General features: G+C 41.0%; 3 protein-coding genes across 27 annotated transcripts in view; 2 read left to right on the top strand and 1 right to left on the bottom strand.

Moving 5' to 3' along the window:
* AOAH (acyloxyacyl hydrolase) overlaps nt 1-85,727 on the top strand; it is a 224,651-nt gene extending 138,924 nt beyond the window's left edge. The window contains exons 12-22 of one of the 4 annotated variants that reach the window (XM_004045315.4): nt 4,229-4,320; nt 21,918-22,000; nt 49,354-49,390; nt 50,143-50,217; nt 58,361-58,533; nt 66,369-66,427; nt 66,506-66,565; nt 68,195-68,291; nt 76,587-76,663; nt 84,078-84,196; nt 85,288-85,655. In XM_004045315.4, coding sequence (XP_004045363.2) covers nt 4,229-4,320; nt 21,918-22,000; nt 49,354-49,390; nt 50,143-50,217; nt 58,361-58,533; nt 66,369-66,427; nt 66,506-66,565; nt 68,195-68,291; nt 76,587-76,663; nt 84,078-84,196; nt 85,288-85,636 — 1,221 coding nt within the window. In that variant the 3' untranslated portion in view covers nt 85,637-85,655. Of the gene's footprint in view, nt 1-4,228; nt 4,321-21,917; nt 22,001-49,353; nt 49,391-50,142; nt 50,218-58,360; nt 58,534-66,368; nt 66,428-66,505; nt 66,566-68,194; nt 68,292-76,586; nt 76,664-84,077; nt 84,197-85,287 lie in introns of all 4 variants that reach the window. The other 3 variants (XM_055347624.2, XM_004045314.4, XM_063708467.1) reach the window with 3 other exon arrangements.
* Nucleotides 85,728-157,983: 72,256 nt separating this feature from the next.
* ANLN (anillin, actin binding protein) lies at nt 157,984-221,560 on the bottom strand. 14 transcript variants are annotated; one of them, XM_055347609.2, is made up of 26 exons: nt 221,278-221,424; nt 214,940-215,093; nt 212,030-212,344; nt 204,841-205,226; nt 203,453-203,675; nt 200,706-200,896; nt 200,246-200,353; nt 195,566-195,692; nt 194,262-194,372; nt 191,981-192,216; nt 191,145-191,290; nt 190,715-190,862; nt 189,471-189,606; nt 188,663-188,839; nt 187,532-187,658; nt 186,832-186,880; nt 186,683-186,739; nt 185,667-185,705; nt 185,372-185,393; nt 184,380-184,492; nt 183,033-183,086; nt 177,035-177,088; nt 172,465-172,551; nt 167,905-168,012; nt 161,929-162,101; nt 157,984-159,289 (listed from the first exon to the last, which is right to left on the bottom strand). In XM_055347609.2, the coding sequence occupies exons 1-26, from the start codon at nt 221,293-221,295 to the stop codon at nt 159,166-159,168; spliced, it is 3,483 nt and encodes a 1,160-aa protein (XP_055203584.1). In that variant the 5' UTR covers nt 221,296-221,424; the 3' UTR covers nt 157,984-159,165. The 14 variants fall into 14 exon arrangements, with proteins under 14 accessions (XP_055203584.1, XP_055203585.1, XP_055203586.1 ...); XM_055347610.2 differs by having other exon boundaries at nt 191,993-192,216; XM_055347611.2 differs by lacking the exon at nt 177,035-177,088.
* On the top strand, nt 221,222-287,049 carry MATCAP2 (microtubule associated tyrosine carboxypeptidase 2). 9 transcript variants are annotated; one of them, XM_063708466.1, is made up of 8 exons: nt 243,999-244,125; nt 251,692-251,729; nt 252,430-254,327; nt 274,959-275,102; nt 276,072-276,204; nt 277,079-277,384; nt 280,169-280,266; nt 284,351-287,049. In XM_063708466.1, the coding sequence occupies exons 3-8, from the start codon at nt 253,914-253,916 to the stop codon at nt 284,507-284,509; spliced, it is 1,254 nt and encodes a 417-aa protein (XP_063564536.1). In that variant the 5' UTR covers nt 243,999-244,125; nt 251,692-251,729; nt 252,430-253,913; the 3' UTR covers nt 284,510-287,049. The 9 variants fall into 9 exon arrangements, with proteins under 9 accessions (XP_055203597.1, XP_055203595.1, XP_004045358.1 ...); XM_055347622.2 differs by lacking the exons at nt 243,999-244,125; nt 251,692-251,729; nt 274,959-275,102 and adding exons at nt 221,222-221,355; nt 227,333-227,402 and having other exon boundaries at nt 253,639-254,327; XM_055347620.1 differs by lacking the exons at nt 243,999-244,125; nt 251,692-251,729 and adding an exon at nt 227,339-227,402 and having other exon boundaries at nt 253,639-254,327.
* The last annotated feature ends 1,309 nt before the right edge of the window (nt 287,050-288,358 follow it).

Here is a 288,358-nt window from a genome sequence, read left to right as displayed (position 1 = left end):
CTCAAACCTTTTCTATTATCTGGCAAATAAATGTCACTCCTCTTAAACCTGGGACAGTTCACTTGGAAAGGGACACTAGGTGGTCTGCCCTAAACATGATGCTTCACATAGTAGGGCTCTGACTTGTCAACCTGCTTCTGACTGTGTCTTTTGATCTTCCCCACAGTTTTGCTGAAGTAAATAAGGTGATATTTCTATAGTCATTGGAGATACTGAAACTGAAATACATCTTCCCCAAGTTTGCACACTAATAACAGTAAAGCCTTGGCTTAAGACCAGAAGTGAAGTCTAAAACATTCAACCAGGAAAGCACAGGTTTGCTATATTTTGTAGTTCATCGAGTGACCTGGTCTGCCTGGGCCTTCCAGGGCTCCCGCTGAGGAATACAAACTCACCCTGGCCCCAGTTGTGATTCAGCACCAGCCACTGTCCACTCCAGCTGAAATCCTGATGGGGATGATTCCAAGACTAACTGGTTTATGAGATATCAGCAAGGATTCCAGGAATCTCCCAGGTAGCTGAGGCCCATTTCTTCAGATTAATCCACAGAGAACTGAGCTTGGAGAGTGTTAGCAACTTGGAGATCCCACTTCCCAAGACAGGATTGCCTGCCGTTTTCCCACCTACCCTACCCCTCCTCTCGACATCCCTTCTTCCGCCACTGAAGACAAGAACTTCATCACCCACCCCTGACCGAGAATGAGGGTTGCAGGGGGCATGGAACTTATTTCCAGTGGTGTCAGATCCAATCATGGAGTTTTCTTGATTTGTCTTTCTTCTTTGTATTTGTAGAGCCAGACGCAGAAGACAGATCATCTGATTTCTAGAGCAAAGCCCTTTCTCTACTTTGCTGGCACACTTCAGAATTATTTACCCCTCCCTTAGTGTGCCAGGCTACAGAGGGTATGCCTATGCCTGCGTAGTTCTTGTCTAACTCCTTCTTGTGAAAGGGAGAGCAGTCCCAGACAGAATCAGAAACCTAGTTCCTCATCCAGTTTCCCAAGTCTGGAGTTGCCATTGCACGGATGACAGAGAAAAAGGTGAGGGAGTGGGGTGGAAAAGAACCATATCATTCTTGTAAGTTTCAATGTGTTTTGCAGGTTACTGACTCAACACAGCTCATAAATTCTGCCTGCATCTCACAAGCCACTTGCTTACTCGCTGTCTCTGCTAAACATATCTTGTGAGTTTCATCCATTCTATTTGTTTTTCTTGTCTTGTCTGGCAGAATGAATATCCTCATCCTACAGTAAACACACATTGTAAGCAGAAAGATGTAGGGAAAAATAAAACACAGAGAAAAGTTTTGCTTTGTAGTGGCAGGAGAAATAGAAACTCAAACAGATAATAGCTGAGTCACAGTAATGGTGGAGTCTCGAAGAGAAAGTGGTGGGTGCTGAATGCTAAGGGGTGACAAAGTACCTGTCACTGAAACTGCATGGTCCTCTGAGATTTACTGGGAGCTTTCTTTCCATGGGGTTGTTTCTGGTTTTTAAAGAGGATAAATCATCATTAATACAGGTGCATCCCAGGACGCCATACTTCCTGACCAACTCCTCCCTCTTCCAGCCCCTACCGTGCTGGAAATCACACTTAGGATAAGAATAAGGATGGAGGTTTCATGGCATGTGTGGAAGGAGGAGGCAATTGACGAAGGAGGAGCAGAGGAAGCCCAGAGACCCACAGAAAATATACAGGATATCACGAGATGACTGCTGCTGCGTTTGAACACATTTGTTTGTTCTAGGAATTATTTTGAAAGTAAACATAGTAAAGGGGTTCATGTCTTAGCCCTTTGAATAATAAAAGCAACAAGCATATTGTCCAGTTCAAGCCATGTATTAGTTTCCTTGGCTGCCATATCAAAGTACCACAAGCTGGGTGGCTGAAAACAACGTAAATTGATTGCCCCAGAATTCTGGAGGCTGGAAGTCTGAGATCAAGATGTCAGCAGGGTTAGTTCCTTCTTGGGGGTCTGTGAAAACATTTATTCCATGCCTCTCTTCCAGCTTCTGGAGACAGCTGGCAATCTTTGCCATTAACTGGATTGCAGAAGCATCATTCAAATCTCTGCCTCCACCATTGCACGGCCTTCCCCCTGTGTCTTCATTTCTGTCTCTTCCTCCTCCTCTTCTTATAAGGACCAGTCATACTGGACTGGGAGCCCATCTTATTCCAGTATGACCTCTTCTTAACTAGTTACATCTGCAACGACTCTATTTCCAAACAAGGTCACATTCTGAGGTGGGGTTAAGACTTCAACATATCTTTTCGAGAAACATAATTCAACCCATAACAGTCCACAATTAAGAAACATAAATTTGCATTTTATTTATTTTGAGTGCTCATTCTCTATCTCTCTGAAAATAGGTGGATTGAGTTTTTCCCAGTTTAAAGATTTATGGTAGATTTCACCTATAAACTGTTTTATATATGACACAAACTGTTAACCATGTTTATCTCACAAGAGTTATCTCTTAGGGGAAGGTGATGGGGGGCTTTCATTTCTGCATTGTAAATGACTATAATGTTTGCATTTCTAAAACAAACCCATGTACTACCTTGCAATAAGAAAGAACAATGACATACTTTCAAGGAGTTAATGGCTTTTCTTTCCCTCACAGCCTCTAGCATCAGAGTCTCCTTAGGAGAGGGATCTTCATGGATGAGGAAAAAAGCAGGAGGCCAGGGGCATGTGCCATTTGGAAAATTGTGCTAAAGCTACAATTGTTTTGACATGCTTGTCTTTAGACATTACTTTAATTTATTTTAAATTTTAAAATAGCATTAAAGGAGGACTCAAGGTTTTCACGTTTACCCGAAGGGAGCACGGGTTTTCAATATTGAGAAATACAAAGGCTTCTTGCAGCCACTCATGGAGGCTTCCAGTCAGCGAAGGCAAAAAGGGAATATTGGCTTTTAAAGCTTTCATCCAAAGAAAGATGCCCAGATAAAATACAAGATACTCAGTCAAATTTGAGCTTAGGATAAATAACAAGTTTTTCAAGTATAAGTATGTTCCAACCATTGCATGAGACATACTAATCCAAAAAATTATTCCTTGTTTGCCTGAAATTCAAACCTAACTGGGCATCCTTTATTATTTATGTATGTGTTTATTTATTTTTGAGACAGAGTCTTGCTCTGTTGCCCAGGATGGAGTACAGTGGGGTGTAATCATGGCTCACTGCAGCCTTGACGTCCTGGGCTCAAGCAATCCTCCTGTCTCAGCCTCCCATGTAGCTGGGACCACAGGCACATGCCATCATACCTAGCGAATTTGTTATTTTTTGTAGAAACCGATTTTAACTATGTTGCCCAGGCTGGTCTCAAACTCCTAGGCTCAAGCAGTCCTCCTGCTTCAGCCTCCCAAAGTGCTGGGATTACTGGCACAAGCCACAGCACCTGGCTGGTACCCTTTATTTTTATTTGCTAAATCTGGCAGCCCTATTCCAAACATACCAATTTAGATAAGCTTTTTCTAAAATTTAGACCACAGGAGAGATTAGTCCCAGAAGTCACTCATAAAAGGAGTAAAACGAGGTTGTAGCTCATCACATTTTTCTTTGCTGATTTTGCACAAGCCATAGAAATGTGGTTCAAATGAATCCTATTTTTGTCAACACTTTGTATCGGGAGTTCTTGACAAATTGTGCAGGAGTTGCAGGGGGTCCGTGAGCCTCCTGAAATCACAGGCCAGGTTAAATACACGTGCATTTTTGTGGGGAAAGGAACCACAATTAGATTCTCAAAAATGTCTGAGACCCCCAAGAAGGTCAGAGGGCACCACCTTAATGCCTTAAGGCCATAGCTTTGAACCCAGGGAAGGCATTTTTTTCTGAGGGATTAGGCATTATTTTTCAGATTAATTACTTTTCAGATGATTGACTTTCTGATGGCCTAAACTGCAAAATGGAGAAAATCTCAGAAAATGTAAGAATGGGAAGTTTAGTCTGCTGAAGCATCACTCCCAAGTGTTTGAGATGCCAAATGTTCTGCATGTTTCACAAGAGCTGAGCGGAAGCCAGGTCAAGGGTGGTGCTGATCATTGTGACTTCCCTGATGAAGTTGAAGGTTAGAGACATCTGCCTTGAATACCAAAAGCCCTTAAAGCGAGAGATTGAGAGTGGGAAACAGACAGAGAGCAACGCTCAGGCCATGAATTTTCTTACTACCTTTAGAAAATAAATGACCATTTTGATAATTGCTACTTTATTGTTTTCCTTAGAACTCTTTCATCAATCTACCAACAGCTCTTACCAACGAGCTCGACTGGCCTCAACTCTCTGGTGCTACAGGATTTCTGGACTCCACTGTTGGGTAAGTGTCTTTGTGCATCCTCAGACATTTCAATACATCTGTGTAAGGAAAGAACAAGAGATGGGGGTTGCTACCAAGATGTTGAAATGAGAATTATTAGGAACTGCTTCTAGAACATGAATTCGAGTTCATCCACCATACAGTAGGATGTAATGCAAATTGTATTTTAGCAGCACTGGCAAGAAAAGCATATTCCTGCTATGGGCAGGGTGGGGGTGGAGTTCCATAGTTTACCTCTGATGGAAAATACTAAACACATCACTGAAATTTTCTGATTCAAGGAAAAACAAAGTTTACTTGACTATTTGTTCTCAGAAATAAATTTATAAAGATAATGGCCAAAGCTAATTGGCACTTCTCAAAGTCCTAGAATCATCCTGGCTTTAATGCCCCAGATTTGTAGGTAGAGACCAGGCCTGGTGAGTTTGAATGACACACAAACCCAATTCACTACGTATGCCTGGGTGTTAAGGCCTGGGGTCTGCTTCCCAGGGCCCACACTTGGCAGGGACACCTGTGATGCTGGTGAAACTTGGCAAGTGTCCCTAACATGGTAGTAAACCACAGATATGAGTCTATGGCCATCCCACCCTGAACACACCAGATCTTGTCTGATCTCTAGAAGGTAAGCAGGGCCTGGTTAGTACTTGGATGGGAGAATGTCACAGATATGAGAGGCAATTTCTCTCCGAGCATCTCCTAAACATTTATGACAGTTAATAAGCACAAGGAAGATGGCAAATGAATGGCTTCCATGTGTAAAAAAGAAGAAAGGGTAGAGCTTTGCTTTTAGGTCTAAAGACAGGACAGAACCAGCTAGGAAGCCCCTCTCTGACTCAGGCAACAATGGCAGAAGGCTGGAAAGCACCATGAGATAAGCCATGAGAACTGTGAGGAGGGCAAGTGTGCATGGGGTGTGATTTACCCAAATCTGTAAGGAACAGCAACGCCCCCAAAGGACAGACATTAATCATTTTAACAAGCAATTATTCTGATGAACAAAGGACATTGCGTGCCATGAATAATTTATTTGATGATTTTTATTCATCTGCTTTAAAAATATTTCTGAAATACTTAACCACCTAACCAGGCACAGATGTTACAGGTGTCCATTTAAAGGTAAATAGGGCTTGTCCCATCTTTGTAGTCAATTGCAATTAAGGCAGATGAGACAAGTGAACAAATAATGGTAATGCAAGGAAGATATACTAATGACAGGTCTCCTACAGAGCCATGGGGCTCCGAGGAAAAAGAGTTCATGGAAGTGATCAACAGTCACTTCCTTTGGGTGGGTAACACATGGGAGACTGGGGTGATAAAAGGGGTATAGAAGAAACTAGGAAGAGAACTAACCTTCAGGGAAACGTACTCATATTTACATAGAAATAATCTGTGAATATAGGGAAAGCCAAGGAGATGTGTTTTCCAGTGTAGTTATACCTTTTCAAACTTAATCATGTTCTTTTAAAAAGGGCTAGTCCTTGTCATTAGTGTAAAAATACTAAAATACTTACTAATAGGGATAGTAAGAAGTAACCTTTGAGAAGTAACAAGTAACTATATGCCAAGCATTTACTGAGTGTTGTGTAGATATTCTCTCATTTAACCTCCTTGTGAGGTAGTGGGTATTGTTCTCTGCATTTGCAGTTGAGAGATCCAAGGGCAAATAGACAGAATAAGAATCTTGACCAAGGTTGCCCAGCCAAAAGTGGTAGGGTCTGTTTTCATGGAACCTTGTGTCATATCATAACAAAGATATGTTCTTGCCTCTCAAACTTTGTGTTGTTTTTATTCTTTGTGTGGGAATATGGCTCACTCTAACCATTGTCCCTCTGTGTGAGAGCATAGCTATGGGATGGAGAGATGACTAAGAACCAGGAGAAGTCCTCCCCATGTAGAGGTGTGGCCTGCACTATTTCAGTGACCCATCATATGCCTCCTTAGGGTCCCAATAAGCACAGACATCTGGGACTTTCTGAGTCCTAGCCTCAGTCCCATCTTCCCTCTGCTACAGCCTCTGTTGTCTTTACCTGGAACACATCCAGAGATAACCCAGCCAAAGCAGGGTTATGGAAGAGAGAACCTTGGTCATCCCCCCAATTCCAACATCAGAAAAGAAAAAAATATATACGTTTAAGTGCCCTCCATCCAGTCTAGTCATTTCTCAATAAAAGTATCTGGAATTTTCTCTCAATCAAGGCTTTTATGACAATAACAAAAAGAATTAATTATGTATGAACAATGAACACAGTTTACTGTACCTTTAATGAAAGCTTAAATTTTTACATATTGACTCTATAAATCCCAACTACCTTTTGGCCCCATGAAGTTGCCATAAAAGAAATACCAATCCGATATTTAAAATTAATTTCCAAGTAGTTTAAATCTTTACTGGAGTCACTCAAGGAATGAAAGAGGAATCCACTCACCATGCCCAGCAAACAGATAAAAACATGTTTCCTCATCTCTTTCTGCTTACAGCTCGCACACACCAGTAGTTGCTCTGTATTTCCTAAATCTAAACTTCCCCAAAACTTGACCCACACTTAGCTCCTGCTCCCAAACAGACTCTGTTCAGTCATTTTGAGTTTCTATTGGGGGATGAGAGGGAAAGCTCCCTTTTCCTTTCTGCATCTGTTCTGTCCTCCCACCAGGGGTTTACTCCCTTATCAATGTAAAATCCCACTAGCTCTTCAATCCTGCAGCAGTTTTTACCCATCATCCTGATCAGTGCCCAGCAGGCAGACAGGATCTTCCATCAAAGCATGGCAATGGGGTAAGGGGAAAAGGAAAAGTTGAGAGCCTTCAGACATGAATGGTTTCTAACTCTTATAAGCATTATGCGGAGAAATTCTGACGCCATCTCACAAAGTAAGTGACCATCTAGATGTGGCTTACATGAAAACTATCTCTATCCTGAGCTAGTCTTTATTGACCTAGTACCTTTTTATATTCGGTTCTCTGTTACTGCTTACAAAAAACTCATAGTCTGCTTAAGCAACTTCCTTAGTGTTGACTCTAAGTCCTGTCCTTACCTGTTGTATTTCTAACGAGGCACACACCACAGCTGGTTGTTCACCTCCCCTGCAGGAACTTTTCTTCCTATGTGTTTGTGGGGCCCCAAGCTCCCTAGCTGTTCCTCTCAGAATGCTCTTTTTGCCAGCTGTTTCTGTGTACTGTGCCTGTGTTTGCTGCCACTCAGCTGGAGTGGAGAAGAATATACCAACTCCTTTTGATGGAAAAGGAAATTCTCTGTTTGGAATCTGAGTTGCAATGGATTCCCCCATTAAGCAGAAACAGAGGCAGCATGACACTGCATGTGTGGGATCACCATTTGCTATGTCCCTCCCAGCAGTAGTTACAGCTAAACTATCCATATACCATTGTATAAATTATATTCACAGATAATTTGTGCTAGGCCAATCTCCTTATTAAAGGAATAAAAAGTTATAAAGTATATAAAACTATCAAAGAGATTAGCATATGATTGAGGTCCTCATTTGTGGAATCAGGAAAATGAAAAGAATGTTGACCCAGAAGCAGCACTTCTGAGAGGTGTATACAGCTCCCATGGGCATTTTGGGCACATGCCCTTTGAATCCAAATGCTTATCCACAGAATTGGTGGATTTCTCTATTCAACTGGATCTCCAGAATGCGCTTCCTACCATCATGATCAGCCTCCTGCTATGGGTATCAACAGCATCCTTTGGAAAATGTGCCTTGTGAAAGCATCAGGAGAGAAAATGGCTCCTTCGCTTTCATTCTTTGTTTATGCTCTTTGTCCTCTCAAAATTTATTATCCCCTTCATAGATAACTTTAATTGAAATTATGTGCATGCATTAAATGACAAACATAACCCCTTAGTTTTACAAACCTTTAGTTCTTTTAGTTGAGTTGATGTTAACAAAAACTTTTCTTGACTATTGGGCTTCAGAAAATTCAATAAGTGATATCCCTTAAAAAAATATATTGGGATTTTTCTTCAGTGTGATTCAGGAAGGAATTGAGTAGGTCAAAAGCAGAAAAAAAAATCTCTGTGGGGGTTAAGAGCTTGGCAATAGAGCAGTATAACTGTAAATAGGAAGAAAAAAGTATTTTTAAAAGATTAAAAATAGCTACTGGGCATCTGAGGTGAAAAGATTACTGGAGGCCAGGAGTTTGAGATCAGCTTGAGCAACATAGCAAGACCTCATCTCTAAAAAAAATTTTTTTTTAATTAGCCTGGCATGGTGGCATGTACTTGTAGTCCTTAGCTACTCAGGAGGCTGAGGCGGGAAGATTACTTGAGCCCAGGAGTTTGAGATTGCTGAGATTGCTGTGAGCTATGATCATGCCACTGTACTCCAGCCTGGGCAACAGAACAAGACCCTGTCTTTAAAAAAGTAAAAATAAAAAAGTAAAAAAAATTAAGATTAAAAATTGTACTTCATGTTCAGATCACTTTCCAAAGCAGTTCATATAACAGGAAAATCCTACTTACATTAAAGAAACCAAAGATCTAATACCACATGTAGAAAGATGGGAAACAATACCAAAACTTTTACAAGAAGGAAGGACTTCTCATTTGAAAGCATCATTTAAAATCCCAGAGTAGGCATGACAGAGTGAAAGGAAGTCTGTATTTTTAGTTATAAGGGTGCTCATTCTGTGTTATTCCAGGTGGAACATTTAGCATTCCTCAACCTCATTTATGTGGTCAAGTTAAGTTGGACTAGATGATCTCTGAAGTTCTCTCCCACACTCATTGGGCATGGTTATTGGGCAACATGATCCTACTTGATGATGCTACTCAGTTTAGAAGTACTGAGGGAAATTGTTCAAGAGAGATGCTCCTGTTTCTGCTACCCACTGTGTCTTCCCCTACTCCTTAACTAGCCTGTACCTCAAGACAAGACATGGCTAACTTTATGGGTCAGAGCCTGAAGTTCTTGAAACAGTGTTTGGCCAGGGTATAGAGCCTATGGTATAGTGCAGTCTCATGCACAGTAAGCCCTGTGTTGTGTGATATTGAGTGCTTGACAGGCTGTTAAATAAACATGGGACTCCATTATTGTCCTTTATGTTTACTATATCTCTCCAGCAAACCCAAAAGAGGAAAACAGGCATCTAAGTCCTTAACAAAAATAGCCACCTGAACCCAACACATCTAAACTGAGCATTTCTGGCTATTCGTATCCCCTTGTTCTGAAGGTGGGGCCAGGAGTCAGTCCAGTCAGTAGGGTTCTGAAGACAAGGATAAGTGATAAGGATGAAAAACAGGGCAGCAATCAGAGCTTTTTCAAAAAAGTAAAAAGCTAAAATTCATCATAAAAAGCAATGAAGGCCAAAAGAACCAAAAGCAGCTACCAAAATTGTCACACCAAGCTGGAGAAATAAAACTGAGATCTGTAGTCAGCATAAATGAGTGCAAACCAGATGACATTTTCTAGATTAAATGTTGCTCCCTCTGCCTCCAGCTTAAATTTGGCATATTGAACCAAAGATGTAGCAAATACTGAGACAAAGCCATTGTTATAAGTGGTACAATAATGCTCTTCAGGGGCATTTAAACACACCTTTAGTGAGAGGTGTCCTAGAATAGAAGCGTTAAAGGTTATCTATTCTCTCCTACCCAATACATGTTATATGAGAGAATAATTTTGAAAATCAGTGTATAACACTGAACCAAGTCACTTGGGGCAGTAAAGCCAGAAAATTGGAGAGTAGGGAATTGCAGCTAAAATTTGCTAACCTAATTTCATGTTTCAAAAAAGGACATGTAAGTACTAAACACTAATGGGCCTAATAACCTTATTAAATCCATTATTCGCAAATTACATGTGATATAATTGCAAATGATTAGCCCTGTTATAATTATACTTTGCAAAACAAATAATTAACCAGAGAGGTGGTCCTCTGAAGTTGGGTGAGGCTGATTGGAGTGGGATAGTGTCCATAGCAGCAGTTCTCCAAGTGTGGTCCATGGACCCCTGTGGGGTCTCTAAGACCCTCTCAGGGGGTCCACAAGTGAAAAACTACTTTCACAACAATACTAAGGCTTTCCACTATGTAGCCATTGGTACAGATGGTACAAAAGCAATGGTGGGTAGAACTGTTGACACGTCAGCGTGAATCAAGCGCTGGCACCAAACTCTATTAGTAGTCACTGTGTTCTTCACCTCCCAGTTTAAAACAAGAGGGGGACATCCTCCCTTAAAAATGTCACATAGTACATAGCAGAAAAAACATTATTAATTTTATTAAATTGATTTTTAAATAATTTAATCTGATGAAATGTGAAATATGCATAAAGCATTTGTACTGCATAATAAATGAACAAAGGATGATGGCTGTCTTAGGGAAAAGCACTTGTGTAGGCGAGATGAGAGCTGAGTTAACTTTTCATGGAACACCATTTTTATTGAAAAATTACTTGATAACAAATCATGGTTTTTCAGACTTGGATATATGGCAGATATTTTATCTAAAATGAATGAAATGAGCTTGTAGTTTCAGGAAAATAATTGACAGTATTGTTTGAAAATCATAAAATTTGAGCTTTCAAAGAAAACATTTGAATTTTGAAAACTTTGCATCTGCTAGTATGAACCTGACAGTTTCCTAAGAGTCTAAGACTCTTCTAATGTGATATGCAGCAATATTAACAAAAATGATTTCTTTATATTATAGCATTAAATGTATCAACATTTGGAATATCTTCATAACTCAGGAACCAATATTTTCTAAATATTAGTGTATGATTAAGATGATGCATGGGTAAAAGATTCATTAAAAGTGCAAGACAGGCCAATGCATTTTAATATAACAAGGTATAAAAGATCATTGATATAATTTCAGCTTCCACCTTGCAACTAATCAATCTTTAAGAAACTACTACTTGTTGAATTCTTGTGTAGAATCAAAGACAGCTATCCATAGTTATCTAAAAAGGATACTGAAGTGCTCCTCCCTTTTCCAACTACATGTGTATATAAAACCAGATTTTCTTTTCTTTCTTTCTTTTTTTTTTTGAGACGGAGTCTCTCTTTATTGCCCAGGCTGGAGTGCAGTGGCGTGATCTTGGCTCACTGCAACCTCTGCCTCCTGGGTTCAAGCGATTCTCCTGTCTCAGCCTCCCGAGTAGCTGGGACTACAGGCACATGCTGCCACACCCAGCTAATTTTTTGTATTTTAGTAGAGACAGGGTTTCACCATGTTGCCCAGGCTGGTTGCGAACTCCTGAGCTCGGGCAATCCACCCACCTCAGCCTCCCAACGTGCTGGGATTATAGGAATGAGCCACTGCCCCCAGCCAAAACTAGATTTTCTTAATATATCCTCACCAAAACATCGTAACAGACTGAATGCAGAAGCACATGAATCTACCTGTCTTCTATTAAGCCAGACATTAAAGATCTTTGCAAAAATGTAAAACAATGCCATTCTTGGAGGGTTTTGGAAAACATATATTTGTTTTTAGAAAAAAAGTGACATGTTAACATGTAATGGGTTTATTATAATAATCTAAAATGAATTGATAATTAAATGTACATTTAAATTTCCCAATTTTAATACCTAATGTGATAAATTTTGACAGCTTTAACTCACATAATCAAAAGCTCTCTGAGTTCTTCAATAATTTTAAGAGTGCGAAGTGGTCCTGAGAGCAAAAGTTTGAGAACTTTTGTTCTAAGGAGTAAGTATGAAAAGGAAACATAGCTGAAGACAGAGAGGCTAGGAGATGCTGATATTTAGAGATCTGGGCAGAGAAGATTGAAAAGGAACAACCCTGAAAGTAGAAAGAAAACTGGAAGGGCTTACAGTCCTGGAGGTCAAGGAAATAAAGTGTGTCCAAATGAGAAGAGACCATCAGCCAAATGCTGGGGGAGGCAGAGGAAGACGAGAGCTGAGAGTGACAACTGGGTGTGCAAGACAGGGACCTGGAGAGACCTGGAGCAGAAACATTTCAGTGGGGCAAAGCTGGAAGTCTGATTGGAAAGAATGAGTTCATGAGGTGATGACATCAGCTCGGGTGAGCATGCACAACTTTTAATGGGTTTTGCTTCAGAGAAATGGGGCAATAGCAGCAAGGGAATAATAGATCAGGAAGACTTGTTAAAATGGAAAATCCTGCAGCATACTTGTATTGATAGGATGATCTAAAAGGCAGAGAAAGGGAATGAAGGAAAGAATGAAGCCTAGAGAAGGCAAGAAGGGATGGGACCCAGGCATAAGGAGGCACCATCCTTGGGCAAGAAGGACCATCTGTAGACACCATGGATCCTGGTGGAGGGACTCTCCCTGCCATATATTGACAAAGCCCTTCACCTGCAATGACTTCCCCTTGTCCCTATTTATTTTTAAATTTTCATTTTTAATTACTCAAAATATGAATATGTTTTCATTTTACAAAAAAATTAATGTGTATAAAGTAAAAAGCCGAAGTCCTCACTTTTTGTCCTCAGTTTTACTCCCTTTCTTAGAAGAAAGCCCTGTGATCAGTTTAGTGTGATTCCATCCAGGCCCTTTCTGTGTATTTTCATTTGTACATGAAGAAATGAACACTTTGTTGGGATTTTCCCATAAAGGCTATCATGTTGTGTATAACATACTGTAAATCAGTGCTTCACCTTAGCCATACTTCTTGGAGCTCTTTTCCTTCTTGTCCAATACTGCATAGTGTTTCATAGCGTAGTTATTTTTTTCTCCTACAGGTGGACATCCAACTTTTATCCAGAGTCTCATTATTCTTTGTAATGCTGCAATGAGCATTTTGTACTGACTCTTTGGAATATGTGTGAGGATTTCTTAAGAAAAAATTATTGGACCCAAATATTTACATTTTTAATTTTAATAAGGCCTCCAAATGGGCTATACCAATTTATATTCCCACAATTAGTATATGAGAATATTTGTTTTCCCACACCCTTGCCAATACTGGATATTGTTCATCTTCTTAATTTTTTCCACTATAACAACAACATTGTATTGTTGTTCTCACTTGTAACCTCCTGATTACTAGTGAGTTTGAGCATCTTTTCACAGGCATCGCCCGTTGTCTCTGTCCTATCTAGTCGCCCTCTGCCCATGCTGCAGCACCTACCCCTCAGGGATCATCCCCCAGCCTCTCTGTCTTCAGCTACATTTCTTTTTTATACCCCTCCGGACAGCCCCTTCATACTGACCCCCCATCTAACTGGATGATTATTTTCTGAGATCCTATCATGTCCTTCAATACCAATGTCACCTCACTTATAATACCTGTTTACTACTTGTCTCATGCTCCACCTTCCCATGCCCAGACTCTGAGCATCCTGAGTGTGGGAATCAGGTGACTTCATTTTGTAGCCCTCTTACCTGGCACAGTACATGACACATGGCAGGTGCTCAATAAAAGAATTGCTGAACCAGCTCATAAGGATATCAGTTTGCCCATGTAGAGTGCTTTACAATCTGCAAACCTCCTTCATGTGCATTTTCTCAGATTATCTAAATCAAATAAGATTTGTTGGGATTAACATTTTGGGGGAAATAGGCAAAGGAGTATAGCTGAATTAGCAACTGCATGATGTGATATGTAAAAATATGTAAAAATAAATCAGCGTAACTTAAACCCTTGGAATTCTAAGTGTGTCCTATAATAAGTATTCTGCAAGAAATTAGCAAAATTAATTAAAATATTAAATCACACAATTAACATTAAAATATTAGCCATATGTAATCAACAAATAGGAGAAAATGAATTTGAAAGAAACATCAATTCAGTAGCCAAGTGGAAAAAATGAAATAAAGAGATTTGCTAAGAAGTGAATTTGGCTAATGATAAGTCAAACCTTGATGTGAATTTTTGCCCAGAATGATGTAATTTTGCAACCCAGATTAATCAAAGTAAATGGACACTCTACAGATTTCTCTAGTAGAATCGTTGTAACCAACTGAACTTGAGATTTTAGGCCACCTCAATGCTTAAATACAGATCACAGAGATAATTCATCAATATTCTTCATAAACTCTTCTGCGAAATACGAGTTCCACAAGATGTTAAAGGGTACTAACACACATTTCTTAAAAGACGTGTTAAGTCAAATAAGTTTTGGAAATGTTAATTTAAATAAAGGGAAACAAGCTTATTTGGTATAAGGCTTATTATAGCCTTCACTATGCGAAAAAGCATTGTATATCCTCAAAAAAGTATAACATTCAAAAATATATAAAACATTTCCTAAACTTATTTGACCACAGAACTATGTAGAATTTGTGTGTGTGTTTTATGAGAAAAATTCAAAGAAACTGGTGTTTCACAGAACATCCTTTGAGAAATGCCGTTTAGGTCATTAAAACCATCTGCTATGTCACAAGTAATCTTTTCGGATGTATAAGCATCCACAGCCTTAAATGTCTCCACTTTATCACAGTTTAATGTTCACCCTAATACAGTGGCCTAGAATCAAATCTGGGGCTGGGAAAGGCCAGGATGGAGAGAGCTACAACTGCTTCAAGCTCAGAGAACAGGAGGGGAGGAAATCTTAGTGAGAGGTTAACCTAACAGGTAGGAAGCCTCGTCTGAGCCCAGCAGCTCATGAATTATTGAACACAATGCCTATGAAGTCTTTTTCCCTGTACTATTTTTCTGGTCCAAATTCAAAATTTATCATGCTGTCCTGCTAATCTTTTTGTATGTGAACTCCTAGGACCTCCTCTGTAGCCATCCTCACCTCTGCATAATTAGCTTATTGCCAGTCTCTCTGAGTCCACGGTGAGTCATATTCTGTATGTTTATCACTCTCTGAGGCTACATCTTAGTTGTTCTATGATGCAGTGAGCTAGGGGTTACACAGAACTCTGGGATGTGGCTAATATCAAAGGACTGAAAGGAATCTTAAAAGGTCTTTAATCTATCTCCCTGGCCCTATGCTGGCCTGACCTCCATCCATATTAGAAAGAAAGTTATCCACCCTTTTCTTAAATTTTCCTAGCAGAAAAGGTCCCTGGATAAAGCCTTAAAACCTGTCTAGTCTCTAAGTTACCCAAGTTTATCCTAATTTACTCCCCTCCCTAACTCTTCACATCAAATATCCCCAGGTATTTCTCACCAACCCTACTGCTGGAGCCTGTGTTTTGTAACTTATTCCCTAAGATTCAACTTAATGGAGCCTCATAATTTATACCCAAGCAAGCTGTGCCTCTGGACAGAGTCAGAAATTGCCTAACAAGAGGATCACCTGAGGTCAGGAGTTCAAAACCAGCCTGACCAACATGGTGAAACTCTGTCCCTACTAAAATTACAAAAATTAGCTTGGCATGGTGGCATGTGCTTATAATCCCAGCTACTCAGGAGGCTGGGACAGGAGAATTGCTTGAACCCAGGAGGTGGAGGTTGCAGTGAGCCGAGATCATGCCACTGCACTCCAGCCTGGGTGACAGAGTGAGACTCTGTCTCAAAAAAAAAAAGACACTGACTAAGAAATTTCATCAGAATATGCTACATCACTCTTGCTTGAATCATATCACATCTGGTTTACCTCAGAGATCTCTGGCAGGCTACAAAGCCTTTGGAAGAACTCCATTTTTGCCTCTCTCCAAATAGGTTCTGCCTTGAGTCAACATAGGAGGCAATCTTTTATTTCATTTTAAATCAACCTGTTTAATTTGTCTACATTACTCTTGAGGCCCATTCTTGATATTACTCTGTTTTGTTCTACCAAAATGCAGTGGGGGGAGGCATTAGGAAGCTTTCAGAGAAAGTGATTTTTTTGTGTTCCCTGAGCCAACGTTGGGAAGAGTTAACAGCCATTCTGTTTGAGTTTTACTCATTTTGAATTACGGTGCTAGAAATCAAAACCCAATCAGTGTGTTTTCACATGAAATGCCTGTACTGCCAGGCCCTCCAGTAGAAGGAGCTGGTGAAACTGGAAAGTTAACATGACTCACTTCCATGCCTATGCCTGGAGTTGAGGATTCAGTTCTGTAGGCATTGGGCAAAGTGTGGAGAAAAGAACTTTTAAGTACCCATCTTGTGCATCCCTCAACTTACAAGCCCAAAAGCAGTTACCTCCTCCTAGCACACTGGACCGGATTTTGATATATACAACAGAGCAGAAAGAGAAAAATAAAAGATCACACTGGAACACTGGATTTTTGTGGAGAAAGGAGAGCAAGAGGAAGAGGATTTGAGGCCAGAATCGTCATGATAGTTTAGCCTCATTATGCATAGCATTCTAGTAGCCTCAGCTTGTCCTATGACTACAAGCTCAAGACCCTGCATATATATAATTTTCTATTAAGCTATCTTCTCAATTTGCAGGCATATCAAAATATTATATTGATCCCACTATATACTCAGGATTTCTGAGCACTCGTTGAGAAATGCAATTCCTAAAATATATAAGAGAGATTATAGATTCAGGATGGGGATGAAAGAAAGCAGTATCTTTTACTATGTGAAATACTTTCTAGTGCTTGGTACAAGGCTTTCATCCCAAAATTCTAGATGCTATTTCTAGTCAGAAATGTTAATAGAACTATCTCCTATTGGTAAAGATTTCTATATTCTTATAATGAAAGGTGCAACTAACTGTATCTATAATATTAATACCTACACTATTTACTCTTCATGAGCAGGACATAAGCAAAACAATATTTTGGTATATAAATTCCATTCTCAGAATGATCAAAAATACGTTTGTGACTAAATAGGTAAGAATTACTTTCCCAAAGAAAAATAGCCCCTCTTTATTGACCATAAAATTATTTTAGTATCAAACTCAGATCCAGTGTCCATTTCCCATCTGTTTTTCCAAAATATAATAAAATACTCAAGGCAGAGGGCATAAATGATGCAGTGTATAAGGTATCCATTTCAGGCTTTTGAGTAAGATAGCAGATTGAACACAAGCACTTACATCTCTCCCTTGAAAAGCCCTACTCTAACGACAGTAAATGAATTTGTCCAAGAGGACGAAGAGAACAAGAAGAGCCAACAGCCACAAAACGTTGGAAGCTAGAAATCAGACAGATGAATGGTAACTGACTTAGTAGATTCAGGAGATCTGCATCCTAAGCTGGTTGGAGGGAATGCCAAGAAGCAACCCAGTTCACACTGCAGAAGCCCCAGAAGACTAGGGGATTGGTTACATGTGGGAGCTCTAGAAATGCAGGTGAGGCTAAACCAGAAGTATTGGTTGGAAGATTGCTGAAGAGCAGTTAGCTCCTCAGACCCCTTCCAACTCTCCACAGGTGGTCAACTGCCCCTCCCATACTCTGGAATAAGACTAGAGCTTTATTCTCTGGAAACACTAAAGTCAAGGGCCTCTGGACTGGAAGACACCAAACATAAATGAGGAGAGGTGTATCCTACGGAAACACATGAATGCTAAATGTTGAGGACCCTTCCCTACATGCCCCAGAGTGCTGCCAACCCAGCCTGTACTCTCCTGGCTGCAGACTAGAAGATCCTTCCCTGGGGAATCTGAACAGCCCAAGAGGAGATGCTGACAGCAGGGTTCCCCAAGAAAGGCCCAGACAGCTCATCTTGCAGTGAGGGCTGTAGTCAACAAGCACAGCCAGGGGCCCAGCTTCCAATCAAAATCAATTAGCTTTTTAGCTGGCAACCAGTTTCAACATTTAAAAATAAGCCTATAACCCAGGATCATCACACATCTGAAGGAAACCTCAAACATGAAAGAAAATACAAAAACAAAGGGGAAAAAAAGCAACTTAGAGAAACACAGACTATGTACTAAGGGGGATAAAACTTTTTAGAAAGTTTAATAGCCTACATATTAAAATAACTGGAATTAATATCTTCAAAAAGATAAAAGAATCCTATAGCAGACAAGTGCTTCAAAAAAGGATAAAAGAAGATGTTACATTCATAAAACAAGAACATTAAAATTAAAAAGATATTCAGAGAACCAATAAGGTCATTTGGAAATTATTCTGGTAATAGCAGACGACATTCATAGAAAGACTAAAAAATAAAGTTGAGGATATTATCCAGAAAATGGAGAAAAAGGACCATGACATGAAAATAGGACAGAGAAACAGGCAAAATTACAACACCGGTTCAGATGACCCAATAGTTGTAGGGAAAAAAGAGAAAGGAAGAAATCATCAGTGAAATAATTTAAGGACATCTCTCAAAACTGAACATCATGAATTTCCAAGTTGAAAGGGTTTATCAAAGGTCTAACACTATGAGTAAAATCAGACACACACCAAGACTGCCATCATAACATTTCAGAACACTTGGAATGAGGTGCTACCATAGGCTTTCAAAAGATCAAGACACAGAGTTGCTTCATACTTAACAATGCTGGGGAGGCTAAAAGCCAAAATCAATCAATTCCTTCAGACTTGTGAGGGAAAAATATCATAACTGTGATGGTTAATACTGAGTGTCAACTTGATTGGATTGAAGTATACAAGGTATCGATGCTGGGTGTGTCTGTGAGGGTGTTGCCAAAGGAGATTAACATTTGAGTCAGTGGTCTGGGAAAGGCAGACCCAACCTTAATCTGGGTGGGCACAATCTAATCAGCTGCCAGCATGGCTAGAATATAACCAGGCAGAAAAAATGTGCAAAGAGAGACTGGCCTGGCCTCCCAGGCTACATCTTTCTCCCATGCTGGATGCTTCCTGCCCTTGAATATCAGACTCCAAGTTCTTCAGTTTTGGAACTTGAACTGGTTCTCCTTGCTCCTCAGCCTGCCTATTATGAGACCTTGTGAGAGTGTGAGTTAATACTAAATAACCCCCCCCCATATATATATTCCTAGTTCTGTCCCTCTAGAGAACCCTAATACCTAATACAGATTTATGTTATTGTTATATAACAAACTGCCCCAAACTTTCATGGCTTAAAACAATAGTTGTTTTATTATATCTCACAATTTGTGGGGGGGCAGGGTTCAGGAATTCAAGCAGAGCTTGGCTGGCCAATTATTCCTCTCTATATGAAATTATGGTTACTCGATGACATCACCTAATGGCTGGGCTGGGCAGGGCTGGAGGATCCAAGATGGCTTCACTCACATGATGTGCCTGGGAAGGGACAGCTGGCAAGGCTGAGTTCAGTTCAGCTACATAGGGCCTTTTTTTTTTTTAAGCAGTTTTAGGCTTATGAAAAATTTGAGGTGATTGAAACATGGAGGCGGATTTCTCATGTGTGGTTAAGCACCATCCCTGTTGGTACTGTCCTCAGGATAGGGAGTGAGTTCTCATGAAATCTTGTCATTTAAATGTGTGTAGCACATTTGTTTGTTCTCCTGCTCTGCTTTTTCCATGTGACATGCCTGTTCCCCTTTTGCCTTCTGCCATGATTAGAAGCTTCCTGAGACCTCCCCAGAAACAGATGCTGCTATGCTTCCTTTACACCCTGCAGAACCATAAGCCAATTAAACCCCTTTTCTTATAAATTACCCAGTCTCAGGTATTCCTTTATAGCAATATGAGAATAGACTAATACAATGATAAATACTTAGAAAATTAAGGAAAGAAACAAAAGGCAGTTATTAACTCTACAGAAATAAAAAAGTTAGAAAGAAATTAGAAAGCAATCATTGATTAGTTGTCAATAGCTAAATCCTCTTCTAGAGTAGGAAGTGAACAGATAATGTCAAAGACTAACAATCAAGAAGTAGCCTTAAAAGTATGTTACTTAGAGATGAGGAGAAAAACATCAAAAGACCTAGTCAATTAAGGCTGGAATTAGTTGCCTATGGAAATGGAAAAATGGAGAGTGGAGGGAGGTGTGGGGTTATCATCACAAGTCTTATATACACACATAGGTAAGTTATTTGGTTCTATGAGACTCACCAACTCAAGTCTTTGTTGATTTTAGCTTCTCAATTAGACTTCCTTTGGCTACTCTAATTCTCATTTCCTTTCTTCATAGAATTTAGAACTTTCTACAATACTCTATCATTTGCTTTTTTATAATGTTTAGTTCTTTTATTGGCCTTTTCCTGTTGAAATATCAACAACACAGAAGCAGGGATCATGTATTTTAATTTTCAAATATAACTCAGTGCCTAGAATAATACTTGGAATGTAGCAGGTGCTCAATAAACATCTATTAAGTAAATTACTTTTTAAGCTATGTGCATGGGTAGCTTTGATTTTAAAAAATAAATACATTATTCATCTCAAAATTCTACTACAAAGCAAAAATCTCACACTTAAAATATTGCTCAGGCATCTTGGTCTTGTATTAAAAAACACTATCGTTGGTTTTCTCAGACTTCAAAAAAAGGATACTATTTTCTATGCATCCTGAATGCCCAAACATAATATATGCTTACCTTTCTGAAGCACTGAGACAGTTGCCAAGCACTGTAATACAATTAGTAAGCTTTCATATAACACTTAATAATTGGTGATTGTATGTAAGGTTGTGAGATGTGAACTTATTATAATGAAAAGAAGATAAAATACATTTGAAGATTACTCAAATATTTTGAGCTAAGTTATTATTTTTTAGTTTACATCTGGTCTTATTTCAAAGATTTTAGGAAGCCTATGAAAGTTTAGAGAACATAACATTTAATTACATTTAAACTAAATTTTGTTGCATTAATTAAACTACTTACATCTATATTAAGCAAAAGAAAATGAAAAATCAAAGATGAGACAAAAGGGAGCCAAGAAAATGAGTTAAAATATATATAATTATAGCCTGATACTGGTGTCAAATTTGTCTATAAGCTCTGTGTTTATTAGTATTAGATTCAAGGAACAGAGATTCAACATATATGAGTTTATTTCTCTCACACAGAAAGGTTTAGAAAATGTGCAGTCTGGAATTGATATGGGAGCTCAACTCCACCCAGTTCTCGGGGATCCAGGCTCCTTCCAGCTCACCCCTCTGCCTTCTCAACATCAACCTTATTCCCATAGTTTAAGATGGCAGCTTTCCTATTCTGGGCAGGAGACTGGAGAAACGGTACAAAGAAGGAACCAGAATCACCATTCAATCATTTCCTAAGAAGCGTTACCAGAAATTGCCACTGGATAGTTCTGATCCCATCTCATCTCACCCAGAACTTAGTGATGTGCCACTCCTAGCTGCAAGAGAAGCTGGAAAACGCAATCCTCATTCTGGACAGACATGGGTCTTGCTAAAAATTCTATAAATTCTACAAATTCTATTGTAGCAAAAATTCTATTATAGTGCATGAAGGGAGAATAAAGCTGAAGGACAATAATAGTGTCAACCACAGCTTCACAGCAACCAAAAAAAAAAAAAAAGAAAGGAAACATGGTCAGGTTCAAAATAACAGAGTCGGTAAAGGTGAGCAATTGCTCAAGAAATGTACAGCAGCTCTTGGTAAAAAGTATTTGAAAGGGATGACTCTGGAGGTCTTTGTACAAAAGAAAAAGTTTTATGTCTTCAACAGTATTCTTACAACACCCATACAACTCAATTTCATAGAACTGCTTCTCATAGCAACTGCCAATATTACATTCACAGTTCAGAGAAAACTTGTCAGCAGAGATTTGATTTTTTGAGTTCATTTTAACCATATTTTTTTTAAAAGCGTGATGTAAACATGGTTTGTTTAAACTTCTTTATGTGAGTATCCTGACCTTAAATATATACATATATATTTGTTTCAGAATTAAAGAAAAATCTATTTACCTTCGCTTATGGAAAAGAAACCACTGTAATCACAGGGACTACCAGAATATTTCAAGAAATGGTACGTAACTTTCCATTTAAGCCTTCATCAATGTTCCTGTAATGATTGATTTTATTTCATAAGTACCTCAAAAGCTGAGATTCAGATAACAAGGATCACAGAATAAAATGAACAGTCTCCTTTCCAATGCCATTGCCCTTTCTGAAAGAAGGGCCCTGTGCTTAAAGCCATTTACCCACAGCAGAGGAGAACAAAAACAAGCTGCAGTCAAGGGGTTGACCAAGAGAGCAGATCATTCGCCCAACAGCAAAGTTCTAGCAACGCCAAGGCACAGGATGTTTGAGGCTCAGGAGGCAAGACCTAAATGAGCATTAGCAGAACAAGAGCTGAGAAAAATTAAGGTCATCACAAAAGCTCTGCCCTCTCTGATGCTGCAAAGTCTCCCACGTTTCTGCTGGGGTTGGAGTTTTCAGTTTCACCTGTGTGGGTTTCAATCTTCCACCTTGGACCTGGAGGCAGTCTATTGCCACAAGATTCTGATGAAACTTCTGATTGATAAGCCATGGCCTGGCTAACGCCTAATGAATTGCCAAGGAATGTTTTGTAACACCATAATGCAGAGATGGTAAACAGTGTGTGTGTTGCCACTCTGTCTTCCTAAGCCTGGGAAAGATATTGCTAATCAGCCTTGGCACTCTTGTCTGCTATGCTCAGATTCTGCCTCAGCAGTTCTCGAAACACAGCACGTCTGACAATCATCATCAACAAATTAGGCTTGGCACATGAAGTTAAACCTATTTGCCATCCCTGTGCTATCTCTAATTAACAAAAGATGTTGAGGAATTTTCCAAGCAACAAGCATTTAAACTAAGTATGTGACCTACAAATAATGTATTTCTTATAATAAATATTCTATACAGAATAAATGCTCTCCTCTCCTAAGAACAATATAGATTTTTTTTACTAATAAAATAATTGCTGCCATTAACTGAGCTCTTACCAAGTGCTAAGAACACTTTATGTTTATTTCTGTTAATCCTTTCAACAACAGACACTGTAAGGCAAGTATTATTAAATTTCTTCAGTACTAATACTATTGATTATAACAGCTCTAGGGAGTGTTGAGGGAGGGAAAAGGAAGGAAAAATTACAATGTTCCCATTGATTGCAGCATTCAACTCAATACCAAATGCGTTAAAATATACTTCTCAGAATTGGGCATTAAAATAATATTCACACCGTAGCAGCTGGGGAAATGGAGGCATGGAGAAACCAAGAATCTCTTCCTCAGCCACAAAGATAGTAAGTTACAGAGGAGACACTTCTACCCACGTTGTCTCACTCCACTCAGATACCAACAAAGATAATACAGTCATTGGGCTATGATCCCAGATGATCTGCAGAAAGAGATCGGCCTCATCCCTCTGCAAGTGAACACTATCAATGGTTAATGGACGGTTACAGTCAAATCTGGCCATGTGACTCATCACAGATACAAAGTGAACAGCAGGTGTGTGGCTGCACTTTCTTTTTCCTTTAGTGACATGCTGAAACAGCCCCCCAACACTGTCAAATACCCTCTGTCAATGAAGATTATAAAACACAAAGCACACAAAAAAAATCACCTGTGAGGAATATCGTGCAGCCCTAGAAAATGATGGCTAAAAGTCAAATATATTTTTGTTTGGAAAGACAAAACACTGCCAAAGAAAAATCAGGATATAAAATTCAGTCATACAGTTTAGTTTCTACCACATTTTTCAAAGAAAGGGGAAAAAAAGGTATACATAGGAAAGATTGGTAGAAAATATAGAAAATCATTATGTTTGATAAATTATGGGTGATCGCTTTCATTTTTTTCCACTTTTCTGTTTCCCGATGATTTTATTTTTATACAGAAATAACCTTTAAAAAACTCGACAGAAACTGAGTCTAGGAGTAGAACAGGGCTTGTCCAAGGTTCCATAGCCAAAGGTATGAGGTTAGGGTAAGACACTGAGTGATAGGATTCTGCCAGAAATGCAGGCTGCAGGCTGCTCTTTGTTACTTGTGACTCTAACCCAGCATTTCTCTTTCACAACACCCAGGTGTGCAAAGTCAACATCACTTTTCTACCCACAATAAATGTAGTGATCTTTCATAAAATCATAAAGACCAGAGTAAGATAATCCAAAAAGTATACCTAGGACACTTGATAGTAAATGGTTGTCCTTTTGCGATCTGCTGTCTTGACAACATTCCTTTAAAATTCAGATTGCAAAGATAAAAGGGGAGACAGGAGACAGGAAGAGAACCTAATCATGTCAAAATGCGCTCGAAGGCTGTGGCTTTTGTCAGACTTTTGTCTAATGAATAGATGCCGGGGAATAGGGGATATTTTCTTCCTTTTCTTTGAATTTGCAGTCCTTAGAAATGCATAAAATGTATACTTTGTCTAGTATTACTATCCTCAACTATTTTTCTAAGACTGTAATTGTAAAAAGATATTTTTTTAGTTTCTCAGTTACTCATTATTTAATGTTCTGGTTTTATTCTCCAGCCCCTCTTCCTATTTTCTCTTGTATTTCCTTGCTATGGACTTTCTTTTGATATTACGCAGCAATGTAACCTGACTACCCATGCTAAATTACTTCAGTTACTCTCCAAGGTTTTTATTAGATATAGGAAAAGTCAGCTTTTCTCTTTCTGCATATTTATGGGGCTACACTGATTTTTCAGAACCAGCAAGAGAGAAAGGGGAAAAAGGGAAGAGTTGAATAGAATAGTAAAGTGTTTCTTAAAAATTGGGTAGTAAGAATTGAAGAAACAGCTCCTATTTTCATCCTGATCCTTATGTAAGAGATCTCAAAAACGTCTATACATAACTCTATCATGAACCCCAGTCAGTGATTATAACGCATTTTTTTATTTTTTTGAGACAGAGTCTGGCTCTGTCGCCCAGGCTGGAGTGCAGTGGTGCGATCTCAGCTCACTGCAACCTCCACCTCCTGGGTTCAAGCAATCCCGCTACCTCAGCCTCCCAAGTAGCTGGGATTACAGGCACATGCCACCACGCTCAGCTATTTTTTGTATTTTTAGTAGAGACAGGGTTTCACCATGTTGGCCAGACTGGTCTCAAACTCCTGACCTCTGGTGATCCGCCAGCCTTGGCCTCCCAAAACTCTGGGGTTACAGGCGTGTGACTGTGCCTGACCCTATAACGCATTTTAAAATGGAGAATGGAGAAGTCATCTTTAATCCAGGGAATGATTCTCTGGTGCAGGGGTTAGGAATGGCAAGAGTGCTGCCAAATCTTTTTTACAATCAACAGAGGAGGGGCTTGCAGTGGCTCTCAGAACTTCCTCGATACCAAAATGGCCCGAGGTGGGAGGCAGCCAGCACATGGAAGAAGGAAGGACCCAAGAACTGCAGAGCTGGCTGGCTCCTCTGGTCCTTCTCTAAGATGGAAAATAGGGCCCTGAAAACAGAGAGCAGAGCCCTTCCTCTGCTGATTGCCTCATATAATTGTCTCTTTTCCTTGGGGTATAAAGTAGACTGGTTTTGAATTTGGGTCCTGGAATTAGTGTGTGGCTTGGGCCAATCATTGAATGTCTCTTGCCTGTTTCTACATCTGTAAAATGGAGATCATGGTTCAGTGAGCACAGTTGCCAAAGGTGACCCTGGATCTCATTCAGGGTTGCCCAGACAACAAACCACCTTGAATAGGCCATCTTCCCCATCCTCCTGGGGGAGAGGCTGCCCCCAAACTCAGTGGGATAAGGCAGTGCTGGAGATAGCTACCTTCTCATCTTCTGCAAACCCAGCTTTTCTCCATTAAAGCCAGTTATTTAAATTATGCCTGTGACATTTTGGAATTCATCACAAAACCTGGTGTGTGACTGACCAGATATGGCATACCTTGCACACAGGGATGGGAACGGTACATACCTGAGCTTCATGGGGCTGCTGAAGACTGAATGAGAAACACAGGGGTTTATAAATGTCCAGCATTAGGGTACCACTGAAACAGTGTCGCTAATTCCACCTACCACCTGTATTATTATTTACTCAGTGGTTTTGAAAACCATTTGTTTTTTCTTTCTTTTCTTTCCTTTTTTTTTTTTCTTTTTGTGACAGGGTCTCGCTCTGTCACTCAGGCTGGAGCACAGTGGCGTGGTCATAGCTCACCATAACCTCAAACACCTGGGCTCAAGTGATCCTCCCACCTTAGCCTCCCAAGTCCTGGGACCACAGGCATGTACCACCACACCTGACTATTTTTATTTTTTATTTTATTTATTTATTTATTTATTTTGGTAGAAACAGGGACCTTGCTATGTTGTCAAAGCTGGTCTTGAACTCTTGGGCTCAAGCAATCCTCTTGACTCAGCCTCCCTAAAAGCTGGGATTCCAGGCATGAGCCACTGTGCCTGGCCCAATCATTTTTTTCAATGTCAAAAGATGTTTTTTATTGTTAGCAATAATTTCATTTTTTATTTATTTTTTATTGCTGCATAATAGATGTACAGATCTTCAGAGTACATGTGATCATTTAATACATTCTTATAATCAAATCAGGATAATTGGGATATCCATCACCTTAAATATTTATCTTTTCTGTATGCTAGGAACATTCTGATTATTCTCTTGTAGCTATTTTAAAATGTGCGATAGATTAATGTTAACTACAGTTGCCCTACTGGTCTATAGAACACCAGGTCGTATTTCTTCTATCTATCTGTATATTTGTACCCATTAATCAACTTCAAAAAGTTTTTAAGAGAAAGAAGTCGATTTGAAAAAAATAAAAATAAATTCAAAAGCTATATGTTAATAATAATAAGGCCTGTGGCTCCTAGATTTAGAGGGCAGCAGAAGGGCTCTAGGGTTGGATACCCAGATCCTAAGAGACAGCAGCAGGCAGGAGGGTAGCTGGGGGCAGCTGAATTGGCCTGGAGTATCAGGCAGAAAGAAGGGGCTCCCTCCGCAAGGAAAAAGCTAGGCCAGGGACAGGAGTGAGAAGTGATGGAAGCTAAGATTGACATAAGTAAGCAGCAGCAGACAGACTCCTGAGAGGCAGGAGATGGCTGCAGCCTGGGGAGTGGGCTCAGGACTCCACTTGGGGAGGAACCAGGGGATAAGGGTAGGAATTAACCAGGAGAGGAGACAGTGCTGAGGGCCAGGCAGCCAAAGAAGCCCTGAGGATGGTGGGGCTAAGGATTGGAAGGGGCTGGAGAGCAGCCTTGGCTGACTGAGCTGGGAGCTCTTGGATGTGCTGGGGGTGGAGGCTTAAGGTAGAGGAGAAGCAGATGAGGGGTTTCAGCCTCTCTCTAGCAAAAAATGCCCTCCCTTTGGGGGATAGACCATCAGCAAATGGCTCTGGCAGCACCCAGCTGGGGAGACCCAGGGGGGCAAAAGTGGACCCTGAACTGTCTCCTACCCCTGTGCTGTATATTTCACTCTTTGAGACCTGGGCATTAATCCTGGGGGCCTCATTCTCAGCGAGGACTCAGTAAATACTAGGCTTTATTCATCCCTCCCTGTCCTGTGTGATCTCATGCCCCTATGCCCAGCAGAATGGATTAGCCACTCCACCTGACTCAGCAGGCGAGCCCTTTGCTCACGCCTCTGTTATTGCACTTTCCTTGGTGTATGGTTCGTTATTTGCTTTAAGACTGATGTCCAGTCCCATGGGGAACAGAAGCCACATGGGGCCGATATTAGCTCAGCCTCTGCTTCGCATAGCAGGGACTTGTACATCTAAAACACTTTTTTTTTTTTTTAACCTAAATAAGTTAGGAGTCCCATTAAACCTTTGAGAAGAACTAAAGCACAAATTGTAATCCAACTGAATCCAGCTTGCCAACTGAAAAACCACCATGGTGGGCAAAAACCACAATTGGCAAGATTATGTTTCATTTAAAATAAAGTGTAAGAACCATGACAAGATATCACCTCACACCAGTTAGAATGCTCACTATCGAAAAAGCAGAAGACAACAAACAGGATGTGGAGAAACTGGAACCTTTGTGCACTGTTGGTGGAAAGGCAAAGTGGTATAGCTGCTACGGAAAACCGTATGGAGGTTCCTCCAAAAATGAACAATTAAACTACCAGATGATCCAGCAATCCCACTTCTGGGTATTTATCCAAAAGAATTGAGGATCTCAAAGAGATATGTGCACTCCTGTGTTCATGGAGGCATTCTTCGCGACAGCCAAGAGGTGGAAACGTTCATCAACAGATTAATGGATCAAGAAAATGTGGTCTCTGCATACACAGTGGAATACTATTCAGCCTTTAAAACAAAGGGCACTCTGAACATGCAATGACATGGATGGATCTTGAGGACATTATGCTAAGTGAAATAAGCCAGTCACAGAAGGACGAATACTGCCGGATTCCACTTACCTGAGCCATCTAAGTAGTCAAACTCACAGAAGCAGAGAGTAGAATGGTGGTTGCCAGTAACTGGGAGAAGGGGAGGGAAATAGGGAGCTGATGTTCAACTGGTTTAAAATTTAAATTATGCAAGATGAATAAATCCTAGGGATCTGTTGTGTAACGTTGTGCCTAGAGATGATAGTACTGTATTGTGCGCTTAAAAATCTATTAAGAGAACAGTTATCATGTTAAGTGTTCTTACCACAATAAAACAAAAAAATAGATAAAAGACAAAAAATAAAATCAAGAGTAGAAGAAAAACAAATATTAAAGTGGTATAAAATATATTTTTAAGTAGGGGCTGGGCGCGGTGGTTCACGCCTATAATCCCAGCACTTTGGGAGGCCAAGGTGGGTGGATTACTTGAGGTCAGGAGTTTGAGACCAGCCTGGCCAGCATGGTGAAACCTCATCTCTACTAAAAAATAAAAAAAATGAGCCAGGCATGGTGGCAGGTGCCTGTAATCCCAGCTACTCAGGAGGCTGAGGCAGGAGAATCACTTAAACCCTGGAGGCGGAGGTTGCAGTGAGCTGAGATTATGCCATTGCACTCTGGCCTGGGCAGCAAGAGTGGAAACTCCATCTAAAATATATAGATAGTTAGATAGATAGATAGATAGATAGATAGATAGATAGATAGATAGATAGATAGATATGTAAATCTGGTAGTTTTATATATATATGTAAATCTGGTAGATAGATGATAGATAGATAGATACATAGATAGATAGATAGATAGATAGATAGATAGATAGATAGATAGATTTTTTTAAGTAAATAAAAATCTGTAAGGCACATACCTCTAAAGTAAACAAGACTCATCTGCTTTTGAACACAAACCAATCCCAGGTCTGAATTTGCATTGCGGCCACCCATGGCCTGCAGAGGAGAAGGCACTGAGATGCACACAGGCCCTCTTTACAGTTTCCAAACAAGACTTTCCTCACTTGGAATATAATGTCTTTTTCACTGGCAGCCTTCCTCATTTTGTTTTAGCAAGCTTAGCAAAACCTTTATATACACACCTCTTTGGGGTTGTTTTGTTTTCAGAAATTCAAAAGTGCCTAACGGCATGTTTTCCTGGGACCAGTCTTCTGTTCATACAGTGAGGTGCCTCCCCTCTCTGTTCGCCCACTTACAGGGAGGGCAGAGAGCAGAGGACTCACATGAAGTGTCTGGATATGAAAAAAAAAAATTGAGAATTTTAACACTTCATGGAAGTGTCTGTGTTTACAGCCTCACCTGCCCCTCCTCCCATCCCCTTGTGCAGACCACCTTTGGTCTGGAACCTCGTAGGCTGCCCCCCATCCCCAACCCACACTCTGAAAAAACCTCATCTTGCTTGTTCTCTTCTTTGGACTTTGGTTAAACCATCTGCAAAATGGGAGAGAATCTGGCAGACCTAGAGAAATCAGAAAAGGGGCACAATTCAGGCCAGCATATGCAATTTCATATTCAGGTCAGGAAGGCTAAGGAGAGAAGAAAGAGAAGGGGAGGGGAGAAGAGAAATGTGGGCAGAGAAGGGGTGAAGAAAGAGTTTCTGAAGGGGATTGAGGAGGGAGGCCCTGGAGCAGAATCAGAGTGAAGGGAAACCCCAGAAGAGAGGAGAACTGGGAGTGCATGGCAGTTACGCTATGAGCACAGCTCAGTACTTCCTCTGGATGATTGTTGGACTGTGTTTTCTCAACACGGCACTGCTCTGAGAATGAACCACAGGAGAAAGCAGGACAATGACTTAGGTGCCCAATGAGTCAGAAAGGCTTGCAAGAGTGAGGAACAGCTCCAGAGAGTTGACCAGGCCCTGGCTGTTGAGAGGCACCAAAATATTTCCCTGCAAAATGTGCCTCTTTGGCATAAGGATTATTTTGAGCTAAAGGCCATTGAGAACCAGCAGATGCAAGGACAGTTCTTCTTTTATAAAGGAAATTTACATATGTAAAAGGTATCTCCCGCTCCCTGTACCAGGAAGAGAAGGACTCTTAACACCTGTTATCAGTGGGGAAGGCACCTTACTCTTAAACTTAAATCTGCATAACAAACCTCACTAAACAACCCCTATTTACCATATTTTTCCTCCTTACCTTCCCATAACTTGCCTCCCCCACTCAGAAGCCCGAATCCCTTTTTCTTTAGCCTAAGATGATTTATATAAATCCAAGTTCGAACTGCCCCTTTGGGTTACACATCGTGGGATGGTCTCATGTGTACACGTGCAATGCACATATTAATAAACTTCTATTTCTTTTCTCTTGTGAATCTGCCTTTGGCCACTCTAATGTACAGGGCCCCAGCTGCAAAGCCTAAGCTGGGTAAAGGGAAGGATTCTTTTTCCTCCCCTACAGTGTCTAGCAGAAGGAGAGATGCCGCCTCTGGGAGATATCCTAACAAGAGTAGACATGAGGGAGCAGTCCACCCTGCTGCTGACCTAAAGAAACCTGACAGAAAAAAATTGCTTCCTCAGTAGGCAAGAGAATTGTCAAAGGAACTTGCCCTGGGCACAAAAACACCACTATTCGGGCCTTACTCCAAGCCAGAGAGAACAGGTTGATGTCCTCACAGGCCCTAGACAGTTAATCATATGTTTTACCCACCAGTATTGCCAGGAACCATTGTTAAGGGCCCAATTCTCCAGGGCCATCCATTAGCAGAATGTGTGAATTTAGCTGGAGAGTTGTTTCAGGTTGCTATTATTACTTTTATAGATTTTTAGCTAATACTAAGTATCTTCTCTAAGCCAGACACTCTGTTAAGTACTTTATACACTCCATCTTCATTTAATTCACAGAGCAACTCCATTTTACAGTTGAGGAAACTGAGGCTCACAAAGGTTAAGTAACTTGCCCAAGGTCCTTTAGCTTGTCAGGGGTATACCTTAAGCCCTGTCTGTCTCAGACTAAAGGCCTTGCTCTCACCCATGCCATACTGTCCGCTATTTGGGTTCTGGCTTCTAAAATCACTATTCTGCTGCCTCAGACTGTTAGCAGCAGGGAATCCATATGAGCCTGCAGCAACCTCAATTCTTGCCTCCTCAGAAGAAAGAATTTGACTGGGGGCATTGGGCAGATGGAGAGAAAGAGACACGTTTTAGAGCAGGAGTGAAAATTTATTTAAGTTTTAGAGCAGTGGCCAGGCACGGTGGCTCACGCCTGTAATTCCAGCACTTTGAGAGGCCGAGGTGGGTGCATCACTTGAGATCAGGAGTTCAAGACCACCCTGGCCAACATGGTGAAGCCCCGTCTGTACTAAAAAAATACAAAAAATTAGACAGGCTTGGTGGTGCTTGCCTGTAATCCCAGCTATTCAGAGACTTAGCAGGAGAATCGCTGGAACCCGGGAGGCAGAAGTTGCAGTGAGCCGAGATCACGCCACTGCACTGCAGCCTGTGCGACAGAGTAAGACTCCGTCTCGGGAAAAAAAAAAAGTTCTGGAGCAGGAACAAAAGGAAGTAAAGTACACTTGGAAGAGGGCCAAGCAGGCGACATGAGAGATTCAAGTGCGTGGTTTGACCTTTGACTTGGGGTTTTATATGCTGGCATTCCGTATGCACAGTGGTCTGCCAGCACTTGAGAGGGGGCTCTGCGCAGTGTGTTCACTGAAGTTACACGCATGCTTACGTGAGGCATTTTTCCCTTACTAGTCAAGTGTTCCTGGAGGAAAGTCATATATCAGTTACATGCCACCATGTTGCCTCTCAGTGTGCATGCTTGAGTCCACTCACCCGACTCCTGAGATCCTGTGGGGAAGCTGCTAATCACCAGCTTCAGGTGTTTTCTATCTATTGGGAGCTGGCTTTTCCCTGGTGCTGGCTGTGACCAATTATTATTTTAGAGAGATGGTCACCTGACATTCCTGGGGGCAGGAGGCCTCACCTGCCCCACTCATGTCGACTAGCTACCTACTCTGACAAGACAGCAAACACCTGTTCTGGAGTATGATGAATGTCAGAATTAAATACCTGAACCCACGGAACCCAGCCCTCTGCCAGTCCTCTTTATCAAAAGTGGCCTTTTTGAAAAGAGATAGAGGCAAAAAAAAAAAAAAAAAAAAGTTAAGGATGAAGAGACAAACTATAAATGAGTATTAATCCAGGCTTAGCTGAATTCAGTTACACGTATAAGGACTTATTTTTATAACACAGTCCCCACCCTACCATGATCTCTATTATAGAACAAAATAGGTTTTGTACCTTTAACTAGCTAACTGAGCTTCTGCTATTGTATTCTTGCCAAAAATTGCATAACCTGAATGTAATCATGAGGAAACATAATACAAACAAAAATTGAGGAACATTTTACCAAAAAAAAAAAAAAAAGCCAGTATTACTTAAAAGCGTCAAGGTCATGAAAGACAAAGAAAGACTAAGCAATCAGTTTAGATTAAAAGGATACTAAGGAGATGTAATAGCTGAATACAGTATGTGATCCTAAATTAGATCCTAGCCCAGAACATGGTCATTAGTGGAACAGTTAGTGAAATTTAAATAAGGTCTATAGATTAGGCAATAGTGTTATACCAGTGTGGATTTCATGATTGTTGTCATTGTTCTATAATTATTGAAGATGTTCACATTTGGCCAGGCACGGTGTCTCATGCCTGTAATCTCAACACACTGGGAAGCCGAAGCAGGTAGGATTGCATGTTCTCAGGAGTTCAAGACAAGTCTGCGTATAGCGAGATCCCTCTCTACTAAAAATTTAAATTAAAAAAAAAAATCAGCCAGTTGTGGTGGCACACACCTATAGTCCCAGCTACTCAGGAGGCTAAGGTGGAAGGATCACTTGAGCCCCAGAGGTAGAGGCTACAGTGAGCCGTGTTTGCGCCACTGCACCCCAACCGGAGCCACAAAGTGAGACCCTGTCTCAAAAAAAAAAAAAAAGAGATGTTTACATATAGATAATCTGGGTGAAGACATGTATAAATCCTTTGTTCTACTTTTGCAACTTTTTGGAAATCATTTCAAAGTGAAAATTTTGAAGTAATTTTTTAAAAGCCACAGAAGAGAGTATTGGAAAGAAGCAAAGAAGTCACCTTTGTCAAGCTCAAGCAGGCACTCAGTAAATATCTGGTGAGCTCAACTACTGGGTTTAGTATTTGGTTTCAACCCAAAACCTTGAGAGGATAATGACAAAAATTATGTATAACAAAACAATGAGGACATTTCTGTTTGCAGAACCTTGATACAGTGTGGTGACAGCAACAGATGACAGAGACAGGTGACAGAGACAGATTCTGGTTCCAATTTTTGAGATGCTTCATATAAAAAGGCAAATGCTTATAGATATACTCAATGCCTAGAGCATCAAAACCTGCTGTTTCTCCTAAGGACAAAATGCATCTCCAAGATACAGTGTTTAATCACTAGAAACTTTTAAAAGAGAAAGAATTCAATATGACATATCTCATTTAGAAAGAAACAAATCACTCTGTTATTACTCATGTATTTATTATTTATTATTCCCATTTTTAATACTTTCAAGGTTTTGAAATTTAAAGGTTTGTTAAATAATGGAGACATTCTGATTCAAATGGGACTATTTCTTAGGACTTACTCATGCAACTCTTCCTGGCTTACTGTTTCATGCAAACCATCTAGATAGGAGCAAGGCATGACAGTGATTGTAATGTGAATAGTGTGCGCTTTTGATGCATCTGTTTTGTCAAGATTTTTATCCTGCACTGCTTGAAACAGCACAACTACAGAAGGAAAATTCAGAAGCAAATGCCTTACATGTTTTTAATGTCATTGGCAATGGCCAGGGCTCCTGAAGTCCTAGCGGGATGTCCTTTAAACAGATGTCTTTTGTTTAGGGCTTGAGATAAAGGACATCAGGGAAAGTTATCTGCTGCTTGTATTGATAGCTTGAGTGAGCTGTCATTTCTATCAGTTCCAAAGCATCCCGGGATGAGGCTTTTACCTCTGGTCTTCTCCTTCACTTTCCTTCTGCTCATTTTCCACTTGACGTTGCCCCACCACTCCCCTCCTCTCCTTTCTCTCCAATATTGCAATAGGTGCTAGAAATAGAAAGATGAGAAAGACAAAGCCCCCACCTTCAAGGAGATCATCACCAAATGGGAAACAAAGACAAAAAGGGAATCATTGTGCTTCTGGTGAAAGGGCAGTGAAATAAAGGCAAGTTGAGGCCTCTGGACATAAGAAGCACTTAACTCTGTCTGTAGAAGTAGGGGAAGACTTTACGTACGAGTTAAAATTTGAGCTGAGAGCCCTGAAGAAATAAATAGGAATTCAAAAAGGACAGGGAGATGGTGACTCAGAGCTGGGAGGCTCTGAGGGGTAAACATCTTTGAGGAAGAGGGAGAGAGAAGTTGGACATGGCTGAAAGATATTTGTGGGGCTATGTCAGGCTTTGAAACTGGAGGCAGATCACAGCTACTGTGGGAAGGCTATTATTATACATCCTTTTAAAAATCTATGTTTTAGAGAATCATTTAGCTGAAATTCACAGCCACACTTGTGAATCTGAAAGCATTTACAGTAATAGAAACTGCCACAACAAACAATTGTTAAGTGCCTACTATTTTGAGCTCAAGGTCAATATAGTAGTCTCAATGTTTCTGCCTATTGCAAGCAAATATTTTTAGAGAAGACAAAGAATTTAAATTTCTCATGATGGATTTTTTTAATGGATTGTACAAATCATTCTCCTGAAAATGCCTCTAAATCATAAAAATAAAAGCAAAATCTGCAATATTTAAAATTCTAACTCGTGTTCAAAAATGTTAATAGATGTATTTTAGGACAGTGTATGATACAGTATTTTTCAAGAACTTTTCATACTCTTTTTAACAGATTCCAGTTTCTGGTTTCAAGTACAATGGAGTAAACATACCCCACCCTGTCTCTCCCACTGAAAATAGCTGTAAAACCTGGACAGAGTGTACAGAATAGCTGGAGCACTCTGGAAAGTAAATAGCAGGCCAAGTGAAGAAGAAAACCAGAATTAGGGCCACCACCAAATGAGCAGTGAGGTTAGCGTTATGCTATCCTCTGGTATCTTCCAACCTGGACTCAAGGCAGCCCAAAACCCAGAAGCAGCACAGAGAGGTCACTTCAAGAAGAAACCCTCTAGTTCTCACTCTAGATCTGGGAAAGTGGTCTCCTGGCAGTGACAGCAGAAATAGTGGGGACATACAGGTGCCTAGAATTCCAAGGAGGTTTGAGGGAGACTGCCTCTTCACTGGAATAGTTGTGGTCCCAGGAAGGTGGGGCAAACCCCCATTGCCTTTTTTTTTTTTTTTTTTTTTTTTTTGAGACGGAGTTTCACTCTTGTTGCACAGGATGGAGTGCAGTGGCACGATCTCGGCTCACTGCAACCTCCGCCTTCTGGTTTCAAGTGATTCTCCTGCCTCAGCCTCCTGAGTAGCTGGGATTACAGGCGCCTGCCACCACGCCTGGCTAATTTTTGTATTTTTAGTAGAGATGGGGTTTCACCATGTTGGCCAGGTTGGTTTCGAACTCCTGACTTCGTGATCTGCCTGCCTTGGCCTCCCAAAGTGCTGGGATTACAGGTGTGAGCCACTGCGTCTGGCCTGCCTTTTTTCTTATTCTGTTCTCCCATCACTTGGGGTTACCATGAGTGAATTTTTAGGAAGAGCGCAGCAGAGTGGAGCACTAAAGCCCCGACTTTCTGGCTACAGGACCAAATTGCGGAGTCCAGGGAACCAGAAAGTACTAGAGAGATCATGGGAAGGGAGGATCTTTGGAAAGCAACTCCGTAAAGGTGTTTCTGAATATGCATTTATGGAGGGATAACCAATGCTGGGATTATGTGAAACCTTTCTCTTCTTTCAATGCCCTGCACCTTATTTAAAAGAAACTGGATGAATCAGACTTAAAGGCCTGTGTGGACCCTTTTCTTCTCATCACTGGAGACAGGTGGGCTCTCCATTTGGACCATCTTGACAAATAAATAAAATGCTCCTATTCCAAGGTCAAACCTCTTTCATTTCTCCAAACTATGATCGCAGGGATCAGAATATAGACTTCTTAAGGGTAAAGTGCCAGTTCTTGAAATGTTTGCCTTACTTTGCCACATCCCACAGGCTAGGAGCTATCTATCTTTTCTTGCTGCAGTCAGTATTTTCTCTAATGATAACAGCAGCAGCAACATGGCAAGCAGCTGGGGAGAAGTCTAGGTACAGGGGAAGAAAGACAATAGAGATGGGGAAGGAGAGAGACACAAAATGTTGATGAGTCTGGCAAAAGGATAACAAAACAACAGCAAAAGGAAATTAACAAGAAACAGTGACATGGGAATTGCATAAACTAATTACATAATCTCAAAAAACAGGTTTCTGAAGGGAAATAGAAATAGTGGAAGGTGCAAGAACTTTGGAGCAAAGAGAATTCTAGGCTCATAGTATGGACACCTACTATAAAAAATAGACATCTGGGTAAAGAAGAACAGACAAGTCCTCACTCCTTGGGTAGCTGTTTGTGATTGCTTTTTAAAAATTTTTCACTGCCAATTGCCGTTGGTCTCGCATCCTTGTCCTGAGTGGCAAAGGGACCCAGGGGTGTGAGCGCAGGAAGGGATGCTCATGTGGCATGTCACAACAGGCTTTCATTTTCATTTTCCTCAAGCTCTGTGGGTGCTCTGCACCTCAGATTCCCAGCTGTACCCTAGATAATGAAGACAAGTGTTGCTCTGACCTGGTCCTTTAATTATTTTTTCCCCACTTATGGCTTGAGCTTTCATTAGTTTTCATTTCTCATTAAGAGAAAAATAAAAGAATGAGAATTAAACATCTCCTGATCTATTATCTCACTGAAAATAAGAAGCCAAGAGTCACGGGACTGGAACTGAATGAAGGGCCCAGCTGATGCACGTGCCACTGCAAGATCAACACAGCGCATGGGGGCTGTGCTCCTTCTCTTCTCTCCTCTGGAGGACAACAGGGAGCACTCACTCCCAGAAAGACTGGAGCCCTTGTACTGAGGACTCAGTGTTATGAAATCTGGCACCTTCCCTGAATATAGATAATAGGCCTCAAATCAATTGGCTTTTCCTGTTTTCGAGCATTGGGGTTGGATTTTCACTAATCTCTTAAAATTGTCATCTGGGCATGGTGGCTCATGCCTGTAATCCCAGCACTTTGGGAGGTGAAGGCTGGTGGATCACCTGAGGTTAGGAGCTCGAGACCAGCCTGGGAAACATGATGAAACCCCATCTCTACTAAAAATACGAAAATTAGCTGGGCATGCTGGTGGGTGCTGGTAATCCCAGCTACATGGGAGGCTGAGGCAGGAGAATCCTTTGAACCTGGGAGGTGGAGGTTGTGGTGAGCCAAGATCCACCACTGCACTCCAGCCTGGGGGATAGAGTGAGACTCCGTCTCAAAAAAAAAAAAAAAAAAAAAAGTTCCCAGTGCTCAATTATGTGTCTACCCCCATAGATACTATTCAGAAAGTATTGAAGCTGTGTCCACCTCATCTGTTAATCCCTGCTTTATGGCAGGCACATGCCAGTGCTCAAGAAATGGATGGAGTAGGTAAAGGAACAAATGCACACAGAAATGGACTGATTACTCCTAATTTATATGGCTATGTGCATTTTAATAATTCCTAGGCAGCATTTCCCTTGAGAAGTAAAGCAAGAAGAGGATGCCCACTCTTATCACTCCTGTTCAGCATAGTACTGGAAGTCCTTGCCAGAGCAATCAGGCAAAAGAAAGATACAAAAAGCATCCAAATAAGAAAAGAAGAAGTCAAACCATCTCTCTTCACTACAATATGATTCTTACACCTAGAAAACCCTAAAGACTACACTAAAAGCCTCCTGGAACTGATAAACAACTTTAGCAAAGTTTCAGGGTACAAAATCAATGTACAAAAATCAGTAAAATGTCTATATATCTATAACGTTCAAGCTGAGAGCCAAATCAGGAACATAATCCCATTTACAATATCCCAAGAAAATAAAATACCTAGGAATACATCTAACCAAGGAGGTCAAAGACCTCTACAAGGAGAACTAAAAAACGTTGCTGAAAGAAATCATGGATGACACAAAACAAATAGAAAAATATTCCATGTTCCTGAATTGGAAGAATCAATATTGTTAAAATGGCCATACTGCCCAAAGCAATCTATAGATCCAGTGCTATTTTTATCAAGCTACCAATATCATTTTTCACAGAATTAGAAAAAAACTATTCTAAAATTCATATGGAACCAAAAAAAAAGCCTGAATAGCCAAAGCTATCCTAAGCAAAAAGAATAAAGCTAGAGGCATCACATTACCCAACTTCAAACTATACTATAAGGCTACAGTGACCAAAACGCATGGTACTGGTTCAAAAACAGACACACAGACCAATGGTACAGAACAGAGAGTCCAGAAATAAGATAGCACACCTACAGCCATCTGACCATCAACAAAGTCAACAAAAATTGGCAATAGGGAAAGGACTCCCTGTTCAATAAATGATGTTGGGATAGCTGACAAGCCATAGGCAGAAGAATAAAATTGGACCCCTATCTTTCACTGTATACAAAAATTGACTCAAATGGATTAAAGAATTAAATGTAAGACCTTAAGTATAAGAATCCTAGAACAAAACCTAGGAAACACCATTCTAGACATTGGTCTTGGGAAAAAAATTATGACTAAGTCTTCAAAAGCAATTGCAACAAAAACAAAAATTGACAAGTGGGACCTAATTAAAGAGCTTCTGGACAGCAAAAGAAACCATCAACAGAGTAAACAGACAACCTACAAAATATTCACAAATGATGTATCCAATCAAGGTCGAATATCCAGAATCTGTAAGGAATTTAAACAACTGAACAAGCAAAAACCAAATAACCCCATTAAAAAAATGGGCAAAAGACATGAACAGATACTTCTCAAAAGAAGACATATAAGCAGCCAACAAGCATATGAAAAAAGACTCAACATCACTAATCATCAGAGAAATGCAAATCAAAACCACAATGAAATACCATCTCACACCAGTCAGAATGGCTATTATTACAAAGTCAGAAAACAACAGATGCTGACATGGCTGCAGAGAAAAAGGAATGTTTATACGCTACTGGTGGGAATGTAAATTAGTTCAGCCACTGTGGAAAGCAGTTCGGAGATTTCTCAAAGAACTTTGAGAACTACCATTTGACCCAGCAATCCTATTACTGGGTATATACCCAAAAGAAAATCAATTATTCTACCAAAAGGGCATATGTACCCATATATTCATCACAACACTATTCACAATAGCAAAGACATGGAATCAACCTAGATGCCCATAACAGTGGATTGAATAAAGAAAATGTGGGAGGAGCCAAGATGGCTGAATAGGAACAGCTCTGGTCTACAGCTACCAGCGTGAGTGACACAGAAGACGGGTGATTTCTGCATTTCCATCTGAGGTACCGGGTTCATCTCACTAGGGAGTGCCAGACAGTGGGCGCAGGACAGTGGGTGCAGCGCACCATGTGCGAGCCAAAGCAGGGCGAGGCATTGCCTCACTCAGGAAGCGCAAGGGGTCAGGGAGTTCCCTTTCCTGGTCAAGGAAACGGGTGACAGACGGCACCTGGAAAATCGGGTCACTCCCACCCCAATACTGTGCTTTTCCAACGGGCTTAGGAAACGGCGCACCAGGAGATTATATCCCGCACATGGCTCGGAGGGTCCTATGCCCACGGAGTCTCGCTGATTGCTAGCACAGCAGTCTGAGATCAAACTGCAAGGCGGCAGCGAGGCTGGGGAGGGGCGCCTGCCATTGCCCAGGCTTGCTTAGGTAAACAAAGCAGCCGGGAAGCTCGAACTGGGTGGAGCCCACCACAGCTCAAGGAGGCCTGCCTGCCTCTGTAGGCTCCACCTCTGGGGGCAGGGCACAGACAAACAAAAAGACAGCAGTAACCTCTGCAGACTTAAATGTCCCTGTCTGACAGCTTTCAAGAGAGCAGTGGTTCTCCCAGCACACAGCTGGAGATCTGAGAACAGGCAGACTGCCTCCTCAAGTGGGTCCCTGACCCCTGACCCCCGAGCAGCCTAACTGGGAGGCACCCCCCAGTAGGGGCAAACTGACACCTCACACGGCCGGGTACTCCTCTGAGACAAAACTTCCAGAGGAACGATCACACAGCAGCATTCGCGGTTCACGAAAATCCACTGTTCTGCAGACACCGCTGCTGATACCCAGGCAAACAGGGTCTGGAGTGGACTTCTAGCAAACTCCAACAGACCTGCAGCTGAGGGTCCTGTCTGTTAGAAGGAAAACTAACAAATAGAAAGGACATCCACACCAAAAACGCATCTGTACATCACCACCATCAAAGACCAAAAGTAGATAAAACCACAAAGATGGGGAAAAAACAGAACAGAAAAACTGGAAACTCTAAAAAACAGAGCGCCTCTCCTCCTCCAAAGGAACACAGCTCCTCACCAGCAATGGAACAAACCTGGATGGAGAATGACTTTGACGAGTTGAGAGAAGAAGGCTTCAGATGATCAAACTACTCCGAGCTACAGGAGGAAATTCAAACCAAAGGCAAAGAAGTTGAAAACTTTGAAAAAAATTTAGACGAATATATAACTAGAATAACCAATACAGAGAAGTGCTTAAAGGAGCTGATGGAGCTGAAAGCCAAGACTCGAGAACTACGTGAAGAATGCAGAAGCCTCAGGAGCTGATGCAATCAACTGGAAGAAAGGGTATCAGCGATGGAAGATGAAATGAATGAAATGAAGCAAGAAGGGAAGTTTAGAGAAAAAAGAATAAAAAGAAACGAACAAAGCCTCCAAGAAATATGGGACTATGTGAAAAGACCAAATCTACATCTGATTGGTGTACCTGAAAGTGACAGGGAGAATGGAACCAAGTTGGAAAACACTCTGCAGGATATTATCCAGGAGAACTTCCCCAATCTAGCAAGGCAGGCCAACATTCAGATTCAGGAAATACAGAGAACACCACAAAGATACTCCTCGAGAAGAGCAACTCCAAGACACATAATTGTCAGATTCACCAAAGTTGAAATGAAGGAAAAAATGTTAAGGGCAGCCAGAGAGAAAGGTCGGGTTACCCACAAAGAGAAGCCCATCAGACTAACAGCTGATCTCTCAGCAGAAACTCTACAAGCCAGAGGAGAGTGGGGGCCAATATTCAACATTCTTAAAGAAAAGAATTTTCAACCCAGAATTTCATAACCAGCCAAACTAAGCTTCATAAGTGAAGGAGAAATAAAAGACTTTACAGACAAGCAAATGATGAGAGATTCTGTCACCACCAGGCCTGCCCTAAAAGAGCTCCTGAAAGAAGCGCTAAACATGGAAAGGCACAACCGGTACCAGCCGCTGCAAAATCATGCCAAAATGTAAAGACCATCGAGACTAGGAAGAAACTGCATCAACTAACGAGCAAAATAACCAGCTAATATCATAATGACAGGATCAAATTCACACATAACAATATTAACTTTAAATGTAAATGGACTAAATGCTCCAATTAAAAGACACAGACTGGCAAATTGGATAAAGAGTCAAGACCCATCAGTGTGCTGTATTCAGGAAACCCATCTCACATGCAGAGACACACATAGGCTCAAAATAAAAGGATGGAGGAAGATCTACCAAGCAAATGGAAAACAAAAAAAGGCAGGGGTTGCAATCCTAGTCTCTGATAAAACAGACTTTAAAGCAACAAAGATCAAAAGAGACAAAGAAGGCCATTACATAATGGTAAAGGGATCAATTCAACAAGAAGAGCTAACTCTCCTAAATATATATGCACCCAATACAGGAGCACCCAGATTCATAAAGCAAGTCCTGAGTGACCTACAAAGAGACTTACACTCCCACACAATAATAATGGGAGACTTTAACACCCCACTGTCAACATTAGACAGATCAACGAGACAGAAAGTCAACAAGGATACCCAGGAATTGAACTCAGCTCTGCACCAAGCAGACCTAATAGACATGTACAGAACTCTCCACCCCAAATCAGCAGAATATAGATTTTTTTTCATCACCACACCACACCTATTCCAAAATTGACCACATAGTTGGAAGTAAAGCTCTCCTCAGCAAATGTAAAAGAACAGAAATTATAACAAACTGTCTCTCAGACCACAGTGCAATCAAACCAGAACTCAGGATTAAGAAACTCACTCAAAACCGCTCAACTACATGGAAACTGAACAACCTGCTTCTGAATGACTACTGGGTACATAACATAATGAAGGCAGAAATAAAGATGTTCTTTGAAACCAACGAGAACAAAGACACAACATACCAGAATCTCTGGGACACATTCAAAGCAGTGTGTAGAAGGAAATTTATACCACTAAATGTCCACAAGAGAAAGCAGGAAAGATCCAAAATTGACACCCTAACATCACAATTAAAAGAACTAGAAAAACAAGAGCAAACACATTCAAAAGCTAGCAGAAGGCAAGAAATAACTAAAATCAGAGCAGAACTGAAGGAAATAGAGACACAAAAAACCCTTCAAAAAATTAATGAATCCAGGAGCAGGTTTTTGAAAGGATCAACAAAATTGATAGACCGCTAGCAAGACTAATAAGGAAAAAAGAGAGAAGAATCAAATAGACGCAATAAAAAATGATAAAGGAGATATCACCACCGATCCCACAGAAATACAAACTACCATCAGAGATTACTACAAACACCTCTGTGCAAATAAACTAGAAAATCTAGAAGAAATGGATAAATTCCTTGACACATACGCTCTCCCAAGACTAAACCAGGAAGAAGTTGACTCTCTGAATAGACCAATAACAGGAGCTGAAATTGTGGCAATAATCAATAGCTTACCAACCAAAAAGAGTCCAGGACCACATGGATTCACAGCCGAATTCTACCAGAGGTGAAAGGAGGAACTGGTACCATTCCTTCTGAAACTATTCCAATCAACAGAAAAAGAAGGAATCCTCCCTAACTCATTTTATGAGGCCAGCATCATCCTGATACCAAAGCCTGGCAGAAACACAACCAAAAAAGAGAATTTTTGACCAATATCCTTGATGAACATTGATGCAAAAATCCTCAATAAAATACTGGCAAACTGAATCCAGCAGCACATCAAAAAGCTTATCCACCATGATCAAGTGGGCTTCATCCCTGGGATGCAAGGCTGGTTCAACATATGCAAGTCAATAAATGTAATCCAGCATATAAACAGAACCAAAGACAAAAACCACATGATTATCTCAATAGATGCAGAAAAGGCCTTTGACAAAATTCAACAACCCTTCATGCTAAAAACTCTCAATAAATTAGGTATTGATGGGATGTATCTCAAAATAATAAGAGCTATCTATGACAAACCCACAGCCAATATCATACTGAATGGGCAAAAACTGGAAGCATTCCCTTTGAAAACTGGCACAAGACAGGGATGCCCTCTCTCACCACTCCTATTCAACATTGTGTTGGAAGTTCTGGCCAGGACAATTAGGCAGGAGAAGGAAATAAAGGGTATTCAATTAAGAAAAGAGGAAGTCAATTTGTCCATGTTTGCAGATGACATGATTGTATATCTAGAAAACCCCATTGTCTCAGCCCAAAATCTCCTTAAGCTGATAAGCAACTTCAGCAAAGTTTCAGCATACAAAATCAGTGTACAAAAATCACAAGCATTCTTATACACCAATAACAGACAAACAGAGAGCCAAATCATGAGTGAACTCCCATTCACAATTGCTTCAAAGAGAATAAAATACTTAGGAATCCAACTTACAAGGGACGTGAAGGACCTCTTCAAGGAGAACTACAAACCACTGCTCAATGAAATAAAAGAGGATACAAACAAATGGAAGAACATTCCATGCTCATGGGTAGGAAGAATCAATATTGTGAAAATGGCCATACTGCCCAAGGCAATTTATAGATTCAATGCCATCCCCATCAAGCTACCAATGACTTTCTTCACAGAATTGGAAAAAACTACTTTAAAGTTCATATGGAACCAAAAAAGAGCCCACATCACCAAGTCAAACCTAAGCCAAAAGAACAAAGCTGGAGGCATCACGCTACCTGACTTCAAACTATACTACAAGGCTACAGTAACCAAAACAGCATGGTACTTGTACCAAAACAGACATATAGATCAATGGAACAGAACAGAGCCTTCAGAAATAACACCGCATATCTACAACTATCTGATCTTTGACAAACCTGAGAAAAACAAGCAATGGGGAAAGGACTCCCTATTTAATAAATGGTGCTGGGAAAACTGGCTAGCCATATGTAGAAAGCTGAAACTGGATCCCTTCCTTACACCTTATACAAAAATTAATTCAAGATGGATTAAAGACTTAAATGTTAGACCTAAAACCATAAAAACCCTAAAAGAAAACCTAGGCATTACCATTCAGGACATAGGCATGGGCAAGGACTTCATGTCTAAAACACCAAAAGCAATGGCAACAAAAGCCAAAATTGACAAATGGGATCTAATTAAACTAAAGAGCTTCTGCACAGCAAAAGAAACTACCATCAGAGTGAACAGGCAACCTACAAAATGGGAGAAAATTTTCCCAACCTACTCATCTGACAAAGGGCTAATATCCAGACTCCACAATGAACTCAAACAAATTTACAAGAAAAAACAAACAACCCCATGAAAAAGTGGGCAAAGTTTATGAACAGACACTTCTCAAAAGAAGACATTTATGCAGCTAAAAGACAAATAAAAAATGCTCATCACTGACCATCAGAGAAATGCAAATCAAAACCACAATGAGATACCATCTCATACCAGTTAGAATGGTGATCATTAAAAAGTCAGGAAACAACAGGTGCTGGAGAGGATGTGGAGAAATAGGAACACTTTTACACTGTTGGTGGGACTGTAAACTAGTTTAACCATTGTGGAAATCAGCGTGGCGATTCCTCAGGGATCTGGAACTAGAAATACCATTTGACCCAGCCATCCCATTACTGGGTATACATCCAAAGGATTATATATCATGCTGCTATAAAGACACATGCACACGTATGTTTATTGCAGCACTATTCACAATAGCAAAGACGGAACCAAGCCAAATGTCCAACAATGATAGACTGGATTAAGAAAATGTGGCACATATACATCATGGAATACTATGCAGCCCTAAAAAATGATGACCTTCGTAGGGACATTCATTCATGTCCTTTGTAGGAACATGGATGAAATTGGAAATCATCATTCTCAGTAAACTATTGCAAGGACAAAAAACCAAACACCGCATGTTCTCACTCGTAGATGGGAATTGAACAATGAGAACACATGGACACAGGAAGGGGAACATCACACTCTGGGGACAGTTGTGGGGTGGGGGGAGGGGGGAGGGATAGCACTGGGAGATATACCTAATGCTAGATAACGAGTTAGTGGGTGCAGCGAACCAGCATGGCACATGTATACATATGTAAGTAACCTGCACATTGTGCACATGTACCCTAAAACTTAAAGTATAATAATAATAAAAAAAGAAAAAAAAAAGAAAATGTGGTACATATACACCATGGAATTCTATGCAGCCATAAAAAGAACTAAATCATGTTGTCGCTAGTAACGTGGAGGCAGCTGGAGGCCATTATCCTAAGCGAATTAATGTAGAAACAGAAAACCAAATACCATATGTTCTCACTTACAAGTAGGAGCTAAACAATGGATACTCATGGACATAAAGATGGCAAGAATAGGCACAAGACTACTAGAGGTGGGGAGGCAAGGAGGGGAGCAAGGGTTGAAAATGACAGTCAGAGCAGTGATTATTAAAAAGTCAAGAAACAGATGCTGGCGAGGTTGTGGAGAAATAGGAATGCTTTTACACTGTTGGTGGGAATGTAAATTAGTTCAACCATTGTGGAGGACAGCGTGGCGCTTCTTCAAAGATTTAGAACCAGAAATACCATTTGACCCAGCAATCCCATTATGGTTATATACCCAGTGGGATATAAATCATTCTGTTATAAAGATACATGCATGTGTATGTTCATTGCAGCACTATTCATGATAGCAAAGAGATGAAATGAACCCAAATACCCACTGATGATAGACTGCATAAAGAAAATGTGGTACACATACACCACAGAACACTATGCAACCATAAAAAGGAATGAGATCATGTTCTTTGCAGGGACATGGATGGAGTTGGAAACCTTTATCCTCAGCAAACTAACACAGGAACAGAAAACCAAACATCATATGTTCTCACTTATGATTGGTAGCTGAACAATGAGAACACTTGGACACATGAAGGGGAACAACACATGCTGAGGCCTGTTGTGGGAGTGCCAGGGTGGGGAGGGCATTAGGAAAAATAGCTAATGCATGCTGGGCTTAATACCTAGGTGATGGCTTGATAGGTGCAGCAAACCACCATGGCACATATTTACCTGTGTAACAAACCTATACATGTATCCTGGAACTTAAAATAAAAAATAAAGAAAATTACCTATTGGGGCTGCTACGCTCAGTACCTGGGTGATGGGATCAATTGTCCCCCAAACCTCAGCATTACACAATATACCCAGGTAACAAACGTGCACATGTATCCCCTGAATCAAAAGTAAAAGTTGAAATTAAAATAATAATAATGATTCCTTGCCTCACTACAAAAAAGAAAGAAGATGATATAGTCATTTCTAAAAAAAATTAAACATAGTATTACAATACAGCCCAGCACTTTCGGTTAGGTATACCATACGCCCAAAACACTTGAAAGCAGGGACTATCCATAGCAGCATTATTCACAACAACCAAAAGGTGGAAACAACCCAAATGGCCATCAAAGAATGAATGGATAAACAAAATGTGTTATGAATGAAGCTTGAGGACGTTATACTGAGTAAAATAAACCAGACCCAAAAGGACAAGTATGACATGAGCCATCTACATGAGGTGCCTAGAATAGTTAAATGCATAAGGGCAGAAAGTAGGAGGGTGGCTATCAGGGACTGGAGGGAGGAGTTAGTGGAAAGTTATTCTTTAAAGCATTTTGAGTTTCGGTTTGGAATGATGGAAAAGTTCTGGAGATGGGTGGTGATGATGGTTGCACAACAATGTAAATGAACTGAATGCCACTGAATTGTACACTCAAAAGGGATGGAAAGATGAAATGAGGCCAGATGCGGTGGCTCACACCTGTAATCCCAGCACTTTGGGAGGCCAAGGCAGGCAGATCATGAGGTCAGGAGTTCGACACCAGCCTGACCAACATGGTGAAACCCCATCTCTACTAAAAATACAAAAACTAGCCAAGCATGGTGGCACATGCCTGTAATCCCAGCTACTCAGGAGGCTGAGGCAGGAGAATCACTTGAACCCAGGAGGCAGAGATTGCAGTAAGCCAAGATCGCACCACTGCACTCCAGCCTGGGCAACAGAGCAAGACTCTGTCTCAAAAAAAAAAAAAAAAAGAAAGAAATGAGATGTACATTTTACCATAATAAAATGGAAATAAAGCAATATTTATTTAATGTGCTAACATTTCCTGAATCAACCAAGAGAACATCAGTGCTGCCTGTACAGCTTGCCACTAGCTGCATGTGACAAAGAGGCAATCATTGCATAGCTACACAGCTTCAGTGAGACACAGGCCAGCATACCCTTCATGGCTACACGCTGCCCTTTTTCCCACGTGGAACTGGAAGAACATGCCTGGGTCTGCGGTAAAATGCACTTATCCCCAAGCTTCCAAGGCTGGAAGTTATAGGAGAATCTTCCTATGGAAAGGGGCAACTGGATGGTATTTCTCCAACTCGGTACACCGAGTTGCACCACCCACCTGACAATCATTTGCTTATTTCTAGCAGATCTGTCTCTTGGGGACAAAAAGACAGTACACTGGTTTGGGTTAACTCTTTCTCAACTACAGCCTAGAGGAGCACTGTCCACAGGAAGCCAGAGTTCAGCATGGCAGACGAAAGGGACTGGTATGAACTGCAGTTCTTCAAATGAGTACCTGTGTGGCTTTGGGCAAGCCACTTAGGTGGGCCTCAGTTTCCTAATTTAAAAGTGGGAATACAACAGTACCTACCTCACACAATTGTACCACAGCTTAAATGAGCTGTAAAAGTTTAACAGCACCTAGAATAAAATAAGTATTCAACAAATATGATTTTTTTTTTTTTTTTGAGACAAGTCTCTCTCTGGTCACCCAGGCTGGAGTGCAGCAGCATGATCTCAGCTCACTGCAACCTCCGCCTCCCAGGTTCAAGCAATTCTCCTGCGTCATCCTCCCGAGTAGCTGGGATTACAGGTGCACGCCACCACGCCTGGATAATTTTTTTGTATTTTTAGTAGAGACAAGGTTTCGCCATGTTGGCCAGGCTGGTCTCGAACTCCTGACCTCAAGTGATCCGCCCGCCTCAGCTTCCCAAAGTGCTGGGATTACAGGTGTGAGCCACCACGCCCGGTCTGGGTTTTCATATAAGAGATATGTTACAGGTGGTAACGGGGATTGGGGCAGGATGGTCATGCATATCATTACAAGAGTTGAAATATATCAACTCTACAATCTGAACCTTGTGTTGACCAGACAGCCTGCGGGAGCCTTGGGAGTGTGCAAGAATAATAGGAGGAGATTAAATGGGGCTCTCCAAGGAGGTGGGTAATTCTCGTAACATTCTTTTCATTTTCCTCTAATACTTCAACTCATTCTTTAATATTTTCGGTAGTTTGTCTCTTTGGTAGTAGATACATACTTTTTTCTCACATCTACTAGAAGATTTACTCATTTATGCTTAGGAAATGTCTGAAGACCCATGAATCCAAATAAATTTTGGTTTTGTTAATATACTGCTAAATAAACAGAAAAGCCCTTAAGGAGAGTTCCAGGATTAAACACTACAGAAACTGATTGGAAGAAAATTATTTCCATCAATGTGTTGGTCAGAACAACCTTTGCCCAAACAGTAATGCCGCTTTCATGAGTTCAGTCAATCAGACTCCCATATTGATAGTGTGAAATTGAACTCACTAACTTTAATTGTTTTCTTAATTTTAATTATTCAGGTGCATCTTCCCGAAACCTGAAGAAATTTATAGAAAGGTAAGCAGAAGATAAGAAGTTGTTTTTAATTTGGTTTCTCATTTGAATAAGGAATGAAAACTCTGTTATTACCCCATAATCATTTTTACTGAGCATAAATAGCTTGTTAGTCACTATCCAAACTCAAGGATATCACTCCTTGGGCCAGTGAGCATAGAAAGTGATTAATTTGCATATGTCCTCAAAGAAGGGTGATAAAAATGCATAGAAAGTTGGTAAAACTTAGCTCTGACAGACAAAAGGATGATGTCATATCCCTGCTTTATGAATGAGAAAATATTTTTTGTGCTTATTTGGGGCTTGAAATTCAGAAGCAAGGCTCGAGGTGTCCTGACTGGAAGCCTCAAGAAGGCTTTGCCTTTTCAAAGTTGACTGTGGGTCCACGGCTGCCACGGTATCCTAAGAACATAGACATAAGGAACCCAATAATTCGCCTGTGCTTATTGATGCAATTGCTGTGAAAGATGCCAAGAAGATAGTATTGTGTCTATTTACCCAGGACCTCAATCCATTCTTTTCAATTTTATGCATTTATGTGGCCTTTCTCTAATAGGCAAGTGGGATAATGATTATAGAGAATAAATGGGAAATGGGAATGGTGGTTGGCTGTACTAGAATGAAAGAAAAATAGCAAAAAGGTTGCCAAGAGGGTGGTCATACCAAGATTGTTTTCAAAGGCCCAGCCTGTGTCACTGGCTACAAAGCTAGGTTTCCAAGTATCTGACATTCAGATTCCATCTATGCCTTCTCAGCTTGTCTAGAAACAAGATGTTGGACTATCCCGCCATCGTTATATATGCCATGATTGGAAATGATGTCTGCAGTGGGTGAGTTATTGAGAAAAAGTATTTTCAAGATTCTTTGGCTCTGGGCTCTTCCCCACCCTCTCCTCACCAACTCCACTCCATTATAGCAGCCTGCTGTTCAGCTGAATTTCTCTATCTTAGAAGCACGGCCGGGCACAGGGGCTCACACCTATAATCCCAGCACTTTGGGAGGCCGAGGTGGGCAGATCACCTGAGGTCAGGAGTTGGAGACCAGCCTGGCCAACATGGTGAAACCCCGTCTCTACTAAAAATACAACAATTAGCTGGGCATGGTGGCGTGTGCCTGTAATCTCAGCTACATGAGAGGCTGAGGCAGCAGAATCACTTGAACCCAGGAGACAGAGGTTGCCATGAGCTGAGATCATGCCACTGCACTCCAGCCTGAGCGACGGAGCAAGACTCTATCTCAAAAAAAAGCAAGTCCTAGACACATGTGAAATCAACAGTACCAATCTGTGATGCTGAAAGCCTCTTTTGAAAATATCTGCTCCATTAATTATCAACTCTGATGTAACAACAAATGGGTGTGTCCTGATCAGTTATATCACAAGAAATGTGCTACTACTCACTGAGAACCCAAGATTGGGAATTGTGATTTTTTTAATAAAATAAGGCAGAAGCACAGTTACCCCATAAGAACATCGATCTCACTCATATCCTGATCTACTTTACTTCCTCATGTGGAAGAGACAGCTTAGACGCACAGACCTACAGCATTTACAAAGAAACTGCGGATAACTCATGGCCAATCCTATTTATGCCCATGGCCCATAGCAAGAAGGTAATTTTGCTAAACTGCTGGTATTGGTAGTAACTTCAAAATGGTGAATTCCTTAGTTCCTATATAACATTTGGGGAGGTTTCTCAAAATCTGTGTACACCCCTAAGAATATGATGCATGTATGAATGCCATCTGTCCTGTGATTGTGGCCAAAAAAAAATGGTGAGACAGGATTTAGAGCAACTCCCCAGTAGCAATAGCCACCCACTCACTATTTTAGGAAACAGGAAAGTAAGGCCAAAAGAGGTTCACGATTTGCCCGAGGCAACAGGGTTGATTAATGGCAGAGCTGGACTCCACCCCAACTGTGCTAGAAGTGGGCCATCCTGCTCACTCCGCCTGTTTGCTTTCCTATATTTCATACGCCATGCTTTCCAAGCCTGTGCTGAAAACAAAACTCAATAGTATTAAAGTGTGTTTGCCCGCACAGATAAAATTCAGATGGCAAAGGAGATGCAGACATAATCAGTGAAGTGTGTTCAGGGCAGGAGATACCACAATGATCCAGAGACTCTGATACGCCAGATGTCACCTTGGTGCCCTTAGGCTGCTTTACTGCTGTCCCCAGAACCCCAAGTTGGCCAAGGCTACATTCTGGGCACCAAGATCTCTGAAGAGACACCGGGGACTTTCCAGTAAATGGCAAACACCCTTTAAGGACTGCCATGAACCAAGAGGTACATCACTCTATGTCATTCCATCCTCCCAGCAGCCCTAAGAGGCAAGGATGATTGTCCCATTTTACAGATGGGAAAACTGATTTGGCAAGGATAAGGAACTTGCCTGTTCTGGTACTGAGCATCAAAGCTGGGAGCCAAACCAGGTTATCTAACCAAATTCCATTCCCTGTCTATAGTCCACACTGTCTTATTTCCTTTCTTTGACTCATTCACTTTTTAAAATATACAGTGAGCACCACGATGTGCCAAGCACTGTGCCAGGCTCTAGGATATGGATACAATGACAAAGAAGCCACAGTCCCTGACATCAAGGAGCTAATGGAAGGAGAAACACCATGCTTCAGGCTCTAGCTGCCATCACGAAACAGAACAAAGCTGTGGTCAGACCAGCCATTGCTCCCCCAGCCCCCAGAGCATGTCCTCCAGAGAGGAACAGAGAGCAAACTGACTATACTGAATAAAGAACATGTGCAGAAAGAGACTCTGGCTCCAAAAGCCAAAACTCCCGAAACTGTACTTTTCCAGCAAAACCTGCTTACCCAGATCCCTCCAGCCCAGTCCTACTTTTCCTTTCCCAAAGAGCTAAAGGGCAGGCAGACATCAGCCAGAGACCTGTGCCAGCCTCTCCCCTGCTGGGGATCTGGGTAGAGAAGCAGCAAGCATTTGGGTGAAAGAACAGAGTTGGCAGTATGGGATGTCCCTGTGGTGCCCACTTTGTGATGTCCTGTGGAGGGGTTAAAAAAATAAAGACAGATGGCAACTATATCTCCCCATCTGCCAGAACGTCAAGGTGGAGTAGATTTCCCAAAATGAGCAAATGGATTTTATAAAAAGCTCAAGCAGCAAGGAGTTACATAATTGAGTCTGTCCTGGAACAAGTTTTAGGATATTTGCTTGACGTTTTTCTTTTCTTTTTCTATGACAATGCTAGCTCTTACTGAAGTAACACATTTATGTGCTTTCTTCTCAATTCTCTAAACTCATCCAGTTACTCAACAAATACTGGTTAAATGAGTGAGGGTCACGATTGGAAGATAGCTTTTAGCATCAGGAAGTCAAAAAGAAAGATCACATAGAGAACCTGGCTTTCTCATTGTAACCCTGCTCAATTTTATTTAGGCTAACTCAGCTTCCTTTGCGCTTTTCCGATGACTGCCCTTGAGGGCTATGTAATGTGAATGATATGGAAGGAGAAACATTGCTGAAAACAAGGCAAATGTTGGGGAGCTACAGCAGCAGAACCTTGGGGTGGCGGAGGCAGTGGTGGGAAATGGGAATGGCCTCAGAACGTCCAATCACAAAGGCCAGTGACAACCCTGTGCCAACATCCCAGTGCAGCATCCCTGAAATGAACATGGTAATTGCTGGAAATTCCATAGAATTATACAAGCATCTAGCACTAGCCCCATAAATGGATATGGTTTCATTTGTTACAGTGGACAATTATGGGGCAGATGGCATTCATACAAGCATCATATTCTTAGGAGTACACACAGAAAGTATAAATTACACATTTTCATCTTATGGAGAGAGCCAGAACCACCCACACAGGGTGTCTGTGCCCATCTGCCCCCAACCATTGTTTTTCTTCAATGCCAACGCTTCAGGTTACACCCTGGGCAGTTGACCAGCACTGCATTAAGAGGAAGCCAGCCAAGGCACTGACAGGTTGCAGGCCCCAAGGAGCCTGGACTAGTGAGAAACAATCCATGCTATTTATTCAGATGATAGAAAAGCCAGCAGGGAAGGGAATGGAAAGAGCTCCTGCTGCTCAGAGGAATTCTCTCTCCCAGACTCTTCAGTGAGAGACATGGGTAGCAAAGGGAATGATAAGGAAGTTCCAACCAGCCAGCATGTTCCAGGCCACACCCACTTTTAAGGGATGTTTAATGTATCTCTATGCATGGGGTAATATGGAAGTCCTCATCCCATTCCCAGTCTGTATCAAGATGCCCCTTCTCCCCAGCTACTCAGGAGGCTAAAGTGGGAGGATAGCTTGAGCCCAGGAGTTCAGCCCTGCAGTGAGCTGTGATCATACCACTGCCCTCCAGCCTGGGTGATAGAGCAAGACCCTGTCTCTATTTAATAAAATAAAAAATAAAAATTTCTCTTCAAGGGGATTGGATGGGAGCCCAACAATGTGATTGCAACTGGCTGGCATGAAGAAAAGGGCTAACCCTCTTACCTGGGTGTTTCAAAAACACAAATGCTAGCTGTGAGTGAGGTGTGAGCACTTGATCACTACAGTGATCTGGGCTTTAGCTATGGTTCTAGGAAGCTGGTTTTCTGCACAGGCTGATCAGTTTCTTCCTTGGAAGGGACACCTCTCTCTAGCACCAGCCAGGTGAAATCTGGCTGGCTTACCTGCCAGGGTAATGAAATGATCAGGCTTATTTTGCCTGATCAGACACAATTCATTAGGGCGGGACAGGCTTCAGAGCCACCTTCAGGAGTGAGGCTCTTCATCTGTTCCGAGCCCGGCCATTTGTTTCTGACATGTGTGAGAGCATGTCAATGAGCACCAATTTCTCTCTCATTATTTTCCCCAGTGTGGCCACTGTGCCACAGGCTGGTTTTCACATCTTCTCTGTTAGCTGAGCACTCTCGATCTCTCACCTATCCATCTGAGTGTCTGGGGTGAGCTCGCTGGTGTGTGAGAAGGGGTGCTGGGACCCTGGAGTGGGCAGACAAATCCGGGGTGGCAGGTGCCTGGGACACCTCGGTTGAAAAGGGTTAGACACCTTCAGCTCAGCCCATTCGTCCTTTGGCAGACACCAGAGAGACCTAGGAGATAGTTCTCAACCACTAAGGTTCTTTGGTCTCCAGAATACTAACACAAAGTCTCCCCCAAACATCACCAGAGGGGAAAAAGTACACAGATCAAAATGGCATTGAAAAATTTTCAGGGGGCTGGGCGCAGTGGCTTATGCCTGTAATCCCAGCATTTTGGGAGGCTGAGGCAGGCAGATCATGAGGTCAAGAGATTGAGACCATCCTGGCCAACATGGTAAAACCCTGTCTCTACCAAAAATAGAAAAATTAGCTGGGTGTGGTGGTGCACACCTGTAGTCCTAGCTACTTGGGAGGCTGGGGCAGGAGAATCACTTGAACCCGGGAGGCAGAGGTTGCAGTGAGCGAGATCGCACCACTGCACTCCAGCCTGGGCAACAGAGTGAGACTCCATCTCAAAAAAAAAAAAAAAAGAAAAAGAAAGAAAGAAAAAAAGAAAAAGAAAAGAAAACTTTTCAGGGACAGAAATCAAAAGGCACCTTCTATGGCATCTGGGAGGGGTGATCGTCCCATGAATCACATAGACTCCCTTGCCCTTACCTGAGCTAAGAGTTGGTTGATTTTGCTATGCAAATTAAAAGTAAATTATGTAGTTGTACAAGGTGGAACAAAGATAACTGGAGAATGTTCCATTAGCAACGCCAAGGCTTCCATTTTGATTTCACTTAGCAATTAGCCATGTTGATTATGCTTGCTTAATTTTTGGGTGCCCTTTCATAAATACAAATTAGCTTAGATTCTTCGTTTAGCATCAGGGTTGTGCCTCTAACCAAAAAAAAAAAAAAAAAAAAAAAAATATCCAGTGGGGATTTGGGGAGACTTTGTCCATCTTAACTCATATTGCCCTTATGTGGTTGGAGAACATTAGCTCAGCATAATTGCTTTGTACCAAAGTGTGGCTGTATCAGCAGGAAAAAAAAAAAGTGTGGCAAGGCAAAAGTGAATAGGCAGTATTTGCCAGCTTTACCAATGACAGAAGAAAGGATATAGACACCCAACTTGCCTTTCATTTCACCCTTGCTGTCACACTTCAAACACACAGTGAATATAGAACCTAGATACTTTGGGCAGGTTCTTCAGTGCTGCTTCTGTGCATATGGGAATCAAGTCAAAGCCCCTCCCCATGCTTCTGCTCTAGTAGGTAGGCAACCTAGTCACAAATCGTCATAGCTGCTTTTTATCAGGTTAGGAAGATTTTTATTTTTAAAATAGTGTAATTTTTTCATGACAGTGGAAAACATGAAATTAGCATGCAGTTCTATACCCTGAGGGTTTGTAAAATTAGACATCTTTTTTTCTCCCCCCTTAGGAGACTCTAGCGATCCATGACATAGTTTAGAAGCACATACACCAACCATAACTGCCACCCTACTGGCTACCCCCATGGCACCAAAAGTATTGTTGTAGTCAACAATACTTTAATACTTTTTAGCCATCTTTCTATATTAATACATACAAATTACTTCTTTTTTTTTATTCAAGTGAAATTCACATAATGTAAGACTAACCATTCTAAAGCAAAAATTCAGTGGCATTTCCAGTTCACAATGTTGTGCAACCAACGATATCTAGTTATTATATTCTTAACGGCTACATAGAGTTCTATTGCATGGGTGTACCATAATTTATGTATTTAGGCTTTTATCTTTTTCCAGTGGTACACTATACCAAGCAATATTACAATATTCGTATGTACATTTTTGCACATTTGTGGAAATGTTACTATAGGATAACTTCTTGAAAGTGAAATTCCAAGGTCAAAAGTTAAGCCAGCTTCAAATTTGGATACATTTTGAAAAATTGCCCTCCGAAAAGGCAGTGCCAATATTCATTTATGAGCTCCCTTAAAAATGAGAATTATGGATCCCTGGGGGCCCCTTTCTGCCCCCTCTTCCCATATCACTTATGCCCTGGGTCCAGCCTCTGAGTGATGGACTTATTTTATCCGGTTCACAATCTGTATTAAGTTCCCTGGAGCTGCCATAACAAAGTACCAAAACTGGATGACTCAAAACGCAGACATGTATTCCATCTCAGTTCTGGATGCTTAAAGTCCAAGATCAAGGTGTCCGCGGGACCATGCTCCCTCTGAAAGCTCCAGGGAAAAATCCTTCCTTTTGTCTTCCAGCTTCTGGTGGCTCCCAGCGATCCTCAGCACTCTTTGGCTTGTGGCAGCCATAACCCCAGTGTCTGCTTCTGTCTTCACATGGCCTTCCTCCTGGTGTATGTCTGTGTGTCCTTTCCTCCTCTTATAAGGATTCAGTCATTGAATTTAAGGCCCACACTAATCCAACATGACCTCATCTTAACTAATGACAACCATGAAGACCCTATTTTCAAGTAATGTCACATTCTTAGGGACACTATTTAACCCACTATCATTACGGAAACTGGAATTTTAAGTACACAAAAGAGAAAGTAACACTGTAGCATTATTCCATTTAGGGTAAAGACAGGCAGTTAGAGTGTAAAGAATAGATGAAAACCCTAGAAAATTCTGTATTCTACTCCCAAGTTAATGCAGGTTAGGATCCGAATCCAAATTTGTTGTGTTCCTGAAGGTGTGTGCAAAAGTCAATTGTACAAAGAAATGAACAATAATAAACTTATATTAATGCCAAAAATACTTTAGCACCCCTTGCCTTTTAAACATAGCTTTTTAAAATAATTTCAACTTGTATTTTAGATACGGGGGTACATGTGCCAGTTCATTGCATGGATATATTATTGTACGACGCTGAGGTTTGGAGTACAAATGACCTCATCACCCAGGTGGTGTGCATAGCACCCAATTAAACATAACTTTAAATCAACCAATGAGTGCAATTTTAACATAACTTCAAATGATGTCTTTGTAGTATTTTGTACAGTCCTTACTTCTTTTCCAAACCAAATGAATATAAGTCAATCAGCTTAAATTCAATAAATGTCTGATTGAGGGTAAAGATTCATCACTGTCAGCTCACTTAGGAGCTTCACCTTTGTCTGACATGGTTTGATTTTAGGCCTGTGTCTCTCATAACTACTTTCAGTACTTTCTTTTTTTATTTTACTAACTTTTATGAAATAAGAAGAGAAAATATAATTTAAAAATTCAAATACGCTCTGTAGAGCACAAGCGCTACTATATAAAGACAATAATGCGGGCTGGAATTGTTGTGAAATGCTGTTGCAGGGTATAGCCTGGAATAGAAATCCATCAGGAAATGCATGCAAGTCCAAATCCAGTGTAGAAACGGAAGGATAAAGAGCAAGATACAGTGTGGACGTATAATATAACTTAATCAGTAAGATTCTGTTTTCTAACTGTTATACATGTGAAAAGTTTTAAAGACCAAGTTATAGACCTCAAAGTGTCAAATAAATCATAAGCAATACCAGACCCCTTTCATTTCAAAAACTGTGTGTAAATCAGGCCAGTGAGTTTATGCTACAGGAACAAAGGAACAAACAGCCCCTAAAATCTTAGTAGCATAAAGTAACAAATGTTTATGTCTCTCTCACACTACTTGTCCATCAGAGATCACCATGGGACTCTGTTCCAGGACTCAGATTGGTGAAGCAGCTATCTAGAACATTGCTTATACCCATGCAAAGAAAAGGAGCATTCTAGAAGGTGTCACATCACCAAATATGACACATGTCACTTCAGCTCACCACTCATTGGTTAGAACTAGTCACATAGTCCACTCAACCGCAAGGGAGTCAGTAAGTACAGCCTATGTGTCAGAAAGGTGGAAATCCAGGAATATTTTGCAAATAGCTCCAATGACCACCACACTCTGTGTGTGTGTGTGCGTATGTGTGTGTGATGTATCTTGTATTTGCGTGCAACTTGCATGCATCTATCCTTACAATCAACCAAGATATTTTCTGTTTATTCCACCAACAGGAAGAGTGACCCAGTCCCAGCCATGACCACTCCTGAGAAACTCTACTCCAACGTCATGCAGACTCTGAAGCATCTAAATTCCCACCTGCCCAATGGCAGCCATGTTATTTTGTATGGCTTACCAGATGGAACCTTTCTCTGGGATAATTTGCACAACAGATATCATCCTCTCGGTATCAGTTTGAAGATTCTTTTACTCTTTAATAACATCAATGTATATACAGTTCAATGTATATATGGTTCAAACCATATAGAAATGTGCCTAAATGCATGGGTCAGGGTTGATAAAGGCAAGAGCCCCTAGGTGCAGTATCTAAAGGTCATTATCCAGAGGTGAGCCGAATCAGATCCAAAGGCAGAAAGGGCAGAAGTAATTCATGAAGAATTAGGACACATTGAAAGGTAAGCGCTCAAACCAGGAAATTCCTCTAACAGAAGGTGAAATGTAAAATGAGCTGAGGAAGACCAAACAGGAGACAGACCCGTGAGTCAAAGACAGGGATTTCTCTGAACCTCAATGGTAAGTGCTTCCTGGTGGCCCGTTAGAATTCTCTAGAGCACAGTGCTCCAGCCTGCTCGTTTCCTGCTTCTACACTCTCTTGGGGTCCTTAGCTCCAAAAGGCTTTAAAATGTCCCCGGAACCTTCTAATGGCAACTCAAATATTCTCGATACTGTACAAATAACATAAAAGTGCTAGTAATTTGCATTAGGAAGGTGTGATCCTTAACCCTGTGAGATAGATGTTTTCATCAACCACAATAATTTCATTTTATAGATGAAAAAAACCAAGGCTCAGAGAGGTTAGATAGCTTGCCAAAAGCCACAGAGCTCACTGAATATGTTGTAGCAGGGCTCTGCTTTCTGTATTTCAGAGGAGAATGTGTTTATTAAGTGCCAACTATGTGCCAGGCACTATTCTAGGCACAGGGTAACCAGCAGAAAACACAATAGTCCTAAGTTCCTGCCCACAGAAAGCTTATATTACAATGGGAAAATGACTCAAAAGTATATCAGAAGGTGATAAGTGCCACAGGAAGAAAACTGAGCAAGGAAGAGGAACAGGGAGCTGGCCTCAGTCTTCCCTGATGAGCATCTATAAGAAGAGGCCTGGGTACCCTCCTCTCAGCCCCATATTGACAGCACCTGCACCAATCTATCATGAAGAAGGGACTATCCCTTCCCTGGTGTTACCCCACTCACCTCCTGAGCCCAACCCACTAAAAGGTGCTGGCAGTCCAAGCACCTTCTTAGGAGTCAGGCGAGAAATTCAAAGAAGACCTGAAACTCATTCTTTCACGCCCTCCTTAGAGGGAGTGGGTGGGGAGCAAGATTTCCCATTTCAGGCCATCAAGAGCCTTTTCTTGCATATACTACTTTGTGTGAATCTTTCCAGTCTTCTCTTGTCCTCTTCCTGCAGTCCCTGTCTAAGACAAACACCCCACTTCTCCCTCAGGAAATTCCGCCTCTCCCCACCTGGGAAAAGAGTAAGGGCCCTTTAGCTAGCTCTCAAAGGCTCTGGTCTCTTAGTTGGAGGGACAATGGTGGACACCCACATTCCATATTCTCCACCAATAAGGATGAAACCATTTTCCTCTTGAGTTACTCATGTATCACAAATATTATCATCCAAGCAAAACACTGTACAGCCTCACCTAAGTAGAGCATATTCTTCCTGTTCATGCAACTTTGACCACGCCACCTTAGAAATAACATGATCACACATGGAACTTCACTCCATTCTCGGCTGCTTTGCATGCAGAAAGGACACCAACCTGGGCTAAGAATGTCTCTTTGAACCACGGGATATGAAAATTGTACATCTGCCCTCAATTGATTCTTTCAGATTTCCAAATGTGTCTCCTACACTAAGAAATGCTTTGGAAAGAGAAGCTGAGGGCAGGGAAGTTTGTTCCCAATTTACTCCATCACAGTAATAGCGACTTGACTTCCATTTTTCTGATTTCTAATCCCATTTTCTTTCCATGAACTCTGGTTACACCACCTCCATAAATTCTTTCCGATATGCCATGCAATTCACTTGATTTATGAGACATGTTTGGTTTCATAAATATGAGACCAAAGGTAAGAATGACTCCATGCAATTTGGAAAGGACTAGGGGAAGGAAAAATGTATGTAAGAATGTAAGAATGAGGCCAGGCACGGTGGCTCATGCCTGTAATCTTAGCAATTTTGGAGGCCGAGGTGGGTGGATCAACTGTGGTGAGAGTTCAAGTCAAGCCTGGCCAACATAGTGAAACCTCGTCTCTTCTAAAAATACAAAAATTAGCAGGGTATGGTGGCACACACCTGTGATCCCAACTACTCAGGAGACTGAAGCAGGAGAATCGCTTGAACCCAGGAGGCAGAGGTTGCAGTGAGCCGAGATCGCACCATTGCACTCCAGCGTGGGTGACAAGAGTGAAAAACAAACAAACAAACAAAAACTCTGTCCAAAAAAAAAAAAAAAAGAATGTAAGAATGGTATGTAAGAATGACTCCACGCAGTTTGGAAAGGACTGAGGGAAGAAAAAAGGATGATTGGGGGATTTGTCCACTTCTGTGGATTCTCTAGGCCAGTGGTTCTCAACTGGGGGCAACCCACTCACCCCCACCCTGCTTTTATCACATCTGGAGATAGAAGAGGGGTGCAACTAGGCTGGGTGCGGTGGCTCACGCCTGTAATCTCGCACTTTGGGAGGCCAAGGTGGGCGGATCACCTGAGGTCAGGAGTTCAAGGCCAGCCTGGCCAACATGGTGAAACCCTGCCTCTGCTAAAAATACAAAAAAAATTAGCTGGGCATGGTGGCAGGTGCCTGTAATCGCAGCTACTTGGGAGGCTGAGGCAAGAGAATCGCTTGAACCCGGGAGGCGGAGGTTGTAATGAGCTGAGATCATACCATTGCCCTCCACCCTGGGCAACAAGAGTGAAACTCAGTCTCAAAACAAAAAAAAAAAAAAAAAAAACAAGAGGGGTGCAACTAGCATCTAGTGAGTAGAGGCCAGGGGGTTTGCTAAACATCTACAATGCACGAGACAGCACCCCAAAATCAAGACTGTCAGTCATGCAAGGTTGAGAGACTACTCTAGATTTTGCCTTGTCCTTCTCAAGTGGACTCTCTCTGGCTGCTAATCACACCCTAGCGTGTACAGCACAAAATGGAAAGAAGAAAAAGATAGAACAAGTTTGTTCTATAGAAACATCAGTAGTTTGGAAAAAAAAAATCCAATCAAGGAGAAAGCTGAAACCATCTAAAATTTGTTTGATGCTTATAAGTAATTATTCACATCCTAAATTATCTCTGCTGCCTGGTTGCCATGGGAAATAAATTATAAATTTCTCAACAAAGCATCAGGGTCCTTCCTAGAAAGGCTGGAGAAGTAGGTGGGATTTATCCAGCATCCCCAGGCCTCCTTTGACAGGACTCATAACTCACACAAGATGACAGACTTCAAGGTGTGATTCTTTTTTTTTTTTTTTTTTTTTTTTTGAGACGAAGTCTCACTATGTCACCCAGGCTGGAATGCAGTGGTGCGATCATAGCTCACTGCAACCTCTGCCTCCCAGCTTCAAGCAATTCTCCTGCCTCAGCTCCCCCGAGTAGCTGGGATTACAGGCGCCCACTAACACAGCGGGCTAATTTTTGTATTTTTAGTAGAAATGGGGTTTCACCATGTTGGCCAGGCTGGTCTCGATCTCCTGATCTCAGGTGATCCACCTGCCTCGGCCTCCCAAAGTGCTGGGATTACAGGCATGAGCCACTGTTCCCAGCTGAGAAGGCGTGATTCTTAAAACGACCCTGGGAGATAGATGCTTTCATTAACCACAGTAATTTCTTTTATTGCTCTCACGCTGTCTCTCTTCTGCTCTCACTCCAAACCCCATCTTTGGATCTTGAGCCAGCAGTGAAGCAGGGTTCATTCTGGGCCGGCCTCAGGGTTTGGTTGCTCTGCCCAGGCCACTGTAGATCTCATCTTAGTCAGCAGCTGGACACTCAAGTCTGATTCCTGGGCACCGTGTTAAGGGTTGTGCTAACAGTGCTGCGCAAAGAAAAAAAAAGTAGGCGGAAGAGGGTGAGTTCCATTTATTTGGGCCTAGAAATGTGGTGATCATAGTGTTTAGACTTGACTTTGGCCACTTCTTAAAAATTAAGAAAGCGTTCAGGAAACAGAGGCATGGTAGGAGACCCCCTGGTCAGTGACACAGTCTCTGCTGCCTCCTTTTCCCTCAGAAGGACAGGCAGGAACTCAGCCTGAGCAACCAGTGATGGCAGGGTTAGATGCCACAGCACCCACGCAGCAGGTCACTCAGAGGCCCAGAACAAGAGCAGGTGGGTGTCTCACTCCTGCCAGGGACAAGGGGGTGATGAATCTCTCTTCGCATCCCTCCTCCTCAGCCAGGTTTGTGACTCACTACCCAGTCCATCGCTGGCTGCCAAGGGCTGGGGCACCCCACAGCCTCTACTAGTTGCTAAAATTCCTGGTGAGAGTTTATTGTCTTTGTGAGGAATTACCAGACAGCAAGCCTCATACATTGGGATTCTACTGATGTGGGTCCTTTGAGAAAAGTCAGGCTTGGCCAGTCACAAGTCCTCTCAGCCATGATCTGTGAGGAAGGGGATCATTCCAGAAATATCTCTGAGATTCCTACTCTGTGCTTTTGAGAAAAGATGACATAAGATGCAATCTGTGTCCTCAAATGAGAGGGAAAAGACAACTCCTCTAGGGAACTCAGCACATGGACCCTGACAGCGAACGTGCTGAGTGCCCATGAGGATGGGCAAGTCACAGGCATTCAGGGGCCATCCCAAGGGTTAGACTATGGAGAGGAAGCCAGGGACTCTGGGCTGCAAATTCATCTGCTAGTGGGCCAGCCTTGAAGGGCTTCTGCCACAAAACAGCAACTTCATCTTGCCCCAATTACTCTTAAACTTGAAACCAAATGTCTTTTTAAAATACCTTGGTGTTTCTATTTTATCACGCACTTTCCCTCCGTCTGAATAAATATGATTTTAACACATTTACATGGCATTTCATGGAGATGTGCCTGATCTTTGTTGGTACTAAGTTTCTATGGTACCTAAGATTTCAAGTATGTTTCCAGAATTAAATAGATACCAGAGACCCTGCCCTAAAGAAGTTACAGATTATGAAGACACAAACCGTCACTAAGCCAGCTAGGGAAGAACACACCTTTGATCTTCAGAGGAGCTTATGGCAAACACTGGGACAGCCCGCTGGCTCCCCACAACACACACACAGGCACACAGACACACACAAACACACACACACAGACACAGACACACACAGATACACACAAGCAGACACATACACACACACAGACACAGACACACACACACACAGAGACACAGACACACACAGATATACACACACAGACACATACACACACACAGACACAGAAACACACAAAAACACAGACAGAGACACAGAAACACATACACAGACACACACAAAGACACACAGAGACACAGACACACAGACACACATGAAGACACACAGATACACATAGACAGAGCTCCTCAGCCCCTGGTGATTCCTGGCCACTGTGGGACAGTCCTCCTGGCCTGCCCCTGGGCTTTCTTGATCAGCTTTCCTATCCAGATGGACTTTCTAACCAGGGAGTCACAGACACAACCTCTCTTCATGCACCCCATAGAAGTAGGGTCAATAGGCCAAAATTACATTAAAGAAACAAAGATAAAAGGTAATGCTTAAAAAGAAAGAGTGGGGGACCAACTGATATTGCCAATAAAGCAGAAAGTGTAAGAACCATTTCCCTCTTCCCTTCCTCGAAACCATAAGCCCATCGCAAGCACCCCTAGCCAATCTTCCACATGACCAGCCCCAGAGTCCCTACCCTCTAACAGGCAGAAACACCAGACAGGAGGGACACTGACTCATTACAACTTTCCCAGGTTCTTCTAAATGCACCTAATGTGCCCTCATCCTGTTCAGCAGACCTAGCCACCCACGCTAAGGATGTTCCCTTTCTCAATCAGGTCCAGCTGGAGGTGGAGCCAGGCGACAGAGGGAAAGGGAGAGGGACTGAGGAGGTGCAGAAGGGAGGTACCCCTCAGGGTCTCATTGGGAGCTGTGCTGGCCATCAGCAGAAGGACAGCAGGAGAGGGCATCAGGCAGCGTGGAGCAAGGCCAGGGCGGGCCTTCATCCCCAAGGAGGAGCCAACAATGAAGTTCCCAGTGTCACAGGAGCAGGACAAACTCCGGCCCCTCTGGATATCAAAGCAATCCAGGCCTGAAGGTGGGGAGGGAAGAGTGCACGGTCAGGCATGAGGTGCCACCTCCTGTCAGGCTGCAGAGAGATGCCGCCCCTCAGGGGGAGGGGACACACCAGGGCCCAGAAGGGTGGCAGGGCCCCAGCCAGGCTACCTAAGTTTCACTATGAGGCCCCAGTTCCAACATAGAGACAAGATGGCACCAGGCACCAAGGCAAAAGCAGCCAGACACTGGGCCCTCACAGAAGGTGGGGAGACGGAAGGCCGCAACTCAGTGGTAGCCCCCAGAGGGAAAGAGCGAAGCCAGGAGAGTACGTGGAGGACCCAGGGTGGGGAGTGGAGAAGGAAGATGTCAGTCACTGCAGCTGAGACACATTCAGAAAGGGAGCAAATGACAAAAAGTACACACACACACACACACGCACACAAAATAGAGGGAACAAATCCTCAGTGAGTAGAAGTAGGAACTTGGAGGAAAATGGAAGCTCAGTGTTGGACCCATAAAATAAAAGCAAGGACAAAAGCCAAGGGCTTGGGATTCATTTAAAATGTGAAGATACAGAAGCCTGTACAGAAGACAGACCTGGTGGGTCACTGTGACTTTAGTGGCCATAATGAGCCTGTGGCTTTCCTGTCCTGGGACTCACTCACCTACACAGAGAGATAATAAATTTTTTCTCTCTGACAAGAAAATTGAATCTATCTTCCAGTCTAACTAATCAGAGGTATAAGTGAAAAATAAGACTGTGTTCTATCACCTTCAATCTTTCTCTTCATTCTGAGATAGGTCCTATTATCTTCCTTTATGTTTTCAAGAGTGTGAGGAGTGTTAATGGATACAGTGTCAGTCATTCACCCCCGAGATTTGGGGAGACCTGGATTTTGTGTGTCAGCCACAGCATGAAAGTCAAATTGCTTCAACGGGGTGGATATGCTGGAGGCGGGGTGGAGCAGTGTTGGAAGAGAGAAGAAATCACCCCCACAGATTCTGGGACTATAGCTGATGTTCAGAAAAACTGGATGAACGCTCATCTGGTACTTTTCACTTTATTATGTACCTCTGTAACTTGCACTAAAAAATAAGGGTGTCTACTAATTAGGGTCAAATAAGATATCCACTGGACAGCCCATAATCCAGTGCCACAGAGACATGAGGTACTGCCTCCCCATCCCATGGGCCAACCAAGCATTTCGTATGGCTTTCAGTTCACCAACTGCAGGGAACTACGTGGTCAGAGCTTCAGATACTCAGAATGTCCTGCCAGGCCCTCAGTGTGGGATAATTCGGTCAGACCTGAGCGTTTCATAAACCTAGAAAAGGGGACTAGGTCAACCGCCACCTCGAATGTTCCCTGTGCCCCATGCAGGGAGCATTTCATACCAGGGCCAGGAGAAAGTACTGCTCTTAAGGGGCTTTATCCAAGGCATCCTGGTTCACATTGAGCTGTAGGATACTTGCATTTCTTTTTCCTGAGTCCAGATGAGGCCAGTTCCCCCAGCCCCATCCTGGCCCATGCCCACAGCTCTATATGGGAGTGAGTTCCTCAGGGCTCCTCCTCAACTCTGGGTCTGAATTTCTAGAGGCTCAGAAAGGAGGAAAGCACAGGCATTCTTCAAGAGCAATGCTGCATGAAAAATCAGGGGAACACCCTGGAAATAGTGACTTTCTGCAAGGGAGGCAGGGAAGCCCCCAGGTGTCTCTAAATGCTGCTATTGCCGAGTGGATGCAATCTACCAGACCTCTCTGTTTTCCAGGCCAGCTAAATAAAGACGTGACCTACGCGCAGTTGTACTCCTTCCTGAACTGCCTCCAGGTGAGCACTCACTGGCTTGCTTCAAGGCCCGCTTACCTACCCTGTTCCTCTGTAATCAAAGTGTTTTCCCGCTCTCAGGTCAGCCCCTGCCACGGCTGGATGTCTTCCAACAAGACGTTGCGGACTCTCACTTCAGAGGTATGACTGTCACAGGCCTTTTGATACCATCTTTGATCATTCTTTCCCTGTGTTTGCTGCAGAGTTTTCACTGGGGATGGGATCCTGGCAGGCAGATGGTCTCCAAGCTGGTGAATAACAAAATCAAACCTTCCAGGTGCTTGAGGAGCCGAGAGAACCTGGTGCACCCTGTCTCCCTCTGTCTTGCTCTGGGTCTGTCCTCTGCTGACTGTGTTTCTCAGCCACTGTCTCTCTCATGTGTACACATGTGTGTACACACACTCCCCCGTGCACACGCACACATACACACACACACACACACAACTTCTTAAAGCTGGTCCTAAGCATAGTTGTGGAGTTGGAGAGAGCTGATTGAGGTTGGCCCCTATGCATGACAGAAGTTCTCCCAAGGTAAATAAGAACCTTCCTCCCTTCTCTCAGGGAATCCATTGCTCAAAGAACATGGTTTACACTTCTTTCACAGATGGTGAATAATCTCTTTGTAAAAGACTTATTGAGCCTGGGCGCGGTGGCTCACACCTGTAATCTCAGCACTTTGGGAGGCTGAGGTGGGAGGATCACTTGAGGTCAGGAGTTTGAGACCAGCCTGATCAACATGATGAAACCCCATCTCTACTAAAAAATACAAAAATCAGCCAGGTGTCATGGTGGGCACCTGTAGTCCCAGCTGCTCAGGAGGCTGAGACATGAGAATCACTTGAACCCAGGAGGCAGAGGTTGCCGTGAGCCGAGATCGCGCCATTGCATTCCAGCCTGGGCGACAGAGCAAGACCCTGTCTCAAAAACAAAAATGAACAAACAAAAGACTTATTGAACATTTTTTACATAAAAAGCATATTTCAATTTTTTAGAACTTGGAGAACACAAAAAAGCATAAAGAACAATAACAAAGATCACGCAAAATTCCACCACCCAAAGTTAGTATATGTGTATGTCTTCCCATTACCACTTCTAGAGATCAATATATTTGGTTTTTGCCTACATAGTATGAGAATGCACATACTCTTTTATGCTTTCCAATGTTCATAGATTGTTTCTCCACACCATAATGTTGTAACCATTCTAAAGTTTATACATGTGACTATATTATGATTTATTTCATCTTTTGGTGTTGGACATTTAGATTGTTTCCAAATTTATACTATGATAAATAGCATTGTGATGAGCAATCGTATATCTAAAGGTGTTAAGTCTCTGTGTACATCTCTATTTCCTTGAGACAAATTCCTAGAAGAATTACTGGGCCAAAGGGTATGTCCACGTTTAAGGATTTGATCCATATTGCCAAATTGCTCTCTAGAAAGGTTAAGCTAATGACATTCTCATTCACCTACCCATGACAACATTCAATATCATGGTTATCTTACCTTTGCCAGTCCCAAGGGTGTTAAAACTAGTATCACTAATTTACACTGATTTGATTCCTAATGAACATGAACATTTGTCTCATGTTCACTGGCCATTTGTACGTGACTAGAATTTAACGTGCAGAGCTGCTGTCTGCTGATGGCTTGGAGAAATGAAAGTAGAGTAGGATGGGGAAGATCGATTTCTTTGTTCTGCCTGAATTGTCTCACTAAAGTCAAAGTCTAGATTTCATGAAATTCTCCCTGTTTCCTCTCTCTTCAGAGAGCAGAGCAACTCTCCAACACACTGAAAAAAATTGCAGCCAGTGAGAAATTTACAAACTTCAATCTTTTCTACATGGATTTTGCCTTCCATGAAAGTAAGTAGCTTTGTTTGGGTATTGACAGAATATGAAAGCAGCAGCTAGTTTAGGGCCTGGGCAACTGGTTTTATACTTTTATAAGCCACCAGGCAGCAGATTCGGCGGTGTTACTCCTGCCTATTCTGACACACTAATAGCTCTCAGTATTGAAAAAAAGATAAAATGTGGGACTTTTTCTGAAAAGATTGGGTTCAGCATTACCTCTGTACTTCACCATCATTTTAGAATCCCTGATGCAATAGAGCCAGTGACTGGTTAGAAAGAGCTTTGAGCTGGCAACCTACAGGTTAATGCACTCACTAACCTGTTCTTGTCGGGTTAAAAGCCCTGGTTACCTGATGGATGTGACAGAAATGAGGGATATGATGGCACCTCTCACAGTGGGCCCTGAAATACCCAGGGACTCAGGAGCAGTGCAGATTCCTACACCCCATACAGGATGAACTTAATCAGAACCTCTAAGGGAGGGACCAAAGAACTTGCCCATGGCAAAGTGATCAACCCATGTCCCAACTTTCTAGAAGGAATTTTACTAAGTTGCTTTTTTAGCATTCTGTCCAAACACTGGAGTCACTGCTGAGTGGCCACACAAAAACAGGCATGATTACTGTAGCTACTGATTTACTCTTTACATCTTGAGTCTGAAAAATTATTGCTTATTGACTGTAATCCTTCCTGATTCATTTTCATTGCTAAGCAATTTTTATACAAGAGCAAAGCCCCCTGTTGACTGCCAGATGAGATAATGCTAATGAAGGGTTTCACAGTGTAGGCGAAAGACGGAAGATTCCTCATCCAGAGTTTATCATCTCTGTCCCCCACCCCCAGTGTCCCCATCCGCAGCATCTGGGTTGGAGCAGATGGCCATCATGAATTATCAAATATTACATTCACTGACATGTTTTGCATTGCAGACTCTAGTAGTTCAATTCTGAACATCCTTTCAACAAGACTGATCTCCCTTAACTAGATTTCCTGCCTAGGTGATACACATTTATCTCATGGGGAGAGACATTTTGATAAATAACTTATCATTAAAATGCAGAGTTAAAGACCCATTAATGAATTCCTGGTGTAAACAAATGCACCACCAAGTGATCTTTGATCATCATCAACCTTGAATATAGATAAAGTTATTAAAAATATAATAATGTCACACTCACATGGGACTTTTTTTTTACTTTCCAGAGTGATCACTAGCTCTGTCATTTATTATCTCTGGGACTGCAGGCAATTCTCTGAATATTTTTAAACTCCCTTTCCAGCCCTGGAAATGGGGATACCATATCTTCCTAACAAATCTCTGTGATGATTCTATGAAATAATGTGTCATCCTCCTAAATGTTATGCCTGGTACACAGAAAAGGTACCATTTCCTTACACCCTTGCTACTCAATGTATGCTTTTGGATAAGCAAAATCAACACCACCCAGGAGCTGGTTATAAATGCAGAATTCCAGGCCCTACTCCAGACCTACGTAATCAGAACCTGCATTCAAACACAATCCACAGGTCATCTCTATGCCCATTAAAGTTTTGTGAATGGTTTGTGAAGCTGAGATGGGAGGATCACTCAAGTCCAGGAGGTCAAGACAAGCCTGGGCAACATTGCAAGACCCCATCTCTAAAAACAAAACATCTTTTTTTATTAGCCAGGCATGGTGGTGCATGCCTGTAGTCCCAGCTACTCCGGAGGTTGAGATGGGGGGATCACTTGAGCCTGGGTGGTTGAGGCTGCAGTGAGTTGTGATCACGTCACTGAACTCCAGCGTGGTTGACAGAGACAGAACTCATCTCTATAAAAATAAAAATAAAGTTTAATAAATGGAGCTCTATAATGCCGCAAGATTAAGAGCTGCGTCAGTCATCAGATTTATAAGTCCTGCTATGTGCCAGGAGCTATGAAGGTGCTGGGAACATAATCGTCAACAAAGCAGGAGAGTCCTTATCTCTGTGGAGGATATAGAGAGAAGAGCTTTATTCTTGTCTGTCCAGAATTCCACTGGTGAACTGATATGCTTGGACGCAGGGCCTCATCAGCCCTTTCTTGTCCTCACAGCAATAATAAACGCAGTGAAAAAGCAAAAAGTTGAATTAAGCTGAACTGAACATTCTATATCAACGTGGGAGAAACCTCCTAGGCATTTCTCCATGCTTGGAGATTCCCATCAACAGTTCAAGGAACTTCCTGTTTTGTAATCTCCTGCTATTTGTTTAAAATAAATGTGAAGATCCAGTTTTGGTGCAGGGCCTTCTTCATCTTCTCCTCAGGAAGTTAGTGGGCACCCCACTAGGGAAGGCATGTGGGCACAGTGAGACCACTGTGGGACCTGCCTCCATAAACATCTGATACAGCACCTGCATTTGATGTCTAGGTGCCGCCATGTCCACCTCTGAAAGAGCTAGCATTTTTGTCTGGTTTTCAGGAGCTGTGGTAGTGTCCTGACTTAAGCTCAGAGTCAGGTACTGCAAAAGACATTTTTAACTTGAAATTTTAGCATTTTCCAAAGCAGTTGGAGGGATAATCCCCTCCCAGATCCATCTCTGTGGGTAACCGCCCGTGCCTGGGCAGCTCATCTTCCCAGAAACCCACCCCATGTGGGTACGATGTGTGGTTATAGAAAGAGCCCAGAATTTACAACTGTGTTCCTATTCCAGCTCAGACACAGAATAGCTGGGTGACCTCATGTGAATTAAATAACCACCCAGCCTTTGTTTCCTTGTATGTAGGATAGAAATAACTAACCCATGTAAAGATTAAGTAAAACAAAACTTGTAAAGTTGCAAAGACTCAGTAACTGTTAGTGGCCATCCCCCGCCACCACCATCGTCCGTGTGTATGAAGCAACTCCTTCACTCCTGATGTCCAACCCACCCCCCAGCTCCATTCACGCCTGTGAAGTACTTTGAGTTCCTTCGAGGAAGGTATGGTAGAAATGCATCCATTACCAAGAAGAAAAGTAATCTTTTATCAGAAATTAAAATCCTACAGAGTCACTTATTAAGTCTGCAGTCCTGATAGTCCCATGAAAATCTCTCCTCTCATTTTGGTACTGTATGTGATCTGACAATTGTGTCAAAAATATTCTCATTTTTCATGATACTAAAATTCACAATTTCACATCCTTGTGACAGAGCAAATTGCAGTTAAGGGTCCCTGTCACTTGAGGGTAGGCACAAGACCCATTCATTTTCTGCCCTGACAGCCTCAGTCCAGCACTGAAAGATGATTACTCATCTCCAAAGACTTTCTGTCTCTTGCTGACTCATTCTCCAACTGGTTATGAACCAAACAGAGGCAGCAACTTTTCCTCCCTTCAGGAAATGCCAACTTGAGCAGGTGATATTCTTTTTCTTTGTCTGCACCACACCTCCCCAACAGAGGAAAGAAAATGCCACTTGGCTGACAAAGCCATTTCTACACTGACAGTTTAAATATACCTCCAGCTGCCCTCAACTTCCCAGACAGCTCAATTGGCATAAACCTGGCTCTTGGTTCCCCGCACCATGAATACATTTGTAAAATCAGCCAATGACTTTATGGGGCTGGCCAGAAAGCAGCCTTTTCTTTAAAATATCTGCTAGTGTTGCTGTTCATCAAACAGTGTTTGATGAACAAGTGTTTTATGAGTCTTCCTCCATTGTTTCTATTACATCTTTGAAAAGCTGGTCATTAGCAGCTTCTTTGACTTTACAAATAAACTACACTAAAGAAGAAGAAAACAAAACAAAATACATTATGCTCCAAATCTCCACAGATCATCCATGATCATTCAAGAAACTTAATCCAGATATTCTGAAGAACAAATAGGAATTCATCGGTCTATTTTAAGTTATGGTCCAAAGTAGAAAGGAAGCTGACCAACTCACCATGTTATCTTTGAATGGACCTCCCACTCTAAAATCAATCAAGGAAAAAGTGAAGACCAGTGTCTGGTATTGCATTTCTCCCAAGAAAGCAGAATTTCATCCTGAGATAAACAAAAAAAGGATCTTTCCTTTGACATTGGTCACGATACAGATAAAATCCTAAATAAACACTTGCCTGTGAGTTACTGAAGCTCCCTTAAGTTTTACTGTCCTGATGGCTACATGTATGTGATGACCCATATCCCTCACGGACATAATAATCATATGGGGGAAAAAATGAAGTTTACCTCTGTAAATAAACAGGTTGTAGTCTTAAAAAACTTGGAGCATTTTCTTTTAACACCTATTGTATTATTTTATATGGCAAGCAAGTTCTTCCAAAGGCTAGACTCCCTTGTAGTTGCTGCCTAATGTAGAGAAGGGATGGGGGTTGAGAGACAGGAATAATTTCCTAGCAGGCAGGAATGTGTTATCATCGACATTATTTAGAATTGCTGGACTATGGTGACGATAAAAGGTGGACCTCTCCCACTGCCCCCAACCCTAGGGTACGCTCTTATTCCCCCGCAAAGCTTGGCAAGTAAATATCCCTCCTCTTTCTTTGTGCTTTTTCTCCTGAGTTTTCCTTTTATGATCCCCACAATTATGGGATTGCTCAAGTCTCCAAGGGAAGGAGAAGGGAATGGTCATCTCTTCTCATTTTGAAAACACAGTATAGGTTGAATATCCTTATCCTGAATGCTTGGGACCAGAAGTGTTTCAGATTTTGGATTTTGGGGGATGTTTTTGGATTTTGGAATATATGCATTATGTATACTTACCAGTTGATCATCCTACACACAAAATCCAAAATTTTCCAGTAAGCATTTCCTTTCAGCATCATGTTGGCACTCAAAAAGTTTTGAATTTTAGAGCATTTTGGATTTTGGCTTTTTGGATGTGGGATGCTCAACCTGCATCACTAACTCTGATATCTGAATTATCTTGTTCCATGAAGACATCTATCAGCACCTCTCTTTCTTTCTCTAAGGGCCATAGTTTTCAGTTTGGTAATTAGTAACACACAAAAAATGCAAATCAAAATGAAAATAGCCTAGAATTACTTTAAGCCTAGATGCCAAAATTGAATCACAGTCTAAGAAACTCATGTATAAGCAAATCTCACCTTTGTAATATCAGGCTCCTAGTAAACATTCTTCTCAAGGAACATGATATTGTTTAAACTGTGTTTCCCTAACAGGTTCAAATTTGCTTTCTACTGTGGATTTTCCAGAGCTCCTGATCACCATAATCCTTTTCTAGACTTTTTATTAGCCATCTCAGGCATGGGCTTTGATTCAACATGTCATTCAACTCTGTTTGCAAACATGGAGAGTCAGAAAGTATTTAAGAGGCTTCCTACCACCACTGCATCAGATGACCCCAGGAGAGTCCAGGTCAGGTCCATGGTTTGCTGTGCATCTATTTATTACAAGAGGACTCTGCCTCATGTCTTATTCATCCAACTCTTCACAACTTTTTAGTAGGCTCTGTCTGAAGTCTTGATGAGGCTCAATTCCCATTGGCCTGCTGTTATTAGCATACCTGGGAATTTTTTAATGACTGTCTTATCTCAGAATGCTGTAATAAAATACCATGAACTGGGTGGCTTATAAACAACAAAAATTTATTTCTCACAGTTCTGGATGCTAAAAGTTTAAAATCAGGATGCCAGCATGGTCAGATTCTGGTGAGGGTCCCCTTCCGTGTTGCCGACTGCCAACTTCTCATCATATCCTCACATGGTTTAAAAAAAAAAAAAGAGTGAGCGAGCCCTCTGGGGTGCATTTTATTTGATTTATTTATTTTTTAATTTACTTATTGTTGAGACAGAGTCTCACACTGTCTCCCGGGCTGGAGTGCAGTGGCGCAATCTTGGCTCACTACAATCTCTGCCTCCCATGTTCAAGCGATTCTCCTGCCTCAGCCTCTCGAGTAGCTGGGATTACAGGTGCCCACCACCACACCTGGCTAATTTTTTTTTGTTTTTTTTTTTAGGTTTTCTTTTGTATTTTTAGTAGAGACGGGGTTTCACTATGTTGGCGAGGCTGGTCTCGAGTGCCTGACCTTGTGATCAACCCTCCTAGGCCTCCCAAAGTGCTGGGATTACAGGTGTGAGCCACCGCACCTGGCTGGATGTGAATTCATGGGCATGAATTCCATGATGGGGGCTCCATCTTCACGGAATAATTACCTATGCCATCATACTGCGGATTAGGGTTTCAACACAGGAATTTGAAAGGGACACAAACATTCAGTCCGTGCAACACCCTGTTGCGATTGTCTTTCATTCTTTCTTTTCTTTCTTCTGTTAGCATCTGTACAACATAAGGTGAAACCCAAATAAAAATAAAGGGAAAAGTGGGAAAAGGGACAAAACGTTAATCAAGAACTTTGGTGAAGCGAAAAGGAGCACAAGTAGAATGGAGATGATGTCATCTCTGAAGTCACGGAGGGTATGGGGAGGCTGACATTTCACCTGGCCTGGGCCTTTCTGCATCGTTGCTGATTTTTGTTTGAGAGACTCCTGTGGGACTGCAAGGAGAGATGGGGCAAAGACCATAAAAGGACAAAGAGAACTGAGAGGGCTCAGTGGTGGTGATCCTGGCTCTCTGCATTTGAAGAAATCTTTCCAGATGGCTGGTTCTCCATTGATGGCAATTTGTTGGAAGTTCAGATTGGGAATGGCAGGGGATGGGCTGGATAGCATCCCTGAGCAGGCAGGGCCAGCATCGCAGCCAGCAGGGCAGTCTGGAACCCACAGGAGCTTCAGAGTGTCAAGTCCAGAGGGAAATGTGAGGCAGCTAGAATTGAACCTCAAGAAGAAGGTTGCATTCCAAGGACATGCCAAAAAAAAAAAAAAAAAAAACAGGCAAAACAGGCCAGGCAAACTGAAGACTGAGCCAGGCAAGCTTCCCCAAAACTGTGCCTTTACAAGACACTATGGCCAAGGGCAAGAAAGAAATTGTTGAAAGCTGCATGCTGGCTTGGCAGAACAAATAAACTTTCATGAGAGTGAGTGCTGTTTAAGCATCGATGCAGCTCTGAGCTTCCTATTAGAAGAGCAGGTACCTACCATTCCTTCAGATAGAAGTGCTATTTACCAGCACGCCACAACTTCTCCCTGGAGACTCTGTGTGGTGGACACCATATAACGCAGTGAACAGTGTCCTCAATTTGAGTTTTCAAGAAATGCAAAGGCCACTTACCAATAGCTATTTCTTCCAACAGCCTCTAGTAAAACCCAGAAGCATAATATGATGCTGTGGCTCAGGGGCAGTCTTTCTGCCAGAGAATAAGCTAACAGGGGCTGGCGATTCAGTGTGTAGGACTCCAAACCATTAGTATGAATTTTTTTCCTGAGCTTTGAGAAGGGCAGCATTATCCTCAGCCCCTGGGGAATGGAGGTTGAGTAGTAAGTGGGGATGCCATGCTGGCATATTAGGACTAATTGTAAAAGCAGCCTTGTATTGACCCAGCCCTGGGAAGTCCAGCCCGTCTTGTCCAATCAAAGCCCCTGACAGAATTTCCGTCCTTCCTTTGGGATGAGAAGGGGAGAAACAGGTCACAGACCTATGTTCTTGAGTTTTCTGGGGAATGAAGAGTAAAGAACGGGAGGAATCTTAGTTGTGCCTGCCCCCCTCACTGGACGCTGGGAAAGTGAGGGCGTAGCTTTGCCGGGAGCAGCTGGCTCAGATGCTGCTCTCCGGAGGCTTCCTAGGGATTTGAAGTTTCCTTGAGGAGTTCTTACTGACTGTATGATGGAATGACGTAGAGTTAATTGTGCTGTTGCCTTGGAGCAACTGACATTCTTGGTCTCTCACCCCTGTTGAAGGACAGTTTCATTGCTTTTCATCATTTTGGGGCTCATAATATTTTTTCTGCAGCCATACTCCCTCCAAATGTGGCGATGAGATAATTTTATGTAATTATATTCCTGACATACTGTATGATTTTTAAAGGCAAGTGCTTGACACATGCAGACAGAGTCTGCAAATGGCAACCCATGAAAGGGGATGTTAACAAAATGTTGGATTTTTCCCTACTGTAATACCATCCTACTGCACCACCAAAAAATGACATGTACTGAAATAGATGTTGAATATTTTAGAGCTCACCTTTTCCTACTGCCCTCCCTGCTACACAAACCACATTCATCCAATGCTCTCACGTATTCCCTTCCTGAGTTAGAAAAAGCACACACACAGCGGGAAGATCATTTCTGTTCAGAAATCCCCCAGTGCAAGAGAGCAGCTCAGAGGCAGCCGTGGCTTGGTCAACATGGGCCCGGGAGGGCATGGGCAGCCCTCACATCCTTGTCCTTGGATGTTGGCCGTTGCTTGTACAAGTGTGTCTGTAACCCTCTCGTTATGTGCCCTGCAGTCATACAGGAGTGGCAGAAGAGAGGCGGACAGCCCTGGCAGCTCATCGAGCCCGTGGATGGATTCCACCCCAACGAGGTAAGCACAGTCACATGGTGGCTGCAGAAGGCTATTTGATGGTTTGTTGGTTTTTAATTATGGTTACACATTCATGTGTTTATTTTTATCCTGTTTTGTTCCAGAAAGGATTTGAGGTAGTGTACATACATGTATAGGATAGAAGATTTAATAAAAACAAAGTGAAATTTGGGACAATAGGGAAATAAAGTAGAAATTATACCTGGATTCCTGATTTAATTTCTATAATTCATAAAATATATGCAGGGCATTCCTGAGAAACTGCCAGAAGGGCAGCTTTGTGCAATGCTAAAAGGGGCATTAAGCCATGGCTTCCATAATATAAGAAAAATAAATCAAGCACTCCAAAAAAAAAAAAAAAAAAAAAGGAAGAAAGAAAAGGAGGAAAATGACGAGGATTTTTTGGAAGTGAGACCCATGAGAAATTTATTCTATGGTCTTTCTAGAAAGGGTGCTGTATAGGAGGAGAACAGTGTCCTTAGCAGTATCCTGCAGTAAGAGCTGTTTCTCATCAAGGATCCAAAGTACAGTTCTGTAAAGTAGCTCTCCTCTGGTCTCTTCACAAACCAAGGGGAGCCAGAGGGTGGGACTCTGTCCCCTCCCGGCTCCACTCCCATCCCATTATCCTGGCTTCAACCAGAGAAGCTCCACTTTTATCTGTGGTATGTCCTGGACTTGCTCACGACATTTCTTTATAAAGAAGAAGAAGAAGAAAAAGAAGTGGGGGAATTGTTCTGCCACTTGTAAAATGTTGAAAGCTGCTCCTCTATGGGGAGGGATGGGCCATTTACTCTCAGGCAATACCACATCACTAGAGCCTTTCTGCTCCAGCCGTGGGGGAAGCATGGTGTGGCTACCAAAGGGTACAAACCTGAGGGGCATGCCTGGGGGATGCTCGCTTGCTGGCCATCGAGACCTAGGCCACAGGAGGGCTGATTGTCCCCTCAAGAGCCTGAATGACGGTAAACACAGCCCACCTTCCTCCAACTCTAGGCTCAGCCAGTGCTCACAGGCAGGGCTAAGAACCACCTCAAAAGGAACAAGAATAGAAGGATGCTCACTCCCCAACAAATGAGTAAAAGTGGCGTCCCACAAATGCTGAGCAAATTTTAAAGTAAGTATTAAATGCCCACCTCACGGATTTAAATAGCCACACACAAAAAATCAGAATAATGCCCTCAGAATTTCTAACCTTCCTGTGTATCAGTTGGATGAGTTGATCAAAGAAAATTATTGGCTAGATTCTGGTTAAATATCAGGGTCTGATCCCCCAAAAATGATGTCTTTGGTTTTAGAAGAGTTTGTGTATATCCCTACTTTCTACTTTTTTTTTTTTCTCGAGACAGAGTTTCACTCTTGTTGCCCGGGCTGGAGTGCAATGGTGTGATCTCAGCTCACTGCAACCTCCGCTTCCTAGGTTCAAGTGATTCTCCTGCCTCAGCTTCCTGAGTAGCTGGGATTACAGGCATGCGCCACCACGCCTGGCTAATTTTGTATTTTTAGTAGAGACGGGGCTTCTCCATGTTGGTCAGGCTGGTATCGAACTCCCACCCTCAGGTGAGGTGCCCGCCTCAGCCTCCCAAAGTGCTGGGATTACAGGCGTGAGCCACTGCGCCCGGCCCCCTTCTTTCTAGCAGTTATTAGGTAGTAGTTCTTGTCATTCTCTGCACAGAATAGCATCTTACCCTTCTGATTCTGTAAACAATGGGCATATGAAAAGATGGCCATGTAAAGTATCAGGAACAAACTAAAAAGAGGAGGATCAAAGACAGCTTTGTTTTATCCCCCAGGATATATTTATCACATCTATCAAATGACCATTCCGTCCCTGACTCTTAAAATTATTTTGGGGTTCAAAGTCTGTCAAATTGGGCCTCTATCTTGTACTCAAATAGTTTCACCTATATCTGATTATTGAAAACACAGTCAAAAGCTGAAAATCAATGTGTGCCATAATCTTATGCTATTCCTGCAAGACTTGTTCACATGCTGGTAGCCAGTGATAAAGTGGCCAAAAATGGATAGCCAGGCCTAAAGCCTGCCTATTTATCATGTATATTGAGCTGAAAAGTCCAGATTGGCAAAGTGCCATCCAAAACTATTTATTGAGTGACTACCCAGTGTCAAGTGCAGTGAGAATTCAAGAGTGAACAAGAAAATGCCCTGCCATTTAAAATTATAGTATAGAGTAGGAAAATGATGAGTAAACAGACAATTAAATATAAAGCAGTAAATGCCTCCAACTGTGCAAGTACAGAACACCACAGAGCATTATGGGGTGGGATGAGAGAGAGGGGTGTTCAAAAATGTTTTCAGGTCAGGTGTGGTGGCTCACGCCTATAATCCCAGCACTTTGGGAGGCCAAGGTGAGTGGATCACCTGAGGTCGGGAGTTCTAGACCAGCCTGACCAACATGGAGAAACCCCGTCTCTACTAAAAGTACAAAATTAGCTGGGCGTGGTGGCACATGCCTGTAATCCCAGCTACTCGGGAGGCTGAGGCAGGAGAATCGCTTGAACCCAGGAAGCAGAGGTTGCAATGAGCTGAGATCATGCCATTGTACTCCAGCCTGGGCAACAAGAGCGAAACTCCATCTCAAAAGAACAAAAATGTTTTCAGAGGAGGTGATGTCAGAACAAAGACCATGAGCTAGTAGAGTGAAGGGAAGCGAAGAGGGGTTGCAGGAAGTATTCTGAGCAGAGGCAACTGCATGGGCAAAGACCTGAATATGAAAGAAAGCGTGGCATGTTGGAGGAAATAAAAGCGCTCAGTGCGGCCAGAGAGTATGACCGTGGAGTTGACAGACGGAGAAATCTACCGCGTATTAAGGAACCAGATCATGGAACATCTGTCTGGGGCTTGACCTTGATCCTGAGGGACATGGGGAGCCACTGGATGTTCTCAAGCAAGAAAGAAATAGCCCAACTTGTGTCCTAAAAAGATGCCTGTAGTAGTGGCGTGGAGGGTGATTTGGTAGGGAACCAGTCCAGAGAGACGGAGAAAAACAAAAGGAAAAGTTGTATTTTAAAAAGATTTTTTAAATGACAAAACACAGAGTTACAGGACAGCAAGGCAAGTTCTTATCAGAGATTTTATTCAAGGAATCAAAGTCAAGTGCATCCTGGAGTCAGTATAGATCCTGCCCACTCTCTTCCCACATTCTCCACAGCGGTCCCAGGCCAGTGTAAGGATGGCCCAGCATGATTCCAGATCATTGGGTGATTGAATAAAGCATCATGCTGTATTACAAGAAGCTAACTTGATGAACTCTGAAACCGCTTCTGGCTTTACTGTCTTAATACATTGGATGTATTTATATGCAACTTAACAAGAAAGTGGGCTCTGAAAGATGTTCAACTACAAAGGAAAATACCTGGAAAGAACCTCTATTAACCAGAAGATCCCACTTAATCAGAGCACCCATTCCCTAGCATTCATCTAGAATAGATTTTATTCCACACACATGCTTAGTAGGGCAGCCGATGACCTCCTGAGCTGCCAAGGTTGTGTGAACTGGCAGGAGGAGGGTGTCTCCATCCTCCCGTCCTGAGGACAAATATTGGGGCGGAGGGTATATGATAAAATTTTCCGCTGGTAAAATGAATTAGCTTGCATCCATCTGATGGCATACCATGCACTGAATTACCCCATCTACTAAAAATACAAAAATTAGCCAGGCGTGGTGGTGCATGCCTGTAGTCCCAGCTACTCAGGAGGCTGAGGCAGGAGAATTGCTTGAACTTGGGAGGCAGAGGTTGCAGTGAGCCAAGATCGCGTCACTGCATTCCAGCTTGGGCAACAGAGCGAGACTTCATCTCAAAAACAACAACAATAACAACAAACAAAACAAAACAAAAAAAAGAGATCTACCTTTAGTGACACAGAAATATGTTTATAATGTACAGCAAAGTATATACGATAAGACTACAGATTATAGGAGCAATGACTCAACTGTATGCATTTGTCAAACTCATGGCACTGTTTACCAAAGAGAGTTCATTTTACTGTGTCTAAATTTGACTTCAATAAGAGCAGATTACAAAATGATATTCAAGAGGAATCCAGTGTGTGCGTGTGTGTGTGTGTGTGGGTGTGGGTGTGTGTGTGTGTGTGTGTGTGTTCAGATATAAAATCAGGGCCAGGCGTAGTGGATCACATCTGTAATCCTAGCACTTTGGGTGGTGGAGGCGGGCAGATCACCTGAGGCTAGGAGTTCGAGACCAGCCTGGCCATAATGGTGAAACCCCATCTCTACTAAAAATACAAAACTTAGCCAGGCATGGTGGCATGTGCCTGTAATCCCAGCTACTCAGGAGGCCGAGGCAGGAGAATCACTTGAACCTGGGAGGCGGAGGTTACAGTGAGCCGAGATCACGCCACTACACTCCAGCCTGGGTGATAGAGTGAGATTCCATCTCAAAAAAAAAAAAAAAAAAAAAAAAAGATATAAAGTCAGAAAGGCTCTACACCCCATGTTAACAGAGGCTGCCTCTATTTTAATTACAGATGACTTTAACTGTGTTTTTCTCTTTTTGCTTAAGTGGGTTTTCAGTTCTTCTAGAATGAACAGGTTTTGCTTTAATATTTTAGACTATGAATAGAGAAGCATAAAAGAATATCTGTTAGGGAGGCTGAAGCAAGAGAATTGCTTGAACCTGGGAGGCGGAGCTTCCGGTGAGCCAAGATCTGGCCACTGCACTCCAGCCTGAGTGGCAGAGCAAAATCCTGTCTCAAAAGAAGAAAGGAAAGAAAGAAAGAAAGAGAGAGAGAGAGAGAGAGACAGACAGACAGAAAGAAGAAGAAAGAAAGAAAGAAAGAAAGGAAGGAAGGAAGGAAGGAAGAAAGAAAAAGAAAGAAAGACTAACTTGGATAAAGAGAGGAAAGGGTAGCTGTGCCCTGCCCTATGCAGCGCCTTGTGGAAGTTATAACAGGAAATTGCGGTATGAGAAACCCATAGTAGATGCTCAGTAAATATTTGTCAGATGAATGAATGATTACAGTGGATCATTTTATCACGAGTCTCTAGTTTAGTGATAAGCATGCCAGTCTCATTTCAGACCCAATATTTTCTCAATGCCTGCTCATAAATATTTTATTCCTTATTAGAGTGACAACCAACTAATTGCGTTCAAACCAGTTACCAAATGCTCATATCTGAGCTCTTTCATTTTCGTTTCCCTCTTCTTGCCCTCACCCTGTCTCCTCCCTTATTAACATAGATAGGGAAATAAATGCCTTGGTACCACATAATTGTTAGAAAGAGCTTAGGTGTATCAAGTTGAAAGCCAATAACACAAAAAAGAAGAACCAGTAATTTTCCACAGACCTGGCAGCAGCCTCCTTTGTTGAGAAATGGCAGGAAAACAGCCACAAGCCCGGGCCTCTGTCTTCAAAGGTCCTGATCGCTTTGTGTGAGAGATGATCCGGCCCTCCCTGGAGCACTGGCCAGCTTCGCAGGCAGCCTTTGACGTGCTCCTGCTTTTAAGTGCAAAGAAGTATATGTGGGGTGTGAATGCTGTGTGCGCTTTCTGTGTGTGTGTGTGTGTGTGGTATCTGTGCACTTTCTGTGTGTGTGTGGGGGGTATCTGTGTGCTTTCTGTGGGGGTGTGTGTGGTATCTGTGTGCTTTCTGTGGGGGTGTGTGTGGTATCTGTGTGCTTTCTGTGTGTGTGTGTGTGTGGTATCTGTGTGCTCTTTCTCTGGGGGTGTGTGGGGGTGAGGTATGTGTGGTGTTTGTGTGTGTGGTGTGTGTGTGTGATGTGGGGGGTATAGGGGGTGTAGGGGTGTGTGTGGTGTGTATAGTGTGTGTGTATGGTAAGGGTTGTGTGTGTATGTTATATGTGTATGTGGTGAGTGTGCATGTGGTGGTATCTGTGTGAGGTGTGTGTGGGGTGTGTGTAGGATGTGTGTGTGTATATAAGAGAGATGTATGTATGTGTGGTATGGGGTGTGTGGTGTGTGTGTGTGAGATGTGTGTGGTGTATCTGTGTGTGGTGTGTGTGTGATGTATCTGTGTGGTGTGTGTATGGTGTGTATGTGGCGTGTGGTGTATGTAGTGTGTGGTGTGTGTGTGTGACGTATTTATGTGTTGTGTGGGGTTGTGAGGGGTGTGATGTATGTATGTGTGATGTGTGGTGTGTGTAGTGTTTCTGTGTGTGCTGTGTGTGGGATGTGAGGGTGTGTGTGATGTATGTGTGTGTGGTGTGGGGTTGTGAGGGGTGTGGTGTGCATGGTGTGTGGTGTGTGTGGTGTTTCTGTATGTGGGGTGTGTGTGATGTATGTGTGTGTGGTGTGGGGTTGTGAGGGGTGTGGTGTGTGGGGGTGTGTGTGTGATGTATGTGTGTGAGGTGTGGGGTTGTGAAGGGTGTGGTGTGTGGTGTGTGTGTGGTGTTGGTGTGTGGTGTGTGGGGGGTGTGTGATTATGTGTGTGTGGTGTGGGGTTGTGAGGGGTGTGGTGTGTGTGTGGTGTTGGTGTGTAGTGTGTGTGTGATTATGTGTGTGGTGTGGGGTTATGAGGGGTGTAGTATGTGTGTGGTGTGTGTGGGGGGGTGTGATTATGTGTGTGTGGCGGGTTGTGAAGGGTGTGTTGTGTGTGGTGTTTGTGTGTGGTGTTTGGGGGTGTGTTTGTGATGTATGTGTGTGGTGTGGGGTTGTGAGGGGTGTGGTGTGTGGTGTGTGTGTGGTGTTTGTGTGTGGTGTGTGGGGGGTGTGTGTGATGTTTGTGTGTGTGGTGTGGGGTTGTGAGGGGTGTGGTGTGTGGTGTGTGTGTGGTGTTTGTGTGTGGTGTGTGTGTGGTGTTTGTGTGTGGTGTGTGGGGGGTGTGTGTGATGTTTGTGTGTGTGGTGTGGGGTTGTGAGGGGTGTGTGGTGTGTGTGTGGGGGTGTGTGATTGTGTGTGTGTGGTGTGGGATTGTGAGGGATGTGGTGTATGTGTGTGTGGTCTCTGTGTGTTATGTGGTGGGGGAGACACTGCGTGGATATGACCGAGATTACGCAGCGGGATGAGTGAAGTTCGTGTCCACCTTAGAAGGCTCAGAACACATTAAAATGCTGGGGACTTTATGCAGTGACTGGGTCAGTCCTAGTTTTCTCTAACTACTAAAATCTCACAAACAGTCAGACGCAGAAAGGACTTTGGATCACTTTCTGTCACCCATTCAATGTCCAGATGTGAGGGCTGGGCCCAGAGAGGGAGTTGGCTACGTTGCCTATTAGGAAGGGGACTGTGAGCTGCCCTGTGGGGAAAAGTCAGGGATATCCCTGAGCATCCTTCCCGAACAATGTATTCCCCTCTGGCAGGCCTTCAGCAATCACATTTCTCATTGCTCAGCATTGAAAACCACTGTTGAGATGGAGCCATCTGGAGTCTGCAGGCCTGGCCAGGTCCCATTTGCTAAATGAGGGCATTGTTTGCAGAGAAAGAGCATCCTCCTCAAAGGCATATTAATGACAAGCCAGACACTGGACAACCAAGAATGGACCCAGCTAACATCATGGATAAAGGGAAACCTGACATGCGACAGCAGAACCAGAGACTAAGCCTCAGGCTGGGAGAGCCAGAGTCGAGCCTGCTGTGTATTAAGCTAAGGATTCCTCTCTGGCACTTCAGCCAGACTCCCTGCCCTCACAGCCTGCCAGGATCCCACCCCCCACCCAGTCAGGGACCCAGCCAGCCTCCACTCCCAGGCACCTGTAGTTCCCCAAACATGCCATTCTCTCCCACAGCTCTGAGCCTTTGCACACGCCGTGTCTTCTACCATTGCAGTTTCCCCACATCATCCATCTAGGGAACTCCTAGAAAATTCACCTCAGCCGCCACCTTCTTCAGAGAGATCCCACCCCTTCCCCCACCAGACAGAAGTGACACCTCTTCCCTTTCCAGTCCCTGTGGGCTTGGTGGTGTCATTTTGCATGTCTGGTTACCTTACTAGGCTGAGACTTTCTGGAAGGAAGAACACACCATGTTCATCTCTAAAACCCATGCCTTAGGCCTGCAGTAAATGCTAGCTGTCCACAGATAAATGAATAAGTGGATTTCTGAGAAAGTGAATTTTTAATCTATTACTGAAAAAACAAATTCCATACACTCAGCAGCTTAACACAATACACACTTATGATCTCACAGTTTCTGTGGGTCACAGCTTAACTGGGTCCTCTGCTTAGGGTCTCACAAACCAAAATCAAGGCGTGGCATCCAGGCCATGTTCTCATCTGGGGACTCATCTGGGGAAGAACTGCTTTCAAACTCACTCAGGCTGTTGGCAGATTCATTCCCGTTGAGACTGCAGGACTGAGGAGCCAGCTTCAGGCTGGATGGCAACCGGGTCACCCTCAGCTCCAGCCCAGAAAGGAGAGCCTCCGAAGCCAGTCACTAGCAAGGCCAAGCCTCACACAATGTGACACCATCGCTGAAGCAGCGTCTCCTCACCACGGCCACACTTCCTCTGTTAGAAGCAAGTGATAGGTCCCACCGCCAGCAAGGGAAGGAGGTTATACAGAGACATGGGGGTGGGAGTCATGGGGCCATCCTAGAGGCTGTCTCTGGCAGAAAGCACGTGGGAAATCTTGCTGGTATGTGATTTGTCCTAATTTCCCTTTTCCTCATCCTTTGGGTTCTCTCTCACAGGTGGCTTTGCTGTTGTTGGCGGATCATTTCTGGAAAAAGGTGCAGCTCCAGTGGCCCCAAATCCTGGGAAAGGAGAATCCGTTCAACCCCCAGATTAAACAGGTGTTTGGAGACCAAGGCGGGCACTGAGCCTCTCAGGAGCACGCATCCCTGGGGAGCACAGGGAGGCAGAGGCTTGGGTAAACTCATTCCACAAACCCTATGGGGGCTGCCACGTCACAGGCCCAAAGGACTCTTCTTCAGCAGCATCTTTGCAAAATGTCTTTCTCTCAATGAAGAGCATATCTGGACGACTGTGCAATGCTGTGTGCTCCCGGGATCAGTAACCCTTCCGCTGTTCCTGAAATAACCTTTAATAAAGTGCTTTGGGTGCCATTCCAAACAAGAGAGTATCTGTGCCCTTTACAGCTAATTGTTCTAAAAGGAGATTCTAAAAACACTTAAGTCCAGCGATGTTCAGCAATTTACCCAGGGTCTTGGCATGCCAGGGGACTGATCCCCCCTGTGTTGCTGACTTCTTTAAAATGGCCTGGCGAGCTGAGGTTCCTCCTATGCAGGTGGCTGGCCAGCTGCCAAGGACTCACACGAGGGGGCAGAGCAGGCTTCATGAGGCCCCCTTGAAAAACATAACACAAAACTATAAATACAAAATTAGATATGAACTTGAATACACATTTAGAATGAGGAAAGAAATCACCACAAATTACAAATGTTTAAAAGTTGACAAAGTGCCATATAACCTCACAAAGTCCAGAAAAATGACAATACAATTTTTTTCCTTTAAAGTATTTTATTAGTTGATTAGTGGGTATAAATGTACAGTTAGATAAAAGAAATAAGGCCTAGTGTCTGACAGATCAGTAGGGTGACTATAGTTTACTAAATGCTATTGTACATTTCATTTCAAATCGCTAGAAGAAAATAATTTGAATGTTTCTAGCATAAAGAAAAGACAAACATTTAAGGTGATAGATACCCAAAGTACACTTATTTAATCTGTACAGGAAGACTCCAGAGTAAAGGGAGGGTCCCCCGGCCTGACTACCTCCCTTCTCCCACCCTATATGTCTTCTCTGAACCTGTCACTTCCCACCCCTCTAAAAAAGACTGTTTAAATTCTCTTAGGCCTGACCACTCACAACCTTGGGGAATCACCTAACATCTAACCAGTTCCATCTTTTGAATGGGCTCAGGTGGGAAAACAAAGGTACCCAAATCCTGAGCTTTGACCTTACTCTGAGGCACAGCACCAAGGAACTGAGGGGTGGAAGAGGACGTTGACTCCATCTCACTTTTTCAGAAAACACAAATACTGCAAATAAATACCACATGGAAATCATTACTAAATACCACTATTGCCTGCAAAACTGGAGTCTGAGGTCAGGCCCTCTGCCCTGGATCAGGTGCCCGGGCAAGGCTCATTCACTTCTGCCTGCATTTTCTATGCTCCAGACACATTCCTTCTTTGAGATTTGACCAAGTCTTTCTCTCTGGCTTGAGAATGCCGTCCCTGTGCTTTGTGTACTTCTTACAACAGCACCTATCCCGTATTGCTGCACAGGTGCCCCTTGAGCTACTGTCTTCAGCATTGAGTTTTCCAGAATGATGGTGTCTGAGGATTGTCCACTGACAGGCACCTGAAGGGCTTTCCTGGGTTGGCATGCTGCCCTCCCCATCTCCCCATTCCTGGAGGGGCTGTGGAAAAAAGCACCGGAACCTGAACTGCAGGCTCCATGAGATGGGTACCTGGCCGGTCACTTGTGCTCCTGTGTCCAACCCCCAACACAATGCCTGACCACTGCAGACGCACAAGAAACAGCACTGAATGAATGAATGAATGAGAAGTTAGTGTTGCTCTCCAGGTCACACTGTTATTTCTTGCTATTTAAAAGTAAAATCAGCAGCCTCTTTTTTGACACATTTGAATTAGACCCATTGAATCACGCTCCTCGCTCATCACGGTGAGAAGAGTGAGAAAGAAAAGCCATCAGAGGCGCCTTCTTCCCTGGGCACACTTGGTGAGGGGACTTGGGGCTCCTATGTAATCTTCGTCTAAATACCACAAAACTCTATCATAATTTCTCTCTCCCAGCCGAGCACTGTGGCTCACACCTATAATTCCAGCACTTTGGGAGACGGAGGTGGGAGGGTCACTTGAGCTCAGGAGTTCAAGACCAGCCTGGGCAACATGGTGAAACCCTGTCTCTACAAAACAAAACAAAAAAAAAAAATTAGCTGGGTGTGGTGGCACACACCTGCAGTCCTAGCTGCTTGGGAGGATCACTTGAGCCCAGCAGGAGGTCGAGGCAGTGAGCCCAGACTGCACCACTGCACTCCAGCCTAGGGGATAGAATGAGACCTTGTCTCAAAAAAAAAAAAAAAGAAAAGAAAAAAAAGAAACAGATACTCCCTCCTGTTATCAGAGGAGAGACCTGGCTTGCCCTTCACTACTGAAATAGAGCTCACTATTTGCCACATGAGTAATTACCAAAATTTCTATTTCCACCCACCGTGAGCATTTTTCATTTCATGCTGAGCCTTTTGGGTTCAGGCCCTGGTGACAAAAATAAAGTCAGCCCCCCAGAAAAAGCAGATCAGCTAAAAATCTCTATATGGGACTTGTATTGATACACAATGTGACCGGACCTGAATCTCCCCAGAATCCGCACCAGCTTCCCAATCCCTCCCTGCTCTGTCACTGATTTAATCCAACTGAGAAAATCTTCTTAACTAGGGTCCTTAGGGATCCCCAGAATTAATAGTGCCTGTAAACTTGAATGGGAAAAAAAATAAGTCTTCACTGTCTTCTAAATGCTAATGCTAAAATTTAGCATTTCCTTTCATAATGAATGTAGGTAACAAAACACAGCTGAATTAGTCCTTGTCACAAATATTTTCACATCACATTGCAGTTGTTGCAGTTACTGTTGCTTCTTATTTTTTGTAGCAGTTATGTTCTATAAAGTTGCCATGAACACTGAATTAGCACATGCTGAACCATTGTCCTTAGGGGAAGTACAAGGCTAGGTTCCTGTGAGCCTGCAGTCTCAACATTTTCACTAACCAATCAATATATAACTTTGTTTTCCGTGTGGCTTTTGTTCAAAAGACACCGTATTTAATATACAGTGGATTCATTAACATTGACCACACAGGCAACAGCACTGTAACTCCTGCCTGCAAAGAGCTCATCTACCACTGGGGTGATTTTCTTGGTGCGGCGCGCAGCCTTCTGTGGCACATCACTTAGCAGCACTAGCTAGCACTTCAGTACTGCCCTTCGCGGCCATTTTAAACAGCAACATCACCGGGAAAAAGCATGAAATGCCAAAAATGTGGCACTAAGTATACTGCGAAAAGGACACAGGTTTGCAGTATGAGAGCTGAAACATGAAGGCAAAACTGGACCGGTCGCAGTGGCTCATACCTGTCATCCCAGCACTTTGGGAGGCCGAGGCAGGTGGATCACCTGGAGGTCAGGAGTTTGAAACCAGCCTGGCCAACATGGGGAAACACCATCTCTACTAAAAATACAAAAATTAGCTGAGCGTGGTGGTATGCACCTGGCATCCCAGCTACTCTGGAGACTGAGGCAGGAGAATCACTTGAACCTGGGAGGCGGAGGTTGCAGCGAGCCGAGGTCATGCCATTGCATGCCAGCCTGGACAACAAGAGCAAAACTCTGTCTCAAAAAAAAAAAAAGGCAAAACTTCACTTTGCCAACCAATCTTATCTGGGGAACATGCCAGTTGGGCAACTCAAATTTGTCATTGGTCTGTGCATGGGCACAGATGACTGCAAAGGCGCCACAAGTATACATTAATGTTACAAATAAATTTTAGCAAGGAGGTGAATTCACAAATATGTGATCAGTGAACGATGCGGATCAACTATATCTCATACTTTAAAACACCAATACTTTAAAACAACTGTAGTTATTAGAACCAACTCTGGATCTGGTTATTAACACGTTCAAAAAGAAGCCCATATATTTATATATGCTCATTTGTGAATATCTCAAAATATTCTTTGATATTCTATTTCAATAGAATTGGTTTTCTTCGTAATCCTACATGTTTTGTTTTTTTGCATTTAAAAATGTTATTCTGGCTGGGAATAGTGGCTCACGCCTATAATCCCAGCACTTTGGGAGGCTAAGGTGGAAAAACTGCTTTAGCTCAGGAGTTCCAGACCAGCCTGAGTATCACAGTGAGATCCCGTCTTTACCAAAAGTCAAAATGATTAGTTGGGCATAGTGGCACATGCCTGTGGTCTCAGCTCAGCTACTTAGGAGGCTAAGGCGGGAGGATGGCTTGAGCCTGGAAGTTCAAGGCTGCAGTGAGCCATGATCTTGCCACTGCACTGCAGCCTGTTGACAGAGCAAGACCTTGTCTAAAATAAAATAAAATGAAAATGTTATTCTGAGAAGGGATCCTCAGGCTTCCCCAAACTGCCAAGGGGCTGCATGGCACAAAAAGGATGTATGCGCTGTGGGTGGGGTGGGGGTGCTTTGAGAAGGAAGAACTCCAAAGTCTAAAAAGTTTGGATGTGCAGCATAATTTATTTGCTTCCTGGGAAGTCACAGGGTGGAAATTCTACAGTAAAAAAGTCTGGGCCGGGTGCAGTGGCTCACCTCTGTAATCTCAGCACTTTGGGAGGCCAAGGCAGGTGGATCACGAGGTCAGGAGATTGAGACCATCCTAGCCAACATGGTGAAATACAAAATACAAAATTTAGCTGGGTGTGGTGGTGCGCACCTGTAATCCCAGCTACTCCGGAGGCTAAGGGAGGAGAATCGCTTGAACCCGGGAGGCGGAGATTGCAGTGAGCCGAGATCGCGCCAATACACTCCAGCCTGGGCGACAGAGTGAGACTCCGTATCAAAAAAAAAAAAAAAAAAAAAAAAAAACTCTGCTCCACTCATCATTTGCCCAACATTTTGACCTAAGCTTTTTGTTCTCATGATACCTATTAACACTCTGTGGCGTCTGCTTCTTCAGAAGCGCCTTGGAAGATGCCGTTTAGAGGAATTAGCCTCTGTCTCACACACTCCCTGGCAGTGTCAAGAAAGGGATTTCCCAGGTATTTTAAGACCAGAATTCCCAACCTCTCATCTTTGGTGTGAGGCAGAATGTCTTTGGAATCCCTGTCATTGCAACAACAGCTTTCCTGGTGGAACCAAAAGTGACAAAGACAGCATCTCTCCTGGGCCCCAAGATGCATGGTGCACATTCACTGTGCTATATGGATTTCCTGATGGATGGATGCATCAATATGCTATTAACATGTCAGTTTCTCATTAAATCTGAGTACAGAACCCGTGTTTGCCCGGCGGGATGAACTCCCCTAATCTGATTTGGCAGAGGCTCTAGCATAAATATTCATACAAGCTAAGGCTCTTTTAATCTGGGCCTTTGCTTAGGGTAAAGGGGAATGGGGAGAGGTTGCTTGTAAAGCCTGTTTTCTGGGTCACTTCTTAAAACTGCAGTATCAAAAATAATGGCCTCATCATCACGAACCTGTCGTTAAGGAGGATTACACTTTGAAGCTCTTGGATGGATGGAAAGGCAGAGGAGAAATAAAGAGCACATGTTGAGGCTTGCTAAGGATTTATTTGGGTATTGTGCTCCTGGCTGGCTGCTTTGTTTATAATTAATTACATGGAGCATTTACAGGAAGACTTCCAGCCTCAGAGCGCTAATGTAACTCACAGGTTCACAAAGCTCCAGTCAATAAACCTCGGCAGAAAGATGGCTGAGAGGATGCACCAAGGGCTTCCATGACCTGTCCAGGCTCAAGGCAGCTTCAGACCCCAAAGACTTTCAGTTTCACCTAAGGACTCTGCCCTCCAAGATGCGCACTTTGCACAGGCTCAGAAAAGCCCCCAGCTGTTAATATTATTACAGTGATTTTCTGCAAATATCAGTTGGAGCCAGGAGGTTGAGTAAGGCTGTAGGGGAGCAAAGGACTCTTCAGGGACAGGTAGAGACTCCAGGCTCATGTAAGTCTCATGGAAAGAACACAATTCTGCTCAGCTGCCTCCTGGAGCTGGGGACACATGGAAATACAATCAGTGGGAATTCATGAAGCAACAGGCCTTGGAAGCCTTAAGCTCCTGGTGCCTCAGTTACCTTCTCCTTAAAAAGGGAGCAATAGTACCACTTTCCAGCACTGTTGTGAGCATTAACAAGAGCTAATGCTTACAGAGGGGTAAGTGACAAGTACAGTGTATATATGATCTCACTTAACCCTTACAGCAACCACATGTGGCAGGGCTGCTATGATTCCCTACTTTTACAGATAGGAGGCCGAGAACAATTAAGTAACTTGCCTGAGACTGCACAGCTAATAAGTGATGAGTCAGGTGCCATGCATGGTGGCTCATGCCTGCAATCCCAGCAATTTGGGAGGGCAAGGCAGGAGGATTGCTTGAGCCCAAGAGTTTGAGACCAGCCTGGAAAACATGGTGAGGGTCCTGCACAAAAATAAAAAGTCAGCCAGGCATGGTGGTGCACACCTATATTCTCAGCTACCCAGGAGGCTGAGGCTGAGGCTGAGGCAGGAGGATCGCTTGAGCCCAGTTCAATGATCGCACCACTGCAATCCAGCCTGGGCAACAGGGTGAGACCTTGTCTCGATAATAATAATGTGATGAGTTATGATGCTGAAGGCAAGCCATTTGGCTCCAGGGTCCTTGCCCCTAGCTGCTAGGCTATCCTGCATTTATTAAGAAGACGATGTATGTAAAACATGCTGAGTGGTGAATCAACAGTGGCTCTTAGCATCATTATAACCAGGATGTGATCTGACCACCACATGTGCTAGAGTCAGCTTTGTCTGTAGCGTAAACTCCAAACTCGTCACCTGCAGAGTCCATGTCTCTCCAGGTTCTCTCTCCCGCCCATTTCTTCTTTCATCCTGCATCCCAGTCACAGGAAGCTTGTCATTACAAAACATGGGCAGTAGGTAAGTCTCCAAAGCTGGCTGCCAAAAATGGCCACCCTCCCGCGTGTGCCTGCTTCTCCTCCAACAAGAGGCGGCATCTTTCCCACCCCTTGAAGCTGGGCTGGCCCAGAGAAGGAAATGCAAGTGAGACTGCCACACCCAGGCCTTGCCCTTAGGAGGCGAAGCTGCCCTCTGCACCCTTTTAGATCTCACAGCCACCATGTTGAAATGGCTACATTGTCTGGGGTATATACCCTGGCATTCATTGTTTCTCCCTGAGAAAGAATTCAGGACATGAACACATGTGGGTGGGTTAAGGAGTGGAAAGTTTAATAGAAGAAAGGAGACAGGAAAGCAGCTCCCTGTGAGAGAGAGAGAGAAAGAAAGGCATCTGAAAAGCAGGGAGGCAGCAGACTGCAGCAGATTTTATAAGCAGGCTGGGGAAGGCTGTGTCTGATTTACTTAGGGCTCACAGATTGGTTCTATCAGGTATGATGCTTACATAGTGTGGAAGACTGGTCACCCCACCCTAATTGTATTATTCAAATGGACTTTTTAGTTGATCAGCGCCATCTTGTCTGCTCTTTACTGTACACATGGCTGACAAAGAAGGGAAGATGCAGCCGCCATCTTGAACATGTCTAGTCCCCAGTTCCTGCCAGCATTCACCCATGCAAGCTCCCAGCTTGCTTGTCTATGTCTGCAGCTAGACTTTACAGGCTGCTCTTTGTTATAAAATGAGTTGGCGCTGCTTTTCATTAGAGAGAAAAGACTTACCGAGGACTCCCATACACTTACTATCTGCCTAAGTGATTTTTTTCTTAATTCCTTTATCAATGTGGGGAAGTCCAGGCTACGCTCCTGCAAGAGAAACCCTGGGGGATGACACACCATGTGAAGGAGAAAGGCTGCATGGAAAAAAACTGAGGTACCTCTGCCCACATTGAGGCCTCAAAAGTATGAATGAGCATTTGGACTTCCAGTCCAGCTCGAGCCCAGCCAACCCACAGAACCATGGGATATAATGCACTCTTCCTGTTTCAAGCTGAAAGGAGCCAGGCACATTCCTCAGCCCCGGGCTCAAAACAAACAAGCCCAGTACAAACACATCCCATCTTCCCATCTCACCACATATCGCCATATATCTCTCAAACTTCCTGAGCCCAGTACAAACACATCCCATCTTCCCATCTCACCACATATCGCCATATATCTCTCAAACTTCCTGAGCCCAGTACAAACACATCCCATCTTCCCATCTCACCACATATTGCCATATATCTCTCAAACTTCCTGAGCCCAGTACAAACACATCCCATCTTCCCATCTCACCACATATCGCCATATATCTCTCAAACTTCCTGAGCCCAGTACAAACACCACCAGGAAAGTTTCCGATAAGGGGACAGCCATTCAAAGTTTTACTGAAAAAGCGGGAACCAAAAGAATTCCTTTGTTCCCCTGTAATTCTCAGGCTATAAAAAGCAAACACTCGCATTGTTCAGGGCCCTCTTGTATGCTGTGGAATGGAGGGACCATGTTCAAACTTGTAGTAAAGATCCTTGCCGCTTGGCTTTGACTCTGGACTCTGGTGGTCTTCTTTGGGGAGCTAATGGTCTGGGCATAACATCTGGGGGCCCGTCTGGGATTCCCCAAGCCCACCAGACCCCTGGTCAACGGATCTGCTAGGATCGATCTACTGATAGGTCAGCTGGCTCATCTCCGTTTGTCTGTCTGTGTCTGTTGTCTGTTCTGAATCCGAATCTGTGACTCGTGAGGTCTGAAACTGGAGCTGGCACAGTCCTGGCGGACGCGCTATAGGACGGCCAGCGGAGACCGGTGGGAGACGTCCCCTGGCTCTCATCTGATCTATATTGCGGTCTGAGCTGCCCCGGCTTGGCGGGCAGCAGCTGTCTCTGATCTGAGCTGCCCCGGTTTTGCAGGCAGCAGCTGCCTCTGACCTGGGCTGCCTCAGCGCGACCGGGACCCAGGCAGCTAACTCTGACCCGGGCTTCCGGTGCGCGCTTGCGATCTGAACTGCCCCGGTTTGGCGGGCAGCAGCTGCCTCTGACCTGGGCTGCCTCAGCGCGACTACGATCTAGGCAGCTAACTCTGACCAAGGCTGCCAAAGTGCGCCTGCGATTAGATATCATTAAGAAGTCAAATCAGATTTCCTTTACAGGGATTCAAACCCACATTCCTTTATAGGAAGAGACTACAAATTATTACAGGATGGGTAATACCCAGAGCACTCCCCTATCTCTCCTTACGAGTAATTTAAAAGAAGTTAGAGCAAGGGGCCATGATCTTGGTACAGAAATCAGGAAAGGAAAGCTAATTACTCTGTGTCGCTCCGAATGGCCTGCCTTTGATGTGGGGTGGCCACCCGAAGGGACCTTCCGACTTGCTGTCATCACTAGAGTAAAGTCCAAGATTTTCCTACCTGGGCGTGCGGGCCACTTAGATCAAATCCCATATATCCTCATATGGCAGGACCTTGTTGAGAACCCGCCTCCTTGGCTGTCCCCTTTCCAATTAGCCTCTGAACCCTGTAAGGCACTGGTTGCTCGACCACTAAAATCCAAGCAGCCAACTGCCACCCCCCATCCTGTTCTACCTGACAGCGGGGACCCACTGTTCACAGAACCCCCTCCGTACCCCTCTGGGCCCCAGGCCCCAGCCCCCCGGCTGAGCTGCGGGAGGGAGCAGGCGGACGGGAGGCGGCCGGCACACACGGGCCCGCTGAAAGGGAAAGTAACTTTGAAGGGCCAGCGGGGCAGACGCGAGGGCGCACTTCACAGACTAGCCCCCCTCAGCCGCCTGACTCCACAGTGGCTTTACCCCTTTGGGAAATAGGACCCCCAGATGACACGGGAATCCCCAGGCTCCAGTACTGGCCATTCTCCACCAGTGATCTGTATAACTGGAAGACTCAGAGTGCTCGGTTTTCAGACAACCCCAAAGATTTACTGGCTTTACTGGATAGTGTCATGTTCACCCACCAGCCCACTTGGGATGATTGTCAGCAGCTCCTCCGAATCTTGTTCACCATGGAGGAGTGAGAGCGAATACAGATAGAAGCTAGAAAGCTGGTCCCGGGGGACGACGGTCAACCGACTGCCAACCCCGACCTCATAAACGCAACCTTTCCTCTGACCAGGCCGGCGTGGGACTACAATACGGCAGAAGGTAGGGGACGGCTACACCTTTATCGCCAGACTCTAATGGCAGGTCTCCGGGCAGCTGCTCGCAAGCCCACTAATTTGGCTAAAGTATATTCTATTCTGCAAGGGAAGATAGAGAGCCCAGCTACCTACTTAGAAAGATTAATGGAAGCTTTTAGACAGTACACCCCCATAGATGCAGAGGCTCCAGGAAGTCAGGCAGCTGTTGTAATGTCTTTCGTAAATCAGGCAGCCCCAGATATTAAGAGAAAACTCCAGAAATTAGAAGACTTGGAGGGGAAGCGGATTCAGGACCTCCTTCAGATAGCCCAGCGGGTTTACAATAACAGAGATACTCCAGAGGAAAAGCAATTTAAGGCCACTGAAAAAATGACCAAGGTCCTGGCAGCAGTGGTACAGAAAGAGCATCTACAGCCAGAGTACACCCAACCTAGGCGGCCCCCCCGGCATGATAATCTGAGCAAAGACCAATGTGCCTATTGTAAGGAGGCTGGCCACTGGGTAAGAGACTGCCCCAAAAAGAAACCACGAGGACAGGGACCCGGACCCCCTAGGTCTACACCCGTACTAGTCACTCAAGACGAAGACTAGGGAAGACGGGCTTCGGACCCCCTCCCCGAACCTAGGGTAACTTTGCAAGTGGAGGGGTCCCCAGTCCAGTTCTTGGTCGATACGGGAGCACAGCACTCGGTCTTAGTTAAAACTAATGGGAAATTATCCTCCAAATCCTCGTGGGTACAAGGGGCCACAGGAGTTAAGAAATACCCATGGACAACACAAAGAACAGTAAACCTCGGAGCCAAGAATGTAACCCATTCTTTCCTGGTCATCCCTGAGAGCCCCTGTCCCCTATTGGGGAGAGACCTGCTAACTAAAATGGGAGCACAGATCCATTTCCTCCCTGAGGGGCCCGTCGTGACCAACTCCCACAATCGACCCGTGTCCGTCCTGACTATAAACCTAGAAGATGAGTACCGGCTCCACCAGGAGAAAGCGGCCCCTGACCAGGACATAGCAACCTGGCTCCAGCAATATCCAGAAGCGTGGGCAGAGACGAGGGGCTTAGGTCTAGCAAAACACCGTCCTGCCTTATTTATTGAACTAAAGCCTGGGACAGACCCCGTGCGGGTACGCCAATACCCGATGCCCCTAGAGGCCAAGAAAGGGATTACCCCGCATATCCGCCGGCTCCTTGGCCAAGGGGTCCTTCGCCCATGTCACTCACCCTGGAATACTCCATTGTTGCCGGTACAAAAACCTAATAGTGGAGAATACAGACCTGTACAAGACTTAAGAGAAATCAACAAGAGGGTTGTGGACATACATCCAACTGTACCTAACCCATATACCCTCCTAAGTACCTTAAACCCTAAACATCAATGGTACACTGTTTTAGACTTGAAAGATGCTTTCTTCAGTTTGCCTTTAGCCCCTCAGAGCCAAAAGCTCTTCGCCTTCGAGTGGAATGACCCTGATAGGGGCATAAGTGGCCAACTGACATGGACCAGGCTGCCGCAGGGATTCAAAAACTCTCCTACCCTGTTCGATGAGGCCCTCCATGAAGACCTGGGTGAGTACCGACGTAAACACCCTGAAATAATTTTACTACAGTATGTTGATGACCTCCTAATTGCTGCTGAGACCCAAGAAGCTTGCATCCAAGGGACCAAGGGTCTCTTACAAGCTCTGGGGAATCTAGGCTACCGAGCCTCAGCAAAGAAAGCTCAAATCTGTAAGCCAGAGGTAACATATCTAGGGTACCTGCTTAAGGGAGGGCAGCGCTGGCTAACAGACGCCCGGAAACAAACTGTTCTGCAGATCCCCAGGCCACAATCCACCCGACAAGTGAGAGAATTCCTGGGGTCAGCAGGATTTTGCAGACTATGGATACCTGGGTTCGCAGAACTGGCTAAACCCTTGTATCAGGCAACACGGGGGCAACAGCCATTTAATTGGACAGATGAAGCCGAGTTGGCCTTCCAACAGATTAAAACTGCCCTACTCTCCACGCCTGCACTAGGACTACCTGATGTTACCAAGCCCTTCCACTTATACGTGGATGAGAATAAGGGTGTCGCCAAGGTGGTAATAACTCAGAACTTAGGCCCCTGGCGGAGGCCAGTTGCCTACCTGTGAAAGAAGTTAGACCCAGTAGCTGCCGGGTGGCCCCCTTGTCTCCGAATGATTGTGGCCACGGCTCTGATGGTGCAAGATGCTGATAAACTTGTCATGGGGCAAGAATTGCGGGTCGTTACTCCACATGCCATCGAAGGTGTACTCAAACAGCCACCTAATCGATGGATGAGTAACGCCTGGCTCACCCACTACCAAGGACTACTACTAAATCCTCTCAGGATAATTTTCCTGCCCCCAACGACCTTAAACCCTGCCTCGCTGCTGCCCAACCCGGACCTGGATGCCCCACTCCATAACTGCACCAAGATACTAGCTCAGGTGCACGGAGTTCGAGAAGACCTGCAGGACCGCCCACTTCCTGACGCCGACCTCGTCTGGTTCACTGATGGGAGCAGCTTCATGCATCAAGGCCAGAGGTACGCTGGAGCGGCAGTAACTTCAGAGACTGAGGTAATCTGGGCTGAACCCCTGCCCCCGGGGACATCGGCCCAGAAGGCCGAACTGATAGCGCTCACCCAAGCTCTTACCTTAGGGGCGGGGAAAAAGCTGACAGTATATACAGACAGCCGATATGCTTTTGCAATGGCGCATATACATGGGGCCATTTACAGGGAGCGAGGGTTACTGACGGCTGAAGGAAAAGAGATAAAAAAACAAGCAAGAGATCCTAGCCCTGCTAACAGCCCTATGGAGGCCAGAAAAGTTAGCCATTGTACATTGCCCAGGGCATCAGAAACTAACTACTCCAACTGCTCAAGGCAACTTTCTGGCAGACCAAACTGCAAGGAATGTGGCGAAGGCTCCCAGCCAACTTCTTGCACTCCAGCTCCCTGACCCGGGCCCCCAAGACTTGCCATATTTCCCTGAATATTCAGAACAAGATCTCCAGTGGATTGACAAACTTCCCCTGAAACAAATCCAGAATGGGTGGTGGACTGATAAATAATGACCAAACCATCCTACCAGAAAAACTAGGACAACAGGTGTTAGAACACATCCACCGAACCACCCACCTGGGGGCCCGGCGGATGATAGACCTGATCAGACGCCCCAAGCTCAAAATCAGACATATAGCTGAGACGGCCAGCAGTATCGTGACAAGTTGCAAAGTCTGCCAGCTTAACAACGCATACCCCCAATCTCAAGCTGCAGCAGGAACAAGGCTCAGGGGAACCAGGCCCGGTATCTACTGGGAAGTAGATTTTACCGAAATAAAGCCAGGAAAGTACGGGTACCGGTACTTACTTGTCTTTGTAGATACTTTTTCAGGGTGGACTGAAGCATTCCCAACCAAAAGAGAAACTGCTCAGGTCGTAGCAAAGAAAATTCTGGAAGATATCCTTCCCAGGTATGGCTTCCCCATCCAGATAGGGTCAGATAATGGGCCCGCTTTCGTCACTAAGGTAAGTCAGGACTTGGCTTCCATCCTTGGGACAAATTGGAAACTACATTGCGCTTACAGGCCCCAGAGTTCAGGACAGGTAGAAAGGATGAATCGGACCTTAAAAGAGACCTTAACTAAATTGACTATAGAGACTGGCGCTAATTGGGTAGTCCTTCTCCCCTATGCTCTGTTCTGGGCCCGTAATACCCCTTACAAACTGGGCCTTACCCCTTACAAAATCATGTATGGCAGACCTCCACCCCTGGTTCCTAGCTTAAAAGATGACCTGCTTAAGTCTGAAACAGAAAATGTCTCTGAATTCTTATTTTCCCTACTAGCCTTACAGAAAATTCACCAAGAAATCTGGCCCAAACTGAAAGAGCTATATGAGACCAGTCCCCCACCGACACCCCATCCGTACCAGCCGGGAGACTGGGTCCTGGTTAAGCGACACCGACAAGAGACCCTAGAGCCCAGGTGGAAAGGACCACTCCAAGTACTCCTGACCACACCCACCACCCTGAAGGTAGAAGGCATTGCATCGTGGATCCACTACACCCACGTCAAGCCAGTGGACCCAACCTCCGACTTTCTGAGGCCAATCACGGCGGCGGCTGAAGCACCGGACACGTGGACTGTGGACAGAGCTAAGAACAACCCCTTAAAACTCACCCTGCGCCGGCAGCATAGCTCACTGCAAACATGCAGTTAGGTAGTCTAACTCTAACATTAGTTGCCCTAGTGGCCGCTGGGGAAAACATAAAGCCAGCTCCTAATCCCTTTGTCTGGAGATTCTGGCTTTATGAAAACCAAACCCACCCTGGGCAACCTCATAAGCCCGGGAAATTAGTGGCCAGTGCAGATTGCCCCTCCTCAGGGTGCAATAGCCCAATTTTACTAAATTTTACCAATTTCCCAGTAGCCAAACCAGTGGCACCAATAATATGCTTCGAGTATGATCAGACTGAATACAATTGTAAACACTATTGGTGGCACCAAAGTGCCGGCTGCCCTTATAACTATTGTAACATCCATAAATACCAATGGTGGGGTGGAAAAGAACAGATAGATCCCAGATGGCCCTTCCATCACAGACGAGATAGAGACCTTTCATATACAGGGATAGTTAGAGACCCCTGGAACTTCCGCTGGACCACGCCTCAACACGGGGCTGTATACTACTCCTCCGCCTCCACATGGCCTAGCAGTCACCTCTATCTGTGGCGGGGTCTAGTGCAGGTACGGCCCCTGGTCCATGGAAATATCCAGTGACAAGAAAACCGCCTGACACAAGACTTACGTCCTTTTTCCTGGTTAAAATTATTGCAAGAAGGATTAGAACTTGCCAACCTTACAGGACTTTACAGCCTGTCTGGCTGCTTTCTGTGTGCCACTCTAGGGCGTCCACTGCTAACCGCTGTCCCCCTGCCATGGGGATCCTCCACCTCAGCCCAAGCTAACAACCACCGAAACCTCTCATATGCCCCTATCCCTAACGTGCCACTATACCTAAACCCCAGTCAAGAAAAGTTTCCCTACTGTTTCTCAGGAACTAATTCCAGCCTCTGCAACATCACTGCAACGCCCCCTAACATCACCTTAAGGGCTCCATCAGGCATATTCTTCTGGTGTAATGGAACATTATCTAAAAACCTATCAAGCCCCTCTGTTACCAACCTACTGTGTCTTCCTGTCACATTAGTTCCCCGGTTAACTCTGCTTACTGCCGGCGAGTTCCTAGGGTATACCGGTAACTGGACTAGTGCTGTTATTCACCCAGACCCTAGACCGAGACCTGCACGAGCCATATTTCTCCCCCTCATTGCAGGAATCTCCCTCACTGCATCCTTCATGGCGGCTGGACTGGCTGGGGGAGCCCTAGGTCACACCCTTATAGAAAGTAACAAGCTGTACCAACAATTTGCCGTTGCTATGGAGGAGTCAGCTGAGTCCCTTGCCTCCCTCCAGCGGCAGCTCACGTCCCTAGCACAGGTAACCTTGCAGAACCGGAGGGCCTTAGACCTACTCACTGCTGAAAAAGGGGGAACGTGTATGTTTCTAAAGGAAGACTGTTGTTTCTACATAAATGAATCAGGGCTCGTGGAAGACCGGGTCCAACAGTTACGCAAGTGAAGCACAGAAGTAAGAACACGGCAGTTTGCTTCAGCTGCAGACCAATGGTGGAACTCATGTATGTTTTCTCTGTTAGCCCCCTTCCTTGGACCCCTACTGAGTCTACTATTTCTGCTTACCATAGGACCTTGTGTTGTTAACAGAATTTTGCAGTTCGTTAGAGAAAGGTTTGACACTGTACAACTCATGGTCCTCAGAGCCCAATACCAACCTGTAAACGCTGAAGCAGAATCAGACTTATAAGACCCAAGATTGGCTCTAAAAATACCTGAAAAGAAAAGGGGGGAATGAAAGGAGCCGGGCACATTCCTCAGCCCCGGGCTCAAAACAAACAAGCCCAGTACAAACACATCCCATCTTCCCATCTCACCACATATCGCCATATATCTCTCAAACTTCCTGAGCCCAGTACAAACACATCCCATCTTCCCATCTCACCACATATCGCCATATATCTCTCAAACTTCCTGAGCCCAGTACAAACACATCCCATCTTCCCGTCTCGCCACATATCGCCATATATCTCTCAAACTTCCTGAGCCCAGTACAAACACATCCCATCTTCCCGTCTCACCACATATCGCCATATATCTCTCAAACTTCCTGAGCCCAGTACAAACACATCCCATCTTCCCATCTCACCACATATCGCCATATATCTCTCAAACTTCCTGAGCCCAGTACAAACACCACCAGGAAAGTCTCTGATAAGGGGACAGCCGTTCAAAGTTTTACTGAAAAAGCGGGAACCAAAAGAATTCCTTTGTTCCCCTGTAACTCTCAGGCTATAAAAAGCAAACACTCGCATTGTTCAGGGCCCTCTTGTATGCTGTGGAATGGAGGGACCAGGTTCGAACTTGTAGTAAAGATCCTTGCCACTTGGCTTTGACTCTGGACTCTGGTGGTCTTCTTTGGGGAACTAATGGTCTGGGCATAACAAAGCCTCTAAGTTTCCGAGGGGGGTTTTATGCAGCAACAGTGAACTGAATAAAAGGCCCTCCCTCTCACAGTTCCATGCTTTTCCATAGGCTGTTTCCTCCAGGAAACTGGAACACTCCTTCTTCAAGAGCCAGCTCCCGCATGGTTGTCATAGAGGGAAACATACCGACACACTCCTAGTCTACTGGAGGACGTAAGTGTCTTTAGGGTTAGGTTCTACTGCTTATGGGTACAATCCAGAGTAATGATGGGTTTTTCTTTAAAAAAAAAAAAAAAAGAAAGGCTATTTTTCTCACATAAAGGACACCCAGTGGTGGGTGGTGCAGGGCTCAGACAGGACTCCATGTTGCCACGGACTCCTTCTGAGAGGTGAAGCCAGCTGGGCTTCTGAGTCAGGTGGGGACTTGGAGAACTTTTCTGTCTAGCTAAAGGTTTGTAAACGCACCAATAAGCACTCTGTAAAAACGCACCAATCAATGCTCTGTGTCTAGCTAAAGGTTTGTAAATGCACCAATCAGCACTCTGTAAAAGCACACCAATCAGCACTCTGTGTCTAGCTAAAGCATTGTAAATACACCAATCAGCACTCTAAAAATGCACCAATCAGCACTCTGTGTCTAGCTAAAGGATTGTAAACGCACCAATAATCACTCTGTAAAATGGACCAATCAGCACTCTGTAAAATGGACCAATCAGCAGGATGTGGGCAGGGCCAAATAAGGTAATAAAAGCTGGCCACCGAGCCAGCAGCAGCAACCTACTTGGGTCCCCTTCCACGCTGTGGAAGTTTTGTTCTTTCGCTCTTCACATTAAATCTTGCTGCTGCTCACTCTTTGGGTCTGCACTACCTTTATGAGCTGTAACACTCACTGCGGAGGTCTGCGGCTTCACTCCTGAAGTCAGCGAGATCACGAACCCACCAGGAGGAACAAATAACTCTGGACGCGCCACTTTTAAGGGCTGTAATGCTCACTGCGAAGGTCTGCGGCTTTACTCCTGAAGTCAGTGAGATGACGAACCCATCAGAAGGAAGAAACTCTGGACACGTCTGAACATCTGAAGGAACAAAGTCCGGATATACCATCTTTAAGAACTGTAACATCGCGAGGGTCCGCGGCTTCATTCTTGAATTCAGTGAGACCAAGAACCCACCAGAAGGAACCAATTCCAGACATATTTTGGTGACCCAGATGGGACTATCACCAAGCAGTGTGTACCATCAGACCCCTTTCACTTGCTATTCTGTCTTATTTTTCCTTAGAATTCGGGGGCTAAATACCAGGCACCTGTTGGCCAGTTAAAAGTGACTAGCACGACTGCCGACTAAAGACACAGGTGTCAGGCTTTCTGGGAAAGGGCTAACAACCCCCAACTCTTCAGATTTGGGAGCTTTGGTTTGCCTGGAACCAGCTTCTGCTTTTTCTGTACTTCTGGGCTGAGCTGAGGGTCGACAGAGAGGAAAGCCATTCAGCTCCAGGGTCCTGACAACAAGTTGGTTGACCCTGCAGCCATGAGTGGAACTCTCAAAGTCATGTCGCCCAAGCAAAACTCACCCATCTATCCTATCTATCCTGACCCTTGCCTCCTGAGTCCTAATGCCTGTCAGACAAACTTCCTCTCGCCTCTCTTCTCCGAGGTTAGTCCCACTTCTAAAAACCACTCCCTGTCTCTGGTGCTTTTCTAGTTTCTTCTATAAGAATGATTTCTAGTATAAACTTCAGGATTCTATTACCGTCTTTAGGCACCCAGACTCACCAATCAGAAAGATAGAATTTTTGCCCAAAGCCCCATCAGGGCGCGGAACTGTCTGGAATTTTAGAATCCTTCCTCAGACTAGCAGGCCTAAAAAAAGTTATTCCTGAAGCTAGGATATGGGGAGCTTCAGAAATGGTATCCTTCCTTTTCATATAAGTGAGGACAAAAGGCACCACTCTTCCAACTCTGCAGATCCCTTCCCTCCCTCAGGGTATGGCCCTCCACTTCATTTTTGGGGTATAACATCTTTATAAGACGGGGTAAGGTCCCAGTACTAACAGGAGAATGCTTAGGACTCTAACAGGTTTTCAAGAATGCATCAGTAAGGGCCACTAAATCCAACCTTCCTCGGTCCTCCTTGTGGTCTAGGAGGAAAACTAGTGTTTCTGTTGCTACGTCAGTGAGCGCAACTATTCCCATCAGCAGGGTCCAGGGACCACTGTGGGTTCTTGGGCAAGGGGTGTTTCTGCTGCTGCATCAGTGAGCACAACTATTCCAATCAGCAGGGTCCAGGGACTGTTGTGGGTTCTTGGGCAGGGGGAGAAACAAACCAAAATGGCAGGTGGTTTTGTCTTTCAGATGGGAAACACTCAGGCATCAACAGGCTCACCCTTGAAATGCATCCTAAGCCATTGGGACCAATTTGACCAACAAACCTGAAAAAGAGGTGGCTCATTTTTTTCCTGCACTATGGCTTGGCCCCAATATTCTCTCTCTGATGGGTAAAAATGGCTACCTGAGGGAAGTATAAATTACAGTACTATCCTGCAGCTTGACCTTTTCTGTAAGAGAGAAGGTAAATGGAATGAAATACCTTATGTCCAAGCTTTCTTTTCATTGAAGGAGAATACACAACTATACAAAGCTTGCAATTTACATCCCACAGGACCTCTCAGCTTACCCCATATCCTAGCCTCCCTATATCTCTCCTTCCTATTAATGATAAGCCTACTCTAATCTCCCCCACCCAGAAGGAAACAAGCAAAGAACTCTCCAAAGGGCCACAAAAACTCCCATGCTATCAGTTATGTCCCCTTCAAGCTGTAGGGGGAGGGGAATTTGGCCCAACCCAGGTACATGTCCCCTTCTCCCTCTCTGATTTAAAGCAGATCAAGGCAGACCTGGGGAAGTTTTCAGATGATCCTGATAGGTACATAGATGTCCCACAGGGTCTAGGGCAAACTTTCTATCTCATTTGGAGAGATGTCATGCTGTTGTTAGATCAAACCCTGGCCTTTAATGAAAAGAATGCGGCTTTAGCTGCAGCCGAGAGTTTGGAGATACCTAGTATCTTAGTCAAGTAAATGATAGAATGACAGCCAAAGAAAAGGACAAACTCCCTACCAGTCAGCAAGCCATCCCCAGTATGGATCCCCACTGGGACCTCGACTCAGATCATGGGGACTGGAGTTGTAAACATCTGTTGACCTGCGTTCTAGAAGGACTAAGGAGAATTAGGAAAAAGCCCATGAATTATTCAATGATGTCTACCATAACTCAGGGAAAGGAAGCAAATCCTTCTGCCTTCCTCGAGTGGCTATGGGTCTTAAGAAAATATACTCCCCATCACCCGACTCACTCAAGGCTCAGCTGATTCTAAAAGATAAGTTTATTACCCAATTAGCCACAGATATCAGGAGAAAGCTCCAAAAGCGAGCCCTGGGCCCTGAACAAAATCTGGAGGCATTATTAAACCTGGAAACCTCGGTGTTCTATAATAGGGACCAAGAGGAACATGCCCAAAAGGAAAAGCGAGATCAGAGAAAGGCTGCAGCCGTAGTCATGGCCCTCAGAAAAACAAACCTTGGTGGTTCACAGAGGACAGAAAATGGAGCAGGCCAATCGCCCTGTAGGGCTTGTTATCAGTGTGTTTTACAAGGACACTTTAAAAAAGATTGTCCAACAAGAAAAAGCCGCCCCCTTGTCCATGTCCACTATGCCGAGGCAATCACTGGAAGGCACACTGCCCCAGAGTGCAATGGTTCTCTGGGCCAGAAGCCCCCAACCAGATGATCCAACAATAGGATTGAGGGTGCCCGGGGCAAGTACCAGCTCATATCATCACCCTCACTGAGCCCCGGGTACATTTAACCATTGAGGGCCAGAAAATTAACTTCCTCCTGGACACTGGAGTGGCTTTCTCAGTGTTAATCTCCTGTCCCGGACAGCTGTCCTCAAGGTCCGTTACCATCTGAGGAGTCCTGGGATGGCCTGTAACCAGGTATTTCTCCCACCTCCTCAGTTGTAATTGGGAGACTTTGCTACAGATAGTAAGTATGCTTATCTAATCCTACATGCCCATGCTGCAATATGGAAAAAAGGGGAGTTCCTAACTTCTGGGGGAACCCCCATTAAATATCACAAGGAAACAATGGAGTTATTGCATGCAGTGCAAAAACCCAAAGAGGTCCCAAAGGGGACCTTACACTGCCAAAGCCATCAAAAGGGGATGGAGAGGGAAGAACAGCAGCATAAGTGGCTGGCAGAGGCAGGGAAAGACCAGCAGAAAGGAAAGAGAGAAAGAGACAGAAAGTCAGAAAGAGAGAGAGAGGAAGAGACAGAGACAAAGAGGAAGTCAGAAAGAGAGAAAGAGAGAGAGAGAGACAGAAAGTCAAAGAAAGAGAGGAAGATACAAAGAGGGAGTCAGAGAGAAAGAGAGAAAGAGACAGACAAGAAGTCAAAGAGAAAGAAAGAGAGATGGAAGTAGTAAGGAAAAAACAGTGTACCCTATTCCTTTAAAAGCCAGGGTAAATTTAAAACCTTTAACTGATCGTTGAAGGTCTTCTTCATGACACTATAACACTCCAATACCACCTTGTTGTCAGTGTAAACAAGGGTGTAGCCCAAAAGCACTGAGGCCACTGACAACCCATAGCCTTCCTATCAAAAATCCTTAACCCAGCAGCTTTCCTAACAGGGGATCTAAATCTTAACTAATAACCATACAAAGGTCTGACCAGACCTAGGAGGAACTCCCTTCAGGACAGGACAATAGATGGTTCCTCCCAAGTGATTGAGGAAAAAAGACACAATGGGTATTCAGTAAATGATAAAGAAACTTATAAAAGCAGAGTTAGGAAAATTGCCTAATAATTGGTCTGCTCAAACGTGTGAGTTGTTTGCACTCAGCCAAACCTTAAAGTACTTACAGAATCAGAAAGGAGCCATCTATACCAATTCTAAGTTAATATGGACTGAAAGAGGTTTTATTAATAGCAAAGAAAAATTAAAATCCCAAACTTACAAGGTTTTCAACTAAAGTAAAGTTTGCTAAAAGTTAACAGTGTAACATATATTATCCTACTAACAAACACTCTTAAAGGATTTCTCAGACAGTTTGCAAGAAATAACGAAATCTATCCTTACTCCACAATCCCAAATAGACTCTTTGGCAGCAGTGACTCTCCAAAACCGCCAAGGCCTAGACCTCCTCACTGCTGAGAAAGGAGGACTCTGCACCTTCTTAGGGGAAGAGTGTTGTTTTTACACTAACCAGTCAGGGATAGTATGAGATGCCACCCGGCATTTACAGGAAAAGGCTTCTGAAATCAGACAATGCCTTTCAAACTCTTATACCAACCTCTGGAGTTGGGCAACATGGCTTCTCCCCTTTCTAGGTCCCGTGACAGCCATCTTGCTATTACTTGCCTTTGGGCCCTGTATTTTTAACCTCCTTGTCAAATTTATTTCCTCTAGGATCGAGGCCATCAAGCTACAGATGGTCTTACAAATGGAACCCCAAATGAGCTCAACTAACAACTTCTACTGAGCACCCCTGGACCAACCCACTGGCCCTTTCACTGGCCTAAAGAGTTCCCCTCTGGAGGGTACTACAGCTGCAGGGCCCCTTCTTTGCCCCTATCCAGCAGGAAGTAGCTAGAACGGTCATTGCCCAATTCCCAACAGCAGTTGGGGTGTCCTGCTTAGAGGGGGGATTGAGAGGTGAAGCCAGCAGGGCTTCTGGGTCAGGGGACTTGGAGAACTTTTCTGTCTAGCTAAAGGTTTGTAAACACACCAATCAGCACTCTGTAAAAACGCACCAATCAGCATTCTGTGTCTAGCTAAAGCACTGTAAATGCATCAATAATCACTCTGTAAAATGGATCAATCAGCAGGATGTGGGTGGGGCCAAATAAAGGAATAAAAGCTGGCCACCCGAGCCAGCAGCAGCAACCCACTCGGGTCCCCTTCCATGCTGTGGAAGCTTTGTTCTTTTGCTCTTCACAATAAATCTTGCTGCTGCTCACTCTTTGGGTCCACACTACCTTTATGAGCTGTAACACTCACTGCAGAGGTCTGCGGCTTCACTCCTGAAGTCAACGAGACCAAGAACCCACCAGAAGGAACCAATTCCGAACACACTTCTCTCTGCTGCTGCCACCTTCAGCATATAACTTCTATTTTGTGATTCAAGACAGCCTCCCAAGCAACACCACCAGGACTGCATTTGAGCCAGCAGGAAGAGGGAAGGGGAGAGGAAAGGCCACTCTTTCTTCCTTGAGGATGCAACTTCCGCTTGCACCCCAGGAGGCCCAGCTCAGTCCCATGGCCATGCAGCTTTAAAGAAAGCTAAAAATGTTTGTCTAGCCAAGCGGGTAACTGAAAATAGGCAGTTCTATTACCAGGAGAGAAGGGAGGATAGATACAGAAGGACAAGTAGCAATCTCTACAAGTGTAAATTAGAACCTTCTGGACGCCAATTTGACAATGTGTGGAACCCACATGTCAGCTACCTCTATCCCTTGCTACTCAAAATGTGGTCATCAGACCAGCATCACCTGGAAGTTTGTTAAAAATGCAAAATATCGGGCCTGCCTACTACTAAATCATAATTTGCATTTAAACAGTATCCTTCAGTGATTTGTTTGCACGTTAAAGTTGGAGAAGCACTGATCTAGACAGTGGTTTTCAATTGTGGCTATACATTGGAATAACCTGGGAAGTTTCAAAACTCTCCTGATGCCTGGGCCACACCCAAAGAGCATTGAATTTAATTGGCCTGGTGAAATCCTAGGCATCTGTGGTTCCAAAGTGCTCGCCTGGGTGATTCTCTTGTGCAGCTAAGGTGGCAAACCACTGCTCTGGGCTATTTGGGGGAAAGGAATTGTCTCACAATTACTCCTGAGTCAGACCCAAACTGCACTTTCTTATCTTCCTTGCTAGAAATCCACTTTAGCTTTCTTCTGCTTTATTTCTTTCTGGAGTGAAGTGGCACAATCACAGCACAGTGCTGCCTCGAACCCCATCCCCCATCCCCCTGGCTCAAGCAATCCTCCTGCCTCAGCCTCCCGAGTAACGGGGACTACAGTCGTACACCACCACCTCCAGCTAACTTTTCTTTATAGCTTTGTAGAGACCGGTTCTCTTTATGTTGCCCAGGCTGGTGTCTAACTCCTGGGTTCAATTGATCTTCCAGCCTCGGCCTCCCAAAATGCTGGGAATACAGGGTGAGCCACCACATTTGTCCTCTTCTGCTTTCTTGACCATACCTTATCCCATTTTCTTCTTGTTTGCTGTGCCAGTGCATACTTAATGATGGTTTGGGAATAATGCAGAAAGTTATCCTGTAGCACAGAGTAGCACATGACCTAAAACTGGAAGTCAGTCACACGTCCCTGCCTTTTAGTGCCCCACCCCGGGATTTTCCACGGGGCCCCTCCTCTGCAGCTGGCCCCACGACACTGCTCATTGCTCCTCCTCTCCCTCCACTCCTCCCTTGAAGCCGTAAGGGAGGTACTCCTTGAAACTTACATATTCTTTATCATTGTGCAGAGTAAATTGTGTCTTTTCTCATTATGTTGTTCCTCTGAGGGCTCTCTTTTCACATTAAATGATTCATTAGTAGGGGCAAGGAGGGGTTGCCAAAAACTCTGCTCTGGAGGGAAAGTATGCCACTCCCTTGGGAGACAGAGCAATTATGGCAAACGGTGATTTAAATAATAATAATAATAAAATAATTCCTCTTTAACATTATGCATTTCCAAACTCTTTTAGAATTCATGCCTGACTCAGGACCCAGAAACCATTTTTTGTTTGTTGTTTGTTTGTTTGTTTCAAGATGGGTTCCCACTCTTTTGCCCAGGCTGGAGTGCAGTGGTGAGATCTTGGCTCGCTCCAACTTCCGCTTCCCAGGCTCAAGTGATTCTCCAGCCTCAGCCTCCTGAGTAGCTGGGACTACAGGTGCAAACCACCAACGCCCACCTAATTTTTGTATTTTTTGTAGAGATGGGGTTTCACCATGTTGCCCAGGCTTGTCTCAAATTCCTAAGCTAAAAGTGATCCACCTGCCTCAGCCTCCCAAAGTGCTGGGATTATAAGCATGAGTCACTGCACCCAGCCCAGAAACCATGTAAATGTTGATAAATTGACTTCTTAAAAGTAAAAGTTTTTGTACGTTGAAAACATACCGTAAGCAGAGTCAAAAGACAAGTGGCAAAATGGGGGGACACACACCCCATTTCACAGACGAAGAGCTAATCTCCCCAGGACATGAAGAGTTCTTAAAAAGCAAGAAGGAAAAAGCTAACAATTCAGTTTTTAAATTGGCAGAAGATATGAATGGCTAAAGTTAAGAGAAAATAAAATCAAAGGCACCTTACACATAAAAAATATAAAAATCTGTTTAACTTCACTTTTAATTAGATAAATGTAATTTGAAATTACACTGAGAGGTTTCTGTTTTCTGATCCAGCATGTAGTGAGTTTGAAAGTTGTCACTCCATCCTAACAAGAAAAAGCCTGGACAGGCTGAAAAATCAACAACCCTTCTTAGATCTGCCAGAGATTTGAAGTCACGGGGCAAACCATTTCCCAAGCACTGGAGACAGAGGAAGGTGCAGCGAATTCCAACTCACTGAAGTGGAATCCCAGAAGCAGAAACATCCAGTGTAAGTGGGGGGTGGGGGTGTTTCGTTTTGTTTTGTTTTTGTAGAGACGGGGCCGCACTCTGTTGCCCAGGCTGGTCTTGAACTCCTAGCCTCAAGTGATCCTCCCTCCTCAGCTGGGATGTCAGGTGTGCTGGGATGACAGGTGTGAGCCACCATGCCTGGCCCAATGGAAGTAGTACTAGATATGTCATGACTGGCTTTCAACAAAAAAGTGCAAGGCACACTAACAGGCAAAAACAGTTTGAAAAGACAGAGCAAGCATCAGAGCACACTCAGATATGACAGGGGTGTTGGAGCTATTACACTATGAATTTAAAATAATTATGAAGAGTATGCTAAGGGCTCTAATGGACAACATGTAAGAACAGATGGGTAAGTGGATATCCATATGCAGAAGACCTCAATCTATGAAACTACTAAAAGAAAACAATGAGGAAACTCTCCAGGACATTGATCTGGGCAAAGATTTCTTGAGTATACCCCACAAGCACAGGCGACCAAAGCAAAAACAGACAAATGGGATCACATCAAGTTAAAAAGTTTCTGCATAGCAAAGGAAACAACAGACTAGGCACGGTGGCTCGCAACTGTAATCCCAGCACTTTAGGAGGCCAAAATGGGCAGATCACCTGAGGTCAGGAGTTCAAGACCAGCCTGGCCAATATGGTGAAACCCTGTCTCTATTAAAAATACAAAAATTAGCCAGGTGTGGTGGTGTGCACCTGTAATTCCAGCTATTCAGGTGGCTGAGGCCTGAGAATCGCTTGAACCCGCGAGGCGGAGGTGGCAGTAAGCCAAGATTATGCCACTACCCTCCAGCCTGGGTAATGGAGTAAGATTCTGTCTCAAAAAAAAAAAAGAAGAAGAAGAAGAAGAAGAAGAAGAAGAAGAAGAAGAAGAAGAAGAAGAAGAAGAAGAAGAAGAAGAAGAAGAAGAAGAAGAAGAAGAAGAAGAAGAAGAAGAAGAAGAAGAAGAAGAAGAAGAAGAAGAAGAAGAAGAAGAAGAAGAAGAAGAAGAAGAAGAAGAAGAAGAAGAAGAAGAAGAAGAAGAAGAAGAAGAAGAAGAAGAAGAAGAAGAAGAAGAAGAAGAAGAAGAAGAAACAATCAACAAAGAAAAGAGACAACCCAAAGTATGGGAGAAAATATTTGCAAATTATCCATCTGACAAGAGATTAATAACCAGAATATATAAGGAGCTCAAACAATTCTACAGGAAAAAATTCTAATACTCCAACTTAAATATGGGCAAAAGATCTGAACAGACATTTCTCCAAAGAAGACATACAGATGGCAAACAGACATCTGAAAAGGTGCTCAACATCACAGATCATCAAAGAAATGCAAATCAAAACTACAAAGAGGTATCATCTCACCTCAGTTAAAATGGCTTATATCCAAAAGCAATAACAAATGTTGGCGAGGATGTGGAAAAAAGGGAATCCTCGTACACTGTTGGGGGGAATGTAAATTAGTACAACCACTATGGAGAACAGTTTGGAGGTTCCTCATAAAGCTAAAAATAGGGCTATCATATAATCCAGCAATTCACTGCTAAGTATATACCCCAAAAAAGGAAATCAATATATCAAAGCAATATCTGCACTCCCATGTTTTGCAGCACTATTCATAACAGCCAAGATTTGGTAGCAACATAAGTGTCTATCAACAGATGAATGGATAAAGAAAATGTGGTTACATATACACAATGGAGCACTATTCAGCCGTAAAAAGGAACAAGATGCTGCCACTTGCCACAACATGGATGGAACTGGAGGTCTTTATGTTAAGTGAAATAAGCCAGGCACAGAAAGACAAATGTCACATGTTCTCATTCATTTGTAGAAGCTAAAAATTAAAACAATTGAACTCATGAAGACAGAGAGTAGAATGATGGTTACCAGAGCCTAGGCACAGTGGAGGGGAAGAAAGTGGGGATGACTAATGGGTACAAAAAAAATAGAAGAAATAAGATCTAGTATTTGGGGCTAGGCGCGGTGGCTCACACCTATAATTCCAGCAGTTTGAGAGGCCAAGGTGGGTGGATACCTTGAGGTTGGAAGTTCGAGACCAGCCTGGGCAACATGGCAAAACCCCATCTCTACTAAAAATACAAAAATTACCTGAGCATGTTGATGCATGCCTGTAATCCCAGCTACTCAGCAGGCTGAGGCAGGAGAATCACTTGAACCCATGAGGCAGAGGTTGCAGTGAGCCAAGATCACACCACTGCACTCCAGCCTGGGCGACAGAGCAAGACTCTATTTCAAAGCAAAAAATCTAGTATTTGGTAGCACAACAGTCAACAATAATTTATTATATATTTTTAAATAACTAAAAGAGTATAATTGGAATGTTTATAATGCAAAGAAATAATAAATGCTTGAGACGATGGATACCCATTTACCCTGATGTGATTATTATGCCTTGTATGCCTGTATCGAAATTTCTCATATACCCCATAAATATATATACCTACTATGTACCCACTAGAAACTAAAAATTTAAAAAAAAACAGATGGGCAATGTAATTAAGGAGATAGAAATTCTAAGAAAGAATCAGAAAGACAAGCTAGAATTAAAAAACATGTGATAGAAAGCATATATATATAAATATATATACCTACTATATACCCATTAAAAATTAAAAATTAAATAAAAAAACAGATGGGCAATGTAATCAAGGAGATACAAATTCTAAGAAAGAATGAAAAAGACATGCTAGAAATAAAAAACATGTAACAGGAAGAATGCCTTTGATGGACTCATTAGTAGACTAGACACAGCTGAGGAAAGACTGTCTGAGCTTGAGGATATGTCAACAGAAACTTCCCAAACTGAAAAGAGAAAGGAGGGGGGAAACTGAAACAGAATATCCAAGAACTGTACATAAGTTACAGTGGGAATACAAAGAGAAGAAAAAGAGTAAGGAACAGAAGAAATATTTGACGCAAAAATGACAAATATTCCCAAATTAATGTCAGACACCAAACCACAGATCCAAGAAGTTCAGAGAACACCAAGGAGGGATAAATGTGTCAAAAAATCTACACTTAGGCATACCATACTCAAACTGAAGAAAACGAAACATAAAGAAAATATTTGGGCTTTGGGTGATAATGATGTGTCAATGTAGGTTCATTGATTGTAGCAAATAATGTACCACTCCTCTGGGGAAGAAAGTTGATAGTGGAGGAGGCCATTGGGGGAAAAAAAAGGCTGCAATGGTGCACTGCATTAGAGGCGGAAAAAAAAAAGCCCAGCCATGTGAATTTAGGCTATGTGCAGCTGTCATCCAATTCTTGTTAACCTTCAGGCTAGAATTTTATTTGGGGGACTAAATTTTATCCATGGCTGCCTATACAATCTGCAATGTCTATGCTTCTAAAAAATAAGTTCTCTAATAAAAATAAAATTATATTCTGCTAAAAGCTTTAATTTTTACATACTGCAGCCCAGACCATTGGAAAGTGTATTTTCTTAAAAATTTCACTTAAAATGATATCATAAGGCACTAAATACTTTGGAGTAAACTGACAAAAGGCACGTAAAACCTCTATATTGAAAACTGGCTAGGTGCTCTGGCTTACGCCTGTAATCCCAGCACTTTGGGTGGCCAAGGCAAGTCGATCACCTGAGTTCAGGAGTTTGAGACCAGCCTGGCCAACAGAGTGAAACCTCATCTCTACTAAAAATACAAAAATTAGCTGGGCGTGGTGGCGGGCACTTGTAATCCCAGCTACTCAGGAGGCTGAGGCAAGAGAATTGCTTGAACCAGGGAGGTAGAGGTTGCAGTGAGCTAAGGTTGCACCACTCCACTCCAGCCTGAATGACAGAGGGAGACTCTGTCTCAAAGAAAAAAAAAAAAAAGACAAAGAAAACAATATGTTGCTGAAAGAAAGTTTAAGAGACCTAAATAAATGGATGTATCTATATTAATACCATATTCATAAATTTAAATGCTCAATGTTGTCAGTTCTACTAAAATTGATCTATAGATTAAATATAATCCTAAATATAATCCCAGAGGCTTTTTTTAAATTGAAGCTGATTCTAAAATATACAGAGAAATACAAAGAACCTAAGTTAGCCAAAGCAATTTTGGGGGAAAGAAAGAAAGAAAATGTAGAGATGTTTCAGTACCTGACTTAAAATGTATAATATAATTATAATAGTCAAGACAGTGTTACTGACATCAAGACACACAACTAACTCAATGGAAGCAGAATAGGGTGCCCAGAAACACCTCATTTATATAGTTCTTTGATTCTTTTACAAAGGTGCCAAAGAAACCAAGGGAAAAGAAAAAGTGTTTTCAATAAATGCTATTGGAACAACTGGATGTTTTTAATGAATATTTACCTCTATATCATATCTATGTAAAAATTAATCTAAGATAGATAATAGAATTAAATGTAAAAGCCAAAACTGAAAAGCTGCTAGAAGAAAACATATTCCCAGTTTAGGGGTAGGCAGGAGTTTCCTAGACAAGACACAAAAACAATAACCAAAAATGAAAAAGAACTTGATAAATTCATTTTTAGAAAGAATTAATATTACTCTGTTAAACTAGACAAAATTTCAAACTTTCGCTCATTCAAAGACACCACAGACTGGGAGAAAATATTCACAAAACATAGGTCTGACAATGACTCCAGAATATTTAAAGAACTCCTACAACTCAATAATAAAGAGGCAGCCTATGTTTTTAATGAGTAAAATTTTGAACATACACATTACAAAGGTAGATACAGGAGTGGCCAAAAAACACATAAAACAGTGTTTAACCTTCTTAATCATCAGGTAAATGCAATGTAAAATCACAGAGATCCCCTACGTACCCACCAGTATGGCCAAAAATGAAAAGATTGAGAGCAGCAAGTGTTGGCAAGGATGTAGAACAACTGAAGCTCTCATATAGAAGCACTTTTGAAAAGCTTCTTATAAAACTAATTATGCACTACCCTATGACCCAGCAAGCTCTCCCCTAAATATCAACTATCACATGTCTACAGAAAGACTTGTACAACAATGCCCATAGCAGCTTCATTCATAAAAGCTAAAACCTAGAAACTGTCCAGTTGTCCATCAATATAAACACATGACATACCACTCAGCAATATAAAATCAACTACTGATATGCACAACATAAATGAGTCTCAAAATTATGCTGAATGTATATATGTTGAATATATATATGCATATATATATGAAATTCTAGAAGAGGTAAAACTAATCTACGATGCAAAAAATCAGAAAAGTGTTTTGGGGATAGGAGAGCTGGAGATTGACTGGGAAACAATATGAAATAATTTTCTGGAATAATCTATTTTGATAAAGGTTTCAGTTACATAAATACATGCACTTACCGAAACTCATGGAATGAAACACATATGGTTTGTGCATATCATTGCATATAAATATTATGGACAGATGGAAGGCTGGGTGTGTGAACACATGAATATGTGTATCTACTATCTATCTTCATAAAAATTAGCCAAGGAGGACTTTTAAAAGCACCTTAAGAATGACATATTGGTATATATAGTCCTATAGATGAATAATTTTTCTAACAAATCTTGAAAGTCTATAAAAGATTTGGTCCATTAAAATGTTACAAAGTTTATTGTTTCCTGCAATATTTTTACAGGTATATAAAAAGAGCTCTCATCCATGCTTTTGCTAAGTTACTAATTTCATTACAAGAAAGAAACAACAGGGAAGAAAAAGATTGTATACCCCTAAACTGTAGACTATAAATAGGGTTATAATTTGGCACAGGGAAAGAAATAAGGCAAAGGAGAAAAAGGATAATTAGGATGCAAAAAAGGAACGTGGTTTATGAATTACCTTGAAAGCACAATTTTAAAATATAACTATTGTATACCCCTAAACTTTAGACTATAAATGGGTTATAATTTGGCACAGGGAAAGAAATAAGGGAAAGGAGAAAAAGGATAATTAGGATGCAAAAAAGGAACATGGTTTATAAATTGCCTTGAAAGCATAATTTTAAAATATAACTATTTTAATTCATTCGCATCCTGAGACAATGCACAGAATAAAGCCAACAGTTCCTCCCTGGCCTGCTGACAACTTGATTAAGCCAAGTGACTTCTGATGTCCCCATTCAAAGGAGCAGAAGTCCAAGCTAGTGCACAATGCGCAAAAGGAAGTGAGAGACATTAATGAGATGTTGGATCATTTTGCAGACAACATCAAGGTTGACTAGCTGTGTGGACCAAGTGCACTGCAGGAGTCTCCAACCACTGGAAAATCTGACATTTGCAGAGCTGACTGTTTTGTTCTCCAGCACTGCAACCTGCTCCCTCCCCAAGCCAGTACGGTGCTCTGCAAAGGTGCCAGCAGGAGCCTTTCCCTCCATCCATCAGAGAGCAAATTGTTCACTATGCAACCATATTCTTTCTCATGGATGCCAAAGAAAATAAAAAAAAGTGCAGAATATTGGCAAAAAGCCAAACATAGGCAAGGAACTTGAAGTTTTAGCATTTTACTAATTTATAAAGTGGAAACCAATGCAACATTAAGCCTGTTTAGAGCCAGGCCACAGTTTGACTGTTGGCTCTGCTGTGGAACCTTAGGAAAGCTACTTAACCACTCTGACCTTCAGGCTCCTCATATTCATATATCTTTATATTTAACACAGGACTTCTATGAGGACTAGATGAAACAACACATAAAGCACCTAACACAAGTCCACATTATCTTATTCACATTCTCCAAATCCAAAAAGCTCTGACAACCAAAGATTTGTTTTATAGCTCACTTTGGAGACACACCCTGACCTGCCATGACATGAGGACATTTAGGCTTTATTTATCCCACTTAATATGAACATTTATGTTTTCCTGCAGAAAAATTAATGGGTTGATTATAGGGAGTTGTCCTAGACCCTTCCAGAGCATTATGTAATACATAGCATATGCATAATATTAGCTCTACATATTCAAAACATTCTGAATTCCAAAGTACATCTGGCCCAAAGAATTTCAGATAAGGAACTGTGAACCAGAGGACATCCTCATTTGATTATTAATTTATAAATCCCCTATGCCCAGTTCATTGAGTACCAAGACCTCCTATGTATGCTTTCAATTTATGATAAAAGAGCTTATGTGAGCGTTTATGGTTGTTTTGAGTAAATTCTATGATATCAGTGAGTTCAGGGTCATCTTCCAAAAGAGAAGCAGAGTTTCTGGACAAAGCATTCCGCTACTTCTAGACAGCACTTGAGTCTCAAGGCACAAAGCTTAAGGAGGAAAAGTTGTAACCTCTCTTGTTCAGGAAACACCATTGAACAAATGAATGGAGTCAAGTTAAAGGAAACAAGGAATGGCCATACCGTAGAAGACTGCTGAACTCCATCAGGAGGCTGGAAAAGACACTGAGGAGCACTGAGTGATTTGCCTTCTGCCTCCCAGGGTAGGTGCAAACTGCCAACTCCAGGAAGCACTCTAGGAGCTATTCAGTTGGTGCAAAAGTAATTGCGATTTAACAATTAGTGCAGTTAGGAGTGCAGCTTCAGAGCAAGTTTTCATACTACATGGCTGGTCTCCAATGCAGCAGATGGCAAGCACATGGAAATTTGGAAAGATCTAACTTGTAGGAACTGGTTTTGGGCAAAGACTTCATGACTAAAACACCAAAAGCAATGGCAACAAAAGCCAAAATTGACAAATGGGATCTAATTAAACTAAAGAGCTTCTGCACAGCAAAAGAAACTATCATCAGAGTGAATAGGGAGAAAATGTTTGCAATCTTTCCATGTGACAAAGGGCTAATATCCAGAATCTACAAGGAACTTAAATTTACAAGAAAAAAATAAACAACCCCATCCAAAAGTGGGCAAAGGATATGAACAGACACTTCTCAAAAGAAGACATTTATGCAGTCAAAAAACATATGAAAAAAAAGCTTATCATCATTGGTCATTAGAGAAATGCAAATCAAAACCACAATGAGATACCATCTCATGCCAGTTAGAATGGTGATCATTAAAAAGTCAGGAAACAACAGGTGCTGGAGAGGATGTGGGGAAATAGGAGCGCTTTTACACTGCTGGTGGGAGCGTAAATTAGTTCAACCATTGTAGAAGACAGTGTGGCGATTCCTCAAGGATCTAGAACCAGAAATACCATTTGACCCAGCAATCTCTGGTATATACCCAAAGGATTATAAATCATTCTACTATAAAGACACATGAACACGTATGTTTATTGCAGCACTATTCACAATAGCAAAGACTTGGAACCAATCCAAATGCCCATCAATGATAGACTGAATAAAGAAAATGTGGCACATATACACCATGGAATACTATGCAGCCATAAAAAAGGATGAGTTCATGTCCTTTGCAGAGACATGGATAAAGCTGGAAACCATCAATCTCAGCAAACTAACACAGGAACAGAAAACCAAACACTGCACGTTCTCACTCATAAGTGAGAGTTGAACAATGAGAACATGTGGACACAGGGAGGGGAACATCACAAACCGGGGCCCGTCAGGGGGTGGGGGGCTAGTGGAAGGATAGCATTAGGAGAAATACCTAATGTAGATGAGGGGTTGATGGGTGCAGCACACCACCATGGCACGTGTATACCTATGTAACAAACCTGCTCATTCTGCACATGTATCCCAGAACTTAAAGTATAATTAAAAAAAAAAAGGAAGAAGAAGAAGGAACTGGTTTGGGGGAATTGCATAAATTAAATATACAGTAAGATACAGCTATAAAAAATAAATAGCTCTCCATTCATTTCAGGCTGCTTAATTCTTTAGCATAAATTTATCTGAAGGGTGTCATATACTTGTACTCATTTTTAACCACATCTAAAGCTGAATTAATAATAAAATCCTTAACTTTATCAAGAGCATAAGTAATCAATCTTTCAATGCTTTTCAAATGCCACATCGGAGGATACCAAAGCATTGTGGCAAAACTACTAGTGAAGTATTGGCACCATCTGATGGGTGAGATTGGAAACTGCAAGTGTGCATGTACTACTTAAAGCTGAAGTTATAAACTCAATCTTTCAACTCAAAGAGGTTATAGTGATTGACAAGCCAGTGTTATTTCCTCAAGTGCTGATCTCCTTCCAAAATTTTCATCATAAATCCTGCAAATTCACACTAACAGACTGATAGTCACACTAGTAGACTGAGATATTAATCAAGTTGTTAAAAGAAAACATAAACGTAAATATTTTTTAAAGAACTCTTTTATAAGAATTAAAATAAAAGACATACACAAATATACATATCTTTTTTTCACAGGTGTGTTTAAATTTAGTTCTCTTTAGAGACCTGGACAGTGCACTTTGGTTGGTTACGTAAGGAAGAGGTTGTACATTTAGGTTGGTGCAAACGTAATTGCAGTTTTTGCCATTACTTTTAATTGCAAAAACCACTATTAAAAGTATGGCAAAAACTACAATTACATTTGCATCAACCTAATACAATTCATTCTACAGACTCCTGCTCAAAGAAAAGCCCTGTTCTTATGATACATGTGATAAATAAAAAGGAATATTTGAGCTGTATGGGCAATCTCTTTTTATGTTTTCCCACTTTATGTGACTTTTTAAACTAATTGATTGCATTAGATAAAAGGGCTTCTTCTGGGCCAGGTGTGGTGGCTCATGCCTGTAATCCCAGCACTTTGGGAGGATGAGGCGGGCTGATCACTTGAGGTCAGGAGTTCGAGATCAGCCTGGCCAACATGGTGAAACCTTGTCTTTACTAAAAATACAAAAATTTGCCAGGCATGGGGGCACATGCCTGTAATCCCAGCTACTAGGGAGGCTGAGGTTGCAGTGAAACGAGATCACACCACTGCACTCCAGCCTGGGCAACAGAGCGACAACCTGTCTCAAAAAACAAAGGTAGGGGGCTTCTTCTGAGTATGTATATATAAATATATATATATATATGCCCTTTTATCTAATGCAATCAATTTTATATATATATATTATTAGGTTCCCAACAGTCAATACTTTTAATTTTTTCACTCTTCCTCAGAAAATTTTACATAACATTTAAATGTATTAAATAAATAATAAAGACACAAATATTTTGATTAATCATTCTTCGCCTTCGGCCTAGATATGAAAATCAGGGAGACTGAAAAACTGTGGCAATTGTGGAAATAAACAAAGATTACCCAAAGGAGAACAGAGAAGGACTATTTATTCAGAACTTGCTCTAGCAAGGGAGTCAGCTACTGTCACTTGAATTTGGCAGAGACTCAAAGGCAGGCAGAGGAAGGCTTTATAGCAGGGAAAAAAATGGGGAATGCTCCAGTGTGCCCTGAGTAGAGGCTGTTGGCACGGGGAAGCTGGAGGTGGTTAGGAAGAAGCAGGGCATCCTATGTGATTGGTTAGGGAAACATATTTGGCTTTCTCTGGTTGCTCTTAAGTTGGAAACGGACAAAAACTATGGAAGCTGTCCATTAGTAATTAAGTGACGTCTCAGGGTTAGGGATCTTGGTTATCCTTCCATCCAGGAAAGAGGCCCACACAGCCCCAGAAGCAGACTCCAGCCATTTGGGTGGGGAATTCTGAGGACCCGATACCTGCACATGGTCCAGAAAGGGAAACGCAGGCCCTGGGTGGTCATGTCCCCTTGGCCTTGCAGAGGAGGTGCGAGGTTGGAGATGGGCCGGAGGAGGGGGGCAGGGAGGCAGTCCAAAGCTTGGAGTCCAAGGGAGGGGCCCTGTTGTCTGAGAAGCCACTGTCCTGAGCCTTTGTAAAAACATGAATCTCCCATGATGCTCTTTTCCACTTCCTAACAGCCTCTTACCTGCAGATCCTGGAGTGAGACTTTGAATTCTCCCTTGGCTAAGAGAGTTGTCTCTCGCCACCAAAGGCTTACTCAGGGAAAGAATAAAAATTATTACAGGTAACCCTCCAGGCAGGGTCCAAATTTATATTCTCAGTAATTTTAGCAATAGTCACAAAACTTTATTTACATAAATCCATAACAAAAAGTAAAATTAATGTCCCAATTTCAAATATTCTGTCTCACTGGTAAACCAGTTTTCTGGACTTTTAGTTCCAGGAATATGATCACCGTGTGTGTTTGTATTGGCCATCAGGAATAGGTCTGGGATCTTCTTATGCCTTAAGACAAATGGAGGTTATAAACTATTTATGTTAAAAGAGAGAGGGAGGGAGGGAAGGAAAAAGGGATGGAGTCCTATCTGAGAGTCCTTGGTTATTTACCTTTTATAAATTAATTCCCACTAGCCAGTGTGTCAAGGTCAGCAACGACAATATCTTCCAACCCTGATATGTTCTGCATTTGAAACATGTCAAGAGTCGCCTGAGATGACTTACCTATTTTGTTGTCAAACCTATTGCTTAACTTTTCAGCTATTCTTGCCACTGCTCTGAGACAAACAGTGGAATTCAAGAGTTAGTTTTATGACCAGGCTTAAGAGTTTTTCTAAAACACTTCCAGCCAGTGAGCTCAAAACATTCCTTTTCTTAAAAACAGAATTTATTGTACACAACCTTACTGTGACAGGAGAAAGTGTTAAAATTAAAATTCAGAAGAAGCCCTTTTATCTGATGCAATCAATTAATTGAAAAAGTCACATCAAGTGAGAAAGCAAAATAAGAGATTGCACACACACACAGTTCAAATATTCCTTTTTATTCATCACATGTATTGTAAGCACAGCCCTTTTCTTTGAGCAGGAGTCTGTAGAATTAATTATATAACCTCTTCCTTACGTAAACAAACAATGTGCACTGTCCAGGTCTCTAAAGAGAACTAAATTTAAAGAAACTGATGAAGTAATCTCAGAGCATTGTTCTTCTAGATTTCTACTCTTTTTCCGTTTTGTACTTAATATGGCCGCAGTTTCTTTTTTTTAATTTATTTTTATTTTTTGAGACGGAGTCTCACCCTGTCACCCAGGCTGGAGTGCAGTGGCGCAACCTCGGCTCGCTGCAACCTCCACCTCCCGGGTTCAAGCGATTCTCCTGCCTCAGCCTCCCGAGTAGCTGAGACTACAAGTGCTTGCCACCACGCCCAGCTAATTTTTGTATTTTTAGTAGAGATGGGGTTTCACCAGGATGGTCTCGATCTCTTGAACTCATGATCTGCCCGCCTTGGCCTCCCAAAGTGCTGAGATTACAGGCGTGAGCCACTGCGCTCGGCAGTTAATCTTTATAGAATCTCTGAGTTATCATTTTAAAATTTCATTTTCACACTTTCAGTTTATGTAATGTTTAACTATGACATTTACAGTATGTCATTTACAACTGGTACGATCACGTTTGGGAGCAAACACTATTGACTCTTCTGACATTTGCTTGTAGAAACAGAAATGCACACACCTGTTAGGGAGCATTCCACTGGCCTCTGATGGTTACCAAAGAATTTTACCAAGGGAATGAGCAAATTAATATAGTGATATAGTTAAGTAGGACTTACAGTCTATTTATGATGAATGCATATGTCCACGCATGCGTTCGCGCACACACACACACACACACACACACACACACACACACACTCCCTGACTTCTCAGGAATGTGCATCTTGAGGGAGATCCTTTAGTTTTGTCGAGAAGGGATGTTAACAACGATGCAAATGAATGAAGCCAGGAAGGATAGAGTGTTTTGCTGTATAACAAAGTAACCCAAACCAAGCAGCTTGAAACCGTACCCATTCAGTATCTCACTGTTACAGTGGGTCAAAAATCCAGGCCTGGCTTAGCTGGGTCCTCTGCTTAGGGTCCCATAAGGCTGCAGTCCAGGTGTCAGCCAGGTTATGTTTCTTTCTGGAACTTAGGGTCTTTGTCCAATCTCACATGAGTGTTGGCAGGATTCCATTTCTTTGAGCTGTAGGATCGGGGACCTTGGCTCCTAGAGGATTTCCTTGGTTTCCTGCCTTGGGGCCCGTTCCATAAACAGTTCACATGAGAGCAGCTTGCTTCTCTGAGGCTAGTAGGAGAGTCTCCCTTTCCAATATGCTGACATGAAGTCTTAGACATCTCAGACAGTCTCAGATAATCATGGGACTGACTTCCTGCCACTTCTGTCATATGACATAACCTAATTAAGGGAGTGATATCCCATCACCTTTGCCAAGTTCTATTGGGCAGAAGCACATCATACCCTTCCCACACTCCCCTAGCGAGAGGAAGGGTGTGATTCATTAGGGGTTGCCTTAAGGAGTGTCTGCCACAAGAGAGAAGAGCAGGGCCTTGGGACAAGTGGCGCCCAGGAGACAATGAGTTGGGAAAGAGGCAGAGAAGTTAAGCAGCCAGCAAAGCATCTGGACACAGAAATTTACAGGACACATTTTGGCAGCTTGGTGTCTAATCCCAACTACTACGTCTTTGGGCATTCTCAGCAAAAATCTACATTGCTCTTCAAAGATTTAGGAATCAGGTGTGGGTGGCTGTTTTTCTTTGTTTCTGTTTGGTTTGTGGAAAGCTTAATCTCAAACTGATGAAAGCTACCTCTCTTAGAAATACAGAACACAAAGCAAAGTTTTACTTAACTGTTTAATGAGGGAACCAGCAGAAAGACAAAAAAGCTGAAAAGAAGAGCATTTGAAGAACGAGGACTATAACAGTAGGAAAATGAATGCAGAAATGAGAATGACAACTGAGATGTAAAGCTGATTAACTTTCTATATAAAACCATAATATTTGGGGTTATCTTCTATCAGGTCAACACACACACACACACACACACACACCATATCAGCCTTCTCTATGTTAACCTCTAACTTTATGGAGCAGTTAAAAGAATGGGCCCTCATGAGCTGTGGCTAGTTGTTCAAAAGCAAGTTACATCCCCCAAGAGAATATTATCAGAAAATAGTAAGATATTTTAAAATTTAAAATTTATACAATTATCACTTTGCATCATTTTCAAATTTGGATATTTATACTTGTACAGAATTTAGATTAATCAAGTGCTAAAACTGGTCTTAAGATGATTTTTTAAAAGGTCAGTTATGTTTTGGTTAAATATTTTGCTACATGTGGCATGGAGATTAAGTGAGACTTAATAATGCTTTTAAACTGAAGAATGCATGCATTTTAGGCATTACTATCAGTTTATAAATAATGAAACTAAGGTTCAAATAAGTTATCATAATTGGCAGCAGTCAGAGATTCCAACTCCAGTCTGTCTTTTCCCTATGGCAGAGAAAACTAATTAGGCAAATATTACTTGCCTAATAAAGAGAAATAGCCACTTTTTGTCCTCGGAATTTCAATTAATTAGAAATTCAGAGAATTACTACAAGAACATAAGGCTTTGGGGGTAGTAATCACAGAGCGTTTCAAAGTCTTTTTTTTTAACCAAATGTAAAAGCTTTTCATAGTTTTATCTTTACATTAGAAAGCTGATGACAGATTTCCTGAAGGTTTTGAACTACCATGTGTATTACTGAGGATTTACTTGTCAACAATAGTAATGTATCACACATGGCCTAAGAAAGGAAACTATAGTTTAGAAAGTAAGTGGTATCAGTACCTTTACCTTCTTCCTTCAAGAAAGAAAACATTAGCTTCCTCCTTATGTCTGCTAAATTCAACAAAAGGTCATGTCCAAAAAATTATCTGAAATTATTTGAAACTTAGAAATAGGCATAAAAGGCAGGGTGCGGTGGCTCACGCCTATAGTCCCAGCACTTTGGGAGGCTGAGGCGGGCGGATCACCTGAAGTCAGGAGTTCGAGACCAGCCTGACCAACATGGCGAAACCCCATCTCTGCTAACAATACAAAAGTTAGCCAGGAGTGGTGGCACATGCCTGCAATCCCAGCTACTCGGGAGGCTGAGACAGGAGACTTGCTTGAACCTGAGATGCAGAGGCTACAGTGAGCTGAGATCGCACCATTGCACTCCAGCCTGGGCAACAAGAGCAAAACTCAGGAAGAAGGAAGGAAGGAAGGAAGGAAGGGAGGGAGGGAGGGAGGGAGGGAAAGACAGAAAGGGAGGAAGGGAGGAAGGGGCATAAAAGATTACAGGGTGTTCTCACAGCGCTATGCTGGTCTTGACTTCCTGTTGACTGGGCTGTTTTACAAATCTTTGGGGACAGAAGTTAACTTACAGACTTTTTTCCAGTAGAGATGTAAATAATTTTTGTTCAGTCAAAGAGATAAACCCAGAGTTATAGTTTACCATCCTGTTGGACTTTAACCAGTTTTGTATCTAACAAAACACCTTATCCAAATATTGCTTCTAAATACCTTACTTCTCAAGTGTCCTTTAAACAGGGTTTAGCATCTTACTGGTTCCCTCTTTAATTAGTGAGATTCAGAAATCTTTTCACATGTTCATTTTGTATGTATATGACAGTCATGCTTTTACCTTTTTGAAAATAATACTTTATCAGTCACCATGTCTCTGGTAGAGAGTAAAAGAAACTTGACAAAATAAACCACCGATTTTGGAGCTAAAACATATGGATTCTATCACTTACTAGCTAGCTGTGTGATCTTCAGCAAACCACCCGAGCAACTAGAGACTCAGCTTCCTCATCTATTCAGTGGGAATAATAATAATGCCTGCTTCTAGAGTTGTTGAGAAGATCAAACGACAGCGTGGTACAGGTCAATGAGTGAGTTTCCTTTTCCCCAGGTAAAATGTTACTGACAGCCCCTAAGCCTTTGTAACAAAAGCTGCTAGTTTGAGTGAAGGGGAGCTGGTAATAGCATTGCTCAGAAGGTTGAATTAATGAATGGAAGCTTAGAACTGGCCTCTTCCCCTGAGAAGTGAGTCCATCCAAAGGAAGCAGGATATACAATAGCTCTACAGACGGAAAAAGGCGCAACTTACAGGCTCTTCAACTTTCTGCCTAGGAGTTTTTTTTTTGCCTTTTGTGTTTTTAGCTTAAACAAGAGAATAGTAATTTGCATCTTTACTCAGGTAACTTCAACGGAAACCTAATCAAAGCAGAGCAGAAGATGAATTCCACAGGATTCACTAGCATCTGCTTCCTGCATCCTCTCCAGCCTGCAGTAATTCTATATTTTAACTAAAGTTTTAATGTATTGTATTTTTTTAAACTGTACTTTACCATGTATTAAAATAACCTGATTTTTTTTCCCTTTTCCATCCAAATTGATTTGATACAAGAACTGCAGTAAGTCTCTCCTCTCTGCCAGGTGCTGGGTTGGGGCTAGAAGCCCAGACCCCCACATAAGGAACTGTTACCTAGCAGTCAGATATTGCCCAGCATTTTAGATTTCAAAGGTCTGGTGGCTGCAAAGCATTTTCTACCTCACAAGTAGTACTCTTTCATAAAGAAGCTCCAAGTTACCACGCTAGCTAGCCCAGAATGCAACACCTGTAACATTATCACCTTATTCAGGGACAGAGACACTGTCTCTAAGCCATGAGCAAAACCTGCCAGGAATCTGTCAACAGATTTCTTTCACAAGTGGACTGTCAGGTTTGAAAAGCCTTCAGCTTATATTTCAAAAGGCACTGAGCCAAGAAAACATCAAGTGATTATGGCCACAACTTACCTTCCTTACTAACTTTTCTGTGTTAAGAAACCATTGTCAGAAACATGAAGAAAGTTAAACTCCCCCTCAATTAGACAAAGTGTGTTTAGATGTCAAGATGATTCTCTATATAAAGCCATTCTCATTTCTTCTTCTACCAGTCACACTGAAGAGGAATTTTAATTCTAAAGCACAGACATTTGTCTTTCACTACTCATGGCAAATATAGAGGATTCTGTGAACTCCTTGTAGGGCAAAGACCATGTCATAGTCAACTAGACATCGCCAGCCCTATCCCAGGGCCTGCACCCAACAGCTATTCAGTAAAGATGTATTAAGTAAATAATGAAAATATGATCAACTTTTTCTAGGAGGGAGGTTAAGTAAAATGACAAACCATTCTGGTTTGTCTGGGACAGAGGTGTTTCCCAGGGTTTTCAATGCTAAAGCCAGGAAAGTCTTAGACAAACTAGAATGAGTTAGTCATCCTACTTAAAGGCTTTCAAGATAGAACTGGACCAAGATGCCAGACTAGAAGCAGCTCATGTGCACCACTCTCACAGAAAGGAAACAAAAGGGCTAGTGAACACTGATCCTGCAGGCCAATCATCTGAAAAACTACACTGTGGTCGGGTGCAGTGGCTCATGACTATAATCCCAGCACTTTGGGAGGCCAAGGTGGGCAGATTGCCTGAGGTCAGGAGTTTGAGACCAACCTGGCTAACATGGTGAAACCCCGTCTCTACTGAAAATACAAAAATTAGCTGGGCTTGGGTGGCACATGCCTGTAGTCCAAGCTACTCGGGAGGCTGAGGCAGGAGAATTGCTTCAACCCATGAGGCAGAGGTTGCAGTGAGCCAAGATGGTGCCATTGCACTCCAGCCTGCACAACAAAGCAAGACTCCATCTACACACACACACACACACACACACACACACACACACACACACATTGGGATCCATCAAGGTAGCCAAGAAACACAGAGAGCAGAGCTGGGCACCAGCCTGTCTGGGCTCAGTGCAGAGCCAGGAGAACCTCTCCAATACCAGAAAGGATGAGTGAGTGAGAGCCTCCTGAGGGATTCACACTTTCCACGAGGACCTGTGCAAAACTGAGAATGGGAGAATTCTCCTGGCCTTCCCACACCCCCCACCGCACTTCAAGACTAAGGCAGAGAAACACCTGGACATTTTGCAGGGGCAACTCTTGAGTCCAAGGGGACCTCTCCAGGCCTGAGACCCCAGAGCAGACCAGTACCAGTGCCATAGCCTCAATAGAGACCACAGTCATGGTGCCTGGGAGCAGTAAGTTTGCTCTACCCGCCCCTCGCCAGATGGAGCTTGGCACCAGCTTCTGGCCCAACAGTCCCACTTCTGTGCAAACTCAGCTGACAACTACAGCCTCCTGTTATCCTGGGAATCACCTGGATGACAGGGTAGGCAACCTTACCCACCCCTACCACTGATAGCCAGGTGAGCAATGCCTGCTAGAGCTTCCAGCCCAGCAGTCCGACTTCTGTCTGAATTCAGCCAGCAGGTGCAGCCTCCCACTGTCCTGGGAAATGCCCAGGTGGCAGGATGGGTGACCCCACCCACCCCCTGGCTGCTGGTAGCCAGGTGGGCAACACCTGCTAGAATTTCCAGCCCAGTGGTCCCACTTCTGTCTGAACTTAGCTGGCAGATACAGCCTCCTGTCGTCCTAGGAAAAACACCCAAATGGCAGAGTAGGTGACTCCACCCATCCCTGCCTCTCATAGCCAGGCCAGCCATGCCTGCTAGAGCTTCAAGCCCAGTAGTCCTGCTTCTGCCTGAACTCTGTGGGCAGGCACAACCCTGTCTTCTCCCAGCCGGAAAGCACTCAGACAGCAAATTAAGGCCAACCCAGAAAGCATACAGCCAGCTGGCCAACTGTGGCCCCTCCCTGAGGGAGCCCCATGTACCAGAACACCCAACAACAAAACATGGGTATAGAGACAGTAATCAGAAGGGGCTCCTCCAAGATCCAAGAGTGGACTAGAATCAAAGCAAGTTGATTAAACCCACCTTATACCATAATCAAACCCCCAAGGGCATCAAAGGAGATAAAAGAAAAAAAAAACACACATAAAGACAGCAACTTCAAAGATTAAAGGAACATCACCCCACACAGATGAGAAAGAACCAGTGCAAGAAGTCTGGCAACTCAAAAAGCCAGAGTTCTTTTTGTCTCCAAATAACAACACTAGTTCCCCAGCAATGGTTCTTAACCAGGCTGAAATGGCTGAAATGCCAGAAATAGAATTCAGAATATAGATAGAAATGAAAATCATCAACATTCAGGAGAAAGTCAAAACCCAATCCAAGGACTGTGAGAAATACAGGAAGACAATACAGAAGATAAAAGACAAAATGGCTATTTTAAGAAAGAACCAAACTGAACTGATAGAGCTGAAAAACTCACTTCAAGGACTTCATAACAGAATCACAAGTATTAACAGCAGAATCGACCAAGCTGAGGAAAGAATCTCAGAGCTGGCCGGGCATGGTGGCTCACACCATAATTCCAGCACTTTGGGAGGCCAAGGCTGGTGGGCTGGTTGAATCCAGGAGTTTGAGACCGGACTGAGCAACATGGTGAAACCCTGTCTCTACTAAACATACAAAAATTAGCTGGGCATGGTGGCATGCACCTATAATTCCAGCTACTCAGAAGGCTGAGATACAACCCTTGCTTGAACCCAGGAGACAGAGTTGCAGTGAGCTGAGATTGTGCCGCTGTCCTCCAGCCTGGGCTACAGAGTGAGACTTTGTCTCAAAAAAAAAAAAAAAAAAAAAAATCTTGAAATCTCAGAGCTCAAAGACTGGTTCTTTGAAATAACTCAGTCAGACAAAAAATTTTTAAGAAACAATAAAGAATAATGAACAAAACCTCCATGAAATATGAGATTATGTAAAGAGACAAATCTATGACTTACTGGCATCCATGAAAGAGAGGGAGAAAAAACAGGCAATTTGGAAAACATATTTGAGGGTATCACCCATGAAAATTTCCCCAACCTCACTAAAGAGGCCAACATTCAAATACAGGAAATGCAGAGAAGCCCTGTGAGATTCTATACAAGACAACTATCCCCAAGACACATACTCATCGGATTCTCCAAAAAAAAAATGAAAGAAAAAAATGTTAAAGGCATCTAGAGAAAAGGGGCAAGTTACCTGTAAAGGAATCCCATCAGGCTAACAGCAGACATTTCAGCAGAAACCCTACCAACCAGAAGAGAGATTGGGGGCCTATATTCAGCATTTCTTAAAGAAAATAAATCCCAATCAAGAATTTCATATCCAGCCAAACTAAGCTTATAAGCAAAACAGAATTAAGATCCTTTTCAGACAAGCAAATGCTGAGGGAACTTGTTATCACCAGACCAGCTTTACAAGAGGTACTTAAGGGAGTACTAAACATGGAAAGGAAAGACCGTTACCAGCTGCCACAAAAACACACTTACATATATAGATCATTGACGCTATAATAATCAACTAACAACACAATGACAGGATGAAACCTGCACATATCAATATTAACCTTGAATGTAAATGGACTAAATGCCCTAATTAAAAGGCACAGATTGGCAAGCTGGATAAAGACACAAGACCCAACTCTATGCTGTCTACAAGAGTTCCATCTCACATGAAATGACACCCATAAACTCAAAGTAAATGAATGGAGAAAAATCTGCTGAGCATATGGAAAACAGAAAAAGCAGAGGTTGCTATTCTGATTTCAGACAAAACAGACTTCAAACCAATAACAATCAAAAAAGACAAAGAAGGGCATTATATAACATTAAAGAGTTAAATTCAACAAGAAGACTTAACTATCCTAAATATATAGGCACCTAACACAGAAGCACCCAGATTCATAATGCAAGTTATTAGAGACCTATGAAAGGACTCAGATAGCCATGCAATAATAGTGGAAAACATCAACACCTCACTGACAGTATTAGACAGAAAATCAAGGCAGAAAACTAACAAAGATATTCAGGACCTGAACTCAGCATTTGACCAAATAGGCCTAACAGGCCCTAACAGGGCCTAACAGAACTCTTCACCCAAAAACAACAGAATATACATTCTTCTCATCTGCATATGGCACATACTCTAAAATTGAACACATAGTCGGCCATAAAACAATCTTTATCAAATTTTAAAAAACTAAAATCATACCAACCACACTCTCAGACAACAGCACAATAAAAATAGAAATTAAAACTAAGAAAATTACTCAAAACCATGCAATTACATGGAAATTAAACAATCTGCTCCCAAATGACTTTGAGGTAAACCATATAATTAAGGAAGAAATCAAGAAGTTCTTTTGAAACTAATGAGAACAAAGATACAACATACCAGAATCTCTGGGACATAGTTAAAGTAGTGTTAAGAGGGAAGTTTATAGCACTAAACACCCACATCAAAAAGTTAGCAAGATCTCAAATTAACAACTTAACATCATACCTAAAGGAAGTAGAGAAACAAGAGCAAACCAACTCTAAAGCTAGCAGAAGGTAAGAAATGATAAAAAACAGTGCTGAACTCAACAAAATTGAGATTAAAAAAACCATACAAAAATCAATGAACCCAAGAGTTTGTTCTTTGAAAGAATAAATAAGGTTGATAGATTGCTAGTTATCCTAATAAAGAAAAAAAGAAAGAAGATCCAAATAAACACAATCAGAAATGACAGAAAGGACATTACCACTGACCCCACAGAAATACAAAAAACCCTCAGAAAGGACTATGAACACCTCTATGTACACATACTAGAAAAACTAGAATAAATAGATAAATTCCTGGAAACATACAACCTCCCAAGATTGAACCAGGAATAAATTGAACCCCTGAACAGATCAATGATGCATGTTGAAATTGAATCAGTAATAAAATCCTGTGAACCAGAAAGAGTCCAGCATCAGAAGGATTCACAGCTGAATTCTACCAGATGTATAAAACAGAGCTGGTACCATTCCTACTGAAACTATTCCAAAAAATTGAGGAGAGACTCCTCCCTGACTCATTCTATAAGGCCAGCATCATTCTGATGCCAAAACCTGGCAGAGATACAACAAAAAAAGAAAACTTCAGGCCAATATCCTTAATTAACAGATGTGCAAAACTCTTCAACAAAATGCTAGCAAACCAAATCCAGCAGCACATCAAAAAGCTAATTCACCATGATATGATCAAGTAGGCTTCATGGGATGCAAGGTTGGTTCAATACATGCAAATCAACAAGTGTGATTCAACACAAAAGCAGAACTAAAAACAATAACCATATAATCATCTCAATAGATACAGAAGAGGTTTTCAATAGAATTCAACATTTTTTAATGTTAAAAACTCTCAACAAACCAGGCATTGAAGGAACATATCTCAAAACAATAAGAGCCATCTATGACATACCCACAGACAACATCATACTGAATGGGCAAAAGCTGGAAGCATTCCCCTTGAGAACAAGAACAGGACAAGAGTATCCATTCTCACTGCTCCTATTCAACATAGTACTGGAAGTGCTAGCCAGAGCAATCATGAGGCAGGAGGAAAAAAAAAAGGCATCCAAATAGAAAGAAAGGAAGTCATACTCTTTCCATTTGTAGATGATGTCATTCTATGTCTAGAAAACCCCATGGTCTCTCCCAAAAGCTCCTAGATCTGATGAACAATTTCAGCAATGTTTCAGAATACAAAATCCATGTACAAAAATCAGTAGTTTTTTGTTTTTGTTTTTGTTTTTTTTTTTTGAGATGGAGTTTCACTCTTGTTGCCCAGGCTGGAGGGCAGTGGAACGATCTCAGCTCACTGCAACTTCCACCTCCCAGGTTCAAGCGATTCTCCTGCCTCAGCCTCCCAAGTAGCTGGGATTACAGGCATCTGCCACCATGCCCAGCTAATTTTTTGTATTTTTAGTAGAGACGGGGTTTCACCATGTAGGCCAGGCTGGTCTCAAACTCCTGACCTCAGGTAATCCACCAATTTTGGCCTCCCTAAGTGCTGGGATTACAGGCATGAGCCACCACGCCTGGCCTAATCAGTAGCATTTCTATACACCAACAACATCCAAGCTGAGAGCCAAATCAAGAATGCAATGCCATTCACAATAGCCACAAAAAGAATAAAATACCTAGGAATACAGCTAACCAGGGAAGTGAAATATCTCTACCACAAGAATTACAAAACACTACTCAAAGAAATCAGAGATGGCCAGCTGTTGTGGCTCACACCTCTAATGCCAGCACTTTTGGAGGCCAAGATGAAAGGATCACTTGAGATCAGAAGTTCAAGACCAGCCTGGGCAACACAGCAAGACCTCATCTCAAAAAAAAAAAAAAAAAGACAAGCATTGTGGTGCATGCTCTTAGTCCCACCTACCCAGGAAAGCTTGAAGTGGAAGGATCACCTGAGCCCAGGAGTTCAAGGCTACAGCAACCCATGATTACACACACCATTTCACTCCAGCCTAGGTGACAGAGCAAGACCTTGTCTCAAAAAAGAAAAGAAGAGAAGATAGAGAAGAGAAGAGAAGAGAAAGAAGAAAGGACAAATTAATAAGAGATTACACAAGCAAATGGAAAAACATGTCATGCTTGTGAATAGGAAGAATCAATATCATTAAAATGGTCATACTGCCCAAAGCAATTAACAGATTCAATGCTATTGCTATCAAACTATCAATGCCATTCTTTACAGAATTAGAAGAAACTATTTTAAAATTCATATGGAACCAAAAAACAGCTCAAATAGTCAAGATAATCCTAAGCAAAAAGAGCAAAGCTGGAAGCATCACATTACCTGACTTCAAACTATGCTACAGGGCTACAGTAACCAAAACAGCATAGTACTGGTACAAAAGCAGACACATAGACTAATGGAGCAGAATAGAGAGCCCAGAAATAGAGCTGAACACCTACAACCATCTGATCTTTGACAAAGATGACAAAAACAAACAATGGGAGAAGAACTCCCTATTCAATAAATGTTGCTGGGATAACTGGCTAGCCATATACCAAAGATTGAAGCTAGACCTCTTCCTTACACCATATACAAAAATCAACTCAAGATGGGTTAAAGCTGTATATGTAAAACCGAAAACTGTAAAAACCCTGGGAGATAATCTAGGAAATACAATTTTGGACATAGGCCCTGGCAAAAATTTCATGACAAAGACACCAAAAGCAATTTCAACAAAAACAAAAATTGACAAATAGGACTTAGTTAAACTACAGGGCTTCTGCACAGAGAAAAACTATCAACAGGGTAAACAGACTGCCTACAGAATGGGAAAGAATATTGCAAACTATGCATCTGACAAAGGTCTAATATTCAGAATGTATAAGGAACTTAAATTAACAAGCAACAAAAAACCCATAAGAAAGAGAGCAAAGAACATGAACAGGCACTTTTTAAAAGAAGATATGTACACAGCCAACAAGCACATGAAAAATGCTCAACATCACTAATCATTAGAGAAATGCAAATCACACCAGTCAGAATGGCTATTATTAAAAAGTCAAAAAATAACAGATGCTGACAAGGTTACAAAGAAAAGGGAGTGCTTATACACTGCTGGTGGGAATGAAAATTCGTCCAGCCATTATGGAAAGCACTGTGGTGATTTCTCAAAGAATTTAAAACAGAAATTTCATTTGACCCAGCAATCCTGTTACTGGGTATATACCCAAAGGAATATAAATCACTCTACCATAGAGATACATGCATGCATATGTTCATCATAGCACTATTCACAATAGCAAAGACATGGAATCAACCTAAATACCCATCAACAGTACACTGGATAAAGAAAATGTGGTATATATACACCATGAAACACTACACTGCCTTAAAAAAAAGAACGAGGCCACGTCCTCTGCAACAACATGGATGGAGCTGGAGGTCATTATCCTAAGTGAACTAAGGCAGGAACAGAAAACCAAATGCAGCATGTTCTCATACGTAAGTGGGAGCTAAACATTGAGTACACATGGACACAAAGAAGGGAACAGGAGACATCAGGGCCTATGTGAGTATGGAAGGTGGGAGGAGGGAGATGACTGAAAAACCACCTATTGGGTACTATGCTTATTACCTGGGTGACAAAATAATCTGTACACCAAACCCCTGTGACACGCAATTTACCTATATAACAAACCTGCACATGTACCCCGAACCTATAATTTTTTTTGATTTTTTTTTAAATTATAGATGAATAAATAAAGGCTTTCCAGAAATAACCAGTAGTCAACATCATCGCTCAGATATTTTCAAACTGATTTGGTGGAATTTTGCTGAACTTACAGTATTTTAGGAACAAAGCAGATATTTCCCTACACTAACAACAACAACAAAAAGAGTACAGGTTTCTTTTTTTCAAGTATCTTTGCTATACACTTTGTAACAGTCCCAAAGCATCCTTCCTGATATGGCCAATATTGAGGCTGAAGGGCTTCTAAGCCACACATACTCTTGGGCTGAAAACACCTAGGAATCTGCCTTTGGCACTCTCATGACCACGTAGAACACAATTTGGAAATTCAGGATACGTTAATAGTGAAAAAATGATGTCCGCAACTCACTTTCAAATGGATAGCCAAAAACGGTGTCACTCTAGATACAGATTTAGCTTTAAATCTGTGTGGGTATACAGATAAAGTGAAATAACAAAATATTAACAACTATTGACACTTGGTGGTGAGGATATGAATATGAATTGTAACATTCTTCCAACTTTTATATATTTTTGAAAATTTTTATATTAAAAAGTTGGGGGCCAAGGGAAGTATGAATCTGAACAATAGGCTGAATGTTCTCAGCTAACACCCAGGAATCCCACTAAAGATCATATGTTTTCACAGTGACTTTGAAAAAGTGATTCAGAAACTGGTATGCAAAGACTGTATGCACATTTTCCACACAGGACACACCACCACGGGTACAGAGTGGAGGTAAGGACTAATACTTACATATTTCTAGTAGATGTCAATGTCTTAAGTACCTGAGATTTGGCGTCTGTGGCCACGGGGAGTATTACAACTGTACCAAAACAATGTGCTTCCCTTTTGCTTCAACAGCAATGGTGGCAGCAACCGCTTAGAAAAGCAATCCAAAACCGCAGGTTGCCATCATTAATAAAATACTCCTCTCTTTGTTTAAAGGTGGCAACAAGATAAAAGTAGGAAAAGAGAAGGTGTTAGTATATATGATTAGCTTAGGTTTTACAACATATGACAGAAATCCAAAAGTGACAATGGCTTAAACCCATAGAGGTTTATTCTCTCACATAAAATAAGTCTAGAGATAGTCTAAGAAGATTTGGTGGCATCATTAAGCTATGAGGAACCTGCGTTTATCTTTATACTTTACTGTTCTCAGCACATGGTACCTATCCTCTTGATCCAATATGGCTACTGCAGCTCCAGCCATCATGCCTTTATTCCAAAGAGGAAGAAGAAAAAAAAAACACTTCCTTAGTTGTTGGTCCCCTTTTAATGAGTCTTCTTTACATATCATTGGCTGGAACTAAGTCATATGGCCATACCTAGAAATGTAGTCTTAAATTTTGCTGTCAGAGTATCCTTCTCTTCCTCACTGCTCCACTCTCTGCCCCAGTTATATAGTGACTCTGATGTTAAAACAAAGGGGTGGGGAGATGGATGTTGGAAGGCTCTAACAGTATATATCACTGTGGGTTTAGCTGTCCAGGAGATAAGCCAATGGTCTTTTAAACAGATTCTTAATGCGTTACCCTAGCATGGGCTCTCTATGCATATCCTGGCTTGGCTTCACATGCTGCCCAGACCCCACTCCCAGGCCTGAAAAAGCCAAACTAGGAGGTCAAGTGAAAGCAGGAAGGGTCCTCACCTGAGGGAGCTTGGCCAGAGAGAAGAGTCAGAATTACTGCCGACAGAAGCCAAATAGAGTCAAGCACTCAACCCAGAGGGACCAAGATGAAAACGGAAGAAAAGGCATCAAAAACAGGATTTTGGAAGGTTAGCAGCAAGGCAGATTAAGGAGTCAGGAAGTGGTCAAAGAAGGTGATTCATAATGTTATCTGGCACATGCATGCTAGAGCTTTCCTTTGTGTGGTCTAAGATGTTTCCCGAGAAACCAGCCAGGGAAGGGACCCTTCTCTGGGGGACATATGTACTGTCTGTGTGGCCTATTATGAGCTCCCCTTTGATTTTGGCACGGGTACAGGACCCAAAAGAACCATGGGGAGCTGAGAAGGTGTGGTATCACAGCCCAGGGCAGAAGCCCTTGACGGCTACATTGTTATCCAGAGATGAAAAGTTGGCCTGTATTTTGCCTGAGGGACGTGATTTGCCCCTGTTAGTACCTGTGCCTGCTTTGTTGTTCCAGCTGTAGTTTGGCATGCTCCAACAGCATTGTGGATTGGGCCCACGCCTACACTGAGGTGACCAATGTCTCCAACTGTTGGATCTGCACTGCCCTCCCAGCAGCAGCTGCGGACAGCTTGCCTTGTCACGTGCATCCAGCTTCTGTGCAGAACTGAACATCACTAGAGACTTGGGATCCCATGGACAATGGGTGGGATGCAACACAGCGGGCTTTGGACAGGGGTGTTGCAAAACCATGGCAAGCCTGCCCGCTGGCTGACTCATAGTGTCCATGATGGATGGGGCTGGCTAATAGGAGATCACGTGGTGCCCCCATTGCACGTGCCACAATGCATAGCGCAGCACCGGGGAAAAGTCACTGTGGGATGGCTGCCTACTGAGGTTTGTGCAAACACAACACATGTCACCACACCAAGGGTGTGGTGGAATAAGCAGCCTTACCAAGGCTGGGCCCCCCCATGGACTTTGTGCCCCCTGGGAGTTTATGGGTCTCTGGGGATACAGGATGGCCATGTCTGCCAGCCAGTTGGACCGGATGTTGTACCTGGGGTGGCCCAATGTACCTGCCACTGTGTTTCCCCCATTGCCTAGTCGCTGGCATTATTAGGAGGCACTGCATTCCCGCTTTTTGCGAGGGCAGGGGGCCCCCTGGTGGTTCTATCCCTTAGCAATAGCTATCCCTGGAGTAAAAGTCATTACTGTAGAAAAACAGGTTACAGCCTTTGCAGAGCACACAGCTCGTGCTCTGAATGACACCTGAGTTGCTCTCCTTTTGTTAACTGATGAAGTTGATCAGATCAGGAAGGTGGTGCTACAAAACCAGATGGCTTTAGACACAGTCACAGCTACCCAAGGTGGCACTTGTGCCCTTGTAGGGACACAACGTTGTACATTTATCCCTGACAACCACCGGAACATAACAGCAGCTTTACAAAGGGTATCACAGGAGATTAAGGTGATTGAGCACCTTACTGACGACCCCCTTCAGAGATGGTGGGCATCTCTGGGCTCTGGCCTATGTTGGCTCTCATAATCATAGGTAGCATAGCAGGAATATTAGTGGTAGGTTTTTGCTCTCTGTATTGTTGCTGTGGCCTGTGGGTCCAGGGTGCTGCTGTATATGCAGGGGTCCCCACCAAGAGGATCCCCTCGGCCTAGGGGGTGTAGTGTAAGGAACATGGCTGTGCTGCAGCCAAGCAGGCACAGGGCAGCAGGCATAGGCCCAGGTAAACAGCTTGGATGACCCAGCAGGTTTGTGGTGCAGGCACACGGTCCCATGTTTTATATAATCATAAGCATGTAGACATAACATAGAGAAGATCATCACCTGGCTCTCAGGCACTATTGTTTGTGTGGTGCATAAATGTAACACTGACTCTGTGAAGGAGCTGCTGAATAAAGCCATCTCCCATCTACCTGCTGTCTCTCAAGTGTTCTTCCAGCTCCCTGCCCTACATCTACCTACTCCCCTCAGCCCTCAGCTGGGGCTGGAACCTGACCCTGAGCATGATAGAATTCTTTATGCTATTATCAGACACTTGCACCTGAGTGTGAATGAAGACACTGAGAGCTGTGTCATGGGGTGCAGGAGACAGACTATCAGGATACTGGGTACCAGGAAGGAAAGATGGCCAGTGCAGAGGCTGAGGGCATAACTAGATCAAGGGACAAGCCTGTCTGGTGGCCAACCCATAATGAGCACCAAGATATCACTGAAATAGGAGGAAATATTGTGCCAGTTGGCTCGGATTTCTACATTTATTTTCTTACCTTACTGGCAAACTATAATTGGTCTTGTTCTCCCTGATTCCCTCAAAGTGGAAGTAAACATTTGAAAAGCAATCCTCCCATGTGCCCATTGCATGGTGCCACTTTTGGCCTCTCTGTCAGTGATGAAAGTGAATAGGCTGGCAGTCCTACAATGAGAACAACATCAGCAGAATTCCTGGCCCCCAATGATGTTTGATGTGGTGCTGTTGACAAAGAATGAGGGTTCCACTTTATTGTTTAAATTGTAACCCTTTAGGCCAGGCACGGTGGTTAACACCTGTAATCCCAGCACTTTGGGAGGCCAAGGTGGGTGGATCACTTGAGGTCAGGAGTTCGAGACCAGCCTCACCAACATGGTGAAACCAAGTCTCTACTAAAAAAATACAAAAATTAGCCAGGCATGGTGGTGGGCACCTATAATCCCAGCTTCTCAGGAGGCTGAAGCACGAGAATCACTTGAACCCAGGAGGCAGGGGTTGCAGTGAGCTGAGATTGCACCACTGCACTCCAGCATGGGCAATAGAGCAAGACTCTGTCTCAAAAAAAAAAAAAGTTGTAACCCTTTAATAAACCTCCCAAAAGGATGTCCCATCCAGAAAAATATAAAACTGAAGGAATACAAGGGAAGTCTACCAAAAAAACAAAAATCACTTGCCACTATGATAGTCAGAAAAAAAATTTAAACATATTTTAACATTTTACAGCTATATGTATTTGTTATCATTCATCATTAGTCAAATGAGTAATGCTATAGAAGTATGAGCAATGGAAAAATTATAAAATAAAAGATATTCCTAAATAAGTTAAAACATTTAGTCTTATAATTTAGTTTAATAATAAGTTTAGTCTAATAATTAGATTTAAATTTAAAGAAAAGACATAAGAAATTTTTTTTTAAACAGAGGGTCTTGCTATTTTGTCCAAGCTGGACTTGAACTCCTGGGCTCAAGTGATCCTCCCACCTCAGCCTCCCAAGTAGCTAAGACTATAGGCATGTGCCACACCCAGCTCATGTAATTTTTAAAAGAGAAAAATCCATCCTGTCCCCTTAATGGTTAGCTAAATAAATATTGAGCAAACATGGAAACTATGTTCATTGGGAGGAGTGCCAGATTCTTAGCCTGTGTCAAGCACCCTGTCCTATCCCTGGTTTAGGACACCTACTTCTCTTTTTCTTTTTTTTCTTCTTGTTTTTTTTTGTTTTGTTTTGTTTTTTTTTGAGACTCTGTCTCCCAGGCTGGAGTGCAGTGGCACAATCTTGTTTCATTGCAACCTCCACCTCCCAGGTTCAGATGATCCTCCTGCCTCAGCCGCACAACTAGCTGGGACTACAGGCATGCACTATCACGCCCAGCTAATTTAGTATTTTTGGTAGAGACACAGTTTCACTATGTTGGTCAGGCTGGTCTTGGACTCCTGACCTCAAGTGATCCACCCGCCTCAGCCTCCCAAAGTACTGGGATTACGGGCATAAGACACCTTGCCTGGCTTGCCATTACTTTTTATTTTTAGATGGAGTCTCGCTCTGTTGCCCAGGCTGGAGTGCAGTGGCACGATCTTGGCTCACTGCAACCTGCACCTCCCAAGTTCAAGTCGATTCTCCTGCCTCAGCCTCCCGAGTAGCTGGGATTACAGGCACATGCCACCACACCCGGCTGATTTTTATATTTTTAATAGAGACGGGTTTTGCCATGTTGGCCAGGCTGGTCTTGAACTCCTGACCTCAGGTGATCCATCCTTCTCGGCCTCCCAAAGTGCTGGGATTACAGGCGCGAGCCACCACGCCTGGCCGCCATTACTTTTAAATGGCAAAGACCATGATTACTTTTGCACCAACCTAATACAATCACAAGGAACTGGATTCTACCAACAACTTGAGTGAGCTTGGAAGCAGATTCTTCCCAGAGCCTTCAGGTAAGAGCTAAGCCAGCCAACACCTTGACTTCCATCTTGTGAGGCCCTAAGCAGAGGTCCCAACTGAGCCACGTGAGGCCCAGACTTCTGACTCACAAACGCTGTGAGATAATACAGGAGGGCTCTTTTAAGCCTCCAGGTATGTGGTAATGTTTTCTGGCAGCAACAGAAATCAATACAAAGGATCTTTCAAGAAATAGGACTTACAAAGAGAGAATGAAAATCAGTATTAAGAAATGCCACGAGAAGACTAACCCAGAAGTCCCAAAACCAAAATAAAGTCATTCAAGAAACAGGAAACCCAGAAAAACACAGAAGAGGGGATTATCCATGAAACAATCAGAGAAAAATATCCTGCCCAGCACAATGGATGTCAAAAGACTCCACAAACGTATAGCATTTTCCTGAAATTTCAGAACACTGACAACAAAGAAAAGATCCAATAAAGCCTCCAGAGAAAAAAAAATAAGTCACATCAAAGGATCAAGAATCAGATTCTGTGAGTAAAAAAAATACTAAAAAGAAGGCCAAGTGTGGTGGCTCACACCTGTAATCCCAGCACTTTGGGAGGCCGAGGCTGGCAGATCACTTGAGGCCAGGAGTTCGAGACCAGCCTGGCTGACATGGCAAAACCCCGTCTCTACTAAAAATACAAAAATTAGCTAGGCATGGTGGCAGTCGCCTGTAATCCCAGCTACTTGGGAGGCTGAGGCAGGAGAATCACTTCAACCTGGGAGGTGGAGGTTGCAGTGAGCCAAGATCATACAACTACACTCCAGCCTGGGTAACAAAGCAATACTCCAGCTCAAAAAAAGAAAAAGAAAACAAAAGAATCAGAAGATCTTTGGACTTCACAACTGAAGTGCTAGAACCTATAAGCAATGGAGCAAAACCTTCAAAAGTCTAAATAAAAGCTATTTCTAGCCTAGAATTCTGTGACTCACCAAACTATCAGCTAAGTGTGATAGTCACCTAATAACATTTTCAGACACATTAGCTCTCAATAAATGTGCCTTCCAGCATCTGTCTCAGATGGTCCAGCAAAACAAGGACTTAAGCTAAGGGAGAGGAAGACACCAGGTGCAGGAGGCATGGGAAGGAGGAGGGTAGGGAGGCAGAAAGCTGCTGGTCTTACAATAAACTTGGTAGACATATCAGATCCTGAAAATCTGATTAAGATAAAAATAGAAACATACACATAGTGCAAAAATGTAACAATAAATGAATGAGAAAATGCAATGAAGAAAAACAACCTGCAGTAAACTTAGTACTTTCAAATGTATTCTGTCTGGTCTTGATTAATTCCAAAAGCTGGACCACAAATTTGGCTCTATTCTTCTGAGATGCTGTGACAATAAAGAGACACAATCAGTTACAAGATTTATAGTGTCCAGAGGACAAAAACACCACAGCTGTTCAACAGAATGCAGCTTTTCCTAATACCTGAGATAAATTTTTCCCGTGGGCCCTCATAAAGGGAACACTGCATAATGTTGTAGTCTGTGTCCTTCAAAATATCCCAATGATATATACAACAGTACATTTTACATTGCTCTTTCTTATCATGTCCATCAAAATTGGCAGATTGCAAAAAATAGAAGCACAATTTAGTACAAGTCCCAGAGCCAAAAGTGCATGTGCCAAGCATAACGTTTAGAAATGCACATCCTTCAGCAGCCCTTAATGAATATTGCTTCTCACAGCCCAGGCTGTCTCCCCAAGTGTCTCTATATTTGTCCCAGGTTAAGGGGCCTCTCTAATATTGGGGTTCAGAAGCATGAGGCATCTGCAGCAAAATAAAGGGTCTAAGATTTTTCCCTGCTTTTAGGCTAACAAGTCGGTCTGCCAGTTTCACAAGACACAAGGCTCCTGGGTTAGAGACAAAAGACTATATTATACATAGCAATAAGAGTAGTCAGAGTATCAGCATTTGCACTGGTTCACCAACCCCCATTCCCACAGGGCAATGCAAAGAGGTCCAGATGATATCTGCACATACTCTGGGTTGCATTACAGGAGAAAAATTCTGTGCTTAAGGAACCAGGATCTTTCATAATGAGCAGTATGGCTGCCTTTTGCTTATAAAAAAAAAAAATCTCTATCTTCCAAGGTTGTAAGCAAATCTGCTCTTTGTTCTAGAGGCAAATATTTTCTGTATCTTCCAAGGCTCTCTTACTATATAAACATGTAGGGTCCGGCCCCACAGGGTCGGTGGGTTTTCTCCCCGTGTGCGGAGACGAGAGAGCGTAGAAATAAAGACACAAGACAAAGAGATAAAAGAAAAGACAGCTGGGCCCGGGGGACCACTACCATCAAGGCGCAGAGACCGATAGTGGCCCCGAATAACAGGCTGCACTGATATTTATTGGATACAAGACAAAGGGGCAGGGTATGGAGTATGAGCCATCTCCAGTGATAGGTAAGGTCACGTGGGTCACGTGTCCACTGGACAGGGGGCCCTTCCCTGCCTGGCAGCCAAGGCAGAGAGAGAGGAGAAAGACAGAGACAGCTTACATCATTATTTCTGTTTATCAGAGACTTTTAGTACTTTCACTAATTTGCCACTGCTATCTAAAAGGCAGAGCCAGGTGTACAGGATGGAACATGAAGGCAGACTAGGAGCATGACCACCGAAGCACAGCATCACAGGGAGACAGTTAGGCCTCTAGATAACTGCAGGTGGGCTTGAATGATGTCAGGCCCTCCACAAGAGATGGAGGAATAGAGTCTTCTCTAAACTCCCCCAGGGAAAGGGAGACTCCATTTCCTGGTCTGCTAAGTAGCAGGTGTTTTTCCTTGACACTGACGCTACCGCTAGACCACGGTCCGCTTGGCAAGGGGCGTCTTCCCAGATGCTGGCATTACCGCTGGACCAAGGAGCCCTTTGGTGGCCCTGTCCAGGCATAACAGAAGGCTCACACTCTTGTCTTCTGGTCACTTCTTACTATGTCCCCTCAGCTCCTATCTCTGCATGGACTGGTTTTTCCTAGGTTATGATTGTAGAGTGAGGATTATTATAATATTAGAATAAAGAGTAATTGCTACACACTAATGATTAATGGTATTCATATATAATCATATCTAAGATCTATATCTAGTATAACTATTCTTATTTTACATATTTTCTTATACTGGAACAGCTCATGCCCTTGGTCTCTTGCCTCGGTACCTGGGTGGCTTGCCGCCCACACAAACATCCTTGAAAAGATAGCCTAGAACAAAAGTAGTCAGTGACTCTCCTTACAAGATACGTACAAGCTATTCAGAAATGCAAAGAAATCATGGAAAATTCCCTCCCAACAGTGGGTGGATAGAGGGAATGACAAAACACAAATTTCAAGAGGAAATATCAAGAGAGGACTGTGGAGTCTCAAAGAGAAAATGTATCCCTTGGCCAGGCAAGGTGGCTCACACCTGTAATCCCAGCACTTTGGGAGGCCAAGGTGGGCAGATCACTTGAGGTCAGGAGTTCGAAAGCAGCCTGGCCAACATGACGAAACCCTGTCTCTACTAAAAATACAAAAATTAGCCAGGTGTGGTGGTGGGTGCCTATAATCCCAGCTACTCAGGAGGCTGAGGCAGGAGAATCGCTTGAACCCAGGAGGTAGAGGTTGCGGTGAGCTGAGATCTCGCCACTGCACTCCAGCCTGGGTGACAGAGTGAGACTCCATCTCAAAAAAAAAAAAAAAAAGAGAGAGAGAAAATGTATCCCAAGTCATGCTCAACAAGGCATGAAGTTCAGATCAAAATAACACTTGCCACTGTTATAAAAGGGTGGAGCAGAAAGGGTGTTCTGTAAGGAACAGAGCCCAGTATGGCCATGCGTATCTTAGGAATCATGTTTCAGTGGCCACTCAGAGAAGCCCCAAGAAATCTACACAAATTATCACAGAGAGTAAACCTCACCATTTACATTGGTCTCAGGGTCTGATTTAAAACAGGTGAAACAATACAACTTGTACTGCCATTCCGAGTATGTAGAAGAAGACTTTGCAGTATCAGGGGAACCCACCCCCAACATTTCAATGTAGGTTCTTTCTATTTTCTGTAAGTGTCAGCCAGCTGAGAAATAAAGATAAAAAGTACACAGAGAGGAATTTTACAGCTGGGCCGCCAAGGGTGACATCACATATCGGTAGGAACATGATGCCCACCTGAGCCTTAAAACCAGCAAGTTTTTATTAAGGATTTCAAAAGGGGAGGGGGTGTACGAACAGAGAGTAGGTCACATGCTTCAAGGGGCAAAAAGCAGAACAAAGATCACATGCTTCTGAGGAAACAGGACAAGGGCAAAATCAGAACTCCTGATAAGAGTCTCTGTTCAGCGGTGTGCACGTATTGTCTTGATAAACATCTTAACAGAAAACAGGGTTTGAGAGCAGAGAATCAGTCTGACCAAAAATTTACCAGGATGGAGTTTCCCAATCCTAGTAAGCCTGAGGGTACTGCAGGAGACCAGGGCGTATCTCAGTCCTTATCTCTACCGCATAGGACAGACATTCCCAGAGCAGCCGTTTATGGACATCACCCCAGGAATGAATTCCTTTCCCAGAGTATTAATATCAATATTCCTTGCTAGGAAAAGAATTTAGTGATATCTTCCCTACTTGCACGTCCATTTACAGGCTCTCTGCAAGAAGAAAAATATGGGTCTTTTTGCCTGACCCCACACGCAGTCTGACCTTATGGTTGTCTTCTCTTGTTCCCTAAAAATCGCTATTATTCTGTTCTTTTTCAAGGTGTACTGATTTCATATTGTTCAAACACACGTTTTACAATCAATTTGTACAGTTAACACAATTATCATAGTGGTCCTGAGGTGATGTACATCCTCAGTTTACGAAGATAACAGGATTAAGGGATTAAAGTAAGACAGGTGTAAGAAATTATAAAAGTATTATTTGGGAACAGATAAATGTCCATGAAATCTTCACAATTTATGTTAGTCTGCTGCAGCTCCAGCCAGTCCCTCTGGGACCTTAGGAGCTGGTCGGGCACAGTGGCTCACACCTGTAATCCCACCACTTTGGGAGGCCAAGGCGGGTGTATGACCTGAGGTCAGGAGTTCGAGACCAGCCTGGCCAACAAGGTGAAACCCTGTCTCTACTAAAAATAAAAAATTAGCCAAGTTTGGTGATGTGTGCCTGTAATCCCAGCTACTTGGGAAACTGAGGCAAGAGGATTGCTTGAACCTGGGAGGTGTAGGTTGCAGTGAGCTGAGATCACACCACTGCACTCCAGCTTGGGCGATAGAGTGAGACTCCATCTCAAAAAAAAAAAGATTTATAGGAGCATTGTGACCCGACCAAGGACAAGGGATTTTTGCAGCCTCCTTCTTCTGATGCCCAGATACCCATGGTCACCAGTCACCTCATTGTTCCCCCATCCCAAATATAAAAAGAAGCTTAAGATTCATGCCTTTTAGGATGATTATTTAGAACACTGGTCTACCACCTTCTCTGGTTGCTGGCTCTCCGAAGTAAAGTTGCTTTCCTTCCTCCAACTCCTTGTCTCTTCACTTATTTGCTTTCGTGCAGTGAGTAGAATGAGTTTGGACTCAGTACATTTTTAGTCTGAAGTCTCACATTTTGCTAAACTTCATATACTACATTCAAACCTCTGAACCTTGTGAAGTACACATTTTTTAAAATACTTCAATCATATAAACTATTAACTTTTGGAAGAAGGCAAATTAAATCCATTTTATACAGCCTTTTTACGGAAGTAAAAATTGTTTTAACTTCTCAAGGAAGTTTTGAAATTAATAAAAAGATGTTATAATTGAGAGTAGGCAATTCTAAAATTATAGTATTACTGTTATTTTCTCTGTGACAAAACTTCAGCAAATGCCATAAAGCGTTGTTCCTTGCCAAGCGAACTTCTAGGCATTTTCATATTCCCAGCAACCTCTTCAGAGTGCAAGAGCAGAAAGCTTGGTCTTGGGAAGACAACTAGCCTGAAGAGATTTATTTCTGCCTGTCTCCAGATCTCCTTGGGCAGTTAATTCCACAATAAATAATCACTGCCATTTACCAGGCATTTACTCTTTGCCTTCTTACTGGTCTGAGGAGTTAACATTCATAGTCTTATTTAATGCTCCAAATAGATCTATGTGGTAGGTGATGAAATATTCAATTTGTAGCTAAAGAATGCACAGTTTGTAAAGGAGATGAGCGTAGCTGCAACCACATACAACCAAATACTAATATCCCTAACATATAAGTCAAATAAGGACAGTTGAAAAATGGACAAAGGACACTAACATAAAATTCACAAATAAAGCAATACATAGATCCAATAAACACATGTGAAAGATACTCAGCCTTACTAGTAATCTACCAAAACTGCCTAGGCAGTTAAAAACAACTCACAGCTTTTGGAACACTTCTTGATAGAATTGATTAAAGAAAACAATTTACAGCCAGGGAAGCCTGTAATCCCAACATTTTGGGAGGCTGAGGTGGGCAGATTGCTTGAGTTCAGGAGTTCAAGACCAGCCTGGGTAACATGGCGAAACCCTGTCTCTACAAAAAAAATACAAAAATTAGCTGGGTGTGGCGGTGTGCCCCTGTAGCCCCAGCTGCTCAGGAGGCTGAGATGGTAGGATTGCCTGAGCCCAGGAGGCAGAGGTTGCAGTGAGCCGAGATTGCACCACTGCACTCTAGCCTAGGCAACAGACTCTGTCTCAAAAAAAGAAAAGAAAAGAAAGCAATTTACTCCATAACAGAAAGAGTCATTTAAAGTAACATAAGTAAACCCCACAAGATGTGCTTGAGAACCCATGAAATTACGAACTGTTAAACTTCAATCAACAAGTCCGAGATGGAGTAGAAAAACTTCTCCCAATTCCCCCTGCTAAGTACAGCTAAAATCCTGGGCATTATATATAAAACAAACATTAGAAGACTGGAAGGTGAAAAGAAAAAGGAAAGCCCTCTAGAAACCTTGAGACCCAAGGAACCTATACTCAAGCCTATATGCCACGTATGTAGCATCCTATAGGTGATTTCTCTGGGTGTTCTTATTGCATGCTTTATCTTGAATTGGTTGCTAGTGAAGCCGACAACCCAGAAATGTCAGTGGCAGCAGACAAAGAAAAGCCCCCAAGGGAAGCCTGCGCTCTCTAGCCAAAGGAGCAGAAAAGAAGCAGCCTAGCAAGACAGAAAACTTTGCAACAGTAATCACCATAGCCCAGCTAAACACCACAGAAAAATATACATTCCTACCCCAACTCATATCGGCAAAGGCCAGGTGGGGTACCTAGATTTCTACCCTTGACCAGCAAGGATCAGAAGCCTGTACTGAGTCACTAGAGGCCACTTGGGATCCTGACTTCCAACCCTACCCAGTGGTGATGAGCTCCCCTTACCTGCCAGTGTTAGAGGAAGTCAAGGGGAAGTCAGATGTCTCAGTTGCCGTCTGCTCCCTCCCCTCCTTGTTGGTGGTGAAGATTACTTGAGGAACACTAGCAAGATGCCTCTCTCCCAGCCTAGGTGCTACCAATAGAGGCCTAGTGGGAGCACGGATTCCCACTCCCACCCACCTGGCACTAACAAGGAGCCCCGCCTCCTCAAGGGCCAATGGCACCTGGACTTTCACCCCCACCTGACAGAAATGAGGCAAGACCCCCTCCCTCCCACCAGCGTGATGTCAGTCAGAGGAGACCTACTAAATCACAAAGTTTAGATAAAATACAGAGTTTCATAGCATAATACCCTCAATGTCCATTGCACAATATTTAAATCACTTATACAAGACCGGGAAAATCTCAACTTGAATAAGAAGAATCAATTGACAGGTGCCCAATCACACAAATGTTGAAACTATCTGAGAAGGATTTTAAAGCAGCCATCGTAAAAATGCTTCAGTGAGCAACTATTACACAAACATGTTTGAAATAAATGAAAAAACGGGAACTCTCAGCAAAGAAGTAGAAGATATAAAGAAGAATCAAGTGGAAATGTCAAACTGAAAAATACAGTAATCAGAATTTAAAATTCTATGGATGTTTTTACTTCAGCAGAATAAAGAGAACAGAAAAAAGTATTAGTAAACTGGAAGATACGACAAAAGAAATTATCCAACCTGAAAAACAAGGAGAAAATCGGCTGGAAAACACAAAAAATAACAAAAAAATTAGCCAAGCATGGTGATGCACTCTGGCAGGCCCAGCTACTCGGGAGCCTGAGGCAGGAGGATCCTTGAGCCCAGGAGGTCAAGGCTGCAGCGAGCCATGATTGTACCACTGCACTCAAACCTGGCTGACAGAGGGAGACCCTGTCTCAAAAACAAAAACAATTTTTTTAATTATTTGAAAATAGAATGTACAGTGTTTTTTCTGTTTTTTTTTTTTTTTCTGTATGTGTTTATTTATTTATTTATTGAGAAGGAGTCTTGCTCTGTTGCCCAGGCTGGAGTGCGGTGGTGTGATCTCGGCTCACTGCAACCTCTGCCTTCCGGGTTCAAGCAATTCTCCTGCCTCAGCCTCCTGAGTAGCTGGGATTACAGGCACGTGCCACCACGCCCAGCTAATTTTTGTATTTTTAGTCGAGACGGGGTTTCACCATGTTGGTCAGGCTGGTCTTGATCTCCTGACCTTGTGATCTGCCTGCCTCAGCCTCCCAAAGTGCTGGGATTACAGGCGTGAGCCACTGCACCCAGCCGAATGTACAGTTTTACATTTAAAAGTCTAAAGTATGAATGAGTGTCTAGAGATGGATCAATTACCAAATCTCTTTAAGAGGTAGAAATATGGCCAGGCATGATGGCTCAGGCATACAATTCTAGCACTTTGGGAGGTTGAGGGGGAGGATTGCTTGAGGCCAGGAGTTTGAGGCCAGCCTAGGCAACATAGCAAGACACCATCTCTACAAAAAAATAAAAAATAAACATTAGTTGGGTGCAGTGGAGTGTACCTGCAGTCCCAGCTACTTGGGAAGCTGAGGGGGGAGGATCCCATGAGCCCAGGAAGGCTGCAATGAGCTATGATAGCGCCACTGCAATCTCAAAAAAAAAATTTTTTAAAGAAATGAAGTAGAAATATTGTATGAGCCAAGAAACACAGAAAAATTAAACATTATAATACAATAGGTAGGAAGCTTCTAAAATGCCCCCCAGTGATTCCCTGCGATTGAGCATGGTTTAATCTAGTGATTTGATTCTAATAAATAGAATATAGCAAAAGTGATGGGATGTCACTTCCAAGAATAGGTTGCAAAACACAACTTCCATCCTGCTTGTACTCCCTCGGCTCTTCTTGCTGGCTCACTCTGTTGAAGCTACCACATGCCCTATAGGGAGGCCCCTGTGGTAAGGAACTGAGGGCATCCTCCAACCAAGAGCCAGCAAGGAACTGAAGTCCTCGTTCTAACATGGTGTGAGGAATTGAATCCTTCCACAACCAGATGACTAGCTGGAAGCAGACCCTTCCCTAGCCGAGCTTTGAGATGGACTGTAGGACTGACACCAGATTGTGGCCCTGGGACGGACTCTGAGAAAGAGCAGAGTCCAGATTCCTGACCCATAGTGACTGTGACATGCTGCCTGTTGTTGTCATTTTAGGCCACGCAGTTTTAGGGTAATTTGTTACCCAGGAATAGATAACTAATACACAAACTATCTGCAAAACACGTACCAAGGTTAGGTTGTTTCAGGGGCAAGTCTTTAACATCTTCAAGAAGCAGGCCGGGCGCGGGTGCTCACGCCTGTAATCCCAACACTCTGGGAGGCTGAGGCGGGTGGATCATGAGGTCAAGAGTTTGAGACCAGCCTGGCCAACATAGTGAAACTCCGTCTCTACCAAAAGATACAAAAATTAGCCGGGTGTGGTGGTGCATGCCTGAATTCCCAGCTACTCAGGAGGCTGAGGCAGGAGAATCCCTTAAACCCAGGAGGCAGAGGTTGCAGCAAGCCGAGATCAAGCCACTGCACTCCAGCCTGGGCGACAGAGCAAAACTCTGTCTCAAAAAAAAAAAAAAAAAAAAAAAGCTATCTAAAATCTAAATTTTTCCGGAGCACAGGCAGAAACTGGCATCAATTTATGAAGTAATGTGGTTCATATTTTTCCTTTTGGGGGAATGTCATATCTTTGTATCTGGATTATAAATTTGGAAGCTGGCCATAGAAAAAGAGGGATATAAGGAAACTTCCTTTATATAACAAACAATAAAGATCTATCTCAAGTGAACAATTAGCATTATATTTAATAGTGAATACCAGAACATTGTTACTAAATCAGAAATGCCTGCTATCACCACTATTATACTGTTCTGGAAGAACAAAAATAGAAAGTGTGATACAAGTGTTGGAAAGGTGGAGACATTATTATTATTTGAAGTTGGTATCTCTGAACACCAAAAAGAATCATGAAAAATTATTATAACTAATAAAGTAGTTCAGTAAGGTGACTAGTGCTTATAGGTAGCAAATCTTCCAAAACAAAACTGGAGGAAAAAAAGTACTGAAGGAAATACAGTCAATATAAATTTGGCAAGTAAATAAATACAGATATGGCTAAAGACATGAGAAACTTGACTTCTCCAAGGAAGGAGAGAACGGTGAGCTAAACATAAGCATGAGAAAGCGAACACCTCGCTGCCTGCAGGAAGGGCACCATCGCTACTCAATACGCCCTCCAGCTGCGGCTCCAATGGTTCTCCTTCTCAAGGACATCCTGACAATGAAATGACCATGAAAGCTCAGTGCTTGGGAGGTGTTGCCATGTACTCTGGACACTCCTGATTTGCCCTTTGGTAAACACCTTCACGTCGCACCCCATGACCATGTAACCCAGTGCAGGTCTGCACGCTCACCACTTGCAGAGTCTAAGGAAGAGTGAGGTCTTGTAGAAAGAAAATGATCCTATTAACCAAAATTAGTAAAGGAGAAGTGGCCAGATTCCCATCCAAAGCAGCCACTTTGATTTTTTGGAGGGAAGGCAGGAGTTTAAAAAAGGAAAACTTGATAAGGAAGGCATGCAAGGATAGTGCTGAGAACAATGTCTGCGTCTGGTGGTTATCTTGGGTCCCAGTCCGCTTGGATCTTGGGCTGGTGTCATCTCAACAATGACTAGGTTGTTAACTAGCCACCTTGAAGTAATCTCTGGAATTTTGCAGCTGAGTCTCCAGGCTGTGTCTGTCTCAAGATTAGCCCCTGGAACTTCTAAGAAGGCACACAGTTAGACACTAGCAGAAGGCTGGATAAACGTGAAGGGAGTATACACGGTGAGAAAGGGAGGGACATGGAGTCTGTTTTAAGGCTTAGGGAAAAGACTCCTGCAGTTTGCTTCAAGGGTATATCTTGAAACCCAAAAGAAAAAGAAAAAATGTTTTAAAATGTATTTTGAAGTTAAGCTGCCCAGTTATAATCTAATGCCCTAGATCTGGGCAGCCACATGCCCGTGAACACCAAAGACTTGCTAAAGGGCGCATGCGCATGAAGCCACTTTGCCATCCTCCTGTTTAATGAGCCAAACTGCCTGAGGTGTTCTTTTTTCCCTCCTCTCTGCCTTCCCAATGGCTCCCCTCTACTCCCACTTTACACAGGAAAGCCATGCTTTCTGCCTAACTCTCTACAGTCACTTTCCTGGGATGTAAAACCCTCCCAATACTAAAAAGAAAAGGGACAGTCCAAATACTGGTTTTCCTGGACCCTAAAGGCAGAATAACAAATCCTTTTGCAAGTCAGGTGGTTTTCATATCTTTGCTTTCAACAAAAATGAAGGATTTAGAAGCAGTGGTAAGGCCTGCTGATAGTCCCCTGAATGCACTATATTTTGCCTTTGTGTGATAGAACCCTGGTGAATTTCAACAGGGGTTGTGGTCACTCAACTAAAGACTACATTTTCTTGGTCTTAATCTCAAAATGACTGGGAATGAGCTCTGCACTTTCCGCTCTCCTGATAGATGGACCATGGATGTGATACAGGTGAGCTGGCTTTGGCCATGAGGACAAGGGCCACATACCAGGCTATGTCTGGGACAAGGACCTTGGAGCCTGGACACCCCCAAGGCTCAAAACCACCTCTCTGCCCAGAACCAGTCCCCTCTTTTTGGACTGTCCTATGAGAAAGAAACTTCTATCTTGTTTTACCTCTTCTATATTTGTTATGATTCTTTTTTTTTATAGTAGCATAGTCTGTACCCTACTTACTACATCAGCTAAAAATAATTGAGTTTATCATTAAAAATAATTTTAAGGGGAACTTGGGGTCAAGGGAAAAGTTCTCTTTGGCCCTCTGAAGGCTCACTGAAAAATCAACTCACAAAAGTTAGACTCGTTGGAGAAAAGGCATATAAATTTACTTAATGTGTATACACAGGAGCATTCAGAATGAAGACACAGAAATACCAGAGAAACTGGCCATTTTTATGCTTAGGTTCAACAAAGCATTGACCGCTGTGTAGAAGTTGGACAAAAAGGGTAGATCTAATGCGAATAGACTGTGCAGGGAAAGCCAGCAAGCCTTGTCTAGATTCTTCTTGGCATCTCTGAGCCACATTCCTTCCTTCTGGGTGTGGAGCAGGACCTGTTCTGGAATAAGGGTCTCATGACCTACAGTCAAACAAGGTAGGTCAGATCATTTCTTTATGGCCAGTTTTACACAGAAAGGCAAAGGGAAAGTTAGAGAAATATGTTTAGGTTTTGCGGCTGGCTTTGGAGAAAAGAGGTTCTCGTTTCTACGACTCACCGTGGGGAAGAGGGGTTCTAGTTTCCATGGCTATCCCTGGGGGAGAATGGGACTGAGAGACAGGCAGGCAGGAGAAGATCAGAGGAAAACTCTTGCTTCTGAGGCCTTCTTTTTGGAGTATTGTTTTCTGAGTCCCAACAATATCCTTCCCTGAATGTTTTCCCACCAAGCTATTGTCCCAGTTAGGCCTTTCTCTTCACAATTCAATATCCTGAAGTCTCTATTCAGTCTTGCATTCACTCAAATTTTTCATTTTGATTTTATTTTTGAAGTGTCCGCAAGTCCACGTACATGAGTGATATATGAAAATATTCTCATTGTAAACATATCAAATACTCTAAAAACAGAGACAAATGTCAAAGCATTCCTCCACCCCACACTGCTCCCAACCTTTTCCCCATATACTTCATGTGATTCCTTCCACACTTTTATCTAGTTATTTATGTGCATCTATGTTACATACATGGTTCCATGTTGCGTGGTACATCCCTTTCCCCCATAAGTTGCTCTGGAAGTCAATATATAGATATACACTTGCTTCATTCTTTTTGACCACTACATGGTGTCTTGTAGGAAAAATGTACCATAATTTCCTACTAATGGGCTTGCAGATTATTTATTTTTTTCCCTATTGGTTTCTATTTTTTTCCCTTTAAAAACTGTCTCTAGCCAGGCATGGTGGCGGGCACCTGTAATACCAGCTACTCCGGAGGCTGAGGCAGGAGAATTGCTTGAATTGGGGAGGCAGAGGTTGCAGTGAGCTGAGATCACACCACTGCACTCCAGCCTGTGTGATAAGAGACTCTATCTCAATAAACAGGTAGATGATAAATAGATAGAAGATAGATAGATGATAGATAGATAAAAACAGTATTGTAATGATCATCCTTTTATATACATCTATGCTCACATGAAAGTTTGTCTGAGAAGTGGGGAGTTAGCACAGCTGGCCCTTGATTTCGGTAAAGGAAATTCCTGGTAAACATGCTAAGAACTGAACCTCCTAGTTAACAGACAAATGGTATTTGCTGAGAGAACTCTTTATCTGTGGAATGTGCTTAGTAGGATATAGCTGGTTAAGGGTTGCTTACAGTAAATAAACTTAGAACTTATGGATTTGTGAGACAAGACTCCTAAGAGAAAGTCACAAAAACTATACCATATAGGGTATAAAATGCAATGTTTCCATACCTAAAGCCTCCCTGCTGAGTGAGAGGACCGCAAACCTTCCTTGAGATCTCATCTATTACCCTGGGCCACAGAGCAGGTGTCTCCTGTGGGAACGAGACCCTGGGAGGCATGCAGGATGATGCAGGCCTCTCCCTGCTTTGCCAGGGCTTTTTGATTCCTTGTGTCTTTGAAACTATGAGTAAAGCTTGATAGGGGTAAGATCTCTGATGCATGGAAGTCAGATTTGACAGTCTGATCCTGTGTGTTAGTAGATTCCTGTTAAGTCACCAAGTTGCCATCCAAGTAGGCTGTTTCAGTTTCTATTCCCACCAAGAGCATAAGTTCGTTTCTCAATAATGTTGGTTATAGTTTCACCACCTGTGGGCCAATAACCCATTGCTATTTAAATCTGTATTTTTATTAGTATTATTTTTACATGTTTGCCGGCTCTTTGGATTTGTGTGTATGCAATTCCTGCTAATATTATTTGCCCCTCTTCTTTAGGTTAAATTTTCTTTTTCTTATTGAGAAACAGCAGAGTATAAGTATGTGGATTCTGGAGTAGACTGAGTGCAAATCTGGGTCTACCACTTGCTCAACGTGGGACGTCAGAAAAGTGAGCAAAACTTTAGCTTCAACGCTTATTTGATAAGGTCTTATGAAGATGATCTGAGATACTGCATGCAAAACACCAAGAATAACGCCTGGCACATAGTAAATGCTCACAGATAGCCAGTCATAGGAGCTCTTTTGTCTTTCTTTTACTTAATTCCCAATGTGATAACAGTGAACCACTTGTTGGTTCTTTTTATTTTTTTAATTTTGAGGGTTTTTTTTTTTTTTTTTAGAGACAGGGTTTCGTTCTGTTGTCCAGTCTGGAGTGCAGTGGGGTGATCACAGCTCACTTGTAGTCTTCACCTCCTGGGCTCTAGCAATTCTCTCACTTCAGCCTTACGAGTAGCTGAGACTACAGTCATGTGGCAACATGTTCGGCTAATTTTTTTTTTTTTTTTGTAGACAGGGCCTTGCTATGTTGCCCAGGCTGGTCTTGAACTCCTGGCCTCAAGTATTCTCCCATCTCAGCCTCCCAAAGTGCTGTGATAACAGGCATGAGCCACTACACTTGCACAGGAGCTCTTTGTTTTTTAATATCAATGCCTTATTAAATATGTTATAAATATTCTCCCTTTGTTGCTTAGTGTTTTGACTTTAGATATTTATCAGATTTTTTAACGCAATCAATTGTCATTCTTTTTCCATACAGATTTTATTGTAACCTGATTTTTTATCTGAACCATTTTGTTCAACTGACTGCTCCAAATTTCAATTCACATTTTCCTTATTCTGCTTTATGATTTTGTGGTCAGAATCTTTTTTTTTTTTTTTTTTTTTTTTGAGACAGTCTCGCTCTGCTGCCTAGGCTGGAGTGCAGCGGCACAGTCTCGGCTCACTGCAGCCTCTGCCTTCTGGGTTCAAGTGATTCTCCTGCCTTAGCCTCCCAAGTAGTTGGGATTACAGGCACGCACCACCATGCCCAGCTGATTTTTTATATTTTTGGTAGAGACAAGGTTTCACCATGTTGGCCAGGCTGGTCTCAAACTCCTGACTTCAGGTCATCCACCCACCTCAGCCTCCCAAAGCGCTGGGATTACAGGTGTGAGCCACCGTACCCGGCCAAAATCTTTTCTTCTTTGGTCTCACCAGATACCATTCTTGTTTTTCTTTCATAGAAGACAATCATTAGACTTGTCTTTTCTACTTTTCCCCTTAAGAACAGTGTTCAGGCCAGTCGTGGTGGCTCACATCTGTAATCTCAGCACTTTGGGAGGCCGAGGCAGGAGGATCATTTGGGGTCTGGAGTTCAAGACCAGCCTGGCCAACACAGTGAAACCCCATCTCTACTAAAAATACAAAAATTAGCTGGGCATGGTGGTGCGTGCCTGTAATCCCAGTTTCTCAGGAGGCCGAGGCATGAGAATCACTTGAACCCGGAAAGCAGAGGTTGCAGCGAGCAGAGACTGTGCCACTGCACTCCATCCTGGAGGAGAGAGTGAGACCCTGTTTCAAAAAAAAAAAAAAAAGAACAGTGTTCTTTTTTTTCTTTCTTCTCTTCCCACATCATATTCCCTGGATGATCTTATTCACTCCAATAGTTTCAACAATCCCCCTTAGGCAGATGACACTGAAAATCTTCAGAGTGACATTTTCTACTGTTTACGGAGTATTTCTAGCTTGAGGTCCCACAATCACCTTAAACTAAATTTCTTCTAAAGTTGAATTTTATAAATACTATCTATATATTTAGATGATCTCTAAGGAATACTGTTATACTTTTTGTTCAACTTACAATAAATGGTATGTATAGAATATTTTCATGAACAGAAGAATATAAATATTTCTATGCAATATGTGTAGTGGCCTCAGGCAGGACATAAACATTGGTAAAAGTAGTTATGACAGTAGGAAAAGACTTGCTTTTTAACTTTACCTTCTTTATGCATTCTGAATTTTGTACCATGCTTTTGTGCCCTTTAATGCCTACTCAAAAATAAATGCAAGTCTATAAATAAATACAAGGGACCTTCTTATCAGTCCCATCAAACCTATTCCGTTTGGCTGATGATATCACTCATCCATTCAGTATCTGCTAAAGACTTGGGAATTATACTCCCTATCCTCAAATGCACATCCAATTATCATTTTCAGTTGAAATGCCTCAGAAATAGATCCTTCATTCACTTATGCATTCAATAGCAGCCCTAAGAACACACAATAAGCCAAACTGGGTAGAGAGAAAAAGATGGATGAGACATTGTCAGCACAGTACCCTCAAGAAGCTCCCAGCCCAGGGATGCAGAGCAACCATGCCACACATTGAAACAGTGCTTCCTAAACAACTGATTCCTTTAGACATTTACAGGTATTTATTTGAGTAAGAGCTCATAAAATATATTTTTATAATATGCACAAGAAAAAATACATTTGAATGAATAAAAAATAAAATGACAGGAGGTGACAGAATTTAGTGTTTATAAATGAGGTCATAAAGAACTTTAATAATTCAGAGAAGAAGTTCAAAGTGTATTTAAAAGTTGAGACCCTGCTTTACAATATTTTGTAATTTTTAAAAAAGGCGTTTAAAGGTGATAGGTGACTTAATAATTTTCCACTTTCAAAATGGGTTTCTAGACACTGTTGTTCATGAACCAAAAACAAACAACAACAAAACCCAAACACTTTGGCAAGCAAAGTATTATTAGTACATAGCAGCTTCATAACAGTTTCCTTTTTTAATATAAAGATTTTTCAATTTACACTTCTTGTAGGAGTAGAAAAAACTAATATGCTAAGTCTGTAAGCTACGCAGCAAAAATAATGATCTTAATGAAGCCAGAATTCTGTGAAAATGTGCACCACACTGCATATATAGTAGCTGAGTAAATGTAAACCATGTGCTTATTAACTCTTCTATATAAAATATTGAACCCCCAAGTCTCACACATTGCCTCCTATGTCCACATCTCTTTTCTGAAGGCAGCCTCATGCTTTAAGCCAATATATATTTGCTATTTGAAAAAGTTCTCATCCTCATTACTAAAAATGTTTCTGTAAAGGCCTTAGACATTTTTTTTAGTACCCTAGTAACAAGTCATATCACGATCAATAAATGATCACAGCCTTTCGAAAAAACTACTGAGATTGGAGAATGGGTTTCTGTCTCCAACCCCTGAAAGATGTTGCTGCTTCAAGACCTACAGCTCCAAGAAGACAACTCAGAATTTCTTACTTTTAAAAAAATATTGTTATGAATAACTGAATAATTAGATTTCTAGGAAAATGAGGCTTTTAAATTAAGATTTAGCAAAATCAACTATAATGTATTTACTTCTACTCATTGATGAATGACAGAAATCAGTTAAAGTTTTACATACAAAACATATAAATACTGCATAATACGTAGTGAATATTGGCACAAACCCTTTCGTACTTAAAGCATAAAATGCAATCAGTAAATCTGATGCTCTTAAGTGTGTTTCTTAAGATGACATCAAAAACCTCTAGATAGCATGGAAATTTCCCGGTTTAAGGCTTTCCAATAGGTTTGTAGCAAGCATCAGGTTGCCAGAGGCGAATATCAACAAGAACTTGATTGAGTTTCTGCATCCAGAGATCCCGCTCTTCTTTAGTATCTGCAGACAGCCAGTTCCTACAGGAACAACCAACCAAAGAGGTCAGAATTCTTCTCCCTCCATTCCATACCCCCATGTACTCTTGCTAGGGAAAAAAATGACTAAATAAACCAGTAAATGAATTACCTTTAACCACCTTTTATGGATGCTAATCCACAGCCACTTAGTGAGGTGCATCTCCAAATAAAACAGAGGAAAATTATCCCCAGTTTGGTTAATTGATGCTAACTTACACTAATTACACTTGGTAAAGGATGGTGTTTCCAACAGGTGTTTTATACAGGTAGTGTGCGGCCTGGGTAACCTGATGGTATAGGACACCCACTGAGTGTGGGCAACTTCTCTGCAAGAGCACCTAAGGCCTGATTATAGGCACTCCCTGAATATGGGCACTCCCAATATAACCTTCAGAGTCAGGTTCTCCAAAAGCTGCAATCACAGACCCATGGACCTTCACCTGGCTCTACAGGTAATATTATTTCGCACTGCGTCCCATTAGATTTGTCCTACTATATTAGTAGAACATGATTTTATAATAAACTATCGAAAGATCCTAAGACTTTGTCTATCCTAACCTCTCTGTCCATATTAGGAATATTTTCCTTTCATCCATATTTAGCTACAAGTTGACTAAATAACTAGTCGATGGGGCAGGCCAGAGTAAGGAAGGGGGGATTCCCTAACTCATAGCCAGAACATGCTTCTAGAGAACAGCCAGCCATTAGGTTTTTATATTGCACTCATTCTACAACTTTGTAAGTTCTCCCCATTGGTACTAGAAATGGTGTAAACATGAATAAGTGAAGTTTACCACCCTCTAGTAGTCAATGAAGAAAATACTGCACTTATAATAGCCACCACTTGTTAAGCTCATTCCATGTACTGGAAACTGTGCTAAGTGTGTTTACTCATTCATCTCTATTGTCTGAAGTCTCTGTGAACCTATTCTGGTTCAAGAGGCTAATAAAAATAAAAAAAAATCTGTAGTCACTGTGGAGGTTATTTTTCCTTTTTGACACAAAAGATTTCAGAGGGCCAGCAAAGTTAAGTGACCTGCCATGGTTACATTTGATGAGTCAGGATTTAAACTTAAGCCCATTGACTTCAAAGCTCCACTGTAACTACTGCCTCCCCATGTGATAAAACATTCTGGTTTCAATGTGTAGTCTCTGTTTTGAAGTATGCAGTAGAGATCAGAAGAGAAATCTTTAGCATTGACAGCAAGCTTAGTTAGTAGAAATGAAAATGAGGTACATTAAATTCAAGTAAAAGGCCTAAGTCCAAAAGGCCCAAGGCCCCGTAAGGAAACACATCAGTGAGGCAAAGGAGAATGCAGAACTGCAGAATGTTTATATTCTCACCATCAAAAAAGTAAAATACATTTTAGGTCACCAAGCAAAGCTGAAGACTCAGCCAAGACTGAATTGAGAATGTACTACTCTCATATGCTTGGGCGAAGGGTACTCATCCAAGTTATAATTTTATAGTGAGAAAGACTACAAGTAAATGAGGTACAGAGTAATTAAAGCAACATGTAATCTGCTATTTTTATCACAGGGGAAGGTCTACGGAGAAGTCTAAAAGAGTTTATGCAACTAGTAAAAAATAAGGTTATACAAAAAAATGTAAGTGATATTCAAAATGGCCGAAGTGGGCCGCTGTGGTCAGGAACTATTTGGATACTGCACTTTGGTTGGTTCCTCCACTGATCGTGACCATGGACACGTCGCTATCAAACAAAATGATTAGAAATCCATTTTGCCTGTCCTGCCCTGTCTGATTCCACCACTGCATAGAAGACCCCTGAAATAATTGAGTTAAAATGAATAAATCTGGAAGTAATCTAGACATAAAAATTTCCATCAAATGAGTCCTCTATCTAGCTATTTTAAAACAAATTGGCAGTCTCTGGGCAACTTTGTTCTATTTTAGTATTGTGTCTCCTGGCTGTAGCTTTCTAATATTTTCACATTAGAAACTCATAAAGCTAGTCCTACCAATCTCCCCCCATCTGCAATATCCAGCAACAGCCTAATTACTAAACATCTTATCAAATTCTAACTTTTGTCCCTAATGACAACTCTGTACACTGAAGTTGGTCTTCAAGCTTCTCTTAGGCATCCAAGCAAAGAAACCTATCTTAGAATCCTAGCAATAAGCCTTCGTATTTTACACCTGAGCTCAGGGTTAATTAAAAAAGGGGCACTCCCAAAAGTTTTATTCTGTTAATCTCCATCCAGAAATTTGCAGAATAGAATGAGATTGTTTCTGTGAGTCATCTGATTACATGAGGGTATTCTGGGAATGGAAGGAAGGGATGTGTAAAGTCTCTTTGAACAATGCTTGACTCCTCAACTACGCATGAAATCTTTACACTTAACCCAAAGATTATTATCTAACTGCCATGAAAATGCCTCCACTGTGAGCATACTGGAAAACATTAGCTAAGATACAACCTGAGTATTATACTTTCCTTAACTACATTAATTTAGTTATTATAGATGGTTCACTTACTACTTTGTGTGTGTTTTGTTTTCTCACTAAGGCTGTGCCCTTTTCAACGTCAAGGACCATCTGTGATATTTCTCATAGTGGTAAGTACATAGTGGGCAATCAATTGCTTAGTTGATAGAAATATTTATAGGCCAATACATACTTGGTAACACAGAGTGTGTCCCTGCATTGGCTGACAAGAGTCTCTCGGTCATCTTCTCTTTGTGGTCGGACAGTAATTAATTCAAAAGTGTTGCGTCTTGCACAAAATTCTCTGTTAGCTGGTTCTATCTGACGACTGGTACAATTAGCCAGATTTATCCTTCCTATGGGATTCTTTAAAAACAAATTAAGAGAAATTAGTAGAAAATAAGACTATTTAAGTCAGTAAGCATTAAGCAGCATTTAAGTTGGTACAAATTAAATATTAAAAAGCTATTATTTAAAAGTTAAAATTTAGTTACACTGGGCTTAGAGAAACATATTTAACATTTATTATTGTTCCTAGCTAGACATAAAAATAAAACCCAAAAATATCAACTGGTAGCTCTTGCCAACTATCCTATAAAGCTCTTTATTATGGTGAACTTCAAATAAAAAATACAAACAACAGTATAATGAGCCCCAGGTACCAAAACCAGCTATAACAATGAGAAACACACTCAACTGCCTTTTATCTACAACTTACCCACTTCTCCCCTTTCTATAAAAGGAAACCTAGACATTGGATTTCATGTGTAAATATTTCTTTATATATCTATAAAAGATAAGGGCAGACAACTGCCCTGGATTGTTGGCAGCCATGAATTCCTATGATACGAGTCAAAGTGGAGGAAAACATTCACGAGACCAAATGGTCCTGAAAATGGGAAAAGAAACACATATAGGCACACATGAGCCAACAGCCAATAAGTGTGTCAACTCTATTAGAATTTTTAAAAATAAAAATAGAACATACCAATTTAAAACCTTAGACTGGCTAAGTCTGGAAAAAACAGTAACAACCTCTGTTGATTGGTTAGGGAGTGAGTAATACAGATTCCTATGCATCACTGGTGAAAGTATAATATGATCTATTACTCGTAGGCAACCTGATAACAGTAATCAAAAACCACTAACAATGAGCATTTTCTGATCCTACAGTTTCACCTAAATTTATCCAAAGCAAATATATAAATATGCACACACAGATTCTAATATGTGTAGTCACTGTTTTTTCATAATAGCAAAAAATTCCAAACAAATTAAATGACAGTAATAGGGGACTATTTAAATAAATCATGGTATTGTTTCCAGCAAATATGATACATTAAATAGTCTGAAAATCCTCCCATTATATAAGCCGCCAAATGCTAGATAATTAAATTGACAAGAAAGTAGAAAAATCCTTCAAAGGCCAAAATCAATGAGCAACGGAGAATGAAGAATAGTAAGCTAGTCTGAAACCCTGACTTCCCTTGGAGCATTTGCCAACACTTAAGACCTGCAACCTAGAAATGACAGAATATAAATTCTGGTATTTGCTTTAAAACACCCTAGCAAAGCAACAAAACAAAACAAAAATGCATGTGTGTTGTGGGGAGATAAATGAAACCTGAAAACGAATAATTAATTAAGCTGGAAGTTCATTATACTATTTTTGCTTTGTATACATTTGAACATTTTCAACTGTAAAATGCAAAACAGGGCTGGGTGCAGTGACTCATGCCTGTAATCCCAACACTTCAGGAGGTGGAGGCAGGCGGATACCTTTGAGCTCAGTAGTTTGAGACCAGCCTGGCCAACATGGTGAAACGCCATCTCTACTGAAAATACAAAAACTAGCCGTGCGTGGTGGCGCTTGCCTGTAGTCCCAGCTACTCGGGAGGCTGAGGCAGAGAATCGCTTGAGCACAGGAGGCAAAGGTTGCAGTGAGCCGAGATCGTGCCACTGCACTCCAGCCTGGGCAACAGAGCGAGACCCTGTCTCAGAAAAAAAGAAAAGAAAAAAGTGAAACATATATGTATATATATTTCCATGAGGTGATGACAGGGGGTGTGTGTGTGTGCAGGGGTGTATGGAAAAAGCAAGGACCAAGAATAGTCATACAGTAGCCCCCCACTTATCCATGGTTTCACTTTCCATACCTTCAATTACCCACAGTCAACCATAGTTGAAAAATATTAAAAGAAAAATTCTAGAAACAAACCATTCGTAAGTTTTAAACTGCATGCCATTCTAAGCAGCATGATGTAATCTCCTGCCATTGCACCTGGCATGTGGATCCTCCCTTTGTCCAGCGTATCCACGCCTTACCTGCTACCTGCTCAGTAGTCACTTAGTAGCGTTCTGAGTTATAGGATCAACTGAGATCGAGATCATCCTGGCTAACACGGTGAAACCCCGTCTCTAATAAAAAAATACAAAAAATTAGCCGGGAATGGTGGCGGGTGCCTGTAGTCCCAGCTACTCGGGAGGCTAAGGCAGGAGAATGGCGTAAACCCGGGAGGCGGTGCTTGCAGTGAGCCGAGATCCCGCGACTGCACTCCAGCCTGGGTGACAGAGCGAGACTCTGTCTCAGAAAAAAAAAAAAAAAGATCAACTGCTGTAGTATGCAGTGCTTGTGTTCAAGTAGCCCCTATCTGACTTAATAAGGTCCCCAAAGTGCAAGAGTAGATATGCAAAGACAAACCATAAAGTGCTTCCTTTAAGTGAAAAGGTGAAAGTCTTCAACTTAATAAGGAGAGAAAAAAAATCGTATGCTGAGGTTGTCAAGATCTACAGTAAGAATAAATCTTCTATCCATGAAATTGTGAGGAAAGAAAAAGAAATTCATGCTAGTTTCGTTGTCACATCTCCAACTGCAAAAGTTACCACCACAGTAAATGGTAAGTGCTTCATTAAAATACAAAAGGCATTAAATTTGTGGGTGTAAGACATCAACAGAAACGTGTTATGACTGATGGCAAGTGGGTCTGGTACTTATCTATGGTTTCATGCATTCACTGGCGGTCTTGGAACGCATCCACTAAGGATAAGGGGGAACTACTATACATTACTCCATAAGTTAGGAGACCGGCCTTAGCAGACATTAAGATGTATTTTAAAGCTACGGTCATTGAGATTGGGATAGGGAAACAGACCAAAGGAAACAGAACCGTGAGCCTAAAAATAAACCTACACATATAATGACATCTTGATACACATGAGAAATGGCATTGTGGATCAGTGAATGATACAGTTTGGATATTTGTCTTCACCCAGATCTCATGTTGAATTGTAATCCCCAGTGTTGGAGGTGGGGCCTACTGGGAGGTGACTGGATCATGCAGGCGGATTTCCCAAGAAATCCCCTTGGTGCTGTCCTCACAATAGTGAATGAGTTCTCGCATGAACTGATTGTTTAAAAATGTTTGGCACCTCCCCTTGCTCACTTGCTCGCTCGCTCGCTCCTGCTTTTACCATGTGATGTACCTGCTCCCACTTCACCTTTTGCTGTGAGTAAAAGCGCCCTGAGGCCTCCCCAGAAGCTAAGCAGATGCCAGCATCATGCTTCCAGTACAGCCTGCAGAATCAGGAGCCAATTTAAAAATTACCCAGTCTTGGGTATTTCTTCATAGCAATGCAAGAATGGCCTAACACAGTGGGGAAAGAACAAACCATTCAATGATGCTGGCCCAATTCGTTATTCAGATGAAAAAAAAAAATCAATTCTAGGGAAATTAAATGTGAAGTATAAAACTCTATAACTTTAGAAAGAGGTATAAAAGAAATCTTTGACTCCAGGATAAGGATAGTTTCTTAAATTAGACCCTAAAAAGCACAAAGCAATAGACTAGCAGGTCTGATTACCTTAACATTAGAAAAGTCTGTGCATGAAAAGACACTATAAAGATAAATTAAAAGATACGCCAGGCCTAAGACTAGGGAAATATAATTGCAATGCATCAAAAAATATTAAAATGAATAATATATAGACAATCAGTTCATACGAGAGAAAATGTAAATGGCCATACACACTCTTATGCTTAGAAAAGATACTTAGTCTAATAATCAAGAAGATACAAAATTTTTTTAAATGAGAGTATATTTCACATCTATCATACTGATGGAAGTTTAAAAGGCTGACATATGATGTGTTGGTGGGAATATGAAAAGCTGAGAACTTTCAAATACTCCTGGTGGGAATGGAAAATCGTACAACCACTTTTGAGACTCATTTGACAAAATCAAGTTGTAGATGTGCAAACCCTACAACCCAGCAATTCTGCTACTAGATAACATTCAAAAAAGAACTCTCATCCATGTGTATAAGAAACTAAATCTTCCTGCATGTGGGCTGTAAAAGGTACAAACCAAAACAAAATGAGAAGAAAGTGAATCACAGCAGCATTGTCTGTATACGACAATTTAGAAATAGTCTAAGGGTCTCTAAACAGGAGAATGGATAAATTGTAATGTGCTCTTACAAAAGTATACTATACAGAGAAGAGGGGACAATCTAAAGCTACACATACCACCCCAGACAAATTTCACAAACCATACTGACCCAAAAAAGGCAAGTTGCAGAATAATACATACAATATGTTATTATCTGTATAATGTTTAAAAACATGCAATTGCAGCAACATATATTGTTTATATACATGTACAGGTTAAACATCCAAAATCTGAAAATCTTGAAATCTGAAATGCTCCAAAATCCAAAACTTTTTGAGAGTCAACATGATGCTCAAAGGAAATGCTCATTGGAGCATCTCAGATTTTGAATTTTTGGATTAGGAAATAATTAATTGGCAAGTATAATGCAAATATTCCAAAATCTGAAAAAAAAAAAAAATCCCAAATCTGAAACACCTCTAAATCCCAAGGATTATGAATAAGGGATATTCAATCTGTATAATAAAAATTTAAATAAGTGCACGGGAACAATAAACAATTTTAGGGTAGAAGTTATCTCTGCGGGAGAGAGAATTACATGGGGAGCTTCAACTGGAATAATAACACAGAGGTTGATGAAATTATTTTATGCCCTTTTGGATGTCTCAAACATTTCACAAATTTTTAAAATATTAATAATTGTAATGACTACAGTGTAACACACATAGCTATCCAACACAGCATTAGACTTATCTTTACTGATGCTGAAAGATGTTAGAATATTTTATCAAGTAAAAAATCAGATTATAAAAAGCATGCTTTTCCTTTTAAAAATATTCATAAATGAATAATTATTATATATTATACATTTTAAAAGTCTGAAAACATATCTAACCAAAATATGAACAATAGCTATGTCTATTATGGATGATTTTCCTTTTTAATTCTGCTTATTTCTATTTTCCAGTTTGGGGATAATAAATAATGTTACTTGGGCAATGATATTAACTTCTTTAAAAACATGATATATTACACAAAATCCTATTATTAAATTTTAGAAACAAAATACAAACCACTGTTCCTGTGGGTGGGTTTCCATTACTGTTTTACCCTAACTAACAAGATAAAAAATTAAATTTAAAACATTTCCAACTTCAAATGTCAACAAAAAATATAATTAAACATCCAGTAGAAAAGAAGGAAAAATATACATGTTAAGGTATTTTAAGAGTGGTCAAATCATAGGGAATGGATAGGATATAAAAATTTTAAAGGATTATCACACACACACACACACACACACACACACACACACACCCCTACAACAAAAACTTTTTTTTTTTTTTTTTTTTGAGACGGAGTCTTGCTCTGTCGCTCAGGCTGGAGTGCCGTGGCGTGATCTCAGCTCACTGCAACCTTGGTCTCCTGGATCCAAGAGATTCCCCTGCCTCAGCCTCCTGAGTAGCTGGGATTACAGGCACCTGCCACCACACCCAGCTAATTTTTGTATTTTTAGCAGAGACAGGATTTCGCCATGTTGGCCAGGCTGGTCTCGAACTCCTGACCTCAGGTGATCTGCCTGCCTTGGCCTCCCAAAGTGCTGGGATTATAGGCGTAAGCCACTGCGCCTGGCCAACAAGAACATTTTTAATGGCTTAGTGAGTACACAAAAAGGGTTATTAATTTGGGTGAGTGAATGGGGGCCAGAGGGAACATTTGCATGAACACTACACGAAAGTCAATCAGGGCTTTCACCACTAAACAGTACTATTTAAATTACCTTTCGTTTCTCATCATCTGGATAAGTCCAATAAGATATACAGTTTCCAGAAAGAACACACCATCTTCGATGCCAGGCACCAAAACCACTAACATCTTCAAATATGGTCTGGAAAAGTCAATTGAAATGCTGGCTTTAGAAAGTTGAGGAAAATGTCCTAACAATGAAATGCTGATTCTGTACACTAACTGTAGTATGTTGACATATTTCATATCTCAAAACCTATTTGTATGTTTTTTTATCATGTCTTTTATCTTAGTAATAAAAATCACTGATTATTCATATCAGAAATTTACTTCAACGTCATCTACAAGCATTTAAAAACATTCAGATATCAACCCTAAATTAAATACCTCTACCTAGTTTTAGACTTTTAAAAAGTATAGTGTCCCTAACCAAATGCTCCTTAAACAACAGAAATGCCTCAAGTGTTGGAGAATTAATAATACAAAATTACCATACCTTATATATTTTAAAAAACTAATGATAACATATTAAGTTAAACCTATCTTAATATGCAAGACTGGCATTTAATCTTTATTCAGGAGATCAAGTTTTCTAACAGGATTAGAAAAGAGTTAACTTATGATCATAGGCCTTGGTCAATAACCATGATAAACATCACAACTCCAAGCCCGCTGCTGGGCCGTGAGATACGCTTGAAGTGGTGCCTCCCTGCCATCAGGCGTTTGTCCTTAGGAATGCTAGCTATATGCTAAAGGTAGGCAAGGCAGTAGTGTTGGCTAGAAACAGGACTCCAGAATAGGCAACTAATAACATCTGGTTTTGTTCCACGGAAGCACTTCCACTTAAACAGGGTAAGTATAAGCTAAGAGTTTTTCCCCCACTATTTTTTAGTTATAGTCATAACAGAGCCCTAATCTATATAGAAGCCCTCACTTTTAATTTTAAAAAAACAACAAACAAAAAGGCCAGGCGCAGTGGCTCACACCTGTAATCCCAGCACTTTGGGAGGCCGAGGCGGGCGGATCATGAGGTCAGGAGATCAAGACCATCCTGGCTAACACAGTGAAATCCCATCTCTACTAAAAATACAAAAATTAGCCAGGTGTGGCGGTGAGCATCTGTAGTCTCAGCTACTCAGGAGACTGAGGCAGGAGAATGGCGTGAACCCGGGAGATGGAGCTTACAGTGAGCCAAGATCGCGTCACTGCATTCCAGCCTGGGTGACAGAGTGAGACTCCGTCTCAAAAAAATATATAAAAATATAAATAAATAAAAATAAAAAAAAAACAACATTCATCTGGGAACTTCTGTGTTAAAGAACAAAGCAAGGTAAAAACATAACAATGCTGTAGATCAGGGAAACCTTTTCTATAAGGGCCAGAGAGTAAATATTTTAGACTTTGGGCCATACGGTCCCTGCCACAGCTACTCAGCTCAGCTGCTGTGGCACAGAAGCAGCCACAGATGCTAAGTAAGCAGATCAGCCTATGTTCCAATCAAAGACTACAAAAACAGTGAGTGAGGGCTGCTGTGCTGCCCTCTGATACAGATGATCCAAAGACATCTTTGCGTTTGATTTTAGATTACCTTCATATTCCAACTTTACTTCTCTGATTGTTGAGAAGCTAAGAATAAACTAGTATTACTTGGTTGTTGCTGTGAGGAACCATTCTAAGCATATCTTTAAATTATCTCAACTACTCCTCTAGGTATTTTTAAATTATCTCAACTAGTCCTTACTCCAACCCTATGACAATAGGATATACACTCTTCTCAATTCACTGTTTTATGTAAATTTCCCGAAAGGTGGCTTGAATCAAGAGTCTAATTTCTGGCCATGATGTGTGGGAGCAAATGTTACCAAGCTAGACTGACACCTCAGATTAATTGGCTTGCTCCAACCATATGCTCTCCTGCCTCACCTTTTTCCTCCTCCCCAATCCTTCCATTTTCCTCCCAAAGCAGCCTTTTTCTAGGCAACACTGCTTACAGCTCCCCAAGGAAGAAAGAAAGGCATATTGTTATTTCAATCTCAAGCACGAAAGTTAACACAAATCACTCACCAGCTCCCTCCTGTGTTAACGTTCACCTTTTACATCATAAAGGTAATAAACAGACAAGGTAACTTTTGATAAACAAGATTAACACCAGCTATTATGACATCCTACTATAATCAGAGAGGAATAAGAAAAGGACAGCCTTTTCATTTCTATAGCTGAGGAAACAGAGGGCCAAGGAAATTGTGACATCACACAGACCACAAAAATGGAAACTTCTGGCTGCCAATCCGGAGCGCCTGCCTCTTGCTGCTCCTCAGTGGAGGCAGAGCTAGCCCGGCACCCTGTCAGAACCACTTACCTGTGTTTTTGGTTGGAGTCACCCTCCTCCAGGGCAGCCCTGGCACATCAGGAAAGGAAGCTGAGCTGAGGAGCTTACATTTCCATTACTACCTCTAATTTTTTATAGGGGGTAGAGGCAATTAAAATGCAATGTTTAGGCAGAGGACAGAAGTTATGTCGGGGAATCCAGAGCTCTTTCTTACTACATTTTTGTAAGTGTGGATGTGAGAAGAATGGGCTACAGGATTCAAGACAGAGTAAACTTGAAGAGATCTAACAAGCTCGTTAAGAGCCCATCTAAAAAACTAATTAGGTGAGACGATATATGCAAATGGACCAGCTATCTTAACAGAGCCTATCCATTGCTAAAGGCATCGACAATAAAATATAAAAATGTTTACATGAAAAGGTCATTAGGCAAACACTGCCTTCAAGTCAGAAATTTACACTCTTCCAAGACTATCTAGTGCCACCTGCTGGATTTATATGTGATAAAACCTAATTAGGAAGGAAAAAATACTGTTAATAAGTAGCAATTCCCAATCCTTGGGAAGTCGGCTACAGTTACTTAGACCACCAGGCTTTCCTTACTATCTAGCTCTTCTTTCTGAAACTTTGACAGCAGTTACAAACTGACTTGTAACATCCCTTGCATCATTCAAGTTCTTGCTTCACAGAGAACACCAAAGCAAGTGGATTTTCTCTACTTCTTGTACCATACTCACAATCTTCTATGCATTCTACACACATACTTTCCTCCTCTGATAATGAGAAAACTGTAAATTCTGTATCAAATAAATCCTGTGAATTGTGGCTTGGGCTTAATTCTTCCCATTCTCATGACCTTGCTCTATGAATTACCCCATAAGCCCTAGATCAGGTCCTCCATGGCCTCTATCTTCAATCTCTTTGGCCCTATTAGAAGCTACCCATCTACATTTAAAGCCGCTTACGTCTCTCCCATCTTAACAAAATGTTGACAAAATCCTCCTTTCACCCTACATACCTCTGCAAGCACAACACTCTTCTCTCCTTACTCCTTCACTGCCAAAGTGCTTCCAAGAGTTTCCAAGCTCCTGTGCTCATTCCTCATCTCCCACTCACTCTGGACCCATTTGCAGTCTAGCATCTGCCCTCACCTGCGCCAGAATGATCACCCAGTAATAAGTCCAACAGTCCTAACAGAATCTGATCTAACTTAACCACTCCCCCCTTTCAATGTTCTCTTCTATTGACAACCATGATGCTAGATTCTCCGTTTCTCTCCCTGCAGTCTCCTCTGAGGCTTCCCTCCTTCCATCCGTCCTTTCAATGCTGGCACTCCTCCAGTGAGTTGGCTCTGCTTCCCTCACTTGCCCTGGGCTTCCCCATGCTGCAGATATCCACATCTTTACCTCTACTAAATGTCTGTCTTGAGCTCCAAACCCAGAACTTTCACACGTTTCCAGGCATCTAAAATTCAAATCATGTAAAACTTAACTCATTAAAATTTCCCACATTGGTGGGAACTGACTAGTCTTCTTCGGGGTTGTCATTCTCCAATCTGCTTTCCACATTGGTCAGAATGATTTTCTCAATCCCAAGTTGGATAATTTCCTCTGCTTAAAATCCTATAAGAGTAACTCACTGACTCTAGGATAAAGTCCAAATTCTTTAAAAGGCCCTTGAACTCTCGCCCCATTTCCCCTAACCACACTTTCCTCCTCATTCCCCACCCACCAATCACATGCATGCACTCAAACTCTAAGCTCTAGCTATCCTGAAATACCTTCCACTGTCTGCATGTGTCATCCTTCTTTTCTTTGGGTAGGAGTGACAAAGAAGGGCCCTTCAAGCCACTGTACATTCTCCCCCTATCTGAAGCACTTCTCATCTTTCTCCCGGATTAACTTACTCAGTTTAGAAATTACTTCTCTCAGCAGTTCCCTTTATCCCACCCCACACACAGTCAAGACCTGGTGTCCCACCAACTGACACCGATGCACCCTGTTTTCTCCTATTAGAGTATTATATTGTGCTTGTCTGTTCATTTGTATTTCTCCCTTCTAAACTAAAAGCTCATGAGCAGAGGATTATTTTTTGTGGTCTTTTACATTCCAATGGCAGCACAGTGACTGGCATATAAAGGACATAAAACAAATCTTTACTGAACCAACTTATTACTTAATCACAAAGGATTTCATTCCTATGGGAAACAAGTCTGTATTTCACAAAATGGAAAAAAGGAAGTTAAACACTAAGTGATGTTACTTACTAGAAAACCTCTTTCTTCAACACTGGAATTCACTTGACATTTTATTTTTAAATAAATATGACCTTCCAAAGAAGATAAAAAGGGGACCTGCAAAGAAAACAGGTAAATTATTTGCAAAACAGGTTCAAAGTGTGATTTTTCTTGATAAATCATGTATAAATCATGAACAGAGACTATTACAACTTGAAAACAGAGCATTTTCTAAAGTTGGAATATAAAAGACATGGCCAAAAAGCCATTGGTTCCTTACCAACAAATACTTTTGAAGAATAAATTCATTTAAGGTAAAGCTTGACAAAACGAAAAGCCCTAAGTCTCAAGTTAATGTGAGAAAGAAAACAGAAGACAATATTTGGGTTTATCTATTCTCCATCAACAGGTGAATATACTCAATAAGAGACTGATAAACCAACCTGTAAATTCACACCACACAATACCATCCAGCAATAAAGAACAATAAACTGCAGATATGGAAAAGCCAGTCCTTGAATTCATATGTAATTGCAAGAGACCCCAAACAACTAAATCAATCTTGAAAATTAAGAACAAAGTTGAAGGAATCATATTTCCCAATTTCAAAACGTAACGCAAAACTTTGGTAATCAAAGCAGTGTGGGCTGGCTGGACATAGTAGTTCACGCCTGTAATCCCAGCACTTTGGAAGGCCAAGGAGTGGGGATCACTCGAACCCAGGAGCTCAAGACCAGCCTGGGTAACATAGCGAGACCTCGTCTCTATTAAACATGAAAAAATTAGCCAGGTGTGGTGGCAGATGTCTGTAGTACCAGCTACTTGGAAGGCTGAGGCAGGAGGATCACTTGAGTCCAAAAGTTTAAGGTTGCAGTGAGCTATGATCATGCCACTGCACTCTGGCCTGGGCAAAAGACCAAAACTTTGTCTCAAAGAAACAAAATCAAAAAAACCAGTGTGGTGCTGGCATAAGAACAGACATATGGACAAAAGAAATGGAATTGAGAGACCAGACATAAACCCATACATCTTATGGCCAACTGATTTTTGACAAGGATGCCAAGACCATTTAAAGCGGAAGAGCAGCCTTTTCAAAAAATGGTGCGGAGAAAATTAGATATCTACACCCACCAAGAGTGATGGTGGACCTTCACCTCATACCATTTATAAAAATTAAACCCAAATGGATAATATCCTAAGTATGAGAGCTAAAATTATAAAACTCTTATAAAGGTTGGGCGCGGTGGCTCACGCCTGTAATCCCAGCACTTTGGGAGGCTGAGGCGGGTGAATCACCTGAGGTTAGGAGTTCAAGATCAGCCTGGCCTTGAAGGGATTTCACCTTCAACATGGTGAAATCCCATCTGTACTAAAAATACAAAAATTAGCCAGCATGGTGGCACATGCCTGTAATCCCAGCTACTCGGGAGGCTGAGGCAGGAGAATCACTTGAACCCAGAGGCAGAGGTTGCAGTGAGCTAAGATTGTGCCACTGCACTCCAGCCTGGGCAACAAGAGTGAAACTCTTGAAAAAAAATTTTAAAAATAAAATAAAATAAAACTCTTAGAAAGAAAACATAGAGGTAAAGCTTTGTGATCATGGATTTAGCAATGGATTTTCAGATATGATACCAAAGGCACAAGCAACATGAGGAAAAAATAGATAAATTAGACTTCAACAGAATTAAGAACCTTTCATTACAGAGGTTCCACACAAAAAAATGAAAAAATAAAACTACCATATAACCCAGCAATCCCACTTGCAGGTATTTATCAAAAGGATTGAAATGGGTTCTTGAAGTGCTATCTGCACTCTCACATTCATTGCAGCATTATTCACAATAGCTAAGAGATGGAAATAATCTAAGTGCCCATCAATAAATGAAGAGGCCAAAAAAATGTGGTACATACATACAATGAAAAATTCTTTAGCATAGAAAAAGGATATCCTGTCATATGCTACAACATGAACAAACTTTGAGGACATTATGCTAAATGAAATAAGCTAGTCAGAGAAAGACAAACACTACACGACTCCACTTATCATGAAGTATCTACATTTGACCTTACCCAAAAGGCTGAAAAGCAACATATGAAATCTTCAAAGTAGCCAACGTCATAGAAGCAGAAACTACAGTAGTGGCTGCCAGGGATGGGGGGGGAGAATATGAGGAGCTGCAGTTCCACGAGTATAGAATTTCAGTCATGCAAAATGAAGAAAATTCTATAGATCTGCTATATAACATAATGCTTATAGTTCACAATAATTCACTGTATACTTAAAAATTTCTTCAAAAGATAAATACCATGTATTATTTACCACAATAAAAAAAATTATAGACCTTTGCACATCAAAGCACTTTATCAAGAAAGTGAAAAGACAGTCTATGGAATGGTTTGAAATATTTGCCAATTATATATCTGATAATATCCAGAATATACAAAGAAAACTCTTACAACTCAGTAACAAAAAGACAACCCAACTAAAACAACTCAGACAAACCAAACTGAAAATTTGGCAAAGGACTTGAATAGACATTTCTTCAAAGATACACATTTTATCTTCCAATGAGCACATGAAAAGACATTTAACATCAACAGTCATTAGGGAAGTTCAAATCAAACCTACAATGAGGAACCACTTCACACCCACTAGGATGGTTATAATTTAAAAATAAAACGAACAGAAAATAAACAATGGAAAAGATGTAGGAAAATGGGAACCCACATTAATGGTAGAAATATCAAATGGTCTAGACGCTTTGAAAAAGAGTTTAGCGGTTCCTAAAAATAATTATCATACGATCCCACAATTCTGCTCCTATGTATATCCTATGTATACGTACAAAAGAACTGAAAACAGGTACTCAAATCATGCACACACATGTTCAAAGCAGCTCTATTCACAATAGGCAAAATGCGGAAACAGCCCAAATATCTATCAATGAATGAACAGATAAATGAAATGCTGTATATACATATAATAGAATATTATTCAGCCATAAAAAGAAATGAAGTTCTAATACATGCTACATCATGGATGTACTTCCGAAACATTACACTACAGGAAATAAGCCAGACATAAAAAGTTACATATTGTATGATGATTCCATTTATATGAAATATACAGAATAGATACGTCCATAGAAACCAAATGCAGATTTATGGTTGTCAGGGGCTCGGGGGAGGAAAGATGGGCAAAGACTGCTTAATGAGTAAGACTTTTTACTTTTAGAGACATAAAAATATTTCGAATTAGACAGAGGTATTTTGAACAACATTGTGAATGTACTAAATGCCACTGAATTGTTTACCTTAAAATTGTTACTTTGGTTACATGAATTTCATTTCAATACATTATTTTTTAAAAACAATGAACTACTAACATAAACAGCAGCATGGATAAATCTTAAAAACATCACGCTGAGCAAAAGAAATTAGATTCAAAAGAGTACACATTCTTTGATTCCACTTAAATGAAGTTCAAGCCCAGGTATGGTGGCTCACATGTGTAATCCCTGAACTTTGGGAGGCTGAGGCAAGAGGATCGCTTGAGCCCAGGAGTTCAAGACCAGCCTGGGCAACATAGTGAGACACCCCCCATCTCTATTTTCTTTTTTAAAAGATAAAAATAAAAAATAAAAACAATAAATGAAGCTCAAGAACAAGCAAAACGAATCTAGGGTGAAAACAGAGATGAGAAGAATGGTTGCCTGTAGTGGTTGGGATTGACTAGATGGGAGTGATGGAAATGTCCCTTATCTTGACTAGGTTTTGGTTATATAGGTGTATTCATTTGTTAAAACTCACTGAATGCTACACTTAAGGTGTCTATAATTAACTGAACATCATCTTTTTACAACTATATTGAGTACAATAAATTGAACATATTTAAAGTGTAGGGTTTGATGAATTTTGATATATGTATATTATAACCCATGAAACCTTGACCACAATCATAATAATGAACATTTCCATCACCCTCTAAAGCTCCCTCCCATAATCCTGCCTCCCTGTATTCCCATCTCCAGGAAACCAATGATACGCTTTCTGTTGCTATAGGTGATTTTTTCATGCATGTCCATTTACACAACAAAAACAAGTGTTTTTTTTTTGTTTTGTTTTTGAGACAGAGTCTCATTCTGTTACCCAGCCTGCAGTGGCATAATCTTGGCTCACTGCAACCTCCGCCTCCCAGGTTCAAGCAATTCTCGCGCCTCAGCCTCTCCTGTAATCCTGGGGTTACAGGCATGCACCACTACACCTGGCTAATTTTTGTATTTTTAATAGAGATGGGGTTTCATCATGTTCACCAGGCAGGTCTTGAGCTCTTGACCTCAAGTGACCCAGCCGCCTCGGCCTCCCAAAGTGCTGGGATTACAGGCATGAGCCACTGTGCCTGGCCAAAAAGAAGTATTTTTAAAGAAAAGGAACCTAAACATGTAAGAAAATATTCTTAGCAACTTAGCAGAGGAGGAACCTTGCCATAAGCAACAAATTTTGCAGGGAAAAGGTGAAACCAGTTGAGCCTTCAATGGTTGAGCACAGGCTGAGGTAGACAGGCATCTCAAGAAGCAGAGGCAGAGCTAGCTCTCCCTACCTGCCAATTCTCCCCAACAGGAATTTTGCTGAGACGTGATGGTTGAAGACATGTCTAAAAAGCAGAGAGAAATCTTGTAGACGTGCAGTACTTAGATCTCAAAGTTCTGCTCAAAGGTGGGGCCTGAAACCATTCTCAAAGCATTTAAAACAAAACTTGAACCAAATCTATCCATAGCCTAATTTCAGCTCAGTTTCTGATTACATAAGAGACCAGTCCCTAATCTATACTGTCTGAAAGACAAAAGAACAAGGTATTACCTATTTCAGTCTCTACTGTTCTTTTATAATATAATATCTGGCCTACAGTTAAAAAATTACAAGACATGTGAAAAAGTAGGAAAACATGGAGCTTATCAAGGGAAAAAAAATCCTGTCAATAGCAGATCCACAGATGATCTAAACGTTAGAATTAGAAAACAAAAACATTTATACAACATTAAAATATTTAGATGAAAAGATGGAGAAAAATTAGTGAGAAAATGGAGAACTTCAGCAGAGAAATTGAAACCGTAAAAAAAGATCCAAATGAAAATTTCAGAACTAAAAAAAAAAGTCTGAATTTAAAAATGCATTGGCTAGGCTTCAAAGCCTAGATCACATCAAGAAAAAAACAGGTGAACATGAAGAACTGATAAATAGAAACCATCAAAAATGAAGCACAAAGAAAAAAAGAATTAAATGAAAACCAAAAAGAATGTCACAGACCTGTAGAAAAATAGTCACTAGTCTACATTAACTGGAGTTTCAGAAAGGAGAGAGCAGGGCAGAAGAAATAACTTTAAGAGACAATGGCTGAGTATTTGCTAAGACTTATAAAACAACTAATTACAGATCATAAAGCTCAGTGAAACCAAACAGGATAAATACAAAGAAAACTACACATAGGCACATTAAAATCAAACCGTTAAAAATGCAAAATAAAAAAACAGAAAAGAATGATGGCTGGCTGACTTCTTATTAGAAACAATTAAAGCCATAAACAATAAATTAACATCTTTAAAGAGCTGAAAAGATAAAAACCTGTCAACTTAGCAGTCCCAGTGACAATATCCTTCAGAAATTAAGGCAATATAAAAACATTTCTGGACAAACAAAACCTAGAGATTTTATTTCCAGCAGAACTATATTACAAGAAATAATAAAGACAGTTCTTCTTGACAGGACAATGATTTCAGATGGAATTCTCAATCTACAAGAAGGAAGAACACCAGAAATGGTAAATATAAGGACCACTTTATAAAAATATAAAAGTTTCTTTTAAAAATTGATTCAAGAGGCTGGGCACAGTAGTTCACACCTGTAACCCCAGCACTTTGGGAGGCAAGGCAGGTGGATGGCTTGAGCCCAGGACTTCACGGCCAGCCTGGAAAACATAGCAAGACCCCATCTCTTAAAAAAGAAAAAAACTGATTAAAGAAAAAGTAACAACAGTGCATTGTGTGGTTTATAACAAAGAAGTAAAATATACTGGGATGGGAAACTGAACTATACTGTTGTGAGGTTCATATTGTAAGTTACATGAAGCAGTGTAACAGTATTTCAAAATAGACTTTAATAAGGTAAGGATGCATACATTATTTCCTACCAATGCCTTAAAAAACAAAAACAGGTAAGTATAGCTAAAAAATCCAAAAGAGGAGATTAAAAAGGATTACCAAAATACCCAATTAATCCAGAAGAAGGCAGGAAAGGAAAAACAAAGCAGTAAAGAACAGATGAAACAAATAGAAAACAAATAACAAAATGGTAGACTAGGAGTTGGCAAACGTTTTCTATAACTTACACAGACTGTACATGGCGCCATTCAGTCAGGAGAAATGTAAACAAATATAAAGATGCACTTTTTGTGAAATACATTTTGATCTTATATTGAAAATACAGTTTTTATGTGAGTGCAGGATTGCTATAAGAAAGACACACCTATAGACTCTAATATAGGATTAAAGGAAGGTGAAGGATCTTCATTGAATATTTAATGCCAGCAAAGGATGGTTTGATAATTTTAGAAAGAGGCTTTAAAAATGTCAAGATACAACAGAAGAAGCAGCTTCTACCAAATGAGACAGGAGATGAGTTCCCAGACAACATCAAGAAAATCAATGAAGAAAAAGGATATCTGCCTGAACAAGTTTGTTTTTTGTTATTGTTTTCCAAAACAAGGTCTCACTCTGTCACTCAGGCTGAAGTGCAGTGGCGTGATCATAGCTCACTGCAGCCTTGAACTTCTGAACTTCTGGGCTCAAGCAATTCCCCCATCTCAGCCTTCTGAATAGCTAGGGCTACAGGTGCGTACCACCACACCCAGCTAATACTTTTTCATTCTTTGATGAAAAAAAACTTTTTTCATTATCTATGTTGCTCAGGCTGGTATTGAACTTCTGGCTTTAAACAATCCTCCCACTTTGGCCTCCCAAAGTGTTGGGATTGTAGGTATGAGCTACAGTGCCCAACCTGAACAAATTTTTAATTCAGATAAAAGTGCCCTATTCTGGGGGGGAATAAAAGAAAAAAGAAAGCCACAAGGGACATTTATTAGCAAGGAAGTGAGAACCAGAATTTAAGGCAGAAGGGATAGGCTAACTCCTGTTTTGTGTAAAGGTAAGTGGGTTTATGATCAGAACTGCCCTTATCTATAAAGCTGCTAACACCCAAGCCTTGAAGGGAAAAGATAAACGCCAACTGCTAGTCTTTTGGTTATACAAGGCCTGGATTGGTTCCACCAATGATTTGTCCCTGAAATCAAGAATAAAATGGTAACATATATATATACACACACACACACACATATACATACACACATATATATATGATAGATAGATAGATAGATAGATAGATAGATAGATAGATAGACAGATATCTAAAGTAATATTGACTTCTGAGTCAAGATAGAAAGGAAGATGGAAGTGTCTGTCATTTCTATTGCCCAGGGAAAAAGAATGGCATCCCAACTGGATTAATCTTAGTTAAGTCTAAATTTGAGTTTTTAGTATAATTAGTTTCCAATGATTTGACCCTCTAACATAGCAAAGATAACTTAAAGGGGGAATTCTAAGACAAAAAGTATAAATTTCAGTAGACTAATTTCATGAGATGAACCTCCAACTGCCCAAATTTGAAACCGATCCACAATGCAGAACCAAAACATCATATGCCTCATCATCCTATTTTGTAAAAATTCCCTTTTTGCTTTTCCTTACAGTGAGTTTTAAGTTCCTTAGGCTCTTTCCTCTCAATGCTATTTAACAGAATTCCATTGTTTAGCACAGAGCATGCTACTGATAACAAAAATCAGAACAATGAGAAGAAAATGTGCCCTCTTACTCTGTAGCTGAGGAAAAGTAGACAATATTTTTGGTTAGAAGCTTGTCCTGATAAAGAAGTAAATTGAAAATATTCACAAAAACGTCAAGTTTACTACCCCTCCCCCTAGTTGAGTGTGGAGGGAGACTTGTGTAAAAATGTATGATCCTATTCTGTTTTGTGTTTAACAAAGGAGTCTTTTAAGACATCCACACTTCAAAGATTATGTTAAGAGCTGTAAAATATAACCTACAACCAGGGAGACTGTGTAATGTGTTATATGCTGGGATATTTTTGAGGGTGAAAGGGGCACCATTAATAATTACACAAGGCCAACAGGTATAAACTGGATAGTTTAGGGCATACCAGAATGCCTAACCATTTTCTTCAATCCCAAAACTGTATAATCCTAATTGGTTGTTTTACTTCAAAATTGTTTGCTCTAATAATATTTAAATTGACATTTCTATTTCCTAAAAGGTATAAATACCTATGAGGTTCCTTTAAGTCAGAAGAGGAACTTTGGGGCATCCTTCTCCCTTTATCTATAATAGTATAATAAAACTATGACTGTTTTGGATTCCCTATTTAAAGAAAGGGTTTGAAAGTCTGACTCACTAAGATTTGTAATTTAAATTCCAGGATGCCAGGCTTTAAATCAGATCTGAATAGCCTCAAATAAAATGGAAATCCACTGACAGTGGTGTCCTAAATCCGTAGAGCAAACCAACTGGATTAACCTCAACAGAAATTCCACTCTGGAAGGACCTCACAGATAACCCCTGTGATTGTTGTATTACTGGTCAAGGCACCAGTAAAATAAACCAAGACTGCCTTGTACTGACAGTATCTGATAAGGCAGGAAAGACATGTATACTCTTTCAGTGACAATTAAATAGGATTATTACATGAGTATAGAAAGCCTTAAATTTTTCCCACCAACTTCAAGACCATTCAAACTTAACTATTTTAAATATTCTCCTACATCAAACCCAGGCAATTGGAACAAATATTTGCTTCCCCTCCTCACTCAGAAAAGCACAAAATTTGTTCCAGATTTTACTTCTAAATTGTACTGTATCTGACTGAGAAGGAGTCTCGAGAGTAAAAGACACAACAAATTAAATTGAGTGGTTTGATTTTGCACTCAATCATGTGGTTGGCTATTTAAGTTATAAATTCAAAGGAGTTAAGTGAATGGGAATATAATTTAATTTTAATTTGTAAATGTGACATTTTGATTCAAAATGGCAGCCAAAAAAGTTTTTAAAAGAACACTCTATATTTAAGATATGTCATTGAAATCTCTTTCATTTTAGAGATTAATGAAATCTCTTACATATGTAGAAACTGGCTATGTGACAATACTGAGTAAAAAACACAGTTCGTAAAATCCCAATTCTTATGGTTATCTAATTTGCAAATCCTATTTTAAGAATTTAAAATAAAATAAAAAATACCATCCAGCATTTTGTTAACTAGCATCTCTTTAACCAACAGAATGTTTGTAACTGACCTTTACAAGAATATTAAAGATCTTTAGATGGGCGCAGTGGCTCACTCCTGTAATCCCAGCACTTTGTGAGACCAAGGCGAGCAGATCGCCTGAGGTTGGGAGTTCAAGACTAGCCTGGGTAACATGGTGAAACCCTGTCTCTACTAAAAATACAAAAATTATCTGGGCATGGTGGTGCACGCCTGTAATCCCAGCTACTCAGGAGGCTGAGGCATGAGAATTGCTTGAACCTGGGAGATGGAGGCTGTAGTGAGCCGAGATCGCGCCACTGCACTCCAGCTTGGGTGACAGAGTGAGACTCTATCTCAAAACAAAAACTTTAAAAAGTCTTCCAAAATATATTATTATATTCAGTATAATTTCAATGCTAAATGTATTATAATTTCAAAATTAACAAGCAAAGGGTCATCTATCTAGCAATATACCTACTAGCCAATTTAGACCGTAAAAATTTTCTACTTTTGGCCAGGCACAGTGTTCACACCTGTAATCCCAGCACTTTGGGAGGCCAAGGAGGGCTGATCACTTGAGGTCAGGAGCACGAGACCAGCCTGGCCAATATGGTGAAACCCTGCCTCTACTAAAAATACAAAAACTAGCCAGATGTGGTGGCATGCACCTGTAGTCCCAGCTACTTGGGACGCTGAGGCAGGAGAATCGCTTGAACCCAGGAGGCGGAGGTTGCAGTGAGCCAAGATCACGCCACTGCACTCCAGCCTGGGTGACAGAGCAAAACTCCGTCTCAAAAAAAAAAAAAAAAATCTGCTTTTATTTAAAACATCACCAATAGCTCTTCCAGTATACAGGAGGTCAAAAATATTGAATAATTTTTAGTTTTAAATATAGTTACTAATTGGTATTCTAATTGTACCTAGAAAAATCAATATTGATGTGAATATAGGATTATAACGAACTATAAGAGAGAAGAAAGAATATGGAAAAAGACCCAAACACCAAACATGCATTGAAAAAATAGAAAACTTTCAAAGAAGGTTTTAAAGTATAGAGAGTGGAGAAAAAGACACCCATCTATAAGAGTCTCATGATAGAATAATGTACATAATGTCCTTAATTATTCAAAGTAAACAAAAAGATAGTTAGTAAAACAAATATATGTAGATCAAAAATTAAGGATTGATTTTTAAGCTCATTAATTTCAAGCAAAGAAAATAATGGCAACCTTTTCCTGGAACAAATAGCCCAGTAGCTCTCGCTCTCTTACATCATAATTTATCTAAAACAGACAAAATAAGAGACAGAGAAAAAAAGACCCAGGATCACTCAACTGGTTAAAGTAGCTGAATTACTAAATAAAAAGTTACAAAAATTTTTAAAATTAACTTGTTAAAACACATTCATGCATTAATAGTAATCAAAACTTCAAATACAGGCTGCTTTTTGTCCATCAACTAAAAGAAAGCATTTCATAGAATTTTAGATTGTTTCAGGCTAACCTAATATTTCTGTACTGGAAAACAAGACCCTAGAGAGATGAGGTGACTTTGCTCAATGTTAAAGAGTAAATCACTAAGGGTAAATACTAGAAACCAGGGCTTCTAATTTTTATACTTCTTCATCTCTATATTCTCACTACAGAAATCTCACATGATAATATAAATTATCACTGTATTATATAGAAGTCAACCCAAGAAATAAAATTTGCCTCTAGTTGTCTCACTCCTTAAAATAGTCTTGGTGAAAAAAAGACTCAATAGTGATGTTAACACAGATCTGATTTTTGAAGCTTCTAATATGAAAAGGAAGTATGAGAAGGAAATCTCTTAGATTCATAAGTACTTTTCTAAGAGGTTAATCTACCTTTCACTATCTTGTCAAAACTAAATTCATAAAATATTGTTCATTTCAAAATATAGGTTCAAATAGGCTGGCCAGGCAAGGTGGCTCACACCTATAATCCCAGCACTTTGGGAGGCCAAGGCAGACAGACGGCCAGAGCCCAGGAGTTCGAGACCAGCCTAGCCAACATGATGAAACCCCATCTCTACAAAACAATAGTAAAAATTAGCCGGGCGTGGCATCACACGCCTGTAGTCCCAGCTACTTGGAAGGCTAAGGTGGGAGTCCGCGAGGCTGAGGCTTCAGTGAGCCATGATCAGGCCACTGCACTCCAACTTAGGTGACAGAGTGAGACCCTGTCTCAAAAACAAAAAAACAAAAAAACAAACAAAAAAAACACACAGAAATGGAAATAGGCAAGATATTATGTTTTAAAATTATAAACTTAACATCTAAATGCAGGAAGTAATACTTCTTTAGTCAGAAGTGACACTTAGAATAAGCAAGCATTCACTGAAGTTCTAACTATTAAAAGGGAGACATACTTCCAAGACAAAAAAAAAAAAAAACATTTAGGTACACTCATACCTAGCAAAAATGTGCAATTCTAAGAACATATGTTTTCAGTTGAAGATTTCAAATACCTAAAAGCATTGTGGCATTTCCATTGAGCTAATTTTTCTAAGATTAAAAAGAAAACACCACACCCTTAGAAATAAAGTTGGATTACCTTGTCCAGAACAAACTTAGTATTTCCTACTGAAGACAATGATAATGTGTAAGATCCGACAAGGGCGAAGTTGCTGGTTCGCACAGCACTGAGACCTCCTGGACTGGCCATGACTGTGAAGAACGAGGAAATTAAGTTTAGTTCAGAATGACTTTTGTTAAGTATAAGTAACAATTCCTCACCCCATCCCAGTAGAAGAAAATTAAGCTGCCACAGAGAAAAAAAAACTGCCTCATTTTCCTTCATCTCTAAATATGGGGGGAAAAATCAACTTATTTCCTAATGAAAGAGATACAAGCACTCCTTAATAATTGGGATGGATGTGTTTTTAAAGACATAGACCTAAAAATGTATGCATAAAAAGCAACTTCCCGATAAAAAACATGGAAAAGACTTCAGTGCTAGTTATAATGCAGGGTGACAAAATCAGCAGCAGAAACTATCTCTGTACAGGTCTCTTAGTAACTCTCTTGCGCCACAGAGAAGAAAGAGACCAATAGCCTAAAGGAAGTGAGTGAAACCAGCTCCATCCTAATTCCTTTTAGAAAAAGATAGGCCTAAAGTCATTCTAAAGAAGGCCTTTCCTGGCTTAACGGCATTCCAGTTCCCAGTGAACTAGAAAGATGCATTTCTGACATGATACAATGCCAGTTATGATCAGTAAAGCTAAAAGAAGTAAAATCTGCAGTATGGAAAGCACAAAACAAATCTATAGAACAATAGAAGTTGAAGTAAAGAGTAATGCTACCCGCTGCTAGAGCTGAATAACATGATGACTGGTGCCTCTATGGTGGTACCTAACAAAGGTGCAACCAAACTGCATCCTACTCTGGCCAGTAATCCTGTTACTAAGAAACTCACATAGAAAATATTATTCCAAAGGAGATCAAGGTAAACATTCACAAATCAAGATGGCCTATATATATGTAAATATGCAAGTGCTTAATTCCTTACCTTATTCTAAAGTTTCAAATAGTTCAAGATACACTCACCTGAAGAATGAATGTTGCTTTTCTAAAAAAAAAAAAAAGGTGTGAAGAAGAAACATAAGTTATTTCCCTTATTTGATACAAATATTTAAATATGAATCACTCATCTCTTTTAACACAATAAGAAATACATTTCAGAAAACACTTTTCCTACATAAATTACAGGGATTTCCCCCCATTAGTACATGTTAAAATTTTCCACAGTGCTCAAGGTTCAGAAATGGTTAACCAATTTAAAACTGTATGGGTAAGATGAAGATTTCTCAAGGAAGCTCAATTTCTCAAAAATTCTACTTACTGTGGTTATAGATGTGAGGAGTCGCTTTGGAGTAATAGCCTAAAAGAAAAGATAGCTTACTATATATATTTCTTATTAAACATTATGTCTCAGAATGTAAAACTATCCAACCTTGAGAAATTCCTACATAGAAAATAATTAACTCTTAGCCGGGAGCAGTGGCTCACGCCTGTAATCCCATCACTTTGGGAGGCTGAGGCGGGTGGATCATGAGGTCAAGAGATTGAGACCACCCTTGCTAACATGGTGAAACCCCCTCTCTGCTAAAAATACAAAAAATTAGCCAGATGTGGTGGCACACACCTGTAGTCCCAGCTTCACAGGAGGCTGAGGCAGGAGAATCGCTTGAACCTGGGAGGTGGAGGTTGCAGTGGGCTGAGATCGCGCCACTGCACTCCAGTCTGGGCAACAGAGCGAGACTCCGTCTCAAAAAAAAAAAAAAAAAAAAAAAAAAAAAAAAAAAAAAGAATGAGTTCTTAAATATGAATATATTACACATGAGTCCTTGAGTAATTAATTCTTAAATATGAATACATTACACTTGAGTCCCTGATTAAGGCTTTCTTATACTGTTAGTGCTTTTTTGTTAGAGCTAAAAAAAAAAGTTTTTAAAATGATGACTTAAGAAAAGAACACAGACTGGGAAGGCTGGAAAGCAACCTTATGCCTGCAAAGTGACCACATAATTATTAAGTACTGGTTTAGAGAACATAGAGAGAAGAGAGCTCAGGGAAAAGTCTTGAGAAAAGTTTTAAGCAGTTATAAAAGTTGCCAAGTAAATGTAGAGAAAATAGAATTATCTAGCCCGAGTGTATCAGGAACTTATACTGAGAATCATGATCACTCACAGTTTATTTTCAGTATTCATACCTATTTAACATAGTAACTACAAATTGGAACGTGAAACTGATCCAAAAACTTCCTAATCATTAAAAGTTGTACATAAATTAAAACTGGTATGATGATATCTATTACTTCTGATGAAAATATTTTTACTGGGTTTCTTTAATTCTCACCTTGGACTTGGATGTTTTTTTCTTCTTATCAAAGCCTGAGGGATCTTTCTTTTGCACCTATGCACAAACCCAAAGCATAATTAATTTATAATCTGATATTGTAAAGAAAAATATACTCTTCATTATTTTAGAAGGCTTTATCAGCTTACCAAGCTGTAAACTTCAATATTTATTTCAAAGTCATTGGATACATCTTGCCTGGAAAAATAAAGCATTAAGTAAAACCTTGAGAAAAAACCTCATTCACACCATTAAAAATGATGCTACAAATACTCTTACAAGACTCTGAGTAAAGGAATCCACTATGACTTTAAAGTCAATAAAAATTGTTAAGAAGTCTATTTTTTCCCTATAATGCAAGTCCAAAATATTTTCCTCATTGAGAAGTCTATTTTTTCCCTATAATGCAAGTCCAAAATATTTTCCTCAGTGTTTTACAACTCACAGTCTTCAATAATAAAAGTAGTAATTATTTTTCAAACTGCACTTTGACTCTTATTTAAAAATAAATGTTTCACTAAATATAAATGTATTTTCATTGAGACTGAATGTTAAGTACATTATGAGATTTAAGGCATATGTTAAAAATCTATGGTCCAGGTTTAATGTATACATCATTTCAAAATATGTAATACCTACAGTCATGTGGAAAAAACGTGCTATTCAACAAAAGGAAGGATAGAAACATATGAGTTAAAGCAACATATTGAAAGATGGGTTATTTGTCAATATAAAAAGAATGTGCATAATGCGTTTCAAAGATTATAAATGCCACCTGAATGCTTTAGACTGTATCAACTCTACAAAAAGAAAAATGCATTTGAATCATCAAAAGCCTGATTTACTTACAGAGTAAATGTAGTAGTGAATGTCAGAGCATCACCGTTAAGAGAGTTTGAAGTACTTGCTAATGGTGTGGCTACCATATTTTCAGCTCCTGCTTTTAGTATAATTAAGTAATAGTAATTTGCTGCATCTGTAAGAAGTAATCATATTACATAGTAAGCGCAAGCAAAATCAGATTTAGCTAATCAGCATTCTGGAATACCAAAGAAATAAAGGAATACTGAACTGATTTATATACAATTTATTTTTAAAATTACTAAAATCAACTTTCCAGACACAAAAAGCTAAATAAGCCTTAAGTAGGCAGTATAATCCTGAAATAAGCATTATCAAGGTCTCTCCCTATTATGTAAATTGAAATAATTTCACTCCACATTTCTCAGTTTCTGCTGATTTTGAATTTTACCTAATGACCCTTAATTCTTAACTAATAGTACATACCTCAAAAGGGTAAATTATGGTTTGTTATTTCAAAACTGAGATTAAAATACTGTATTTCTATAAGTTACTCAGAGATAAATTATAATAAAAACATAAACTATTTCTTCACCATTTGTCATTAATAACCACGTACCTCAAGACGCATACTAAATTACCAATAAATTTCTGCCCACACCCCATCAAAATCAGATAACATCAAGAATTAGAACCTAAATTACCTTATTCCTACAAAAGTGCTCAAACCTTTCACAATCTCCATTTACTTTCCCTATGCCTGAAATTTGCTTCTCACCTATGTCTAGCCCTCCTTCCCCTCAAAAAAAAATTTTTTAAAATAAATTGTGTATACATCAGTTCAGTATTCCTTTATTTCTTTGGTATTCCAGAACACACACAAAAAAATTTGTGTTCCACACAAATAAAATTTTAAAAGGAACTTTAAAAACCGTATCCAACATTTAATAAAACTTTATATTCAAACTTTCAGTAAGAGCAATGTCCATTATTGTGTAGATTGGTATCCCTATATATATCTGAAGTTTTCTTATTTTTATTATATCTCGATAAAAGAACCTAAAGGCCAAAGATACAACTTTGCATTGTTATGCATGATTTACTTGTTTCTATTCTGTACAATTCAATCTAGGTGAGGTTCATAATTTAACACACAATCTAGAAAAATCACCACCATACCTGGTTTCTGAACCGTACTGCAGACAAAATCTGCTTTTAGAGGCAAGCGGATTTCTGACAAAGTAACTGATCCTTTGGATGGCATAAATTCACTTTGGGGACTAGCCTTATTCTTCCTCTGAGGTCCTTCGTTCTTCAATTTATTCAATTCATCAATCAAAAGTGTTCTCTTCTCAGCTATGTAAAACACGCAACATTCCAAATATTAAAATTGTAACTGTTTCTAATGAGAGCAAATTCAAAAAAGTGTACTGATATGGAAACTACGTAACAGTGAAGACGAAATCAGTAACACTATCTTTATAAAACATGGTAGGTGGTTTGGGAAAACCTTGACTGCTCATTTACCAAGTCCTTATAATTTAATACATCAACTTTCGGCTAGTTTTCGTGTGTGGTATCATCTGTCCACCCCAAAATGCCCCATCATCACCACATATACGCACACAGCAAAATTCACAGAAGTTGTTTTAGCTATTTATTGATAAGGGAAGGAAGGGAGAGAGAGAGAGAGAGAATGTATGTGTACATGTGTATATATAGAAATTCATTCATTCATCCATTCATTCATTCAATCTGCACAACTGCATTTCTTCAAATGCCTTTTGGTTGCTTTTACCTTGCATGCAAACTACAATTTGTTTTACATAGAGTTCTTAAACCTTATAAAAACAAGAACAAAAAATAGATCCACTGGAACAGATGACTAGGAAAAGCCCTTTCTCTAAACTTAAAGATTTCTAAATATCAAAATGAGTTTTCCCTGGTTAGAAATTTGTTGGAACTCTTTCAGGTGCATCACACTTACTTGCAATTAGAAGAAGTCTTTCTGCTTCAGCTTCTTCTAGGGACCCTTTTCCATGCTCTTCATCAACACAGCAGTTAAGAGCCTGGCTAGCTTGATAGATCACTGTCTGTTGCATATTTATTTCGTTATTGAGTTCCTAGAAAAACCAATGAGAGGAGAAAAAATATACACATTTTAAATCATCATTTTCACTTTAAATTTTAATTCTAACTAACTTGATTGGATAGTTTCTAGAATTTCCAGATGAAAGTCAAAATGTTAGTTTCACTGCTCAAGTTTCTCGACTATGCACCAAAAACATTTAGCGTGTTATAATAATTAAGCTATAAATATTATTCCTTATGAAAAAACTTCCAATTCATACTTATTAAAGTTAAAATTGGGGTTACATCCAACAACGTAGAAATTTAGAAAGTATCTGATTCATTTTATTTAAATTACAATTACACTGTTTTTTTTAAATATGCTTCCTTAGGGCCAGGCATGGTGGCTCACACCCGTAATCCCAGCACTTTGGGAGTCCAAGGCACAAGAATCACTTGAGCCCAGGAGTGTGAGATCAGCCTAGAAAACATAGTGAGACTCCATCTATTTTTTTTATAATTAAAATATTTTCTTTAAAAGCCAGGCATGGTGGCTCATGCCTGTAATCCTAGCACTTTGGGAGGCTGAGGTGGGTGGATCACCTGAGTTCAAGAGTTTGAGACTAGCCTGACCAACATAGTGAAACTCCATCTCTACTAAAAATGTAAAAATTAGCTGGGTGTGGTGGTGCACGCCTGTAATCTCAGCTACTTGGGAGGCTGAGGCAGGAGAATTGCTTGAACCCAGGAGGCAGAGGTTGCAGTCAGCCAAGATTGCGCCATTACAATCTAACTTGGGCAACAAAGAGCAAAATGCTGTCTCAAAAAAAAAAAGCTTCCTTAGCATGAAAAAACCTTGAAGAGCATAACAAATTTCCCACTACATCATTATCCAATTAATAGTTATACTTTAAGGATATTTATGAAAAACTTGTTTAAAAATAAATATTTCAGCAATATCAAACGAGTTTCCAACTTTTCAAAAAGAGTACCTTTCCAAAAATAAACTGAATTCAAATGTGATTTACTGAGCTTCTATGCATCAGACACTATTCTGGCCACTCAGGGTTCAGAGATAAGTAAGGCTGGGCCCTTGTCCTCACAGAGCTCACAGCCTAGTGCAAGAAACATTCCAAAGCCCCTTTCCACAAAAGTACATACCTGCATTTTCTGTTTGATATTAACTTGACAAGGAAAGGCATTATTTTTTTCATCCAGTTTTGAAGTAACATCTTCCTTCCGAACAATCACCTGCTTTATTGATGGACGTTCTGTTTCTTTGAATCTTTGAGATCTATATGCATCAATGCTTCAGGAGGTAAGTTACACTCTATTAGAAATCCAGCAACACACTGAGCACTATCCTTTTTTGAACATATCAGCAGAATTTGACACTGATATTGAACATGTCAGCAGAACATTTTACAACAAAATGGAACTCTCATTTGGTGAAAGAGAGGCTAACAAAAGTTATTCCAAACTTTTATACAGATGAGTTATTAATAACATTATAATTACAAATTATAACACGACTTATGTCAATCTAAACCATGACCCTTAGTGAGTGAATGCCTTCCAAAAATGTTCTTACCTGTAAAGAAGATCACGATCTTCAGAACCAAGGCTATCACCAGATTCAGCTCGAGGGACACGAGTTCTTTGGAATTTTCCTGGTTTTGGACTTTCATCACTTCTGCTGGTGTCTTTCAATTCCAGTCTAGGTGTGGACACTAAACTCTGTGGGAAAACACATCAGATATTAACATTGATCCTAAATGATAATTCATTTTATTCTGTGAAAATCAATGAATTCTCCATTAATATTAAGAAAAAAATCCAGTAAGCTGATTGATTCATCATAAAAACAAAGCAAACTAAGTTCCTAACACATAAAAGAATAAATAAAACTACAAAGACAGCTGAAACTTATACTTCAAAAAAAAAATTCTAGTTGAATCAATCCCTAGAGCTGCAGTTATTCAATTGAGGGTGAAAGCTAGTAACAGCAGTTAGCTGTAACTAAATGTTAGTTACATGTGTTTGGAGCTAACTACCGATATACTAATACAACAATGTTCACATCAACTCCACTATATAGGTATTATTAATAACCTCGTTTAACAGAAGAGGAAATTGGTGGCATAGAGAGCTTAAATAACCTGACCAATAAACAGTCAGCAAATGGCAGAGTCAAAAGCTGAGCCCAAATGTCTGGCCTTTTAAGCCATGTTACTCTTTGGATTTCATCTAAGGTCAAAACGAAACCACTCAAGAGTTTTAAGGTTTCTTTTAAGAGAACAGACAACAGGTCTGCAAAATTCCCTTGGCTACAGAGCCAAATGCCCATCTGTCAACAAAAGAAAGGGGAGATACGAATACTACTTAGTTTACTTATGTCCTGGGCCTGTTTAGTTAGCCTTTTCTTACCTCTGGACTTACCACACCAACTGTTTGTGCCAATGGTGCAAGTAAAGACATTGAGGAGATATTCAGTGCATCTTCCTGTTCTTCGCTGCTTTCTGCTAATGCTTGATCCATCTCCTCTTGGCTCTTCTCCATATCTAGTTCACCTTCCTCTAGGACATCACTGAAGAGGTCATTAATTACTTTCGAACTATTGATATCATCATCATCCACACTCATCTCAATTTCACGTATCACTTCTGAAAAATATTTCAATAGGTGGATACTGTGACTCAGATATTTAAGAATTAAAGGCATAACAAAGAAAATTTAATATTCATATTCTTACTAAATAGGAAAAAATGCCTTAAAAAAAAAGCACCTCCTAAAAAGAAAAATAAGAAAATACTACTAATAAATGAAACCAAGATAATCTTCAGCTTCAATAACACTTTCTAAGAAATGAATATTGGTAATCCCAGCACTTTGGGAGGCCAAGGCGGGCAGATCAACTGAGGTCAGGAGTTCAAGACAAGTCTGGCCAACATGGCAAAGCCCAGTCTCTACTAAAAATACAAAAAAAATTAGCCAGGCATGGTGATAGGTGCCTGTAATCCCAGCTACTCAGGAGGCTGAGGCAGGAGAATCACTTGAACCCAGGAAGCAGAGGTTGCAGTGAGCCCAGATTGTGCCATTGCACTCTAGCCTGGGGGACAAGAGCGAAACTCTGTCTGAGACAAAAGAAAAAGAAAAAGAAAAAGAAAAATAAATGAATATTGGGTCTATCAAAACTGATTCAATACCTTGGGTTTTAAATAAGAGCATTAAGAACCCAAATGTAGAATAATAGCCAAAGACTTCAGACTTTCAAAAAATATTCTCTCAAATGACTTTTTCTATCATTGAGAGCTACCCTTTCACACAGCAGTCAATAATAGGAAAATATTAATGTCACTTAGGGCAGGGTTCGATAATAACCTTCAGGGGCTGCTAACACCTTGTGGTATTATGATATATACTGGTTTTCGTCCACAGTTCCTAGCTTATAACTGCTGTATCCCTAGTTACTGTCTTTCGTTACAATGTTGGGTGCGTTAGGCCTCACAGGAAACAGAACTCTCCTGCCATCCTTTCACCTGCTCCACGGCAGGACTCTAATCTTCTCCTATCTTTCTCATTGTGGTTCTTAAGACGACCCCCACATCCACCTCACCCCTTGCCAGAGAGGATCCAGCCTCATAACCTGGGGGAGGGAATGCTGACTTTATGAAGCTTCCACTGAAACCCAAGAGAACTGGGTTCAGGGAGCTTCCGGATAACTGAACACGTGGAGGTTCCTGGAGGGTGGCGCCCCAGGGAAGGCAATGGAAGCTCCATGCCCCTTTCCGTATACCTCACCCATATCCTTTATAATAAAGCAGTAAACATAAGTATTTCCCAGAGTTCTGTGAGCCAATTAATCCAAGGTAAAGAGGGGGTCACAGAAACCTCAGCTTGAAGCTGGTTGGTTAGAAGTTTGAGAGGCCTGGGCCAGGTGCGGTGGCTCACGCCTGTAATCCCAGCACTTTGGGAGGCCAAGGCAGGCGGATCACGAGGTCAGGAGTTCCAGACCAGCCTGGCCAATATGGTGAAACCCCCTCTCTACTAAAAATACAAAAATTAGCTGGGTGTGGGGGCAGCGCCTGTAGTCCCAGCTACTCAGGAGGCTGAGGCAGAAGAATCGCTTGAACCTGGGAGGTGGAGGTTGCAGTGAGCCAAGATCGTGCCACTGCACTCTAGTCTGGGTGACAGAGTGAGACTGTCTCAAAAAAAAAAAAAAAAAAAAAGGGAAGTTTGAGAGGCCTGGACTTGCAACTGGTATCTGAAGGAGAGGAGGCAGTCTTGGGGACTGAGTCCCCAACCTGTGGGATCTGACACTACTTCCATGTAGCTAATGTCAGAATTGAATTGAATTGAACTGGTCACAAAAGTCTTCTGTGTTGATGATTGTTGTGGTGGTATGAAAACAGAGGAAAACACAGTCCCAGAGAGTTTTTCCCTGAAACACCCCTATACCAGTACAGAGCGTGGGAGGGCAGCAACTTTCCTACCCCTGTCAAAGTCAGTGAGGGTCTTAACCACACTTTCACAGGTGCCTGTGAGCTAGCAGTAACTGTTAACAGTACCACATCTTGGTAGAAGCTACAGTGTATTCTGATTTAATTTAAAAAGCAGAGATACTCTCAATTTGAATATGTGCTTCTATCAATATATTATTTCCTATAGTATGTGCAAAGTTAATAATAAATAAAGAATAAAAACCAACCAATTTTCTGCTCAACCTTTGGGTCTGATGTTACTTTTAAGGATTTGTCCTCTTCTAAAAACAATGTTATTTTCAAAGGGCTAGATTTCGTCATTTCGCATTCACTGAAACCTAAAAATGTTTAAGAAAGACCATATTAATATATATAAGAACCTATAATTTTCTAATTATGGAATCTTGTGTTTTTTTTTCTGATTATAAAACTATGTATTCCTTTTAAAATATCCAAACCCAGAAATGTATAGAAACACCCCTCCCTGAACACCTGTCCTCTCTTAACCCATTTATGCCGGAGGTTGCAAATTTTTTTTGTGAAAAATCAGACCTTGGCAACAACCTTGAGCAGGAGGACATAAGTAACTCCCCTAAGCTTAGCGTTCCAATAATGGAACACTAGGCATAAATGCATTAACTTTTCCCCCACCGAGAGAGAAATGGGACAGCAATATTACCAGGTTATTGTTTGTTTTTCCAGTTTCCCCCAAGGTGTGCATATTTACATATCATTTTGTTTTGTTTTGTGATCATACCATACATACCACTACTCTGCAATTTGTTTTTTACTTTAAAAACAAAGTGCCAATAAAATTACTCAAAAACTAGGAACAGAAGGAAGGTACACAACGTAACAAAGGCCATATATGAAAAGCCCTCAGCTAACATTACACTCAACAGTGAAAGATTAAAAGCTTTTCCTTTAAGATGAGGAACAAGTCAAAGATGCCTGTTTTAACAACTTCTATTCAACACAGCATTGAAAGTCCTAGCCAGAGCAATTATGCAAGAAAATAAAAGGCACCTGAATTAGAAAAGAAGGAGTAAAATTATCTCTATTCACAGATCACAGGATCTTACATGTAGAAAACCCTGGGCTGGGCGCAGTGGCTGAGCCCTGTAATCCCAGTACTTTGGGAGGCCAAGGCAAGCAGATCACGCGGTCAGGAGTTTGAGAACAGCCTGGCCAACATGGTGAAACCCCATCTCTACTAAAAATACAAAAATTAGCTGGGCATGGTGGCAGGCGCCTGTAATCCCAGCTACTCGGGACGCTGAGGCAGGAGAATCGTTTGAACCCGGGAGGTGAGGGTTGCAGTGAGCCAAGAGATCACACCATTGCACTCCAGCATGGGCAACAGGGCAAGAATCCATCTCAAAGAAAAGTGAAAAAAGAAAGAAAACCCTAAAGATTCCCCCCAAAAAACGTTAGAACAAACAAATCCAGCAAAGTTACAGAATACAAAATCAACACACAAAAATCATTTGAGTTTCTACATACTAACCATGAACAATCTGGAAACACTGACCTGTAGGTTCTGTACTAGAATTTTTGGCTGGTATCTGGTTTTCGGTCACCTTTTCTGTTACTGGAAGTGACTGAGTTTTTGAAACACCTTGGTGTTTTTTGAGGGGAGTGCTCTGACAGTGAGTTTCCTGCAAAAAGCAAATGAAAAGTAAATTTTATTTCTCAAAACTATATATTTTATCTTTCTATGTTATTAAATGAAACAAGATTATTATTAAATATTATTCTGTGTAAGTTTCCTTAGAACCAAAGAGACAGTGTATGTGAATAGGCCCAGCCTTGTTCAGAACACAACAAACCCTCAGTGCTAGTTCACATTCTTGGTAATTCTCAGTATGTAAAAATTTTTTTGGAGAGGAGGTGGCAAGAAAGAATGAAAATTCATATCAGGGCTCAGCTTTAGATAAGCCAATCAAAGTGAAAGCCTCTCCTTGAAGTCTGGGTATTTGGTAGAATAAAATAAAATAAAATAACAACAACAATAAAAAAACAAAGTGAAAGCCACACAAAGGGAAAAACACCCACTCCCATGTCACTTATCTCAACCCACACCTATAACATCTGGTGACAGCTCCTACACATCAGGATTCCATTTAATTATCAGTTACCCGGAGGGCAGGAGCAAGAGAAAACAAGGACAAAACAGATCAGAAGGTAAGGAAAGAAGAGAAGAAAACATTCCCTCGTCTGAGTCTTTTTATTCATTAGCAAGGTTATTTAAGAGGAACATTCACTATTTTGTATGTTTAAAGACTTTATATTGTTGTACAGATTATTTCAGCAAAGAAATAAAAGAAGACTTTACGAAGTCATAGTAGAAATAATCAAATAAGAGTAAAATAAAGGCAGCTAATACTTATACAGAGCTCAATATGTGCCAGCCACCTTTCTAAGCACCTTATATCTATTGCCTCACCTAATCTTCTCAATAACCCTCTATGTTAGGTACTAGTATCTCCATTTTACAGATGAGAGAACTGAGACACAAAAAAGTTAAGTATCTTGCACACAGTTAGTGACTGGCAGAGCCAGTATACAAACCCAGGTACTCTTGTTCCAGGTCTAGTTCCAGACTTTATTGTCTCTCAAGTTAGAAGCAGCTTTGGTTGTGTAAAAACAATGTAATTAGCATGCAGATGGGTGGATTAAAAAATACATAAAAATTTTTTAAAAACACAAAAAGCAAAGTAAACGATCAAATGGTTCCACTATAAAATCTATGGTCTCATAACTCATCTAAGCCTCAATACTACCCCCTATTCTTCCTGTGTCTGAGTCAGCTCTCTCTTCTTTCCTCCAGACAGTATTTCCCCTGTCACCTTCCCTTTCCTAAGGATGAATAAAACAGGAGCTTTCAGCAGAAAGTCCATCAGTTTTTGCTATCCTAGCTCTAAGACTACCATCACCCCTACATGCTACTTTCCTCCTTCCTTTTCGTCACACAGGAGATTGTCCTCATCAGTTCTGTTCCCTTCACTGTGCTGAGTTCATCCATTCTCACCTCATCCCATCAATTATCACCCCTTATCCCATCACACAAATTAACTTAGGTCTCAGAAAGGACAAAACACATACAAATCATACTTTTCTTCATCTCTTCCAGCCACTACCTCCTTTATCACCTCCATTAGGACCAAACTTTTAAGAAATGCCTGCACTTACTGGCTCTGCTCCTCATGCCCGTTCCCTCCTCGACACAGCACCACCTGCACGCCACCTTCACCTCTTCACTAACACTGCTCTTGCCACGTTACAGCAAACTTCTTGCTTCAAAACCCAGTAGATTTGGCTCAACCCACATTTGAAACGTAACAATACCAACCATGCCTTCCTTCTCGAAAGTTTTCTTTCTTCCCTTGACTTTATTTCCTTTTTTTTTTGAGACGGAGTCTCACTCCGTTGCCCAGACTGGAGTGCAGTGGTGCGATCTCGGCTCACTGCAACCTCCGACTCCCAGGTTCAAGAGATTCTCCCGCCTCAGCCTCCTGAGCAGCTGAGATTACAGGCACCCGCCACCAGGCCTGGCTAATTTTTTTTGTATTTTTAGTAGAGATGGGGTTTCACCATGTTGGCCAGGTTGGTCTCAAACTCCTGACTTCAAGTGATCCAGCTGCCTCAGTCTCCTAAAGTGCTGGGATTACAGGCGGGAGCCACCACGCCGAGCCCCTTGACTTTAAAGACACTGCCTTCAGCTACATTTTCCTCCTAGCTCTTTGGCTGCTTAGTCTGTGGAGACCACAGATGAGTGCTCTGCACTGTTACTGTGTTCAGAATTTTGTTTACATGCATATGTGCAACTTTCTGGGAGGAATTTCACAGGTTTATTGGGAATTATTTAGTACAAAATAGTTTAAGAACCCTGCTCTATACTTTCTAGAGACACCGGCAGAAAGCCATGAGAATATGATACACTGGCAACCAAGTAAAGAAGGCGCTCCCAACAGAAGAGTGATCGACAATGTCAAATGCTACTAATCAACTGAAAATTGATTAGTAGGTGAAGATCACTGACAAACGTGATAAGGATACTGAGTCGTGGAAGGAGTGGTGGCAAAGCTTAAGCAGATAGAATTCTAAAGAGAAGGGGGAAACCTGAAAGCAGCAAGTAGGAATAACTTGTAGAAGAGTCTGCATGACATGGAGGCAAAGAAAAGGAGGGGAATGGGTTGCGAGAGTTGTTTTTTTTTTTTCAGATGGCAGATAATAGCTTGTTATATGCTGATGGGAAGGATCAGCAAACGCATTTCTTCCTTCCTTCAAATACAAGTTTGTTGAGCCCCTAGTCTGAGCCAGGCACTAAGAACACAGAGGTGGAGAAGACTCCCATAGGCAGTGGTGGAATGCAAACTTACAACATTCACAGGAAGATAAATATTCTAGTTGAGGTATACACGGGATGACATGGGTGAAAAAAAGTGGGACCCTTTGAGAAAAGGAAGAATTCCTAGAGGGGATTAAAGTTTGACCTATTCTTAATGAAGTAGGCGCTTACCAGGGAAATATTCCTGGCAGAGAACAGAAGGCAAAGGCAGAGAGATATAAAAACATGGGTATATTTGAGAAACTGCAAATAGCCTGCATGGCAGGACTGAAGCATACCTGTGGAGGAGCAGTGGGGAGGAGCCAGGTGAGGAATCATTCCATATGTCAAGCCAAGTGGTATATGCATTTTTTCTGATGATGACTATGAGGAGCACTCCAAGATTTTAAGCAAGTGAATACATGAATATGCGTCTTTTAAAAATATTTCTCAGCCGGGTGTGGTGGCTCACACCTGTAATCCCTGCACTTTGAGAGGCTGAGGCGGGCGGATCACCTGAGGTCACGAGTTCAAGACCAGCCTGACCAACATGGAGAAACTCCATCTCTACTAAAAATACAAAATTAGCCAAGCGTGGTGGCGCATGCCTGTAATCCCAGCTACTTAGGAGGCTGAGGCAGGAGAATCGCTTGAAGCCGGGAGGTGGAGGTTGCAGTAAGCCAAGATCGTGCCATTGCACTCCAGCCTGGGCAATAAGAGTGAAACTCCATGTCAAAAAAAAAAATATATATATATATTTCTCTGGCAGCAACTGATAAGGTGGATTGGAGGGTAGCGAGACTAGAAGCAGGATGTTCAGTACAAAGCTACGGCAGTAACTTCGGTAATAGCAGAGGAAAATATGGAAGACGAGGCAGGTGGGTGACAGATTTAGAAAACTTATCACTGCATGTGTGTGTTTATGCGTATGTGTGCTAGGGGCAAGCAGATGGGAAGACACAGTAAACAAGAGGAAGAAGTCAAGGAAGAACTTCCAGATTGTTTTAGATGACAAGGTATAGAGCAAACCAACAAGAGAAGACAGAGACTACAAGGGGAAGATACTACAGCAAAGCAGAGCAGGCTTTGCTAGCCAACCACACCTAGAGCTCAGGAGAGATGTCAGCACAACGGAGCTGAGCATCATCAGCATTTCAGTGCTTATCGGAATCTAGGTATGTGGACAGGGAAGAGATGTTCCAGAGCAACCGAGAAAAAAAGGTTGAGATCAGAACTCTGGGAAATGTGATTTGTTAAGCAAGTGAACTGATAAAAAACAAATCAATCAAGTAGATCTTTCTCAAAGAATACTGGTTAAATTTACTGTTATTTTACTTTCTATTAGTCCCCACTGTAAATATAATTCTATTAGCTTAAAAACATATCCTAACACAGTACTTTGTAGACATGTAAATGAAACAGAACACAGCTTACACTGTAGAGATTTTGTTGAAGGCTGATTAACGAACTTTGACCGGAATAAAGAGCAATCTGGGAGGTATGTGGTGACTGAAAGGATCCCAGATGGTGTCTGGGGAAAGGTATACAGTCATCATTGAGAAAAGTAGACTCTCGAAATATTTTAGAACCACCATCTACGTGGAATATTAAGTAGACTGTGAAATCAAATGAATGATGAAAATAATTTTTGTAAAATTTGATTTTAAGGTCATCAATGAATATGGTGAAGAGTTCCACTGAAATAGAAAAATATCACAAGAAAAGCAAGATTTATAACATTTAAGGGATTTATAAACGAAAAGTGACAGAGTTAATTGGAAAAGAAAAATGTGTAAAGAATTATTTGCCAATACAGAACTACAAATTAGATCCCAACTATTTGGGGACCAAGTTCCTTTTTATATTTCTTGTTTACATTACCTGTTTGGTTTCTAGTTGTTTGCTTTTTGAGTTTCCGCCTTTTTCTGCACTCCATATATTGCCCTTGTCAAATCGGCCACGAAGACATGCTAGTTCTTTCTGACGTTCCTAAACCCATCAAAAGCTGTATTTTACACAAGAGCCGGTAGCATGTTTAACATCCAAACTACTAAAATTTTCCTTGTTTTCAGTTTTAAACTGTTTAAAAAGTTTAAACAGTTTGCAGTTTAAAAAGTTCATAATACACATGGAATTCAGGACAATATTTCTAATTTGAGATGAGTCATACTGTCTACGGCCATACCACCCTGAATGTGCCCAATCTTGTCTGAAATTAGTGATACAGAAAATCAAGATGCTACTTATCTCAGTCAAAAAGACTGGCATCAGAACCCATTTCGATTTCTAGGTTCTATGCAGAGACCATGTGATGAATAACGTTAAATGCAGTACACCATACCTGCTTGAGCTGTTGTGCTAAATGGGTAGTAGATGAAGATGTGTCTTGCTTGAATAATCTTTCTTGGATGGCCTTTGTATTTGGAGTAATAATGGGGGTTCTGTGGGGTGTGCTACGAGCTGGACTTTCTTTGCTATGTTCTTGACAACGCTCTCCAAAGCGTTCCAGGAAAGGCTTAATTCCTGTTCCTCCTACAGAAAACACACACATTTTTGGAGGCTATTCAAAATAAAAAATTATTATGATTTCTATGGAAAAAGTTATAAACTACATTACAGCTTCAAAATGCTTTGATTCTATCAGGAATATTCATTCACAAAGTAGACTATAAAAATACTTCAAAATTTTAAAAAGTTTACTATTCTATTTAAGTACATGCCCTAAAACCTACTCATAGAATTTAGTTATTTAAAAAAAAAATTTTTTTTGAAAAGGTAGAATGAGGAGAGGGCAACAGGGCTTAGAAAACTCTCAAACTGAACAACCAGAATTTAAATAATTAGAAATTGACTGTATGTATATTAATAAATCTACCTTCATCACGAAGTGTGCTGGCCATGGTAACTTCCAACAACTTACATATATCCATAGTCAATTTATTTTACCCTGCTTTTAGGAAGCCTAACATGAAAATAAAGGAATTTTGCCTTTTTTTCCTTCAGAAGGAAAATTAGGGATTATTCATTTTATCAAAAGGACACCTTGACTTTACAGTGTCTTAAAATAGTATTCAGCTGGGCGCAGTGGCTCACACCTGCAACCCTAGTACTCTGGGTGGCCGAGGCGGGTGGATCTCTTGAGCTCAGGAGTTCAAGACCAGCCCGGGCAACATGGAGGAACCCCATCTCTATAAAAAATACTAAAATTAACCACTTGTAGTGGCATGCCTATAGTCCCAGCTACTTGGTGGGCTGAGGCAGAAGGATCTCTTGAATCTGGGAGGTCGAGGCTGCAGTAAGCTGAGATCATGCCACTCACTGCACTCCATCCTAGGTGACAAGTGAGACCCTGTCTCAAAAACAAAAAACAGCAAAACAAAACAAAACAAAAAACCCCACAGCACTCATTGAAATAGTATGAAGTAAATTTAAAGTAGGGCAAATGGGGTCTATATCACTCCCATTAAGAGGACTCTACGGTTGTATTATAAAAAAATAGGCTTATCTATATCAAAGATTAGCATATATTTTCCTGTAAAGGGCCAGGCACTAAATATTTTGAGCTTTGTGGGCCATATAGCCTCTGTCACAACTATTCTGCTCTGCATTACAGAATGAAAGCAACCACAGACAATATGTAAGTAAATGGGTGTGGCTGTGCTCCAATAAAACTTTATTTGCAAAAACAAGCAAAGGGCAGAATTTGAGCCACGGCCATAATTTGAGGACTTCACCTATCACTTATTACTACTTCAGGCCATATTTCAAACTAGAGTCCATTAAGAATACAATGAAGTATCTAAAATAAATATCTCTGAAACCCTGGAAATATGATTCTGGGTATATCCAGTAGCCAAGAACAATTAAAAAGAATGCTTCTTATCTAAGCTTAAGTCTTTAGAAAATTGGGACTAACTAGTCCTATTCCATCTGGGGATCTTGCTATTGTTTCCAATTCTCATTTTGGCTCAACTGGAAATTGCCGATTTCTACCTACCCCATAACCGCTTCCCCACTCTCATTTCTGTTTACTGCCCCTTTATGATGAACTATAGTTTCTGCAGAGGTTGTATTTTCAAAAAGTTAAAACTTAGAATTAAAAGTCTTTCCAATGAAAATGAATACAGTTCAGAATAAACTCAATTACCATATATTTTAGTCCTGTGTTTCTCAATTAGCAGTACGTGGAAGTGTGCCAGAAGGTATAAATCACCACAAGATAAATATGGCATTTCCTGGAGTATCAGTTTACTATGGTAAGAAATTTTGTTTTATATGTAAATGCTCACACACAATATACACACAGATAAATATAACTGGGGGATGAAGAGAGGTTGATTAATGAGTACAAATATACAGTTTGGCAGAAGAAAAAAGACCCAGTGTTTGATAGATCAGTAGGGTGACTATAGTTTACAATAATCTATTGTATACTTCAAAATAGCTACAAGAGAAGAATTCAAATGTTTCTAGCATAAAGACAAGTATTTAAGGTGATGGATATCCTTGTTACACTGATTTGATCTTTATGAATTATATGAATGTATTAAGTTATCAAATGTACTCCCGAAATATATACATCTATTATTTATCAATAAACAGCAATTTTTTCAAAAATTTCTATCATTTATCAATTTAGTAAATAAATAAAATTAGAAGTGGAGTCATTTGCATGCACATTCACTTCTCTCTGCTATTAGAGGTGCCTTCATACTCAAGATTGAGAAGCACTGCTCTGCACACTTGGCTACAAGAATGTTTCTCCATTATGCCCCTAAAATGTGATTTCCAGTTAAACATGCTTTGTCTGAATCAAAAAATATAGAAAAAAAATCTAGCATGATCATCCTGGAAAAAGCATGTTTAAACTGTTAAAATGTAACATATTAAGTCCTTTGACCAGTAAATAGGCTAGTCTACGTTAATAAATATTCATTGAATCAACTAAAGCTGAGGTCTCATTTGGAACATTCAGGCATTGGCCTTGGCAAACCATTGCTGTACCATTCACAATTGAATATTTAAAATGCTGAGAATAGATATCCTGAATATAGTCAGCAATAACTAAATTTTTTATAAATACGTAACCTGGTGTCGTAGATTTGTCTTTAGATTGAGATTGCAGACAAATTTCTCTACTTAATTCTCCCTTGGACGGAACTGTCTGGGATAAAGTTGACTTCACAATTGGTTTCGATACCCCCGTTTTCAGAGGACTAATAGGAGTTTTTGGAAGTAGCTCAGGATTTTGTCCCTCACAACTTTTAGCATCAGTGATAGATGTAGTAGATTTCACTGGAGAAGTAGCTTTCTGAAACATGAAAACACTTAGGGTAAACAACATTCACAATATCTAAAAATAGTCCTATAACAAAACAATTCAAGTCCTATTTACTTGATAGCCTTTATGTAAGATTTATGAAAATGAAATGATTTTGCTCTCTAATAGATCAAACAAATTTGAAAGATTTGGGAAAAAAAACCAACTTAAAAAATGCTATGATTTAAATCATAATATGTGGGTTAGTCTGCATAATATACTCATGGGTAATGAAGTATTAGCAGTATGATCACTCTTTATTAAAAAAAAGTTTTATTCATATTATTGCACTAGTACCTTTATCAAATTTTTAACTATATTAGACCAAATTACATTTTAATTAAGTCAATAAAAATTTAACAAAATAGTATCATGTACTTCATAGTTAATAGATTAACTACTTATACATAGCCAGGTACTATGCTAAGTGCTTTATGACTCTTATTTAGCCCTCCAAATAACCTTTTTTTCCTATTTTACATATAGAAAAATAAAGCCCTGCAATATTAAGCACATTGTCCAAAGCCACACTTCTAATTATGTGGTACAGCTGGGATTCAATGCAGGTCTAATTCTAAAGCCTAGCTCTACACTACAAGACAATGGTCAGAAACACAAAATTATTTTTCCTTTTTATTTAAGATTGTTTTTTGAAAACTGTTGAGGTAACACATGCACAAAGTAAAAGTTTCAAACACTTCAAAAGGATATACAGTGAAAGTATCACACCCTGTCTGGCAATTTGCCTTCCTGGAGGCAACTATAGCTACTATTCTGTTATATATCTTTTCAGAAATATTTGATAAATTTATATAAATTTCTCATATATATATTTAAAGCATTATAACAGAGGACTTAATTTTCAGTGCTCTCCTTAATGACTAAGAAGAGGCTCTATCATTCCATTATAGACTCTGGATTTGCATCACATTAGTATAACTTCAGCTGTCAACTGCTAATTGATCTTGGGATGGGTACCCAACTTAACGATTTTCACTTTCTAAGAAACCGATATCTTACAAATACATATAAACTCACTATGCATCTATTATAAAACATATATCCACCCATCCACCTGCACATACACACAGATGTATTATACCACTCATAACGAAAAAAGAAAAGGCTTCCAAAGACCAAAATGATACTGACTTACCACAGAGCTGGAAATTGAGGCATTAACCAAAGACGCATCATCAGCACTTGAGGATGGGGCTTTATTCAAAGAGGCATCGCCATCCCTTTGGGAACAGAATGTAGCTTCCTGCTTAACACTGCTGCTATTGATCCTAGCAGATGCTCCACTTGCAGAGGAAAATTTGGATAAACAAGCGGTACCAGGCTGTTCTTGTACACTGTTTTGTTTTGCAAATGAGTGATTTACATCATCTTCCCAGGAGCAAATAGTTGCAGCAAGATCGGCCAGACGGCCCCTTCTCCCAACTGGAGTTGCCAAGGCATTTGAAAGCAGAGGTTTGGGAGGGGAAGCAGCCTTTTCCTCTGATGGCATTGGTGAGAAGAGTGAGCTTTCAGGAATATCATCTGAAAATGTTTTCAGAAAAGAGTTAAAAACCATGTTTAAGAGTAATGCTTACGTATAATACCAGGATCACTCTATGCATAATTTTTAAACGAGATTAATAGGTTTAAGAACCAGTGAAAAGTTCTAGCATGCATGAAACTTCCAAGTTATTTAAATTTGACAATATCTTTTTAAATCAAATGATATTAAATCCGAAATTTAAAAAAAAACTATTAGACCTATTTTTTCCATTTTTCAATGGATCATGAATAAGATAGGTTATATTTTTAGAATGAATTAATGGTGTTATATATAAGATTGCACAATTTAAGATTATGTATCTCACAGAAACTTTTTGTTTTAAAAATGGATTAGACCATTGCTGTACAACAGAATGTTTGATTGTTCAATACAGTAACCATTAGCCACTTGTGACTAATGAGCACTTGAAATGTGGCTAGAGCAGCTAATAAACTACATTTTATTTCATTTTAATTAACTTAAACATCCACATATGGCTAGTGTCTTCTGTATTGGATAACACAGGGTTAGATCAAATTAAAAACAACCGAATGTTTTTCTGCATAGTTACTTCATTTGGAGAGAAATCCCAAATAGTGATATTTAACTGACGGAGATTCTAGGCCTTCCCTAGAGCATGTATATAGGGAAGCCAAGGTTCATAGCACTTCCTACTCCACAAATTCAATCAAGGAAAGAGGAATCCCTCCTGTCCAAAGCTTCTACTTCTGCTGAATTTTCAATTCTGCCCCTCCAAAACCTTCTCAGGGATCTTCCTCGAAATAAGCCCTCTCCTTCTCTACAAACTCTTGTCTGCACATAAGCACAGTCATGAGTTGTTTAACAATGGGGATACATTCTGAGAAATGCATCATGAGGTGATTTTGTTATGTGTACATCTGTACATCACAGAGCACACATCCACAAAAATGGTGTAGCCTACTATATAGTTAGGATATGTGGTAAAACCTATTGCTCCTAGGCTAAAAACCTGTACAGCATGTTACTCTACTGAATATTGCAGGCAACTGTAACACAATGGTAAGCAAACATCTAAATATAGAAAAAGTACAGTAAAAATACATTATAATGAGACTACCATTGTATATGCAGTCCACCACTGATCACAACGTCAATATGTGGTATATGACCATACAGTAGCCCACGCCTTACCTTCAGTTTCACTTTCCCAGTTCCTTATCAGCAGTCAACTGTTGTCTAAAAATATTACATGGATAATTCCAGAAATAAGCAATTCATAAGTTTTAAATGGCACACCGTTCTGAATAGCATTATGAATCTTGCACCATCTGACCAGGATATGAATCCTTTGTCCAGCATATCCACACTGTATATGCCACCCGCCCCATAATCACTTTATAGCCGTCTTGGTTATCAGATCGACTACTGGAGTATGCAGTGCTTGTGTTCAAGTAGCCTTTATTTGCCCTAATGATGTCCCCAAAGCACAAGAGCAGTAGCAGTGATGCTGGCAATTCAGATATGCCTAAGAGAAGCCATAAAGTGCTTTCTTGAAGTCAAAAGGTGAAAGTTCTCAACTTAATAAGGAAAGAAAATAATACGCTGAGGTTGCTAAGATCTATGGTAAAAATGAATCTTCTTCCATGAAATTGTGAGGAAGATAAAAGAAATTCATGGAGTTTTGCTGTCGTACCTCAAACTATGAAAGTTATGGCCACAGTATGTGTAAGTGCTTAGTTAAGATGGAAAAGGCATTACATTTCCAGGTGGAAGATGCACAGAAAGATGGTGTGAATGATGGCAATTGGGTTCGGTACTGTCTGAGGTTTCAGACATCCACTGGTGGTCATGGAACATATACCCAGTGGATAAGTGGGGAGACTACTGGATGCTCAAGTCTCTCTCACCTTAGAAATAAACATACCGGCAAGGTGCAAAGGGCCCGTGCCTGTAATCCCAGCACTTTGGGAGGCCGAGGCAGGCAGATCATTTGAGGTCAGGAGTTCGAGACCAGCCTAACTGACATGGTGAAACCCTGTCTCTACTAAAATACAAAGATTAGCCGGGCACGGTGACGGGCGCCTGTAAACTCAGCTATTCGGGAGGCTGAGGCAGGGGAATAGCTTGAACCCAGGAGGCGGAGGTTGCAGTGAGCCGAGATCATGCCACTGCACTCCAGCCTCGGTGACAGAGCAAGACTCCCTCTCATAAATAAACAAACAAACAAACAAACATCCCAGCAAGGAGCAGTGGGCTCATGCCTGTAATCCCACCACTTTGGGAGGCCAAGGCGGGTGAATTGCTTGAGCTCAGGACTTCAAGACCAGCCTGGGCAACATGGCAAAACCTACAAAAAATGCAACATCTACAAAAAATGCAAAACTTAGCTGGGCTTGGTGATGCGCCTATAGTCCCAGCTACTCGGGACACTGAGGTGGGAGGGTCGCTAGAGCCTGGAAGGTGGAGGAGGTTGCAGCGAGCTGAGAGCATTACCACTGCACTCCAGCCTGAGCAATGAGGCAAGGCCGTGTCTCAAAAAAAATAAACATCCCCTCATTGATATACATCCTCTTTAACTACCGCCCCTCTTTCCCTGCACAATATTCACACACCACTTAACTCACTCAACTGACCTTCTGCCTATACCACTGCCCTGAAGTTGGTTTTGCCATTGTCACTAGATGCCAGTATACACTTTGCAGGCTTTGTATTTCTTGACATCTCTAAAATATATCACTCCCTTTCTATTTGTGACATCATTCTCTACTATCCTTCCTGGCTTATCCTTCACAGTCTTGCAACTATCAAATACCTCCATTTGGCTCTCCCACAGATATCCCAAATAACATACGTGAAGTTGAAATTGCCCCGAACATATTCCTCCTCATCTTAGGAAAAGACATCACTAACTACCCAGTCACTGAGGCCAGGAATCTGACCTCTTCCTCCCTTCTCCCTCCACCATCCAGTCGTTAGGTCCTAGAGTTTGTCTCCTATATCTCTCAAATCCAGCTTCTCCTCTTCACTTCCACAGGCCTTCACTCTTTGCAACTAGATTATATTATATTATATTTGATTTTTTGAGAAAGAGTTTCGCTCTTGTTGCCCAGGCTGGAATGTAATGGCGCGATCTCGGCTCACTGCAACCTCCGCCTCCCAGGTTCAAGACATTCTCCTGCCTCAGCCTCCCAAGTAGCTGGGATTACAGGCATGCACCACAGAGTATAGTTACAAGAGCTAGAGGTCTTATTAAGCCCATTGCTAAAATATGACAATAAAACTGTCATCTGCTGATAGGACAGTGTTTATTCTAGGGAAAATAACAGAGGTATATAAAGGGTATTGCAGGGAAGGTGGTGGTCAGGGAGGCTTTTCTGGAGGAGGGGGAGACTCCTTAAGCTGGACTCTGAAGGACAACTGGCTTCAGAGAATGGAGATAATCTAGTCAGAAAAACAAAAATGTATAGAAAGCAGAGGTAAGTAACACAAGCAGAGTGTGTGTATAAGTAGATCCTATTCTGGTGTTTAGAGCAAGCAGTAGAAAAGCAAGAGTTACATTTTTTTTCCATTCTGAATGTGTCAAAATAGAGAGATACGTTTGAAAAAGAGCAGGTCCAGATTGGAATTTAATCAGGAGGTGATGGGGAGGTCCTGGGAGAGTTTAAAGCAGAAGCAGGCAAGTGTTTTAGAAAAATCGCGCTGGTGTGAAAATTGAGGAGGGACTGGACAGGGCAGAGGTCTGAAGCAGGAAGACCAGTTAGAAGGCTAGTATTATAATCTAGGTGCAGGCAGGACACGGTGGCTCACACCTGTAATCCCAGCACTTTGGGAGGTCGAGGCGGGTGGATCACCTGAGGTCAGGAGTTTGAGACCAGCCTGGCCAACATGGTGAAACCTTGTCTCTACTAAAAATACAAAAAATTAGCTGGGTGTGGTGGCGTGCGCCTGTAATCCCTGCTACTCGGGAGGCTGAGGCAGGAGAATTGCTTGAACCTGGGAGGCAGAAATTGCAGTGGGCCAAGATTGTGCCACTGCACTCTAGTCTGGGAAACACAGCAAGACTCCACCTCAAAAAAAAACAGCTTTATTGAAGAGGCAATGTTACAGCTCTGTTGATTCCCTGTGCAGAGCAGGGCTACCCCGTAGGCAGAGAGTAGCAGTTCAGGGCAGTTTTACAATCATATTTATACCTACTCTTAATTGCATGCACATTAAGGGGCAGCTTATGTAGAAATATCTAGGGAAGGGATAGTAACTTTTGGGTCATTGCCATGGAAAGGGGTGGTAACTCCTGGGTGTTGCCATGGCAATGATGAATTGACATGGCACACTGGTGGGCATGTCACTGGAAAGCTGCTTCCCCCAGGCCCTGTTTTAGCTAGTCCTCAATTTTTTTTTAATTTCGTATTTCTTTGTTGTTGTTGTTATTTCTCTAACTTGTCCAGTGTCCAAGTCCCGCATCTGGAGTCAAGTCCTACCTCTTACCTCACCACTGCTAAAATAAATAGGTATTAATTGACACCATAGACTATGCTATGTGCCAAAAAACATCAGGTGGCCTGCCGAGGTGGCTCACGTCTATAATCCCAGCACTTTGGGAGGCTGTGGCAGGCGGATCACCTGAGGTCAGGAGTTCAAGACCAGCTTGGACAACATGGTGAAACCTCATCTCTACTAAAAATACAAAAATTAGCTGGGTGTGATGGCATGTGCCTGTAATCCCAGCCACTCGGAAGGCTGAGACAGGAGAACTGCTTGAACCTGGGAGGCGGAGGTTGCAGTGAGCCAAGATCGCGCCACTGCACTCCAGCCTGGGCAGCACAGTGAGACTCTGTCTCAAAAAAACAAAAACAAAAAAATCATCAGGCAGGTCACAGGAGTTAAGAGCTCTGAAGTCAAACCATTGGGATTTGAATTTGAGCTGGCTAACCATGGACAGGTTTATTAGCCTCTATGAACCCAGTTTCCTTCTTCTATAAAATGAAGATAAAAGTGGTATATATCTCAAGATTATAAGAATTAAATGCTATTAGAATAAAAAAATTTATGTTAGAATAAAAAATATTTGCAATACCTAGCATTTTACATACTGTTTGCTCTTGAGATTATTATCATCACTTCCAGAAAACATAATCTTAAACTCTCTGCTGCCTAATTCTTATCAACATTTCAGTTAAAAGAATTGATATGTATGGAAGACTGCCTGAAATATATGTAGTCCATCTGGTTTAATCCAGTCTAAAATATCTGTCATCCATCCAGCCCCATTCTTCAGATCACTTGATTTCAATTCTGGCTATGAATCAGAATTACCTAAAGAGCTTTAAAAAAAATAAGACAAAAGCACACCTTTGAGCTCCACCACATTTCTGAAATTCTAATCCTATGGTCTATGTGATTCTGATACAATCAGCCAGGCTGAGAACCACATAAGGAATGCTTCCTTGGGTGAGGCCCAGTAGCCACTGAGCTGTCTGCAAGCACCGTGGGTCTACCTGCACTGTGCTAGCTCACTTTAGAAATGCTTCTACTGCTGGATGTGGTGGCTCATTACTGTAATCCTAACACTTGGGAGGCCAAGGCGGGTGATCACTTGAGGTCAGGAGTTCGAGACCAGCCTGGCCAACATGGTGCAACTCCATCTCTACCAAAAGATACAAAAAAAATTAGCTGGGCATGGTGGCACACACCTGTCATCCCAGCTACTTGGGAGGCTGAGGCACGCGAATTGCTTGAACCTGAGAGGTGGAAGTCGCAGTGAGCCAAGACTGTGCTGCTGCACTCCAGACTGGGTAACAGAGTGAGACTCTGTCTCAAAAAAAAAAAAAAAAACAAAAAAAGAAAAGAAAAAAGAAATGCTTTTACTGAGCTTGGAGCCAGCACATCTGCCTACCTTAAGAAACCTTATAGGTTTATCGGCTCCCACAAAGTCATATTTAAGGACACATGAAAGAAAGTTCTCTCAGCTCTTAGTGCCAAATCGCAAGTCTTAGTGCCAAAGATGGTTCTGCTTTTAGCTTGTTAGTCATGTAACCGATAACTGTTTCATGTCTTCGCATAGGCCACTAGCAAAAGGAAGACTTTACAGTCTGCATTTAATAAAATGACTTTACTTTTCACTTCTTTGTTTTCCCTTCCCGTATTTTCTCTTCACCTTGACTTCATTTTTCTGGTTTCAAAATACAGATATTTTTGTAAGTCATCTCAAAGCTTTTTTTTTTTTGTAACAAGGCAGGCGATAAGTGAAATTCATCATAGCATAAATAACCCTGTTGCATAACTGTTGCTTTACTTCTCAGGTTCCCCTTCTGATTATAGGCTCATGAAAGGTAAGGATCAAGCCACTTCATTCGTTTCTAGCACTGTGCGTAATAATATACTTTGCAGGTGCTCAATTTATGTTTTTCGACATTTTATTTCTCCCCTACTGCACAGCATTGCATACCTTAGTCCCTCAAGTTTATTTAATTTTTGAATCCATGAAATAGGATTTCTTTAACATGGAGCTGAGGGTCAGCAATGCTAACAACACGTATAGTTTGTTCTCAAGTGTTTTTCATTGCAGATATTAAGGTAATAAATACAGTTATAAGATCAGGTTTCTATGAACTAGTCCAAGAACCTCATCGTGATCTACTTCAGTCTAAACACAACCAACTTATACTACTGGTAGACAAACCATATGCAAGCAAAGGATACTCAACATACAGATAAAACGAAAGCATTTATTTTTCATGAGTTAACTGATAAAATGTTCAACATACCAAACTGAATCTTATTGGAACAGATGTATGGGCCATACCATCTATACAATTCATACCTGTCATATCATCATTATCCCAACGGCGCCGTTGCTCTGCAAGTTTTTGCATACGTGTTTTAACTGAGGAGGCTGCAGTTGCTTCCAATCTTGAGTTCAGCCCTCTCCTCATGCCCAGCAGCGATGCCGGGACAGCAACAGAATCACTGATGGTATCTGCTGCTTGTGGCTGCACCTGAGGAGACACAGGACTTGGAGAACAAGATTTTGCAGATGTTGATGCAACTGGTTGTTTATTTTCCAAGTTAGAAACTTCTACTTCAGTGTTGTCAGAACAGCGTTTTTTTGATGGCGATGGTTTTGTACAAGATTTCTCTACATTAAAAAAGATGAAAAAAGACATTCAAATTTGTAATTTTTCACATGAAAAACTTGAGGGTAGATACTTAACAAATTAATAAAACATCACCCCTCCCTATTCTTTTAAATGATTTTAGTTACAACCAGAAGTATGTAAAACCCCATTCTCTTTCAGCAACTTAGAAATCTGATGTGAAAGATCTTTTCAAGCAGACACAATTTATATTATAAAAACCTTAATGAAAAGATATTTAGAGCTAAGCTGTGGGGATGGAAAAGCATAAGAAGGAAGCAATGGACTCTGGGACTTGGAGGGAAGAGTGGAAGGGGGGCGAGGGATAAAAGACTACAAATATGGTGCAGTGTATACTGCTCGGGTGATGTGTGCACGAAAATCTCACAAATCACCACTGAAGAACTTACTCATGTAACCAAATACCACCTCTACCCCAATAACTTATGGAAAAATAAAAATAAATAAAAGATATTTAAATAATATTTTCAAAATTCTAACAGATTTTAAAGATTATGCAGCCTAATCACCTCATCTTCAGATAAGAAAAATCAAGCCTAGAGAAATTCAGTTACCCGCCTAAAGTCACACAGCTGAGCCAAGTGTAGAAACCAGGTTTTCTGTTTTTGAAACATTCTTTCATGGAAAATAACTAATAAGCATGGTTAGAAGGGCAATTGGCTTGAGGTTTAGGATTACGACAGGAGACAGAAAAAGTGACTGAATTATCTGGTCAATACCAAACAAATTCACCAGTACAAATATTTAACATTTCATATTTCAAGCTTCTATGAACACCTATAAAATAACTGAAAAAGCCCTAAAATTAAAAAAAAAAAATCTATCGGAACCATAAGGCATATTATTTCTAACTATGACTGAGTTTCAATATATCTCCTGGAAAATTAATATTTTAAAAGAAGGTACATTTCATATGAGGTCAGTTTTATCAATTGCCTAAACAAATGTTCTGGCAGTGACCAAAATAGTATCAGGGATAAATCATGATTGCCTTCATTGACAGCAACCTAAGTAAATATACATCACGAAACTTTCTAATCTATTTTTTCCCCACTCCACTTTTATGTCTCTTTTTTTCTTTTTTTGAGATAGGGCCTCACTCTGTCACCCAGGATGGAGTGCAGTGGTGCAATCTCAGCTCACTGTAGCCTCAACCTCCTGGGCTCAAGTGATCCTCCCACCTCAGCCTCCTGTGTAGCTGGACTATGGATGTGCCACCATGCCCAGCTAATTTTTGTATTTTTTGTAGAGACAGGGTTTTGCTATGTTGCCCAGGCTGGTCTCCAACTCCTGAGCTCAAGCAATCTGCCCACCTCAGTCTCTCAAAGTGTTGGGATTACAGGCGTGAGCCACCACACCTGGCTCTTTTTTCTTTTCTTTTCCTTTTTTTATTTTTGAAACTTTCTAATGTTTTATAACTCACTTATGGATCTATTTTCTATGAACACATCTAATAATTTTTAAAAGTGTTCCTGCTTTAACATGCAATACCATCTGGAAATACAGAATTCTTCTAGTTTACAATTATCTAAAACAGTAAATGTAAACTTCTACCTAAACATCGAAATGTAGTTTTGAACTTCTACCTAAAGAAGTTTAGATAACACTGGTTTCAAATACATAGCACTCAATAGTACAAACCCATCTCACAGTGAAAATGAAGATCCTGGACTAGGGTCAGGCCCCTATTTTCCTGGCTGAATACCATATAATATGTAATGTATTTCCTTCACTCTCCCTTCAAAATGGATAAACGTATGAAAACTAATTCTTGTTCTATGGTTAGCTTCCAAAATAACTGAGCTAGCCCCATGTACACTTCTCTGCTTTTTTTTTTTTAAAAAAAAACTTTGGTTTTGCCCTCTGTAATTTTTTTCTATATTTTATTTTACAGTTGTATTACAGTATTTTACAGTCGTACTAAGGAAGATTATTATCTCCAGACTATTCTACACTCCAGGAAAAGACTAAGTAGGCTGTCTGATGCTGGCTGGGAATCAATCCTAGGATTGAGGAAAGAGTAAGACTACAGGTGAGTTTTTGTTTGTGTGTATGTGTGTGTGTGCTTGTGTTTAATTCCACCACTTCTGGAGATTAACAACCTAAACTTTAGAGAGTTGGTTCAGCAAATAGAGGGTGAAAAGGGTTCATTAAATGTCAAGCATGGGCAGTGTGCTTTCCATTGCCTTGCTGGTACCGGAGACACCACCCAAACTCAGTGGCCAACTGTTCTGCCACCTCTGGGGTAAAAAACTACACACTACTGTAAGTATAAATGTTACCCTACTCCTTTATTTTTCTTCCCTTGAGGTTTTAAGGATAACTTCAGAATGAAGAAAATAAAGTTCAATCAATTAATTTAAAATATTTTTTAGAAGAAACTGTTCCAACCCTATAGGTTCTAGGCCTAATATAATAACTCTGAAATAGAATAGAAGGCTGTTATTTCCCCCAGAGGCTGTTACATTTGTCTCCCAAAGAGCTTGGTTCTTCTATATGCTAATGAAATGTTTGGGGCTTGTCTCCTTCAAAAGAAAAAAAAAGTAAATGTTATTTTTCCCCACAAAGTCTTTTACCTTCACCACCAGAGAGGGGCTGCTGGTTACTTGCTTCTGAAAGTGGCTGTCTAGCTCGCTTAGCATGAGTCATAGACCTTGGAGCTGCTGTGGGCCTCTCAGCCATTTTTCTCTGAAGATTCTCTCGCCTGGCACGGGTTCGCTCCAGCAGTTTCTACATAAATAAATATATCAGTGTTAAAACACTAGTTTAATCAAAGGTTCATAAATTGCAGTATCTTCTAAAATCACCAATTGCCATACAGGATGACAGTTAAACACATTTCAAAAGTGAAATCCTAAGCAATTACGTCAAGATTCACTAAATGAGTACCCCAATGTCATAATTATTACAGGAATATTACAGGGGGAATAAAATATGTAAAGTTAGTTATATAAGATTTTTAATGGCCACAAATTTTTTCTGCTTTCATCAAAAGACAGAATCTATTTCTTCACCCTTGAATCTGGGCTGGCCTTGTGATCTGCTTTGACCAATAAAATATGGTACAAGTGATATTGTGAGACTTTTAGGCATCAAGAGATTTTACAGTTTGGGGTCTCTCTCTCTCTCTGCCACTAAGTGAACATGCCCAGGTTAAGTCTACTAGAGACACATGGCCCAGGTGATGGTCAGTATCAACTACCAAACATGTGAATAAGGCCATCTTAGACCATCCAGCTCCAGATAATCTGCCAGATCACTGAAGATTCCTGCATGACCACTGCAGAGACAAGCAGAAGAACAGCCCGGCTGAGCACAATACAAATTGTTGACCCACTGAATCATGAGAAATAAGAGTATTGTTTTAAGCCACTATGGTAGGCAAAATAATGGTCCCTCAAAGATTTTTTGTCCTAATACCCTAAACCTCTGAATATGTTGCCTTACAGGGCAAAAGAGACTTTACTGATGTGATTAAGAATCTTTAGATGGAGATAATCCTGAATTATCTGGTCAGGCCCAACATAATCACAAAGGTCCTTATGATGGAAAACACAGAGGCAGGAAGATCAGAGTCAGGGAAAATATGACCATGGAAGCAGAGGTCAGAGTAATGTGATTTTTGGCTTTGAAGATGGGGGAACGGGACAAGCCAAGAAATACAGATGGCCTTTAGAAACAAGAAAAGTTAGGAAACAGATTCTCCCCTACAGCCTCCAGAAGAAACACAATTCCACTGACATGTTGATTTTAACACAGTAAAATCCATTTCAGATTTCAGAGTGAGACCCTGTCTCTAAAGAACTGTAAAATAATGAATATGTTATTTTAAGCCACTAAATTTGTGATAACTTGTTACAGCAGCAAAACTAATAGAGCCACTAAAATCTGGGGTGGTGGTAAGCAGCAAGAGATAAATAACATATTAGTCCTTTGAAAACATAAAACACTTCCTAAGAGGAAAGAAAAACAAAATAATCTTATGTTTTATTTAACTAAATATTAACATATAATAAAATGGTTTTAAATTGAAATCTTAGCCATTCCATAAAGTCATGAATACTCCTTTCTACTCTGAATCAACTGATGTTCCTATTTTAAGTCAATTTTAGTAAAACTCAAACACAAGACCCTGTAAAACAATTCATTTTCTTTCAAATGCACACAACTAAAGGAGGTATGCAGATTATTATTACTGCCTTGCATACTCAGATACAGTAGTTAGTGCAGGCTGAAAAATTAAATTCCATTTGACTCTTTTTAATTCCTTAAAATACAGTAACAATTTTTTAAAAATCTGAGTATGTAAAAGAAATATGAGCTAAATTTGAAAGAAGGCACACTCTCTACTCTTCTTAAGAATGATTTCTAATTTAAAGTTCATTGAAAAAAGTGACACTAAATTGAAATGCTCTAATCACTGAAAAAATAATTTATGAACCAAATGGCTTCCAAAATACAAGACCTTCACCCGCTAAATAAAAGTCCTTCAACAAATTCAAGAATAAGCATATTGTTTCACAAATCCATATGTGTCCGATAATTTCCCCCCATGATACAATATGAGAACTAAAAATAAAATACTAATCCTCCCAACCAACTGAACAGATCCCCTCTTGATGAAGGGGACCCCAGAGAAACCTTAAAAACTGAGTTCTCAGCCATGATGGGACAGGAGGCCGCATGCACCTTGTTATGCCCCTCCTTTTGCTGTTTAGACACAATAACTTATGAGCATTAATGTTAAATAGAGATCATAAGACTGACAGAAGACTCTTTGTAGCAATAAGATATCAAATTATAAACAGGATCAAGCCTAGGCAACAAAGCAAGATCCTGTCTCTGCAAAACATACAAAAGTTAGCCAGGCATGGTGGGGCACATCTGTAGTCCCAGCTACCTGGGGGGTGGGGTGGCTGAAGCAAAAGGATTACTTGAGCCCAGGAGTTCAAGGCTGCAGTGAGCTGTGATCGCTACTGCACTCCAGCCTGCGTAACAGAGTGAGACCCTGTCTGTAAACAAATAACTAGGACCTAAGGCCATGCCAGGCAAGGGTTAAGTCACAAACTCCCTACACTTAAAAAATAAACTATCTTCTAACTGCCAAAGTTTTCCTTTTACTCTAGTAGCTGAACAAGCACTGACCTTGAGATAAGCAATAAATATTAAAACAATTGCAGCTCATCCTCCGTCAGACACTGACTAACCCTCCTGCTCCACAAGCTACAGCTACAGCTTTAATTGGACAAGAGATTGATTTCAATAACTCTCTCTCAGTAAGAAGACCACCAACCATGAACTGATTCTGGCCAGTTTACAGAGGCTGCTCACTTGAATGCCTTCATGTCCCCACCTCACCTTTTGACATATAGGGCCCAACTGTAATGTATTTACACGTTAAGTCTTCATCCCAAAGTGAACGTGGGATGCATGTAACTGCACGTTTGTTCAGCACCCACCCATCAGGACCCCTTTGTAAATACTCATAGCTCTGCCTATAACCTGTTGAATATGTATACCTAGCTAACCCTTTAGGCATAAATCCCTCTTCCAGCTTCTCCTCTCTTGAAGTGCCTGTTTCCAGTCTCTGCCCAAAGCTATTAAATATGTTTCCCAGCCTGTCAGGATGGCCACACTGTAGGCTGTAAGCCTTTATAAGAAAGTCTCTGCTGGGCACAGTGGCTCATGCTTGTAATTCCAGCACTTTGGGAGGCCAAGGCAGGCGGATCACTTGAGGAATTTGAGACCAGCTTGGCAAACACGGTGAAACCCTGTCTCTACTAAAAATACAAAAATTAGCCAGTTATGGTGGTGCATGCCTGTAGTCCCAGCTACTTGGGAGGCTGAGGCAGGTGAATCACTTGAACCTGGGAGGCAGAAGTTACACTGAGCCAAGATCGCACCATTGCACTCCAGTCTGGGCAAGAACGAGACTCTGTCTCAAAAAAAAAAAGAAAAAAGAAAAAAGAAATAATGTCTCCTTTCTAAATTAATAAATTTGTAATTTTTCAATTGCTATATCTCTCACTTCCCAGATACAACACTAGCCTAATTATATTCATTCATGGACATGCCCACATTCTGGTCAGTTAGAACATTTGTGAGTCAGTACAGCTTCAGTTACCATGAGCAGTAGGTCACAACAAAAGAATGTGATTTTGTCATTCAAACATATATGAACGTTCTATTGCTTACAATAGATTCAAAAATTCCCAGATTAAAAAAAAATTAAATAGATACACAAAAAAACTTCCCTAATCTGTGAAGTAAAGCTATAAACACCAAAGGTTATTAATGTAAAAGAAATTATATATCTGAAATATATAAACTCAATAGCTCAATAAACGTAAGTAGCCGTTCCTTGTAATAGTATATCAGGAATTTTAAAACTCTTTTAAATACAAGGTATATTCCTTGAAATATCACACCTTTCTCAAACAGTGTAGGCATTAAAAAAAAAAACCCACTGCAATAACATATTCAAGAAGTAAGATAGACCACATGTATGAATCTCAGATAACTGAAGCTTATAGTCCCTGAACAACTTTTGCCACATACACCCCAAAGTCATCTCTGACAAATTTTTCTAGGAGATTTTACTAATTTCCTTGCCTTCTTTAACACAGTAGACTCAATATAAATTAACTTATTATTTTCAATATGCTCTAGCAGCTCTTCCCCAGGGACCTTCATTTAATTCTGGAAAATAAGAGAAATTCCACTAAAAATGGTAGTGGCATGTTTATTTGCTTACTTATTTATATGCGGCCTGCAGACATAAAAGGATCTAAAGCGTCTACAATAAAATATGCTTCTGTGAAGTATTTTAATTATAGCTTTTTCTCTTTTAAGGTTTTTATAAAGAAAGTTCTGGATTGGTACACTTCACTCTGGGTTTCTTTGTAGTATTCTTGTACTGGGATGACTATCACGTGTGAGTAGAGCTTCAAACTCTTGACGTTATGAGTAGTGAGTTTATGGTTTTGTCACCTGGGCAACACTGCGAGACTCTGTCTTAAAAAAAAAAAAAAAGAGTGCCAGAACAGTATGAGCGACCACAGGGAGGAAGACCGATGCAGAACAGTCTTGTTTGAGGAAAAGAGAGTTTACCATGATTGTAACCTTTCTCAACTGGAGTTACCAAAATAATTCAGCCCTAATACCCTGGCGTTAATATGATAGACTTATTTCCTGTGTTTGTAGGGTGGCATTGAATTATCCTCGGGAGAACTGAGAAAATAGTCTCTCAATTTTCCTGTGTACCATGGTTCTGAGAGGAAACCCTGGTTGAGAGAGTCATTTTATACTGACTTTCAGTTGATAGACAACTGTACCAGTAGCTCATTTCACTGTGCAAATGTTATGAATGCTATAATTAAGCACCCAAGAGTTGGAATCAATTCAAGTAGTTCATTCATTACCTATTAAGGAAAAGACGTCTAAGCTGTTTTTCCAACTGCAAGTGATCTAACTTCTCATAATATAAACCATACATATTTCTGAGCACATCCTAAAACGATCTAAACAGGTAAAGTTTCTTTCAATTGAGATTTGTACTACCTTCAGAATGACATTTTTAAGTAAAATGAAGTGCAATTTTCAGCCAACTTAAAAATGCTTTGTTCCTGTCTGTTACTTAGGGAGACACATAGGGCTAATGTTTTAAGGAATCCTATTCTAGTTTAGCTAAAATAAATACACCCTTTTCGACCTCAGTGTAAGTGAAAGATATTTGGTGCATGACCAGCCCTATTTTAAGGCTAATACAAAAATAGGCTCTAGATTTTTCTATTAGAACCTTTAAGGAAGGTGAAAAAAATTGATGTATTTGTCCCAAGATGATTAAGAATTTGAAACAGAAAAATAGATTATGTCATGCTTGAATATAAGTAAACTCTAATTGCTGAAACCTGTAATTAATATCTTATACATAACTTATAGAATTATAATTACATCTCCCCGAAAGAATTACCACTCTTCACAGCATTTAAGTTTTTGAATCAGTGTAAACAGTTTTAGGTCCACTTTGCAACACTCAAAAACTAACAGTTTGAAATTTGCACAACAGCCTAAAGAAAGAGGAACTGTCCTGGAATAAAAGAGGGTGGACAACTGGCAACCCTGAATGTGACAACGCACATTCTCCACAAAAGCTAAAACTAGAGAAATCGACACAATAACCATGTAACCCATATGCAATCTCAAAGGAACAAAAGATGAAATAAGTACTGTAATTATATGCCCCAGAAACACCGAAAAGTTTATTTCTTTCCTCTAAAATCGTGAGCTGATAGTTTTGCTCGGTACACTTGCATTGTTTCAATTAAAATGGTCAGTCCCGGGTATGAACTTCTTCGTTAGTTAGCTGAACAATGGGATCTCAAGGAACTACTGGCTTTTTATGAAAGAATGCAGTGATTTCTAGCACCTGCTTATTTTAACGTTTTGCTGTCATTTCATTAGCATCTCCCCTGCGGGCTGCGTGAACTCCGCAAATCACACATCCTACTGCCTTTCCCGGCGGCAGCCGCTCTGAGTCACCGGCCCCGGACTCCGCCCTGCAGGGCATTCCAGCTGCTTCCAGCAGGACCCGTTCCGCAGGCCTGCGCCTCACTCTTGCTGCGCCAGGACTGCAGAGGGACATGGTAAAAACCGGGGCTGAAAGACCTCTCGCAACAGCCTTTTAGGACAGACTCAAAGCCTTCCTCCCTGAGTTTTATCTGTAGGACCGAAACAACAAAATCTCAGAGGAACCGGCATCCTCAGCCAGCCCGACCCCCGCCCGCACACACTGCGCACGCGCGCACACACGCGCCCTCCGCCCGGTGGGGGTTCGCCCAGAGGTTGACAGAGGAAGGTGGGTGGGGGCCGAGAGCGGTGGGTCATGGCTGGCTGCACCCGCAAACTCACTCACCTCCGTAAACGGATCCATCGCCCCAGGCGTCGGACTACGAGACGATGGAAACGGTGGTTCAAATTCAGGAAGAGAAAAGTGAGTCTCAGCTCAGTGTGTCTCCTGGAAAAAACCAGGAGTCTGAGGCGGGGGAACTCTCCCACAACCAGCTGTCCTCTCCTCTCGGCTTCCAGTGTCGGACTCGGCCTCTGCAGCCGTTCAAATTTGAATTTCAGCGCCGAGCCGCGAGCATGCGCGCTGGGCGGAGCCGGGGCGCCCTCTCCCCGCCCCTGCGCTCGGTCACGTGGCCGCGCCGGGCCGGGTGGTTCCCAGGGGCGGCCCCGCCTCCTTCCCGGCCCCCTCCCAGCCCTCGCCGCGGGGTGGAGGCGGGCAGCGGGGAGCTTCCTGCTCTCCAACGGCGTCGGGTTCCTGGCTCCACCCCCAACAACCACACATTCCCCTCAGCTTTAAGGCGATTGCTTCACACCAACCGCGTTTGGGTGTTCCCGCCTTCCTTCATTCCTAAATAAAGTATTAAGGCCGGGAGTAGTGGCGCAGGCTTATAATCCCAGCATTTGGGGAGGCTGAGGCTGGAGGATCGCTTGAGCCCAGGAGGTCATGGCTGCAGTGAGCTGCGATCTCACTACTGCACTCCAGCCTGGGCGGCAGAGTGAGACCCTGCCTCAAAAAAGAAAAAAAAAGGATTAAGAGCCCTTGTGTTGGCCGGACATAATCCCAGCACTGTGGGAGGCCGAGGCGGGCAGATCACGAGGTCAGGAGTTCAAGACCAGCCTTGCCAACATGGTGAAACCCCGTCTCTACTAAAAATACAAAAAAATTAGATAGGCATGGTGGCGCGTGCCTCTAATCCCAGCTACTCGGGAGGCTGAGGCAGGAGAATTGCTTGAACTGGGACCCGGGAGGTGGAGGTTGCAGTGAGCAGAGATCACACCACTGCATTCCAGCCTGGGCTACAGAGCCAGACAAAGAGCCCTTGTGTTTCAGGTGCTGCTAGCCCGTTGGCTTTCAGTAGCTTTGTTTCCCAGGTCACACCCAACTCCTAGTCCCCAAAAGGGGGACTGCAGGCCTGGCCCTCAGAAAAGCCAGTTCCGGTGGGTCCCCGACACTCTAAGCCAATGAAATAAAGCTAAAATTAACAGACTGTGTGAAGCGTTCATGCACAATTTTTTATTTTAAATTCCATCCAACTGTGTACAGTGTTAGAGCGGGCGGAATTCTAACAAGCCCTCTATCTAGTTCAATCCTTCCTTTTACAGCCGAGAGAAGGGACACCCGAAAACGTTAAAGGAACTGGTCCAAAGAAATGAAAACCCCGTTCTCAGCTCATGATCCGTTTTCCACACTAGCTAAGGCTGTGTCTCCTGCTTATTCTTTGTAGAGTACTCCAAATTGTAAGATAGGTTACATAATTTCTGTATCAGATTCATTTCTTCTATAACAAGTCTGTGCAGGTGAAGATGACAGTTCTTGATTTGTTCATCTGAAAAGTTAACAGTGACTGTCCATGAGCTGAACAAAACAGAACTATTCCTCCCAACTAAGTGGTTTCAATATGTTTAATAATATGTCCATCTTAGCAGTCAGTCAACATTACAAAAAGAATTTACTAATATTTTTAATTTGAATTTTTGTATGATAGATTGTACGTGACTGAAATCAGGGCAAGAGGTAAGGGAAATATTGCTTGGGGTCAGGACTCCACCCAGTTAGCCAAATCGGTTAACCCATGGGTTTTTTTTTTTTTTTTAACCTTTGTGGGGAGTCATGGACTCCTTTGAAAATATGTTAAAACTGACCCTCTACCTAGAAAAATGACCATTTAATCATAAACTATTTAACAGGATTTTGTGAAGTTCATGGACACCAGGAGAAGAACTTCTGATTTAGCCTGTTTGTATTTTAGTTTACTCATCTGTGTAACAGGAATAATCATCTGCCCTGATTTCCTCAGAGTTTTTAGGAGGGGCAGATGAAAAATGGAGAGACATAATCCAAAAATATTCCGTAATAACACACTGTCCAAGTGTGTAGTATATGGAATTATTAACATTTAACCCAGAATGTGTTACTTATGAACAAAGGAAAAAGATACTTCCATTTTTTTCAAGTGTGACAGGAAAGGTGTGTATGTATTTGGGGCGTGTCTTGTGTGTATGCGTGTTTTAAACAACGTTGGAAAATGAGTCATTAGAAATTTATGTAGCCGTTGTGCCTTCTGGCTATCACTTCTATGAGCCTTAGTTTCTTTGTATCTACCTCAACTAGATTCTAGTTAAGACTAAAAGAGGTAAGGCACCTAGCATAAGATAGCTACTCACAACATTTAGTGTATCTTCCCTCACCATCCCACTATGTCTTTGGTTTCTACCTTGCTAATGATGATGATAGTAATAATGGCAACCATCACAATTAAATAACTCCTAAGACTGAAACACCTACTATGTGCCAGAAACTATGGTAGATATTCAAGTCTACTCTCCTAGGGTACTACAATTGTCTCCTACTATACCTCCTTTCATTCTTAACCCCCGGTAGTTCATTCTTCAGTTTCTAGGCTAGAATGACTTTTATCTTTTTAAAAATTGTGTTATATAACAAATAAAAAAAATTGAAAACAAAAAAATTATGTTATGAAATACAATAAAAATGTGAATAATAAAACATAACCATATACCAGCCACCTAGCTTAAAAAAATATAAAACATCCCACATGTAATTGAAGTCTCCTGTGTGTCCCTTCCTATTCTCATTCATCTTCCCACTCTTCCAGGGTAAAACTATCTTGATTTGATGTTTATCATTCCCATAGAAATATGTATACTTTTATCACATCTACATGTATATCCATAACAATATCTAGTGTTTTATATATAAATTTTATTTGCAGAATGTGAGTCTTTCTGCAACTTTTTCTGGCCCAATAATATCTTTATGGGATTTATCCTCACTAATAACTATAGCTGCATTTCATTCATGTTCACTGCTAAATTTTATTATACAAATATACTTGTAATTTATGTACCCATTATCCTGTTAATGGACATTTAGCTTATTTCCAGTTTTTCATTCCAAAGACCCCATGATGCCATGACTATCCTTTATATGCACATGCAAAACTTTCTCTAGAGCAATATACCTAGGAATATTATTACCAGATATTAAAAATAAACTGCTCTTCAAAATGGTCATAACAAATGATACTCCAGTCAGTAGTATATGCCCCTGGCTGCTGCTCTAGTTCCTCCCCAATATGTGGATACATTTTAAGTTTTGCCATTCTTGTTTGAGTGCCTTTCTCTTATCACTAGTGAAGGTGAACATGATTTTTTATTTATTGGACTTTCAATTTTCTTTTTCTGTGATTTTCAACTTTATATCCTTGCCCATTTTTCTGTGCAATTATTTGCCTTTTTCTTATGGATTTATAGGGTTTTTGTTGGTTGTTTACTATTTTCTGGGAAAATAAACTTTGTTGGTTTTTCGGCTTGCCAATTTTTTGGTTTGTGGCTTGTCTTTTTACTTTATGATGTTTCAGATGTACAGAAGTGTTTAATATAACTAATGATACACACACACACATACACACATACACATATACCATATATATTTTCCTTTAGGGTTTGTGTTTTTTATGCCTTAAGAAATCCTTCCATACCCTGAGATAACAAAGATGTTCTGCTGTACTTTCTTCTAAATATTTTAAAGTATGGCTTTTCATGCTTTTGTCTTTATCTGGATTGATCTTGTTTTTTATATGGATAACCAGTTGTCTTAGCAGCAGTTATTAAATTGTCCATTCTTTCTCTCATTGACCTGTAATGCCACTTTCATCATATATCAACTTTTCTTTTTTTTTTTCCCTGAGACAGGGTCTCGCTCTTTCGCCAAGGCTGGAGTGCAGTGGCCTGATCTCGGCTGACTACAACCTCTGCCTCCCAGGTTCAAGCGATTCTCCTGCCTCAGCCTCCCAAGTAGCTGGGACAACAGGCATATGCCACCAAGTCCGGCTAATTTTTGTGTTTTTAGTAGAGTTGGGGTTTCCCCATGTTGGCCAGGCTAGTCTCGAATTCCTGGCCACAAGTGATCCACCCAACTAGACCTCCCAAAGTGCTGGGATTATAGGCATGAGCCACTGCGCCTGCCCAACAGTTCTTTCTTTATCTTATTTTATTTTATTTTATTTTATTTTTTGAAATAGGGTCTTGCTCTGTCACCCGGGCTGGAGTGCAGTGGCATGATCACAGCTCACTGCAGCTTCAAATTCCTGACCTCAAGCAATCTTCCCATCTCGGCCTTCCAAGTATCTGGAACAACAGGTGCATGCCACCACAACCCGCTACTTTTTAAAATTTTTTGTAGAGACAGGATCTCACTTTGTTGCCCAGGCTGGTCTCCAACTCCTGGCCTCAAATGATCCTCCCACCTTGGCCTTCCAAAGTGCTGGAATTACAGGTGTAAGCCACTATGTTCAGCCTCAACTTTTTATGTACACATAGGTCTATGTCGGACTCTATTCTGTTCTACTGGTCTATCTATTCCTCTCCCAATATCACACTATATTAGTTATAAATGTTGATATCTGGTAGGGCAAATTCCAATTCAACTTGGATTATTTTGCCTCATTGTTCTTCCACATGAATTTTAGGGTCAGATTCTCAAGATCCAAAAAGAAAAGAAAAAAGAAAAGAAAATCCTCTTCTGATTTTTAATTCAAATTGCACTGAATTTATCACATAATTTGGAGAGGATTCGCATCTTTGTGACAGCAATGCTACCCATTTATGAGCATGGTATATCTTCATTATACCTGCTAAAAATGTCTATAACAAACTTACATAAAGATCTGTAAACTTTTGTTAAATTTATTCCTACGTATCTTTATTGTTGCTGATCTTTTTAGTTTTAGTAATTTATTTATAGAGAGGGATCTTTTTCAAATGTAAATTTTGCAGTGTCAATTCCTTGTTTGGAGCTGCTCTATGTCTTTCGTTGTAATTAAAATGATATCCAATAATATCCTTATCATACCTACAAGGCCATGCATGATCTGGAATCTACCTGCCTCTCCGAATAACCTAGTATTCTCCTAACATCACAATACTTTCCCTTTTTTTTTTTTTTTTTCACTGTGCTCCAGCTTCAGGCCTTTTTTCTGGTCATAAAAAAATGCCAAATTTCTTCCTGCCTCAAGGACTTTCCACTGCCTGGACACTCTTCCTCTAGATTTAGCATGTCTGCTCCTCGTTATTTGGGCCTAAGCTTGCATGTGCTACCTCCTGAAAGAGGACTTCTTTGATCAGGTGGCCACCCCCGTCTTCTCTGCCCACCAATCACTTTCCATTCTATTACTCTGACTTCTTCATCACGTTTGCCACTATCTGACATTATTTTAGTTATGTATTTATGTTTATTAGCTAGGCCTTCCTACTAGAGTGTAAGCTATGGCAGTGCAGGGACTTGTTTATAGCTGTAACCCAGCACCTTCTGGCACATGAGTGCAGTAGATACTTGTTAAATAAATGAATATAAGCATAATTCTTATTCCTATTTTAGAGATGGGAAAACTGAGATGCATAGAGGCTAAGGGATTGGCCTAAATCATCAAAAGTGTCTTCCCTACTTATTTATATAAAACACAAAACTTCCCAAGTTATTTAAATAAAACCCACAACATAATATATTAATTTAAGAATAGAACCAAGAGTCTGAAGTAGAAATAACTAGAGATTAAAGATAGCCCTGGAAAATGAGTATTTGCTCCAAGACCTGCTCTTTTAAACAAAGGAAAGAATAATTATGTCTCTTGCAGATAAAATTGCTGATAAAAAAGATGAAAAACACAAAAATTTGAAAGCAGGGACTGCAACAAAGACCCTCCAAATGCTGTATATTTACAGTTAATTTTTCAAAATACAGTCACACACATTTGTATTTTATATTTTATACTATTTTTATACTTTTAAAAATACTATTTATATTTAATTTTTAAATTTTTAGACTATTTATACTTAATTCACAAAGTAATACAATAACACAAATCTTTTTATTTTTACAGGGAGAGAAAAGGCCAAGACCTAATCATAAGGCAGTGGCAAGAAGAGCTAAACCCAAGTTCTCTACCTCAGGTTATTTGGCTGAAGGGCCACTTCTTTTACACTTTTTAAAATTATTATTATACTTTAAGTTCTGGAGTACATGTGCAGAACGTGCAGGTTTGTTACATAGGTATACACGTGCCATGGTGGTTTGCTGCACCCATCAACCTGTCATCTATATTAGGTATTTCTCCTAATGCTATCCCTCCCCTAACTCTCCACCCCCCTACAGACCCTGGTGTGTGATGTTCCCCTCCCTGTGTCCATGCGTTCTCATTGTTCAACTCCCACTTATGAGTGAGAACATGCGGTGTTTGGTTTTCTGTTCCTGTGTTAGTGTGCTGAGAATGATGGTTTCCAGCTTCATCCATGTCCCTGCAAAGGACACGAACTCATCCTTTTTTATGTCTGCATAGTATTCCATGCTGCATATGTGCCATATTTTCTTTATCTAGTTTATCATTGATGGGCATTTGGGTTGGTTCCAAGTCTTTGCTATTGTGAACAGTGCCGCAGTAAACATATGTGTGCATGTGTCTTTATAGTAGAATGATTTATAATCCTTTGGATATATACCCAGTAATGGTATTGCTGGGTCAAATGGTATTTCTAATTCTACACATTTATTATAATGAAGAAACAACAACCATCAAAGGATGTTATCTATATGTTATTGAAAAGGGCTATTTTACTTGTTACTACTCTCTACTATTAATGATTAATGGTATTAATCTTTACTATTAATGATTCTTAGTGTCACATAGATTTTTTTCTAGTTTAATTGATGAAGATGTTTCAGATTCCAGAGTGAGCATGAACATATTGTGCTTTCTGAACATATTATATTGTTTCCAAAAACCAGTGCAACTACAGGCATAACTCCTTTATTCAATAGACTAATCTCAAAATGCATACAACTTTAATCTCCTTTTTATTTTCTCACGTGGTTAATAAGGATATTAAGATAATTCATATTTAAAGGACCACAGTAAATCCTTTCATAAAGAGTAAGAATTATTTTATGTACTTATCACACTATACTTTTTATATTGGTAACTTTTCTTTTCCATACCTAGATTTCTTAAAGCTATTTTTGGCTGGGCATGGTGGCTCACGCCTGTAATCCCAGCACTTTGGGAGGCCGAGGCGGGTGGATCACGAGGTCAGGAGATCGAGACCATCCTGGCTAACACGGTGAAACCCTGTCTCTACTAAAAGTACAAAAAAATTAGCCGGGCCTGGTGGCGGGCACCTGTAGTCCCAGCTACTCGGGAGGCTGAGGCAGGAGAATGGTGTGAATCCGGGAGGCGGAGCTTGCAGTGAGCCGAGATCGCGCCACTGCACTCCAGCCTGGACAACAAGGCGAGACTCCATCTCAAAACAAACAAAAAAAGCTATTTTTACAAAACTTAATTTTTTAGTGATATCATAGAAGTCACTCTTAAATATTACAGAAATAACAGAAGCCAGTGTTTCCTAAATATCAATTTATTGAACATCAAATATAACATCTTAAATTTTCCTCCCATGCAAACAGACATTTTGCAAATCTTCTTTTTTTTTTTTTTTTTTGAGACAGACGCTGTCACTCAGGCTGGAGTGCAGTTGCACAACTCTGCTCACTGCAACCTCCGCCTTCCAGGTTCAAGTGATTCTCCTGCCTTAGCCTCCCGAGTAGCTGGGATCACAGGCACCCACCACCACGGCCGGCTAATTTTTGTATTATTATTGTTTTTTTTCAGTGGAGACAGGGTTTCACCATGTTGGCCAGGCTGGTCTTGAACTCCTGACCTCAGGTGATCTGCCCACCTCGGCCTTCCAAACTGCTGAGATTACAGGCATAAGCCAAAGCGCCCGGCCACAAATCTTCTTAAATTTGATACAAGAGAATGTAACAGATTTATTGCACTCCATTGATGTCTGTCATGAATTTAGTGATCTTCTAAACACTTCAAAAATTTCTCCTCACATGCTATTTCCAGACCCAGGGTTCATTTATTCTTTCATTAATCCTTCCAAATGCTGGGGTTCAGGACATACACTTTCACTCTCCTCTTTCCTGCTTCTCAGAGTCTTTGACACCATCCCAGTTTTCCTCAGTCCCATTCATGCCTGGCACTTAATAGGCTCTCAAGAAATGTTTGCTGTTTGCTGGTGTATTCTCCGGGACCACAATCTCCTTCATTTTTTTTTTTTTTTTTTTTTTTTTTTTGAGATGGAGTCTCACTCTGTCACCCAGACTGGAGTGCCGTGTTACCATCTTAGCTCACTGCAACCTCCGCCTCCCAGATTCAAGCGATTCTCCTGCCTCAGCCTCCCAAGTAGCTGGGATTACAGGTGCCCACCACCATACCTGACTAATTTTTTGTATTTTAGTAAAGACAGGGTTTCACCATGTTGGCCAGGCTGGTCTCAAACTCCTGACCTCAGGTGATCCACCTGCCTCGGCTTCCCAAAGTGATGGGATTACAGGCATGAGCCACCGCACCCGGCCTCCTTCCTATACTCTGACCTTAACATTCCTCAAACCTTCCAACTGTACTGACCTCCTCCTCCCTTTTCATCCACCCACATGTATGACCACACATGGACTCCAATCAACACTTGGAAATGCTCCAGCTCCAAGATTTCAAACCCCAAACCTGGTCTCCTGATTCTAATCTTGCCTCCTTATCTCTTCTTCACTGCTGCTCACTCCTCCTAAACCTGCAAGTCCCCTCCCTTCTCCCTTCCAGTCCTAACCTTCAGTTCATTCTCCTTTTTCAGCTTTGGGCCCTAACTGAAAATATTATAGCTTGAGCTTTATAGCTATGCCCAGGTATTAACCTTGATCTCCTACCATACCCTTTTCTAAGAGGGCACATGCCTCATACGTAGCTCAATCTATTTTGAAAAGGAGGCCAAGAAAAAAGGGAGTTTAAAACAAAACAAAACCACCAGCCTGGCCAACATGGAAACCCCATCTCTACTAAAAATACAAAAAATTAGCTGGGTTCAGTGACGCATACCTGTAATCCCAGCTACTTGGGAGGCTGAGGCAGGAGACTCGCTTGAACCTGGGAGGTGGAGGTTGCAGTGAGCCAAGACCGTGCCACTGCACTCCAGCCTGGGCTACGGAGTGAGACTTTGTCTCAAAACAAAACCTTAGAGCAGTCAGGGAATTTATAGATCACCTAATCCAGCTTCTTAAAATAGTAGATGAGGAAACAAGACTGTGAATAGTCTAAGATTTCCAGATTCTGCCATCGTCCTTTCTTGGGTCTCTTCCCAAACACTGCCCATCCTCCTTTAAGCCTCACTTGCTCCTTCCCAGCCAGACCTCAAGAGAAACTATTTTAATACCACTCTCCTTGGTCTCTTGTCCTTCTTGCTGCACTTAACTTGCTAATCTCTAACTGTTCTGTTTTCCTGGCTTGCTCAACATTGCCAGAAAAAGACAAGAAATTGAGCCAATTCCATTTCAAATTTATTCCACTGGACCATTAATGTTGCTCAGAATCCATTTGAATAATTTGAATCAGAATCCATTTGAATCCCTATCACAGTCTCGATCACATTTCCCATCCCACCCCTTTACTCTCTGCAAATGACATTACCACCCACTTTGCTTAGTGTTCAGTGCCAAGGAAAGCACTCAGAGATGAGAACCCAATCACCTGCTGTTCATTCCTGAATAAACCCTGCTATTTGCCACCTCTATGGCATGCTCATCCTACTCCCACTACCAAAATGCCCTGCTCATCACCTTTGAATTTCTAAATACGAATCCAGCTAAATATTATATCTTACAAGATTTCTTACCTAGTCCAAAGTGAGGTCATCATCCACCTCAGTACTCAATTTGCACCACTTTATTTTGCCATTATTTCAGACTTACAGAAAAGTTGTGAAAGGTTTACATGTAGACACAGAGAGAGAGAGAGCAAAAGTGGAACAAAGATTCCTGGATTCCAGGCATCATTCAGATTCCCAATATAGTAACATTTTACTATATTGGCTTTATATTCTCTCTCTCTCTCTCTCTCTCTCTCTGTGTGTGTGTGTACTTACCATTGTGTTACAATTACCTCCAGTATTCAGTATAGTAACACACTATACAGGTTTGTAGACTAGAAGCAATAGGCTACACCGTCTAGGTTTATGTAAGTACATTCCATGATGTTCCCACAATGACAAAATCACCTAGTGACACATTTTTTTCAGAACATATCCCCATCAGTAAGTGACACATGACTGTACATATTCACATATACTTATATATATTTACATATATACATACATACTCTGAACTGTTTAGGGAGAAAAGGATATCATGTCTACAAGCTACTCTTAAAACAGTTCAGAAAAAAAGTCATGTATGTATATAGGTATATATATGTATATATACACATACACACACAGACACACACATGCATAGTTATAGTTACATAGTCATATATGTTACTCTCTATATATGTACACGTAGATAGATAGAAAGAAAGATAAAACCTTGTGGGTTCTTATTCCTCTGCCCCACAACCAAATGACTGAGAACTCTAAATTCTTCCCAGAATGCTCTTGTCTGCCTTCGTACACTCCCCAGGTGATCTCATCAGCCCCACTGACTTAAAAATTCCATCCAGGTAGTGGGGTTCATTCCAAGATGGCCAAATAGTAACAGCTCCGGTCTGCAGCTCCCAGCATGATTGACGCAGAAGATGGGTGATTTCTGCATTTCCAACTGAGGTACCTGGTTCATCTCATTGGTACTGGTTGGACAGTGGGTGCAGCCCATGGAGGGCGAGCCGAAGCAGGGCAGGGCATCGCCTCACCCAGGAAGTGCAAGGGGTCGGGGGATTTCCCTTTCCTAGCCAAGGGCAGCTGTGACAGTATGTACCAGGAAAATTGGGACACTGCCACCCACCTACTGAGCTTTTCCAACGGTCTTAGCAAATGCACACTAGGAGATTATATCCCATGCCTGGCTCAGCAGGTCCCATGCCCATGGAGCCTTGCTCACTGCTAGCACAGCAGTCCGAGATCGAACTGTGAGGCAGCAGCCTGGCTGGGGAAGGGGTGTCTGCCGTTGCTGAGTCTTGAGTAGGTAAACAAAGCAGCCAGGAAGCTCGAACTGGGTGGAGCCCACCACAGCTCAAGGAGGCCTGTCTGCCTCTGTAGATTCCAACTCTGGGGGCAGGGCAGAGCCGAACAAAAGGCAGCAGAAACTTCTGCAGACTTAAACATCCCTGTCTGACAGCTCTGAAGAGAGCAGTGGTTCTCCCAGCACGGTGTTTAAGCTCTGAGAACGGACAGACTGCCCCCTCAAGTGGGTCCCTGACCCCAATGTAGCCTAACTAGGAGACTCCTCCCAGTAGGGGTCAACTGACACCTCATACAGCCGGGTGCCCCTCTGAGACAAAGCTTCCAGAGGAAGGATCAGGCAGCAATATTTGCTGTTCTGCAATATTTGCTGTTCTGCAGCCTCAGCTGGTGATACCCAGGCAAACAGGGTCTGGAGTGGACCTCCAGCAAACTCCAACAGACCTGCAGCTGAGGGGCCTGACTGTTAGAAGGAAAACTAACAAACAGAAAGGACATCCACACCAAAACCCCATCTGTAGGTCACCATAATCAAAGACCAAAGGTAGATAAAACCACAAAGATAGGGAGAAACCAGAGCAGAAAAGCTGAACATTTTAAAAACCAGAGCACCTCTTCTCCTCTAAAGGATCACAGCTCCTCGCCAGCAACGGAACAAAGCTGGATGGAGAATGACTTTGACGAGTTGATAGAAGTAGGCTTCAGAAGGTCGGTAATAACGAACTTCTCCAAGCTAAAGGAGGATGTTCGAACCCATTGCAAGGAAGCTAAAAACCTTGAAAAAACATTAGACGAATGGCTAACTAGAATAAACAGTGCAGAGAAGAACTTAAATGACCTGATGGAGCTCAAAACCGTGGCATGAGAACTACATGATGCATGCAGAAGCTTCAATAGCTGATTCGATCAAGTGGAAGAAAGGGTATCAGTGATTGAAGATCAAATGAATGAAATGAAGCGAGAAGAGAAGTTTAGAGAAAAAAGAGTAAAAAGAAACGAACAAAGCCTCCAAGAAATATGGGACTATGTGAAAAAAATATATCTATGTTTGATTGGTGTACCTGAAAGTGATGCGGAGAATGGAACCAAGCTGGAAAACACTCTCCAGGATATTATCCAGGAGAACTTCCCCAACCTAGCAAGGCAGGCCAACATTCAAGTTCAGGAAATACAGAGAACACCACAAAGATATTCCTCAAGAAGAGCAACCCTGAGACACATAATCATCAGATTCACCAAGGTTGAAATGAAGGAAAAAATGTTAAGGGCAGCCAGAGAGAAAGGTCGGGTTACCCACAAAGGGAAGCCCATCAGAATAACAGCGGATCTCTCGGCAGAAACTCTACAAGCCAGAAGAGAGTGGGGGCCAATATTCAACATTCTTAAAGAAAAGAATTTTCAACCCAGAATTTCATATCCAGCCAAGCTAAGCTTCATAAGTGAAGGAGAAATAAAATCCTTTATAAACAAACAAATGCTGAGAAATTTTGTCACCACCAGGCCTGCCTTACAAGAGCTCCTGAAGGAAGCACTAAACGTGGAAAGGAACAACCGGTACCAGCCACTGCAAAAATATGCCAAATTGTAAAGACCATTGATGCTAGGAAGAAACTGCATCAACTAATGGGCAAAATAACCAGCTAACATCATAATGACAGGATCAAATTCACACATAACAATATTAACCTTAAATGTAAATGGGTTAAATGCCCCAATTAAAAGACACAGATTGGCAAATTGGATAAAGAGTTAAGACCCATCAGTGTGCTGTATTCAGGAGACCCATCTCAAATGCAGAGACAAACATAGGCTCAAAATAAAGGATGGAGGAAGATCTACCAAGTAAACGGAAGGCAAAAAAAAAAAAAAAAAAAGCAGGGGTTGCAATCCTAGTCTCTGATAAAACAGACTTTAAACCAACAAAGATCAAAAGAGACAAAGAAGGCCATTACATAATGGTAAAGGGATCAATTCAACAAGAAAAGCTAACTATCCTAAATATATATGCACCCAATACAGGAGCACCCAGATTCATAAAGCAAGTCCTTCGAGACCTACAGAGAGACTTAGACTCCCACACAATAATAATGGGAGACTTTAACACCCCACTGTCAGTATTAGACAGATCAACAAGACAGAAGGTTAACAAGGATATCCAGGAGTTGCACTCAACTCTGCACCAAGCAGACCTAATAGACATCTACAGAACTCTCCACCCCAAAACAACAGAATATACATTCTTCTCAGCACCGCATTGCACTTATTCCAAAATTGACCACATAGTTGGAAGTAAAGCAATCCTCAGCAAATGTAAAAGAACGGAAATCACAACAAACTGTCTCTCAGACCACACTGCAATCAAATTAGAACTCAGGATTAAGAAACTCACTCAAAACCACAGAACTACATGGAAACTGAACAACCTGCTCCTGAATAGTCATTATGTACTGGGTACATAATGAAATGAAGGCAGAAATAAAGATGTTCTTTGAAACCAGTGAGAACAAAGACACAACATACCAGAATCTCTGGGATACATTTAAAGCAGTGTGTAGAGGGAAATTTATAGCACTAAATGCCCACAAGAGAAAGCAGGAAAGATCTAAAATTGACACCCTAACTTCACAATTTAAAGAACTAGAGAAGCAAGAGCAAACACATTCAAAAGCTAGCAGAAGGCAAGAAATAACTAAGGATCAGAGCAGAACTGAAGGAGATAGAGACACAAAAAACCCTTCAAAAAAATCAATGAATCCAGGAGCTGGTTTTTTGAAAAGATCAACAAAATTGATAAACCGCTAGCAAGACTAATAAAGAAGAAAAGAGAGAATAATCAAATAGATGCAATAAAAAATGATAAAGGGGATATCACCACTGATCCCACAGAAATACAAACTACCATCAGAGAATACTGTAAACATCTCTATGCAAGTAAACTAGAAAATCTAGAACAAATGGATAAATTCCTAGACACACACACCCTCCCAAGACTAAACCAGGAAGAAGTTGAATCCCTGAATAGACCAATAACTGGCTCTGAAATTAAGGCAATAATTAATAGCCTACCAACCAAAAAAAGTCCAGCACCAGACAGATTCACAGCCTAATTCTACCAGAGGTACAAAGAGGAGCTGGTACCATTCCTTCTGAAACTATTCCAATTAATAGAAAAAGAGGGAATCCTCCCTAACTCATTTTATGAGGCCAGCATCATCCTGATACCAAAGCCTGGCAGAGACACAATAAAAAAAGAGAATTTTAGACCAATATCCCTGATGACATTGATGGGAAAATCCTCAATAAAATACTGGCAAACCGAATCCAGCAGCACATCAAAAAACTTATCCACCAAGATGAAGTTGGCTTCATCCCTGGGATACAAGGCTGGTTCAACATACGCAAATCAATAAATGTAATCCATCACATAAACAGAACCAACAACAAAAACCACATGATTATCTCAATAGATGCAGAAGAGGCCTTCGACACATGAAAAAATGCTCATCATCACTGGTCATCAGAGAAATGCAAATCAAAATCACAATGAGATAGCATCTCACACCAGTTAGAATGGCGATCATTAAAAAGTCAGGAAACAACAGGTGCTGGAGGGGATGTGGAGAAATAGGAACACTTTTACACTGTTGGTGGGAGTATAAACTAGTTCAACCATTGTGGAAGACAGTGTGGGGATTCCTCAAGGATCTAGAACTAGAAATACGATTTGACCCAGCCATCCCATTACTGGGTATATACCCAAAGGATTCTAAATCATGCTGCTATGAAGACACATGCACACGTATGTTTAATGCAGCACTATTCACAATAGCAAAGGCTTGGAACCAACCCCAAATGTCCATCAATGATAGACTGGATTAAGAAAATGTGGCACATATACACCATGGAATACTATGCATCCATAAAAAAGGATGACTTCATGTCCTTTGTGGGGACATGGATGAAGCTGGAAACCATCATTCTGAGCAAACTATCACAAGGACAGAAAACCAAACACCGCATGTTCTCACTTATAGGTGGGAATTGAACAGTGAGAACACTTGGGCACAGGGTGGGGAACGTCACACACCGGGGCCTGTTGTGGAGTTGGGGGCAGGGGGAGGGATAGCATTAGGAGAAATACCTAATGTAAATGATGAGTTAATGGGTGCAGCAAACCAACATGGCACATGTATACCTATGTAACAAACCTGCATGTTGTGCACATGCACCCTAGAACTTAAAGTATAATTTAAAAAAATAATAATTAAAGAAAAAAAGATAGAAGTCTTAGGGGTTTTTGAATCTTGTTCTTAGAACTTAAAAACGTTCAAGATATTATTAAATCTCCTCAGAGATGCCAAGGCAAGCTTTTAAAAACATAAATCATGTCATGTCACTGCACTATTTAAAATTCTCCAGTGGGCCAGGTGCAGTAGATCATGCCTATAATCCCAGCACTTTGGGAGGGCGAGGCAGGAGGATCACTTGAGTCCAAGAGTTCAAAACCAGCCTGGGCAACATAGTGAGACCTTGTCTCTACAAAAAAAAAAAAAAAAAATTAGCCTTGCATGGTGGCTCATGCCTGTTGTTCCAGCTACTCAGGAGTCTGAGGTGGGAGGATCACTTCAGCCCAGGAGGTGGAGGCTGCAGTGAGCCGTGATCTCACCACTACATTCAGCCTGGGTGACAGAGTAAGCCTGTGTCTCAAAAACATATATATATAAAATAAAATGGCCAGGCACGGTGGCTCATGCCTGTAATCCCAGTACTTTGGGAGGCTGAGGCAGGTGGATCACGAAGTCAGGAGATCAAGAGCATCCTGGCTAACAAGGTGAAACCCTGTCTTTACTAAAAAATACAAAAAATTAGCTGGCACCTGTAGTCCCAGCTACTTGGGAGGCTGAGGCAGGAGAATCGCTTGAACCTGGGAGATGGAAGTTGCAGTGAGCTGAGATCGTGCCACTGCACTCCAGCCTGGGCAACAGAGCGAGACTCCATCTCTAAAAAGAAAAAAAATCCTCCAGTAGCTTCTGATTGCACTTGGAATAATATTGAAACTAGGCTGGGTGTGATAGCTCACTCCTGTAATAATGGCACTTTGGGAGGTAGTGGGGGAGGACTGCTTGAGGCCAAGAGTCCCAGACTAGTCTAGGCAACATAGTGAGACCCCCATCTCTACAAAAAATTTTTAAAAAATAAAGAATAAAGTCTAAACTCCCTTCCCTGGCCCCTGCCTACCTCTCTTTTCCTACCCGCTTTCCCCCAGCTTACTAGACTTCAATCATACTGACCTTCATGTGGGTCCAGGATCAGCCAAATTATTCTTATCTCAGGCCTTTTGGCTTTGCAATTCCTTTGCCTAGATCGCTTGTCCCCTAAAAATTCCGACTCTTATTCTTCAAGTGGCTGACATTTGTTCTTCAAGTCTTAGCTCAAAGGTACTTTCTCAGAGGCCTTTCCTGATCACTCCAAGTTACCTACCATCTAGCATACTTTACCGATTTGCCGTGCTTCATAGCACCTATCTGTATCTGAAATTATATCATTTGTTAACTTGGTTGATGTTTTTTCTCCCAGTATAAGTTCTATGAGAACTGGGACTCTGATTTACTTACCCCAGCATCCCTGTCATATGTGCTAAAGGACTGATTGATGCATGTGCATCATTTTTATTGCCCTTTTTTTTTTTTTAGATGGAGTCTTGCTCTGTTGCCCAGGCTGGAGTGCAGTGGCACCATCTTGGCTCACTGCAACCTCCACCCCTGGGATTCAAGCGATCCTCCTGGCTCAGCCTCCCGAGTAGCTGGGACTACAGGCATACACCACCACACCTGGCTAATTTTTGAATTTTTAGTACAGACAGGGTTTTACCATGTTGGCCAGGATGGTCTCGAACTTCTGACCTCAGGTGATCCGCCCACCTTGGCCTCCCAAAGTGTTGGGATTACAGGCGTGAGCCACCATGCCCAGCCATCATTTTTACATATGTATGTACATACCATCAGTAAGTTCTTTGAAGGTAGGTTTCATATATTTTTCATCATCTTTTTACCTTGTATATAATAGGAACTTAAATATCTGTGGAAGGAGTAAGTTAATGCACATCTTGGTTTCTCCAAAATATAATAAAAAGCAGTATCTTTTTGGCTGATTAAAAAACATCCTTCCTCCGTTAATCATTTCCAACAAACATCAAAAACATCATTTACACACATGTAAAATCACAGTGTTCCCCAGGGTTTTTGTGCTGTTCTATTTTCATTGAGGTAAAAAGGCAGAGGCGTTTCACAAAGCATTCTTTTATTTGGCTTCTACTTAATGCTTTTCATTCTCCTGAATATAGACATGCTGCAAAACATTCCATTCTCTTGATATAGACATCCTGAAAGCATTCAAACTTTGCTGAAATTTTTTTTAAAGCCAAGGAAAAACCAATTCTACCAACTATTTCCTAGATTTCTTTTTTTTTTCCTCCTCTTTTATGAATCAAGAAACAATGTTCACAGTTTGCCCTGAGGCTTCTGGTAATGCTTATCAGAATCTGAGGTATTGCAACTAGAGTTGCTCTGTTCTTTTATAATGGTAGGCTGCAGAAGCTTCCCTCCCCATTTTTTAAGTTTCTCATCTGAAACTTACAAGTAAGTAAATATAATGTTCTAATTCTTTTTGTGTTAATAATATAAAAACCTCTTTTTAAGAAATTAAACTTTTTTTTTTCAGTTGCAAGCATGATATGCTCTCAAAAAACTGAACTTCTGCTATAGAAAGTGAAGTATTACAGACCGGGCATGGTGGCTGACACCTTTAATCCCAGCACTTTGAGAGGCTACAGAGGGAGGATTGCTTGAGGCCAGGAATTTGAGACCAGCCTGGGCAACAAAGCAAGACCCCATTTCTATAAAAAGTGCCTGAGGTCCCAGCTACTTGGAAGGCCAGGGTGGGAGGATCGCTTGAGCCCAGGAGTTATGATCGCGCCACTGCACTCCAGCCTGGACGACAGAGTGAGACCCTGTCTCTGGAAAAAACAAAAAACAAAAAAAAACAAAGTGAAATAATGTACTTTTCTTCCAGTAGCAACACTTTCTGGCAGCCTTGTCCATGCTTTACCATCTCTCTCTTCCTCTTTCTTGGTCTTTACTAGCCTCTATCCCCTATCAAGGTAAATGATCAAACTTCTCCTGAGTCTTTAACAAGCAGGATGTTGATCTTTTTTTCAAAAAAGAAAATGATCTTCTTTTATTACACAGATGGTTTAACTTACTTTTTTTAATACCAAAACTCCATCAACTTATGAATAGTAAATAAACATTTGTCAACATCTGTTCTACTATGTAAGAAGAATATACAGATTAACATGAGTAGTTAAACAAGTTACTGACAAAATAAAAAAATACTGGCTCACATCTGTAATCCCAGCATTTTGGGAGGCGGAGGCAGGCAGATTGCTTGAGTCCAGGAGTTCAAAACCAGCCTGGCAACATGGCAAAACCCCATCTCTACAAAAAAATACAAAAAATTCGCCTGGCCTGGTGGCACATGCCTGTAGTCCCAGCTACTTGGGAGGCTGAGGCTTAGGTAAGAGGATTACCTGAGCCTGGGAGGTTGAAGCTCCAGTGAACCATGATCATGCCATTGCACTCCAACCTGGGCAACAGAGTGAGACCCTGTCCCAAAACAAAAAATGAAATAAAATAAATACGTTCTTTACCTATAACATAACAATCCTGCTACAAATAAAATAACAATATTTCTATCAAAACACCTATTTTTCTATTATTTTAAATCTGAAATTAAATGGAAATCATCCTTACAGATATTCATTAATCAAAATGATCCACAATACAATGCTTCTAGAATTCATAAAGATGACCATAAAAGGAAAGTGAGTATATCTCAGTAAGACAACTGCAATGGCATTTTTGGTTATTATTGAAAAATTTAAGCTTAATAAAACTTTAAAAAGGGTGAAGGACATCCTTAAAGATAAATATAAATTATTAAAATCAGTTTTAATGGCGAGGCGTGGTGGCTCACGCCTATAATCCTAGCACTTTGTGAGGCCAAGGTGGGTGCATCACCTGAGGTCAGGAGTTCGAGACCAGCCTGGCCAACATGGTAAAACCCTGTCTCTACTAAAAATACAAAATTAGCCAGGTGTGGTGGCGCATGCCTGTAATCCCAGCTACTTGGGAGGCTGAGGCAGGAGAATCCCTTGAACCCAGGAGGCAGAGGTTGCAGTGAGCCAAGATCGCGCCACTGTACTCCAGCCTGAGCAAAAAAAAGAGTGAAACTCCATCTCAAAAGGAAAAATAAATAAATAAAAATAAAAACAAAAGCAGTTTTAACAAATTCCTAACTTGATTTTGAAATCAGTGCCCTAAAAATGGAGCAGTAACATAATTAAGTCGATCATCTTGTCTCAATATTAATGGTTAATGTAGAAACAGGTATAAAGGAAAGTTTCTCAGAAAGATGAGATTGTTCATTGTTCTTGTGGATGTGTAAAAACAATGCTGACTCAAAAGCAGCCAACTGGACAGCTGCAGTTGCTGAACCCAATGGAAACACTAAGCAGGCATAGCACGAATCAGTAATTAACAAAGCGGATGCAGAAAGCTTGATGAGGATGAATAATTGCATAGATGGGAATAGTAAAAGGAGCTGGTAACAGTACAAGTTTTATAAGAAATTAGATAAACTCTTTGTATTCATGAATTTGTTAGCAAGAGTGCTTCAATAATACACAGAGATATATTTTTTAAATGTTTTGATTACATTATAAATACCTTTATATAGTACTTATCACTAAAGATATTTAAAAATGATCCACAAGAAAATATTGGTAGGGTGAACATAAAAATAATTATAAAAGTAAAGAATGATATAATATTCCAGGTAGGCTAACTACAGAGGCATCAAATTTGTTTATTTTTGGAATTCTTAATTGTAGTGAAGTGTTGAAATTAGAATGCACATCATTTTCTAATTTTTATATGTATGTATACATGTACATATATATACACACATATATGTATTTTATAGAAAATCTTCCCTGCTAGTCAGGACTTTCCTTGAGGATAGGTATTATCTTTTGCTATGTACTCCAAAAACACCAAGCCCAGTGTCTTCTATATAAATAAATACCTGTGGAATGAGGATGATAATATGTATCTTGGTTACTTAAAATATAATGAAAATAGGCAATATGATTAAACATACTTTAGTAAAAGCACTGAACATATGACTTGGTAACATCTTTTAGGAGGCTTTCTTTTTTGAGAAATAGCTCTTAAACTGCAGTGACTGTGACTTTAAAAACTAGAAATTTGTAGAGGTAATAGATGCATTTATAGCAAACTTGGAAAACAGCTTTCAGAATTCTGGGTATATAAGGAAGCCAACAGCATGGTTCATTTAGAGCCTTTTTCCTTAGGACATATGTTGCAAGAATTACTACTCTTACAAATGCAGCAGATTCATTGCTCATTACTATAGCAAGTGTTTTAACTCAAAGCAGATTTGTTCTTCATCTATTGGTCCATTTGATATAATTCTATATTATTTTAGTTATCATTGAAAATGCACGCACTTTCTGTTGTCTACTTATTCATTAATTCACAAATATTTATTAAGGACCTACTACGTGCCAGCCACTCTTCTTGGTGTGGGAATATAGGAGTGAAAAAACAAAAATCACTGCACTTGTGGAAATTGTATTCTAGGGATGGAGACGGACAACAGTCATGATAAATCAATAAAATATATAATAGATAATGTTAAGTGCTAAGTAAAAAAAATAAAGCAGAGAAGGGCTACAGGAAATATGAAGGAGTAGAATTTTAAATAGAGTGGCCAGGGAAGGGCTCACGAAGAGGTGACATTTGGATTAAGTCCTGAGGAAGTAAGGGAGCTAGTCCTGCGGATATCTGAGGGAAGAACATTCCACGCAGGGAGGATTCCAAGTTGCAAAGGCCTTCAGGTGAAATAGTGCCTGGAATTGAGGAATATCAAGGAGGCCAGTGTGTCCATTGGGGAGGAAGTAGTTGGGGATGAGATCAAAGAGGTGACAGGAGGCTAGGTCATAAAGGACTTCACAGGAAAGGAAGCCACTGAAGATTTTGAACAGAGTGACATGATCTGATTTTTTCACAGGTTCACTCTGGCCAATGAGTTTTGAGAACAGTGTGAAAGAGGGTAGGGTGGGAATAGAGAGACTGTCTAGAAGACTGCCATAATCCAGACAAGAGGTGGTGGTGGCTTGAACCAGAGTGGTAGCAAGTGGCTAGATTCTGGATGTATTTCGAAAACAGTAGTCACAGGATTTGAAGACAGAATATGAAGTGAGGTTATCCAGTTTTTGTGATATAGTTACATTTCCATTGTTCTCTCCTAAGTGATGAAAAAGACACAATTTCTCACAAGTTGCCTGTCATTCTCAGGGTTTGACGGTCCTGATATTCAACTTTCTTTTGTTCCTGAGTTTGAAAACACACCCCAATTATTTCCATGTCTTAGCCTTGAGGATGAAGAGAAAATTTAACTGTCTGAAGACTGACAGTTGCCAGCACTGTCTCAGCTCCTCCTAAACTGTAAGCTCTGCTAGGCTTATTTCATTTCCCTTGATATCCTCAAAGCCTGACTCAGAACCTTGCACACGTTAGGGTCTCAAAAAATGTTTGTCGAATGTTTTAGTCTACATTTCCCATTCCCACTGTACTTTTTTTTTTTTAGTCTCATTTTGTCACCCAGGCTGGAGTGCAGTGGCGCGATCATGGCTCACTACATTCTCACCTCTCGGACTCAAGCAATCCTCCCACCTCGGCCTCCCGAGTAGCTGGGACTACAGAAGTGCGCCACCACGATTTGTTCACTTTTTGTGTTTTTAGTAGAGATGGGTTTTCGCCATGTGGCCCAGGCTGGTCTCCAACTCCTGGCCTCAAGCGATCCACCCGCCTTGGTCTCCCAAAGCGCGAGGATTACAGGCATGAGCCACCGTGGCCCGCCTCCCATGGTTATCGTAAAAGATTAAATTTTCATACTTGCTAATGTGAAAATGAATAATAAACTGAAAATAACATTTAGCCCCTATCAATTGCAGAATCACAAGCTAAAATGTGAATTTCAGCATTAAGGATAGTATGCTGAGGTACTGTCAAGTGGTCATTGAGCCTCCTGCACTTTCACTCTTACTAGCTCAACCTAAACGTGTTTTAGCTTCCCCGCACCTCGTAAGGGGAAGGACGGGTAGACTGGCTTTGCTATTTGCAGCTAGGGCCGAGTGTCACAGCGCACCATGGAGTTAAGTCACCTTTGAACGGGTACAAACGTCTCTGAAAGATCAGTCAATATGCGTTATCCCACTGGCTGGAGACCCCAGCCGCTCGCGGGCACAGCCACAAACCCCGGAGGCACTGGCCCGCGCTATGCACGCCGGGAGTTGTAGTTCCTCCCACTCTCTCTCGCCTCCCGCCGGCCTTCGTCGCACTAGCGCCCCCAGCGGCGCGGAGGCTCCGTGAAGCGCAGCGCGCGCGGACCCCGGGGGCAGTTTCCTAGCAACCGGCGGAGCGGCTACGTCACGGTGGCAGGTTCTAAACGCTGCTGGGCACCGTAAGGCCGCCGTGTGTACCTTCCAGCAGCTACGGGCTGGTGGAAGCGCTGCTCACAGTCAGTGTCGGTACGTCTTCGTCCGCCCTTACCCTCCTTATCCTGCTCCAGGTAGCGGAGAGCGGCCTCCCGCCGCGCCCCAGCCACCGAGGCCCGGGTCAGAGGCTAGAGGCCGCCCGCCCCTGCGCGGCCCTTTCCCCTGAGCCCGCGGAGCCCGCCGCCCCGGGCCTCGGGGCGACGATGCTGGAGTCCATTCGCGTGACGGGTGAGTGCCGGGAAGGGCTGGCTGCGGCGGGGGTGCGGGGCGGACCGGGGTCCCGCCGCCCGGGGCTCAGGTAATGGTAGCCACCGGCTGGGCGCGCCGCTCGGGACTCCACCCTGCGCCCCTACCCCTTCGGGGCGCGCAGGAGGCGCTCGCGAAAAACCTGTGGAGGGAAGAGAGAAATCGGCCCCTTATCCTTTCGTCACTTATTATCAGTAAGTACCTGCTGTGGAATCTCGTGGAAAAGATTGTAATATTAGACCGGTTGCTGGTCTTACAAAGGTACAATCCAAAGATTGTTAAATCCTATTTCAAAACACGCTAGGTGTGTGATTAAGCTTCATAATTTTCTAGAATGTTCAGAAAAAATAAGCTAAGCGAAAGAACACATCTGTATATTTCATTATTTATACTGTGTATATTTGTGTGTGTATGCTTTTATTCTTAAACAGTGAGAACGTTTTGAGTTGATATTATTAATAGGCCATTTTACAGTACGGATTATACCAAGTGTAAAACATGGGTCTTTAAACAGACCCCAGGTCAGAAAGTCTGAAGGTTTACCTGCATTTTTAAAAATTCAGTTCAATCTCTGGGAGCACAGAACTTGACTCTTATTATTTATAAATCGCTATGCGTGTTAGCCATTAAAAAAAACCTTACATAATATTAGACAATTTTCTAGGCCATTTTCCCAGCATTTGATTCTGTACGCAAACATTTCTGCAAGCAGGGTTTTGGCAGTTCAGAATTATGACGAAGAACAACGGAGTAAAGGGAAATACTCCTCAAACTAGTGCCAAAATAAAGCTGGAATTTTAAATTTTAAAGCAATGCAGTACCTACCAGACTATTTTTCTGTGAGCATTCTAACTGAAAAGCCAAACCTCTTTCCAGTGAAAATATTTATGATTTTAATTTTATACTGTTCTATTTCACGTTCAGTGTTATACGGAGTTGATTTGTGCAGTCATGACATTGCCACGATGTATATCATTTATGTTGACAGGAAGCATAGTTCCAGGATGTGAGATCGAAAAGGCAACTTTAATTGGCATTAGAATTTTTAAAAATGTGATTTGATGTAGATGCTACTTTCATCTTAAAACACAATTAAAATGTCAAAAGTTACTTAAAAGTACCATACCTCCTAAATATGGAGCAAGGTTTCTCAACCTCCGCACCATTAACTTTGTTGTTGTTGTTGTTTTTGAGACGGATTCTCGCTCTGTCGCCCAGGGTGGAGTGCAGTGGCGCTGTCTCTGCTCACTGCAATCTCCACCTCCCGGGTTCAAGCGATTCTCCTGCCTCAGCCTCCGAGTAGCTGGGATTACAGACGCATGCTACCACGCCCGCTGGATTTTTGTATTTTTAATAGAGACAGGGTTTCACCATGTTGGCCAGGCTGGTCTGGAACTCCTGACCTCAGGTGATCCTCACACCTCGGCCTCCCGAAGTGCTGGGATTATAGGCATGAACCACTGTGCCCAGCCTAGCACTGTTAACTTTGGACAAGATAGTTCTTCCTTGTGGGATGCTCTTCTCTGCCCCGCCCCCATAATTGTGACAACTAAAAATCACAATTGGGCAGGGGTGTGGGGTAGGGCAACATCTCCTTCTCCATGAGAATCAATGCCTTGAAGAAAAATATAGACTCTGTCACAGTGCACATTATTTGATTGAGAAATCACATAGATTAAAATTATTTTCCCAAACCATAACAATCATTGTAGAGATACAAATAAATTAATATTAGTATTAGAAAGTAGATACTCTGGTCAATTAGTCATGCAGAGTGATCTCTTGATATGTCAACATGTTGAGTTAGAAGTTTGAGAAGAGATACTTTAGAAAGTAGTAGACCCACTCCTCTTGTCTCATTTCCCTTCCTATAATTTAGTGGCGGTACATTTATGAATCCAACCCTGTATGTTTGCAAACCCTGAGGTAGACAATTTGGCAGTGAATTTCTATAGTACAATACAGTTCAAATAGCCATTTGAGACCATGCAAGCCTCTAATTTACAATTCCTTTAAAAATAACTGGGTCATTTTTCAGACTACTTTCTCTCTTAAATATACTTAACTACTTGAAATAATTCTAGAGCCCTGTGCCCAGCATTTCACTGCGATATCAGAAAAACCCAGTTTGGACAGCCAGAAACTTCATGTAGAGAGTTAAGCTGAAAACATGCCCTCCTCTCCCCTGGTCATTCCCTCACGATTCATTGATATCTAAGATGGCCATGTTCTTCTTTCTGGTTAGCAGAACTTGATTGTGGTAAGAGTACTGATGGAAATGTGTTCATTTTTTTTTCAGCTCTAAAAGTCGTTACAAATATAGAACAGACTCAATTTATATTTCAGGAATGAAGCAATTACTTGTTTCTGAAATCACTTCCTATATAATATCTTACCCACTTTTGACTTATTAGTATATGCTATCTATGCTGTTTAAAAATGGAATCAAATCAGAAAAGGTTTTTTTGACTTCTCATGGCCTTTTAAAGAAGAAGGTTCTGAAGCTGGGTGCAGTGGCTCACACTTGTAATCCCAGCAGTTTGTGAGGCAGAGAGCAGGAGGATTACCTGAGCTCAGGAGTTCAAGACCAGCCTGGGCAACACGGCAAAACCTTATCTCTACAAAAAATTAAAAAATTAGCCGGGCATGATGGCCTGCGCCTGTAGTCCCAGCTACTTGGAAGGCTGAGGCAGGAGTATCACTTGAGTGCCCAGGCGGCAGAGGTTGCAGTGAGTCAGGATTGCCACTGCACTCCAGCCTTGGCCACAGAGTGAGACCCTGTCACAAAAAAAAAAAAAAAGAAGATTCTACTTTAGCTTCCGGGATTAAAAAAAAAAAAGGGTTTATTATACCAAAGCCACTAAAATCTTGATTCTAAAATATAGATTAATTACCTTATTAACATGAAATTTGCCTTGGAATTCAAATTTAATGATTCAGAATATTTCCCTATGTACATTTTTCCATGCGGTGTTTCTATAGGAGCTGAATATAATATTTAATGTGATACTAATAATAGTTAACAAAGGCTGCTTACCTATAGTCCAGCACTGTTCTCAGCACTTCACACATATTAACTTTTAAAATCCTTACAATAATACTATGAAGTATGTATTATTATTATCCCATTTTACAGATAAGGAAACTATAGCACAAAGAAGTTATGTAACTTGGTCAGGGTAATAGCTATTAATAAACAGAGCCAAGATTCATACCAGACAACTCCATTCCAAAGCCCATGTTGTCAACTACTGGGAAAATCAGCTCACTATTATAGTGACTGTACACTGATTTGAGCCACAAAATCCAACATCAAGATTTCATGTAATATCAGTGTGACATTATCCGATGGTTTGCTCAAGTGTTGGTTTTTAGATTTTTAATCACAGGCAAGTATGTAATAATTTTTACCTGGGAAAATCATATTTCACTTGAATAAAAATTTGTTGTTTTCAAAATAGAAGGCATCTAGGTCATTCATTAACAAAATGCTGTGAGAAACCATATAAGATTATGTTCATTTATGATTTCCTATCGGCTTTATTTTGTATGTGATATAAGGAGAGATTAATGAGTCATTCCAGAAATGAAGTGTCTTTATATCAAAGATGAATGTTTAAAAATACTGCAAATGAAAGTCTTAAGGCCAGCGTTAGGCCATACAGGATGAATATACCTAGGCACATAGCTCCTGTTTGTCCTACAGCAGCAGGTACCTACCATGTTGTCTTCAGCATCACTAATTGTTTCATTTTTCTTTTACCTTCCTGGTATAATTTTTTCCTCAACCGTCGGGCAACTAAGTCTTTTACCCTTTCTTTCCTCTCAAATATTCTCTTCCCTTGTCTACCTCTCTGGCCCCCCTTTGATAAGCAGGACAGTGAATAAGCAAAACCAAACACAGATGTATGTTGTAAAAGAGCTTATAATTTCATTGTTGAGGAAGTCTGTCATACAACAAATATAAACCTGCAACCATGATAAAGTACTTCGAAGAAGAGATACAAGGTGTTATGAGGGTCTAAAATGAAAAAGTTAAGGAAGGCTTCCTGACCAAGTGCTATTTGAACTGAAAGATGAGTGGATATTAATCTAACAAAGAGAGGGATAGAAGGGCCCAGCAGACACAGGGAGCAGCATGTGAAGAAGTACGTTCAGAGAGAGCATAGTGAGTATGAGATATGGTCAAAGTGAGAGAAGGCTGGAGTGGAGAAATTGAGGAACACAGTGTGAGGTGAGGCTGCAGAGGCAGAAGGATCTGACCAAGAGTGACCTCATAGACCATGGTTAGGAGTTTTGTCCATCCCAAGGGAAAGCCATGGGAAAGTTTGTTTCTGGCACATTTAGTGTTATTTTAGATGATGTATAATGCTCACTCTTACCACAGCCATCACCATCAAGGGTATCTAGACTACTCTGTATTTCTAACTGTAAAAACAACAAACACACAAGTTTCTGACCCCAAAACAACAGTGTCCCATTATAAGTTACTAATAGAGCAGCACTGAATTGCTCTTACCTGGGGCTATGAAATTTTTAAGAATCCTAAAGTACAGTCAAGTTTCTGAATTCCTGAATGACATTAGCAGTGCCTTTCGTCTCATTTTCATACAGTCGATAAGCTACATTGGTTGCTATTGAATTTAGAGATACTATAGTTAATAGATTATCTGTTATAGTGCAGACAAATTGAGCAATAAATATGTTTTTAAGGATACTGATTTTATACACCATTAAAAAAATTAAAGTGTAACTTAAATAAAGTCTACAAGTCTTAAATGTGCAGCCCAATGACTTTGTACATACATAACCATTGCCCAGAACAGATAGAGAACATTTCCAGCACCTAGTAGGTTTCCTGGTATCCTCCTAGATTGTGATTCATCCCTCAAAGGTAACTGCTATTCTGACGTCTAATACCATAAATTAGTTTTGCTGTTTTGGACTACATATAAACGGAATTATACACTATATAATCTTTTGATGTGGCTTCATTTGCTCAACATTGTCTGAGATACATCCATATTGTTGCTTACAACGTCAGTTTTCTTTTCATTGTCGTATAGTCTTCTGTTGTATGAGCATACCACAATTTATCCTTTCTACTGTTGTTACTGTTTGAGGTGTTTTTGTTTGTTTGTTTGTTCGTTTGTTTTTTAGAATTGGAGTTTTGCTATGTTGTCTAGGCTGGACTCAAACTCCTGGGTTCAAGTAATCTTCCAGCCTCAGCTTCCTGAATAGCTGGGACTACAGGCATGTGCCACTGTGCCTAGCTTCTTTTGAGTTTTTAGTAATGAAAGTCTTGATAAAATTAAAGTTTATCTTGTTTGGGGATTATTTTGTTTTGTTTTGGCCTTTCTTTTGTTTGTAATGAAGTAACCTATTGTTTTGTGGTATAAAATTATCCCAGATTCTCAGGTTTCGTAAGTATTAGTGAACCATACGAAATTTCCATTTGTAGGTCAAAACTGGTTGAATAGTATTTGCCACCAGGCTTTGTTTCTGGTGATCTTCCTTTTCAGCCAGAGACCTCCTGATTACTATGAAACCTCACCTACTCACAGTTGTGAAACACTACTTTTAGAGAGCAGTGTTTCCCTTTTCCCCCATTCTTTTAGATGGGGAACGGGAGGTGCCGATGGGCTTAATGATTAGGCTAATATTACAGAGAGGTCATTGAAAGAGCTGGGAATGGATGTCAGGAATCTTAGTATCCTTTTCTCCTGTTCTAGATATATACTAAGCTTTCATTGTGTTGATAACTTCAGTATATTCACCTACTTGCGAATAGACTATCAATTTTAATGTACAAATATTATTTACCCTTTTTTCCTCAGTATGGGTAGTCAGGTTGGGGTGAACGATTTTCTTCTATCAACAAATTATTTTCATTCTCTCCAATGTTATAGTGAAACAGATTGCTTATAGCTAAGTTTTACATTATATAATGACTACCTTTAATGTGAGAAAGTATGCTTTTTAATTACCTTATTACTTTTCTGGGAAAACATGAGTTACACTTCCTCCAAATAAGTCTGTTTATGCTTTTAAAATGTTTTAATTTTTCAGGAAAAAGGATTCAGAGAATAGGATGTTCTTTAATAAATTGTATCGAATGTTATCAGCCTCTTAGTGTTCTTAACCATGTTCAAAAGTCTTTTTTTCACAAAGTAAGCAATAGTATTTAAAATTACAAAAACAATCTCTTAGGTTCTATGATACTTTTTAATGTAACTGAAATACAATTACTGTGACTCTGAGAAATTAATTTATATCCATCTTGTATGAGTTGTGTGAAGGACCATGTGCCCCACTTTTATGAACTTCATGGGCTATCCAGCATTTAACAGGATTGACATTTGTAAAATAAATAGACCATTAACACTCCCAAACTTTATTCAGCAGCAGATGGAGCTTCAAAAGGACTCGTGCTAAGCTTCTCAGGAGATAATTAGCCAGTGAACTGAAATGCTGTAATTCCTGGGGAGAGAGGTTCTGTCAGGCATATACTGTCACCCCGCTGCCATACTTCATTCCTCCTTGAGTATTTTGACAGGTGGTTTAGGACGTTTTTTTTTAGTATCTGGAAATGTGTAGGCTGTTTCAGATGGCACAAAATTATGAATTTGGAGGTCACTGATGCTTTACGACAAAAAACTCAGCAAGCTCAGTTCTTTGGTCATAAAGCTACTAGGTCTTAGAAAACAGCATTTTCACATTGAGTATTCATTTTTAAAAAATCAGTACAACATATATGTAATGAATCATCAAAACAAATTCTTCAGAGTAGTCTTATTTATTGATTTTAATTTGATGTAACTCTGTCCCTTTTTATTACGAAGATCAACTGAGAAAACAACCTGATTTCCTCCCTTTAGGTTTCCGGCTACACCTAGTCCTTACCCTACTTCCTAGGCTTATGCTTATTTGAGTTCTTTCAGTCTTTCCCTTTTTGTATCTATTTCGGTTTTCTTTTCATTATCACCTCTTGTCTCCTAAGCTTGTGGTGTCGTTTGAGGGAAACCGACATTATTCCTGGGCATTTGGGCTACAGCCTGTGTCCTGGTATTCCTTAGCCTGTTTGCTTGGCCTGCTCAGTTTTGACTGTTAGTTGGCAACACGTAAGTCTATGAAACTCCGGAGAAACTGGGAGCTACCAGCCTATGATGAACGTTTTGTTTATTTGTCCAGTTAATTTTGTCTTGTTGAGTCTTTAACATTTATTGAACAGCTTCTTTGTACAACCTGTCTTCAACATGACCCTATGTGTTCTAGCTCCTACCTCTAAACTTACACATATAATAGACATTTAGCCCCTGCAAGCTTTAGAAATACCTTTATGTTATCTTTTAGACACCAGAATTCAGATTTCACATGCTGGCCTAGAAAATGTAAGTAAAAGGACTTTTAAATACCTTACATATTTGGATTATTATCTACTTTAGTACTGTCTCTTTACCCTAGACTCTATGACTCCTGGGTTTTAAAAACTAACATTTAGATCAGAGTTTCTCTACCTTGATACTGTTGACATTTTGGAATGAATATTTCTTTGTTGTAGGAGATTGTCCTATGCAGTGAAGGATGTTTAGCAGCATCCCTGGCCTTTACCTGCTAGATGTCAATAGCCTCTTCCCAGTTGTGACAACCAAAATGTCTCTAGACATTGCCAAATGTTCCCTGGAGGGTAAAATCGCCTTCCGTTAAGAACTACTGGTTTAGGGTCTTTCCTGTTATATTTTCATGTCTGCAGTAATCTCATATTTGAATGGTCCCAGAACTACAAGTACATATTTATTCAGAATGGTTGCAGAATTGCATGTTTAGGGTCATTTATTTATTCATTTGTTTATTCAGTGAACACTTATTGATAGGAGTTGAGCTGGAGTCTTGTTCAGATGAGATGTATTTAAGACAGACTCTTCATCAGTTTAGAATTGAGTCTGAAAACCCTTAAGGGCCTACTTGAAATCTCATCTGTTTCTCTTCACATTGCTTCCTTCCTCATCTGAACTGTAGATTATTGTTTGTGTCTTTTGTTTTTCATGTTTAATTATATACTACATTGTATTATTGTTGAAATCTTCATAGGAATGCCTTGTCTTCAGAGCCAGATTAGAAGCTGGTTATAGGTAAGAACAATGTGTTTATACAGTTGTTTATCAGAGCCATGTGCTGAATTAGTAGTATTCTACGTATTTGTTGAATGAAAGAATGCAGATCAACACAGTTTTAAAGTAGTGAATGCACAACAGTATATCCAGTGATTCTTATCTGTTTAAAGCACTTGTGAGTTCTAAAAACAAAGCTGCCCTCTCCTTCACTTGCCATTTGATATATTAATACCTTTGTAATAGTTATTAAAATTTGTTTTTCTAACTTGCCAAGAAAAAAACCCTTGTTCTTCTTTAACCTTAACGTACAGCTTAGAATTATGAAGAAAATCAACCAGTTATTCATACTAAGCGACATTACTAAAACATGCTTGAAGATGCCATCTGTTTAATCTTAACAATGGTTTTTCAGTAAATAAGGCTTTGTTGTCCTTCTTTTACTGATAGCTACCTTTATATATATTTCCAAATTTCAAGATTGTATTGTCTTTGAAAGTGCCTTGGATTTTACTTTATTATAGAAAATACTATTTTAAAATATATCATTTCTATGAAATCCACATTCTTTTTTTTTTTTTTGAGATAGGGTCTCACTCTGTCACCCAGGCTGGAGTGCAGTGGTGCGATCTCAGCTCACAGCAACCTCTGCCTCCCGGGTTCAGGCAATTCTCATGCCTCAGCCTCCTGAGTAGCTGGGATTACAGGGGCGCACCACTATACCTGGCTAATTTTTGTATTTTTTGGTAGAGACAGGGTTTCACCATGTTGGCCAGGCTGGTCTCCAGCTCCTGCTCAAGTGATCTACCTGCCTCGACCTCCCAAAATGCTGGGATTACAGGTGTGAGCCACTGCGCCCAGCCGAAATCTACATTCTTTTGTAGAATCAAGTATTCAGATTATTTATGTATATTATCTCACATATTAGACTTTGATCATCTAAGTGGTTTGAAGCTGAGGATTTTTTAGATAATTTAACTTATATATACTCATAGAGAAGAGAAATGACAGTAGCTAGCATGACCAAAGTTTAGTAATACATCCTTTTAATATTTAAAATGTTTTTTTCTAGTGATTACTGCAAAATTACGAAGTTTAAAGAATCTTCAGAATACCTTTCCTAATAAACAGTTTGCTTCATCTGGTATCTTTGTTATTTCTTTTGTTTTGATTTTGTTTATTAACACAGAAAAGCTTCACTGGCCTGAGCAAGAACTTGCTAAGAAGTCTGTTCTAAATGCAGAAGATTCATTGATCATTGACAGCAGAAGAAGCATTTCACATTTGTCCTCCGGAGTGCTAAAAGACATTTTCACAACTGGAACCAGTAGTTACAATGTCCTACTACAGAGCAAGGAGGAAAAAAAGTATCATTCACAAAAACAGTCTTCCTCCACCTACTCCAAAAGATGTAGAAAACCCAGCAAATCTCCTAACACTTCTCGTAGCAAAGATCCTCGCAGGATGAAAGCCCTGGTGCCTGTGACAAGCAGTGGTACTTGGTACTGCCTGGAGAGGCAGCCTGCTGTTTTTGTCACTAGTTCAGTGTCAAGTCCTGTAAAGTTTACACATGATATCTCTGTTACAGGGAATGGCATAGTACTGCCACCTAAACCCAAAAGCAAGGTCAAGTGGTGCCATTTCTCCACTCTTCCAAAGACAAAGCCTCAGCTGTCTAGAAGCTTTGAAAAGGGAGATGACTTTTCTGGGAAGAAATTTTGTATATTGACTGCTATAAAACCCACCAACTTAGAGAAAGAAAAACTGAGATTCTTCAAATCTGACTATACCTACAATCCTCAGTTTGAGTATGCCAATCCTGCTCTGCCAAGCGTATTAGCTAAGCATAGCCACGCATCTGACCGATTTCTTAAGCAGGTAAAATGCCATTTCAATAGTGGTAGTTCATTTTTATGTACTAAAACAATTATCTGTGATCTTATAAGCAAAAACAAAGACATTTAAAAATATTCAAATTATTTCTATGTTATGGTTAATTACCACTCAGGACATGTAAATGTGCGACAAGATTAGTATTACCTGTGTATAAACTCCATTGCATTCATCAAAATTTATAATCTGTTATATAGACTCTTTGTGACAGGAAGCAATTATATTAGGAAGACAGCTTCAGATTCTGGTTCTAAGCTTTCATGTGGGAGTTACAAACTTGTGGCCAATTTAGCCACCTACAGACAAGTGTTGGGTAGCCCACACTATGTTTTTGTTTTCTAATTCATTTCTTTGTTGTTTTTTGTTTTTTTCTGAGACAGATTCTTGCTCTTTGCCCAGGTTGGAGTGTAGTGGCGCGATCTTGGCTTACTGCAACCTCTGCCTTCTGGGTTCAAGTGATTCTTGTGTCTCAGCCTCCCGAGTAGCTGGGACTATAGGCACCCGCCACCATACCCAGCTAATTTTTGTATTTTTAGTGAAGATGGGGTTTCACCATTTTGGCCAGGCTGGTCTCAAACTCCTGATCTCCAGTGATTTGCCCGCCTTGGCCTCCCAAAGTGTTGGGGTTGCAGGTGTGAGCCACCATGCCTGGCCTCTAATTGATTTTTTAATGTCTTAGATGGAGCATGCAATCCCTGGTTCTTCCTATTGTGTTAAATTCCTGGCTTGCTTAGGCTCCGGTAAGTAGTTTGGGAACCGAAGCTTGATTCTTGTCCATGAACTTGTTAATGCTTCACTGAAATTGTTAATCATCATCAAATAAATATTTAAGCACTTATTCAAAGATAAAAATAATGGGATTTTCAAAATTATCTTCAAGGTTAGCAAATTATGATGTGAACGTTATGAATAATACTTTTAAATTGCTCACTTTAAGCCCTTAGCAGTTTTGTGTTTTACAGGGCTATAATACATTTCAGAACCTCATTTAAGCATTTGAGAAGAAATTAGCTAATGTTTATCTGCAGGGCATAGTTTTGAGATCATAAAGACCGACGATATTTGGTCAAATTAACTTTGTTCAGGTTTTTATAATGTATTAGCTTCAACTTGGCATTGTCAGTGACTGAAAATCTGTTTGTAGGATAGGTAAAACTGCATGGTTCTCTCGCCTGTGGTGCATGTCCTGTTTTAGCATTTTTGCTGATAATAGTTATTTGGTCTTGCGGCCAGCAGATATTTTGCTGTTTACTATAGATAACATGGAATCTGGCCAGTCTTTAGAAGCCATTATGTAAAACTTAATTATGTAAAACCATTATGTAAAGATTAAAATAATTTTAATCATGGTATTTACTTTCCTTTGTTAGGGTCTCTTTGCTTCTGCTTCTGTATTCTTTAATGGGTATTTGCTTTTTAAAAAATGTGCTGAGATTGTGCTAAAAATTGTGATTCAAATTGATAACTTACTAATATAAGGTGGCACTTCTGGATGGGAGAAGGCAGCATTAGCATAGTGATTACATAATCCACTCTTAGGCTGTACTACTTCCACATTGTAAAATGGAGTAAAGAAAATACCTACTTTAGGAGATTATTTTGATAATTAAATGAGAGAATGCTTAGTGCATATATTGCAGTTATCATCGTGCTTGGCACCTAAAAAGCACTAATAAAGAGGTTAGCTGTTATTTTTATTTCTATTTGGCAGTCATTCTTACATGTGATTTTTTGTGTGTGTGGAAATTGCAGTCGATTGAACAAGGCTTTCACAAATACAAATTTTACAATGATAAAAATCCTATTTGCATTTTCCCCCTGATGCTGAAAGAGATGGCTGAGATTTATTTACCAGTATTCCTTAATTTGGAGACCTACCCCACCCCTACCTGTTGGGAAAGAGATTTCCAACCATTAGATGAAAAAGAATGCTCTTTGATTTCTCTGGAAGGCAATTTGGGAGCCTCAGGAGCCCCACAGTTTGAGAGTTGACATTGCTTGGCCTGTGGCTTTGCAATTTTAATTTTGATCCAATTCCAGCTTTAGGAGATTTATCCTACACTTGAATTGCTTGAGACTTCTAAGTAGCACTAGCAATCTTAGCTGACTTGTACTGCAAATGCCACCATTTGGGAGAATATTCTCAATAAATGCCAAGTATACTGTTTAAACCACTTTAATCAAAGAAATACATGGTACAAGACCTCTGGGAAAATATACTTAAATTCTTCTTCAGCTACCGAGTGAATAATGACATGATATCATACATCCATCTCCTCCTTAGATAAAGCAGCAGCTTCAAGGCTGGTCTCCAGGACTCAGAAACATGATACCCAAAGGGGCCAGGATGGCCAACTAGCCCCATGGTCTCTGGCTTCTACCTTTGAGGCCTTGCCAACCCCCAGCTGACAGTCTCTTGAGTTTCACAATCTGGATCTTGGTAGAGCAGGCAATCTGTATTGTTTTGGAGGATGATTGTGGTCCTCTTAAGCGCACAGATTAGCAGAATGATGCTAGACTTTCACGCACAGATAAGTCTGCCACAGTGGAACCGAGGCAGTGCTCATGCTCTATTCTCCCCATCATTGTAAAGGAGTTCCAGGCCTCAGGTTTTTTGGTCTAGGCAGTATGTCCCTAGGGAGGCACTCAGACCACTGAGGTGATACAGGACATACAGCAGGCTGCAGGACTGGAATATAACTCTAGGTGGAGCCTGCTGAGCCCTGGCTTGCTGCATGCTGGCAGCCATGGTAGCCTCAGCTTCCTGACTCTTAGAGACGTTTAAACTTGACAGAAACTCAAGATGTCTGTTTTCTGTGGCTTTGGACCTTTGCAGGAAAGAGTACAGTGCTTCATAGGTGCTAAGGAAGGGACCTGGAATTAGAGCCTGCAGAAAGCTACTTGGGGTCAGGTGCATCCTCACCAGTGGATCAGAAGTAGATTCTTAGTGGTGCTCTTGAACAGTAAATAGTTCAGATAAAATCTGTATATTATCTTAAGTTCATGTGAGTTTTGCATCATACTTCATATTGTATCTTTAATAAAGAAAAATGTAAATTGCCTATCTTCAAGTAAAATGGATACTTTAAGAATAAACAAGGAGGCTGGGTATGGTGGCTCACACCTGTAATCCCAGCACTTTGGGAGTCCGAGGCAGGCGGATCACTTGAGGTCAGAAGTTCGAGACTAGCCTGACCAACATGGTGAAACCCCGTCTCTACTAAAAATACAAAAATTAGCTGGGCGTGGTGGTGGGCGCCTGTAGTCCCAGCTACTTGGGAGGCTAAGGCAGGAGAATTGCTTGAACCTGGGAGGTGGAGGTTACAGTGAGCTGAGATCGCACCACTGCACTCCAGCCTGGGCCATAGAGTGAGACACTGTCTCAAAAAAAAAAAAAAAAAAAAAAAAAAAAGCATAAACAGGGAGTATCTTCCCATGATTCTGGCAACCTCTCTATTCTCCCCCAAGGTGAAAACCAGAAAGTTAGTACTAAAGCTTTGCCAACAAAAAACAGCTGTTTTCATGAAAAGCTTACTCTCAGAAGATTACATATTAACAATTGCTCACCTGTAAAATTAGCCCTGTCACCAAAAGACCTGTAGCATCTTTTTTTGAGACAGGGTCTTGCTCTGTTGCCCAGGCTGGAGAGCTGGGGTGTGATCATAGCTCACTGCAGCCTTGAACTGCTGGGTGCAAGCGATCCTCCCACTTTAGCCCCCAGCCCCAGTAGCTGGGACTTACAGGCGTGCACCAGCACAACAGGCTAGTTTTTAAAAACTTTTTGGATAGGTGTGGGGGGGGTCTCACTATGCTGTCTTGGCTGGTCTCCTGAGCTCAAGTGATCCTCTGGCTTTGGCCTCCCAAAGTGCTAAGATTACAGGTATGGGCCACTGCGCCGGGCCTGACCTGTAGCATCTTGAGGGGAAAGCATAGACAAGGCACCTTCTGAGAAGAAAAACAGCAATCAGGAAAAGCCAGAACACTGTATGTCTCAGAGCAAGCAGAGGTTCTGATGAGAACAAAGTCATAATTTACTAACTACAAACATAATACTTTTTTTTTTTTTTTGAGATGGGAGTCTCACTGTGTTGCCCAGGCTAGAGTGGCAATCTCCACTCACTGCAGCCTCAGCCTCCCAGGTTCAACCAATTCTCCTGCCTCAGCCTCCCGAGTAGCTGGGATTATGGGCACCCGCCATGACGCCTGGCTAATTTTTGTATTTTTAGTAAAGACGACATTTCACCTCATCTGTTGGCCAGGCTGATCTCGAACTCCTGACCTCAAGTGATCCACCCACCTCGACCTCCCAAAGTGTTGGGATTACAGGCATGAGCCACCGTGCCTGGCCCATACTGTCTTTCTAATAATAAAACATTAAGAGTGATATATCTTGATTTATTATAAAAAGACATATCCATGAGTGAAACAGTATAGTTGCAGTAAGAGTTGAAAAAGAAAGCTGCAAGAAAGGTTCTTTTTTTTTTTTTAAGATGGAGTCTCACTCTGTCACCCAGGCTGGAGTGCAGTGGCGCAATTTCAGCTTACTGCAACCTCCGCTGCCTGGGTTCAAGCGATTCTCCTGCCTCGTCCTCCCAAGTAGCTGGGATTACAGGCGTGCACTGCCACGCCTGGCTATTTTTTTGTATTTTTAGTAGAGACAGGGTTTTGCCATGTTGGCCAGGCTGGTCTTGAACTCCTGACCTCAGGTAATCCACCCACCTCGGCCTCCCAAAGTGCTGGGATTATAGGCATGAGCCACTGCGCCCGGTGAAAAGTTTAATTTTAAGAAAGTGTTTGATGTTTCTCAAAAAAGGCATTTTCATCACAACCATATAATTTAAGAGTTAGGGTATCATTTGATATCGATAGATGTCTATTTGAGTGGAAAAACTATTTTCCTTGTGTTATTGTATCTTAAATTTTTTTTTTTTTTTTTTTTTTTTTTTAACAGAATCTCCCTTTGTCACCCAGGCTGGAGTACAGTGGTGCAAACGTGGCTCACTGCAGCCTTGACCTCCTGGGTGCAAGCAATCCTCCCACCTCAGCCCCGCAAGTAGCTGAACTATAGGCATGTGCCACCATGCCTGGCTAATTTTTGTATTTTTTGTACAGACGGGATTTTACCATGTTGCCCAGGCTGGTTCCAAACTCCTGAGCTCATGCAGTCCACCTGCCTCGGCCTCCCAAAGTGCTGGGATTACAGGCATGAGCCACCACACCCGGCCCTAAATTTTTTTTTTACTACTTTAATGGAAGTTAATAGTTCTGTGCTGTCAAGAGTAACTTAGTAGAGTTATTGGAAACCTCAGATATTTTTAAAATAGAGGTTTCATTCTTATTTGGCGGTCATTCTGCCAAAATAGAGAAAAGGAAAGGACTGTGATTCTGACAGCCCCTTTTTCCCTACACCAGAGCAACACAGCACACAACACTCTATGGCATAGCAGTGCATTTGCGTTTATAGACTTCATATTTTATTTATTTATTTATTTATTTATTTATTTATTTATTTATGAGCCAGAGTCTTACTCTGTCACCCAGGCTGGAGTGCAATGATGCAGTCTCGGCTCATTGCAATCTCCATCTCCCAGGTTCAAGAAATTCTCCTGCCTCAGCCTCCCGAGTAGCTGGGACTATAGGCACGGGCTACCATGCCCAGCTAATTTTTGTACTTTTAGTAAAGACAGGGTTTCACCATGTTTGCCAGGCTGGTCTTGAACTCCTGACCTCAGGTGATCCGCCCACCTTGGCCTCCCAAATGCTGGGATTACAGGCGTGAGCTACCACACCCAGCGAGAGTTCAAATTTTGAAAGTAAGTACCTATGTGGACCAACTTCATTATGTTAGGAAATAAATTCTGATTTTTATCTTCCTTGGTTAGTAAACTATATAGTCATGGTATATAGGTTCACAAACTCAGATGCCTGTAGGATCTGGGCAAAAATCATAAATGAAACTGGCTGAGTACAGTAGTAAATTGGAAATCAGAGAGCAGTTATTTTGTTTGAGCCACAGTTTGGAACCAGTATCTGCGAGATTTTCAAGGGAAGGTAGAAACCTGAATTTTATATGAAGTCTTCCAGTTTGTAAACATTGATACCCAAGTCAGTTAAAACACAGGCTGAGGCTGGGCATGGTGGCTCGTGTCTATAATCCCAGCACTTCGGGAGGCCGAGGTGGGTGGATTACTTGAGGCCAGGAGTTTAAGACCAGACTGGCCAGCCTAGTGAAACCCTGTCCCTACTAAAAATACAAAAATTATCTGGGCATGGTGGCGCATGCCTGTAATCCCAGCTACTTTGGAGGCTGACATGAGGATTGAGAGAATTGTGTGAACCCGGGAAGTGGAGGTTGCAGTGAGCCAAGATCACGCCATTGCACTACAGCCTGGGTGACAGAATGAGACTCTGTCTCAAAAAAAAAAAAAAAAAAAAGAAACACAGTCCGTCCAGGCCAATGAAGACCTCTCTGTGGGCCACATTTTCCCCTTGGATTGCCATTTTGCTACCTCTGATTCACCAGCTCTATTTCACATAGGCTCCATTTTATTAGAATCAATGATTAGTATGGCAAAGACTTAAATGTGATCCTCTGAAAACAGTCTTTTGATTTTAGCGTTTATAGTGTGAATGGAATAGGCAATTCATTGTTATATTAAAACACATACATAATAGGTACATATATAATATTACATTATTGTGCTTTAAAACGGGTCAAATGTTCATTTTTCTCTTTTGATAGAAAAACATTTAATTGGAAATAAATTGCCTTCACTAATAGGATGTCTTGACGTAAAATTTCTTTAAAGCTAAGTTATAATTGTACTAGTATTGAAATATTATTTTATCTTTGTAGACCTCAGGTTGTCAAAACAATGAAGGGGAGGAAAAAGTAAGCCTTCTTTAAATTATACCTTTTCCTAGGTGACATGATACTCTGTTTAGCAAATCACAAACCTTTCACAGATACACTGAAGTTAAAAGGTTTTTAGAATTTTGAGTTTAGTATGTTCCATAGTAGCCTTGTGTATTAGATCGGAGAACTGGGGTTATTTCTTAACCTAAATAGCAAGAAAGATTTTTTCACAGATCAGAGATGGAAACTCCCCCATCAGATTATATGTCCTTGGAAGAAGATATGACCTTGATGACTCATTGAAAGGCTTTGTTGATTTGCCTTTGAAAACTTGATTAACATGTACATTCTCAGGTTCTTACCTTAACAAAGTCTTTTCAACAAAACAGGTTGAATATCTGCTTTTCCCCTTGTAGGTGGTGAAAGAATAGTCTGCGGTATTTAGGCATTTATAAATATCTTATCCTCATAGCAGTTATCCTCTTATTTTCCCACTCACCCTTTTATACATCCAGAATACTCCCAGCCCTGATAACACAGAAATTCAGCCGAGAATACAAGAGGGGTATAAGGTGTGGGGTGGGTGTCTGGAGGCAAGGAGGGTCAGATAAGTTACAGGTGACAACTTAATTCTTTGCCTGGCTGTGTCATTCATTGAAGGCACAGTCAGTGTTTGAGATGTATTTATTTTCTAGGTTCTGCATAGGTAGAATATAATATTTTGAAATATTTTGGTTTGTTTCTTTTTATTACAATTCTATAATATTTTGAAATATTTTGGTTTGTTTCTTTTTATTTGCAATCTGGTCCTAGTCTGCAGTTCACGTTACAGAAAACTGGATTGTTGGCAAAAGTACTTTTGCTCCTTTCTGTCTCTCCCCTGCTCTCCACACTGCTGTCAGTGTCTTCCTACGATGCAAATTTGATCATCTCACCTCTTCAAAAAAAACTTCAGGGCTCCTCATAATTTAGGATAAAGTTCAAAATCTTTGTCATGGCCTGCAAGGCCTTATACCAAGGTCAACTGTATTCTCCCACAGCATCGCACGTAAATATCTGTCACAGCATTTATCCACTGTTACCATCCTTCAGTTTCTTGTTTGTCTTTATCCACAGACCAACCTCCTTGAGAGAAGTGTGTTTTTCTTTGTTTTTCTTATTTCAGCTATTCCCAGAATTGAGCGCAGTTCCTGGCACTGAATAAACAAGTTTCCCAGTGCCTGTCCATCCCAGGAACCCTGCAGTCTTGTCAAATCAAGCTCTATTTCACTTTCTTTAGTTTCTATATGCTTATGATGATATTAGCCCCTTTTGCATGGAATGTCCTCTATTTCCTCTAATCCCCTACTTCTATTTCCCTTTTTTCAATGATCTCACAATACTTTATTTATAATTCCATCAAAGTATTACTACATTGGATCTGTTTATATGTCATCTCTGCCAGTCTAATGGTAGAACAGGGACTTAGATTCTAAAATATAAAACTGCATAAAAGTGACAGTGATTGTCACATAGAAGGTGAGGAACAGCTAGATAAATGAATGGTCCTTTTTGCTGGTATGTTAAAAATGTAGTGAAATACTTTATAAACAGTGGATCCAAATTTGTGACCCAGGGGTCAAGTTCAGCCTGCATATATGTTTTGTTTGGCCAGCACAGTGTTTTATAAAGCATTGGAATGTAAATATGCTCTTCTTTTGCCTCTTCCAGATGTCTTATAATCAGTAGCTTTACACAGTGATTGCTGCTTACAGCTGAAGGGATTTTAGTGTGTGACTACCACTGTCCCATTAGTTTGTGGCTACAATACCTTAAATGGAGGCCTAATGATCTGATTGAGTAATCACAAATCTTTATGCACCTAATTTGCTACCAGGAAGCAATAACCAGCATTGAAAAACTCATTTAGTATCTTGCTTTTCATTCTGAGAAGCTTAAAGAGCCAGAATATGTATATGTGTGTATATATATCCCATGCTTATCTGAAGTAACCATTTTCGGACTGTTCTGAGGCGCACCACCTAAGCAAAGGAGCCATACGTGTTGGAAAACATAGAATATTATATTCATCTCCAACATTCACCACACAGAGTATCATAATAAAAGCTTAGAAGAGTCTTTTGTTTAATATTTTCCAAACTAATTTGGCCTTGAAACCTTTAAAAAACAGTATCTTGTTGACTGCTTTCCCTCAAGAAAGTTTGGGAAACACTGGCTTAAAGAAAAGGACTGTCTTGAGATCCTAGGGATTATTCTGTTTGGGAGGGGGGAAGTTTTAGATTCTAGAATTTTCTGAAAAGGAGAGGAATGAAGGGAGAGTTGGAGTGGTATATTAACTAGTAAGGCAGGAAAAACATAACCTTGAGTAAAAAGTTGGAGGGCAAACCAATTACCTTAAATTCTGAAATTAAAACCCAGTGATCTTCTGTTAAAACTTAAGTACTTTCTACAGTCATATGGGAAATAAGCACATTCACAGCCCCTCCATGCTTTCATTTTGTCTTCACAACTCTGTGGGGTAAATAGGGCAGAGATTTTAATCTCCCTTTTGCCAGTGAAGAACCTAAACCTGAGAAAGGTACAATGACAAACCTAAGAGCACACAGTCAGCAAATGGTGGGGCCCCAATGTAAAACCAGGTCTTCTGACTTCTAGTCTTTCCATGGCATTATCCTACCCCCTATCATACTGGTGTCCTCATTGTATGTAGTTTTTCATTGAGTGAAAACTGCAGTTGAGAAGGGAGATAGTTTTTTAGGACATGATTGATGGTCAGGTTTCCAGATTGCTAAACAGTAAACAAAATCAGCAAGTAAACCAAAAGTTTGTCATTAAACAAAATACTGAGATTTTTCAGAAACTTTATTATCTAAGTGTTGAAAGTTTTATATAGAAAACTTTTTTCTAGATTAGTGATTTCAATGTTAAATTATGCTATTCGATTACTCTTCCCTTTAAAAAAATAGCTTTATTAAGATACAATTCACATGTCATACTAAAGTATGCAGTTGTCCTGCAATGTAAAACTAAACTAAAAAAAATCATAAGCAATAAAATAGACCGGACACGGTGGCTCAGGCCTGTAATGCCAGCACTTTGGGGGGCCAAGGCGGGTGGATCATGAGGTCAGGAGTTTGAGACCAGCCTGACCAACATGGTGAAATCCTGTCTCTACTAAAAATATAAAAATTAGCTGAGTGTGGTGGCGGGCACCTATAATCCTAGCTACTCAGGAGGCTGAGGCAGGAGAATCGCTTGAACCCGGGAGGCGGAGGTTGCAGTAAGCCAAGATCGTGCCACTGCACTCCAGCCCGGGCAACAGAGCGACACTCTGTCTCAAAAAAGTAAAATAAAATAAATAGAAATAAAGAGAGTACAGTTCAGTGGTTTTTAATGTATTTAGAGTTGTGCAACTATAACCACTAATTCTAGAACATTTCGTCACCTCAAAAAGAAACACTGTACCCATTAGCAATCATTCCCCATCTCACCAACCTTCCAGCCCTAGGCAACCACCAGTCTATTTTCTGACTTTCTGGATTTGCCTGTTCTGGACTTTCGATATGAATGGAATCATACAATACCTTGTGGTCCTTTGTGACTGGCTTCTTTCACTTATTATAATGTTTTCAAAGTTTATCCATGCTGTGTTCTAGCATGCATCAGCATTTTTTATTGCTGAATAATATTCCATGTATGGATATACTACATTCTATTTTTTTATAATTTGATAGACATTTGGGTTATTTCTACTTTTTGGCTGTTAATAATGCTGTATGAACATTTGTGTACACATTTTTTATGGACAAATGTTTTCAGTTATCTTGGGTCCACGTCTAGTAGTGGACTTGTTAGTACATATAATTTCTCTATGTTTAACCTTTTAAGGAACTGCCAGACTGTTTTTCAAAGTGATTATACCATTTTAGTTTCCCATGAGCAGCATGTGAGCATTCCAGTTTCTCCACGTTCTCATCAGCCCTTTTTTTTTTCTATAGACATCCCAGTGGGATTGAAGTGGTATCTCATTGTGCTTTTGATTTGCAATTCCCTGATTGTTAATAATGGCCATTTTGTATATCCTCTTTGGAAAATTGCCTATTTCAGATCCTTTGCCAATTTTTCAGTTGAGTTATTTGTTCTTGAGTTGCAGGAGTTCTTTATATATTTTAGATATCAGATATGAAATTTGCAAACACTTTCTCCCATTCTTTGGGTCACTTTTTATTTTTATGATAGTATCCTTTGAAGCACAATTTTGATGAAGTCCATCTTTTTGTTGTTTGTGCTTTTGGTGTCATATCTAAGATCCCATTGCCTAATCCAGGGTCATGAAGATGTATGCCTATGCTTGCTTCTAAGAGTTTTATTGCTTTAGCTCTTAAGAGGTTAAGGTCTTGGATCCATTTTGAGTTAATTTTTATATATGATATGGGATAGAGGTCCAACTCCATTCTTTTAAATGTGGATATCCAATTGTCCCAGCCCCATTGTTTGAAAATAATTTGATTACATACTGTTCTAATTTTAATAGAGGAGAATAAAAGTGCTTCAGGATCCTGAGATGACAGATCTGTAATATGAATAATGGTGCTATTCTATTTTGTGTGGCATTGTAAGTGACATTCAGATGAGGAGAGAACAACTACTCATTTTGCTTTTATTTCCTCTTTGCTCTAGATTCCAGGTCTCTGAAAATCAATTTGTTTTGATGCCTATAAGATATGCAAAGGTTTATTTAAAATATTCTCTTCTTCAACTGTATGCTTCTGGTGAAGAAAAATCTTTTAAAAATTTAAAAATATATTCTCATTCTATAAAGTGGGAAAGATTCAGAAATGATTGATTTGTGAATACAGATAATAATAATTTAGTAAAAATATGGGTTTTTTTGTTCAATGTTTTTAAAAAGGCAAAAATGTATTTGGTTGCTTGTTTCACATCAGTTTTAACAAGAAGTGTTATCCTACCTGACAGTGTGTCTTGTGGAACTCAAGAGTAGATTCCGTTATACTATTTTCTAACGAGGTAATGGAGGAGTTGGCCAAGTACATTTTAAGATGTACACAAAGGAAAGGTCCAAAGTCAGATTCATGCGGACTAGGAGGCTGAGACCTGGACAATAGGGATAGGTGTGTGTACATTAAGATGTTCTGGTTCTAGGAATTTTAAAACTGATTTATGAAAATTTGTAATGTTACATTGCTTTCTACTTATGTCGCTATTCTTAGAGTTGGAAGGAAACAAAGAATATATTTGATATCTGTGGACAAATCTGGGCTAGATTTGGGAAGTGGCTCTCTGTTCCATGAATTAACCTCAAGAATGCAAAGTATACCAACTGTTTTCCTGCTAACAATCATCCCTACCTAAAAATCTATTATAGAAAAATATTAGTTGAATTTTTAAGATTTAAAAACAATTTCATGTATTTCTTTGTTAAATGCAAATACTCCAGAGAAGGGATATCAATGTCTACCTGGCAAATGGCAAAAGGTAATTAGATAGTGAATAGAAAGGCCAGGAGATTCCAAAGTAGAAGGCACTTAACCATTTGTTTTTCCAGTTAGAAAAGTAGTTTATATTCAGTATAAAAACTTAGAAAAGTGTGGAGAATAAGAATCCCATAATTCTACCACCCACAGGTAACCACTATTGACCTTTGAGAGTATTTTTCTTTTCCCATGCTTAATGATCATAATTGTGGTCAATGTACTTTCACTTACTTTTCATAAACATTTTCTCATATCATTAAAAACCATCAACATTTTTTATGTCAGCATCAATTTCAGTGCCTGCATATTTTTCATATAATAGGTGTATAGTAATTAACTTGAATATTTAGATTGTTCCTTATTGGACTTTTTTATTTCAGAGAAACAGTTTTGTTAGTCATTTACTCTAGGGAGCTTTTTGCCTACAGCCTGTGGGAATGAGGCTAGTTAGTGAGATGTTCAGAGGAGAGTGTTTCTTTTTCAGTGCAGGTTATTCTAGACATCCTGATGTGTCTCAGAGTGCTTCTCTTCTTATTAACTTACCTAGAAATAATGGCATTTTTTAAGAAAATAGTTTTATTTATTTACAGACAATAAAATTTACTCATTTTAGGTATATATTGCGGTCACTCTCTTTCCCTGAACCGTGTCCCCAGGCAACCGTGGATCTGAAGTAGCCATCTGATCAGTTTTACTCAGGTCTTTTTATTGCTAAGAAAAGTTGCCTTAATTTTGAGTATTTCTCTGAACCATTTATTTTAGTTTTCTTTTATTCATTTTTATAATTAATAAACTTCATATTAGCCATATGCATTTCACATGTCTCACCTTCCCTCTCATTTTGACCTTTTTTCTCTTTTCCTAAGATAATTTTTTATACTTCTTTAAACATTTTATTTTCTTTCTTTTCTTTCTTCCTTCCGTCCTTCCTTCTTTCCTTCCTTCCTTACTTTCTTTCCTTCCCTTTTCTTTTTCTTTTTCTTTTCTTTTCCTTCCTTCCTTCTCTCCTTCTTTCCTTCTCTTCTTTCCTTCTTTCCTTCCTTTCCACCTCCCCTCTCCCTCTCCCTCTCCCTTCCCTTCCCTCCCCTCCCCTCCCCTCTCCTCTCCCCTCTCCCCTCCCCTCTCCTCTCCCCCTCCCCTCCCCTCTCCCCTCCTCTCCCCCCACCCTTCCCCTCCCCTTCTCTCTCCTCCCTTCCCCTCCCCTCCTCTCTCCTCCCTTCCCCTCTGCTCCCCTCCTCTCCTCTCCTACAGGGTCTCATTATATTGACCAGGCTGGTCTTGAACTCAAACTCCTGGCCTCAAGTGGTCCTCCTAACTTGGCTTCCTAGAGTGCTGGGAGGCTTGAGCTATCATGCCTGGCTTCTAAGAAAATTTTTGAAGATTATTGTTGGTTTTATTAATTTGTAAGATGAAGCTTTTACTTTCTAAATTTTTATTGGTTTCCTGCAGAATGTATTAGGTTGGACCATTTTAAATTATTCATATTTAATCATTTTGACCTACAAAGATGGCAGTGTCATCTGGTTTAACCTAATATTCTTTCAGAGGTATGTTCTTCATTTAAGTTTTCAGGGTAATGCTTCCTATTTCCTTGGAACATCACAGTTCTTCACAGAGCTCATGTATCTTTGTAAAAATTACTCATCCGTGGCTGGGCGCAGTGGCTCACACCTATAATTCTAACACTTTGGGAGACGGAGGCAGGCGGATTGCCTGAGCTCAGGAGTTCAAGAACAGCCTGGGCAACACGGTGAAACTCTGTCTCTACTAAAATACAAAAAAATTAGATGGGCGTGGCAGCATGCGCCTGCAGTCTCAGCTACTCAGGAGGCTGAGGCAGGAGAATCGCTTGAACCTGGGAGGTGGAAGTTGCAGTGAGCCAAGGTCGCACCACTGCACTCCAGCCTGGGCAACAGAGGGAGACTCTGTTTCCAAAACAAACAAAAAAATTACTCATCCGTGATTAAGAAGCACCAGATCCAGGCTTAAGACTGGTCTGAAGACAGGCATAAGGAGTCATCTCTCTACTGGAATCTTCAGAGTCTTGACTTCCTGAGAGTTGATTTCTCAAGCTTCCTGGTCCAGGCTCCTGAGCTTAGGGACCTGCTAAACGTTCATGTGGTGGTGTTCTGCAATATTTTAGTATGACTGTGAGAACAAGGATGAAAGAGTGTTAAGACCAGCCTGACCAACATGGTGAAACCCCATCTCTATTAAAAATACAAAAATTAGCTGGGCATGGTGGCAGGTGCCTGTAATCCCAGCTACTTGGGAGGCTGAGGCAGGAGAATCGCTTGAACCCAGGAGGCAGACGTTGCAGTGAGCTGAGATCAAGCCATTGCACTCCCGCCTGGACAACAGGATGAGACTCCATCTCAGAAAAAAAAAAAAAAGACCTATGTAGTGTTTTACAAACTATACTCCACCAAAACATTGTGTGTTTTAGTGCTTCCACAAACACTGAAATATTTTCTAACAGACAATTAAAGTTTAAGGTGGAGTTCTGTGAGATTTTGTCTGAAAAAAAGTTCTGCTCAAAACAAAAGTTGAAAGCTAGTGTTTTAAGGAATCTAAGGTAAATTCTAGACCATTTTCCACGAAATGCATGTCTTAGTCCAAAAAAATGCATTTGGCCTGCTATAACAAAATACCATAAACTGAGTAGCTTATGAATGACAGAATTTATTTCTCATGGTTCTGGTGCCTGGGAAGTCCAAAATCAAGGCACCATCAGATCTGGTGTCTGATGAGAACCCTCTTTCTAGTTGATGGAAGGCACCTTAGAAGGCTGTGTGTCCTCACATGGTGGAAGGGGCTAGCTAGCTCTTTGGGGCCACTTTTATTTAGAGGCAGATGTTGCATAGGTCTTGTCTTGAACTCCTGGCCTCAGGTGATCATCCCACCTTGGTCTCTCAAGGTGCTGGGATTACAGGCATGAGCCACTGTATTAAAGAGCCCTGGGGCCTCTTTTATAAAGGCACTAATCACAGTCATGAAGGGTCTACCCTAATGACCTAATCACTTTCCAAAGCCCTACCTCCTAATACCCTCACCTTGGGGGTTAGGATTTCAAAATAAGAATGTGGGTGGGGCATAAATATTCAGATTATAGCAATGCAGAAAATTAAAACCTGCATTTCCCATGATGTATTACAATCAGGAGTCTACCTTTGGCTATAGGACTTCAAGTAAGGGAACCATATATCCCGGAATGCAATGTATCACATCTCTTTTTTCTTCTTACCCATTCTTTTTCTTTGGAGTTATATATTATATTGGGAGATGTATTTTTCTTATTAACATAAGTGATGATATAATGGAGAAGAGAGAGGTTTGACATGAAATTTATTGCCTCTAAAAGTGTTACCCATGTGCAGGTGTGTGAATGCCTGATTCTTCAAGTGGTGTAAACATTAATTCTCTGAACTCTAGGGGGAGCGGATAAACTACCTTTTTTCTCCCTTTTAAAATAAAATAACTTTTTGCTTCTGATCATAGCACTAACATATTACATATTGTGAGGAATTTTAAAACTTCTGAAAAATACAAATAATAAACATCAGTGTAACCCATCAATCATCTGATTCCCAGACATGAACTTCAGCCTTTCAGTATATTCCTCCAAGCTTCCCTGTGCCTTTTAAAGCTATTGTTTCCTTTTTCCAAAATTGGGATTAGACTCAAAATATCTGGCCTGCAGTTAAGAAGTTGTATAAGGAAGCAGAAATCATTGTAACACAAAATATTCCCTGATGAAGTGATTGACTCATTGCCATTCAACGTGATTTCTTTCTTCAAGCTTGAACTTATTTCCACCAATTCAGCTACTGTCGCTATCTCTATGCTATAGGATATTATAATGCAGATGGGGGGAGGTTACTTCTTAGGATCAGTGAAGGATGCTGCAGATCACTGATAAGTCTGTCTGTGTTGGACCAGTTGAAAAACTGATGAAGAAAAGAATCAATAAAGATAATGAAAGGCTAGACATTCAGAGAAGAGTGATTGAATATAATGTAATATTTAAAGCTGAATATTAAGATTGCCTTTTAGGAACATTGATGTAGCTCCCATTAAGTGTTGACACTATGGTGGTGCCGTGCAAGTCAAGATGAAACAAAGGAGGTGATATGCTGTTATGTACCATTGTGATAGAAGAAATGCATTCCCTCAGCAAAGAAACAAACAAAAAATCCCACTGCTTTTATTCATTCTTTGATTTAGTCATTCATTCTGTGATCTGTGATAACAAGGAACACGTGTATTTAAGTTTTTCATAATTCTCTAGACTTTTATATTTGCTACAAGAAATAACCAGATAACCACATTTTCCTACCGAGTAAGCATATGCCTTAGAAAAGCTATTATAATTTTATCTGAAATTAAGTACATGCTTTAAAAGACCTATAAGCAGGCCAAGCGCGGTGGCTCATGCCTATAATCCCAGCACTAACTTTAGGAGGCCGAGACAGGCAGATCACTTGAGGCCAGGAGTTCGAGACCAGCCTGGCCAACATGGTGAAACCTCATCTCTACTAAAAAATACAAAAATTAGCCGGGCATGATGGCAGATGCCTGTAATCCCAGCTACTCAGGAGGCTGAGGCAGGAGAATCACTCAGGAATTTGAGAACAGCCTGGGCAACACCTGGAAGGTGGAGGCTGCAGTGAGCCGAGATCGTGGCACTGCACCTCAGCCTGGCAACAGAGTGAGACTCCGTTTCAAGAAAAAAAAAAAAGATCTATAAGCAGAAATCATAATACTTCTTAGAGATAATTTTTAACCATTTTTAAGTCTTCACAGTTCAATATATTAATACAAGGTACCACTTCTCTTCTGCAATTCTTCAGGCCACATTTGTCACATTCTTCTCTTTGATACATGGATAACTGGTGACTATTAGGTTAGTGTATGCAAAGTATGCTAATCTGCTAAAATGGGTTTTTAATTATATGCTAATTTGTGCTTTTAATTGTCTTAGTTGTCATATGGATTAATCAGCTTCTGGAGCACTTGTATTTGCCCTTCTCTGAAATCCCTCTCACATTTTACATGCACTTGAATCACCTGGGGATCTTGTTAAAATGCAGATTCTGAATCAATAGGCATGAAGGTGGTAAGTGGCCAAAATTCTGCATTTGGCACCAGTTCCCATGCCACGCCAGTGCTGCTGGCCTTCAGACTATACTTTGAATAGCAAGGCTTTCAGTAACAGTTTTGGGACCAGAAGCCAGGCAAAGCCTATTGAAGCCATTTCTTATTATGATAACTTAATGATATATGCCTAGCTTATTAGTAATGTATATTTTTCAATTAGTGATATATATGTTGAATTATGACTTGCAGTATGTGAGCTTTCTTGTAATTTTTGTTTCAGGCATGTTATCTACAGTGGTGTTATTTATAGAGAATGGTGTTGACAAACTCTGAAAAAATACTTTAAAAAAAGGTTTATTCTAAGACAAATATGAAGGACCATGGCCTGAGACATAGTCTCAAGAGGTCCTGAGAAGATGTGTCCATGGTGGTTGGGTTACAGCTTGGTTTTATACATTTTAGGGAAACATCTTATGTCTCAATCAATACATGTGAGGAATGCATTGGTTTGGTCTAAAAAGATAGGACAACTCAAAGAGGGGGCTTACAGGATATAGGTGGATTCAAAGATTTTCTGATTGGCAGTTGATTGAAAGAGTTAAGTTATCTGAAAACCTGGAATCAATAGAAAGGAGTATTTGGTTTAAGTTAAGGGAGGCTAGAGGCCAAGGTTCTTATTACATAGATGAAGTCTCATAGGTGGCCACCCTTAGAGATAATAGATGACAGATGTTTCTTATTCAAACCTTTAAAATGTATAATCCTAGCATTTTGGGAGGCTGAGATGGGAGGATCACTTGACCTTGAGTTCAGGACTAGCCTGGCCAACATAGTGAGACCTTGTCTCTATTTTTTTTTTAATTAAAAATAAAAATAAAAGTTGCTAGAGACTGGGCATGGTGACTCATACCTGTAATCCCAGCACTTTGGGAGGTGGAGGTGGGAGGATCATTTGAGGCCAGGAATTGACCAGCCTGGGTAACACAGCAAGACTGTCTCTACAAAAAATTTTAAAAATTAGCCAGCATGGTGGTGTATGTCTGTTGTCCCAGCTACTTAGGAGACTGAGATGGGAGGATCCCTTGAGGCCAGGAGGTTGAGTCTACAGTGAGCCATGATCGCGCTACTGTGCTCCGACCTGGGTGACAGAGCAAGATACTGTATCCAGAGAAACAAAAATATATAAATACATTAAAAAGGTGCTAGACTCTCAGTTAATGTCTTCAGGACTGGGAGGGCCTGGAAAGGGAAAGATCTAGTTATGTTACAGAGATTCAACAGATGCAGAATTTACCCCCACAAAAGAGCTTTGCAGGGCCATTTCAAAATATGGCAAAGAAACATATTTTGGGGTAAAATATTTTTATTTCCTTCTTTATCAGTCTTGTGATGTTATGCCAGAGTCAGGTTGGAAAGTAAGCCGCACTATATAGGGTTAAATAAGACCCATCTTATGAGATTTTATGGTTTAAAGGGCATGAGCCTGCTGGCCCTTTAGATAGGAATTTGGGCAAGAGAGGAAAACAAAGATCAGAGTTTAGTCCTCAGTGGTAACATACCAATGATGATATAATAGATAATATGTATTGACTACTTATTATGTCACAGACACCATGCTTTATAAAGGTTAACTAAATTTTCTCAATAAAACCGTGAAGTAGATGTTATTATTGTTATCCTCATTTACAAATGAGGAGGTTGAGGCCAGTCAGAAGGTAGTGAGTTATCTCAATTGATTGTTCACATCAGTTACAGGTCAAACTCCTTGCTCTACTCTTTTCCCTTTTCTCGCTGCTGCACTGGACTAGTCTAATAATAATAATAATAATAGTAATAAACAAGTTTAGTGACTTGCTCATGATAGCACAGCCAGAAGAGGACAGAGCCATGGCATCAACTCCAGATCTTGTACGTGTAATCTCTTTACTAGTCTGACAGCTCAGAAACTACAGACTTTATATGACATGTATATGAATTCCCTAGGTTCTTACACAATTCATGTAAGATAGAGTTGAATTTTGTAGCTTTTTTTCCCAAAAGGCCTTTGAAAAGCAATTTTCTTTTTCCTCAGGCGTTCCTTTCTATGACTTTCCCATAGACACTGATAATTTGTGATTCCTTACCAGTTATTTTTAGTTCTCCATTCTGCATATGTGTGTTAATTTGTGCATATGTGAAAAAATATCTCAACTTTCTTATTCCTTTGCTGCAAAAATTTATGAAGAATGAAAAGTAGATAATATCCTGCCTTGACTGAAAGATAAAGATATTTTTATTAATGTTGAGAATTTGTTTTCTGCCAAAGAGTAGCCCAGGAAAATAGATAGATTGTTGCAGAAGACTGATTGCTTTTTTTTTTTTTTTTTTTTTGAGATGGAGTTTCACTCTTGTTGCCCAGGCTGGAGTGCAGTGGCGCGATCTCGGCTCACCACCACCTCCGCCTCCTGGGTTGTGCAAGGATTCTTCTGCTTCAGCCTCCCAAGTAGCTGGGACTACAAGCATGTGCCACCATGTCTGGCTATTTTTTTATATTTTTAGTAAAGACAGGGTTTCACCATGTGGACCAGGCTGGTCTTGAGCTCCTGGCCTCAAGTGATCCGCCTGCCTCAGCCTCCCAAAGTGCTGGGATTACAGGCATGAGCCACCATGCCTGGCCAATTCTTTAAAAAAGTTTTTTTTAAATTTTTATTTCAATAGTTTTTGGGGTCAGACTGATTGATTCTTATGTGTGTTCTTAAAATTTTGAATTTTTTTTTTCATTCAAAGGGCAATGGTAATCTATTGACTTGCGTGGAGACATACCTTCCACTCTGAGTTCTCCTGCCAAACCACCAAATTATCTTAGAGAAGCCAGGAGCCCCTCTCCCCAGCTTCTCAGCCTATCAGATGTTAGCACTTGAGATACGCAGTTCTTGAGCCCTCTGTCAGCATGTTAAGGAGAAACGAACACAGGGGAAGAGTTCGTATTGCTAAAGTGTACAGGCATTTGTACAAATTTGCGAAAATGAGTGGAAGTTGTTTAGGATTAGAAAAGTTTGGCACTTCAGTTGCAGTTTAATTTGGAAATCAATAAACCTAGAATAGGTCACAATAAATAACATAGATAGCTTATGACATCTCAAAGTAATATGAGGCTGTTTACTTTCATTATCTCTCTTTCTTTTACAGTCTATCAATATTATGGAACTGACTTTACAGAAATACGGAAGTTATGAAAAATTTGAACAAGCCACTGGTGGTAGCTTGCTTTCTAAAACTCGAATCTGGAGTCACGTTAGGAAGTACATGATGAAGGAAGGCTGCCTAGGGGAGGTATGAATTGCGAGTGAACACAAGGAATTACTGTCAGTGACAGTCATAGTTTATTTTATTTTATTTTATTTATTTTATTTTTTGAAATGGAGTCTCGCTCTGTTGCCCAGACTGGAGTGCAGTGGTGAATCTCGGCTCACTGCAACCTCCGCCTCCTGGGTTCAAGTGATTCTCCTGCCTCAGCCTCCCTAGTAGCTGGGATTACAGGCACCAGCCACCACACCCAGCTAATTTTTGTATTTTTAGTAGAGACAGTGTTTTTGCCGTGTTGGCCAAGCTGGTCTCGAACTCCTGACCTCAGGTCATCCGCCTGCCTTGGCCTCCCAGAGTGCTGGGATTACAGGCATGAGCCACTGCGCCCAGCCTAGTCATAGTTCTTTTCTGTAGATTTTGTTTTCCCAACTATTTTACTCATTAAATTAGTCGCCCAGATTTCTTACTCAATACTGTTAAGTTCCTGTTGCATTGAATTGTTTTGATGTGTTCAGTGTCTTTTTGTTTTTCTTACTGCCATTTCTGTATAACTTGTGGGATTAGATGAATTACTTTATGAAAATTGCTAATGAAGAGATTTGCCCCAGAAGCCTCTCTTATTGGTCTTCTTAGTGGTCAGTCTCAAAGCCTTGGCGCTGCCAATGAGCTGGATTCTGGCACCTGTATCTTCTTCTGCATCAGTTTAGCCAGGGAGCGTATTTACGACACCTCAGAGGTACAGTTTTAAGTCCTTCGTGTCTTCCTCAGCACAGCCATCTACTTTCCCTTAAACTCATGGAAGGTTCTTGAGTTCCCAAAGGGTCAAAATTAGAAGGGTCACAGGTGATTTGGCTGCACATTCCATCTTGGTTTCTGGGAGATTTAAGGTGGTTATAAACAAAAAACAGTGTTAATTTACAGGCCCACTGTTTTCTGTGAAAGCTTCTCCCCTTATGTTTTGTTTTATGTCTGTGTACTTTTTCTCTTGCCCCTTAGATTGTAGTTCATCTCACTGAGGACCTGCTTTCCCGAGCGTCAATGACAGTAGTAAATGGATGTCCGACTCTGACTATCAATGTGTCCACTGCACGTGAGCATTGGCTGGAGGGAATGCTGAGGCATGAAATAGGTAGGGGCAATCCTTTCCATTTGTTTATTTGTAATATCAGGAATTAGCTCTAAAGAAATGTTCTTTTAGAAGGGGTTTTTTCTTAGTAGTATTTATTTTATTTTCTTAGTAGAAGAAAATTTAGCAAGAAGTCATGAGCTTCACTTGGACTGAAGCTAATGTATTTATGTCTCATTTCAAATTAGATTTTTTAAGGGAAGTGTTTAGGTGTATTGAACCTGGAAAGTCATTTAACTGCGCTGGATTTCCCCTACATTAAACTGAGGGGGTTGAATTAAGGTATCTTTGAGGTTCTTTTCAAATATCAAGTCTGTGATTCTTCTCTTTAAAAAAGTAAATTGTTATAAAGGTTATACCTCCTCTCTTGAGACATGTGATCCTTTTGAAGGCAGTGTTCTCCTTCACACCCAAGAGATGTTAGGATCAGGTCATTTTCTACTTTGTTTTGATTTGTAGGCACACATCAATTTGGCTTTAGAATTTTTTTTTTTTTTTTTTTTGAGATGGGATCTCGGTCTGTCGCCCATTCTTGGGCACAGTGGCAGGATCTCAGCTCACTGCAACCTCTGCCTCCCAGGCTTAAGTGATCCTCTTCACCTCAGCCTCCTGAGTAGCTGGGACCCCAGGTGCACACCACCACACCCAGCTAATTTTTTGTATTTCTGGTAAACATGTTTCACCATGTTGCCCAGGCTGGTCTCCAACTCCTGAACTCAAGTGATAGGCCTGCCTCGGCCTTCCAAAGTGCTGGGATTACAGGCATGAGCCACCGCGCCTGGATGGTTTTAGGATTGTTGATGGAATCTAACTTTGGGGGAAGAATTAAAACAAGAATGGCATTTCTTCTTCTTCATGTAACTTTTCTTCTCCATAGGTACACATTATTTTCGAGGTATTAACAACCTCCAGCAGCCATGGAACAGTTGGACTGGACGTAAAAAACATGAGCTAAAGCCAAATAATCCCACAGAGGAAGGACTAGCAAGCATTCACAGTGTTCTGTTTAGAAAAGACCCTTTTTTATGGAGGGCTGCCCTCCTCTACTACACTGTTTATCAAGCCAGCCAAATGTCTTTTTGTGAACTCTTCAAAGATATTGGCAGGTTTGTCAAGGACCCCAATACAAGATGGGATTATTGTGTACGGGCCAAGAGGGGATGGACTGACACTTCCCAACCAGGTGGGTGTTCCCTTAACTGTAGGTTTTCTGACTTACTGACTAGTTGTCTAGTGATTTTGTTTATATCCTAATCCCTGAATCACAAAATTCACTTACTTAAAAAAATTAAATCTTTGTTACCTGAGGTCAGAACTGGTTTTCCCAAACCACATTTTCTTAGCATTATTTTTACCCAGCTCAATTTTGAAAAATCTCAGACCTATAGAATATGGAAAGAATGTTAGAATGAACACCCATCTACCCTTCATCTGGATTCACTTATTGTTAACATTTTTTTTTTTTTGCTTTTTTTGCTTTCTCTGTCTTTGACTTTTTAAAAAACAGCTATACTGAGATATAATTCACATGCCATACAATTTACCCATTTAAAATGTAGAGTTCAGTGATTTTTAGAATATTCAGAGTTGTACAACCATCACCATTGTCTAATTCCAGAATGTTTTCATTACCTCAAAAGAAACCCATACCCATTAGCATTCATTCCCCATTTCCTCCCCTCTCTCCAGCTCTAAGCAACTGCTTTTGATGTTCTTTTCATCTCTAGATTTACCTGTTTTGAACATTTTATAGAAATAGAATTATCTAATATGTGATTTTTTGTGGTGGGCTTCTTTCAGTTAGCATGTTTTCAAAATTCATTCATGTTGTAGCATGTATCAATATTTTGATCATTTTATTGCTGTGAGGCAGTCTGTCCCTTAGCAAAGCTTGAGCACTGTGCTGGGAGATCTGCTGCCGTCTTCAGAGCCGGCAGGCAGGAACGTTTAAGTCTGTTGAAGTTGTGTCCACTGCCACCCCTTCCCCCAGGTGCTCTGTCCCAGGGAGATGGGAGTTTTATTTATAAGCCCCTTAGTGGGGCTGCTGCCTTTCTTTCAGAGATGCCCTGCCCAGAGAGGCAGACTCTAGAGAGGCAGTCTCTACTTTTTTTTTTGAGATAGAGTATGACTCTTATCACCTAGTCTGGAGTACAATGGTGCGATCTCGGCTCACCACAACCTCTGCCTTCTGGGTTCAGGTGATTCTCCTGCCTCAGCCTCCCAAGTAGCTGGGACTGAAGGCATGCACCAATATGCCCAGCTAATTTTGTATTTTTAGTAGGGACGGGATTTCACCCTGTTGGCCAGGCTGGTCTTGAAGTCCTGACTTCAGGTGATCCAACCGCCTCGGCCTCCCAAAGTGCTGGGACTACAGGCGTGAGCCACCATGCCCAGCCTAAGAGTGTTTTTAAACTATTTATTTGGAGCTTGGTAAATACTTACTCAAATTAGTGACGGTTATGTTGCTAGCACAGCCCACATTAACATTTCATACTAGTGTTGTAATCGTATGACAGCGTAGTGCCTTAGAGCCAGGAGCAGGTAAGATAGGAAGCAGGAAAGAGAAGGACATCTCTCTCCTGTCTTTCATGTGTGCATAGCCAATTCCAGGCGGGATTTCAGATAAGCAACGTGTCTGCCATTTCTTAGAATACTCTTCTCAATACTCTTAGAAGAAAATTTGTTTATATACTGAACTAACCTGAAATTCAAGATGACTTTTAAACAAATGTTTCTTAATTTGTACTCTTTATTTCAAGGGCATTTTTGAGTGTTCTTTTTAGATTCCTTTGCCTGGATTTTAGTACTCTGTACCCAGATGCACAGGGCTTCCATGTTGCCTTTGATACCCACCCTGTGGAGGCTCATCATTTTTAGACTAGTCCCTTTTTTCTTTTTTTTTTTTCACATACTTCTGTGTTTTTCATGTTTTATTATGGAAAATTTCAAATGTATACAAAAGAATGATTAATATGCTGAACTCCAGTAATATATTACCTGATCATAGCTATTATCAACATTTTCTAACTGTGGTTCGTCTATTCTTCCAAATTCGTTTTCCTATACTATTTTAAAGCTAATTCCAACATCATGTCCTTTTACCCATAAATATTTCAATGTGCATCTCTGATTAGGACAATTTTTTAAATCATCCTCATGCTATTAGCATACCTAACCAAATTAACAATAATTCCTTAATATATGACTCCATGTGGTAGAATTTTAATTAATTTAATAGAGCAAAATTTTTTAAAAAATTACACAAATTATGTCAGGATGGGAAAAAGGTTCACTGTGTAAACAGAACATCCTTTTCTAACTAGGTTCAGATTCATGAAATGTTCTACTTTTCATGTCTTTATCCATTTTTTTCTATTTTTTAAACCTACATGCTCTCCAAAATCTAGTTCTAGTTGTTTACATAGAGAGGAACTAATGTCAAATTTATGCTTTAAACCCACAGTTTGTTTTTGTTTAATGGAGGGTGAGGATTATTAATATTCTAAATACCAGGAGTTTCTAAAACCCTGCGTCTCTCCACTACCTTTATTGAGATGTACCTGCTCTAAAACTATCCTGCTCAGGCCTCCCCACTCAGATGCCTTCAGTGCACAATGGGAGTTATGACTGAACGGTGGGAGTAGGGGAAGGTGGGATAATCATATTTCTAAGACTCATATATTTAAAATTACCAGTCTCTATAGTGAGGAAAGAATTGTTATTTTAATAATGGGGAGGATGTGTGAGGAGAAGGAATTCTTAAGGTTCTAGTCTGCATACCATCCTGGCACTTCCCAAGACCTGACATTTTATGTAATGAAGATAGTTAAATAAAAATAAAAATAAATGTTGGCAAACTAGAATATTTTTAATACAGGACTGATTCCTACAGTAAATGGAATGGGTTGATATCTACTTAGTAATTTTTCTAAACATCAGAAAGTAAACACTATTCTGGTTCCTCCAGGGTGTTTTAGTAAAGACCAGGTATACTTGGATGGAATTCTTCAAATCCTCCGATACAGAGATACCATAGACTTCCATCTGCTGACTGCTCTCGGGAAGGTGAGTAGAAGCCATGGCACGTAGTCCCCGAACACACCAGATCAGCATTCCCCTCACTCAAGCTTAGCATTAAATAAGACTTAGCTTCACACTATTTTTACTTTATTGTCAGAACAAATTTTCTTTATGTCATATCAAGAGGGAAGAAATCTGGTTCTGTAATAGAACCAAATTGTAAAATTTCTTTATGGTCAATAAGAGATAAAGGAAGAGGAAATTTGGGAATACATGTTGTTTTATTTTTATTTATATATACATATTTTTCTAAAAAGCATTTTCTGAAAACTATAAAAGCATTTTGAAGTAAGCTGCACCTAAAACACTTCCCCCCATAATATCTCCTAAGAACAGGATATTTTCTGACATTACGATATGATTTTGTTAATAATAAAAAGAAATTTATTATTGATTAAATATAACATCTAAAATAGAGTCCACTTCAAATTTTCCAAAGTGCCTCCAAAATGTCCTTTGTAGCTCCTTTTTTGTGATCTGAGATTTAATCAAGATTTATACATTGCATTTGGTTATAATCCTTCATCTCTTTTAATCTGTGATAGTCTCCCCTTGCCTCATTCTTTCTGTTTTTTTTCATGACATTGTTAAGACTCGGGCTGGGCAAGGTGGCTCACGCCCGCAAACCCAACACTTTGGGAGGCCAAGGTGGGAGGCTGAGGCAGGAGGATCACTTGAGGCCAGGAGTTTGAGAGCAGCCTGGGCAACATGGGGAAACCCTGTCTTTATAAAAAATTTTAAAAAGTAGCCGGGCATGGTGGCACACACCTTAGTCCCAGCTACTCGGGAAGCTGAGGTGGGAGGGTCACTTGAGCCCAGGAGGTCGAGGCTGCAGTGGAGCCATGATCGTACCACTGCACTCCAGCCTGGGAGACAGAGCCAGACCCTGTCTCAAAAAAAATAAATAAATAAATAAATAAAATAAAATAAAAATAAAAAAAAAAGATCGGCACAGTTTTCTTGAGAATTCCTACAATATGGATTATCAGATTGTTTCCTTCTGATGAGATTCAGGTTAAACATTTTTGCCAAGAATACTACATAAGTGATGTGTATTTCCCATTGCATCACATTAGAAAGTACGTGTCATTTTGCTCCATTTCATCATCTGGGTGTTTGATAACCTGCTGTGTTTGATCACCTGGGTTAAGTTAATGACCACCAGATCTCCCCATTGTAAAAGTACCTTTCCCCCACTGTATTAGTAAATAGTCTTTGGGGTGATATTTATGAATGGACTATTCCCTAATAACCCTTGATGATCTTTTCCCAAATCAATTACACTGGTGGTAACAAAATAGAGATCTTCTAATTCTTTTATATTTCTTTGTCACTCCCCGTTTTTGTAGTATTATTATGGACTTAATTGGACTTACTTTATTCAACTTTTTCATGGCTGTGCCTGTGTCTTAAACATGTCTCCATGTTTTCTGACACAGTAAAATGTCTGGGCACAGTTTGTACTTTTCCTACCCAAATCTCAGATCAGCCATTTCTCTAATGAAGTCTTGTTTCCTTTTAATTGGTATTTTAAAAACAGGAGCTGAGTTCTTGGTGTGTTCCTTGCTACTGGGGTACTCTTGCTTCTAGACCTTTTCAGTGAGCAAATCATATCTATTTGTTAAATAATAAGGGCACTGCAATTCACATCAGACCCTACAAGATTCTTTCATACCTCCTCTGCCATTCCATATTTGTATTTACCATCTCTTAAAATGAGAACCTTGTTTCTCAATGTCAGTATATTTAATCTTTCCTATAATAAACCGAGAATAGTTTAAGAATTATTAAACCATACCAATATCAACAAACCTATTTTGATTACATTTAGTGGTATAAATACCAAATAAATAATATTAATAGTAAAACTTTAAAAACCTTCATAAAATATAGATATAATATGAACACGAGTTCTTTAATTTTATTTATTTATTTATTTTTTTGATATGGAGTTTTTGCTCTTGTTGCTCAGGCTGGGTGCAATGGCACGATCTTGGTTCACTGCAACCTTTGCCTCCCAGGTTCAAGCAATTCTCCTGCCTCAGCCTCCTGAGTAGCTGAGATTACAGGCATGCACCACCACACCCGGCTAATTTTGTATTTTTAGTAGAGACAGGGTTTCTCCATGTTGGTCAGGCTGGTCTCAAACTCCTGACCTCGGGATGTGCCTGCCTCGGCCTCCCAAAGTGCTAGGATTACAGGTGTGAGCCAGCACTCCCGGCTATTTATTTATTTATTTTTTGAGATGGAGTCTTACTCTGTCGCCCAGGCTGGAGTGCAGTGGCGTGATCTCGGCTCACTGCAACCTCCCATCTCCTGGGTTCAAATGATTCTCCTGCCTTAGCCTCCCAAGTAGCTCAGATTACAGGCACCTGCCACCACACCCAGCTAATTTTTGTATTTTTAGTAGAGACGGGGTTTCACCACGTTGGCCAGGCTAGTCTCGAACTCCTCACCTCAAGTGATCATCCCACCTCAGCCTCCCAAAGTGCTGGGATTACAGGTGTGGGCCACTGGCACCGGGCTGAGTTCTTTTCCTAAAGCCTTCCTACTGAGCCTGGAAGAATATTGATCAGAAGACTATAGTTTTTAAAGTCAACTATGTTTTAGAATTTGAAGATAATTTAAGGCCGGGCATTGTGGCTCACACCTGTAATCACAGCACTTTGGGAGGTGGAGGCGAGAGGATCACTTGAGACTAGGAGTTCGAGACCAGCCTGGGCAACATAGCAAGACCCCCCCCCCCCCACAAAAACAAAAACAAATTAGCCGGGCATGGTGGCACATGTCTGTAGGGAGGCTAAATGGGAAGGATCGCTTGAGCCCAGGAGTTCGAGGCTACACTGAGCTGTGATTGCATCACTGCACTCCTGCTAGGGTGACAGAGAAAGACCCTATCTCTTAAAAAAAATTTAAGAATAAAGATAATTTATAGAACTTTAAAAGCTTCATCCTTAAACCTAATATAAGTACCTGTGAGAGACTAGCTTCTTAAATAGGAGAATTAAAAAGATGTGAACTTTTTTACAAAAATTCAAAATAAAAGCAAGAAGATGTAATAACAAATCACAAATCATTATGTATCCTAAATTAAAGAGAAATAGGAACTTAATATATGGATTGAGTATCTCTTCTCTAAAATGCTTGGGACTAGAAGTGTTTTGGATTTTGGATTTTTTTGAATTTTGGAGTATTTACATTCTTTACTAGTTGAGCATCCGAAATCCCCAAATTGGAAATTCCACATGCTCCAGTGAGTATTTTCTGTGAGCATCACGTGGGTGCTCCAAAAGTTTGCAGCATTTCAGATTTTGCATTTTTGGATTTGGGATGCTCACCTTGTATAATTGTGCTAATTTTTCTAATTTAATAATATGTCATTTATATTCTAGTTATTTTGATTCTTTTATTTCGATTTAGCCAGAAGACTTGTTTGGTTTTAGAGTCTCTCTCACACACAAATATATTAAGTATGGCTGTCTAATTTTTAGACAAACTGGGTAGGTTCAAGGTAGAGTATTAAATCAAATTTGACTTTTTAAAATAATCTTTTAGGCTGGGCACGGTGGCTCACGCCTGTAATCCCAGCACTTTGGGAGGCCAAGGTGGGTGGATCACCTGAGGTCAGGAGTTCGAGACCAGCCTGGCTAATGAAACATCATCTCTACTAAAAATACAAAAAATTAGCCAGTTGTGGTGGCGGGTGCCCGTAATCCCAGCTACTCAGGAGGCTGAGGCAGGAGAATCACCTGAACCCGGGAGGTGGAGGTTGCAGTCAGCCAAGATCACGCCACTGCACTCCAGCCTGGGCAACAAGAATGAAACTCCATCTCAGGAAAAAAATAATAATAATACTCTTTTAATATGGTCATGATATAAGGCGCAGAGAAATACATTATTATTTAACACAGTGAAGAAAATGTAAGTCACTGATTTTTGTTACTTTGCAGCTATTAAAATAATTTGACAAATGATCTATATACTTTCATTTAAGGCCCAGGGAAGAAATTCATCCTTAAAATGTACATTGTAGTTACATTTTTAATTTAACTCATCTTCCTTTTTTCAGGTTTCTTATGAAGATGTGGATCGCTTAAAAGGATTGGCAGTTACCGAAAACATGAGGGTCCCTCATTTCCTGCAGGACCATGGCCGATATATGGAACACTTAGAGAAGATCATGGAAGTGAATGAACTGACTGACAGGGAACTGAAAGATCTTATATAGTAATGAGCGTTCTGGCAAACATAGCTAAGCTATGCCTCCATGTATATTACCAGTTAGGTGCAGTTAGCACCAGAAGATTTATAAAAGAAGAATGACTACTTGTGTTTTCTGAAGAAGGGTCTTCAGTATTCAGCAGAATTTTTAGGTTAAGTACAGATCTTAAACTATTTCCCTAAAATGTTTCTATAGGCTGCAGGGGGAAGTTATTCCTATTTTCTGAATCTCGACAGAGTCAGATGAAAATACTACTGCTGAGCATTTTTGAAGACTCTTGGTCAAATTGCATGATAAATTTCTGCCTGAGCAGTAAGCACTGGCCTAGTGCTTCTGCCTAAATATGGAGGTCAGCTCCAACTGGAGACTGGCTGAATTCCATTGCTGTTCAGACTCCAAAGTTATATTTTATTTGATAAATAATGGTAATTATTCTCCTTTGAAAAATTAGTTTTGTGTTGCTCCAAAAAGCTAGCTATATATCTCAGCTTTCTTATTTCTTTTGTATGTTAAGGGATTTTAAAGGGAGAGGAAAAGCAGTTTGAAAATTTTTCATTAAGTGTTTTATTTTAACATTATTGTTTCACCTTATCAGCTTATAGGAACTAAATTAGAGAATCACCTCTTTTTGTCTAGTTATCTCTTAACTACATTTTCATTTGCTGAAACATATTGTACTCTTTTAAATTTTTTACAGAATTTTAACGTCTTTTCCACTGCATCCTTTATAAAAATAAGTACAAATTCCAGAGAGGTTTTTCTACACAAATAAAAAATAATTGGGGAAGGGCTACTCACATTTTTTATGAAACAGAATATGTAACAAGCAGACGACAAATAGACTGACCTGGTTAAACGTAGGTTCTGGATGTCAGTGGGTAGCACCTGCAGTAAACTTGACCATGCTCTGAAAAAAGAAATTTCTGGGTATTGATGGTTTATAAAGCCAGCTTTGTGCTATTGGTTCAGTATATTTTATCAAATCTTTGACTTCATCAACCCAGTAATGACATAGTTTACATTTTAAAATGAGGGTTCTGTTTTGCTGTATTTCTCCTGCTAGCCTAGCTTTGTATTTTATCATCAGCTTCAGTATATACTTGTATATATATACCTGGATTCAAATGGTTCTTCATACAACTTAATGATCAGAAAGAATGCTGCTGTAAACACCCCACTCAAGATTGCTGCTGGAATTTCTACCCAAAGCTGTCTGAGAGAGTTTATCTTTACCTCAGTGCAGGCTAAAATAATGGTGCTAATACTGGTAGATATATACTGTGAAGCCTGGTTCACATTCATGCTAGAAAATGATTTTGGGAAATCTTTTATAGGAGAGGTTACATGATTTTTCTCTTTCACATATCTAGAAGGACTTGCCTCAAAGAAGAATGTTGCAGCAAACAGGATATACTCTAGCTGGTGCCCAAAGGTTCTTGCAAAACCATGAATCTTGCTTTTAGCAGTAGAGGGCCAGACACTTTGGAGCATTGAAAGGCCTTAGCCCCTGCTCCCCAACTACGTGCCATGCTGGGTAGTGTGTATCCTGTACATCTGTGTGCCAGGCTGGGGCAGACTGTGCCAATGCTCACCAAACACTAGAATCTGCTCTTACACCTCTAGCATGTATCTCCTTGTAGCAGAGTTGTGCACTTTCTCAGCATTGTGTAGTGTTTTCTAATTGCATCTAAAAACTTATCAAAAGTGATTGTGAAAACAGTGTCTTAGAAGTATAAACAGAAATGGCAATATTTATGTCCTGTGATTCAAGCCCAAAGGTTATAAATTCAACTTTCACAGGGAATAGCACTGCTAATCTTACTTTATGATTTAAATATAAAGGAAAATCACAGCAGCCTTAATTTCCTGTTGGTCGGATCATTTGCAGCAGTTCTAGTTCCTGGCTTTTAAAATGGATGAATATTTTCTCTTTGTCTGATTTGGAAAAGGAACTGCTTTTTTGCCTTACTGCTTTAGTATAAGGATGAAAAACATGAGCACTCTGCAGACAAAATGACCTTAAATCACATTGATTAAGATATTTTAAAAGTTAGCAGTGAACCAAAAGTAGTTTCAGATTAGCAGAAATAAAGAGCTTTAAGCTTTAAAAGTTGAGATTGAATATTTAATGAAAGTTTATTAATTCTTTTTCCAGGAATAGCAGTAAGGTCAGTTTTTTTCCCTAAAATAAAAAATTTTAATAAACAGAAAATTATAGCAACAGTACTTAGGAGAATAGTTGAAGATTGTATTAATTTTAATTATAATAGTTATTTGTCATAGGCTATTGATGATTAGAATTTCATTAGTTTTGTCCACTATAATTTTAAAAATAGTTGTATTAAATACAAATTCTGATAAACTGTTAGGTTTTAACACCAGACAGGATTCAAAGGAAATTAATGTTTGCAAACATAAATCCATAGTCTTCATTTCTTTATATTGTCACCTTTGTAAAAGTGTTTAAAATTTGTATTGTTTGTTTTGTATATCTTTGGGCATTTTGTGTCTAGCTATAATAAAAAGAAACGGTGCCAAGGTTCTCAGATGAAGTGTGTGGCTATATATGCATGTAACTTGGTTTCTTTGAAAACCCAATTATATTTGTATTGTGGTGTTTCTTGTTTTTTATTTTGTGATAATTGTCAAAAGGACATTAATCATGCTTGTTTTCTAGTGCCGTTACTTCTTAGAAAAATATTATATTTACCACACTTCACCTTTTCCCTAGCTATTTTAGCTTATACTCTCATGGGACATATGGAGAAAGGAAAAGGAGAGAGGTTGCATTAGTCTATTCTCATGCTGCTAATAAAGACATACTCGAAACTGGGTAATTTATAAAGGAAAGAGGTTTAATGGACTCACAGTTCCACATGGCAGGAGAGGCCTCACAGTCATGGTGGAAGATGAAGGAAGAGCAAAGTGATGTCTTCCATGGCGGCAGGCAAGAGAGCATGTGCAGGGGAACTCCCCTTTATAAAACCATCAGATCTCATGAAACTTATTCACTGTCATAAGAACAGCATAGGAAAGACTTGCCCCCATGACGTAATTACTTCCCACCAGGTCCCTCCCATGACACGTGGGAATCTTGGGAGCTACAATTCAAGATGAGATTTGGGTGGGGACACAGCCAAACCATATCAGAGGGAAATTTTTTTTTCTTTTTTTGAGACAGAGTTTCACTCTTGTTGTCCAAGCTGGAGTGCAATGGTGCGATCTCGGCTCACTGCAACCTCCACCTCCTGGGTTCAAGTGATTCTTCTGCCTCAGCCTCCTGAGTAGCTAGGATTACAGGCATCCGCCACTGTGCCTGGCTAATTTTTTTGTATTTTTAGTTTCACCATGTTGGCCAGGCTGCTCTCAAACTCCTGATTTCAGGTGATCCACCTGCCTTTGCCTCCCAAAGTGCTGGGATTACAGGCATGGGCCACCATGCCCGGCCTCAGAGGGACAATTTTGTCTTAAGGTACTATCCTGTTCATTTAATAAACTTTTATGCAGAACGTATCAAGCAGGACCTGTGCTGATTACCAGAGATCCTCTGGTGAATAAGAGAAGAGAAGAGAAGAAGCACAGAAGAAGGTTATGGCACAGCCACATTCCCTTGACCAAAAAGTGCTACAGAAAAAAATGTACACTCTAGTCAGTGGGCCTGCCTGTGTGTTTGAAGCAGAGAGGAAGATAATTTGCTAAATGGTGATTGTTCACAGGATTTTATTACTGCTTTTTGCACAGGATTTTATTACTGCTTTTTGCAAGGCTTATGTTTGGAATAAAAGCACCTTCCCAGGGGAAGTAGTAGACCAGGAATGCAGTTGCTTGGGTCATCATAGGCCTGTGGGAGATCCC

This window comes from Gorilla gorilla, chromosome 6 (assembly GCF_029281585.2).
Source record: "Gorilla gorilla gorilla isolate KB3781 chromosome 6, NHGRI_mGorGor1-v2.1_pri, whole genome shotgun sequence".
In the NCBI taxonomy this organism is placed as follows: domain Eukaryota; kingdom Metazoa; phylum Chordata; class Mammalia; order Primates; family Hominidae; genus Gorilla; species Gorilla gorilla.
The sequence above is the reverse complement of the archived record's forward strand: the minus strand, read 5'-3'. Positions and strand labels throughout refer to the sequence as shown.

What these genes read in the sequence shown, in the direction of transcription:
- ANLN (XM_055347609.2), bottom strand. An exon ending in CCTCAATTTCCAGCTCTGTG is followed by an intron (nt 203,676 to 204,840) that starts GTAAGTCAGTAT and finishes TTCATGTTTCAG; the next exon opens with AAAGCTACTTCTCCAGTGAA. An exon ending in ATATTGAAGTTTACAGCTTG is followed by an intron (nt 186,740 to 186,831) that starts GTAAGCTGATAA and finishes GTTTGTGCATAG; the next exon opens with GTGCAAAAGAAAGATCCCTC.
- MATCAP2 (XM_055347617.2), top strand. Translation starts at nt 244,394, where the DNA reads ATGGTAGCCACCGGCTGGGCGCGCCGCTCGGGACTCCACCCTGCGCCC. An exon ending in CCTTTCGTCACTTATTATCA is followed by an intron (nt 244,533 to 253,638) that starts GTAAGTACCTGC and finishes TTATTAACACAG; the next exon opens with AAAAGCTTCACTGGCCTGAG. An exon ending in AATGCTGAGGCATGAAATAG is followed by an intron (nt 276,205 to 277,078) that starts GTAGGGGCAATC and finishes TCTTCTCCATAG; the next exon opens with GTACACATTATTTTCGAGGT.